General features: G+C 43.9%; 1 protein-coding gene across 1 annotated transcript; it reads right to left on the bottom strand.

Moving 5' to 3' along the window:
- Positions 1-1,309: 1,309 nt before the first annotated feature.
- On the bottom strand, positions 1,310-157,886 carry KIF5C (kinesin family member 5C). Its single transcript, XM_059166812.1, has 26 exons — positions 157,363-157,886; positions 104,917-105,007; positions 97,375-97,448; positions 90,617-90,721; positions 86,360-86,408; positions 86,051-86,106; positions 85,282-85,369; positions 78,930-79,054; positions 76,196-76,300; positions 75,687-75,835; positions 64,419-64,567; positions 53,905-54,080; positions 49,107-49,175; positions 46,394-46,600; positions 44,187-44,333; positions 37,978-38,166; positions 33,999-34,116; positions 31,597-31,673; positions 30,252-30,361; positions 27,875-27,976; positions 27,588-27,648; positions 23,370-23,441; positions 20,691-20,795; positions 18,545-18,761; positions 17,310-17,422; positions 1,310-5,321 (listed from the first exon to the last, which is right to left on the bottom strand). Exons 1-25 carry the CDS (start codon positions 157,486-157,488, stop codon positions 17,316-17,318), a joined length of 2,874 nt encoding a protein of 957 aa, XP_059022795.1. The 5' UTR covers positions 157,489-157,886; the 3' UTR covers positions 1,310-5,321; positions 17,310-17,315.
- Positions 157,887-214,191: the final 56,305 nt, after the last annotated feature.

Genomic DNA, 214,191 nt, shown 5'->3' with positions numbered 1-214,191 from the left:
ACATTTTCACTTGACCTGTCACCTGGAGATGCCTCCTACTTCAGAAGACAACTCATAAGTTGTAATCTGTCACAATGCCACAGTTAAACCCGCCAATTCACCCATCATCCATAATTACCTTTGCAGGCTATGGCTCCAGCTCCACATTCTTCCACAGATATTCGTGGGCTCTGTACTTCCCAGAGCTCCATGGAATGGGAAATGTTGAGAAAGACTTGCAGGAACAACAACAGTGTTGTTAACAGTGGGTGTCTGTGCAGTCCTCCTGTTTCACCAGAACCCCCGCTTTCTGGGACCTGTGGGGTCATTTCCCACTGATGCTGAAATTCGCTTTGTCATTGGGTTCCTTCAGAGGACTCCCTTCTCATCTTAAATACACAGCTTCAGCCTAAATATTACCTACATATAAAGTTTTACTACATAAGTCACCTTTAACAACTCTGATATCTGGAAAAAGGCCTCCTTTGAGTTCTTCGGAGAATCACAATTTCAAGCAAGATGGGTAAGACATCATAAAAGCACATCATTTGCCATGCCCTCAATTCCACTTACCAAACGTTTACCTGGCATCCATCCTTCCCGTTTTTAATTGATTAAAGCAGTTTACTGTCTGGCTCTAACTCAACATTAAGCAAACCACGAATGAGGGTATTTCTCATACGCAATGCCTGTGTGGCCACAGGGTTCCAGTGACCCGAGTTACAGAAGTCTCCTTGCTCAGAGCAGATCTAAAATCATCCTGCAGCCTGCCCTTCATTATTCTCCAAAGGCTTCACATTCCAACGTCCTCTCCTAAGATCTCAGACCTATACATTAATACTCCGGTAGGTTAAACAGGAACACAAACATGCCAACCCTTCTCCAAAGATGCCAATAACCTCCCAACATTCAACATGGACAGGGCTCCAACATAATAGCTGAAGAAAGTCACTATGCTAAAGTATTATTGGAATAAGTGCCTTACTCAGACAAGAAGAAATTCAGCTATTACCCCGGTCTGCTGACCTTCATCTCAACCTTACCTTAGAAAAAAAGTTTAAGACACTTATTTATATCAGTTGCTCTCATTTCATTGCTGAAGGAACAAATGTCAGGTTTTCTGGTTCCTCACTAAAAAATAAATAAAAACAGATATTCGAGCAAGGGGGAGGCAGGAAGGTCAAGGCTGACTTTACTCATGCTTTGAGGCTGAGTGGCTGTCTACTGAAATGAACTCTTCTTTTCAGGCCAGCAGTGGTTCTACCTGACACTGGCCTTGAGGCCTTCAATGAGAATGCCTTTAGGATGACTCAAGAAAAAACAGACCAGACAAAGTTTAACTCAGTTTTATTTTCCACTTTTAGTATTTTTCAAATTATACAACATGCAGTCTGCCAGAGTATCCATACATCTTCATTTTAGAACCTAGAGGATAACCAAAATTTTCCACGGGCCAGGGGAGGGTTACTTCCAGATCTTTTGTTACATGTACTATATATTACAGCATCATTACCTGGTATAAATGGCCATTTTCCCCCTCAAACCACCAAAACAAGTTTGTCCACAATTTTTTTTAATGAAAGCTACTGTACAGATACATAAAGCCCAGAGAACACACCTCTGCAGTACACGTTACATACTTTACAAACTAGACATGTATAATCCTACAGAATGCCCTATTCCCCTTATAGCTGCACACGATGAAAAAAGTCTTTAAAACTGGTACACGAGATGTAAATGTGTAAGCAGACTTCATGGAGCAAGGCTTCCTTTGGCAGTTACCTGGCTCTTGTTCAATACTTTAAGAAAGGCTAAATTGTTAGTGTTATATAAAACCATTCTAGACTATGATGGTTCCTTTAGCTCACGAAAGATATTAAGGGTGAGACAATGAAGTGAAATCCTCCCCCTGCCCCCTTCCAGTGAAAAACTTCCCCAATATGTCATGTAGCCAGACTCTAAATGTCTTCTGCCCTGCTAAAAAAACAAAAACAAAAACAAAAAAACCCATAAATACACTTCAAAGAGGGGACTGTTAGGACTTTTATTGGCTTTCAGTTATTCCTCTAGGAAAAGAGGACTGATAATTCCCCCATGAGTCTTGGTGATGGCTTGGTCTGGCCTTAGACAGAAATATCACTCCTTCATGTGAAGTTAGGGCATCAAAAGTCACTAGGTGCTACATTCTAGACAAAGATTTTTATTTCTTCGTTTATCCCAATATTTCTATAAATTCTAATTTTTGTAATCACATGATACTATTTCCTTTAAGTCTTACTCCACACTTATTCTCCCTACTACCTGCCAAACAAGCAAACTGTACAGCATTTGAAGAGATGAGGCATTTGTACAGAATTCTCTAGTAACTGACCAAAACACATTTGGCATTAATATATTTTAGTCTCCAAACATATATCTTTTTCTTAAGTTTTAAAATCACTCTATGAATTGATAGTACAGTCAATGAAGGAATATACTACGTTATAAAAATGCAATTGGTTAAGTTGAATCCAACCGTGAACGTTGATATTCCAAACAGCATTTCTCTAATTTAATAATCCACTATCCTGCAGGTAGAGATTATTTGTATAAATCATCTGGCTATTCCCTTATAGCATCAAAAAGTAAACTTTCAAGAAATAGCATGAGATACAAAATTATTCACAGAGGAGAAACACACATTCTCTCTCTCTCTCTCCCACAAAAAATAAGCATAAAACCAAAAATATAATCATAGGCTCAGCCACTCAGAAGTGTGGGTTTTATAGTTAGAGTACAAATGTAAAGGAGTAAGAATTTTTTTAAAATGAAAAAGTTGCATAAATGTGGCTTTTTTAAAAAGTGGCCTATAGAGGACATGGTCCTGGTCTTAGTTTATCATACAAAGTGATATTTAGGGATCCATTTGAATATGCTGTATAATCCATTCCAATCATCCGCCCACCTTTTAGTCAAGTGCAGGAAAGTTGGTTTTGAGGTCCTACAAAGATTGAAGCTAGGTGAACTGACTGGCTGATCAGCAAGTAGCAGAATTATCTTTTAGGGACATCAAAGCCAACTTTCTCTGTGAATAAAAGTCGTGTGAATTTTGTGAGTTCCTTGTGGAGATCAAGAAATATGGAAGGACAAGTGAGACGTGTGGCTCTTTTTGAAACATGAAAGGGCCAAGCAACTCTTTAGAAATAGAAAAGGGGTGCCCAGGAAAAAGTTACTTTGGGGAGGTTTTAAAACAATCTAATAACAAGAGAGCCCCCAAAAAGAATTCTAGCCCTTTGTTCAATTTCTGCACATAAACACAGTTGCATAATAGACAATAGCGGTGTGACAACTATTAACTGGCAATCCTCTCCAAGACCAATGTTTTAGCTTCTAAAATCAGAGCCAAACACATTCACAGCAAGATGATAATCTATGGCATACGTTATTACCTGATACAGTTGGCAAAACCCGCCCTACAAGGGCTCTTCTACCAGACGGCAAATCGCCATGGAGCTGTTGTATTGGGCAAGTACTGGGAATTTATGAAAATCAAAAGAATTTTTAAAGTGTAAATGAATGCAAAATCATCAACTTTGCGAAATAAATACTTCAGTAGAATTGATCTTCTTTCTCCTTACTCCCCTCCCCCGCAATACAAAACACATATAAACAAAGTGCAACGTTTAACAAATAAATTAAGTCAAAGCAGCTTTGCTGTGTCGGGTTAATTTTATACAAGAAAAGTGTGGAAATTGATTCAGAATCCTCAGTGCTTTACACACGCACACACGCGCGCGCACGCACACACACACACACACACACACTCTCTCTCTCTCTCTCTCTCTCTCTCACTACAGCTCACACAGTGAAGAGAAAGCTCGAGGTCTCCCCGGCGTACGCTTCATTCCAGTGGTGACAGCAGCAGGGACAGTGCCCGCCCCCTCAGCTTGGGCAGGCACGGAGATGGCATGGGTGCTTTCGCGGACATTGGTCTGGTTGTCACGGACTTAACCTCAAATTTGTCAAAACTAGTAGCAGCACACAAGACCAACTTAATTGAATCCTTGTCAGCTTCCCTGAAGACTTTCCTACTTGGAAATCAATCCTTTTAAAATCCTTAGCTGGGAGAAAGAGTTGATTCAGCTTTTAAATTTGTATTTTGAAAAAAAAAAAAAAAACAGTAGTTAAATGTTAAAAAAAACAAAAAAAAAATCCATCCATACTGATTTCTTCACATTCTTGCCAAGATGAAATCTATCTGATGCCAAAGAGAGAAGTCAAATAAACATTCAGCAATGAAGGGTTAAAATAACAACTTATTCATAGGCACAAAAAGTTGTCAGTCACTCCCCCGCCCCAAGGCTTCCTTTTCCAACCGCTGGAATTGATCCTGGATTTCACTGAGCGGTACCCCCTCGAGGCTTAAGATGGTTCCCTATGGTGAGAGGCAAGAGGCCATCCCCAGCGTGCCTGCTCCCGTAGGATCAGGGAGGAGGACCCCAGGAGGGGCGGGTCGCCCCAATTCCAATCATCCAACTTCGCAGCATTTTCAACACTTCTGAAGGAAGGCTGTTCAAACTGGGCTGGCTGAGACTAGTCGCTGCAGGTTTAGTAGCAAGCAGCTCTGGTGGATTTGATGACTTTTTGCATTTGCTTAGATGTGTTTGAGTGAACAAATTCTACATTGCTACTGTCAGATTGTTTTTCTGCCTCGGAGAAATTTGCTTTGCATTTTAACAGGTGCCCTACGTAAAGGTGTCTTTTACAGCTCCAAAGATGTGACGGGGGTATTCAAAATGCTTCTTTGGGGTAATTTGTTTCTGAAAAGTGTTCAGAATGAAAATTTTGAACCTTGTAGCAGCACTTTTTTTTGTTCCCTAAAAATATAGAGGAATGTGTTTTGCAAGAAACCAGACAGTTGCAATGGAGCATGACCCCCTGCCTCCATGGCACTTGGTTACTACTCCCACTCCCAACGTCCCCCCCCCCCAGCCCCCTCCAACGCCTCCCACCCGTCACAGGGAATGGCACGTTAGGGCATTTGCTGGGATGGCAGACTGCGGAGGAAGGAGGCTCCAGGATGGCCCAGAAACCACCCAACGGCCTAGGCCCTGGCACTCGTTCCCAGGATTGAGTGGATCTTCTGGAATTGGCCCCTTCAGGTTTCTCAGGAAGCGAGAAGTCCAAGCACACATCTGTACACACAGAGATTCTACACAGCTCAAATATCTGAAACCGGTTGTACTGCAGATGGCTGGGGTAAGCACGTATAAAAGAAAATGGAAACCATGTAGGAGGGGAAACAAAAAACAAAGGAATTGCTGATTAACGGAGTCCTGGACATGCTATGTGGGGAGCCGTATCTGTTGAGAGAGAACCAGAGAGAGAACATGGGAGTTAGAGGACATCGTGGAATTTCACTCCTCAGAAAAGTGTTTCGATATTTGGAGTATCTGCAGTGATCAGATATTTAGGGAAACGTTCTAGGTATTTAGACCGGAGCTGTCCAATAGAAAGACCCCCTGAGCCACATATTTAAATTTTCAAGTGGCCACATTAAAAGTAGAAAGAAATAAGTAAAATTAATTTCAGTAATATATTTTATTTAACACAAGAAATTCAAGATATCGTCCTTTCCACAGGGGATCAGTACAATGTGTTGAGAGATCTTACATTACTCTGCCACAGTGTTTGCAACGTGGTGTAGGTTTTATACTTTTGGCACATTTCTATGTGGACTTGGCCACATCTTGAGTGCTCAGTAGCCACACATGGCTGGCGGCTATCGTGGTGGACAGCACAGCCTCCTACTTACTGCTTCTGCCCTGACAACGCTCTCTTCCAAAAATCCGTATCTATCCACACTGGTTGTATTCAGAGAAAAACCACTCGCACTTGCCAGGGGTTTTGAGGGAGGTCCCACATGGCCCCTAACCCAGAAAAGAGGTTCCTAGTCCTGACTGAAAGGTAGGACTCCCCTTTCTGGGCTGATGAAGACACTCCGAGGGTATCCCCCTTGATTTCACCCCACTTCCCACCAGAGGTCTGTCCCATCATACTCAGGTCTGCAGGATAAAAGTCTGGGCTAGTCCTGACTTAGAGGCCAGCCCTCAGTGGTCTCTGTCACCTTCGGACCAACTCCAGGAAAACCCACTTTCAGGAAGGAACCAAGAGGTTCAGCTTCCCAACAGCTGGGAGCCCTGGGTCTGTCAGTGGTTTTCCTATACGTTTTGCGGTGGGGAGGGAGGGACAGCAGGGGTATGCTGAGCCTCATCCTCGAGAGACATAGGCAATGCCCTGCACAAAATATGACAGTAAGAAAAACCCATGTGCTCTTCTGATTTTAAAAGGAACTCCATAACCTGACACACTGCTTTCTGTTTTTGCCTCTAGAAGGCTTAGATTCCCATTCAGGGCTCAGCTGTGGGAAACACCCAGCTCAGATTCCTGCTACAATGCTCTCTCCCCTGCTAATGTGTTTTTCTTCACTCTCCCAACTTGTGTGTTATAATATTGTAAGCAACTCATGTTGTTTATATAAGTAAGCAGGATGTATATTATAAATAAATAGAAAAAATTCAGGGTGTGGAAAGAGGTTATAAAAGTAGATAAAGAGCAAAATCGGTTGGGGGGGAAAGAGGAGGAAAAAAAAATTCTTTATTACAATGCCCCCTCCTCCCAGACACAAAAATATAAAAACTCAAGAGAGCTCATTTGGTAAGTACTACCTCTTGCTCCGATGGTGTAACTACACAGAGGTATAAAGCTCTCAATCAAAAATGGCTTAAACAACCTTATGTGTTAATATTCATGTCATTTTTAGAGGTCACAGGGAGAGATTTGTCTATGGGAAGAGCATCTTTAATGTTTAGCCTCTTTGGTAAGATTTTGTACTTATTATTAGGACAAGAAATGAAAACTCCAAGAGCCTGGTCATAGTGGTCATCTAAATCATTTTGAGCTAAAAACCAAGCAGGATGCTTCCTGAATATCCCCATTCAAATTCCCATTTCGCTTTCCTTACAGGTTCAATTTCTCCAAGCACAGGATCTCATGATCACTTACGGGTCACACCCTGGTCCGAAGGGATGGTCTTCCTACGTGCCCGGGGGCAGGGAGGTACGAGCACAGGTCTTAAATTGCAGGGTTAGGGCTGACCGGGATGACGGCAGGCACCTCTTGCTGACAGAGCCTCGTGCTAGACACACACTCAATGGGTGGCCTCCGCAGTGCCCGCAGACCGTGAAGTCACGCGATTCCCTCCAGCTGGCCTTTCATTCAAATCCCCCACCCCTCCATGTGCAGGAGTCAGCGTGTCTGGCTAACAGTACGGAAGAAGCGAGGAGCCCCAGAGGATACCCAGCCTGCTTGGTTACCTCAAGGAGGGCGAGAGAAGACAGAGGACAGGCTGCCGAACGGAAAAACACAGGGAGTCCACCAATAAATCGTCCTTTAATCTCAAGAGCTTGTTCCTCCTCATCCTGAGTTACAGATCTTTCCAGCCCGTCTGCCGATGCCGTCTTCCCAGCCGGCCCAAGAAGAAAGGACTCGGCTGAGATACTCCCATCCATCCCCCAACTACCTGAATGTTCATCTCTTCTGATAAATTCGGGAGAGAAAATGGACAGAATGTATAAAGGTAAATGGCTTAGCTCCTGCAGAAACCACTTCTGACCGCTCTGATCGCCGAGAGCGGCCAACCCGGAGAGGCTGGCAAACCTCGAGAAGACTGACAACCCAGCTCTGTTGACCCTCTTGGATGGGTTGGAGCTGTTACCCTCCAGAAAGCACGGTACTGGCCCGAGTGACCCGCTAGGAGGCCGTCCCTGGGCCTCTGCCAAATTGGAGATGGTAATTCAGAGTGGCAACGTGTGACCAGGCTTAGAAGGAAAGAAAATCGCCTTTCTTTAGAAGGGGTGAGAAGGCGGAAGAAAGAAGCGAATTATACAAGGGTTTTGTTTTGCAAGAAGTATTCAGAGATTTCCCCCCAACTTCAGCCTCTGCAATTGCTCGCAAGCGGATTTATGCTTAATCCAAATAGTACATAGTTTTACCTTTTCTCTTGCATTTCTCTCATTCAGTGCCCACATTGTAAGAATGGCCAGTTGTACTCTCTGTACCTCTCACTGCTGGAGAGAAGTGGGCTTATCTCCCAGGGGCTTAGCGCAGTCTGCTGTGTGGGGGAGAATCGTTTTTCCTTCCAGGTCCTCACGATTGCTCCCTTTATGCACACAGTGCTGGTTTCCAAGTCCCATGCCACAGTGCCCGCGTGCACTTCCTTCTGCCCCCTCTCCCTGAGTCCTGCTCTCTCTGTGCTGCTTAGGTCTGCCCCTGTGACTACTGTAACACTGGCCGATACTTGAGTGGCCCTCATTTCTCCTAGAACTTTCCCCTCTACTTTCACATCTCTCATCCAATTCTTTGAAGAAGCTTGTGATGAAGGAGGTACTGTGGGGGTACCTGGGTGGCTCAGCTGGTTAAGCATCTGACTTCACGATCTCAGGCTCCCTGCTCAGCAGGGCGTCTGCTGCTCTCTCGCCCTCTGCCCCCACCCCCAACTTGTGCACCCTAGCACGTATGGGCTCTCAAAGAAATAAAATCTTTAAAAAAGAGAGAGAGAGAAAGAGAAGGTGCTATGATCATAACTTCTCCACACCTAAGACTTGTCTGGAGTGACAAGGCTGGGTTTTCTTCAACTAAAATAAGACACTGCAACCGAGAGAATGCAGAAGCAGATATGAGAATCCAGGGTCATCGTCCACTAAGCCAAATATTAAAGAGCTTTGCAAAACTGCAAAGCAATTGCCATTCTCTATTTTGTTTTGGAAAATAATTTTCATTAAAAGTGGCATTTGTGTTAACAGTAGTGACACTTAAATTTTTTTTGCTTCAATTTATATCAATAACATAAACCATATCAAGAGATACAGTCCAGGAATATAAAATCTCTTTGATGTCAGTACTTTTGTTTAAGACTACAAGGGGTCTTAAGGCCAGGAACCTTGGGAACTGCTGCACAGGGGATCAGAGTTCAGGGTCCACCACAGACAAGATGTGTGATCCTGACAGTGCACTTGGCCTCCTTGTAAAATGTAAGATGGCATAACGTCAACATGGGCCAACACCGGGTGCCTGCTCCTGCCAGGCACCTAAGCTCTCTGTGTATTAATGCATTGAATCCTCACAGCCACCCTGTAAGTAAGTACGGTCATTTGGCACATTTTACAGAGGACAGGGAGGCACAGAGAGATGAAGTAACTTACCTAGAACATGGCCAAGCTGGGATTCAACTCCAGGCAGCCCAGCTCCATATCCTGAACCCACAGTCCCTCAGTCCCTCAGCTATGTACCCTGCTTGTAACAGAACCCCCCTGCAGAGAGGGGACTCACATTCTTGTGACTCAATCATTTCATTGCTAGGATTTCCCAACAGCAGTAGCAAGTTGGAGGGCCCAGCGGCTTAGGTGTAGACGACCGGTGTGGCTTAAAGATCCCACGTGATCCCCTGTGAAGATGGCTTCCTGCCTTCACTACTTTGGAGGATTCAATCTGAAAGCAGCTTCATGCCCACCCTTCACGTAGGGAGTGAACCCATTTCTGCTGTGGGCACGAGGCAACTCGTACATTTTAGGTATATGTGATATTTTTAATTTGTGCTTAAGTGGGTTCGCCGAGAGAATGGTCAAGGTGAAGCCCAGCAATGATGTCAGACGGTTTGGATCCAGGTACTCAGGACAGAGAGCACAGCAACAAGAAGGAAAGACAGATTTAGAAAAGCAAATAGAGTATAAATGAGGAAGTGCCAGCCTGAACGTCAGGGTAAACTAAGGACTAAGGTAAGGGGCTGCCTTTTTGTTCTAGTAGTTTTAAAGCCTTCAAAAGAAAATTCTATTCTGCCTGAGGTAGAGGAAAACAATGAAGCGGGGGACGGGTGTGTGGGTATTGAGAGGTGAATTCCTAGTTCAAAGACAGAAGAGCTAGAGGCCTATGTGGACCTCAAGTATAGGGCTTCAGCTGAAGGTAGTAAATGTGGGGAAATGGCCAGGGACATTCAGTCAAATAAATCTGAGGTTTAAGTACTTGCCTAGAAAATACTGGACTTCCTGTCTCTAAGGTACACTTGGACTTTCCCCTTTTCGGTATAGCTTCCTTTGACAATACCTTTTTTTTTTTTTTTTTTTTTTTTTAAAGATTTTACTTATTTGACAGAGAGAGAGAAAACACAAGCAAGGGAAGCTGTAGGCAAAGGGAGAGGGAGAGAGCCTGGTGTAGGACCCCAGGATCATGACCTGAGCTGAAGGCAGACACTTAATCCACTGAGCCACCCAGGTGCCCCTGTGACAGACTTCAGAGTAGGAAACCATTTGTGCATTCCAAATGTCTGGGCCAAGCCTGAAGAGCCTGACTGAGACTGGCACACAGGCAACATGGGGTCCAGGATTTCAGGGCCTTAGTCACAGATGACCATTGTGGCAGCAAAAGGGAACAGTCGTGAAAGCCTGGAAATCTGTGTTCTGTGTCTACTTCCGCACACAACTTAAGAATGTAAAGACAGTACTTTTACCAACAACTAATGGATCTAATCACAATAAAGGCCTTAAAGTGTAAAACCTGAAGAAGACAGAGCCATCCTACAGTGACTGTCACACAAATCAGAGATACGGAGGTCATAACAGTACACCTGGTCTGCTTTGATGGCTCTTTGCGGCTGCACTCACCCCTGTGAACCTGCTGTAAATCGCAGACGTGCTTTCCCAGGGCTGCATGAAATCACAGTCTAAAAACATGGGCCTGCGTCTCCATCAGAGCCCTCATGACCCCCTGTTGGCTCTACCACTGTGATTTTACCCAATATTTTATCAAAGTTTACTGAAACTTTTTATTTTTAAAAGGCTTTATTTATTTACTTATTTGAGATGGCAGGGCGAGGGGGAGGGGAGCAGAGCAGAGGGAGAGGAACAAACAGGCTCCATGCTGAGCACAGAGCCTGACACAGGGCTCGACCCCATGACCCCAAGATCATAACCTGAGCCAAAACTGAGTCCGATGCTCAACAAACTGAGCCACCCAAGCACCCCAAAACTTCATAGGCTGTGATTTCTAGACTTAATATATGTGGTTTTTTAATAAAAGTACAGTCCTCAAAATAACAGAGTCTTTATCTACATCAACAAAGTGAGTGGCATTGTGGGCCTTTCGTTCATTTCACAGTATTTTCAATTTCATGTTTTTCTTTCCACAAAAATCTGAAGCATTAATCTATGCATATTCTCAGTTGGCAGCTCAGTTGGTTAAGTGGGTAAGCATTCGCCTCTAGATTTTAGTGGGTCATGACCTCAGGGTGGTGAGATCAAGCCCTGTGTCAGACTCCACGCTCAGCAGGGAGTCTGCTTCTCACTCGCTCCCTCTTACTCTCCTGCCCACACTTTCTCTCAAATAAATAAAATCTTTTTTAAAAATATGTGGGTATTCTAGATTATACCCAGAGAACCCGACAACCAAGCATTTCCACGCAACTTTAGCCCCACACATGCTGTATGCTACGACCAAGTGGACGCTACTGCTTACAACTTAAATATCCTCCAGCTAAAGCTGCAAGCAAGGGGACAATGATGTGTTCCAGCCATAAGACAGCAGCACGGCTTGCAGGTATGCAGCGATTCTGCAGTGTCTTCCTTCCTCCCTCCATCCCTTCTTTCCTTTGTCTTTTTTTCTCTCTCTCTCTCCTCCTCTCTTTTCCTTCCTTTCTTTCCTTCCCTTTTTTTTTCTTCAATATTTAATTTTTAAGTAATCTCCACACCCAACATGGGGCTTGAATTTATAACCCCAAGCTCAAGACTCCCATGTTCTACCCACGGAGCCAGCTAGGCGCCCCTCAGTGGTTATAACACAGAAAGGGAATGAAAGAAGCGAGCCCTGCCATGACACACAGAAGCCGCCTCGGCAAGCCAGACTCTACCAGGAGCAACGCATACCAGACTCACATTGCACCCAGCTCTATTCAGAGAAAAGCCATCTTTCATGAACTTCTGTTAAGGTTGGTAATTTCATTTTGGTTTATGGTTCATTTCAATCTAACTTCTAAATTTGTTTTGGACTTGGTAGTTGTTTAATATCTGTAAGTATATCCTATTGTGAATTTGCAAATACCTAATTATAATAATAAAAACCTCTGGGTAATATGAGAACTTTATCCCCTTAAAAGTACTCTACTTATATTCAAATCTGAGAAATAATGGTCTAAACATAGGAGAGTCAAAAGACCCCCCCCCCCCCAAAGCCTTTTGGCTAAGTTCCAGCAGTGCCCCACTAGCGACATCTGGTGGACACATTTGAACAAACACCCACTGGCTTGTCAAAGGACCGCCAGGAAAGATCTGACTCCAGGGCCTGCAGAATCAGGGAGCAGAAGGAGATATTTAAATGATGTCTGCATTAAATGTGGGGCCATGAATAAGCGCTCAGTCCTGCCTCAGAGGTCTATTTCACACCTTACCTCTTCTCCAGGCTGCAACCCCATCCACCACCTGCCAGCAGTGGTCCTTCCTTCTCTGCCTTCCCATCACCTCTGCAAATGTTCCAGATTGCAGCTTTCAGGCGGCCAGTACCCTCTACATGCAATTCTCCCATTTCCCACATTATCAATCTCCCCGCAAGATCCTCTAGGGGAGCCCCTTCTCTGGCTCTTATACACCCCACCCTTTCCATGGGGTCCAGCACAGGGTGGTCTTTCCCAGTCATGAACCAGGTCCCACCCCTCCCAGGGCCAGAACTCCCCACGGCCCCACACACTCAGATTGCATTCTATGCTGCTGGCCTGGCCTCAAAGGCCTCATCTATCTGGCTCCCCCCTTCCCTCCCCCGACAACCCCAATTATGTGGGGTTGTTCTCTGTGTTCTCTGGGCTCTGGCTCCATCAGCCTTCCTGATTCCTCAAACGTACCAGCCATCCCCACCTTCCAGCCAGTGTGCTACTCTTCCGTTACTGCGTGGCCAGTACTTGTCATCACTCAGTGCTCAGCTCAAATGCCACCCCCTCCAAATGTCATTCCCCGTCTCCATCGCATTAATAATCTGCTCTTATTTTCCTCAGAACCATACCACTATTTGAAGTTCCCTTGTTATTTGCTGTCTGTCTCCCTGCAAAAAGAGTATTACTGCACAAGAACAGAGCCTTTGTCTCATTCGTTGTTAAACCAAGGACAGAGCAGGCTCTCTGTACCTGACCCCATTTTGCAGATGACGAAACTGAGGCTGAAGAAATCCAGCCAACTTGCCCAACATACAAAGCAGTACAGCCAAGGCCAGGGCTGGAACCCACAGCCAGCCAATCTCCTATCCCATGTCCGCACTTTGCTGCATTGGACTGTTCCATGCCCAGCTCTGCATCTCGAAAAAGATTTCCCCTCCCTCTGGCAGCCCCCTGAATTTGAACTAGCTGAGATAGGCAGCAGTATCCTGAGTTCTGATTTCTCCATGTCGGCATTTTCAGTCACTCTGAAACTTTGAGCATAAACCAAAATACTCATTGTGACTATATTCCTTGAAACCTGAAATGAAGCAGAAAGAAGCCCCAGAGATATCCAGATGCTGCCCAAGTACATATATGCTGCTCTGGCTTCAATAAGACGGCTGGGAAGAGCTGACAGCTGAGATCATTTCTCCCTAGAACAGACACACTTCAGAGTGAGCATCCCAAAGACCAGGAAAGATCACCTCAAAGGGTTTTGATCCCAACTAAGCAATAAATCCCACATTTCCAGTTATTTATTTTTCTTTCTTTCTTTTTTTTTTTTTTTAAGATTTTATTTATAGGGGCACCTGGGTGGTTCAGTGGGTGAAAGCCTCTGCCTTCAGCTCAGGTCATGATCACAGAGTCCTGGGATCAAGCCTCGCATCAGGCTCTCTGCTCAGCAGGGAGCCTGCTTCCTCCTATCTCTCTCTGCCTGCCTCTCTGCCTACTTGTGATCTCTGTCTGTTGAATAAATAAATAAAATCTTTTTAAAAAAGATATATTATTTATTTATTTGAGAGAGACAGAGAGAGAGCACACATGCAAGTAAGCACAAACAGGAGAAGGAGCAGAGGAAGAGGGAGAAGCAAGCTCCTCACAGAGCAGGGAGCCCGATCTGGGGTTCGATCCCAGGACCCTGGGATCATGACCTGAGCTGAAGGCAGACGCTTAACTGACTGAGCCACCCAGATGCACCTCCAATTATTTTTTAAAAAATGATTTTGCATTTTCTCTCTTTCAATGATAATTTCCCAATTCATTGGCTATATCTTTTTTTTCCTTCCCAGTCTTTTTCGTAAAAGTAGTCAATGTTCTTTTTCATAATTTTTAGACAAATAAATGATAATATCTTTGAAACACCTTATATCTGATCTTAGCATCAAACAGGACACTCAGTCATGGGCCTTCCCCACTCAGTGGTGAGAATTTAGGGCGAGGAACTAAAAACTATGTTGCAACGACTATGTGAATTAAAGGAGACCATAAGCCAACATTCATCCACCACCTACTGCGGGCCACGCAGCACTCTGCTGCTCTCTACGGCAGCAACGGTTTTATGGTGCACCTGTTAGATACCAAGCAACTCAGAGGTATGACCTCGGTTAGTCCTCATCTCCAAACCAGCGATCCAGGGAAAGGATTCTCCCCATTTCACGGACGAAGAAGCAAATCTAAGGGTAGGTAGCTTCGGGAGAGCAGAAGACCTAGCTAACACCATGACCATCTCCCGTCTAAAGCCAGGTTCCTCGACCACACTGCCATCCTGATAACCAGAAAGGCACCTCTCTGTTTTGTGATGCGGAGAATGCACCAAGCTACAGGAGTTCTATGTATCGGGAGAGTGGCTCAAAGGGGCTCCAGCTGCAGAGAAAACAATCAAATTCCCTTACACCACCTCAAGTTAAAGAAAGCAATGCATCACCAGGATGGGTGAGGGTGGTTCTATTAGCCTTAAGGTCTAAGAAGTCTCACCAGACCTACTGCCTCTCCAGCTCAAGTGTGAGAAGGGAACATTTTGTTGTATGAAGCTTATGCGAAACGTGGGTCCAACAGACCCTTATGGAACTGCATGAGAGAAGTGGCTGTGCGCTGCACAGTCTCTGGACCCCAGAATCCCTGGGCCCGTGTACTTATGGAGAGCCTGCCAGGAGACCAGCACGGCCACCTCGCTGCACACTTACACCGAAGGAGGTTAGGTAGGTACTGCATGAGCGCGGCTCTGCTGTGTAGTAGGGGCTCTGTCAGCACAGGCTCTGGCTGCCCACCCAGCACGCATCGCCTTGTCCTCAGCTAAGGAACAGTAGCACTCTTGGTGGCTCAGACAGTGAAGCATCTGCCTTTGGCTCAGGTCATGATCCGAGGGTCCTGGGATTGACCCCCACATTAAGCTTCCTGCTCAGGAGGGACCCTGCCTCTCCTGCTCTCTCTGCCTCTGCCTCTTCTTGTTCTCTCAAATAAATAAAATCTTCTTTTAAAAAAATAAAGAAATAAAGAAAGAACACTATTCTTATGTGGTGATGTGCCTAGTTCAAAGTTGCTGCTTTCCAGACCCCCTCACAGCGGGGCCTGGCCACGTGCCTCAGATCTGGTCAGAGGGACGCAGGCATCTGCACTGCATGGACCTCAGGAAGGCCATGAAAGGAAGCAGATTCGGCTGAAAGGGGCTTTTGCCTCTTTCCGGCTTCCTCTCTACTTGTTAACAACGGTGTGTAGGCGTGAACTAGAATAGAAGCCACTGAGGATAGGACCTCGTGGCGCAACGGTAGCGCGTCTGACTCCAGAAGCCACTGAGGTGACCTTGAGGAAGGAAGGTACTTGCTGAGGACAGGACCACCCTGAGGTTTCCTTCACTTGACAGAGAAATTCACTTCCGCCCTAGAGACGCCACAGTTCCTTCAGGACAGGAGTCCTTGAACTTTGGTGGCTAACATCGCCTGTGGTGCTCAGTAAACACACAAAGGCTCAGGCCCGAAGCTACTTCACGAAGCCTAGGTCTTGGGTGCCAGGGAATACTGATGCTCACCCGAGTTCAAGAACCACCACTTTAAGTTTCTATCCTATGCTGCCTCAAAGGAGCGTACAGCTCCCTTCGAGGGCCAGCCCCAACACCAACAACATGCCGTCAAAAACAATTTTATAACATCCAAATTATTTTATCCGTAATGGAAAGTGATTGGATCTGAATGGGGTGGCCCGCTGCTGCGACAACTTCCCATCCACCCTTTTAGGATATGGCAGATGGTGGTGGACATGCCGTCCACCCCCAGGCTGCCCCGGCCTTCCCTCCTGTTCCCCGATCTGACCAGTGCCTGTCCTGCTCCTTGGCATGCTGCCTGGGGCAGCACTGGAGAGAGCTGTCTGGGGGCAGCCACCAAGCTTGCTCCTTGGCAGCTTTTGCGTGAGCCTTAGCAGTGTTGTCCTATCCCCCAAGAGAGGGCTCCAGACCCTCACCTACACATCGCTTACCTTGATCGGAAAGGACAGGAGAGGACTCAGTGCTCTGCGGAGTTGGCCATGACCACGGTGGCCTGACCATGCCAGTGTGCCTGTCTTGCAAGCTTGCCTCCTTAGTGAGGGCTCAGAGTCCAAGGACGACATTTGGAGCTACCCCCTCCCATCCACAGGTTACTGGTTATAAGTCCGAGTTTTCCTAGACAATTTTCTGGCCACCTAGTTGTTTGTCTGCCCCACCCAACCCTAGTAACCTCTTTTCTCCACCTCAAGTACAAAAGGACCGTTCATGCTCTCTCTTTCTCTTTTCTAAAGTGTATCACTTTTTGTGTTTGTTTGCTGGTAGAACAATCCCACGCATGTGGATTGCAGGAAGAAAATTTATAGACCATCATTTCAAATATAAAAAGATGGTCCTGACCTACCTAGATACAAATTAGCACCATTCTTGAATTGTTGAGTTCAGAGAGCAATTATAAAAACATGACTTTCTCTATCTGGCCCTTTCTTTATATCCAGTTCCTAAAACGTAAAGCAACCACCCACATCTGTCTGCTCTGGGCAAAAGCAGTTGACAAACAGGTAATGCCCTTCTGGATGCCAGCTGCACAGGGAAGTCCCACAGACAAAAGAGAGCTCCAGTGAGTCATCCGCCACACCCTCCTCCCTCCCCCCTGGGAGGGTCCCCAGCACCAGGTGGCCCTAGTGAGAAGACCTGGAGGCTCTTCGTGGAGTTGAGATAGGCAAGCTACCCCCCAGGCACCTGTTCCAGGAGAGCGAAACTGTTCACTCTCGCAGGGGCACATGCAGGGGCTGAGAACCAGGCAGGGGCAGGGACCCACTCGGGGCTGCCCAGACAGAAACCACCCGGACACCAGGGACTCACTCGTATTTATTTCTGGTAGTGAGCAGAGTTTGAAGAGCCACCTCCTCCCCCTCGGATGGCGTGGACGGCTGTTGGAGATGATGCCGGGTAGTGTCCAGGGCGGATGGGCTTGGCTGTAACGGACAGAAAGGACAGCACGTTCAGATGGGCGTAAATGGCCACACCCACAGGACCATGAGTCACGTGTGAAAACCAAGACACACGGTTTTTATCATTACAATCCTCATCAAGCACCAGACCTTTCTGAAAGCAGGATGCCTACTCTCCCGACAGAAGAGTTTGCTAAACCAGGGCACCCAATGGTTAGGGCACAGGAAGAACTTACATATCAATTACTTTAACTCTGGCTGAGGAAAATTAGAAGGACTTTCAGTTTTATCTAAGGCAGGTAACACTTGGGTTCCAAAGGCATCTGTGTAGCCCCTGAAACTGGGTGCAGATTTCTCGCTATGATGCACTTTCTGGGAAGAAGCTCCATAGTTTCTGGATTTACAAAGAGCACGAAATCCGAGAAATGCAATGAAACATTAATCTAAGGTATGATCTAAAAACCAGAAACACGAAGTTGTTGATTTACAAAACATCTGCATAGCATTATCTGATGGGAAATAATATCACGTTATTGGAAGCATTTCAGTTTAAAAAAAAAAAAGCTCTTTGGAGAACATTCCAAATCCCTTTGCCACCTGTGGCTCCACCCTGGGAACTAAGACTTAGCAGCTACACCCCCATTGTCAACAGAAGCACAACGCCCAAATCCAGGTTTGGCAGGGGTGGACGTCCAGGCCCCCTTCCCCGCTGGGAGCCACACCCTGCTCACGGAGGCCCGCCTGGCTCTTCCCAAGGTGCTTCCAAACGAGCCCTTGCAAGTGGCTCTCCCTGAGGCTTCTGGCTACACCCCCCGCCCCTTCCCATTCTGCCTGGTACAGAATAGAAGGGGCCTTTGGGCCTTGCTGAGAAGCAGCCAAATTCCTTCCGCCGGCAGCCTCAGCTGGCCACCTTCTCTGCTCAGCGCAGCAGCTCTGAGGACCACACTGTGCGCTGCAGCCTCTTGCGATAAGGGAGCAGGGGCCTGACACTGCCATTCTCCCAGGAGGAGTGCAGGGGCCTGGAGGCACCAGCCACCCCAGCTGCAGCAGGCCTGAGTACAGCCTGGCAGATGTTCCAGAACACCAGTGCTTCCGGCCAGCAGAACCCTGCCTTCCGCCAGGGCCGTAAGGCAGGGGCACACATACCAATCTGCGCCGAGTGGGCCCTCCTGGCCATGTTCTTGGCCCGCACCGCCTCCTTGATGCGATCCACCTCCTGCTGGTAGCGCTTGCGGTCCCGCATGGCGTTCTCCTTGGCCTCCTTCAGCGCGCTCTCCAGGGCCTTCACACGCTCCGCCGTGGCGCGCAGCCGCTTCTCCAGCTTGGGCAGCTCGCAGCGCAGGTCTGCGTTGTCCCGGACCAGCTGCGGGGAGAGCGGGCGGGGGCGACTTATGTGGGGGAGGGGCACGGGGGGCGGGCAGGAGGGGCAGACAGCCACAAGGGGACGGCCAGCCAAGCAGCTTCGCTAGGTCAGCTCCGGACGTCCACGTGCCCATTGGGTGATGCTAGGCAGGTTCAGAAGCCCTGGGTATAGGGCGGGCATGTTCTAGAGCTCTCTGCAGGCCTCCTCCCGTGCAGGACGCGCTATCTCCACCAGCATGTGGTTTGGACCCACTCTGCAACATATCCAGAGGCTCACAGGTGATTCTGGGACATTGCTCGTTCTCTTATTACTTAAGACCCTCTGTTAAGAAGCGACAGGTGAGACTGAGCACGTTCAGGGTGGTCTGGCTGCAGATTGGTGGTTGCCAGAGGAGGTGTGGGGGAGGATGGGTGAAAGAGGTGAAGGAGATTACGGGAACACTCATGGTAATGAGCACTAAGTAATGTACAGGATTGCTGAACTGATACATTGTACCTCCGAAAATAACACAGGGGGGCACCTGGGTGGCTCAGTGGGTTAAGGCCTCTGCCTTCGGCTCTGGTCGTGATCCCAGGGTCTTGGGATCGAGCCCCGCGTCGGGCTCTCTGCTTGGCAGGGAGCCTGCTTCCTTCTCTCTCTCTGCCTGCCTCTCTGCCTACTTGTGACCTCTCTCTCTGTGTGTCAAATAAATAAAAAATATCTTAAAAAAAAAACAAAACGAAAATAACAACAGCACTGTATGTTAATTATGGAATTAAAAATAAATACAAATTACAAAAATAAAAATAAAATGAAGGAAAATGTTTTTAAAAATTAAAAAAGAAAGAAAGAAAAAGAAGCAACAGGCTTGCGCTGGGTTAAAAAAGATTAAAAAAGGCTCAAGAGCTAGCTCTATTATTTCCTGACATCTGACTTGGTAAGTCATCTAACCCCTACACATCTCAGGTTTCTCACCTATAAAAAAGGAGAGTATATAAGAAGACCATTGTGCAAATCCCAGTGGATCCAGAAAAAGTTTTGAGAATCAGAAAGTGCCCTATGAACATTACCTATCCTGAGGCCACACCTGCTTTCTTTACCAGATCCAGCGCCTGGCAGAGAGCAGGTTTTTAATGGTTAATAAAACATTCACTGAATTCACAAATAAAATAATTAATGAATTTCAGGGCCCTATTTCACATTAGTGACTCAGACTACAGTTTCTGTTTCTGTATTTCTCATCAATAATTTGCTTGAATGACTTCAACCATATTGAATCTGTCATCCTACCTTTGGGGAAAAATACCATCCTAGGTAATGCTGAGGGACGTAGGCCCAAGAGAGATCATTCCCTTAGCCATGCAGTCCAACAAGTGGGACCATTTTTATCACATTCCAAATCTTTAGGATTTAGGGGAAACATGAGCATTCCAGTATTTATACAGAAAGGAGCCAAACAACTGCCTCGATCGCCAGTAGATTTGGCCATGCACTTTGCTGTCCCTCTCGATAAACTCCAGAGCCTCATAAGAACCAAAGAGGGTGCCCAGAAAATAGGGCAACAGAGCAGAGCGAAAATAAAGCAGATCACTTCCTCTCTCAGCCGGTTTCTTCAGCTGCAAAAATAAGGGACCTGAACCAGCTTGCTGGAATTCACTTTGCCTTCTGTGCCCTGTGGGTCCAGTGCTGGGACTGGAGGCACGATGATAAGGCAGGGTTCTGAACACCCCACTTCCCAAAACCTGGAGCTCAAACTCCATTACTTCCATCTGGCTTAGATAAAAGACTTTTATATGTAAGGGAAGTCACTCAAGACTAATTAAAGGGCTCCGAGGACCCGTCTGACTCCCCTGGTGATGCAGAGCCTTCTCCTGGAACTGTGGCTAGATATAGTGGGGTTTCTTCCCAACATAGTAAGGGAAACACAGGAAGCTGGCACAACTCTCCTACCTGTTTGTGAACCTTCGTGAGCTGCTCCAGGTTATTCTCCAGGAAGGAAATTTTTTGCTTCTGGGCAGCACTGCCCCCTCCGTCATCGCTGTCCAGCTCCACGCTCTGCAACACCACCAGGGGTCAGTGGGCCTGCAGGCTCCCTCCGGCCCCAGCCCCAGTATAAACTGGACCACATTCTAGTTCTTCTTTATAAAAAACCACTACCCCCAATCCCACCAATGGTTATTCTGGAAGTGGAAATAAAGAGAGGTTCTAAAAGTTGAGACTTAGTGACCTTGCCAGTGAATTCCTTTGGTTGATGTCAAGGGTTTTCTGAGCATTATAGAGAATTGAAAACAAAATAAAACTCTCCATCTTCCTTTGGAAGATACAGATTAGTTCTCTCTGTGAAATTCACCTCTCCCTTGCAGGTGGGTAAACAGACTTCCCTTTTCAAAAGGGACAATTCCAAAACTCAAGAAGAACCAGTGTGAAAACATAAACCCAAGATCTAAGCCTGATTTCAAACATCCCAACTAAGCTAAGTCACCAAGCTGTTGGGCAAGTGCCTATGGTCCTACTGGGACGTCTCAGTGGCCATTGCTTGTCCCTTCAGCTTCCAATCCCATGAAATTAGTTAATGAATCCATCTTGACTAGTCACAGCTTCTGAGCGCTGCTGGTAGATAAACTCTTGAAATTCATTAGATCTTGAGATGGACAAAACGTGCCCTTCTGGGCCAGGAGGTCAACTGAGAAAACACACATGCAAATATCCTAGAGCTCAGAATGTGCTGCATCTGATTATACAGAGAAGATCATCTTCCCTCCTTCTTCTGAGAGGAAACGGGTATGTGCAGATCTCAAACCCGTGTCTCTTCTGCCTACATCTGGGGTTCTCAAATTTGCCCAGAGGAGGGTTTGTTAAAACTCAGATTGCTGGGCCCCACCCCCAGTCTCTGCTTCAGTGGACCTGGGCGGGGCGGGGGGGCGTCTGAGAATGTGCATGTCTAGTGATGTCTAGTGAGCAGCCCAGTGATGCCAAAGCTGCAGGCCAGATAACCACATTCTGAAAGCCACTGGTCTACCAGTAGGTCCTTACCAGTAGGGCAAGAGTTTTATATCCTGAAATCAGGGAAGCCCAATCTTAGCTCCCTTGGACCCCCTCCTCCCTCTGACTGAGCATTTCCAGTTCTTGCCATTACCTCTGCAGTCTCCCTCTCCAACCCCTCTGCTCTTGCCTCTCCCTCTTACCTGGTCTAGGTCTGGTCGTCATTTCTATTTTGATGACTGCTCACGACCTGCCTGTCCCACTGCTGCCCTTCAGGCCTTAACCTCCCCTATCATTCTCCACCTTCCTTTATTTTCATTTCCAGGCCTGGAACCATTCTGTCAGGGGCCACGGCAAATCCAGGCTCTGACCTTCAGTTGGACACTCAGCATGCTTTCAGCACTGCTCAGCAATGCTTTCACTCATCCCTGACAAATGTCCCCCACCGCCCCCCCACCCCCACCCCACCCCTGGCTGCCTGAGCCTTCTCTAGGCTGTGGGGCCTCTCCATTGTCTTCCTGCCCTCTCCATCAAGGACAGAACCTCCACATTAACCGAGAAGATCAAAGTAGTCGGATGCACTTTTCCACAATTATGTACTGTCCTGTGAATGTCTCCACCCCCACTCTCCACTACTGCCCTTCGGGAAATTGTATCCCTTCCCCTTGCCAAGCCTGACACACCCAACCATGCTGTGACTTCTGTCCATGCAGGTCGGACCCCATCAGCCCCTCTTTTGTTATATACGTTTCACCCCTTTCCCTCAGCTCCTTCACACACAACGCGTGCACACACACGCGCGTGCACACACACGTGCACACTTTTAAATACACCTTCCTTCCATCCTACCACACCGCTGGCTACGGCGCATTGCCCCTCCTCTATCACACTTAAACATGTTGAAAAGAGCAGTCCCCTGCTGCTCCCACCTCTGCCTCCTTCCTGAAACTTCTGCACGCTGCTCTGGGATTCACCACACGGTGACTCCCCAAGATCCCTGTGGGAGGCACGAGGATCCCCGAAGCCCAGAGTCAGAAGTCACACGCCCTGGATTCCAGTCTATCTCCAGCTCTTCCAGCTGTTGACTTTGGGCAGGATACTTAACCTCTGAGCCTGTCTCCACTAAGATAGAACCGAACAGTAAGGACCATGTACACGGTTGCCAGGAAGAGCAAATGAGACACAGGTTTAAGCGCTTCATGCGCTCTGACCCAGCCCCTGACAGCCCCTCCTGGGCAAATGGGAGGCTCCTGCCTCTAACTTCTCCGGGTTTCTGGCATTGCTCACCAAGCTTCAGAGCAGCCCTGCCTGACGGGATCCCCTGGATTTTCAACACATCACACACGTCAGCTCTCACACTGCAGCTAGATAGGTGTGTGCGCCTTTGAAATGAAAGGCCAGGGAAAGGATTATAACTTCCTTTTACTAAGAAGAAAAAAATCAGATGGAAAAATATTCCCAAGTACCTTTTTTTTTTTTTTTTTTCCTTTTTTGCCTCCAGTACATTCTTTGAATGCATTTTCTGGCATGAAGTAATTAATTTTTAAGCAAAACCAGCCCCAATTTAAGAAAGTGATATTTCAATGGAAAATGATTCTTTCTGTCCATATTTTCTTCTCAGTCCTGGTCGCAGAAAATAGAACTCACCTTTTTAACCCGGGCAGTCAGATCCTGGACAAAGAGTTTCCGGAGGTTATGCAGAGTCTGCAGTTCCCGAGACTGGAAGGGAAGATAGTGAAAATGTCACTAAAGTGGTGGAGACACCTTGAATTCAGGACACAATGGCGCCAGACCGTCCGGTGGCCCCAACGACCCAGACGGATCCCACCTGCTCTGCGAGCCTGCCATCCAGGCCACAGGGCTCCCACACTTTCCCACAGCATATGTCCACCCCCTCCATCTGTCTCAAGACTACCCCCAGGGGCAGAGACTGGGAGCTCAAACCATGAACTAAAATGGAACAGAGCCTACTTGTTAGTGGTGTTCTAAATAGAACTTTTCCTCTCCCCTCAACTACAAAAGTTAACCCAAAAATTTCTCACAAAAAACTATAAAAGTTCTCACAAAAATTCCTAGTTGGCTGTGTTATATCAGGATGGATTCTTTTTTTCCCCTAATTTATCACGTACGCATTGCACAAAATGCCTGCAAGTCTAAATGGAAAGTTACCCACAATCTCTCCCATCATAGCAGACCAACATTTTTCATATCTCCACGCCCCGGTTCTGGCCCTGGGCCGTGTGCACTGGCTTGACGTCACTCCAGCTCATGGATGAGGTAGGTAGTGGGCCTTCTACCCATGTAACCCTGGGCAACCTACCTTGCCTTCCTGTGCCACAGCTCTCTTATTTGTAAGAGGAGAATAAATTTAGTAGTCGCCTCACAGTCGTCGAGATTAAATGTGTTAATTGTTATAAAACTCTTAAAATAGTTTCTGGCACATTGTAAGTGCTCAGTAAACATTAGCTAGTATTAACTTATTGATGCACCATATTTGACAGTCATTTCTTTGGTAGGTTTTGTTGTTTCCCTTTGTTGTCATAATACTGTTACACTGTAATCAACTTCTTAGGGGCATTTTTTTTCCCTTCATTTTGAGTTATTTTCTACAACAAAACCCTTAAGAATTAGACTGCAAAGACAAGGCAAACCTGGTGACCTTTGTTAACAAGATCAGAAAACCAAAATAGTTCCTCTCATTCAAGTCTCCATGTTCTTACTACTGGAGATGCAATTAGTTCCTTCCAAGATATTTCCCCATGAGGGAGAAGAGAGATAAACTTGCATCTGAACTTCCCAATTTGTCTTAGTTGACCTACTCTTAACACAAAATGTCAAGGGATGCAGTTCGCCCGTGCTCACAAGGAATTAAAACAGGCTATATAGCCATGGAAACACTAAGCTTCTATGTTAATTTAAGTCTTGTTACTGGGTCCAAGTCTGCAATTCTGTGTTGAAATAAGAAGCACCTAAAGTCAATTGCTTCCTCAGGTGAGGCAAATGAGTTGGTGCAGGAAGCCAAACAGGCCTATTACTATGAACACAGTGCACACCACACCTGTGCGAGGCCCAGTTGCCTTCCAGGGCAGGGGCAGGGGTGCGGCTCCATGCTCATGTTTACACAGACATGCTGTTCCAGCCCCTGCCCAAGGATCTCAGCGCTCCCCCACCCACCTCAAGCTGCTGCTCTGAATTCTCTCTCTCAGGGATTTTATTCAACTGTAACCATAGTAAACATTTTCCATAAAAAAGCCAACACACCAAAGGGAAATGAGAAGACAAGACACGGGTCCCTTGTCAAAGGGCCAGGCATCTCCTTGGGGCCTAAATACAAAATACTATGGAGTCCTGGGTTTGGCATCTTTACCTCATTTTTGTTTGTTCTTAAGTGAATTCAGCAGTACAGGAGGGGTGGTTAAAAACCTTTAAAACAATTTGCAAATTGCACATTTAAGCTTAGGTAGCTAGCATTTGGCTTCCCACAGCAATGAATTTTCCTCCACGATACCATCATTTCTTCACCGCATCTGACTCACTTCCCTGAAATGTTCCCTGTCACAGGCCACTGCCCTCTGTGTAAATGCTCCGGGCTCAGCTTCCTGTCAGAGGGGACAGCAAAGGCGAGCCCAGAGAGGTGAAAACACAAGGCCCATTAACACAGCAGGAGAGGTCCAGCCCTAGAGTCCCAAGTGTCCTGTTAAAGCAAGATGGCTGCCTTGGGCCCCAAGACACCCTCCACATCTTCCAACATCAACCCCTGCAGTGGGCTTCAGACTCCAACCCCTGCACGGCAGGTTCCACCCTCCCTCCCACCCAAATACTCAAGAAGCCAGAAGAGACCTTGAGCTATGGAGAGTTCAAATAAGGTCAGCCAAGGGCAGCGAGCCTGTTGCCGAAGAACATTTACAGCTTGGGGTGGATTCCAAAAGCAGGTTGAGTGAAAATATCCAAGTCTAAAATGACACCAGCTGTGGGGATCGGATTTGGGGTTTCAAATGTGGATGTGAGCGAGGTGTGCCAGTGGTGAGCTGAGAGCAAGAGAGGAAGGGAGCCAGCGTGTCAGTGGGTCTGTCCCCTATGGGTGAGTATGCACCAGGTGGGAAGGGTCAGGGATGTTGGGGGAGGGTAATTGGGTGGAAGGTACTGAAATGTCACTTATCTCTGGCTAGTGGGACACAGTAACATTTTAAATTTCAATATTTTTCTGAATTTTTAGAATCATCTGTAACTGTGGGTATTACTTCTCCGGTAAAACAGACATAGAAGAGGCAACGTTAGGGCCTCATCTGGTTTCCCCCTAGAGCCAGCCGGTCATCCACCAGCTTCTCTGCCATGTTGGAATGGCCCAAAACCCTCTGAGCCACAGTCCTCTTACTCCTGTTCTCAGCGGATGGTGCCCTGTCCCTTCACCTGGCTTTGAGGGACAACTAACAACAGCCCGGGAACAGAGTGCACAGTCAGGTCCAGCCCTGAGTAACAATTTTCCTACGGCCTGGAGTCACCAGGTTCTTGGGAGGCTGTCCCACATAAATTCACACGACACAAATGGAATCAAAATATATGACTGTATCAGGGCCGCCTAGGTGGCTCAGTCAGTTAAGCAGCTGGCTCTTGAATTTAGCTCAGGTCATGATCTCGGGACTCTGAAATTGAGCCCCATGTGGGGCTCCGCACTTGGCACAGAGTCTGCTCAAGGATTCTCTCTCCCTCTGCCCCTACCCCTACTTGTGTTTGCGTGCTCTCACTCTCTCTCAAATAAATAAATAAATCTTAAACAACAACAACAAAAAGTATGACTACATCCCAACAACAGTCTCTCTATTGTTTTATCATATGAAGTGACCTGACATGCTTTCATCAAATTATGAGGCTCTGTTGGGACAGTCTGTCTTCAAACACACGCTGTGTGGCACTTTGCAGAGCTCTCAAGAGTCCTCACCCTCAGAGCAGCTGAAATGGAAGTCAACCAGAGCAGATAAACCTCATGAATTCAGATGCAGGATGGAGAAAACCAAGCAGGATCTCAAATGATGAGACTTTCTGATCTGTCACTCTTGTGCCCCAAAACCTGCATGCCTCAAGGCCCTACCTGGCCTACAACTTCTCTTGCCTTGACCCTTCCGTGCCTACCTCTTGTCTCCTCACTGCATCATTGACTTTCCTGCTGTTCTCCAACATGCCAACTCCAGGCTCACCTCAGGGCCTTGGCATAGGCTATTGCCTCTGCTTGGAAGGCCCCTCCCCCGACATTCCCATGGCTTAGTCTTTCACCTGTTTCAAGTCCCTGCTCAAATGTCACCACCTTGTGGGACCTTTGCACTTTCTATAACCATGTAATGGAGGTCATGATTTCCTTCCTAATGTTCACGTCTGTCTCCCCACCCCCGCTGAAGGCATGCTTAAAAGGGCCAGGATCTTATCTTTGTGATTTACTGATACAACCTAAGCACCTAGAAGAACACCAGCCCTTAGTAGGTGCTCTTGCATGTTGAATGGAAATAAGTCACAATGTTCAAAGTCAGTAAAGATTCAGGCACGGATCTTCAGGTCAGTTTAATTCTCGCTCAGGGCCTCTAGTTACAGCACTAAGCATGGAGGCAAGGATGGATGGATGGATGGACAGACAATCATGGTATCAAGAGCTGGGGAATAAATTCTACAATCCTCACTTTTCCACAGGACATTTTATCTAAATGTCTGTATTTGTCTTAATGTCTAAATATACGGTATTTGCCTAAATATTTTGTATAAAATGGTATGTGAAAACGATGGGCACAGAACAAGTTTCAGAATACACAAATTCAACTCATCACAAATTAATTGGGTCTTTGGGACTGAAGCGAGTTGGGAAACATGCTGACGTACCACCGTCTCCTCCAGCCCTTTGAGGTCCTCTCTGGCTTGTTCCCGTTTATCATTGAGCAATCTAAAAAAACAAAAAGGAATCATGAACCCAAGGGGCATCAGAGAGTTCCAGATACCATCTGCACCTATGGATATGTCAACAGTACCAACCGTCTCACACGAGTGGGCACTCTTGTCACATAGGCCCGACCTACCCAGAATATTGAGGAATCGGAGTCAGGAGAGTAGACTTCCCTAAGACTCAGCGGGAGGAGAGAGAACAGAGGAAATATTTAACGTGCACTCACAAGAGCTTTTCCAGTTTCATTTCCCTTTCTTGGTCCTCCACTTTCAGCTTGTTATAATCAGAGCTGAGCTTCTCCTGTTCCAGTTGCAATTTCTGATTCAAACTGAAATGGAGGGGGAAAGCAATACATGGCACATGAATCTGAAATTCTGAGGCACCCAGCTAAAGATGTGGTTCTGTTCCAACCCCATTAGTTCTGTGCAATAAAGGCGGCAATTCTGGAGGATTTTGAGGGATCAGAGAACAACCTCACAGCTTCCTCCCTGCCCAAGTGAAAACTAATTTCTGGGAACATCTCAGAGGCATGAAACATAAGGCTTTGAGAATATATTTATAGTTGGCTTGTGCAAGAGCTTTGGGGGGAAAATAATGAGCTAGGAAAAGGGCTGATATTTTAAAACAGAGAAAGAGAGCACAGTGAGAAGAATTCTGCTTTGTCTGCCCTACAGATGGCATGTACGCACCCACTCAGGAAACCTTATCTGCCCATTGTACCCTTCCCTTCCTCTCCGGTCCAATCACCTGAAAACATCTCCTAAGTCCAAATTCCTGGCCGACACAGGGACAGTGCCGCTGTGTGGAGTCTGCAAGGAGTGGGTACAGAGAGAGGAAATACAAAGAAAGCCCAGGGTCTGCGGCAAAAAAAAGAAACTTGCCATCTGGTTGGGGGCACTTGGCCAACACTTGCATGCAGTATTTATAAAACCTTTTGTGTGGCCGTGCCTGTGCGTCCGTAAAGGAACAGATTCTACCCATCTGAAGGAGAACCCAGGGTCGTTTGAAAGGCGCAGGCCAAGGAAGCTTCTCGTCAACTCACTCATTCACCAGCCCGCCTTCCTCGTTCCTTCCCTCCCCCCGTTCCCCTCCGGCTGAACATGTCAAGGGTGATTAACCAGAATAAAGAACACAGGACACGCTTGAAGGGGAAAGAACAACATGAGTAGCAGCACGGGGGTGGTCCAGGAGGAGGAGGAAGGCAAAGACGATGCTAAGGACTTGCCTTGGGTAGACAGTGTGGACGGAGCCCAGATCACACCACTTACACTCTGCTTCATTACCATTCTCCTCTTTCAAAATGCAAATGCACTGTGGGAGCGGCTTGCACACAACGAAGAGAGATTCGGATCAGTAGCCTGGAGAATTAAACTCTAACTCCAGTTTGATTCCTACTTAGCAGCGCGACCCTAAGAAGCTCACGGAACCTGGCCTTGCTCCCCAGACAGAAATGCAGTTCTCCATCTTCAGAACGTGGGCATGGCAGGAGGCTTGGGTCTAGATCTTGGGAATGAGGGTGGGGGCGTCAGTGGATGGGACTATATTTCAACATAACTGGTTTTCTTAGTTTTCCCTCGTCTTTTATTTAGGGTCATTTAAAAACATTATTCTGGGGCGCCTGGGTGGCTCAGTGGGTTAAGCCGCTGCCTTCGGCTCAGGTCATGATCTCGGGGTCCCGGGATCGAGTCCCGCATCGGGCTCTCTGCTCAGCGGGGAGCCTGCTTCCTCCTCTCTCTCTGCCTGCCTCTCTGCCTACTTGTGATCTCTCTCTGTCAAATAAATAAATAAAATCTTTAAAAAAAAAAAAAAAAAAAAAAAAAAAAAAAAAAAAAAAAACATTATTCTGCAAACAGGTTCAAAAACTGCCAATGCTTTCACTGTGCAAAAACATAAGAACCCTCAAGGAGAGGATCCCAAAGGCACTCGCCGGCTTGCTACCTTGTTTTGACAGCGAGGCGGGAAGGTAAGAGAGGAGGAGGGGAAGGTCATTGCGGAGCAGGGGTTCTTGAGGTGCAGTGATGGGACGGGAATATGGCCCTGAGGGGGGATGACAGCAGAGATGAGCTGCAGTGACACCATCCTGGCAAAGCCACAGGTCCACGAGCACAGACGCGGTCCCTGAGAAGCGTGTGCATGTGCTCAGGCAGCTCAGGGCTGTGTGGCGAGCATTTCCATGATGGGTGAGGAGGCAGCAGGGGCTGACTATCTCCTTTGGAGTATGTTTCAGCCTATCGGAACCCCTGAGTCAGGACCAATGCAGGGGGGTTCGTTGTATATTTTCATATATAATTTCATACAAACAGTGTCGCCACCTATGAGGGCATGTGTCTGCCCAGCTGAGTCACCAACATGACCCCAACTCCCGGGGGACGAGGAAGGGTGGCTGCGCCCGCCTGCCACCTGCCCCACCAGAGCCCCCAGAGGCTCAGCTCCAGATGGGAGGACAGATGTCGGAAGCTGCGCATCCAGCCTACCGCGGCACAGAGCAGGACACAGAGCCCGCAGGCCAAGGAGGGCAGAACTGGGCTCAAAGCTGCGTCCTTCCAGGCTGGCCGGAGAGCCATGCCCACCCCCGCGTCCCGAGAGCTCCTGGGCCGACTCACTCCCGAATCTCATCGATGATTTTCTGCTTCTCCTCAATTTCATCCCGAAGTCTGGACAGCTGCTTCTGGTGAGCTTCCCGGTGGCTCTCCATCTGCTGCTCCAGCGCCTTCTGCAAGCCAGGCCAAGAGAAATGTGTCATCCACTCGTTGGCTCGCAGCCCACGCCATGACAAGCCCTAGATTGCTTCTGCCTCCTACTCTACGTCCCTCAGCTGTCAGGTCCCAAAACTGGGGCCCCCAGAACCTGCCTTGCTTTACTGGCACAACAAAACCCGAAGATCTATGATAAAACCCAGCAGGGGTTTTATCCTAGGAGCAAATCGGTCCATTAATTGAATAAAAATCTCTCCCGGGGCCCCCTACAGCTCACATGAGCCACATGGCTTCTCTCACCAGGTCAGCCAGAGGGCACAGACCTCTTACTAAATACACCCAGGTGACCGCAGACAAACCACCTAACCCACATGAGCCACACTTCCTCCCCTGTCAAATTCAGAGAATTGTCCCTGCCCTAAGCACTGCCCAGATTTATGGTGACGTTTATAGGAGACCTCTTCACCAAAGGGACGTGACACGCGGAGGAGGGCCCATCAGGGTGAGCCTGGAGAGGCTCATGCCGTGGGCACGGCTTTTTTTGTTTTTGTTTTTTAAATATTTTATTTATTTATTTGATAGAGACACAATGAAAGAGGGAACACAAGCAGCGGGAGTGGGAGGGAGTAGCAGGCTTCCCACCAAGCAGGGAACCCAGTGCGGGGCTCGATCCCAAGACTCTGGGGTCCTGACCTAAGCCAAAGGTCATGATGCTTAACGACTGAGCCATCCAGGCGCCCCCCATTTTACCTGTGGCCTTGCACCCAAAGGGACAAGCAGTTTGCCTAAAGGAATCAAAATCCTACATCCTCTCCTATCTCATTTTATTCACCCACAAAGCTTCTTTCCCAATTATTTTGCCTACATTTTCCTTCACCACTCTACATGTGGCCAAAAATAAACATCTCTATGGTACACGGCAATCCAAATCTGGAGTGCTTTAAAAAGGTCAAGGGAAGACATGTTCTGGCAGTTCAGCACAGCAGTGCGGCCCACACAGTGACCGGGGGGGCTGCTGCCTCCCCTTCCCCAGGAAGAGGGAATCAGCACAGACTAACGCAGCATGACTACCGGACTTCTGGACACCTCCACCTTCCTCTCGGTCCTGTGCCAGGCCGCAGTGTGCCACGGCCGGCACCAGTCCCTCCCTCCTACATGGCCACACAAGTCTCTGAAGGAGACAGATTTTCCTAGAGTAAGAAAACGCAGTCCAAATGCACGCTGGGCTCTGGGGCAGGGGCCGCGCACACACCTTCATCTCCTCTGCGTCCTGCAGCCGCGTCAGATGTTCCTTCTCCTTATCCTGGAAGCTGACTTCGTGCATTTTTTCTGTTTTGAATTTTAAATGATGATTGAAGATTTAACTGGCGGGACTCACATCCAAAAGTAAACATATTTTTAAAAAGACAAAAGACAAAAAAAAAAGGAAGAATGGCCATGGAGTGAAACAGAACTTATATGACCAATTACAACCACGCTATCCAAGATCAGGCTACCCAGGCGAGACTTCAGGCCGATGGAGGCTGCCCACTCCAGTGCGAGGGGCGGCGGTGGGGACCAGGGTGCTGACTTAGAAGTGGGCCACTCTAGGAGGGAACTGACCGGGCTGGGTCTGACCTCTCCCCTGGCCTTGGTGAGAACCCCCTGCAGCAGGGTACAACAACCTGCTCTGCACATTGGAAAGCATTCTGTGAAGTTGAGAGGCACTTGGATGCAATGCCACTATTAGAGTTCCAGAAAGAGCTAATTTACCTCCCATCAGGACGCTGTTTATTCTCTAAGAATCTAGAGCAGAAGAACAAAAAATCTAAGAACAAAGAAAACAAAAAATAACACACTCCAGATTAAAAAGGAAGGCCCCACATTTGGTGCATGGCACACCTCCAGGGGGAGTCTGTCCCAGCCTATTCTTGGTCAGGGGCACACACCCAGCACCCCCAGCAAGCAGCAGCCTGAGGGGTGGACGCGGGTAGCAAAATGGTTTAGAACAGAGTCATGCAAGTCATTACGCTTTCTATCTAGTCTGTTCCACTTTATTTTAGATCTTCTCACCTCTATTTTATTTCTACTTAGGGCACCGCTACAGAAGCCATTTACGAGAGAGAGAAAAGTTCTTTTTAATGCCAAGTATTACGGGGAGCATGCTGTCTCTGACATTCATCCATTATCACATAAAGAAACATGACAAGGTCATAGCAGGGCTGAGGGTGTTCTCAATCTTTCTAAATTTGCCTAGACATTTGGAACAAAATGTATTTACTGAGCAAGTAACTACATTAACAATAAAGGAAATAAAAAGAGGTGGCATCACCACCAATCCTACTACCCTATCAAAACAATTTTCACTTCAAATATTAATCTGCAGGCCTTGGAACACAAGTATCCATTGATTCCTGGATGTTATAACCCAGTAAAGCTAAGATTACATACTACAATCGTTAATCTAAGGATGCCTTGTAAGCAGGGCTGCACAGCCTGCACGTACTTCACCTCCAAAACAACACATGTTCTTTCAAACAACATCCCATAGCTGGCTTAACTGTTCGACATTTAGGTTGGCTGCCTTTTCTTCCTTCTGCTAATACAATGAATTCTACAACAAATATCTGAGATTTGAGGATCAAAAGGTATGGAATGTGTTATGATAATTGCTATTTATCCTCAAAAAGTTTTTTTTTAGAAAAGATTTTATTTATTTGACAGAGATCACAAGCAGGCAGAGAGGCAGGCAGAGAGAGGAAGGGAAGCAGGCTCCCTGCTGAGCAGAGAGCCCGATGTGGGGCTCGATCCCAGGACCCTAGGATGATGACCTGAGCCAAAGGTAGAGGCTTTAACCCACTGAGCCACCCAGGCGCCCCTATCCTCAAAATGCTTTCTAAAAGAACTCTAACAATTTTCACTGCAATTCATGGTATGTGTGTCCATTGCACGGCAATGCATGTGTTCTTAAAACCTATTCCAGTTTTTGCATTTCTAGTTACCTCTCTTGAATTTTTTCTATTTATTCTTATCTTTGGAGTGCTTCTTAGGGTCAGGCACTTCCCTAAGCAAAGGGCATCAGGAGGCTGTCTGGCAAAGGGAAGAGCTGGTTCCAAGGACGGAGGGTGCAGGCAGCCATTGGCAGAAATTCAGACTTTATATTAAGAGCAGGGGGACATCATGGAAGGGTCAGAGGCATGGGGCTGGGCACAAGATAGAAGGTGCTTTTAGAAGAGTTCCCTGAGAAGCAGCACAGTGGCTGGCCTGGAGCAGATGGGCTGAGAGCCTCCCTAGACGATGCAGTCACAACTCTTCATTAAGATTAAGGATAGTGAAAATAAAGGTGGAGATGAGCAGATGCAGACAAGCATCCAGCAGATCAAATGGACAGGTCATGGGAACAGACTGGAGGCCAGAGGGGGAGGAGAGAAGACTGACTCGGGCAGCGGCGTGGATGGAGGGAAATGGGAAGAGGAGCAGATACGGGCGGGGGCAATATTCTATCTAATTTTTTTTTTTTTTTTACTACACCCCCTTCCCTCACTTATTCCATTGTTTTTCAGGAGACCTGGAAAGGCTATAAATGAGCAAAACTAAATGTCGTGAGTTTGGCCAACTAGAGAGTACCTGATGTAGGCCAAGAGCTCAACACCTGCAAAGGAGTCAATTACTTACCTTGGGCTCGGAGCTTGGCCAGCTCCTCACTGAGCGAGTCCTGGGACTCCTCCAGCTGCCTCCTCTTCTGTTCCATGTTCTGCATGTAGTCTGTCAGGGATTTGATCTTGGCTTCATGCTTTAAATAAACAAAAAGATGGAAAGGAGGCATGAGGGACAAGCAACCCGGCCTGCCTGCAGTTGTCTGATGGGACTTCCTGGGTCCCTTTTTCGAGGACCAACTCCCAAACAAAGCATATTCTGCCCTCGGCTTGGGATCTGTGATCGCGGGCTAACATGGCCCTCTGTTTCCTCCCTGTGCTCCGCTGCTTCATTCCGCACTGACCCCTCTCATCACCACGGCCCTCCCCACCACCCGCCTAAGTGAGATGCCAAAGCCCAAGCTGGTTTTTCTCCTCATAGAAAACAGTGTCCTGGGCAGAGGCTTCGTTCTTGGAACTGGCACCTCTAGGTTCTGTCTTCAGAACTCAAATATGGTCTTTTCTTTTCCTCTCACACACACCAATTCCTGTGTCTGAGAGACCTTGCATTTTACATTTTCTCTTCCTAGGACGTGCTCCACCCTCCCCACCCAGAGCCCTTATCACTGGGGTCCCCACATTTTCTTACAGTACCCAACTTCGGCAAGATTTATCTATTTCTTTTTACTTGTCAGCTCTATGAAGGGTATGGAGCCGATGCTTAATAAATATTAGTGGAACCAGTGAATGAATGGAAGCTCATTGACTGAAGTAAAGACAGGGCGCCCTTCCAGCAGACGGAAATATGTAGGCACCTCCCCAACTCAAGATCTACAGCGTTCACATGAAAGCAGGAAAACCCTGGAGACTGAGCTCTCATCTAGTGAAACAACCTCTGGGAAATGGGACATAGAGCAGTCGGGTTATAAGCACAGCTTCCGATGAAAAGGATGAGTGTAAATGAAGAAAATAATTGCATTTTTGCTGGAAAGATGTTGTCAGATTCTTTAGATCATGTCAGAAAGTAAAGAGCCAAAGTTTCTCTGACTTTCGAATCCCCAGAAATAATGATTAAATATTTGTCTCTGTGTATATTCTAACGGTACAAAGTAGCACCCAACAGAAAGCTGTATTTGTTGCTAATGGAGAACGCACTAACACATTTATCCTTTAACATTCTAATATGCTGATATTCTTGACTCTGATCTCATATACCCAAAGTCAATGTCACTGTCAGACTTGGGCAACTAGAGCCTCGGTCCTGGGCCCCACACTGCAAACACTCCACTAGGGCTGTCTTCTGGCTGCACTCATTCCGCGGAGCAAAGAGCATGTAGGCCAAGGAGGCCTGCCCCATGGAACCCATGCCCCTTCCAGACCACACTCTGAGGACTAGAAACCCAGGAACTCCCTGCTCCAGTGGCCATAAAGGCCACTCCTAGGGCTGGCACCGCAGCTCCTGTCATCAGTTCACACAGATTAGAGTTGACAGTTACACAATGCTATCAGTTTCCACGAAGGGCAGAAGGGCTGGTGCACCCAGATGGAAAGAGAAGACAGTGGGCTGCAGACGCAGGGACTTCTGTTTCTACTCTTGCCTTAGTCTCCAAACGTTAGGCGCAGGACTATCCAATGCACATATTCTCAGTACAAGAGGTGACCTGGATATCAGACTTGGAAGTGTCGGTACTCTGCCCTAAGGTTTATCATTTTCTCCCTTTTTTTTTAATTATAAAAATGTCAAGTAGTAAAGCAAATCCAGAAAGAAGTGGCATAGATTTCACCCATGTAGCAGTTTTATTTTGTTTTGTTTTTTAAGATTTTGTTTGTTGGGGACGGGGGGGTGGCGGGAGCAGAGGGAGAGGGACAAGCAGACTCTGTGCAGAGCACAGAGCTGATGCGGGCCTCCATCCCACAACCCTGATATTGTGACCGGAGTCAAAATCAAGAGTCTGACACTCACCCGACAAACCACCCTGGTGCCCCGACCCATAAACCCTACTTATCAACTATTCTTGGTCTTAACTGTATGAATGCATACTGGATAGAGTTGCAAGGTCCAGCACACACATAATTGAGCATTTTCATTTTCACTTACGTTTATATAATCATTCTTTCCAAATGGCAATGTTTTATAAATTTTTTGTAAGAGCTGCATAGCAATCTTTCATGTAACTTAACGTCATTATCTTATCAACAGATGTTTGGGTATTTTATGTTTTTATAACGTAAGTAATATCGCACTCACCATCTTCCATATAGGCTTTGCACATTTTAATCAGGAAATAAACATATAAAATAAAATTTTTGCATTTTCATTACCAGTGAAAAATACCATAAATGAAATTACTGGACCAAAGTACTTAAATTTTTATGGCTTTTGATTCCCAAAGTGCTTTCCAAAGGACTGGCCGAATTATACTTTTCTCAGCAACGTATATAAATTTCACGATCACACACCAACACTGGATAATATTTACAGTACATTTTTGCTTAGTGCATTGGTTATAAAATGGAGACCTGATGTGCTCATTAGCATCTCTCAGGTTACTACAGCGGAAGGAGGGGAAGGCTGGAGCTGGCTCTGGGATGACATGTTACTGTTTATAAGCCTACCAGAAGGACGTATGCTTTTGTCAGTCTCACAGTATTATTTGACACACCACTCCGTGCTTGTATGAATTTCCTGCAAATGATTCCAGCTGTTTTAATGCCTGGTTTGAGGCAGTGAGCAGTCCTCACTGCGACACACCCAGAAGTCTCAAGCCCCAAACACCAAGCTCAGATATCAGTGGTGGACCAGAAACGAAGCTGCTGCTTTCTGAAACCACCTCACTAAAAAGAAAACGCCATTTCAGTGGGTAGAAGAGCAGCCTGACTCACTGAGCAGAGGAAATGTGCCCTGGGACTCAAAAATCCCTTCACAGCTTTGTGTGCACACATGCTTTGGTATGAGTCCCTGATCTGCCTTTTGCTGGCTGTGGGATTTTGAACTGTGTATTTAATCTTTCTGAATCTCTCCTTCGTCATCTGAAAAACAGGAATAATAATAAAACCTGTCTATCAGGACTTTTTTTTTTAAAGATCAAGTGAGGGGCACCTGGGTGGCTCAGTGGGTTAAAGCCTCTGCTTTCGGCTCAGGTCATGATCTCAGGATCCCAGGATCCTGGAATCGAGCCCCACATCGGGCTCTCTGCTCGGCAGGGAGCCTGCATCCTCCTCTCTCTCTGCCTGCCTCTCTGCCTACTTGTGATCTCTGTCAAATAAATAAATAAAATCTTTAAAAAAATAAAAACAAAAACAATAAAGATCAAGTGAGATGATGCATGTAAAGAGCTTAGTGCAGTGTGGGGAGCTTTGTAAACACTCACTAAAATGTTACGTGCTACTAGTGGGGCACCTGGATGGCTCAGTGGGTTAAGCATCTGCCTTTAGCTCAGGTCATGATCTTGGGGTCCTGGGATCAAGCCCCACATCGGGTTCCCTGCTCACTAGGGAGTCTGCTTGTCCCTCACCCGCTTCCCCTCCCCCACCAGTGTGGGCATGCACTTGTTCGCTCTTTCTCTCAAATAAATAAAATCTTTTTTAAAAATGTTACCTATTACTATTATTAATAATAGCAGTAGCAGCAATAGTTTGTTTTCACATATTAAGTTGGACCTGTGGTAGAGATTAAAAGATGAAGGAATGTTCCTTAGCTCATAGGAGTTTTAGCTTCCACCCAATCTCATCCATTCATTATAATCTCTACCTATCTACCTACATGTCTGTACACAGATAGAGAGATGTAGACACATCCTTTAAGAGGGACTGAAGGTAATTCATGTAATTCACACAACAAAGTCTAGCCTTAAGCAGAAGCTTGGGCTGTAATTGTTTGTGGAGGCCTTGGACAAGTCTTATATAAAGCAAAGTCCACCAACTATCCCTACCAAGCACCATCAGACCCAGTAAGAGCACCGGGCAAGCAGATTTCAAGAGGTTGAGGGAGTGAAATGAGGAGGAAAGGGGTGACCTACCTGGGAAATGAGCAGCTGGCAGGCAGCCAGCTCCCGCTCACTGGCATTCATCTTCCTGTTGGAGTCCATCTGGGCGTTCTCGAGCTGTTTGCTGCGGTTCACCAGGGATTTGACCTCTGACTTCATCTTGCTGATATACAGGCGGGCCATGGTGAACTCCTCCTCAATGACTCCATTCACGTCTGCCAACTGAGCACAGGAAGGCGCACACTCAACTATACTTACAAATGCCGGAGATTCATGGGGCCCCGAAAATCTGTCCATGGATCCGCAAAAGGTCTTTGGATTTCTGATGAGGAATCCTTAATTATAGGACCACAAGCAGAAAATGATAGCTGTATGTGACTATATATATTCACTACATAAATATATCCCAAGTTTTCTGAAACCTCAGGAAAACTGAATTAAAAACCTCTATTAAATCGTTCTCAATCAGCCAGGGTTTTCACTGCAATTAATTTTTAAGATGAAAGACGTGATATCAGAGGGAAAATACACTTCTTTTTAATCTTAAGAAGATTAAAAAAAGGATAACTCTGAAAGGGTATTCCATTTAATGTCCAGCACCTTACATTTCTAGAATTGCTGCAAGGCCTAGTGTTTTTAAAGGTGACTCTGAGTCCCTATAAGAATTCAAATCAAAGTTTCAATTCTGGGGTGCCTGGGTGGCTCAGTGGGTAAACCCGTCTGTCTTCGGCTCAGGTCATGATCCCAGAGTCCTGGGATCGAGCCCCACATTGGGCTCTCTGCTCAGCAGGGGGCCTGCTTCCTCCTCTCAGACCACTTGTGATCTCTGTCTGTCAAATAAATAAATAAAATCTTAACAAAAAAAAAATTTCAATTCTGTTCTCTATGGTCTCCTATTCAATGAGTCTTGAATAGAATTCAATGTCTTGAATATGCTTCTATAAGCAAAGGTTGAAATAAAAAGGGTTTTCTACATAGCCTTCAGTTAAACAACAACAACAAAATTGAATTAAGAATGTGCTGTTACCAAATGCCCTTTCAGATGAAGATTTTCCTATGACTTTTTGTTTACTATCAATCAATATTTCCCTGTCTCTGTGTGCCTGCCCCTTCCAAGGAGATAAGAATCAAGCTTATATTATTTAACATTATCTGAGTGGGGTGCCTGGGTGGCTCAGTCGGTTAAGCAGCTGACTCTTGGTTTCGGCTCAAGTCGTGATCTCAGGGTTGTGGGATGGAACCCCGGATCGGGCTCTGTGCTCGGTGCTGAATCTCCTGGAGACTCATTCTCTCTCTTGCTCTGCCCCAACCCCCAGCTCTCTCTCAAATAAATAAATAAAATTACCTGAGAGTTTAACAATCTAAATCCACCTTTAGAAAGAAAGATTCTGAAAGCCAGCATTTCTGCATGATCTCATATTTGGCATCTCAGTTTCAGAGCTCAACTGGAAACAAAACCCGAAGCAAGATACTTGGGATAGAAACCCGTTTGCTCTCAAGACACAAACATGCTCTGAAGGGCAATTAATCAGAGGAGCAAAATAACCGTGCACATATTTTCTTTAACCACCAGAGGGCATCCTAGCCCCTCAGGAGAACACAAGAGCGCTGTCCAGTACCCAGCCCACAAATAGAAGCTTCAATTGGTTCTAAGACAATGATTCCAAATATGGTTTTAATGTTCCACAGTACGTTATAACTGCCCACTTTTGTCATTATTGCTGTCATTAACTCATCATATGATGATTTTTTTTCTGTAAAAATTTAAGAGCTAGGAATATGGAATCGTATATCAACCCTGAAAATTGGTAGCAGATGGGAAGTATACCAGACTACATCGGTGCCTGTAACTTTGGGTCAGCCTTCCCCTAGGACTCCACAACAGGATTTGTGAAATGACACCGGTGTCAAATCAACACAAAGCAGAACCTATGTTAACAGCAAGAAAACCCACAGTCCTATTTTAATGAAGGTTCTTGCTGAGCCACTTCTAATTCTGACTGCCAGTAACGATTTGCCTACCAAGAGTTTCTCATTGCATTCCTGCTTACAACCCAATGGCATGAAGAGAAGGGGTGAGATACGCCCCCAACCTTTCAGTGCAGTTTTGTTCCTCTGCCTTTGTGATTGGCTCAACGTGGAACACACAGGAGAAGCTTGTTCTTTAGGCTCACCAGGTATGTCCTGTGTGTTTGTCCGGCCTCTGTGGAAAGGTAAGTTATTTCCATCTCTTTGATGTGGGGTTTACAACCTACACCAACTCCTGGGGAAAACACCACCAGACCAACAAGTAGGGCATTTGGGGAAGGGAACAAACACCTCCTCCCTTCCAGCTCTGTCTTTAGACAAGGACACTTTGTACTCCATGCCCAGATCCCATGTGCATTGGGGAAGAGTAAAATAGCACACATTTTGGTTTCCTCCAAAATGCAAGCTGGATGCTTTTCCCCCTTTCCAGAACCATAACTTCTGGAGCCTACCCTTGTCCTAGGAAGTCTAAGAGGAGATTTTGAATCTGATGAAACACCGCCCCCCTGCCCCACAAAATGGTACTCTGAACAAATGGTTTTACTTTAAAGTCGTGTTTTTGTTGATTTTGGTTTTGTTTTATCTTAACCACTTATGAGTTCATATATTCAGTCATTCAAAGTAAACTCAAAATTTTCAGTAATCCCAGTAAACTGTTATTTCAAGAGGGGAATCAAGTTTGTTGGTAAAATGTTATTTATAACTCTCCACTGGGTCTGACAATGACTCCAACAGCACACACTAAGCTGCGTGATCCAGGAGAGCTGACTAATCCAGGAGAAAAGGCTGCCTTTCTGTGGGAAGGCGATGCTGCCGGCCCCTCCCACCCTGTCTACATAGGAGTCACCCCCATACCCACCCACCCCAGGGCTCAGGAGCATGGAGTGATTGTGCAAGGTGCCATTTCTAGGCCAAGTAAAAGGTAAGTAAGGTGACTGTTGCCATTCCAAAACCTAAAAGTCAGAATGGGATGAGAAGTCCCTTTTTTTCTTTTTGTTCTCTCTTTTTTTAATGTTCAGAAATGTCCATTTTCTTTGTGCAGTACAGAGCTCAGGCATGATATGGTGGTTTCCAAGAGCTTGATAGGCAGGAGGGGATTGGAGAAGCAAGCCTTCTTGGCAGCAAGACCCCAGCCCCAACACAACCAAGACTGTATCGAAGAGGCTGATGGGATGTAGGCTGTTGGTGATGAGGGCTGATTTCAGGACCAGGAGCTGCAGAAATGTATCTGCCGCACTGGCCAAGCTATAGAAATGTCCCCAATGCTACTGGGGCCCAGGGCCCCTCAACTGCCCGAAATTCTTCACCTGTACTTCATCCAGACCCAAAGTCAAAAGAAAATCTGGCAACTAATCCAATCCATTTCATTTACTATACCTCAACTTTCTATCCTAGACTTCTGGAAACTTTTGTTTTAAAGAAAGCCAGGTGACATAGGAAAAAGATAAGAAGAGGAAGTTCACTAATAAACCCAGGGAAAGTCAACTCGAGGCTCATCTCATCATTGGGTGGCCGCATCTTGTTTTGTAGACTAAACAAAGTATTGCCTGGGCTCTGAAAATGTTTCAAGACATGATAGAACTGGAGAAATATGGGTTCTTCTGTTACCCTGCTGTCTGGGCCTGTTATATTCTGGAAAGAGGGCATCTTTTCCCCTCTTCCCAGGGTATGACCAGGAGTCACCATGTGGGAACTGAATAGGGTTTTAGGAAGAAAAACAAGGTCACTGACAAATGTCTCCCTGATCTGATCATTTTCTTAGATAAAAGAATTATGTCTATTGAGAGGTCATAACCAATTCTCTATGCCCACAATGTAGATCTAAGAAATATATGTATAACTCATGTAATTTCTGACGACCCGTAAGATAATGTGGGCTCATCTTGTCATTGCACAAATCAGGAAAATGAAGCCCGATAAGTATAGTGAATTGCCCAGTCACACAACTCCTACACATTAGCTCTCATTGCCCTGACGAATAAATCATAATTGTGGGGGAAAAAAAAAGACCTCATAATGATTAAGAATATGATGCTCTATGAGTGAGAATTGTCAATGAAAATAACCAGTTATCAATGAAATTAACTAAGGCATCCAATGTCTGGAATCCAAAAATATCTTGAAAACATCCAGCTAAGTATTTAAAAATAATTTCAATCATACTTCAGATTCCCAAAGGTAAAGACTCTTTTTTTAATGCCGAAGTACCCAGACACTCCTTGATTTCATTAGCATTTCTTATCAGCTCTATTTTAGAATGTAGCATAAAAATATCTTCCTTTATCGTTATCAGCAGCAGGCACCAACTTCTCATAAATCAAGTCCACCTTCATATTGCATGGGCCACTTAATCCCCCAAATCTCGGAAGCTCAGTACCAACGCATGCTTCTAAAAATTAAATCCCCAAACATAAAGCCACCCAACTGGGGCTGAATGGGTTAATCTTATAGTATCTGAGAATTCTGCACTAAAATTAGATTCATTCGCAAAGATTCATGAAATATTCAGTTACAATAGAGGTTCTATGAAAGAATGATTAGGCTTATAAGAGGTCGTATACTCTAAAACTAGATCTGTGATATTATCTAAGAAGGGATTTCTAGGCTTCCCAGAAATGTCTATAAACAGAAAGAATTGGGGGAGCCTTTTCTAGTACTTAACAATCCCAGCAAAATCTAAGTGTTCCCACAAAGCAGACAGATGTAAAACTCAGCCTTTGAAATGGCTGACCTCAAAGAATTTGATTTTAGGAGCTCAGGAAGTGGAAGTTGAGCGATATAATCCCATTCCGTGGCTTGCCACAATCTGCCACACGTACCGAAGGCTACTCTGTACAAGGGTGCTATGTTACGATTACAAAACTACAGGAATCAAAACAGTGTGGTTTTAGCATCACAATTAGATCAATAAAATAGACTAGAGACCAGAAACAGTCCCATATACTGTTGGGGCGATGGATCCGTTCATGATCTTACTGTGGTAATGGTTTAATGAGAGTATAATATGTCAAAACTTCTCAGACTATACTCTTACAAAGCTATTTTTAAAAATATCTCTAGCTTAGCTCTCTATGTCTCCCTACCGCAGGTAACTGATAATTGTTCTTGGCTGATAACTTTCTACGCACTCTCTTGTCCCTCGATTCCTAGCTCACAGACAATTTCATACCAAGCCCATTCTCCCCGCCTCCCTTACTTCCTTGCTACCAGTGGCACCAAGGTGCACAATTCTAGAGGATCCATCACGATTGGCTGAAGCCAGTGACAGCAATACTATTTCTCTTTGCTTTCCCAGTTTCTCTTGCAATTTGGGGTGACCATATGGCCCAATTCTGGCTAATAAGGTATAAGAGGACATCTACTAGGGACTTCTGGGATATAGTTTCCTCCTGATGAGAACTGGCTGCCTTTTCAGCCCATCCTGCCTTGCATGTGTTTGTGTGAAGATATGATGGTTGGTGTTACAGCAGCTATCTTGCTATCATGAGACAAAAGGCTACAGATGTGGAAAGGTAACAAGCTAATGAAAGCAGAAAGGAAATAAAGAAAAGGCCTGAATCCTTGACATCGTTGAGACACTGGATCAAAAGGTTAGACTAACCGGGGCCATCTTGTTAAAATGCAGATTCTAATTTCAGTAGGTCTGCAGTGGCCCTAGAGTCTATACTTCCAACAGACTCCCAGGTGATGCAGATCACAACCCGAATAGCAAATTCTACACAAAATTCTCATATTGTGAATAATTAAATGTGGATTTATTTTTAAGCCACTGTTAGAATCCTATTACTTTCAGCTGAAAGCTTTCCTAATTCATACTGATTGGCTGGGGAATTTTCATTCTGTTGGGTTCTCACAGAAAAAGAGAAACACAATTCTGAGACTAGAAGTATTGCTTAACCTATCCAATTCCAAACTCCCGTGACACTGGCATGTAAGTTAGAGAAATAACCCCATCTGCATAAGGCTCACCAAAATTTGAAGACGTTTCTTGTATGTGAAAGGTAATTTTTTCTCCTCTGCCGAATCTAGCCAATCATTCACTTAGTCATTCAATCAGCCCTTGGTTTGTTCATTCCAGTATTACCAAGCACGTGGCGGGTGCAAAGCACTACACTGAGTATTGGATACTTAGGAGAATAAAACACAGACCCTGCTTGCTTAGGACCCCACCATTATTGGAGCAGGTAGACAAGATAAAAGAGGGGCTGGCTTACCGTCTTCACATCATTGGTGCCGATAATTCCGCCTATCTCCCCCAGGTCCTTCAATAGCAAATTCAGGATCTCTGTAGCCCTCTTCTTCTGGTGGTTGCTAAGCTCTTGTAGCTGGCTCAGCTCCCTCTGTGTGGTTGTCAATGTCGTCTGAAAAACACATTTTAACAGCAAATTAAAAGAGCTGCCCACCAATTCATACCCGCTGCATTGCAAAGAATAACGACATGACACAGGATGGAGTTCTTTTATCATGTCATGCACTTTCAACAAAAGTCAAACTAGAGTATAGCACCGCCGTCTTTGATAAAAAGGAGACTTGGCCTTGGCCTGATAGGTTATGTCTACATATCCCATGACGATTTGCAGGGTGGTGAACTGTTTTTTAAAAACAGAGTCCAAAAGGAGCCCTCAGGTTAACAAGGCGTGAATGCATCTTCCTATCCTCGACATGTTCTGTTTCAGTCCCCCTGGTCCCAAGCATCCCCACCTGCATCTCCACTTCCACATCCAAGCGAACCTCCTCCCTGGACCATTTCCAAAATTTCCCACCTGACTTCATAATAATGGACAGGTCAGGAAGGCCCAGAGAGCCATTCATGTGTTTAGAAAACAACTTTTAAAAAGTCTTGGGATCTTCCTGGTGAAGCCGAATTGAATACACTTTATCTCTTCTCAAAACTGGCTGAGAGACTCCATCTTAACATAGAGCAGTAGCTCCGTTTTTATTGCCAAACATCAATACCCATCTCTTTTCCGTCTCTCACGTACGTTACCCAAAGGAAGAGATTTACAACTAACTTGATGAACTCTTCACATGAGAGGAATAGCCGTGCTTTGGTGTCTTGGTACTCACTCAGCCAACAAAGAAAATAATTTTGCTGCAGTACAGAGCTGTGGAGCTGCAGGCAAAGACACATAGGCAAGTCTGCCATCACGGCTATTATACTAGCACCCTTGCCCATGGTCTGGCTAGAAACAGTACTCTAAACCAGTCTAGTGATACTTGGGCTTGGCAGAAAATAAGAACTGTATTAGGGAAAATGTGTCACTGTTTTGAGATGCAAATGAAATGAAAGGCTCATTAAAGGATCCAGCAGAAAACAGTAAGCAGAGAAAGCCGAAGTCTCCTTTCCTAGGTGACTTCTGGTTTGTTTTTCTGCTTCTTTTTGGTTTTGTTTTGGCATTGCTATCACTTATTTTTCTCTGTTTTTAAAGCCTACGGAAGCAGGAGTTTCCATCTTGGGAAGCCCTTTAAAAAGCCTTCCTTCGTGCAGGTGAATACACAGAATTCGGAGCATTTTCCGTCGGCTCTACGGTCAGCAGATGAGCGCTCTCCAGCACCATCTGCTACACGCGGCCCGGGAGGACTGGATGTTTTCCACGAGGCAAGCTGGGCACAGTCCCATCATACCAGGCCATTGCGCCGAGGTGCCAAGGGCAGCCGGTTACAGCCATTCGGCTTCCTACCACCTATTTTCCAAGCAGAAAAGGACAAAATGGAAACATCGCACCACCAGCCACCTCACCAAATGCGCGCCCTGCGGGGCTGCTAGCTCACTGCACACAGCGGGCAGCGTCTTTGCCTGGGAGCACCAGCTCCCCACCAGGACCGTCAGTTCCTGGCTGCGGCCAGAAGTCGTGGGGAAGGAATGGGTTTATTCAGGAGACTGTAAACAAGAAGTGCCATCCAGACCTTCCATCGGTCACCCACGCTCATTTGTTACTATAATACCTGTGATGAATTTATTGGTACTGTAGCATAGGCACAGGCCTTCACTGAGTGCTTTATAGCAACGTTCTCTAATTCTCATGTATCGAAAGAGGCCTGTTATTAACGCCATATTGTACAGATACGGGAACGAATACTCACAAAGTTTAAACATCTCAATTAAGGTCTCATAGTTGTAAAGTCACAATGTTAGCTAGGATTTTTGTGGCTCCTAAGTTCTGCACTCTCTTGACTATTCACAAAGCATCCCTGCTAAAGTTATAAAACCCCTGGATAGAAAACAATCCCCAGTTCCAGAACGAGTGACAAAAGTCACCTACGTGAGGTATTTCAGTTACTGGAAGATTTCAGAGAATGCCTCTGACACTGAATAACCACCCTGCCAGCTGCCTTCCTATAGAGTGTCTGTCAACAGACGTCAACATCGAGTACAGGAGCAGCGGCCCAGAGTCCCACCCCCAGAGGCAGATGCCCCAACCGTTTTCTGAGCCAGCTCATCTGTCAGCTGCTCATTGGCCCTGGTCTTGTCCTCCACTTCCTGTGACTTCTGGTCGTAATTGACAGCCAGCTCTTCCAGAGCCTGGAGAACTTCCTTCACTTCATCTTTGGCTGCCTCATTCTCAATCTGGAGACGTGTCAGCTCTTCCTGGATCTTCTCGTAGTCTCTTCTTGTGGAAGCCAAAAGCTGGGAAAATGAGATGGCATGAAACTGGTGAACGTAATGTCCAAGCGTTTCTGTGCTGTGTTCTATCCCAAATAAAGTGATTTTAAAAACAGATATGGGTAGGGGTAGGGGGTGTGGGGGAGGGTCCTGGGTGGCTCATTGGTGAAACCTCAAGGCTGAGTCTGGGTCAGGTCATGATACTGAGCCCTGTGTTGGGCTCCACACTGAGCACAGAGCCTACTTAAGGTTCTCTTTCTCCCTTTGCCCCCTGCCCCCCCGCCGCTCACGCACTCTCCAAAAAAGCAGATATAGCATGCTCAGCATGATTAGAAATCCCACTGTATATCTAGATAATAATTTTTTTAAAATAGCATGAGGTTTCAAAAATCTTTTTCTTTGATTTATTTTTATTTATTTATTTATTTATTTATTTATTTATTTAGGTTTAAAGCTGCATAGGCTGAACTCAAAGACTTGATTACAAATCAAAAATTTCTGGGCGCCTGGGTGGCTCAGTGTGTTGGGCCGCTGCCTTCGGCTCAGGTCATGATCTCAGGGTCCTGGGATCGAGTCCCACATCGGGCTCTCTGCTCACTGGGGAGCCTGCTTCCCTTCCTCTTTCTCTGCCTGCCTCTCTGCCTACTTGTGATCTCTCGCTGTCAAATAAATAAATAAAATCTTAAAAAAAAAATTTTTCTACACTCTGTTGCTGCTGGCTCTTCCAAATGCTGAACAAAGAATGAACGGAGTCATCTCTGAGAACAATGGTAACTCTTCCATGGTTGTTAACATTATCATTATTCCACACTATAAACAGGTGGGTTTCAGAGTCAACCAAAACAGCATACAAGAACAACTGTCAACTTCTCTTTATATTCATCTTGAATGTATGGAAGGATATATCCCAAACATTAACATTAGTTAAAAGTGAATGACTAGGCTTGTGGACGTTTTCATGATCTTCCTGCCTATTGTATTTTTTGACATTCCTATGTAAAATTGGCAATATAGAAAAAAAATATTGAGTTTTAACTGTTACATAAAGTAAGTTTATCACAGGCAGTTGTACCAAGTTAGAGATGCAAAGGCATAGAATGGGAGGAAGAAGGCAGGAAACATTAAGCAGATGGAAGACCCAACCAAAGCTAAGAGAAAAATCAGTTTAAAATGACTGCTCTAGGGCGCCCAGGTGGTTCAGTGGCTTAAGCCTCTGCTTTCGGCTCAGGTCATGATTTCGAGGTCCTGGGATTTGGTCCCATATCGGTCTCCCTGCTCATCAGGGATTCTGCTTCCCCCTCTGCCTGCTGCTTTGCCTACTTGTGATCTCTTTCTCTCTGTGTCAAATAAAGTCAGTCTTGTATTTTTTTTTAAGATTTTATTTATTTATTTGAGAGAGAGAGCGCATGCGCACAAGCGGAGGGGAGAAACAGAGGGAGAGAGAGAAGCAGACTCCCCGCTGAGCAGGGAGCCCGATATGGGGCTCGATACCAGCACCTGGAGATCATGACCTGAACTGAAGGCAGATGCCCAACCATCTGAGCCACCCAGGTGCCCCCTAAATAAAGTCTTCTAAAAAAATAAAAATAAAAAAGTAAAATGATCTGATAGCAAAAGCATAGGTGATCTCCCTGCCAAGGGAAGTATTTGGACAAGGGCCACAATCATTGCCCTGGAGCAACAAAGGAAAACAAAGAGGAAAAAAACGTATGGCTATAGAGAGAATTTGCTCTGTGGGAAGGCTGGGACTGGGGACATGAACCCAAGCCACCTAGAATTATATGATGTGATCCAATCCATAGCAGATTAGCAACAAAGCAGAAAGTACTCTAAAGCATAAAAGAGAAAAAATACTTCGATGGTGCTCAGCAAGAGAACCGCTAATCATCTATGTTTGACAGATTGGCTATCTACCCTTTGCTTAGCTTCCTATTTGTGAAATACTTGGCAAAACACATCACAATAAAGACACTCACTACAGATATTAATGCCATCCAGGGAAAGACTGAAAACAATTTGGCTCCTTTTTACTGTACCAAACACATACTATGTAAGCACTTGGACCCCCTTCCTCTTTGTCTTCCTGTCCCCTCCAACTTTACTTTTTTTTTCCCCTTTGGTTATTTAATTCCTACAAGATAGTATGAGTACATAGTGTATATCAAAGACCCGAACCAGCTGGTTTTCAAAGCTGGGAAAAAACTAAACAGCAAGCAATAGGAGTGCTGGGCACTGGGTATGAGGAATTAGAATCACCTTTGCCCAACCACCAAACTCCTTTATCTCTGCTCTTCAAAGATTACGAGTAGCAACGAGCTACTCACTCTCAAAAACCTCAGAGCATTACAAAGTCAGATATTTATTTTTAAAAATCAGCTTTAAAGAGGCCCTGAAAGGAAATCTGCCAGGAAATGTCCACATGATTCAATGATTTTTGAAAAAATTCTTTGCAAATTAAATCTCTGGAACAAACATCAACAACAAAGAGTAATAAGAAAACTTCATAAAAAAAATTTATTGCATTCTTTACCTCGTCCTGATCCAACATCTGTTGCTTTAGCTTTTCAGCCAGCTGGCTCTGCTGGTTAATTTCATCATCCTGAAACGAAACATCATGTTTAATGTTTTTGGGTTACTTATGTCATTTTTGATATCCTGGTTTCCCGACAACAGTCGGATACCAGAGTGCCAGCTGTAAGCTTTACTGATAAGATGAAAGGAATAGTGTGGTGCTTCCTCATAGGTGAGAGACTGGCTCTGGGATCTTGATTTGGTTAAAGTTCCTCTGCGCCCACCTTTCTCAGCAGGTGAAACAACTGGGTATTCTGGGATATAAAATATCCTACATATTGAATGCAATTCCTCCTCATCCAGAAATCAAAGATCTAGGGTTTGGGAATCGGAAGGGACTTTGGAGCTAGCCCTCCCAATTCAAAGATGCTAACCAAAAATAAGGCAGTGAATTTCGAACCATCTGCACTGTAATATATTCATGTTCCAAATCTCATCAAACACATCAATGACCAGGAATGCTGCCCTGTGATCGGAAGAAGCGACCAGTATTTCCACTTCAAATCTCTTACTTAGAGAGACTGGAGAACATTCACTAGAGAATTAATCTTCGGCATGAGCAGATCTCCCGCTTGATTAGAAGTTAATTTTCTTGCCAGTCTAAAAAAGCAAAAAACGAAAAAAAAACTCAAGGAAGTGGGGGATGTAGAAACGATAATGCTTACTTTCTGGCCTATCTTTAAAGTGGGAAACGATCTCCCCAGAGGCCATTTGCTTCCGTCACTCTCATTTCCTGCCACTAGGTGTCGCTGCCACAAAAGCCAGAGCCGCCGGCCTCCTCCTGCCCGGTCCAAAGGGGTCTGCCTCTCCCCGGACTCTGCCCACCAGCTTGGGCAAAGCAGCAGACAGGACAGCGTTTCACCAGCGGGGCTCGGCCTTCACTACAAAGATTTTCATGAATTCAAATGCAAATGTGAAGCTTCGCCTGCGAAGAACAACTTGGCTTTACGGTCCCCCTCCCTTAAAAACAGGAGAAAAATCCTATTTGGTAACACTTCTAGGCTCCAAACCCCACGCAGAGTCAGATTCAGTATTTTAGGTCCTCCTGCATGCCTGGTGCCGCCCAGATGTTCTCCCAGCAGCCCAGAAAAATCCTGCACCGCACCTTCTGGCTTTTCCAGAGGTGAGGTTACAGGGGTGAACTCAAGGGTCTGGGTTGCAGAACCGTGGGCTATTCTCTAGCCTATTTGGTCCTGTGTATGCATACATTTAAATCGGACTGACTGACCCATGGAGCAAGAAAGTCCTAAAATCAGGATTATGGGATCTCTCCCTCATTTTCCTTTGTGTAGAACATCTTTTGGCCTTATTTCTTCTCTGTTCAGGGAACCCTGTTTCTACTGAACTTTTTACACCCATGTTTCTTTAATGGTTTGACAAAATGCTCATGACTTTCCTCCCCAAATCCGATTTCTGGCAGGAGAATTAGGGAAATTACACTGAGTGAAACTGCCAAAAAATGATACTTGCACAACGAGGAGACTATTCTGTAGGGCATATTTCCTCTTTTACTTTATAAACTTAGAATGTCAGTTACCAGGAACAATTTTGTGTTTATGTTCCTTGGCACATAAATATTAAACATCTTAACATAAAAGACTCAAGAGTTTAACATCAGGGAGCTGCCATCCCTTCCCCTGGGATACATAAGCAACAACTCCAAGTTGATACAAATCAGGAGAGAGGCAGAACGGTGAAGCCAGCCCTTTGTTCTTACACTGTGTTCGCTTCAAAGCCTGAAGGTACAGCTCCCTCCGTGACAGGTGAAAAGCCAGGTGCAATGATTTTTGAGGTACAGTAAGAAACCAAGGGCCACCAGCCCATCTGGGAAGGATATGAGGAACAAGGATTACATTGTAAGAACATGAATGACCTATACCAGAGATACCTCCAAGACTACACTTACCCTTTGTTAAGGCAACTTCTCCAAAGAATTAGCATAGTCTACCATAATCTTAAAATGCTTTCAAAACTTCCATAATAAAATGTGCTGTGCCGTCTATATCTACACATTCGAGTGCATTCCTTAGAACATGCTCCCTCTGATGCTGACTCTTAATCCATAGACAACCGATTTCAAAGCACTTGTCAGAAAATATTCTTGTTCTTAAATTTGCTTGCATGTGAAATGGTGAGCCATCCCTTGGTCACGTGCCACCCTTAATTATAAAAAATGTCCTCATTGCAATGGTAATTAGTGGAATAAGGTTCAACATATTTCTACTTGCACTTAATTCCTCTCACACATTTCCAATAAAACACTAGTATTAGAGGAAATGAGAAGTGAAAGAAACAGGGCCAACACCAACTTGCTCTTCTTATAACTCTGCTCGCAACCCACCTCTGCACCACCCCCCGATGCCACGTAGGATGGTGTTCTCCCTTAAGTAAACAGAACCCAGAAGAGAAAGAAACTACTATTTATTGAGCAATTGCTACACACTAGAACCTTTTAATCCCCACTGCAACTTTTGGAGGACGCAGATAGGAGCCCCAAGCTGCAAATGAGAAAAACATCTTCAGCAGGGGAGGCCATTCATCAGTCCAAGCCCCAGCATCATTAAGACACAGGTCTGACTCTAAAGTGTATGTTTTTCCATCGCACAGTATTGCCTTTGACGGTAACTATCCTGAGACCCTGGAGGGCCAGCACAGAGGGGCAGAAGGAACAGCTTGGGGGAGACTGTGCGGTCTTTCTCCCAAAACATTCTAATTAGATTCATTAGGGTTGACAAGTTCCTCATCTAAATTACTAAGACCAACACAGGATGTCCACAGCCCTGGGAACCAGAAGATACACAGCCTTGTTCCACTTCTGCCACCTACACGTGATATAAACTGGGCAAGTCACGTACTCCCCGGGCTAGCTTCTCATCGGGACCTAGATACTTTCAGCTCCACTACTCAATAATCTAAAGATACCCTGTCTCAACTTGTGTTTTCTCAAAGGTACCAAACTACCTATCTTGTCAGAAGCATGAAGTACCTTCTAGAACCTTTAAGCGGAAGACAAATAAGAATGACAGCTGATGAGACATAATCAGGCAGTCCATGGGTAGAGTCACTAGGGTCAGACTACCAGCTTTGGGGTCCCCCTGGCTGAGGCGTGTGGGCTAAGTACTCTCTCAGATCCCAGCAACCCCTGGGAGAGACCACAGATGCTAACCTCAAAATGTGTGCTTTAGAGGATCTTCAAAGCACATGCTATAGGAAAATGACATAACAGGAAGTGTCCGACACTTGTCATCAGGAGGCAGAGACGCTAGGGTCAGCTCTGCCAGCTACCACCTGAATATCTCCAAGGCCTGGCATTCTCCTCACTCATCACTCAGTCCTCCTCACTACATTTCAGAAGCGACACTGAAGACTCTACAGTCTCTGTTGGATCAATGAAAGCTCCTTATGCTACCAAAGGAAATGACCCCAATTCCAACCAGGGCAGGAGTCTATTTATAGAAAACAAAGTGTAGAATCAGGTTATCATCCCTTATCCAAAAATCTTTGAGGATTACTAACGTGAACTCATCATTTCTAAAGTGAAAAGGAAAACTGCAGTATGTTTAAACAATACCATTTCTTTAGAGAAATCAAGAAATTGCATATACTGTTAACTTACTATTGATCTCCTTTTTCTCTTACTTTGAGGTTTTGCATAATCATGTCTGGTTAGAAATGGAAGGATAACAGTATGTCAAGTGCCTGAGGGCAATTAACCCAGCTCTCAAAGGTGTGAATATCTCATCAAATAGGCTACCAAAAGGGTAGGAGTGTCTCCAGTTTAATGCTGTGGTTACAAGGCAAATTCCCAGAGTCCTAGATAAACAGAACTTGCTTCACATTTTGCTTGAAAAGGTGGTGCAGACTGAGCTTTACTCAGAATATACAGGCCTGTAAGATTAATGGCCATGTGCTCATAATAAAGCGGTTTCGGCTAAACCAGAAGTGTCCCCAAGCACTCTGAGCCAAACCACAGCAAAAAAGATTAAATCAGACTAAAAATATCAACAACCTTGATGAAATGAACTGAAAGGATTTAGAATATTCCAAGGGCAATATGCCGAGGTCACATGAGACATCAATTTAATTTCCTATGCCTCCAGGATTCCTAGCCCGACCTTAACTGGAGAGGAACAGTGTTCTCCAAGGTCTCTTTTCCTTTGGTCCAACTTGGGCAAATGCAATGTACATGACTATTTGAGCCCCAAAAGTCTGCCATAAAATTAGACAACCCTAAAAGCATGTTCAAACTATTTCATTCAAGAGTATGCCTCTGAAAACACATTTACCAATACTGGACAAGGGGCCCGACCCCACGCCACTACCATGGTTCCTCGTCCCAGGGCCCGAGAGCTACATGATTACAGAACACATTTAACTACACTTAAGGTTTTCAAGAGGTGAGGAACAGGCCCAGAGAAAAATAGAAGAGATAATTAAACAAAGATCATGCACACTCACGCCATCCCCACCCGCACGCAGTGATGAGCCCCAGTCCCACGTCTAGAAGTGAAGACTATCTCTCTATCTAGACCAACTCTCCAGTCTTCCAGTCAAACTTCCATGAAAGCTTCCATTCTGGAAGAATCAAGTTCCCCAATCAAGAGTTAGGGTAGATATTAAGAAGACAGACATAACGTCAGTCTGCACCCCCCTACATCAGCCCCGTGGGGCTTGAAGCTGCTTCTGGCCAATAGCTCCAGGACCTGCCACCTTTAGTCTCAGAGCCAGAGTGAGGACTATAATCTCAGGCTACAGACCTTATCATCCAGCTGTCTGTAGAGACTGGAGATCTCCTCATCGTACTTCTCCTTCTCCTCTGCAGAGATGCCAGCGACAACAGGAGCAATATTGTCTATGATGGGGGTGTTGTCACAGGGCTCCAGGGTCTTCTGGTCCTTAGCACTGATCTGTTCATCCTCGGGCACAGCTTCTCCTGCAAAGCACAAGAGGATTTGGAGATTGAAGAAATTCAGCAAGTAACTCTACAGGAAGAGTTCCAAAAATAGCCACTCCCATGCAAAGACACAGAAGACACAGTCAGAGCTGTTGTAGAGCGTTGGGGCTTGTGTTCTCTCTATTTGACAAGAAAGGTTGTGGTTAATTGACCAAAACTAGTCTAAGAAAGAAGAGGGCTATGTAATACTCCCTCTCTCATGATGCATCACTTAAGTACACGGCTTCCACCAACCACTCTTCCCTCCCAACCCCCCACCCCCAAAGAGAGAGAAAGAGGGAGAGAGAACATGGATAGAGAGGAGAGGGAGAAGCAGACTCCCTGGGAGGCCAATGCAGGGCTCGATCCCAGGACCCTGTGATCATGACCTGAGCTGAAGGCAGATGCTTAACAACTGAGCCACCCAGGAGCCCCTCCTCCAACCCCTCTTAACTAATAGAGCTTGCAGTGACATCCAGAATTTTTTGTGTACATTTTCCTTTTGTTGGGGAATATTCTTGGGTTTTACTATAATCATATTCTATCTAGCGGTTGACTCCCAGGGAAACAGACTTCTGAGGCATCCTAATTACCAATTAATTAGGTTACTGTTTCATTAGGAGAAACAGCCAAATCAAGGAAATTCACCACTACCAAAGAGAACACTGCAGGGCCCTAATCCTCTGAATCTGAGGGTCTCCAAATCTCAAGGAGAAAACCAGGATAGCCCTGGACCCAGAAGCTCTGACAGACATAGCACAAAAACACATTCTACTACCATCCTCTCCCCTAGGAGGGCAGAATTAATTGGCTCAACTAGAGAGTTCAAATAGAATAATTTCTTATGATGTCAAGTAGACCCAGGAAAGAAAAAGCAGCCAACCCAGAATACCGTGCAGAGACCCTGCATACCACCTCTCAGTTTGCAGACCAGCACGTACCACTTCTGGGTCTGCGGAGCGGTGCTTGTCAAGGCCCTTGAAGGCAGCATTACCAAACTTGACTGTTCAAACTGAGGGGCAAAAGCGAAGGTCTCAGGCTGGTCAGTGGCTTAGCCCCAGCAAGAAAATCACCTTGCGAAGACACTGCTTTAAAAGGAGTCTGTGAAAACCATGTGGCCCAACTGAGTCTCTCAAACATCATTTTGGAAAGCAAACCAAAACCAAATATGCTTTTCCATCACAATGTTTACCACCAACTTCCTACTCAGTTTGCTGCCGTCCGTGAACGTCTGCAACGTCCCAAGCCTCACCCAGTTCTCAGCCCATGAAACATGTTTTGTGGAAAGTCCCCAGGACAACTGCTCTAAGACAAAGGGAATTTCTGAAACAAACAAACAGAAACCTGAATCCCCTCATCTGTGGCTTCATTAACAGTATATATCATGCTTCAAGGAAGCCACCTGAAACTGTACACATTTGTCTCAATATAAACAAAACACTTTGTGACGGGTTAGCTTTGCTGCTCCAGATTTTGTGATCTCACCTGATAATTACAAAATGGCAGGAAGGCTTCCCTGTCAAATAAAATTAACATCCAGTGATTTCATTTTTGCATCACATTTCCATTTGAAGCAAAACCTGGAATAAAGTATTCCTTTGCTGAGTAGAAGGCTGAGCCAACCCTTTTTTCTTCTGAAGCTCAACTAGACTTTACTGTACCTACGCTTTTTCTAAAATTATTGACCTGAAACAAAACCAGAATATCAGAGTAGCCTTTGAACTGAACCTGAACCAAATCAATATTTCATTCAGTTCCAATTCCTGGTTTAAAACATCTGTCAGCGACCTTAGTGCGTAGACTGGATTTCTTCCAATTAAAGGATCTATACTCTCTACGGCCTGCTAAATCCACAGGCTATAAAAGCAGTACCATATTCTAGTTCCCAAGAATTTTTTTTTTTTTTTTTGCTTAAATATATATAGCTATCTTGTTCTAACCACAGATTACATACACAAAAACTGAAAGGCTCTGAACCTCTACCCCTCAATTCGGTTCCTTCTCCAGAGAAATCCTCCACGAACATTCTCGTGATCTTTCCCCTATTTGGGTTATGAGCATATTCTAATTTTTCAGCGCTACCTTCTGAACTTTGTGAACAGAGCAATGCAGTGCGGCACAAACTTAATCTTGCAGCTTAAGCATGATGAAGGTGAAATTCTTTATGGTACTAGACCAGAAACCAGGCAGAACATGGTCTTATTATCCTATACCAACTTGTCCCAAGTACAGAGGTGAGATACAGACACAGCTGGAAGAGACCTAGTCCCCGTGTTCCTTGGTTCCACATGGTTGAGAGCCAGGGCCACCATGAGGCTAGAGGGAGCTAAGGAGCCCAGGGACGGAACCCTATAACTGGCGGAAAGTGATCCTAAATCTGCCCTCTTGTCCTGCTGAGGAATCACAGAGTCACTGAGTACCACAGTTGCCCAAGGATAGCGCGGCTCATCAAGCCAGCCAACGCTGCTACAAGGTACCCTGAAAGTGATCAGCAGACTACAGTAACATCCCCAGGGCTATGACAGGACGCCAAGCCACACATTTTAGCTGATCTAATTAATCACAAGCCCATCTCCTGTTTCACTTCTTGGTTTGCTTTTTTGTAAAGGAAAAAACAATAATAATAATGCCTTTAACATGGCATTGTTTTAGAGATTTAATTACCATAGTATATGTAAAAAAACCACAAAAGGTATTATCGTTTAAGGTCCATCTCTTACCCTGCCCTCTCCCTAACAAATTGTCAACTCTTCAGGCTGTGCAGATATTTTTATTTATTCTGAGATTATTGTTCCTGAGGTCTTCATAATACCTTTGTGGTTGTACTCAGTTGAAAAATAAAACACAATGCAGCTACACAAGTCCCCTTCAGGTTTATTTATATTATTACTAAAACAATATTCAAAACCTATAGCAGACTTTCTGGTTTCTCTTAAGCAATTCTATGAATCAAAGCATCAACATGTCACCTACAAAGCAACATCTAAACAAGGAGCTCTTCCCAGTTTATATTCCAAAGGTCGGGCAGTCAGGATTATTTTTTACAACAGCCGTTCAGACCGAGAACAAAGCAGCAACAAGCAGGAACAAAAGCAGCAGGCATCTGTGGGAGAGCACAGCTCCTGCCCAGAGAGGAACCAAGAGCTGGTTTTCCCAAACACTGCTACCCTTCAAAGGACCGAGGAAATGACTTCCAGAAGCCTCCCTGCTAACTACACTGTCCAGCTCACAAACACGTCTGGGGATTGTAAATTCCCAACACTATGCGAGACCTGACACTAGGCAATCTGTCTCCATGGCAATCTCACCACGTTAATCGAGACTATTCCCTGCACTGCAGCGGACTGAGTCTCCAGAGAAGCCCCCATGAGGTGATTACGGAACAACTGATTGTAACAAGGCAGACAGCTGCAAACAAACACCGGAGGGAAAAAAATGTTGTAAAATCTGGTGTGGGTAGGGAAAGGGGGGAGGGGGAAGACCAGAAAAGGACCACCAAATGAAGAGGTGCATCTATTTTCATTTTTATTCCCCTTTTTGCATTAAAAGCAAATTTTTCTTGGTTCATGCCCTGAGGCTTTATACCTGCTGTCTATAGGGAAAGAGCTTATAATACTGTAAAGCATCTGATTTTCTACAATGAAAGCTCCCTCAACTCCCACTGGAAACCTTTCCCTTCTTTAAATAAGCATTCTGGCATTTCCTATTGTCAGATGTAATTACCTTTAAGGACTAAAAAGATTTGTGTGTACACAGGAGCATTCACTTGGAGCACACCTACAAGCTTTGCAGAGCATTTTAATTATAAAATGAAAACCTCCCGAGGGCATAAATAGTGTTTCTATAAAAAGTAAAAATCCATCAATTGCAATAAACAAGAATGACAGACTAATCAAAAATACTCGTTAGGGTTATTAGTTAAAAATTCTAAAAGAGGCTTTTTTGTTTTTTTTTGTTTTTTCAAAAATTAAGAAAGAAAGAAAACCATAAGACTGCCAGTAATTCATTAAAATTTCACACATGAAATAGCAACGAGCTAGTTATCCTTTTCATAAATTGAGCCCCTAAAGCCTCTGGAGAACACAGAAAGGTAATTGCATCCTCTCTGCTACTCCAGGGGCCGAGGTTTGCTGGTCACTCACGGCCTCCATCACAAACCACCGATCTGGCAATGGAGGGGCTTTCTTTTAAAACCAATTAAACAGGCCCAGTGGCAGACCTAAAGGTAAGGAATTTCTATATCAAAGAAACTAAAAAGAAATCTTTAAGTTGCCAGATGAGTAAAGGCAGCTGGCTACAAGACGTCATTATATAAACGGGAGGTTTTAAAGGAAAAAAAAGGTAATTCCTTTATGGGATTATTTTGCACACAAATAGCATCTTCTCACCCTAGTTCCTAAAAATATTGTAAGCAGCTTAAGACATTTTCTAATCCTTTCTAGAGTAATTTTCTAATAAACTGGTCACCCAGGACTCTGAAATCTCTTTACAGTCCCGACCTCTTTAATGGCCCCACCGTTCTCCCAGCGGTCAGTACTTTTATTAGTGTTTGGCTGTGCTCTCAAATGGAGAGAGCCTAGGGGCGCCTGGGTGGCTCAGTGGGTTAAAGCCTCTGCCTTCAGCTCGGTCATGTCTCAGGGTCTTGGGATCGAGCCCCGCATCGGGATCTCTGCTCGGCAGGGAGCCTGCTTCTTCCCTCTCTCTGCCTGCCTCTCTGACTACTTGTGATCTCTCTCTGTCAAATAAATAAATAAAATATTAAAAAAGAAGAAGAAGAGAGCCTAAAAGATGAGATGTCTCAAATGAAACACTAACTTCAGAGCTTCTACTGGAGTCATGAATCCGGGTGGGAGGGATGTCAGTGCGCGGACCAGCATCTTGGGGTATCTTTAATGCTAAAAGGGCAGATTGTGTGGGAGCTACAGAGGCCACACAGTCCCACAAAGCCTGGGATCAGACTCCAGGTTGCAAACTGAGCCAGCTGGGGAAACCAAGCCTGCTGGCCTGGCAGGTTTTAAATTGTGGAGAACGAATCTGTTGTAGAGATTGCCGATTTTTCCATGCCTTCCCAGCCTGTGATGAAATAATTTCTTTGCATGACTTCAGCAGATGGGGTAAATCTACATCCATTCTGTTATTTACTATTATATTTAATTATTCGAGAGACACTGCAGATGTGCCCTATTTTCGGGTCATTTCTCTGCACTTCTGACACCTGGATTTTTCAGGGCCTCCTTTTCTGACTTAAGCTCCTATAAAACAAGATTGCTTTTTAAAGGACAAAATTCAAAGAAGTATCAGAGAAGAGGGCATGTGTCAAGATTGATCTGGCAGCAATAGGAAACTGTGGGCCCATCCCCCTTCTGAGGGTCACAGGCCTGGGCCCTCAGCCCTCCCTCCCCAACTTGCCCATCAAGGGTCTTCTAGATAGATTCGGGGAAACCGGGCAGGGTGAACTGGGAGCCGTAATTTACTGAGTGCAACCATCTAAATCTATCCCCATTCACAGGACTGTTCAAGTCCTTTCCATGTACATGACAAACAAGGCACAGAGCTAGAGAGAAAAAACAACCCTGCTTCCGCCAACTGCCCACTCCCTCTATCTGTCCTTAAGCAAGCAGGCTGAGTAAAATCCCTGAGGCTGCAGTGGCCCACAGAGCTTCCAGAGTCCAGGAACTGTCAATCGATTTCAGCCCACAAGATGTCACTAGCAGACTGGACCGGACAGGTGTTTTCCAGCCACGCAACACCCATTCTCCGTTCAGCACCACAACTTCCTAGTGAGGAATGATCTCTCCCGGTGCGCGCAGGCTTGGTCAGAGGACACGGCAGAGGGCCCTGGGCTTCCTCAGCACACCACCACACGCTCGGTCTCTCCCCTCTCTCCGGAGCCTCTGTGTCCCAAACAGATAATGCGAGGAAGGGGGAGAGAACTCAAGAGGGCACTCACACCAGGTGCAGCCCCCAGGAGCCCAGGCTCTGGAGCAGCCCCAGCTTTGCCAGATGAAGCTGGCTGCTCGGCTGTTCTTCGGTTCTGCGAGTCATTCACAGACTTCTCGTGCTTTGCTGTTTTGTTTAAGCTAAGCAGGGTCAATTCCTGTCCTGTGCTACCCAAGGAGCCTGGCCCTATGAGGAATGGAGTGGCTCTCCTTATTCCTTCTTTATAAAAACAAGGCATGAGCCCCCCTTAAGCCAGCACGCACATGCCCTGAGCCTTGCCTTAATGCCAACGGCAGACGTGAATTACGGCTGGGTGTAATTATGTACATTACTAGTCACCGGCCGTATTCTGAGAATCAATGTTCTGCTATGCCCAGGGGAGGAAACTGCTGTGCTTGCATTTTGAAGTAGCCCATGAAGCTAAAAGGAGTTGAAAATTGGTAGCAGTGGGGAGGGGGAGGGGTCTGGGAGAGAACCAGCCTCTAGGCATGGAATAGGGTAGTATTTCATAACGTCTGAATGACTCTGGGCAGGGAGTGCCCTGTCCTGCCTCACAGTCCCATTGCCACCAACTATATCAACTTCTTCACTTTACATGACCTGCCTGGACCCAATCTGCCACTGCGACATCGTGTTCTTTTACATCGTGTTTCTGACTCCCTGGCTTTCCTGCCTCAGTCTACAGAACAGCAAAAATGGGAAAGCACAAGCATATGTACACACACACCCTGTTTCTCAGCTCCACTCCTCTCTTGCTCGCCCATGGCTGGAGAAGAGCAGTCAAACTTCTACAATTATAAAGACACCATACAAGGACAGACCCCTCTTCCCCAGCAGAGAATGCAGACAGTGGACGGTGCTGCCTTCAGTGGTTCAGCCTACAGGGTGGCAACGTCAATACCCAGGATTCGCTGAGGTGAACTCAGTGGCTGATTCCTACAGGTTTAGAGCCAATGTGTGTGTCAAATTTCAAAAGAAAGCTGGAAATATCCTGCCACTTGGGTTTTACTGGAGGGGACCTCTTCTTCTCGACTTTATCTCTCAAAGTCCCAGCTCTCCAGTTGAAAGAAACCACCCATGCTCTCATGATGACGAGGAATTGGGCCTGGTGCACGGGACACTGTTGAGGGGCTTCTGGTCCCTTCCTTCCTGGTATGGCATTTTTCACGCTCCTCTAACTGGCCTACACACAAACCACTCGGGCTGTGCGCATACTGCAAGATGATGGAGAGACAATGAATCTCACAGTCAGCTGCCCTACGGTCAGATCCCTGCTCTGTCACCGAGCCACTGTGGGCAAGACACTTAACCGCCTGAGTCATCCAGGTGTTCTCCAAAAAATTACCTTGAAACATAAATGTGGGGTGCCTGGGTGGCTCAGTCATTAGGCATCTGCCTTCAGCTCAGGTCATGGTCCCAGGGCTCTGGGATTGAGCCCCACCTGGGGCTCCCTGCTCAGCAGAAAGCCTGCTTCTCCCTCTCCTCTCCCTCTGCTTGTGTTCCCTCTCTCGCGGTGTCTGTCTATCAAATAAATAAATAAAATCTAAATAAATAAATTAAATGAATGAATGAATGAATGAATGTTAGCTTAGGAGGACACGAGAGCTCTGCAGATCCCCTTCTCTATGACAGCCACTCAGTGATTACATAGTCATGGTAGAGGCGGGTCTCAAGACTCTCTCCCTCTTCTCTTTCCTGCCCTCTCTCTAGAGGCCCTCACCCCTACCTATGCCTTCCTGTACTTCCTAAAGCTCTACTACCATTTCTTTCCCCAGCTCAACCTGGGCTCTCTGAGCTCTAGACCCTTGGACCTAACTGCTTATTTGACATTTTCAACTGGATGTTCCACCTTGAACTCCCCTCCTCATCTCCCTTGTCTCCAGTCTGGTTCTTCTCTGGTATTTCTTTTTTCAGTAAACTGTTCTACCCTCCATCCAACACAGCAGGCTGGAAAACTTGGCACTCTGTCTCTCTGCAGCCAGCTCCTCACCAAGCCCTGCTGGTTTTATCTCCTAAACACCTCTCTGGTCCATCGATGTCTCTCCCTTTCCCTTGCCCTCTCAATTCAAATACTGTCACCTCATCCCTGGAAGACCATCCTTGTTCCTGGCCGGCCATCTCCAACACAACCAATGGATCTTCAAAAATGCAAATCTTATCATATGATCTTCAGTTGAATATCCTTGAAGGTCTTCCCATTGCTAGATTCTCATTGCTAGATAAAACCAAAATCCTGAACAAAAACTGTTTAGGCCTGCCCATGACAGGTCTGCCTACCCGCTCTCCTCGTCTCAGGCCTTTACTGCCCCTCCCCAGCTCACCACACTGGCCTTCCTGCCGCTGCCCGAGGCCAAAGGTTGCCCCTCCAGGTTGTTGTAAGTGTGGCTCCCTCCACCCCACCCCCACTTCTTGCTGCTCCTAACTGCTCTCTTTCTCTCAGATCTTATTCCCTATGTTGCTTATCAGGGGAAACCTTCACTGACTTCTCAGTATAACTAAAAGTTATAATAATTTCAGTACCTTCTACTTTCCCTTTTTGGCATGCAGCACAGACACATTTGTTGACTGTGGAGTCTGTCTCCCTCACCGGACTATAAGCTCTGTAAGGGCAGAGACCATGATCGACGGCTCACCCCTTCCACTCCGGCAATGGGTTAAACATGTGTTTACGTAACATACATCTACCGAAGTCTATCGTGTGCCAGAAACCATACGTGAGTTTTCCCAAATTATGTACATAAGGGCTTATGTAGAATCTCACCCTGTGGGACATGGAAAACAGTGTATTTCTGAGTAGATTTGCACAGTGGACAAAGTGGGGCAAACAATTAAAATGATGCCAAGTTAAAAGTCCAAAAGTAAAAGGAGAGTGCCAGGCAGGAGGGTATTAGGCAAACTGGACAGCGGGCCGACCCTAGAGGACAAAGTTGGAAGAGGCACGGAGGATCGCAGGGGGAAAGCTTGGCAAGGGACAGGACCGAAGAGAAAACAGCAAGGCTGGTGGCCCACTGCGCAATGTTCTAAGGCCAGCCTCCCTCCCTGTACCAAAAGGCTTTACTGAATGTTCCAACTGCCCAGCAGAGAACTGACCCAAGAGGATCCCAGAAATAGAACAAAATTTCATACGGCCGCTCCCCGCCTTGCCAACCATCCCTCCCCATTCTCCTAACTCCTGCCAAATCGCAAGGAATCATCCGCCGGCCACAGGTGCTGAATTATTCAATTATTCTAGCAGCTTTCAAAACATGTGTGCGGCTAGAAAAATCTCCCAAAAAGAAAAGAATTGTGTTATTTAGGCTACTAGGTCACTTCTTGAACCTCTCTTGAATCCTGCTTTGCTTCGCAATTGTTTTTCCATTGAATAGTAGGTCACTGGCACCCCACCTTTCCTAGCAAAAAAACAGCGGCAAACACAGAATCACAAGACCATCCACCGCTAACTCTGTGGTTACACATAGGCGGGTTCTACCCCCCTCCTGCCTAGCAGCCCCCAGGCTTCTACGCTCACCCAAGAGACTGAGGTCTACGTCAGTGCCTGGAACTCGTAGTGGACAGTGGACACAGTGAAGAATATGGATCTCCAGCTATCCACTCTGCCCCTACACACACACACCAACCTGCCTATTTCAGTTAAAACAACAACAACAACAACAACAAACCAGAGAGATTTCTACCTTCTAATTCCATCACAATGCTAAAAGTCCCAAAATAATCTGTCTGCACTTGGATCTGGAAACCCCTCTTCAACGCCTCACCCACAACCCACCCACCCAGTGTGTGTCAGCTCTCTGAGATATTTTCTTTGAGTAGAACAAACCAAAGAGAATGTTTTTTGGGGAGGAAAAAAGAAAAAAACTAGTCACGAAATAAGCCGGTAAGACTCCATTTTAGCACAGAACTTCATCAGGAGCCTTCTATTTCTGGCTCTGAAGAAGCAGAGCACAGAGATCAACTGGCCCCCTGAAAATGCAAATATTTGCCAGAGGTGACTTCTAACCCCAAGTCAATTATAAAACTCACACAGGAGTGAATGGCATATTTTTCATTTAATCAAAAGTAGTCTGAGTCTCAAAGTCTCAGCTGCTGCACTCAAAACCTAAAACATGGCTACCAGAGAGGATTACACTAACATAGAGGAGCAGCTCACTGGAAATAGATTAAGGCAACCTTGCAAATAGCACTTGCCCACACTAAGCACGCCGGTCAGCCAAGTGACGGGGTCAGGTGGGCAGCTTCTCTACACAATGAGAAAACTTCACTCATTCACACAGATTGTTGCAAGGCAGAACCAAGCTCCGCCATCATCCGGTCCTTCCCAAAGTGTCCCAGGATACCAGCTGTCCCAGGAGAAGGAAACCACACGTTCATGCCTCGTTCTTCCTCTCCACTCTTCCTTACCGTTTCTCCATCTGTTCAGCTCCATCTCCAGATGCTGGATGACATTCTTCAGAGTCTTGTTTTTCTCCTTCTCCTTTTCATATTTCTTCTTCCACTCTTCTGCTGTCAGTTCCAGGTTCACAGAGACTGTATTCTTGATGGTCTTAGCCCTGGGGTCAAAGACAGAAGGGAAAGATTCTGAGAGTAGCTATTAGATTAGCTAAATCATGAATACAATTAAGCCTCAAATACTTCTGCATCCAAAGACTGGGGAGATCAGAGGGGACCCTGGGATCTACCGCCTCCTCACTCTGTTACTGGCACCACTGCCCCTGAAGACTCCGAGCTCATCATCCCCTTTTCCCATTTTCCTACCAGTCTAAATCCCAAGGCTTTTCCCTCGAATTGTCTCCCAGGGCCACCTCTTTCTTGGTTCACCCTGCCACCATCTTAGTCTATGTTCTCAGCCCTGACTTACAGTCAGTCTTTCTCAAGCATTCAGCAGCCTCCTCAAAGCATCCAGCATGGCCCTGCCAGGTTCATCTTCTTAAGTAAGTTTCCTTTCTATCTTAACTTTTATGAAACACTGGGGATATACCAAGTCAATTGAGACAAAGTCTACGGCCTTGCAGAGATTACAGGTTTTCATACCAATAAACCACAGGCTGAAGTAATGCAATCAGTTGTTTCTGTTCTCACATGTGGTACCTAGAATCATCCCCAATGCACTGAACCATGTCAACAGGGTGGGTCACTTAATGGCTTCAGGCCCAGCCAGGTGAAACCACGGCTCCCCTCTGAGCACATGACCCCCTCATCACAGGCCGCTGTCACCATGTAGGAGCAGAGGGCCCACTACTCTCAGTTCATCCCATGTTTCAAGGGAAGTCAGCACTTGAATGTTTTTATTTGTATCTCTCAATTTCAAACAATTTCCCCAAAATAACAGCTAGGGCAAACAAACATGTCTGAGGGCCACCATTTCATCATTTCCAGTATAAGAGATAGGAGTGACTTTCTAGGGCATATGGCTGGGGGAGGGGGATGAAGCCACAGTGGATGTCTGTGTGGATCCACAAGTTACTCAAGGGAGCAAGTGATGAGAGCGAAGGCAGTGGCAGCTTCTAGCTGACCTACACAAATGAACACACAAGCAGACTTTCGGATTATAAAGGAAACTGACCAAGACAGAATTCCATTTATTATTTACTTCTTAAGAAGGTGAAAACTTCATTTAAAAATGTGATATCCTGATTTATTTGCTCTTCCCTTTTCCATTTTAAACTCCCACAAGTTCTTGTACTGTCATATTTGCCAGCATTATCTGATGCGTGATTCAGGTTAATTACTGTTGTCATGAAACGACATTTTGGACATGATTTCTATTTCAGGGAGAGAAACTTCACCAGCCCCCACCAGGGCTACAGATGTCATTCCAAAAATTAATTCCTAAAGCAGACAACTAAATAACCCAACTGTCAAAAGAGGAGTGAAATGAAGTCAATGTGAGACTCCACTTAAGAATTAGTCAAATTCTCCATCGTTCACTGTAGCTTCAGGCTTCTATCCCCAGAAGGGCTCCAAGTCTAATTTTTCAAACAGCAGCAATTTTCTTCCTACTTGCAGTCCATGCCAGCTTGCCATTCTCACCTCGTCTTCTAACATCCATGGGCGGAGGCGTGTCTGCTCCGCAGAAGGAGCACAAACAGTTCAGCATCATCACCTGAGTGATTAAGGAAGTGACGACTCATGTATGGCTAAAATGCTTGTGGGCACTTAAAGGCTCCATGGGGAGGCTACTGGTCTTAGTTTTTACACCATAATGAGTCTCTTGATGACTTCCAAGGATACCACAAAGAGAAGGATAGAGCCCTCATGCTATATCCAGGCAGGGTGAGCCAGAAGGAGAGTGTTGGGAGAAGACGCAGCAAGGTTATCACTGGTATAACGGATCCTCGTTCTCAGAGTTCTTTTTTTTTTTTTTTTAAGATTTTATTTATCTACAGACAGAGATCACAAGTAGGCAGAAAGGGAGGCAGAGAGAGAGAAAGGGAAGCAGGTTCCCTGCTGAGCAGAGAGCCCGATGCAGGGCTCAATCCCAGGACCCTGAGATCATGACCTGAGCCGAAGGCAGAGGCTTTAACCCATTGAGCCACCCAGGTGCCCCTCAAAGTCCTTTTAAGCTGTTCAGAAAATTCTTCTTCTTCCACTTTCATAGTGATCAAGGTCCTGGCAGAAAATAGATGGCCCATTCAAACTGCATAATTTGGGAAGAGTTTACCAAAGATGGGATGGGTGTTGGGGGGCCATCACCATGTGTAGGCTGAAGGGTGCACAGAGACAGGGACCTATGAGAAGGTGGCTGCCCGGTGACATCTGTAACAGCTTTTAGTCTGGGGACACAGCCAACTCAAGTGTTCCTGCAAAGAAAGAGCCAAGAAACTATACCCTGACCTCACTTTCTTCTCTCCTGATCCCCTCCTCTGATCCATGTTCCTTTCCACTGGCAGAACCTAACTTGAAGCCAGAGACAAGAGAGCACTTTTCCAGAGAGGTCACTGTCCCAGGGCCCAAAGCAGTGCAAAAAATGATACAGAAATGACCCACAGAAGCATTTGGAAGATATAAAACCCAACTCTAATTTGGAACTCAGAACAATGGTGGGAAAGCCTACCTCATGCTACTGCCCTAGACTTCATTTTAGTTCCAAATGGGACAGAACATGCCTTTCCATCCACTGGAAGTAGAATATAAAGAAACCAGTCAACAGTGATTGGAAAAGATGCCAATCCTCCCCAGAACTGCTCTATAAATTTTAAATAATCTCAAATAAAATCGCAGGAGGCTTGGGGTGTGTGTTTAGAAATTGACAACCTAATTCTAAAATTTGTAAGAGAAAGGCAAAAAGGCCAAGAATAACTAAGACAACTCTGAAAAACAAAGAGGACAGAATATCAACACTTATTACACAGTCACAGTAATTAAAAGTGACTGAATAGTACAGAAACTTTAGAATAGAAACAGAATGGCGGCACCTGGGTGGTGCAGTTGGTTAAGTGTCCATCTCCTGATTTCGTCTCAGGTCCCAATCTCAGGGTTAGGAAATAGAGCCCATATGCGGCCCTGAGCTCTGTGCTCAGTCTGCTTGGATTCTCTTTCCCTTTCCCTCTGCCCCTCCCCCTGCCACAGCATGCCCTCACTTGCATGCACTCTCTTTCTAAAATAAATAAATAAATCTTAAAAAAAAAAAAAAAGAATAATAACAGAATGGATCATTCAGAAACAGACACTAGCCTACGACATCATCTGATTTAAACAAGGTGCCCACACAACACAGTGGGAAAGAATGGTCCTTTCAATATATGGTGATTGGGGGGGGAGGGGCAAGGGGGAAGGGTATGTGTGACCTTTATGTACTCCCCCAAACCATATAAAAATGGTTTTTGGTTATGTGGATTTTACACATAAATGTGAAAGGTAAAACAATGAAGGCTCTAGAACAAAACAGGAGAATATCTTTAAGACTTTGTGGTAGATAAAGATTTCTTAAATAGGACATAAAAGTAAAGATAAATTTGACTTCATCAAAATGAAAAAAAAAAAAACATTCTTCATTGAAAGTCACCACCAAAAACTTAAAACTTAAGCTACAAAGAGGAAGATGATATAAGCAATACATGTATCTGATAAAGGACTTGCCCAAAGTAACTCCTATAAATCAATAAGATAAAAGCAGACAACTAATATAAAAACTGGGCAACGATTGAATAGGCACCTACAATAGATGTGTCAATAAATACCCCCAAAATGTCACCTAACATCATCAGCCATCAAAGAAATGTAAAACAAAATAATAAGGATACCTTCACCCAATGGAATGGCTAGAAATTTTAAACTGATAATACCAAGTGTTGGTGAGAATGTGCAGAGACTATAACATTCAGGTGTTACTAACGGGAGTATAAATTTTTCCAGTCATTTGGGAAAACTCTGGTACTATCTGCTGAAGCTGAATATCTCATATCTATGAGCAATTCCACTCCCAGATACATAACCAACAGAAATGAGGTCAATATTCACCTAAAGCATGATAACCAATTTCATAATGACTTCATTTGTAACAGCCCCAAATGAAAACAATCTAAATATCCATCAACAGTAAAATAGATACCACATATACTATATTCATACAAAGAAATATAACCATGAAAAATGAAACTACTACTGCACTTCACAATGTAGTCGATTTTAAGGATACAATGTTGCATAAAAGAAGCCACACACAAAACTGTAGTGTATGTTATTATTTATATAAAGTTCAAAGACAGGCACTAGTAATCTATGTTGATGGAAGTCAGGATGACACTTACCCTTCAGAGGTGGGTATTGATGGGGAGGGTACAGTAGGGAGGCTTCTAGGATGCTGGGTGACAGTTCTATGTGTACATATATTTGTAAAAATTTATTGAGTTGCACACTTGAGCTTATGGATTTTATTATACATATGTTATAATAAACCAAAAAAGGGTAAGAAAAGAAAGTGATACTGAAAGGAATCAAGTCAGATACAAGAATTTCTAGATCATGGAATCAACTAGAGTGAGTCACTGAGAAAGATACTTGAATCTCTGTGCCTGGAGTTATTTCTTCTAAATAGAACAAACATTCCATCTAGGATGTTGAAACCAACCTTACAAGGTGGAATAAAGCGTATCTCAGTCTCTCATTTCCGTAAAAGACTTAGAGCAAAAAGATGTTGAACATCTACAATCTCTTTTGCTGTTTACCTTGAACTTCAGGGAAATTTACAGAATAGAGAAGCCTAATCATTAGGTCCTGTCTAATTTGGCTACTCATACCTAATTCCCTTTCCTCCTGTGCAAACATTCAGTTTGCTGCCATCAGGTGGGTGGGGTAGTGGTCTACACTGGCTTTTTTGCCTTGTCCACTGTAGAGCACATCCAAGTATCTTTTAACTTTCACATTCTTTCTCTTTCATTTTGGTTTTCCATATACTTGCTAGCTATAATCACACTAAACAGCATTACATCTGGACTCCATTCAAATACCATGAATCCACATGGATCATGAGCACTCAAGGATGTGTTCTAGACACAATTCAGGGATGTGTGAGCATACACACATGTGTTTACTCTTTAACCTGGTTGCCAAAGAATTTCGGGTACCTTACAAGGAAGCAAAATCAACGGGACCACAAATAGTGAGAAATGCTCCTAAGGCGGGCTTTCTGATTTTGCCTATGTGAAGCTAGAGAGCAACAAGCAATACCACCCAGCCCCTACAGTCCTGGGATATTATCTCCCTGATACAGGAAACAAACCAGTGATCTGCAGGAACCTTACTCTAGCCATAAATTTTCTGCTCACTCATCGTGTTTATACGTCTATCCCACTGTGACAACATGTGTTAATCTCAGTGTGACCGGATCACTCCCAAAGGAACAGAGGAGTGTCTTGAGTCTTCATTCTTAAACATCCTCAGGCTTTTCAGCCAGAGCCCCCAAGCTGTATATAGAAATAAATGCCCATTCCACGGTTATATCCATAGCAAATACTGAGCAAAATCCTAACCAAGGCTATTTAGGGGAAGACCTTAACTAACCTCAAGTATATACCCTACCAGCAAGACCTGCTCAGCACTAATAAGCCAAATCTTCAGGGTACAGTTATCAGGATTTCTGTTTTGCAGTTTTTCTTTGTTTCTGTCTGCTTCAGAGAGCCAAGCACAGCTTAAATAATATATGATCCAGACTTGCCCCAGATATAACATCCTCCTTTCCTCACAGGAAGGGAGCCAGGACCCAGTTTTTAAAAGACCTCAATGCTAATGAATGTTAACCACCTTTGAAAAAGAATGTTAACTGGGGTGACTGGCTGGCTCAGTTGGTTAAGCATCTGCCTTTAGCTCACAGCATGATCTCAGGGTCCTGGGATGGAGCCCCACCAGCCTCCCTGCTCAGCAGCGGGGAGGGGGGACCTGCTTCCCCCTTTCCATCTCCCCCTCCCCCCTCCTATTCTCTCTCTCGCTTTCAAATAAATAAATAAAATCTTTAAAAAAATAAAAGAAAGGAAGAAAATGTGAACCCTAGACCAAGCATAGTAAAGAGCGCAGGTCACAGTACCTTTTCCACAGAGTTTCCCCACAGGGAGACAGTCAGAAAAGGACTCTTAGACATATTTCATTGAGGAGTGGAAGGAAGACCCTGCCCCCTGGTCATTTCCTGCCCAGTACCTCTAGGTCTCTCTGTCCCTGATTTTGTAGTTTACATGTTCGGAAGCATAGGTCCAGGTATCTAGGACTGCCAACCACATCCATCTCTATCACTGAGGTTAAGGCCCCATGGGTGACAACTACAGGCATTCTCGTAATTTGGCACTTGAATCAAGCCCTTGTTGGAAGAGGGGACATCCTAGGGCCATTCAGTTCACATCACTCTGCATGATAAATCCCACCCCCACCCCACTCCTCAATAATTGCCTCTACTTGTACTTTCTGGGCGTAGTTCTAACCCTAACATGCTACATACATAGCATGTTAGGATTAGAACTACATACATAGTTCTAACATGCTACATATCACAGGAATTTCTTCTAATTACTCTGGCCTCCCTGAGAGAGCCAGAAAGATGTGTTTTCTTGGTATCTTCCTACCTCTTACTTTCAGCATTTTCCTTCCATTATACCTTACAACATGTATTTATCACATGATCATGGGGACTTGAGAGTCTAAAAGTCACAGGGCAGGCTAGGGGGCTGGAAACTCAGGCAGGGATAGATGCTGCAGTTTTGAGGCAGAATTTCTTCTTTTCTACGAAACCTCAGCTTTTGCTCTTAAGGCCTTCAACTGATTGTGTAAGGCCCACCAGGTTGTGGAGAGCAATGTGCTTCACCTAAAGTCAACTGACATAAATGTCAATCTCATCCACAAAGAGCTTTGTAGCAACACCTAGATTAATGTTTTTTTCAATAATTGAGTACTACAGCCCAGCCAAGCTGACACATAAAACCATGATAGCTTCTAATGTGTTCTGAGTCTTAGTCTCCACATAAAACACCTAACCTCCTTCTGGAAACATGACTCTTGCAGAGCATCTTCCCATTTCCTGGTGAGCCCATTTTCCTCACTTGCGAGCGGGGGGTTAAGGGAATGAAAAATTAAAAAGCTCTAAATTTTGTGTCTTCTGGACAGAGTCTTGGGAGACTCCAGTCTCCCAAGAAACAGTGAGAAATGACAGATTTGGATGAGGATGTGGCGCCTGGTTAAACCTCCGTCATAAACAGAATATCTCCCTCCGAGAGCACAAATTAACCTTAATGGTGTTTCAGTCACAGGCACTGCAACGAGGGGTGATCTGAGACTTTTTTCCATTCTATGTCAAAAGTATAGCTAAGGGTCTGCTCTGCCTTGGCCAAAGTGCTCACTCTTACCCTTGCATATAACTTGTTATCATGATCTGGTGAACTGAGTTTTGCATGCACTCCATTCAGGACTAACTGTTTCGGTGAAACTGGGCAAGAGGTGGCAGAATTTAAAAAGGGGGGGGGGTCATTTCAGAAAGAGAATAATATTACTTTCCCCAAATCACCAATTCTCCTTCTACATATAACATACAAATAAAGCCTTTGAATTATTCATGCTACATCAGTCAAAACTTAGTGTCAAAGATGTGCTGATTCAGGCCTACTCCAAACAGATCAGTCTGCCCCCAGGGGGGCCCCCTTTTCTTTCAGAATTACTCCTCCATCAAGGTACATTAAATAGGCTTCCAAGATAATTGGGTGATTTGAGTTCACACTTCTAAAAGTTACAAATATCCTTTTCAAATGTGCTATGAAAGTACCTTGGAAGAGTAATTAAAGACTTAAAAAAAAAATGCTGGAAGCCAAAAAAAAAAAAAAAATCAATGAAAGTGTTCTAATTTGAGTATCTGATTCCTTAAAAGCAAGAAGTGTTCTATTTTCCCACAGTTCAGCTTTTTGACTCTCGGCTGCCTAGAAATTCAAGTGTCCCCTCCTTAACTAGATTAAAAGCTCTTTGAGAACACAGAAAATGGCTTCTACTTCTTTAATAGTGCAATGCCGGGCACTCAGGGGACCAAAAGACACAAATCTGACTAAATAAAAGAGCCAGAATTCATCACTGAAACCAAGAAATAGACTGTGTGCATTTTTTCCTTTTAATTCCAGTACCTAATCTAGAATCCTAAAGACTGCTGACTTGGGAGGCTGCCCTCAGGCATCTGTAGACACTTATCATGTTTCTACTGCTTCAAAAAATATACTATTCTATTCAGGGTATCAATATAGTAAAATAGCCTAGCAAGAAACACAGACTTGCTTCATGTCCTTGAAAAACCACATAGGAATAATGAAGGAAACTCGTACAGCCCTAAGGTCTGGCCACCCTGCAACAAGAGCATAATGAACACTCGTTACACTGAATTTGAGATGTGCCCAGCAGTCTTTTTTGAGTTCAAAGTGCTTAATCTCATTAGCTATCAGATACCATGTCTAATCCGATGTTCAGACTCTTGTCTGCTGTGTAATTGGGTTCAATGCGTATATTTAACAATAAAGCAGGTATGGGCCCCATAGAGAAGTTAGATGTCCTTGAAGAATCCATTAACTAACTCAGGGATAGAGGGTGAGGAACCAAATTACAGGGTTGGAAAACATACCAGATCTAAACCTAACCAAACTTCTAGACATAATGGTGTCACAGCTCAACACCTGCCCTAATATTCTAAGGAATCCTACACAATAAGCATTTAATTCATCCATTCATTCACTGGATAAGCATTTATGGAATGACCATCTACTGTATACTAGTTGTGCTGGATGCTTGTTGGGATGACTGACACAGATGATAAAACTCAGTCCCTGCTCTCATGGAGCCTAGTATCCAGATGACTAATAAAAGATGTCAGACAGGGGCACCTGTGTGGCTCAGTCGGTTAAGTGTCTGCCTTCAGCTCTGGCCATGATCCCAAGGTCCTGGGATCAAGTTCCACATTGGGCTCCCTGCTCAGTGGGGAGCCGGCTTTTCTCTCTCCCTCTGCCCCTGCTTATACGCTGTCAAATAAATAAATAAAATCTTTTTTTAAAAATGGCAGACTAATCGATTTTAGTTGAAAAGAGAATTGACATTTTATTTTTATTTCCTGGAATCCCAAATTAGTATCACTATTTCTTTAGTCTTTCATTCCAGGAACTTATTTCTCGCTCTACCTCACTCAGTCCGGCCCCTTCTCCCCAGTCTGTCCCAGACATTCCATTCCACTCCGGGCACTCCCATTTGTTTTATGACCTTCCCAGACTGCGCACTGTTGAAAAGGGAGACCTGCAACCGCCGAACCCCTGTCACATGCCAGCCCACCCCTGCGCTATATCAAAACTGAAGCATCTCATTAATCCTCCCAATAATTCTCAGAGGTAGGCGTTCGAGTTTTCCCTATGGACGAGGACAGAGAGGCTTGGAGAGAAGTAAACAAGAGAGAGGAATTGATCAGTAACAGAAGTTGGCTTCCAAACTGGAATTACCGACCCAGAGGCCTGTGCTCATCAAGGATCCTGATCAAGGAACTTGCACAGAAGAGGCTGGGGGTCATATTCTACAATCCCCATTCTATGTCATCCTATACGTTTAATCATTTACTGGTATGTGCGGTCAGGTGCAGCACCTAATGGCTTAGAGTCTAAGTCTCCACGTCATCCTCTGTACATGGGGGAGATAGGAACCACTGCGGCTGGGCACTCGTGATCATGACGATGCTGACACTTGCCTCACTAAGGTCAGAAGAAAGAGGACGGTCGTGAGACTCTCCCTACAGACAGCTGCAAACGCCCACTCACAGCAGCACCTGGAGACAGACAGCCCATGCCCCAGGACAGCCCTCGCTTGCAACGATTCAGATTATTTTTACTTCGCAAGTCAGACATTTTTTTTAAAAGAGAAGTTTCCTCCGTAAATGCATTTGGTGCTAGTCTGCTCAAACATGTCTTCAGAGAAAATACGCTTAAGGTGAAGAAACCAGGAGAGACAGGACAGGCAAGATGATCACCACAGTATTCCGTGTTTCCCATAAGCAGGTGCTGGTTTATAGGTATCCCATGACCCTTCTAGGGCTATCCTCCTGCAATCTGTGCACCTAAGCATTTGACTACTCAAGGAAGTGATCTGAGAAGTAAAGGACCCAAACCCAGTTTAAAAGATATTAGTTCTACAACATTTCAATGTAATTATTATTTATTTAGACATCCCACAGGTGCCATGACTGCATAATTCTATGTTCTGCTGTGGGTTCAGGAAATGACTGGGGTTTAATGCAGTTTAAACAGGCCCTAACAATTCCCCATGCGGCATGCCCACCCTGATTCGTCCATTCTCTAGGCATCTTAAACTATTTCTCAGACATGACCACACAACACAGTCCCAGGGGAAGACAGGGGGAGTGCTGTGTGCATCCATTTACAAATAAGCCAGGTGAAGCCTGCAAGGAACTGGTGACTTGTCTGAAGACCACACAACTGTTCAGAACTGAAGGGCATGGCAGCACTGGAACCCACATGCTGAACTGGCACCAAGGGTCCATGGCTGAAGGAGACAGGCTCTGGGCAGCAGAGTGGGCTGGGCAAGAGAGGCAGGAAGGCCCACACTAACCCACACACATGAATGTTGTCTCAGGATTACCACACTGTCCTGCTGCCCACCTGTGAGTTCTCAGATATCTAGACATTTGTGAAGGTGGGAAGAGGGCTGCCACCATGCCGGGCCCTCTCCTCAGTATCCATGGTGTGCCTCCCACTCCCAAGTTTATATGAGGATTTCCCTCACCCCCTTTTATATTTATGCAATCACTCCATATTCATCCAAGTTTCTGGTTTTTCTATTAGCGACTCTGTAATGGATCCCAAATATTGGAATTAAAGGAAGCTATCAGTCTTGAGCTACACAAACTTGAAATCCTATGAACCCCAAAATAAGATTTAACTCCGTGAAGACCAAAAGCAACACTCCACTGAATTACCAGCAGTCACATCTATAATACATTCAAGCACTTCTTTAAAAATATCATACCCTTGACTGGCATATACCTGCAGATTCTTTTAAAACATAATTATTCTTTTGGTCTCAGTCAGCGATGCCTCAAGTTTACAGGCAACACCTGCTAGGTGCAATTTCCTAACGGACTGCTTGCTACTCCCTCCACTTCCTCACTGACGCTAACCCCTCACCACTCAGAGCACCGGAGTGAGAGACCACACCCACCTTTGCCCAAACATCAGTGTTGACTTGGTCTCAGCCTCATTGAAGACAGAGGGAGAACAGCAAATAACGATGGTGGTTCTACAGTTCCCACCCAGAGAGTCCTGAAGAATCCGAGTCATCTTGCTGTCCCGGTATGGCACATGTGTTTTCTATTTAGGAAAAAAAAGTATTGGCTATTATAGCCATTGTCCATTCACAGAGAAAACACAAGCAAGTTAGCAAAGGGGGCACTGGACTTAGAAACATGTGTAGAACAATTTGTTGCCCAGTCTTTGGATTTGGCCAAAGTTTAGAGTGCCCAGTCTGGGGCCTGGGGAAATTAGCATCACCATTCACACATTTTAATGGACTAGATCTCCCAGCAAGTAGGATGTCTACAGCCAGGATTCCCTCTGTTCCTTTCCAAAGAAAAACAAACTAATCTCTGGGATATGTGGCAAAGAGTGTACACAGACCCAAAAAGCGGCTTCTCATAATATCATTCAATAGATGGGGATAGGATCACTTACTGTCCCTTCTGCCAAGGCCGAGATCACGTTTCCAAGAGCAGACAAAGATTTATTGATATTTTTAGCTTCATCGAGAACAGCTCCCTCGGCACCAGTCTTGCTGACCTACCAGAGAGAAGAGAAAGCAGTGAGCTGCGCAGGGCAGCAAAAGCACAGAGCAGAAAATTCCAATTCACGGGAGGGCACAGGGCTGGGGATTGAGGGGGGCCGATGTGAATTCTCCTGGAACGCAAGACAAAATAAAAGTAAGTAAGAATCACGTTGATCAAACCATCCCTTGTGCCTGAGGCTGGGGATTTGTTCTGTCTTGTTGTCATTTTCCTCTCAATTAGGTTTTAGGGGAATGGCTGAAATGCCTCTAATGGTAGAGCTGCAGATGCTTCCCTGGGGGACATCCATCGAGGGAAACCAGGATCCAAGAGTGCTGTCACCACAGAAAGGCTGGGGTCCTGCACGCCTGAGCCACAGCCTCCTCACCGGAGGGAGCCCAGGGGAAAGGAAAGCATGACACGAAAACACCATCCTGGCCACAATGAATGGACATACTGGGCAAGTGTACATTATAAGCTCCAACTTCAGGCAAAGACAAGAGGTGGTAGGAAGTTGTCCCTGCCTGACTGACTCTGTTCCCTGACTTACTGACTCCAGTAGCAAGGAGAAGGGGAACCACCGTCCAAAAGGCAAGATACTCAGGGGCATCAAAGTCAAGAAAGTGTATGTTACGATGTTATGTGGTCAACTTGTCTTCTCTCCTCTGCAGCCAGAGGGACCACATACTGTCCCTCCTCTGCTGTGCTATTCCTGGCAATTTCCTACTGACAGCGTCGGCTCTAGGTAGAGAGCAGTTTACAGATCCTTGGGAGAGAGGCAAACACCCGTGCTCCCTGCCTCGGCTGGTCGGCCAAGTGAGGCAGGAGGAGCCGTTGCTCTCGGGAGAGAGGGAAGCAGGGAAGGGAACGCAAACTGTGCAAAGACCGCCAGCCACGAGGGATGGAAAGGAACACACATCCAGGGGGCAGTGTTTTCAAACACTGGAGATACTCCTTTCTCTGTGAACTGTGTGTGTGCGGACACCACTGCTGACAGAGAAATAATACTGCTGCTGGGTCCCCAGCGACAGCCTATTCACACAGCATGCTCTAAGGTGGTTTCACATCGGAGCACCTTAACGCCACGAAATATACGAGACAGGGACAACTGTCTTCCATTTACAGACATGGAAACCTTGAGCTCCAGAAAGGTCCACCGGCAGCCCAAGGCAAGAACACCATGTAGGGGAGCTGGGGATTAAAGCCCGGAGTTCATCCGAGTAGATCACATGTGGACACGTCTAGAGCAAAGGAGTATAGATGTGAGCAAAAGAAACAAGGTACAGGACCACAACTGTAAAGTGCCTATATCCTAAGCAATAACCACGACACTGTGCAGAGGACAGGCCTGCACACTCGACCGCCAGCACTAAGCTGTTTCCAGTGGCACGCAGGCCCAAGTGCTCCTCTCTGTGCTTGAAAGGGAAAGAGAGCAAACTCGGAAGCACAAAGGGGCCACTACGCTCTTTCCCCAGAGCCACAGTGCTGTTGTGGCAGCAAGGCGAGGCCTGGTTGCCAATGTCCAGGCGAGAACTGAAAGGTTCTGCTCTGTCTTCCCATTCTGGTGCATGTCTATTTAATTACAGTTATAAGCTTGCACCCATAAAATGTTAGATACCCAGCCAGATCATTTTCCAGGAACATCCTGGAACATGACTCTGCTCATGGCTTTACAGATGTGTACAGGAGAACATTTCAAGTAGCCATTACTTACGCAGATGTTAGTGGCCATAACTTGGCGTATCCCAACTAAGCGGCGGGGAACAATAAGTGGGGATCAATTACAGAGTCCTGGAGACTGGCCGAGCCTCAGGGCTGGCCTCTGGGGCCAGTCAGCACAGTGTCAGTGATGACAGAAGCCACATGGTATTGTGTACAGGAACTCGCTCTGTGAGGTCGCCGGAGGGGAGCAGTGCCCCCAAAAAGGGTGTGGCAGCAGGAAGCTCTGGCAGTGCTATGGAGGTGAGGCTGGGAGGGGGCAGCTAGGAGGTTCTTTGCTCTAGAGTATGGCCTCAGCCAGTGCCTAGGAAAGCATGGGACAGATGCCAAAAGAGAACCCCGACAAAACCAGAGAAGGGGCAGGGCTTTGACCAAACCTCTGCCTACTGGCCTCCTGGCCTGAAGGAAGTGAGTCTGCCCACAGGAAGCCCCGTCAGACCACACCCACCACAGACAGAAGCAGAGAACCCAGGAACAGCCCCAGGTTCCAGATCTTCTGTCAGCAAACAAATGTGTGGGGACAGGACAGTTACAGTCCAATGGCAAAGTATGTTTCTGGCCTATTTGAATCTGGTGCAACATGCGGATCTTCCCTTTCAGCAAACAGACACGTCCCTCCCCCATTTACACAACAGCCTCTACCAGGCTAAGCGCACACCACACTTGCCTAATGTCCTCATTGGGGCCTATTAAGCATAAATCCAAGTTGGCATTCAAAGCACCTCCTATGTCGTGAATAGGGGACTTCAGGACCAGAAAAGAGAGCAGAGAACTGAAGGTGAAATTTAATATTATCTTGGCACAATACCAGAAACTTTAAAAGCTCTTTAAAACCAGGGAATGGAAAGAGTATAAAAATTATACCATTGCACGCTGAAGCAAATAATAGGGAAAATTATAGATAATACAAATAAGGAACCAATTACCTTTTCGCTCCCAGCCAAATCAACTAAATAAAGCTTCCCACTGAGCTTCTTTTCCGTCTCTACATTCTCTTGTTTAATATTAATCAGGAAGATACTGTGACTTCTAGAGCTGTGCTCATTCATGTCTGAAAAGGAAAATAGTTTACTGTTCTGCAAAGAATAATAAGTTTAGGTAGCAAGCTTCTCATCTAAAAACCATAACAAATTATGCTCAATATAGCTCCACTTTTTAAAGTAAGTCCAGCCAATTTTAAAAAGTATCTGAGACCACGGTTTCTTTTAAAAAAGACAATAAGAGATTTAAAGTATCTTCACATGGCAAAGAAATTAAGAATCTTAGTGGATGGTTCAAGATAACAGATTCTCTAGCTTTGCCTGAAGCCCCCATGTTTTGGAACATCTCATTCCAGCCGGATACTTGGCCTCACAGAGCTCACACTTGGGGTGCCTGGGTGCCTCAGTCAGTAAAGAATCTGCCTTCAGGGACGCCTGGGTGGCTCAGTTGGTTGGACGACTGCCTTCGGCTCAGGTCATGATCCTGGAGTCCCGGGATCGAGTCCCGCATCGGACTCCCAGCTCCATGGGGAGTCTGCTTCTCTCTCTGACCTTCTCCTTGTTCATGCTCTCTCTCACTGTCTCTCTCTCAAGTAAATAAATAAAATCTTAAAAAAAAAAGAATCTGCCTTCAGCTCAGGTCATGATCTAAGGGTCCTAGGAATCTAGCCCTGTGTCAGGCTTCCTGCTCTGAGGGGAGTCTACTTCTCTTTCACCCTCTGTCAACCCCCTGCTTGTGCTCGCTCGCTCGTGCTCTCTCCCTCAAATAAATAAAATCTTAAAAAAAAAAAGAAAGAAAGAAAGAAAGAAAAGAAAAGAACAAAGAGCTCACAGCTTCCTTCCCCTTCACCTTCAGTCTCTCAGGCTTTGTCTTTATGGTTAGAACCCAGTGTATTCTGTCTTCATCATGTGTGCAAGTCTTGCCTTATCCATAATACCACAAGCTTTCTTAAGGAAGGATTATGACCTTAAGATTTAAAACTTTTTTTTTCCCCTTAAATACAGTTCTATAACCCATACTAGGCACATAAAAGATCTCAAAGATTAAATATGCTTCATCAGTACCAAGTACTAGAAATCTTTTTGGCCCCTGGTCTCTGTTAACTAGGCAGGGAGAGATCTCAGTGATGGTCTTCTTCAACCCCTACTAGCAATCATTTCTTAAAACCAACTTTCGAGGCACCCTTGTTCAAGATGGCTGAAGACTAATGCTAGACCTCCAGATCATGAGTTGGGGTGCAGGGCTGCAGGACTCAAAGAGGAATATCTTCAGACTTTATCTACATACTTATCCAGTATGTAGAAAACAACAAGAATGTAGACAAAGATTGATTCCAACTAGAGTCCAACAAGGAAGGGCCTCAGTGTTTTGGAAAATGCTGGTATATCCATGATCTCCTCAACTATGAGTCTGACATGAAGTTTTACATTCCTATCACATATCCCACTATTGCTCCAGAAATTATAGCCCCTGAACTCAATGGAAAAACAGCAAAGATATACATGGGGGGCAAAATGTGCCTGACCAATCACTTTAAGCCTTTCTGGGCCAGGAATGTGCCCAAGTTTGGACTAGCTCATCTCATGGCTCTGGGGCTGTGTCCATGACTGGTAGTGGAAATCCCCCCTCTAGTTCAGAAAGGTGTGATCTGGTGTGAAGAGAAATGCAACCAGCGAAGGATCAAGCCACTAAGGCGAGACAGAAGGCCTTTTGATAGACTATGTTCCTATTCTCTGTGCATCACTCTTACTCACCCAACTTCTTCCCCTCATACCCTTCACCCATAATTGCTATTAAGTAGCTGCATCAGGCATTTCCAAAAAAATTAAAAAAGAGTATTGCTACTGAATTTCTAAGACCACAGAGGGAGGGGAAAGACTGGGGCTCTGGAAAACCAAAAGGCAATTTACATCTCCTCGTTTCCCCCAGTTGGAGCAATGTGAGACCCAGGAAGGACAGGAGGTGCTGAAAGTCAGGAAGGACAGGAGGTGCTGAAAGTCAGGAAGGACAGGAGGTGCTGAAAGTCAGGAAGGACAGGAGGTGCTGAAAGTGGGCACATAGTCTTTTTGGTTTCTGGAGGTAACTTGTGAATAAAGCCTGCTTCCTCTGGTGGCCTGCCAAAAAATCTTTCCAGGATATATGGGGGGAAAAGTTAAAGATTACACAAAAATTATGTTGGAATTAATAAATGAATTTAGCAGAAGTTGCAGGATACAAAAGCAATACGTAAAAATCAGTTGCATTTCCATATACTAACAATATACAATCTGAAATGAAAATAATTCCATTTAAATTTTTGACAAAAAGAGGTACACCTGATTGGCTCAGTCTGTTAAACATTCGACCCTTGATTTTGGCTCAGGCAAAGATCTCAGGGTCATAAGACTGAGCCCGGTGTCAGGCTCTACCACTGCTTGGGATTCTCTCTCTGGCCCCACCCTACTAACACACTCTCTCTCTTTCTCTCTAAAATAAATAAATGAAATAAAATATCAACAAAAAGAATAAGAAAGATACTTGGGAACAGATTTAACCAAGGAAGTAAAAGAAATCTATGTTAAAAACTACAAAATGAGGGGTGCCTAGCTGGCTCAGTCAGTAGAATATGTGACTCTTGATCTCGGGGTTAAAAGTTCAAGCCCCAGGGCACTTGAGTGGCTCAGTGGGCTAAAGCCTCTGCCTTCAGCTCAGGTCATGATCCCAAGGTCCTGGGATCGAGCCCCGCATCGGGCTCTCTGCTCAGTGGGGAGCCTGCTTCCTCCTCTCTCTCTCTGCCTGTCTTTTTGCCTACTTGTGATCTGTCTGTCAAATAAATAAATAAAAATCTTAAAAAAAAAAGTTCAAGCCCCATGTTGGGTGTAGAGATTACTTAAAAACAAATAAAATCTTCTAAAATTTTTAAAAAGAATGAAAAATACAAAATTTAAGAAGACACCTCTATGTGGGAAGACATTCCTGTCTATAGATCAGAAGACTTCACATCGTGAAAATGTCAATACTACCAAAAGTGATCTAGAGATTTATTTATTTTTTTTAAAGATTTTACTTATTTATTTGACAGACATAGACCACAAGCAGACAGAGAAGCAGGCAGAGAGAGAGGAAGGGAAGCAGGCCCCCTGCTGAGCAGAGAGCCCGATGCAGAACTCGATCCCAGGACCCTGAGATCATGACCTGAGCCGAAGGCAGCGGCTTAACCCACTGAGCCACCCAGGCGCCCCGTGATCTAGAGATTTAATGCAATCTGTATCAAGATCCTCATTGTATTTTTTGCAGGAATAGGAAAGTCCATTTTGAATTCCTAAGGAATCTCAAGGAGCTCTGAACAGCCAAAACAATCTTGAAAAAGAACACTGGAGGTCTCACTCTTACTGATTTCAAAACTTATCATAAAGCCACAATAATCAGACAGTGTGGCATTGGCATAAAGGCAAACACAGAGATGGACCAATGAGAGCCCAGAAATAAACCCTCACATAAAAATGGTAAAATAATGTTCAACAAGAGTATCAAGACCATTTGATGGGGAAAAAACAGTCTCTTTACCAAGCTGAAAACTGTGTATCTACAAGCACAAAACATGAAGCTGGACTCTCACCTAGGCCATATACTAACTCAAAAACAATCAAAAACCTAAATGTAAAAGCTAAAACAATAAAACCTAGAAAAAAACATAAGGGACAACTTCACAACACTGGATTTGGCAATGATTTCTTAGAAATAATACCCAAACCACAGTGACAACAGTAAAAAACAGATATATTGGACTTGATCAAAATTTAAAACTTTTACGTATGAAAGGAAAGCACCAACAGAATGAAAAGGCAACCCACAAAATGAGAGAAAATAAATATTCACAAATTGTATATCTGATAAGGAACTGAGATCCAGAATACATGAAGAACTTCTATAAATCAACAAGAAAAAAAATAACCCAATTATAAAATGAGCAAAGGGCCTAAACAGACATTTCTTCAAAGACAATGTACAAATGGCCAATACGCACATGAAAAAAATGTCAGACATCACTGGTCATTAGTGAAATGCAAATTGAAACCACAGCGACATAACACTTCACACCCATTAGTATGGCTATTAAAACAAAAACAGAAACTAAGAAGCCTTGGCAAGCATGTAGAGAAATTGAAACTCACACACACTCTTGTTGACGAGAATGTTAAATGGTATGCAACTACAACGTTAAACTATGTTAAACAATGTGGTAGTTCCTGAAAAAATTAAAAGTAGGTTGACATATGATCCAGCAATTCTGCTTCTGTATATATACACAAAAGAACTGGAAATGGACATTTCAACAGATATTTATACATCCATGTTCACAGCAGCATTATTTGCAACAGCCAGAAGGTGGAAGCAACAGAAGTATCCACATGTCTATATGTGGGTGAATGAACAATGTAGCATATACCTACAATAGAATATTATTCAGTATTTTAAAAAGAAAGGAAATTCCGGCACATGCTACAACACGGATGAACCCTGAAGACATTATGCTACATGAAACAAGCCAGTCACAAGAGGGCTTCTATCATTCCACTTATATGAGGTACCTAGACTTACCCAGTTTATTGGGACACAAAGTGGTAAACCAGTTACCAGGGTTAGGAGGAGGAAGTATGGGGAGGTATTGTTCAATGGGCATGGGGTTTAGCTTTGGGATGATTAAATTCTGGAAACGGACAGTGATGATGGTTGCACAACGCTATGAATGGAATTAATGCCATTGGTTAAAATGGTAAGTTCTATGTTATGTGTAATTTTAAAACCACCTTACCACAATGATAAGAAAAATAATTAATGTCGAACATCTACAGTTCTGAACCAAGGGCCAAGATGGATTGTCAAGTATGCTATGAATAATTTACGACTAAAAATAGCTTAAGAAATCAAATAAATAACTTCTTTTTTTTGAGATTTTATTTATTTATTTGACAGAAAAAAGAGAGATCACAAGTAGGCAGAGCAGCAGGCGAGGGAGAGGGGGAAGCAGACTCCCTGCTGAGCAGGGAGCACAGTGCAGGGCTTGATCCCAGGACTCTGAGATCATGACCTGAGCCAAAGGCAGAGGCTTAACCCACTGAGCCACCCAGGCACTCCTCAAACAAATAACTTCTTTATAAACAAGACGCTATTACTATGAGAATATCAGCCTTATGTGGAGGCAGAAGAGAAAGACATGGAATTTAACCTATGCTGTATACATGTCTAGGCTCACCTATAAAATCTGCCACACATGTGAATATCATCTGATAGGATGTTGGGGTAGAGAAAAGGTAGAGAGTTACAGTATTGGATGACAGAATCACAGAGCCTTTGGTAGAAGAGACAGAGAGGCTATACCAGTCAACCAACCGATGCTTCCATCTCTTGTATGCCACACAGAGAACTTGGCCCCTCCAGGTAGCAGGCTTTCCTGGGGGCAGCTATCAGGAGCAGGGAGTTCTCATGGTCAGTCAAAACCTGCCTCTTGGTAACTTCAACAATCCTGGGTGGCCTACCTATGTGGTTCATACAAAGCAAAACCGACTTCATGCATATCAGCACCATGAACATGTTAAGAAATATATTACACCGTCCCTATGTTCTCCTCAGAGTTTTTCTTTCTTCCAAGCTAGAAATCCCGAGCTCTTCCTATGAACTCACTCTGACTTGTTCATATTCCTAAAAAGGAGACAGCCCAAAGACGGAGGGCCAGAGCTACTGCTGCTCTAACATCAGACCCGCTTCCTGGAGATGTGTGTGCACGCCAAGGAAGGAACTGCAAGGTCAACACGCTGGCCTGCATGTTGTTTGTTACTAACACAGCAAAGGAAGGTTTTCAATGAGGCTCTAAGCTCCACTTTCTGAGCTCCTTGCTTTTCTTTTCCTTTTTTACAGAGGGAAGAAATCTAAAGAGGTTTCCTTCCACAGTATGGCTAGCATATAAAATTTGTTGGCTTGCATTTTCTTTAACCTGAATAATAATGTGGTTAAAATACATTTAGAAGCTGGCTTTTAGTCCCCTTTCCTTGGCTGATTGATGGTTTCCCCCAGGGTCCAGAGGGAGGGGGCTACCAGGGCCCAGCGAGCCTCACCTAGCATTCCCAAGAGCTTCCTGCATGGCGGAAGGCATGCCTCCCTCAACCTGCTGAGACACTCTTGTGCTGCACACTCCCGTGTGCTTGCTTCCGGGCCACTGCTTTATAACACCTTCCCTGGCATTATTTCCTTGTTGTCCCAAGGAAATACACTTGTATCCCAAGTGACAGGCTTTGAGAAAACACCACCCACACTTACTTGTGACAGCCACATGTCGGTTTGCTTTGCCTTCATCTATCACATCCATGACCTCCTCAGGGCTTGACACAAACCGCTCGGTACACCCCTGGAAGATAGTCAGATCAGGTTCACCATTAGAAACTGGAAAGCAACTCTATTTGAAGACAGCTAAACATTCTCCCATTTTTCCTCAAGAGGTGCAGAATAAGAGAAAGGCTGCCATGTGGATCCAACAGCTCTTCCTCCTTGCTTATGGCTTGAGTTCTACATCAAAGAGGAGTCTGCTAAAACCCAAAGAAACCCAGAAGTAAACCAGAAAAGAAATGTCCCCTTTTTCCTAGATGTTTAAGGACCTGTACATACTCAACAGCAGTAGAAACAGAAAATAAAGAAAATCAGGGACAGAAAAAGAAATGGATGAGATTTTGCTTTGCTTTTCATGTGAGCCACCAACTTTAATTAGTCACTTTGAAGTTCTAGGCATAATGCTATGATAGGCTTCCTCTCCCTGCGAAGTATAGACAATTATCTCCACTATCAAAGCCTCTTGACATGTGAATAATAAATATCTGTTCACTTCACCACTTCTTACTCATGTGACTAGACCTCTGTGACACTTTCACACACAGATATGACTGAAGAAATTAAATGTCTATTTTTTATCCAGATGATATTAAATATAAAAAACATGATGAAACACCTACATACACTCTAAAACAATATTCTGGGCATATTTTGTAACAGTGCTGAGAGAGAAGTCAATGGCATCATCAAGTTTTCCTCATACCTTTACGTACGGGACTCTGTTTTTATCTTCATGAACAGCCAAGTTCGTCTTGGATACTGAAAATAAGGATGACAAAAGGCAGAGGAGAAAAGAAAAGTTAAAGATTCTGTATTGGAGGAAATTGTTACCAAAGATCTGCAAATCTAATAATCTCTTTAAGCCTTGGTTGAGAATAAGCAGATAGCATAAAGGTAATAAAACATCTCTATAAATTTTCATTAATTCCTTAAGCAGAAGAGTTATGAATCACTTCACCCTTCCTGGACCTTGTTAAAAAACAAATAGAGGACATATATTCAGGTTACTCACCATCAAGTAAGTCCCTGATTTTGTCCAAGTAGATCTCAAAATAGGAAACCTAGTTAAAAACAAATGGAGTTTGAAACAGGAATGCCATGCTGTATTTGAAGAATGTCATTATTAGAACTCATAAAAGCCTTTGTCATGCACAGCTAAGAAGAGCAGGAGCGGGGGGCAGAAAGCTAGATTCAGAAGCCTGCAGCAGAGCCCCATTCGACTCTGTGCTCTCCTGCTTCCTGCTAGGTCAGCCTGCTCTGAGGGCCCCTGCTCAGGGTGGACCCCTCCCTGCAGTACAGTGGGTCTTGTGGTCTGTGGTCTTGATTCAGGTGCTCCTTACACTGTGCGCTAGACAACCACTTACAGATGGACTCTACCCTTCACGCATGATGAGCACCAAGCAAACTTCTAGGTAGCACAAAGCCTGGAACAGAAAACGTTCTTGGCGGGTAGTTGTTGAAATCAGTTGGCATCTCCTCATGTGGGATGTTGACCCCCTTACCAGACCAGGTCCAAAACATTCACATGAAGGAAGTGGGGACGGGGATATGAGCAGTTTGCTTAGAGCTGCAAGAGCTCAGGGTAACGGGGAGACGGCTGCTGATGGTGGCCAGCTTTGGGGAGGCCAGGAGGGATTGGAACAAAATGGGATTTAATGAGAGAAAGACTCCACTGGGAGAGGGAAAGGAAGCCTTCTAATCGGGTATTCCCAGAGCCCAGTGCCAGTCCTGCCTGCGTCAACATCACCCACAGCCTTTGTTGAAACTGCAAAGGTGTGAGCCCAACTGCACAACTCCTAATCAGAATCTCCCAGAACTAAGGAATTTGGCTCCCAAATTCCCTAGGTGGTTCTTACACTACCTGACACCTGAGAACAACTTTAACTAGAGATGTGACCGTGGAGATTTAATTCACATATAACTAGGACTATAGGCCTCGGTTTTCCCATCTGTCAAATGAAGCCATTGGACTTAATGATGTCAAAAATTCTCTCTAGGATTCTGCACTCTGTCTACACTTGCCTTCCACCTCCCAGATCAACTTTCTTTCCCTCATGTTCATGGGGTTTTTTTGGAAACCTAAACAAAGGAATCGACAAACAAGCTGTTGAGAAAGAAAAGAAGTTGAAAAAAACAATTGTAAAGCTGGGGTGTAACTCAACAGGTGAAATTCACCCCTGCATCTCAGCTCTGAACCTCTGGTCAGGGGCAGCGAAGCCTCCCCAACCCAGCACTAGTCCTTACCCCTCAGTCCAGTTCCTTACTTAGTCTGTGTCCTGGAGCCTCCTGACTTCCCCGTTTCTCTGGGATCTGGGGTCTTGGCTTCGAACACTGGAATGTGTTGCTGGGCATCCTCTCCAAGTTGCCCGTCTGCCTAACAACCTGATCTTGCCAGATTATCTGTCAAACTCCCCAGTCACCAAGCGGTGTGCGTCATAGACAGACCTAGCTGACCTTGGAAAGACTCACTGCTCCTGAAAACTTCTCCCTGTGGCTGAAATCCTAGGGTCTGTTTGGCCTCTAATCTTACACATTTCTAATTCAGCCTCCCGGTAGCCAACTCAACCATGGTTCCAAATCATTCTGTGCATCTCAAAATTGTTTAGTTTTCATGAAGACTTCTGTTATCTTAGAGATGTACACATGTGTCCTTATTTCCATAGATTGCAGTCATAAATTACATATTAGCTAATATGGCAATTAAAATCCTAATCATATTTAATATGAGAAGAGAAAAACCCCTCTGATTTATTAATTTATTTTTACCACAGAAGATACTGGCTGCTTTTGGGGCACGGGGAGGGACGATTGTGGTTTTGTGCGTGCGTGTGTATGTGTGTGTGTGTGTGCGCGCGCCATTTCAAATACTTTGTGAGACCAGGTGGAAGAAAAATAAATATGTGTTGTTTTACATTAAGAAAATAACATGTTCGGAAATAACATTTAAAGCCTCTATGGGGCTCACTTTAAGGAACAGATTTTCAAAACTGCTTTAATCAAGCCTCTTTTTCTTGATTAAGCCCGTCACCACTCGGTTCAAAACACGGAACAGTCAAGAGCTAGTCTGCCCACTTGCAATTATGATCTATGAAGTAAGTGAGCATAACTACAAATGCAGAAGAGGAAGCCAGGGTGTAAAATTCAGCCCTGAAGACTTGGGGGCTCTTCCTTCTCCTCCCGACCCCCCCTTCTCCCCCACACCATGCTGGGGCAGTTTTTATCTTAATAAGATTCTAATACAAGACCCTATTTTGAGGGCAGTAATTGGTTTAACATCTTACTCCAGGATTATCCCATAAGAACCCTACAGGAGTTTAAGGTATTTAAATGCACACGGCCTTAAAGATGTACTAAGCTCCTAAATCTTGATCCCATCAAAGCCAGAGGCTTCTGTATCCTTAGATATAAAGAACCCTGGCAAGGAGGAGAAACCTGTGTTAACCAACAAACGGAAGGAAAAGATATGAGAAGTAAAAAGACTTCCTGGATCTAATTTATAAAAGGCAAACAGCTGTTGCCTTGTTTTCATATAATTTAGGAAAGGTACATAGCAGAAATAAGGGCGGAAGTTTAAGATAATGAAAGAGGTGCCGCACATAGGTTGGTCAGATCAAGAGTCTAATCTTAGCTCTGCCAATAACCTGATATGTGACTTTGATCATCCAGCACTAAGTCTTGAAACTTCAGTTTCTTCATCTCTAAAAGGATGGGCCTAGTGCACTAAGGTCCCAGCCTCAAAGGGGCTGGTCAGCCTCTTGGCTCATCTGCTCTGCTCCAAGTCTTCTTCTTGGAACTGACCCCATCTCTTCCGCACGCCCTGTCCACACTGTTCCCAGTTGCTGCGGTGAGGACCCAGCCAGCCATGTGCATCCTGCAAACAGCTTATCAGACTGGGGGCAACCCAACTGTACGCTAGGCCAATGAGCCCCTTCCCTGGGGAATTAGGAAATGGGAGTAGGGGATGTGGAATGGGAGCTGTCATGGTGGCTTTTCCCCCGACCCGCCTCCCCCCCAGAAAGATAAAGCAAGCAAACAGAAATGCAGGCACTGTAACAGGGATGGGGTTTCTTTCAGGGGTGATGAAAATGTTCTGGAATTAGATAGTGATAATGGTTGTACATTTTTGGAAATATACTAAAAACCAGACTGTACACTTTAAAAAATGAACTTTATGGTACATGAATTATATGAATTATATCTCAATTTTTTTAATTTAAAAATTTATATAAGGGGGGGGTCTGGAGTTCTTGCTTTTCTACAACCTCCGTGCCCCATGCTTACCAACAAATTTTGTATCTTGTAACAACTACCTCTTTTTGCTTAAACAAGTGACTTTCAGTCCGGTGAAAACAAATGAGTTCCAATGAATGTATCCCTAATATCCAATGTTATAAATTAACAGCTGTAATTAAGAGAAAAAATTTCTCTTTCAATTCAAATTTAAGTTGCAACGAGGTTCTGGTTTAAAAATTCAGGGACACTTGGGTGGCTCAGTGGGTTAAGCCTCTGCCTTCAGCTCAGGTCATGATCTCAGGGTCCTGGGATCAAGCCCTGCATCGGGCTCTCTGCTCAGCAGGGAGCCTGCTTCCCCATTTCTCTCTGCCTGCCTCTCTGCCTACTTGTGATCTCTCTGTCAAATAAATAAATAAAATCTTTTAAAAAATAAAATGAAATAAAAAAATAAAAACTAAAACAAAAACCAGGAAGGATAACACCCTTCACCAACACTTGTCAGAGCATACTCCTCAAAACACTAGTCCATCATACCTCAAGAGGGGAAAAATATGAACACAGTCAAAGAAGCTGGAAAACGTCATCTGCTACATGTCCTCTTTGTAGAACTGGATTACATAATAGCATATTTAACTTGTGATGAATTTAACATTGTTCAACAAAACATTCTCCCAGCTTATTTCGCCCCATTAGCCTTTTCCCTGATAGTCCACCTATTAATAATATGAGGGACATGGAACACACTTTGGGAAATGCTGTCCTAACCCAATCATGGACACATTCCAGTCATATCTATAGAGATCCACTGGGTAAAGGGTAGAATTCAGAGAACTATCAAGATGATTCTATCCTAAATAAGGCTTTTATTTTACTTTGATATTTCCTCAGTGTTCACCTGAGTCATTAAATAACTATGGCTTTGCTTACCATAGCATTTCATTTAAAATAGATAAAAAATCTTTTATGTATACATACAAAAAGGAAAATGAAAACGTGATTTGGGGCCCAGTTTTTCTCTTTAATCAACAGCACTTACCTTGATGTGAAACTCCAGGTTTTCATCCATGGAATAGATGTGGTCAAAGATGTCATGTGCAATCCTTGGGATGATCCCCATGAGTTGAGGGTCATGTAGCTTCCCCTAGTGAGGAAAAAAACAAGCACAGGCAGCTAGAGTGCCAGGAAACATGTGGAAGAGAGAAGGAACCAAGCTGGGTTTCATAACAGAACTCCATGGAAGAGGGAGCACACACACACACACACACACACACACACACACACACAGAGTCAGATCCTTGGAGGTCCCCCTGACGTGCCAACAGCCCAAAAGTTCATGAAAATAACTCACCGTGTTTTCACCCAGTAGAAGGGAGCTTGTTCTGTCAGGTTCTAGGTCTTGAAAATATTTTTTCCAGCTGCCACTCAGGGCAGCAAATCATTGTATGTAGTGAGAGTGTGGTAAGAAGGAGGGAAGGAAGACAGGAGGAGGTCTGGGATTATATGGGGACTATCACATATTAAATGTGGGTTTTGTTTTGAAATTTTTACAAACTGATCCAAATGTATAAGTCCAAATTAATTTGCCTTAATAAAGCCAACTTGAGAGCTGATAGACATTGATAGACTGATAGTCATCACTGCTCAAAAATTTAACAATAATTATTCTAGGAATACCTTCAGTATCACCTCACAAACCAATCAAGAAAAGCCATTTTATCAATTTCTTAAAAATCTGTAATTCCCAGCCCAAAATGTTACAAAAATTTTTTAGCTGGTTTCTTTTTAAATTTCTAATATTTAAATTCACTTGTAAGATGTTCTCTTATTCTTTTATCCCCCTTTTTTCTACCAAAGAGGCCCAGCCCTCCCTGCCCCATGCAGCCAGCAACCATCCTCCAACCCTAAGGGATTTGAGGGATATTTCATCTAAGGGATGAAGGGATAGATGAATTTTTCTGTGATTTGAGTTCTATCACTAAATCCATTTTTAAAGATCCAGATTTGCTGCTTCTGAAGATTTTCAAAAAAATATGCCATGATATCTGAAAGCAATTCCCAAACAAGAGCTCTAGAAGTATTTAAACAGCAGCCTCAGCAAGGACTTCCAGAGACCCTTCCTCACTCCCATGCTCCAAGTTCTGTCCTGTTCCCTGTTAAACTACACATCAATGCACAAACATGAAGTCTGCAGGCCTAAAGTAATCATTGGCAAGAAGAGTCTTCAGAAAGTTCTAAAACTCTAGGATCTTCAGAAAGTTCTAAACTCTAGGAAAAATGGAACTGAAAGAAAAGTACAAAACCCATTTACTCTTCTCTCAGCAAACTTTACCAACACTATGACTCACACCCTTGTTCTAAAATCTGCCCCACACCTGGAAGATCTGCTTTGTTTTCCTCAGTGAGATCTTCTGTGTCCTCTGGGGGTTCACCACATAGTGCCTCTCTGACAGGTTGACTCTGAAGCCAACAATCTGAATTACCAAAAGCAAGAAATCATGTGGACTTGGGTGCTAAGCACTTTCTGGTTCTGAATCCTCCTTTGCACACCTGATCCACCTTCCACTCTTTTGAAAGCAAGAGAAAAGCTGAATTTAGATATATCTGGGCCCTGGCAAAGCTCTTTCACCTGGGAATGCCCTCGCATGCTAAGGATCCTAAATCCTGTGATGTGTTTATATGGCTTTTTGATGGTACAGCCCCTGAAGGCAAGATGGCCAGTGCATATATATTTCTTCCCATTGCTTATGACGCTAAGTACGGTGTCTCCTGCATCGAATTATTGTAGAAGTTAAATTAAGCAGTATAAATAGAGGGTTAGAAATGATAAATATTAGCATTATATTATTCAGCTCAAATCAGGTTCTCATTAAGCAGTCGTCAAGGTTTGTTTGACCTGAAGAGTCTGAAAATACATTTCTATCCTAGGCCATGACTAGACATCTCAGGAAAACAGCCCTCAATGACTGAGACTCAGAGTCTCTCAAATGTTGGTAAGCTTACTTCTCATAGGCCATTGTAAACATAAAATATTGGGCCCCACAGGCTCAGGACTGTGTAAATTGCTGACAGAAATGACATGGACTGTGAAAACACAGATCTCTGTCTAGTCAAATGTTGCGATACCACTGGGCCAATCCAGCTTGGAGATCTGAGGAGTGGCCCGCATGTTCCCCACAGAACCCTTCAATAATCCATCATAATCCTTTAGCTTCTACTCAATGGTCCAGAGACAAAGAAAGATGAGAGATAACCCAAAAGTCATTTATAAATGACTCAAATCTGTTTCCCTAGATGCTTTCCCTTCCAAAAGATTTATCTTTCAATTGATTCCTAGCTTATACAAATACTGGCATCCCTTTGTTTGTTTTTGTCAGGGTAAGAACCAAGGCAGAACCAGGAATGAGTCTGGGACACGCCCTGTGTTGTTTCCCTGAAGCCCACACCCAAAAATCACATGAAAGGGCAGCACATGTGTATTTGGAGAAGGCATAAGGATACCTCCCATTCCCACAGAAGTACTACTAGAATCTAGTCATAGAAGTCATAGAAGTACTACTCAAATCTACCACAAGTTTCCAGGCTGGGATGCCTGATCTAGCTCATAAACCCAAGAGTGGTGACAACTGAGCCTTTATGTTCAGTAAACTGAGCCTGTCAAGACAGTGTGTGTGTGTGTGTGTGTGTGTGTGTGTGGTATACGTGGTGTACGGAGTGGATGTGTGTGATGTATGTAGTATGTGGGGGTGAGTGGTGTTGGGGGGAGTGTTGATGTGTGTGTTATGTATGTATGAGATAGTCAGGTGTTTCATAAAGGTCTTCGCTCCTTCTTGCAAATAAAATACGCATCTATACATACGCAGTCGTCACCTTAGGCAATGAAAGGTGGTAAAAAAGCAGAGAGCTGTGGAAATTCAGAGCACAGGAGAGTCCTTTCCAGGTGGGGTGGTATGGGATGGCTTTGTTGAGAGACGACAAATCTTGAGAGAAGAGGAAGATGAGGATGGGCAAAGGCAATGCAGCAGGGGTCCTGAGAGGACAGCAATGGCCCAGGAACTGAAGAATACTAACCAAGGCTCCCTTCCAGAGAGCCAGGGCAATTTCAGTTGGCTGAAGGATTGGGATGGATTTGGGTAGCAAAGGAACGTCCCACTTCATCATCCTCTTTTCTCTCAGAAAACAAAAAGAACATTTTTATACTTGTATCCTACATAATCCTCTTCAAAAACTTCTCCCACTTCTGAATGTGGTCTTCTCGGGGTATGTATGAAAGAAGAAACCAGATGCAGGCCATCAGCCTCAGAACAAGACTCCCTTTGTTCTAGCCCCAGGTGCCTCCTCAACCTCCCAAGCAGGACAGTTTCCTGAAACACTTAAGATGGGAAAGCAGGCAGCCTGTCAGCTCACACGAGCACCAATGCACTCGGACAGGCTCATTAAAAATCACTTGGCAGGCTCAGCTCAGCAGTGGGGGGGGTTGCACCATTCCATGGGCTCCAGGTGTCCCTTCGGGCAGAAGGAAAAACAGCGTGTCTCCATCCATCTAAATCTGTGCCAAAGAGGGCCACAAAGCAAAGCCCAAGGCCCACAGAAGCTCTTCCCAGCACCACAGGCCAAACAAAGGTCCAGCCCTCTCTTCTCCGTACAGTCGGCACCCGCAGCAGCCCTCCTCCCACCCAGCGCTGGAACACTGGCGGCACACGCCAGGGCCCAGCTCATGCCGGTGTCCTACCAAGCCTGGCATCAGTGTTTCCTATTTTTACTGAGAATCCACCTTAAATGCTGCATCTTCAGAAGCTCATCTTTCCAGTTTTACGTAGGCTTCTCTGTTTGTTCTACTCAATAGAAGGTAATGGAACCACCATTGGATGTCAGACCAAAAATGAGGGGATTAAAATGAAAAACAGCTTTAAAATGTGAGAGCTCTGTCCATTCAGGGAGTTGACATCCCCTTCCAAAAGCCTTTGAAAGATCACAATGTGTAATTCCAAATACATAAAATCCGTTCAGATGGTGCAAGCCCTGCAGGGTTTTGTTTTTTATGTTTTGTTTTGTTTTGATTTGTTTTTTTAATTTAATTGCATTCCGGGGTCCTGGATTTCTCGGTCTCCCACAGTCTCTACAACTTCAGCTCGGGGCTTCTCTTTTCCTCTAAAATCTCTTCAATCTATAATCACTGGATAGAAAGAACCAGACTAAGTGTGTGTGTTGGGAAGGGGGGCGGTCTAGGAAAGGGCTCCCAACCCATTCCTTCCTTCTAGGATCTTCAGAAATCATAGTAAAGAAAAGTGCCCCTTGCAATCAACCTTTTAAAACTGATGTGGATGAAAAAAACTACAAAATCTGAATAAATCTACTGTGAGAGTAACATGTACAGAAGCCAGTTCCCCTAAGGTCCCCAGCTGAGCATGCTGCAGGCCTCATAAGGCTCATGCTGTGTGAGACACCCAGGGCTCCCAGTGCCCTCATTTAACAAAACACCTCCTATTTCCATTTTAAAGAGCTGGCATTTGTCTTTGCCATCTCCTTACACCCACGGATTCACCCCTCCCCAACATACATACACACACACACACACACACACACACACACAACAAACTATGATTTTACTCTGGGGACAGGTCTCTCCTTTGATGGTTTACATTTTAAATTTCTGACATACAGCAAATAACTGTATTTTCCAAAGATGAATTAATCCCAAAGCTAAAAAGGGCACTCTTTTTTTTTTTTTTTTTTTTTTTTTTTTAAAGATTTTATTTGTTTATTTGACAGAGAGAAATCACAAGTAGATGGAGAGGCAGGCAGAGAGAGAGAGAGGAAAGCAGGCTCTCTGCTGAGCAGAGAGCCCGATGCGGGACTCGATCCCAGGACTCTGAGATCATGACCTGAGCCGAAGGCAGCGGCTTAACCCACTGAGCCACCCAGGCGCCCCAAAAGGGCACTCTTATAAACAGTCCCTATGATTTGGGGGATTGTAACTATCGCATTTTCTGTTGTTATTTTGTATATTGTTTGGTAATGTTTCAAAAACCTAGAGACTGACGGACATCGTCGTGAGATCGTCGTGAGATGCCCTGCACACACACCACCCCCCCATGCCTTATGGCCTACGAAGGAGCTTTTGTCACGGCTACTGGAGTTGCTGGTACTTGGGAAATACAGAACTGCAACTTTGCTAGTGCCTGGAAGGTTAAGTATTTGGGGCCCAGTAAGAGAGGCAGGCAAGAGGATGTGCCTGCATCTCCAAGGGGTATTGCATGAGAACATGAGATGCAGAGAAGAGCGTGACCAAGGCTCAGGTGTCAGGGAACGGTCCTGCTCCGCCCAGAAGCAGTGGTAAACAAATTTCATGCTTCCTTTAATCTGTGAGATCTCGGAGCCACTGTACCCCATTCCCCCCAACGAATGGTTGAAAGTGAGTCAACACAACAGAAATAAGATCCCCCAGAGTCACAGGCACACTTAGAATCAGTGTGAGCAGAACATCAGAGCCCCAAGGGTTTTAGCCTTGTGTCTTTGAAATCTCCTCTTCAATAGGAATGATTCATAAGCTAAACCGATTCTGCAGCAGACGTCTCTCAGTAACATTCCCAGGAGGGTACTGTCAATGAAAATCCTAAGCTTGAAGGATCAAGGATTCATCTTACCCTGCTGCTTGTAAGCTGAGTTCCCCAAACTTCCTCTGCACAGTGTCTTATAATAACCACTCTTCTACTTCTGCTCACCTGTCAGGTGGGCCCAGCCTAGAGAAGAGTATCCGGCCCTGAAGGGCTTACAGGAGGCCATGGCGAAAAGCAGGAAAAGAAGAGGTAAAGGGGCCAATTTTATCTGTAGCTGTGTCTTGTCTGGAAGACAGCCTGGAAGACAGCCGCAGGCTCCACAGCCAACACTCTGAGCTGGGCTCACACCTTCACACCCCCACAGAGGTCAGGTGTGCACGCTAATGACAGAGGAGGCTGCAAGCTAGTTCCTACTGTGCATGCAGGGGGCTGGGGTACACTGGATGGCCCAACCCACACACAGGGTTGGCCACGGTCACCTCGAGGCTATCAATTTAACAAGTGTTTTATCAAACCCCTCCTAGAGGAACAGCCACTGTTCCATGCACTAGAAACTTGAATAAACAGGTGAACAAGACAATGATGTCTGTGCTAGTGATGCCTACGCTTTATAGGATGCTGAAATTTTGCTTAGTTGTAGGATCTTTAGAATTTTCAGCCAAATTTGGAAGCTTAAAATTGTGTGAAATCATCCCATTTTAAGCACTGCCTGCAATTAAAAAATACATATAATAATAATAATTTTTTTAAAATATAAAAACACAAGGTGTGCAGGCAGAATAAAAATATGTCTCTGGGCTGAATTTGGTCCATAAGCCAACTTCTTTGCATCTCTGTCCTACGGTTTTTTATTTCCTCTGAGGAAATTCACTTCCCTAGAGTGGCCCTTCTTAGCATAAATGATTCTCACAGCAGACTTTCTCAGTGAGATTAGGGCTGCAGTCCATAAGGATACTCACACCACTGTTTAGCTTACTGATGACTATTTTAAAAGAATGTACTATTACCATTTTGAGAGCGCCACCAACAAAGGATTTTCTTTGAAATTCTGAACTCCTGGGATTTTATTATCATTATTTTGAAACTCCACAATGCCAAAATGAATTGGTCAGACATGACCGGTCCCTTTACCGTCTCTCGCTTCACAGTCAGGGGGCTGCAGGCACCCGACTGTGGTTGGCCGTACAGAGCTACTGAGCCACCCGCGAGGATGCTTCCCAGCAGGCTGCAATCGTACCTCCATGGTGTGCGTCTTTCCTGATGAGGTCTGTCCATAGGCAAAAATCGTCCCATTGTAACCTTCAAGGACATCTGCAGGCAAGAAAAAGAAATTAAAATTAACTCATTACTTTGATCGTATGCTTGTGTTGGTTCCATATTTTAAAATTACATATTCCAAATGGCCCATCTCATTTTTCACACAAATGATATATTTCAACTACATTTGCATTTTAAGTAGAATTGTGAGATAAAAGCAGAAATGAAGGCCTCCACTGTTCCCCAAATAAGAAATGTAGTCACATTCCTACAGAATATATTAATGAAGAGGCAAAAAAAAAAGAAAGACATAGACACTCTCTGCCAGTAACATCAATATTAAGACAGATATCGAACAGTAGTACACTTCCTTTTCAGCAGAAAGATACTCAAGTTTTCTTCTCTAAATTGATCTCCTGAGATCAGTTGGAGGAAGAAAAACATTATCAGTGTCCTGACTCTCTGGAGTGAGGTATAGAATAGAATTTCTTTCCCAAAGATCTGATTTGGGTCAGGTGAAATGCCGGCGCAGGCGAGCTCCTGGGGGAGGTTTTTCAGGAAGGCGGCCCGGAGCCCCTTGAGAACGGAGCTAGTCCAGAGCTGGGGAGAAGGACAGGGCCCCGCTCTGTAAACCCAGCCACACGGGGACAATCCGATCGGCCCGGAAACGCCGGGGCCCTCAAAGTTAAGGCCTCTGTTTTTTCAGTGATGGTGCTGGCAGGATGGCCGAGGCCCATCAGCATGGGGAATTTCTTTTAATTACACAATGAGCACACTGTGCAAAGCCCCCCACTCGGCAGGCCGGCTTCCATTTCACACAGGGACAAGGGGAAGCATGCGGACAGACGCTGCTCCGCACTGGAGCTTATCTGTGGGAATTCCTTCAAAGCAGCTGAGGTGATTAAAATATATTTAGCACTCGTTTCCCTCAGTCCTCCTTCATCTGCATCAAATCACCGAAAGGTAAATAGTACATGATTAATATCCCTGACCCAACAGCTGTACATAAGGGAACGAAATCTCATTCCTGAAAGGGCAGTGGGGGCGATAAGAAATGTACTCACATTCTTACAGAATATGTTAATGAAGAGGCAGAAAAAAAAGTGGCAATTCCCTTCACCACCTCTCTGAGGAACCCCCTACTGAGGTGTTCTCTTCAGGGCCCCTGGCTCCTTCCCTCATCAGGCCAGGCCACCAGCTCCAGCTAGTTCAGGTCCTGATTAGGCTGGTTGGTTGGTGGTTTTGATCTCTCCAAATTTCATAATGCCAGCTAATTTGTGTTGTTTTGTTAGCTTTTCTAAAAATTTTTTCAATTTACATGTTATTGATCTGAGGTTACTGGAGTGTGCACTGGGGTCAGAAAAGAAAGTGGGATTTTCCTTAAGGAAGCTAAAAAAGAGAGAGAGAGAGAGAGAGAGAGAGAGAGAAATTCAGCAGCAGAATTTTTTTTTTTTTTTTAAATCTTAGCAGCCCTCCAGAGTTTGTGTCAAGCTATATTGAGAGAGAGGAGGGAGAGAGAGAATGTTCACACATATCAAACTTCTGGTAATGGTTTCCTTGGGAACAGAAGCAAAAACTTGAAGACCACAATGTAAGGGTTGGGGGTTCAAGCTTCAGTTTTCACAGAAATGCCAACTTGCTCAGAGAACAGATTCAGAGTGGAGAGCCTCTAAATAGCCATGAATGCAACATGCTTTGAGGGACACAAAGAAAGAGGCTCCCATCCTGCGGGTGTACCTTTAAAATTCTATATTCGTGATATAAACAGCTCTGGGCAGTTGGAATGCTAGCCACAATCACAGCACTAAAGCTTCTGTTTATCAGAAATCAAACATCTCCCCCTAAACACCTACACCTCCCGGTGTAGGAGGCACTCTGGGACATACCAGCCCAGGCATTATTAGATCAGGGGTAAGGAGGCCACGGCCAAGGGTCCAGCTCCCTCTGCTCCCCCTCAGAGGCCGCCGGCGACCCTGCAAGTGCACATGCACACAGAAGGGGGCGCTGAGCAACGTGCCACGCCCTAAAGAAAAGCCAGCTCAGAGTCAGAGCCCCACGGACAAGAGAAAACCTGGCACGTTTCCTCTAATGCCACCAAGCAGTGTGGCCGGTGCACCTAAATTAGGCACCCCTGGACGGGGTCCACACCTCTAAACCCAACTTCCCTGGGCAGAATGCACAATCCTACTAACTCCTAGTTAGCTGCTGCTCCCAGGACTCCTGCAGGGTGAGGCCTGGGACACACACGGGAAAACAAGAGCTCAGGGAGAGCACTACTTGTCTTAGGGCAGGGAGCCAAGGAACACAGGAGGCGCTACTTGGAGAATCCTTGACTGTTTGTTGCTGCTATTTCAACACGGAGTGCAACTATTATTATTTTTTTTTAAAGGAAAAGAGAGTACATAAAACTCCATCAGAACAAATGCTGCTTAGTCTTTAAAGTACTATTTACAGTCATGTTGCAATTAATTCATTGTTGCAGAACCTATCTCTAGTGCTCAAGGTTGAACAGAGCCGATGCCTTCTTTCAACTCAACTGTGACTTAAATGGTTATTTTAAAAAAAAGATAGAAAAAGCTCTTTGAATCCAATGTTCTCAATTTTCTTCCAAACTCCAGGCTGTAGGGCCAGTGTGTTTACCCGGTCTATGTCTGATTATCAGGGGAGAGGAGAGGCAGGAGGGAAAGTGAGAGCACACTGTGCATTTGGGTTGGACCGCTGAGGTGGAGGAGGCCGGAGCACACGCCCAGGAAGGCAGGATGGAAGAGCGGCACGATGAGCCGATGAGCCACCCAGCACCCCCACCCAACCCTGATGGAAACAGCCCACAAAAAGGCACTTTCATCACACTGAATGACAGTTCCTGGGCCCAAGGAAAGCATTTGTTTCAGAGCCTCTCCCGTAGCAGAATGACGGTTTCTGAGCACCAGCCGCAGAGCCAGGAACCAGCCAGACAGAACCTTGCTTTGTGATGGGCTCTGGCGTGATATGACCTCAGCTCACACCACAAAGCTAGTGGCACCCACAAACACAGCACACATCTATCCGGCAGCCAAGCAAACCCAAAGAGAGGTTCTGCAGCAGGTGGGAAGAGCCTTCTCACCTCCAGAGAGGGGGGCGAAACTTGAAAATACTTCTCGCCTCTTGCTATAGACTTCAGAAGCCAGTTTTCCACCCTAGATTTTGCTAGTTCTGAGTCCAGATCTTCCTAGAGCAGAAGAGTTACTTGTACTCTTGGGTAAGAATTTGAGGATGTAATCATACAAGTTCCTGAGAAGGCATGGCCTCATACCAACTCCCCAAATGAAACGGTGGCCTGTCAGTGGCAATAGTGACAGACAAGTCATCCCTGCCTTGGAGCCCTAAGTCTCTGGCTGTCCAACAAAGGCAGCCCTGCTGAACACTAGTGGCAAACCAGAATGGTGGGCCAGCCAGTCTGAAGGGAAGGGCATCTTCAGAATGGACATGCATCTCACTGTTGGGAGACAGGCAGGGCCCCCCGAAGGCCACCTGCCACAATCTCTCCCTCTCTCTCCTCTCCCCTTTTCCCGTGGCCATTCCTATCCCTGTCCTTTTGCAATGCTTGGTTAATAGTCCATGTGGCCTGATAGAAAAGTAACAACTCATAAATTGTTACTAAATGCTCATTATGAGCTCTCCAGAAAAGTGGGAGAAGAAGAGTGTAGAAAAATTCAAGGAAGACCGGCAAAACTCAGGCTCAAATTCCAGCCTCACCAACCCCTAACTGACCTGGGCAAGTCATCTAAGTTCAAATGCCTCTTTAGTACAATGGAACCAATAATGCCCATACCTCATAAAATTGTTGAGACTTAAAATATGATAACATACGTAAAGTACATAGATGGTGCCTGACAGATAATGCTACCCAAATAGATATACTTCTTCTTAAGAGTCACATATAATATAATAAAACATATTTATAGTATCCTGAGCCTGAAACTTGTCAGTGAATCCACATTGCCTGGAGGATAAAACCCATCCATCTCCACCAAACTCTGATCTAGCCTATCTTTTTAAGTTCTGGCCCCCCAGTACCTTGTAACACTCTAAGTTGCCCAAACAAGCCATATAATCTGTGTCTTATGATTTTGCTGTTCCTTGTGCTTATACAGAATGTAGACATATTCTAGAGTCTACAGGACCCAACCCTTCCAAGAAGCCTTCCTTAATTCTCTAAACCTCATCCCCATTCACCAAAATCAGTCCCCCATGACTTCCTTCTGTGGTTCCACAGCATTCTGCACACAGCCAGTTTAAAGCATGTATTCCCCACAGGTACAAGAACTATGGGTGCCTCCGTCTCTTTCCCTATTCATGATGCTTTCTGCAGACAGTCTTTTTTTTTTTTTTTTTTTTTAGATTTTATTTATTTATTTGACAGACAGAGATCACAAGCAGGCAATAAGGCAGGCAGAGAGATAGAGGAAGGGAAGCAGGCTCCCTGCTGAGCAGAGAACCTGATTCAGTGCTCCCTCCCAGGACCCTGGGATCATGACCTGAGCCTAAGACAGAGGCTTTAACCCACTGAGCCACCCAGGCACCCCTGCAGACAGTCTTATATACCTTTGTAACTCTAATCCCTAGCAGTGCTTACTCTACATGGTAAATACTATCTCTGCAAAAAGGAATGGGTAAAAGAAACAATCAAACAAACGAAGCCTAAAGAAATCAGATCTAGAAAACAAGGAACCACCTTCTCTAGCCCTGTACAGTCCACATCAAGTTAATTTGAAAGGCAAATGCCCAGAGTGACTTCTGTAGAGTGGGAAATAGTTCCTCGTACTTCAACAATAGCAAGCAGTAACCATGGTTTTTAATTCCTAGCGCGTCCACAGAAACCTTCCTATTTACCATGCTGAGAGTCACAAATCCTATAAGCTTTTCTGGAAGAAATGAAGAATTCTACATACTCTTTCAGACAACATTTTAGAAAAACACACACCAGACAAAGATGGGAATGTGGGAGGTACCAGAATTCTACAATCAAATGTTTGAAATATGTTTTGAAAAACCCAGTGAAGTTGAAGGGAATGAAAAAGCCAAGAGAGAAAAAAGCTATCCAGTTAAAAGGAGTCTTCCTGATCTCAAAAACGTTAAGGGTTCAGAGAGCCTTGAAAGAAACGCTCGCCAGTCCACTACATTACCATGAATCGTGGGGGCTGCGGTAGCCTTCAGATGTTATCTGATTGAATTTCTGGCCTCTAGAAAAAGAGACCCCTACAGTGCCACCTTCCTTTCCTGATTTAAATAGGGCTTGTCATGGCAAAAGAAACCTCAGTTGTGGGCTGCCTGGATGGCTCAGTGGGTTAAGTGTCTGCCTTTGGCTCAGGTCTCGGTCCCGGGGTCCTGGGATCAAGCCCCTGCGTCGGGCTCCCTGCTCAGCAGGAAGCCTGCTTCTCCCTCTCCTGCTCTTCCTGCTTGTGTTCCCTCTCTCACTGTGTCTCTCTATCTCTGTCAAATAAACAAATAAATAAAATCTTAAAAAAAAGAAAGAAAGAAAGAAAGAAACCTCAGCTGTACCTATTAACTATTCTAAGGAGTTTTTTCTTATACTTATGTGTTTTACCTTGCTGATGCATACATAACATGGCCACTTCCCCTCATGCTAGCCTCAGTGGATATTAAAAAAAGTTAAATTAGGCCTTCATCACCCCCCATTAGTTTCCTTTCAAGGAAGAAGAAAGAACTCTTTATTGTTACAAAATGAGTATGCTCACATTACATTTATAGCGTCTGAAAACTATCTGTTTATCATATCATGTCAGAGCCTAATGTTACCCTAAGTGGTTTTCTTTGTGGCTCACCATATATTGGGCCTCAAGTGACCCAGTTAGGTCACATCTTCACAAGAACTTTCCAAGGATTGCCTATTTCTGACATTTCATACTACAGAAAAACCCAAATACTGAAAGAGACCCAACTTCTCTAATAATGAAGACTGAAAGGTTATGATTGTTTGTTCATCATGGGATTTTTGAAAAAGGGAGTGCATCCATCTCTAATTACAACATCAACTTAGAGATGTGTTGAAATGGACCTCATGCTTGGCACAGCACGTGGTAAATACTATTTGGTTCTGATAATGGAAGGGGAGAGAAAAAGAAGGAAATTATGGCTCACATGTGATTAATCTTACTTTAATAAAAATAAGGAAGAGTCTGCTAATGGAGAGGAAGGAGGGTTGACTAGCAGCAAACTAGAACAACGCACTCCAAAGAGAGAGAAAACATTTTTAGACAGGAAGAGATCCAAGAGAAGAGAAGTAGAGAGAAGACAAATATTACCACCAAATATAGGCCCACAGTATTAATTCAAGAAGAGCCCAAATTCGGGCATGTTTTTCTCTTCTGTTTTCTGTATCATCTTCCTGTGAAGACCTTCAAAATCAATTGATGTCTGCAACAGGAACATGAATAACCGTACACCTCAGTGAGGAACATTACGTGCTGTCTCCCATGCAGGTGCCCAGGGTCAGAACTAATCGAACAGATGCACCCAGGGTTGGCTTTCAGGGATTTCAAATACTTAGGTTAGGCAGCTTCCAAAAACAAGCACGTCTTGCATGACAAGGTGCTTTTTGAATTCTGTTTTTGCTTTTTTGCTCTTTAAATCTACAGCTACCTACAAAGGTGGAAACATCAGGACATTTGAAAGCACAGGGGCCGTAGCATTCAGAGTTGAAGGTTAAGATATGAAGATGAAAAACAATGAAGCAAGCGATGCCCCTCAGCTCTGTCCAGATGGCGAGCTCCCCCAAGGCAAGCTCCAGCCTGCCCCTGATTTGAAAGGGCAAGGTAGAGCAATGTGTAAATTGCTTCATCTTCCTGCTGTTATTTTGACGCAGAACCTTCAGGGCCAAGGCCAGTCCCAGAGAAAAGGGCTGATCTCTGAGATGATTTTAGGCTTCAGGCTATCTATCTGGAGGAACAAATGTTGGTATCTGGGTGGAAAGGTGGAAAGTGGGTTAGACAGAAGTATGTTTAAGAAATTGCTGAGTAGCAAGAAGAGCTCGATAACCAACAAAGTAAGGTGATTTTATGATGCTGTAGAAAATTCCTTGATGCCCGAGAATTTTCCACGTGTAAGGCTTCTCCCTGAAGAGACAGATGCCCAAAATGAATCAGCCAAAAACAGACAACTGGAATACATATATTTTTGTCTCCTTCAAAGTAAAAAGGAGGTCTTATACCTACGGCAGTATTTTAAAACCATTACAGAAATAGTGTGACCATAGCTTTTAAGCTTCTAGGTGGCAGAATAACTCTGCCAAAAAGGTGACAAAAGAAATAAAGAAATTTCCTTGGCAAGGAAGTATAGAGAGGTGCGAGAATTTGCTTGACATCCTAGCAAATCAGAGTCAGAGCTCGGGCTACAATTCAGTGGTTCCAATTAGCAGGCCTCTGCTTATAGTCAAGGGACTTTGAGTCGTAGGCTGCAAATATCACTTAATGTTTTCAATTATTCTGAAAGGCTGGGGAGGAAATAAAGAAATAGCACTTACCTTTGACAATTTGCTTTGCACACGCATTGTAAACCTGCTCTTGGGTCGTGCTGGGAGGTAGCACTCTATCGAAGACATATGGCTTCCCTTGCTAAAAAAGACGAAAGGAAAGGGCAGAGAAAACACATTAGAAGATAAGGAATAAAAAGCACTAATAGTAATTAGACCACAGGCACTAAATCACAAACCCTTTCCGTACTAAGGCTAGGGAATTATTACATTGCAAATCCACACGGACAATGGGCATATGTGTTTTGCATATTGAGAATCTGAGAAAGAAAAAAAAGGTTTGTTTTGTTCTTTTTTTTACTTAAAACACATTCTGATGAAAAGTGGGCTGAGGCTTCATTCATTCATTCATTTTGTGAGAGCTTCTTCTGAACCAGGGACTAGACTAGAGGCTAACCCAATCAGAAAACAGCGCAGCCTATAAAGCCTTCAATCAAGTGTGGCAGAAAGCTAATAAACAAGAAGGCAAACACCCGGGGAAATACAAAATGCCTAGGTACAAAATAATGGGACAGAGGGGATGACAGAGAGAGCAAAGCAGGCCTCTTTGAGGGAATGCCAATTCGGTGGATCTTTAAAGGATCGCAGAAAGACAGAGGCAAGTGAAGAGCCATGGGAGAACAGAGCAGACCGAGCAGAGGTCTGAGCAGGTAGGAAGGGGTCTGGAGTGCTCAAGGAACCAGAGGGTGGCACAAAAAGAGGTGAGAAAGGAAATCAGGAGCCACTTAATATAGGGCACGGTTAGCCAAGAGAATGTGCTTGGATTTTATTCAATGGGAAGACAACATGATCAAATTTAAGAAGCTGCTCTTAATAGGAAGATATTGCTTTGTATCCCAAAGAATTCCAGTGTTTGCTTGATATGTATAAGTGATGCCTTAACTCAGTGGAGGCCTCCAAGTCACAGAGGGCCCTTCTGCACAATAAATCAAGTGACTTCCCCAGGTGTAAGATCTTGGGGTTTGGTCTGATACTGGGCTATGTGCCGTTCAAGGCAGTAATGGTCAGAAGGGAACGGAAGCAGCTCTGTCCTGGTCTATGTGAGCCCTCACCCCCAACCACTCAACCTTCACCAAGGAATTATTGGGTGTTTATATGCCAGGTACAGTTCTGAGGACCATGGAAAGTGGTAGCTGAGACAGACACAGCCGCTTCCCAGGGAGAGCCACCCTTCTCAGCAGTGCCTTCTTCCCACCACCACCACCACCACCCCCTCCCACAGCCTGATCCACCCACGCAGCCCTTTATCTTCATTTCTCCCATTTCTCCCAAGTGGTTAGAGGGGCTGGCAGGAGAAGGGCAGGAAAGAGGAGAGCCCAGAGTCTCCTTCACCCTGACTGACCCTGTACATCCTACATGTGGCTTGGACACCAGGAAACTCTACCTTAGGACAGTCCTGCCAATGCCTCAAACCCAAAGACAAGGCTTGTTACATCCTATAATCTTCATACAGAGGTATGCAGCGATCAGACTGGCTTGGCGTTTTCCTCATTCATGACCATGGTGCTGCACATAGGGAAGGTCCTATGCTTCAGGCGTTGTTTGAGCTTTTAGTCTTTGAAAATGGGATTGGGCCAGCCAGATAAATGAGCTACTTCCAGTTTGGTCTTAGAAGAAATGGAGAATTTTGAGGTACCATAAAAAAACTTCTTCAAGTAGCCTCCATGCCCAACATGGGGCTTGAACTCACAACCCCAAGATCAAGATCTGAGCCAGAATCAAGAGTTGGGTACTTAATTGATTGAGCCACCCAGGTGCCCCAAGATTTTATTTCTATAAAAAGCAGCAGAATCAGACATCTTGTTAAAATTATGGAAAGGGATGGGGCGTCTGGATGGCTCAGTGGGTTAAGCCGCTGCCTTCGGCTCGGGTCATGATCTTGGGGTCCTGGGATCGAGTCCTGCATCGGGCTCTTTGCTCAGCAGGGAGCCTGCTTCCCTCTCTCTCTCTCTTCCTGCCTCTCTGTCTACTTGTGATCTCTCTCTGTCAAATAAATAAATAAAATCTTTAAAAAAAAATTTTTTTTAATTAAAAAAATAAAAAATAAATTATGGAAAGGGGTTATTTTCCAAAATTTTGTTCCCAGCAAGTCTCATTCCATTCGTGAACCAAGTATTTGATTGAATAACCAAGAGAATGTTTCTTACCCCTATCCATTGCCAACTATCAGCCCACTACATTCCTATTAGCCTTATCTATTCATAAAATTAACTAAATGTCAGTAAACGGTCAGAATAAACATGTACAGAGTTTGTGTAAGTATTTGTCATCCATTGAAACTTCTTGAAAGAAAATGTAGCTTTGCTTAATTTCAAACAAACCCATTATTTCTCCAAACTTGATAAGAATCACCAAAATAAACCATTTTGTTTCCAGAACAATCATGATTTGGGTTTTGGAGAACATGCACTTACTACAGCAGAAAAATGGCCTATTATTTGTAGCAAATTGTACAAAAAACAGAAGACCCCCCCCCAACTTTGCCCTTCTATCTAAATTGTTAGATGGAGTACATTATATATTCACTTGAAGAGAGACCGAAAGCAAGAAATCTCCATTACTCATTTAAATAATATCATTTATCAAGTGACAACCACACTACAACAATTTTCCATAAACTGAAGTTAACTCCCAAACAGAAACTGCCTTCGAGAAAAGAGAAAATTTAGAAAATGATTTGTTTTGAGGCTTTTCTCATCAGGACTGGAATATAAAGAAGTTAAAAACGTAAGTATTTTTGTCTTTTCATACACTGAGTTGGCTATATAGGCTTTTAAGTGAACCTTAGACTCCTGAAATTAAAATTGAGAATTAAAATTTAGTTACAGATTTTTTAAGAACTGATTTGTAGTCTAGTCATTCAAGCTATATATAAAACGGCCATTTAACAAAGCAAGAACAACAAATGACTCTTTGCTGCTTTGGTAATGGTACGAAAATCTCACAAACCCTAAAAAAGACTTCAGGAAACCCCCTCTCTCCTGGCCCCCAGGAGAAGAGAGTCTCCCTGTATCTGACCCCACTGTGGCTGACGGTTTCTGTGGACAAGCCTTGGGTGCTGCTCAGGCTGTCACTGAAAGTGCAGCTACGGAATACATCTTTCAATTAACGTTTTAATACGGGTGCTAAGTGCTAACAGTCGGAACTTAATGGTGAGGGCTCCGATTACTCCTGGAGACACTTTCCTTTCCAGGCACCTCGTCAGCACGTGGTTCTGCCATCTCTCTGGCTACTCTCTGCCAGAGTCCTTTGCTGGTGTCTCTTTCTGACTTCTAAACGACAACGTGTCCCAGACTCAGACACCTCAGCCTCCTCTCTGTCTACATTCTTGACCTTCATATAATTTAAATGAACATTTCAGGCTTCAAATCTCATCCATGCTCCAGATTCACATATTCAATCAGCCCCTGGAAATTTCCACCTAGATTCCATTAGCCATCGAAAGCTTAACTGACAAAAAATGAATCATGTCTGAGTAAGAGACCAAAATCATCAAGTGTGTCCCATAGATTCCATATCCCAAATATATCCCAAATGGATCACAACCTCAGCCCATGCCGCCATGGTTTCTCATCTGGACAGCAGTGATAGTCCCCTCACTGGTCTCCTTGACACCATTCTAGCTTCTAACAATCCAACTTCCACCTAGCAGCCAGAGTGAGCTTTCCAGAGCTATAAATCCGATGGTGTCAAATCCTCCCTTAAAAGCCTCCAATGGCTTCTGTTACACGAGACCCTCTTCACCCGCACCTCCTGCATTCTCTGCCACCTACTACAGTGTAGCCCACTGGACTTCTTTATCCCTTGGCTCATTCGTCAGTGGATCCCCCGGCTCAGGGCCTTTGCTCTTCATTTCCTTCCCTTTCAAACTCTCTCACCGAGGGTTTTCACTGGCTCACCCGAAATCTTCGTTTGGTTGTCTCTTGATCACCCTGTAGATGTCCACTCCACTTCCTCCTCCTTTGAGGACTTCCGAGCTCCTCACATAAAGCAGCCCCACCCCCTGGCATCACTCTCTATCACATTAGCCTATTCAGTTTGCTTCATAGCAATTAGTGTGTGACCTATTCTCAACCAGTCAAATGAGCTACTACAATGAAAGCATTTAAGTAGCTACCACGGAAGCCATATACATCCCAAGAGCTCACTGCATATAAGCAAACCTGCCGCAATTTATGAAAGGAATCTGAATGGAACACACACCCTGCATGTACATTACAACTAGAAATGAAATAATCTAGCTTTGCCACAAAAGCCTCCACAGACAGCAGCTAATTGCAAAGGAGCAGTCTAACTAAATAACTTTAACCGGGATCACGGGCAAAAAATAACAGCAGATGGTTCTTACATTTTTATAGTTAAAATTAAAAAAAAAAAATCAAACCACTTCTTATCAAGTTGTTGAGAGCAAAGTATCCATGAACCAAATGGCCTGCCTCTTAATTCACTTGACCCCTTACCCAACAACCGTTCTCCAGCCTGGAAGGAATATTACTCTGGGAGAGGGAGGAAAGCAAAAGACCCACTTCAGCCTTTAGAAGATGAGCACCAGGAGGGATGTTAAGAAAACTGAAATTAATTACCCAAGAAGAGGTCATGAAGAAGTAATCTAATAATCATCTCTAAGACCAACCAAGGGTTGGGACCAAAGATTCCCAATGATTTGAATGATTTTTCTATTGTTACTAAGAAAGAAAAGAAAAGAAGGAAGGAAGGAAGGAAGGAAGGAAGGAAGGTTGAGGGAAGAAGGAAAAGAAAGGGGGGGAACCCTTAAATTTCCAGAGCAAGATTTAAACTCACTCTGTGGAATTATCTTTAGACACTGAGGGGTATTGTGAAGAGGAATAGATTCCTGAGAGCAATCATTAAGTCTCTGTGCCAGGGGACTGGCTTCATGCGACTTCCTTTCTGAAAATACAAGAGAAGACAAATTCTTTCAGCCTCTCCTGGCCACCTTCTCAGTGCTGTGTACCTGCACCGGCCACTATCTGCACCATCACCAAACATGACGACCCAAACCCTTATCTGTTCTGTCTTGTTTTGTTTTTAAAGATTTTATTTATTTATTTAACAGTCAGAGATCACAAGTAGGCAGAGAGGCAGGCAGAGACGGGGGGGGGGGGGGGGGGGGTGCGCAGGAAGCAGGCTCCCTGCCTGGCAGAGAGCCCTATGTGGAGCTCGATCCCAGGACCCTGAGATCATGACCTGAGCCGAAGGCAGAGGCTTAACCCACTGAGCCACCCAGGCGCCCCTATCTGTTCTGTTTTATCTCACTTCATTTTCACAGTACCTCCATGAGGTAGATGTTACTATTCCCATGCCACAAACCAGAAAACTGAGGCCCTTGGGGGAAATAATTTTAAGTCTCTGATTTCAAGTGTTCTTCCTTCAAGGAAAGGGCAAGACTGGCAAGAAACATGGTGGGGATGCACCTGGCCAAGCATTCCTAGGAACAAAAGAAATTAAAAAACAGGCAAGAGCCTTCCGCCACAGGAGCCAGTAAGGAGCGGCAGCCGTGGCTCTGTGCTACCCTGTGGCTGTGGGTCTCAACAAGGCCACAGAGTGACCAAGAATGTGAAAAGTCAAGGCCAGCCACGGGCGCCTCACCAAGCACACAAAATTCATGCGATTCGAGAGGTGTGCGGCTTCATCCAATAGGAAAGGAGTGCCATGCGGCTGCTCAAGGTCTCTGAGGACAAGCGCACCCTCAAGTATGTCAAGAAAAGGCACACAATTGTGCCAAGAGGGAGAGAGAAGAGCTGGGCAACGTCCTGCAGCCATGAGGAAAGCAGCGGCTAAGAAGGACTGAACCCCTCTCCTCTCTATCTAATAAGCCTTCTGTGGAATTTGGGGCTTTTGTGCTGCTCTTGGAAAGGAGGCGAGACCCCTTCCACCAACATCCTTCCTGGGGCACAGTGGTGAGGGGCGTGGTGATGCCCACAGAGATGCAAGCCACCAAGCAGCACTGGATATGGTTTTCAGTCATAATTAAATGGATCATACGTTCCAGGAAACGACAACGACAAAACAGGAAAAGGACAAGCAAAGCCTAGGAAAAGGTAGGTGTGAGATTGCTATGAAAAGTTGTAAGTTGGGGCACCTGGGTGGCTTAGTGGGTTAAAGGCTCTGTCTTCAGCTCAGGTCATGATTCCAGGGTTCTGGGATCGAGCCCCACCTCGGGCTCTCTGCTCAGCAGGGAGCCTGCTTCCTCCTCTCTCTGTGCCTGCTTCTTTGCCTACTTGTGATCTCTGTCTGTCAAATAAATAAATAAAATTTTAAAAATTTAAAAAAGAAAAGTTGTAAGTTATGGAGAAAAAAATCCAGAATTTTTCGGGCCTTCAAGGTCAGCCCAACCCAACATGGTGTTTTACAAATAAAAGAACTTGACATCAGGAGAGGTAGATGGCTTGCAGAAAGCCGCCCAGCCTGTTAGGTAGGTAGCAGGTCTGTGCCCCAAATCCAGACCTCCAGACTCCCTATCTAGTGTTCTAAAAGTTCTGGGTTTAGCATCAAGTTGCTCTCTCTGAACATCCAGGAAACAACAAGCACGAGCCCCTGGAGCTTTGTTTTTCCTGCTTTCCTCCCAATCAGTTCTAAATTATTTCCAAATACACAGTTGATTAGGTCACTGAACAAAGTGTCATTGCTATGACTACCGGAGCAGCACAGCAGGGGAACGAGCATTATGGCCTCTCAGAGTTAATATGGACCCTACAGTCAGCCCCTCCAGCCTCCTCTCAACGCGCGACTCCCGCCTCCACGAGCTCTCACTGGCGACGATGAACGGCTCAACCCCAACTGGCTCCATGTGCTGGTACTTTGTGTCCTTATACGGATTTAAATCTGCCTCCCTGAAGCATTAGGCCTGGCACCATCCTCCAGGACAAGACAAACCGAGGCCCGAGACCTGCCTACAACAACATTACAGCTTGGTTTCATTTTGGGAGCTGTGTTCATTGTCTAAATCCCTTTTCTCTTATCTCAGAGAGAAAAGAGAAAGACAGGTGTGCTTCCATCCTAAAAGTTGAGTGGATTTGTCCTAACTTGAAGGAACCAAAGGTGTCCAAGGTTTAGACATCACTAAAACGTTGTATTAGTTTGCACAAGAAGAAATTAAATAAACTCACAGACTCTGAAGGGCTTTGGTAACAACAGGAAAGAATGTTTCCAAAACATTAATTAAAAAGCAGGAAGTCCTCAGGTTAATGTTGATACTCATTTTTTTATCAACACAAATATTGTGCCAAAACAAGTTTTGTTTTGTGTTATTTATTGAAATATAATTCACATACCATAAAATTCACCCCTTTAATAAAAGGGTACATTCTGTTGTTGCTGAAATCTTTACAAGATTGGAGAACCATTACCGCTATCTAATTTCAAAAACATATTCATCACCCCAAAAGAAACTCTGTACTTCTTAGCAGTCAATCCCCAACCTCCCAAGAGGGAGGTCTGTAAGAGACATTTCTTATAAGTAGAAGCATATAACATGTAGCTTTTTTATATATGCTACATATATATGTATATATATATAAATACATATAAATATGTACATATAAATATGCCTATTTTAGACATTTCATATAAATAGAAGCATATAATATGTAGCTCTTGTGACTAACATTTTCTTTCACTTAGTATGTTTCTAAGGTTCATCCATATTGTAGATTTCACTTTCACGACTGAATAATCCTCCACTGCAGAGATTAACCACATTTTATGTATCAGGATGAACATTTGGGTTATTTCCACTTTTTGGCAATTATGAATGCTGCTATGAACATTCATCTACAAGTTTTCATGTGGACATATGTCTTCATTTCTCCTTTCATTTCATATACCCAGGAGTGGAATTTCTGGGTCACATAGTAACTCTATAGAAGTTAACTTTTTTAAGAACTTACAAACTGTTTTCCAAAGCAGCTGCACCACCTTGCATTCCCACCAGCAGTGTATGAGGTTTTCTCCACATCCTTGTTGTCTGTCCTCTTTATTATAACCATCCTAGCACATAGGACATGGCATTTTTTTTTTAAGATTTTATTTACTTATTTATTTGATAGAGATCACAAGTAGGCAGACAGGAAAGCACAGAGGGAAGCAGAGAGAGAGGAGGAAGCAAGCTCCCTGCTGAGCAGAGAGCTGAAGTGAGGCTAAGGCAGAGGCTTTAACCCACTGAGCCACCCAGGTGCCCCAGGACAAGGCATTTCTTTGTGATGTTGATTTAAGGAGAGGTTTGGCTTTGTTTGTTTGTTTTGAGAAAGAGAGAATGGGAGGGAAGGAAGGAAGAGGGAGAATTTTAAGCAAGCTCCCTGTCCAGTGCAAAACCTAAAGCGGGTATGGATCTTACAAGCCTGTGATTCTGTGATCATGACCTGAGCTGAAATAAAGAATTGAGCACTTAACCGACTGAGCCACCCAGGCGCCCCTCAGGAGCTTTTAAAATTGACACTTAACACCATAAAATTTATTTCAACTTTTATTATGGGCACAGAGTTGTTTCTAGGCATTATAAGACACTGTTGTACTGTTGTCTTAACATTTACAAAGTGGTCCAGAATGAGAGAATCCTCTCACAGAAACTATAAATCATACAGACTCATGTGCTTTAAGAAAGAGAAGAGTGCACTAGAAGGAAAAGGGATTTATGATAGGGTCTCTGTGCTCCTCACTTCAGTAGCTAATACTGAGCATAGTCCAGGAAGACAGCATACCAATATATGGTGTAAATGAATTCACATAAACATGGGTATAACTCCCATTTCTCTGAGGCTCAGTTTCCTCATCTGGAAAACAGAGCTAATAGGGTCCACAATTCAGGATTGTGAAAACTAAGTATATTCAGGCTAAAAAGTGGATCCATGATAGTGTCTGATATTCTAGAAGATGCTTAAGTCATGGTCAGTGTTATTCTGTAATAAAAAGTTTAGACCAATTCATACCAGGCACTTACATTGCACCAAACTCAAGAGAGCAGTGACCCCTTAAAGGAAAGGATACTAATAAGTGACAATCACTCACAATGTACCAGCTCAGAGACCTGGCATCCTGATGCCCCTACCACATACTTCAGGCATCTTCAGGTCCTAGGTCTGCAACTCATAAGCTCAGCTCCATGAGGCCTTTATATTCTGAGGGTCCTGGCAAAATTCACTGTTCTAAGATTACCCTCTGTACTCTAAAAATATATAAAATTGTAATGTGCAGCCATGAATCCCATTTAGGAAAGGTGAGGAGCTATGCCTTGTGCAGGTACTCCTTGACTCACTAGCTCTGCTATTACAGCTTTGGAGCCTTCCAGAACCTTTGTGATAACACCAACTATAAAGATGAAGCAGATTCCTTCTTAATCTTCACCATTTCCACGCAGCTGGTCTGACCTCCAGCACCTGCATGCGTCTTTTTGCCCGAGGGCTTCTCTAGCTGGAGAGCTCTCTCTGTCACTTGATGCAGGCCAGAAGGACAGACATCCCAGGACCAACCCAGGACCAACCCAGCAGCCTCACCCAATGACTGATCAGAGTGGGGATTAAATACTCAAGCTCTCTTGCCCAGAGGTGGAAGTGGAGGGGACTCTTTGAGGCATGCATTCCAAACTGGTTCCTTCCCGTTGGGCTGGACCCCTGCTGCCCACAGTGGTAACCTGCATGAGGACACAAGCTAGGTTGGTTTCCTGTCCTTCCTGCCTCGTTCCTCCACTCTCCTCCAGTGTTTCTTGGATTCACCTCCCTTGCATTTGAATCCTTGTTTCGGGGCCTGCTTCTGGGAAGACCAAAAGAAGACAAAACCCTAGACATTTTCCTCTTTCATTCAGTAGTCCCTAAGAGATTCTGGATTTGTCGAGTCACTGTCAAATATGGAGCCACTGCATTTGGTTGATATCCAGACAAGGGGGTGAATGGAAATTGAAATCCTCGTTAAAAATTCACAACTGATATAGGAAAAAAGAGTGCCTTTTTCTCTATAAAAGGGTGCTGGTCACTTGCCAAGTCCTGGGCCCATGGGGCCACATCTGCCCAGAGGCTTACCAGGTTTTGATTCACACAAAGGAGCACTGCAAGTTCATGAAGTCCTGGCCTAGCAGAGCCTTGTACATAACGGTACCAGGTAGGTGCTCAGTAAAAGTCTGCTGCTGCTGAAAGCCCGCCAGAGGAACACCAAGGAGGGGAGGGTGCCAAGACACCATGAAACCATGCAGGAGCATGGGAGGGGCAGGGAACAGAACTCGCTGTATTTCTCCAGTGTGTCCGAACTTTACTTGCTGCTGACCAATCTCATCTCCCACCTGCAAGATCTGAGCCATCGTGGAGGCACACGGTCTGTCTCTTTCTGTATCCCTTTACTCCTCTTTACCCCACCACCTACCCCCATTTTTCTGAGGGTGGGCTGCAAATTCCCAGAGCAGAAAAAAACTCCACTGGCAATGACCCATACCTGGCAGTGACCATCCGTTTTTTTCCCAACACTGTTACATCTTGTCCCATGTTCTTGGATCTGCCAGCGTTTGGAGGTAGCTTCATAATGAAGACCTCCACGTTCTCCTCCCTGCCCTGCTGCATGCCCCATCTCTGCTGGGATGACTCTTACTGGGGATAGAAGCACTAAGCCAGCACCAGCCCCAGACACTTCCCTCCCCCTCCCCACACTGGCTCTGTGCCCCAAGGAAGGCAGCTGGTGCCAGTTCCGGCCAAAGCCAAGGCTGCTCCCAGGAGAGGCTGTAACGAACCCGACGGAGCAATGACCGGCTTCTACTGAGTTGCCAAGGTGATGCCAACCACGCCTCAAGAATGAACAAAGGCAACACATGAGAATGAATCTTGTAAACCTTCTTCCTGCAGGAAACCAGGCTAAAATTCTTTCTTTTCTGCCAAAAGTCCTGCTGCGTGGACACACAAGCACTGTCAGGACTGCAGACAGCCATGAAAAAAAACACTCTGGGAAAGCGAACTGCCCAAGTGATAATGAAGAAATTCAGAATTATTGCTGGCTAGCAGGCAAAATGAAGACAGAGGTGTTACCTCTGTTCAAGAAATTAACGGAATCTGCGTTGCAAAAATAATTATTTATATGTGATTTGCATCTCGTGTTAAAATAAAATGACCTCTCCCCGCCCCCCGGCCCAGTCTTCTGCATTTAACTGCTCTACATCCTAGTTTGCCACGATACAGGGATTAGTAGATTGAGTCAGGGGAACTTGTTCTAGTCTGGCACCTCGCCCCTCGCATACTTCATGACCTTAAACAATTTGCCTATTTTTCTGGGCCTCCTTCTCTCTGTAAAGTGAAGTACCGGATCTTTCCGGCTCTAACGTGCTATGATAATGTTCTCAGATTTTCTCCTAAGAACAGCTCCAGTCTTGACCACATACAGCACAAGAGAAGGTAAACTTTAAACTGGCATGAGCCCAATGTTTTATATACTTAGGAGAAATGAGTAAAAATTGCTGCTATAGTTTTTTTCAGCAGCTCTGGTTTTCTGCCAAGTCAAGTCTGAAAAAAAAAAAATCAAACTTTCCTCACTAGAAAGAGGGTGTTAAGCCATTCCACGGAAGGTAGAATGTAGGACTCATTTTGCCAGGTGGAAGAGCACTCAGAAAACTCTGAGCCCTCTTTCTGGGGCGCATGGTCCCGGGGGCAGCTCCCCAGCACAGCCCTGTGCGGTCCAGTCAAACTGCCGTGCTGCCAACCTCTGTCACTTAGGCTGAGACTCACAGTGGCGTCTCCGGCATGGAAGGCACACAGTGGATCAGGCAAGGTGTCTTCCCTTTAGTTCAAACATGAAATAGAAAACCTCCACCCAGACTTTCACTTGGCTAGGTATGGTGCATTACAGAGACTTCTGAGAAATGGGCACTGCACGTGTTTACTACAAATACAACTAATATTCTATTAATTTTTTTCACTCTTCAGAAAAAGTTTATAGAATTCTAATTTCCCCATCTATCGGACTGCAGTTTTGCTCTGGTGGTCTGGACCCTATTTGTACCTCATGATTTAACAGGCTGGGTGGAAACGTAGCTTCCCTTCCTGGGAATGGAGAATCACTTCTCATGAGCATGTAGAAGGCAACAATTTGAGCTGAGAGTAGGATCCACAATTTCTGGTTCCCAGCCAAGCCTTCTACCCATAACACCATATTGCATCTTGTCATTGATCCTCCAAGAACATATTTTAGCTCTCAAACATAGATTTTCTAAGAATCCCGTGCATTTGGGTTTAAAACATGATGCAGTAGAAGCCAGAATGCAATGGTGTGCTTTTACATATTACAAAATATCTCTCATAAAACATAGGACAAAAAATGTTCCACAGAGTAGAATAATTACGTGAGTGCAAACCAGCAAGGGTCATCAAGTTCAGCATAGCAATGTCACCATCAGTCTCCAAAGTGCCACCCCCATTGGATGAGAGTGCACCAGCACCATGAAAATTAGCTGTTCTTTCATGGCCTTCACCAGCCAGTTAAATCTAGGACAGATGAGCTGGAACTGAAGACACACGGGCTCATGCATCCCAGTCCAGTGAGCCTCTGTCCTTATCCAGGAGAACCACATTTTGGTGCAGAGAGGCAGACACAGATCACCCGACTGACAAATGAAGTACTTGGGCCACCAAGAAAACAAAAACAAATGTTTTTAAGATTTTTGCTGAATTCAACCATAATTGTGTAATGAGAAAATCTTACAAGAAGCTTTTTTAAGTGCAGCTGACATAGAAGCTTTATATCTTTTAAAAGATTTTATATTTTACTTGAAGGACTGGGCACCATATTTTTCAGTGCTTAAAGTACTCGAAGGGCTTGGAGGCCACAGACAAGGTTAAGAGTTGAAGAGCAAAATCCCCCAACACTTCTGCCTGTCCTGCCCCTCCTTCCCGAATTGAAGTTCCACCCTGTGAACCTTTAATGGCTGAGACAACGAAAGAAACTCTGGCTCCAGACGGCTAACAGTCATCAGAAAGAACTCTCCTCTATTGCCAGGAGCAGCACTCTGCTTATCAGGTTCATTAGTTAATAGAACCCAGATAAACCAATTGTTCATTTCTGAGTAGACGGTGAAGTGTGTGTGTGCTGGGGAGAGGGAGAGGCGTTTCCCCAGCCAAGCAGGGAAAATCAGGGTGGCAGGGAGACAGCAGCAAAGCCAAATGTCACCTCTCCTTTACAGCTAGCCTAGGATGGACCAGGAAAAAAGTTGTTTAAACCGATTACTCCAAACAGCTATTGCTCAACTATCCAGGGTAGTAACTGTTTAATGGGCACCCATACACGGTTAGCTGAAGGGCTGCTTACTGGTACCTTCTCCCTTGAGAAGGGAACCCTGTGTTCATCAGTTCTCACCCTGTTTCCTTTCAATAGCTCCCTCTTCATAAACGTGTTTTAGGAAAAGGAAGGAGCCTGTGTTTTCTTCTCCTGTGACTTGTTTTCCTGTGCCCCTCCTTCAGACTATTGCCTCTCTCTGGACCTAACCGGAAGTCGGTCTTGTCCCTACCTCCTCACTTCCTCACTCCTCTGCCTCACATTCTGCCATCCAATTTTCCCCTCACTCAGCTGCTTTCTTAAAGGGCTCCGCAGCCTCTTGATCATCAAATCTAAGACCTCTGACAGCCCGTGATATCCTTAAAACAGAACCACACCAGTCCCACCTGCTGAAACTCTGACTGACTACTGTCTCCCCATGAGGCACACTCCGCTCAGCCTCTTCCCTCTTGACTCCTCCTCCTCCTGTCCTCCTGACCCTGGTTCTCCTTGCAGCCAACTCCAAATAAAGGACAGACCTCCTCTCTTCTTAAGCCTCTTTTCTCCTTTGCAGCCTCCTCTTCTGTGCTCACCCCCACGGGAGAGCTCAAACACTCCTGTGGTTTCAGCCATAAGCTGTGTGCAAAAGAGGCAAAATCCATCTCTAACCCTGAGCCCCAAAACTGTTTCCATGTCTGATTAAAACCTCCCACTGGAGGTCCCACATACCCTAAACAACATATGCTGAAGAGGGAGCTCTCTGCCTTCTTCCTCCTCTTCCTCCTCTTCCTCTCCCAACCCACCCACCTCTGTCTACCACTGTCCCCACTCATCTAGGCTGAAAGGCTCAAGCTACATTGCCCACAGCTCTTCCTGACCATCGTCACCCAGTTGCTGCCAGAGTCGCGGTCCATTTGTTTGGTCTCTCTCTTGGCTGGCATCTCAACTACCCTGATTACTTTTTACCTAGACTTCCGCAAGAGCCTTGTAGGGGTCTGCTTATCCCTCCTACCTCTATTCTACATCCTCTGCCAAATCCATCTGCTTTGACCCTAAAGATGGTTCTCAACCAGTTCCTAAAGATGGCACTCAACCATTTGCTAATGCGCCCTACTATACATACACCCTCTAAGCAGTGCCTTCCACAGTGTGGGACCTAACAACCTGCCTCCTTCCCTACCCAACACTCCAGCAATGTGCTTGCAGTGACCTGCCTGCAGCCACCTCGCTGCTCTAACTGTTCCCTCAAGGGAATGGCATACTGATACCTTCGCCTGGTTATCTGTCGAAACACTACCTGCTCTTTAAGACTGGTGCCAAATGTTATCTCTCCCAAGATAAAGGCTTTTCTTGAGCCTCTCAAATAGATGTCATTTCTCTCTCTTTCTCTCCCTCTCGGAACTTCTGCAGCACTTTGATACTCTTCCAGGAAGACTCTGACACCAACTACTCTGTATTACAGTCATCTGGAAGCAGCATGTTATGGAAAGAAAGTAGGATCCAGGGTCAGAGATTGGGGCACGAGAGGTATAATCTACTCTATAACTCTCCAGCCAGACCCTATGCTTTTCCTCGGTCATCACATATATCTCTCACAACTCCTCTCTAATGTACTACCACTCTTTGCATCTTACAAGTGACAAGGTCGGGTTAAGGAGGTCCCTGATGTGCAAAGGGTCATGAAGCCCTTATTACATTTGCTTCATGTGGGAAAAGTGAGAACCAACTGATAAAAGGCATATAAGGAGTGCATGTCTGGCTCAGCTGGTAGAGCATGCCACTCTTGATCTCAGGGTTATGAGTTTGAGCCCCTGCTGGGCAGAGTATACTTTAAAAAATAAAATAAAGTCTATAAAATGCTATTCTTTTAAAAGGCATACAAAAATCACTTTACAAATTACAACGTACGGTACGTGAGTTTGTTATTAATATTATAAATTATCTTACCCTTTTAGTTCTTTAGTTTTTAGTTAGTTTTGTTTTTTTTTTTTTAGTTATTCCATTATTTATTTATTTAGGACATGTTTTCTATCTTACCCATATGTGGATTCCCCACAGCATTTATGACAATTATTAAAGGTGCTTAAAAAAATAAAAGTGCTGAAACAGTTGTTTAATTAAACTGGATTCCTGGGGTTGCCTGGGTGGCTCAGTCAGTTAAGTCTCTGCCTTCAGCTCAGGTCATGATCCCAGAGTCCTGGGATCAAGCCCTACATCCGGCTCCCTGCTCAGTGGGGATCCTGCTACTCCCTCTCCCTCTGCCTGCCATGCTCCCTGCTTCTGCCTGTGCTCTCTATAAAATAAATAAATAAAATCTTTGAAAAACAAACAAACAGGGGTGCATGGGTGGCTCAGTGGGGTAAGCCTCTGCCTTCGGCTCAGGTCATGTTCTCAGCATCCTAGGATTGAGCCCTGCATCATTGGGCTCTCTGCTCAGCAGGGAACCTGCTTCCTCCTCTCTCTCTGCCTGCCTCTCTGCCTAACTTGTGATCTCTGTCTGACAAATAAGTAAACAAAATAAGTAAACAAAAAACTGCTTTAAAAATTTTTAAAAAAATAAAAAAACAAACACATAAATTGGATTCCTGATGCCATGACTTGAATTACGAGTATTTTGAAAACTTCTACTGCAAAACTAAAGTTCCCATTTATTGAAGAGGTAGATGCCTATGCCAGGCATAGACCACTTCTAATCCCCACAGCAGAGCAGGAAGGCTGCCATTGTCTCTGGTTCATAGATGAGCAAGTCAGAGCACAGGATAGCAAGTAACAGCCATGCAGCTAACAAGCAGCGAGGCAGGAGGGTCTGATCTCAAAGCTCACGACTTTCTGCCATCCCACCCTCCTGGCCACAGAGGTCCCACTTGCCCAAATGCCGTCGCAATCTAGCACAGTGTCTTCATCAGAGGTGATTCCTGTCCCTTTCGAGCACAGAAACATCACTTTCTTTCTACACACGTGAGCACCTCGAGCTCCCTCTCGGATTCCATTCAATCTCACCACAGCCTCTAGAACGTGGATATCATCAGCACTCTCCCCCACACAGCTGGACACATTTCATAGAGCCTCAAGATTTTTGTTTTGTTAGTGAACACACAGGGGTACATTAGTTTTAGGTGTGCAATGTAGCGATTCAACAATTCTGTGCGGTACTCAGAGCTCATCGTGATGCCTGCACTCTTTGTATCCGCACAGATTTAGAGCTTCCCTTCTCACGGCCTTACTCCGTGAATATGGATGGAACCCTTCATAGGCCAGGCCTTGCTGCATTGCCGGGAACGCGGCAATGACGAGACACGGGTGCCTGTGTCTGTGGAGCTTTCGTTCTAACGGAGTGGGAGGAGACAGGCAGAAAGCAACTGAATCCTGACAAGGGGAATTTCTGCTAGTGTTGTGATGTGATGGAAACGAAGAGGGTCGGGAAAGAGGGTTCTGAACCTATAACATCGGAGTGCAGGCTTGGAGTTCCACCAGCCACAGGAAGCGCGAGGGGCAGACTGTTCCAGGAGAGGTGACCTAAAAAGGGCCGCCTTGAGCTAGGAAGCACGCAGTGTGTGGGCAAGTGGGCTGGTGAATGAGAGACAGCAGGAGCAAGGCATATGAGGTGATGGAGGAAGAGCCAGGTGGACGGTCTCGTGCTAGGAAGCCCTGTGGTACATGCTGTAATACACTTCTAAGCAAAGGAATGGCCCAATCTGGCTTCTGTTTCTAAAGTATTACCCTAGCTGCTCTGTGAGGACTAGGTATTTGGAGACGAAATGGGAAGACAAACAGGGAGGCCACTTAGGAGGTCATTTAGAAGTCCGTAAAGGCAAGGGGCAGCCTGGACTAAGGAATGGGCAATGCAGACGGCAAGAGGAGGATGGATCTGAGGTAGAGGTGGGAGGTGGGCCCAAGCCACAGGTAGAGATGACAAAGAAGCACACAGTGAAACCTCGCCAACGTCCGTGAGTCTGATATGCTGATCTCCATGCCAGAGTCACATGCCACATATTGCTTACAGACGTCAGCCCAACAAGGCTGACCAAGCCAGCAAGACCTATTTATTTTTATTCTCAGAACACTCTTCAGAGATTGCCTCTCCTGCTCTGACCTCCAAGGTAAGGTCTGCCAACTGTGGAGTCATCTGAGTAGCCCAGAAATCAAGGCAAAGAGAGAGCCGAAGCTATCAAGTAGCTCATGCTTTCTTTCATCCCCACAACTATCCTGTGGAAATGGTGCCAAAACCCACAGATGACAGGGACAGCAGACTCTCCAGCATCACTCATTTGGTGGGTGACAGATACACAACAAAACCCAGATCTGTCTGACCTCGATGTCCATGCTCCTTCAACCACACCACATATGAAGTCAAAAGAGACAGACTTGACTGCACAGATCAAGAACTTCACGGTGGCTGGAGTGACCAGGAGTTGGTAACACCCACTCCTGAAACTACTCAGGGTTCTGCTCCATAACTACAGTTTCTCCCACTTTTTTCAAAATTTTCCAGGCAAAAATACTTTCATTTCTTTACCATATAATTGTTGGTGGTCCCTTGTGTCAGGCAACCTGCTAGATCCCAGAAAGCCAGCAACGAGAAGGACACATTCCCTAAGCACTGAGAGTCCAGAGTCTGATAGTGGAGGTCACGAAGCATCAAGGAAAGGTGGCTTTTCACTCCTGGGTCCTTTAAAGCTCTATAAAGGCTAGGGTTAAACGGACACCAGAAAGTTGGCTAATATTTTCAGGGACTTTACTGTTTTTATGCCACACTGGCCTCATTATGTAGATAAGTTCATAGATTCATTCCATTTTATTATTCTGTAAGAGTACTAATAAAAAATGTGTCAACCTAACAAAATGCAAAGTCTCAGGCAAAGCAGCCTTCAGAATGTTAACAGTGCTAATCACTAGATAGTTATGACCAATTTTCAGTGTAATGTGGGGAATGCTAGCAAAAGAGAACATTATTGGCTACTGGAACCAGGTAGAGTGGGAAGTGCACTGCAAAAATTACCTCACAGAATCTTCAGACAACCCCACGGAGTAGACAATATTAGGGGTTAAATAACTTGCAAAAGGTTACCTGATGAATAAGTGCGGAAGAAAACAAGGGCCCAAATTCATTCATTCTTTCTTTCTTTCTTTCTTTCTTTTTTTTTTTTTTTTAAGATTTACTTATTTATTTGAGAAAAAGAGAGCCAGGGGAGAAGCAGAGGGAGAAGGAGAGAAAGAATCCCAAGGAGACTCCCCACTGAGTGCAAAGCTATAAGCGGAACTCGATTCCACAACCCAGAAATTCCAACCTAAGCCAAAATCAAGTCAGATGCTCAACCAACTAAGCCACCCAGGCACCCCAACAAGGACCCAAGTTCTTCTTTTTTTTTTTTTTTTTTTTAAGATTTTATTTATTTATTTGACAGAGATCACAAGTAGGCAAAGAGGCAGGCAGAGAGAGAGGGGGAAGCAGGCTCCCTGCTGAGCAGAGAGCCCGATGCGGGGCTCGATCCCAGGACCCTGGAATCATGACCTGAGCTGAAGACAGAGGCTTTAACCCACTGAACCACCCAGGCGCCCCAAGGACCCAAATTCTTAATGCCTGTTCTGTTCTGTTAAGGCCAGTTTGGTTCTTTGAGATGACTGAGAGGTTAGAAATAAGAAACTGGTTTGATAGACCTAGCTTTGTTTTGTCTGGAGGAAAAGAATCTTGGAGGGTGATTAATTAAAGCATATTCACAATATTTTTAAAATAAATTGAGACAGCTGCTCTCCATCTCCCCTGAGGAAAGAAGAAAAGGCTTCCTCCCTCAGCCTGGCAGATGAAGATAAAAAATGAAATAAGGACTGTCCAGACAGGGGGAATCTTGCTGGACCCTGGGGAATTCTGGTGTCTTCTACAATTGTTTACCAAACCCCATGTGCCTCTTCTTAACCCTACTCTTTCTTCAAGGTCCATTTCAAGTCCCACCCACAGTCCCACAAAATGAGACTGAGACAAAGTAAAAGTTATTTAAAGCTTTATTTTATACCAAGTATTAGAAGTCAGACTGATTAGCCAGGGGAATGAGACTGAAACAAATTTAAAGTTATTCAAAGCTCTATTCTATGCTAAGCATTAGAAGTCAGACTGACTGGCCAGGGCTGTATCCAGAGAGCGACCACCCCCAGCTTACAGGCTCAAGAATGGACAGACTGACTGGTCAGTGCCATCTCCGAAGAGAGAAGTCCCTGGTTGTTTTCTGTCTTTGAGTATATATGTCTTTTCTCCAGTTGAGTGGCAACTCTCTGGAAGGAAGGTGCCAGGACTTACTACCCCCCCTGTCTCCAAAGCATTTCTTTGAAAAATGAATATGCATAGTGATTCCATAAGTAATCATCTGAGCTGCTTTGAAAAGTCTAATGTTCAGCCTGGTAAACACTAGAATGCTTTTCCAGATCAATTCTGTGTCTATGACTGTGGACAATGCTGAAATAAAAGAAAAGCCAGGCTAGCCAAAAGTTTTTAATGTAAATACTAACAACAGTAACTAAGTAGGTTGGAAAGATTTGAGACAGAGACAAGCCAAAGACTTCTGTGGAAACACCATGATGTTGATGTGCAGATGAACCTAATGACAGGAAATTACCTTTACCTTAAGAGACACTGCTGAGTGGCTCCAGACACATACACAGCCCACGTCTCTAACCATCCAACCACCTTAGAACCACACAGAAGGATGTGAGGGATAGTGCTCTCTATACCTGCCTCTTTTCGGGCCAGCTGAGCCACAGATGCCAGCTCCACATCGGTCAACTCCTGACCTTCCTCTCCCCGACCTTCCACTGGTGCCCAAAGGTCAGGAGATGAGGTCAGGAAGCTCTGGACTAAGGCCACACACACACACAGGTACACTTTTCTCCCTAGATTAGATGTGTTCCAAAGGACTTATGATCCCACTGGTCTCTGTGTTCCAACAGACTCCATGATGTGACTTAGCCAGGGACACAAACACATGGGCACAGTGATCAGACAGGAAGACATCTCAGCTCCCTAGGTTAATGGGCAAAATCTGGGGTCCAGTTGTCATATAGTGAGCTGGGCCCTTACCATGTCCACAGTTCCACACAGGGGCACGTGAGTACCTCCTGTGTCTGAAGCCCAAGACCTTCACAACAGACAGCAAGCGACTCTAGGGAAGCAGCAGCAGGCTGTCCCTCACAGGCCATGGATTTGAGAAGGTAGCCTCCACCAGTGGAGGAGACATCCCCCTTCCCCTGAACGCTGAGAAGCCCCTCTTCAGGGAACAACTTTCCCTACTGTGCTTCCTTAATTAAAGGAGCCTTACTAGACCGCTCCTGAGGGCCTCAAACAGGTGGCTCTCCTCTAATTCCCATTCCATGGGTCTGAAAGCTGCTGCCACTTCATTGTCCTTCTCTGCTTCCGGCAGTATCACACCGAGCCACCCCTCCCTGTGGGAAGGCAGGTCGGTGAGGAGCACCCCTCCCCGGGATTTCCAGAAGATCAATGAGTCAGTGTTTCCTTTGATCCCCTTGGTCTCCGCCTTCACAGCCATTTGCTTCCCTCTAGGCACTAGGACTTGCTTTCCTCCCTCCTCTTCTGCTGAATTATTTAAACCTCAAGAACTAGATAAAACTGACTTGCAGACTCGACTGGAGGGAGAAGAGGTGACATCCTGCTGTCTCCTCTGTCCTTGGTCCTTCCTCTTTGTTCTCGCGCTCCTCCGTCCGAGGACAGCCCTGACCTTGGCTCCATCTATCCCCTCTCACACATGCCGTTGCCAATTCCTCCTCCATCAGCTAAAAACATGTACATTTTTACTATTCCAAAAAACCAAAAACCTCCATCCCCGCTGTTTCTACTTCAGCCATGCACCAGGCTTCTTGCTTCTTTCCTCTAACTCATTCCCTCTGCTGAACTGGTGGCAGCACAGACCCTCCTCCCTCCTCACCATCCCCCCCACCAAGTTCCATCAGCAATGCCAACAGTCTCCCCCCTCCCCCGCCACCCTGTCACTATTATACTGTCCCTTCTCCCCCCTTTCCCCCTTCTGTGAGGCTCTGTCCTGCCACTCTGCCTTCTCCTGGCTCCTTCTGAGGTCTCTCATTCTCTTAGTTCTGCACCCTGGCCTTCCCTAGGGAGAAGCTTTTGTTCTCCTCCCTCTCTCAACCACTGTGTCCCAACTCCGATTTCTGCACCACCAACACAATTTTTGCCATGGCCCTGGACCATCCACAAACTCTTGCTTTAGCATTTTTCTTTAAGTCAATGCATTTTTCCTTAGATATATTTTCAATGAAAATTATTTATTACTATGATCAGTGAAAAGTTAGCATCACATGCTCTAAGAGAAGGCACTAAAAATAAATACAAAAAAACAAAGCAATATGAATGAATTCTAGCTAGATACTATTGCCTGCCAAGGGTTCCAAACCTAAGAACCATTCCTTCCTTTTGTTAAAAGGGAAATTCCAAAGTATTAGAGATTAAAGACTAGCACCAAATGGACATTTCTTCAGAAGGACTGAAAAGGGACTATGTAATTCAACCTTACCTAAAGCCATGTTTGTGTGTCTCCTAAAATTATCAACAACCAACAGAATTTTCCAACTAAATACTAGGATTAGCTCTTACTCCTCCCTGGTTCTATGCAGGTGACTCATATTCTTCAATGGTTGGCCGTGTTTCTTAGCTTCATTCTAACCTGTCCGTAGGAAATGAGATCACAGACATTAAACTGAAACCAGGTAAACAGCAACAACAAAACAAAAACAAAACACCTGAGGTGTCAGAATTAGTATAGAACAGCAGCAGTTCACATCAGCTGGAGCCCAGGTCCACCCTGGATAGGGCCGCCCATCGGAGCACGAGCCTGGAATGTGTCCAGAGACTGCCCATCATTGACATCTAATCAATCAGTGATAGACAATATGACAACCAACGTCTGAAAAGTTTACATGCCAAATGCCACACTAGACACCTCCAATAGATGCCGTATGATCTTCACAACACCCTCAGAAGGTTGAGGCCATTATGATTTCCAACGTGAGGAAACCAATGTTTAGAGACATAAAGGAACAGGCCAATGATTTCCAGTAGGTAGCAGATCCAGAGCCTGTGTATGAGTCCAGAGCCTGTGCTCTTAACTCTCCTGTGCCCCCAGGGCTGAGAACAAAAAGCAATTTTAAGCCTCACAGACCTCAAAATAATAGCCTGCTGCTCTTAAGCACAATTAAGACAATGGGTTGACACAACAGGAAAACTGTTCAATATGTAATTAAACATAATTACTAGTGTCCTCTAATTGTTTGGGAAAATAAGTTTCTCCCCCTTGACAAGCTATAATTTTGGGGTGTGCTGAGAGAATGTTCAAGTCTTTGCTTCAATTGGTGTATCTCTGGCACATGCATAGATTATTGGTCAGATTTCATGGTGGGTACTAGAGTTGTTTAAGGATATCTTCAATATGTAACTTAGAGTCAAATTAAGTCAAATAAGTTTACCAATCCTGCCTAATCCTTCATTTGGAGAAATGGGGGCCCCAAAAATGAAATTCCCAACAACATGCAAGTTTCTGCCTTTTACTCAAGGACTCAGTGAACCTCACTAATTAGACAGGTTAAAGTCAGACTGCCAGAAGCTAAAAACCTGGCTTCAGGGGTGCCTGGGTGGCTCAGTGGTTTAAAGCCTCTGCCTCCTCAAGTCATGATCCCGGGGTCCTGGGATCGAGCCCCGCCATCAGGCTCTCTGCTCAGCGGGGAGTCTGCCTTCTCCCTTCTCTCTGCCTACTTGTGATCTCCGTCTGTCAAATAAATAAATAAAATCTTAAAAACAAAAACTTGGCTGCACCACTTAGCAGCTGAGTGACCTTGGGAAAAATACTAAACTCTCTGATTTTGAGCCATGAAGATTATAATAGTAACCACTGCATTGTTTGTGAGAATTAAATGAGCTAATATATGTAAACAGTTGGAACACTACCTGGATACATGGCATCTGATCAATATTTAATCATTAAAACTACTGCTTTAAACAGCAAGCCACCTTAGTATGACAAGCCTTGGAAATGGTCCAATGTACTCATCAAGGCTGCCTAAGAGCAATAATAAAGATGGGTTCTCATCTGCTGAGGAGCCATCAGTGGAGAGCTCCAATGACGACTGCACAGAGCTCAAACTATAAAGCAAAGAAGGTTAACCAAGGTTTTGTTTTTTTTTTTAAGATTTTATTTATTTATTTGACAGAGAGAGAGATCACAATTAGGCAGAGGCAGGCAGAGGGGAGGGGAAGCAGGCTCCCTGTTGAGCAGAGAGCCTGATGTGGATGTGGGGCTCGATCCCAGGACCCTGAGATCATGACCCAAGCCGAAGGCAGAGGCTTAAACCACTGAGCCACCCAGGCGCCCCCCCCCACAAGGTTCTTTTACGGATGAAGAGAGCACAGAAATTAAACCTTAGTGCACTGTATTGTGCTATATAAACTCTGCAAAAATGGAGCACTTGGGTGGCTCAGTTAGCTAAGCATCTGACTCTTGATTTCAGCTCAGGTCATAATCTCAGGGTCGTGAGATCCAGCCCCATGTCGGGCTCTGCGCTGGTCATGGAGCCTGCTTAAGATTCTCTTTCTCCCTCTGCCCCTCTTCCCAGCACTCTCTTGCTCTCTCTCAAATAATAACTAAATAAATAAGCTCTGCAAAAAATGAGCTGCAGTGCCAGTAGCCATGCTCTTGTGGGCAGACTTGTTTATTTGAATAATCACGTTTCCAGAAGAGCACACTAAATAATAATAATAATAATAATAATAATAATAACAATAAAGAAAAAGACAACATGAGCAAATATTTATTGAGTATATACTCAGTTAAAAAGCACTAGGCACTGTATGAGATACAACGAAATTGAGCGTGGGGTTATCGAAGGCAAGTTTGGCACATCTCTAGAATGATGCCCCACTTCTTTCTCACACCCCATGGCAGATATCACTAATGGATCACAGCATACTTGCCCACACAGCCCAAGGACAGCTCGAAAACATAGCCTTAAAAGTCTCAACACGGTGCTCCAAGAAGCCACTTCCAGTCTGTACATTTCAGGGGATAACAGTATAAGCAGGCAACCCAAGAGGAAGGCATGGGATTAAAACTCTGCAGGGGCCAAGAATTATTTTTACTTAGGTCCTTTTGACAAGACATTTGCATTTAAACAGCTAAGAATATAATACAAAATACATCTTGTGTGTGTTGTGGGGGGGAGATTCAAAGCATGCAAGCGACAATACACATAAGTAATGTTGAGATGCTCCTTTTGTAAGGGCTCTTTGCCAGAATACACACGCACTCCCAAGCCATTTTCATTCTCCCCAAACTCCCAGAAAAAAAATTGAGTAGCATAGTCACTTGAAAGGTAAGAAATGTAAAGGGAAAAGTAAGAAAATGTGAAGAAACAGAAACTGCAAGGTACTAATTAAAGATGTCCTGCCACTAGCAGCCATCTCAGCCTTTCAGAGGAGAATCCGGCACTCAGAGAAATGAAAAAACCTGAGGAGGAAGAGGAATCCAAGAGGAGCCGACCAACCACAAAAGACATTGCTCAGTCTCTGAATATAAAAAGGAAGCTCTGAAATGAGGGGAAGAAGGGTCAGGATTTGTGTCATGAACAATCTTGACTTTTAGAAAGACTTGGTGAGTTCAGGGAAGAGGTTGACTCCATGCATAGCCCACCCCAGAGAGAGGCAAGAAGTAACAGACCTATTGAATTCAAGTCAGAAGTCTTGTTTACAAAGTATCCCTTGCTTACGTTTGTTTCAAGTATTCTAGTCTCTAGAGAGGATGCTGACCCTTTAAAAGCTATAACTGAGGCCATGTCTCATATAGGCCATTATCCAGATGGCAAATGATGCTTCCTCTGAAGTACCAAAGAGACTGATGGGGAGAATTTCCAGAAGCATGGACGTGGCAGGCTGGGAGGGGAGAGCCATGCTGGCTGACAGGAGTCTGCTATGAGTGTGCCCGGCACGGGGGTGGCACATCTGTCCTGGCTAGCTGCCACAGCAGAGCTGAATGGGGGTTGCCTGGGTGGCACCTGGGTGATAGGGGCACCTGGGTGGCTCAGTTAGTTAGTCCTAAGATTTCCACTTAGGTCATACTCTCAGGGTCCTGGGATGAGCCCCCTATTGGCTGGCTCCGTGCTGAGTGTGGGGCCTCCTTAAGATTCGCTCTTCCTGGGGCGCCTGGCTGGCTCAGCGGGTTAAAGCCTCTGCCTTCGGCTCAGGTCGTGATCCCAGAGTTCTGGGATCGAGCCCCGCATCGGGCTCTCTGCTCAGCGGGGAGCCTGCTTCCTGCTCGCTCTCTCTCTCTCTCTCTCTCTCTGCCTGCCTCTCCGCCTACTTGTGATTTCTGTCAAATAAATAAATAAAATCTTAAAAAAAAAAAAAAAAAAAAGATTCGCTCTTCCTGGGGCACCTGGGTGGCTCAGTGGGTTAAGACTCTGCTTTCCGCTCAGGTCATGATCCCAGAGTCCTGGGATAGAGCCCCGCATTGGGCTCTCTGCTCAGTAGGGAGCCTGCTTCCCCCTCACTCTCTCTGCTTGCCTCTCGCCTACTTGTGAGCCCTCTGTCAAATAAATAAATAAAATCTTTAAAAAAAATAAAAGATTCTCTCTTCCTCTCTCTCTGCCCCTCCCCCACCCCCACTTGCTCACTCGTGCTCCTTCTCAAAACAAACAAACAAAAAAACCTGATAAATAATCTGCTATAAAGAATAATGGAATTGTGTATGTCATAGCTTAAAACCACCTTAGAGCTATTTCAAAGTTTTCCTCTTTTATTTAAGTTTTTGAATAAGAAATACATTTGCCTGATTCAAACACCAAAAAGGATAAGAGTATACAGTGGGAATTTCCTCCCTGCTCTCCGTTCCATTCTTCCCCAACTCGCAGGCCGACCACTGCTAATGGGTTCCTCACCTGTCTTTCCAGAGTTCTCTATACAGACAGAAGCAGAGAGATTCTTAGCTTTCTCCCTTTCTGCCACAAAAGGTGACATGATATATACCTCTCTTCTACCTTGCTTTTTTCACATAATGTATCTTGAAGATCTTTCTATAAATTAGTACAAGAGAGCTTTCTCAATAAATCTTACTTTTAACTTGCATATGATAAATGCAATCTGAAGTATTCTTCTAGATGATTTTGACAATCGCGTACCCTCATGTAACAGTCCCCTAAAACAAGACAGGGGACATTTGCACTTTGTCTCTTTCCAGTCAACCCCACCTCAGCAACCATCACTTTGGGTTTCCGCCACAACAATGCAATGTTTTTTTATATGTGCTATGATAATATAAAGACATCCTGTTCTGTTAGAGACTGGTAATGAATTTCATGGGGTATTTCAACCCTCTGGGAAGCTTCTTCCTCCAACACAGCTGCCCACCCCATCGGCTCCATGCTGGGCCAGGTGTCCTCCCTGTGCACCCACCCCTATACCTGCTCTCCCATAATGCACCATAATAGCCTCTGAAGTGTTCTCTTTCTTCCTCTACACCCTAAGCCTGGGCTCCACTCTGGGTCACCAATGTACCCTAGTATCTACAAAGCACCAACTAAACAGTTGTTACACCCTTTCTTAAAGGCAGCTTGTAATTAAAAAGTAAAAAAGTCATAGAAGTGGTTAGACATAAACTTCATTTCATAATTTAACTGTCAGAAAGGAGCTAGGAACCTTGCAAAGCAACCGAGGTGGGCCAGCCCTGTGATGGGGAAGAGCCACTCTCGGGATTGTCCTGGCAGACAAGGAAGCGTCTTTGTATCAGTTTCTGCCTTTGGTGATGGAAGAAAAGGATGAGAGATGTATTAAGTTTTTATTTCCAAGGTTCTTAAAACAGATCAGAGGGCTTTCTTGAGCTTAGCAGGACACATTCACAGATAAGGCTCTGCCCATGTCCCCAGGGCACTGGACTTCAACCTTTAAATATAAAATGGCAAGACTGAGCTGGTTATTGGACAAAGGGTGTCAACAACAATGTGAGTTTAAGACTGAGGAGACATAAATTATCAGGAAAACCATCTCCTTTGCAGTCTGCAAAGTACAAGGTATTGTCAAAATAAAAAGACATTCTTGGGGAATACTGAAAATTGAACTGCCGAGAAAGCAAATGGGAAAAATCACAAAATCAGCAGAGTAGCTTTCCAAGAAACACTCAAACGAGGGACCCAAAGAGTAGGAAATGGCTCAATAAAGCTGACTGAGCAGCCAGACTCTGGGGCAGCTACCAACCTTCATTGTTTCTGTATTGGTTTGAGCCAAGCTTGAAGTAGGATAGGAGGAAGCCCTCCCTTGTGCTCCCTCCCACTTGTTTTCCACAGGATCTGCAATCATTCCTGCCTCAATGCCCCAGGATCATCCCACACTCAGCCATGAAAGCAGGGCCCATGTACAGGGTATAAGGATGAAGGGGAGACCCAATTCATGGAATCAGGAGGAAGAAATTCCTACTACTTGGAGGAAGAAATTCATTGAACTCATTTTTAAGGAGCCTATAGGTAAGTGAGGGGTATTAATTATCCATTCTTTTTATGCAAAATGCAAACATGTCTAAGATGTTCTCATTCAAGAGAATAAAACAATCCCTTTAATTTACTTTACTTCCTCTGGTCTCCATTTTTGATTATCCAAAAGCTGAAGCTTTTCTAACAAAAGCAGCAACCAGTCTTGAAACATGAATAAAAGGAAACAGTGGGATATAACTGTATGGGCTTTGCCACTAAATCTTTATTTTAAAGGATTAAAAAGCCTTTTCTGCCTAAAGAATTATACAGGTCAACAATTCTGAATTCTGAAAAAAATACTATTTAATTAATAGTCTACAAAGCAAGCACCTAATTCTTTTATTTTAAAAGGAAGGACTATATACATAATGTCTCCATTTCACATAAAGTTTTCATTTGAATTTTGGATATTTGGTTGTTAATGTGAAAATCGACCCTTCAAACATTACTGTTCTGCTCATCTTATATTCATTTCCAGCATATACATTTGTTTTTCCTTTGTAAAACATTAAATAATCTCTGGATACTTGCAGTCATGTTCTATGTTGGGCATTCTGCTGCAAAACCATAAAAACAAGACACAGGAAAAAAATTAAATAATAGCAGGATGATGTATTAACTTCCTATTGCTGCTATAACAAATTATAATAAATTTAATGGCTTAAAACACCACAACGTTATTATCTTACAGCTCTGTGGGTCAGAAGTCTACAGTGGATCTCACTGGGCTAACGTCAAGGTGTTAGCAGCACTGTATTTCTTTCCTGGAGTCTCGGTGGGGGAATCCACTTCCTTGCCTTTGCCAGCTTTTAGAGGCCAGGTTCCCGGGTTCAAGCCCTCCTTCCACCCTCAAAGGAGCAGCGGCCGATACATGTCTGGTTGAGTCTTTCTCAGGTCTGGTTCTGACTCTTCTGCTACCTTCGTCCCCATTTAAGAACCTCATGATTGCCCTAGACCCAGGGGATAATCCCGAATAATCTCCTTATTTTAAGGTCAACTAACAACCTTAATTCCCTCTTGTCATATAACATATTCAGGTTCCGAGGACTAGGAAGCAGACATCTTTCTGCTTACCACAGATGGGATGGGAACTGTCCCATGAGATATGCATTTAAGGGTCCTATGACTTTGTATATCTAATGAACGACTTAATGGTGAGGTTAACACTCACTGAAGTCACTCACCCCAAGGTGAGTCTGCTTATTTGACTGCAGGGGAATTTGCAAATTTGGCTTTTTCCAACTCTAAAGAACTGTTCAGTCTAGGACTTTCCACCTCCTAGATGTCTGAAGTTCTCCATTTCTACATGGACTGAACAGAAGAGAGATCTAGGAGAGAGGAGGGACTTCATACAGCGGTCTACACGCAGAAGGTGCTGGGGGAAGGGTACAGGAGTGCAGACTGCCTTCACAGATAGGACCTCATTTCTTCTTCACTCCCTCCCATCAGCCAGTTTAGCATCTCCATTTCATTGCAGACATGTTAAATTGGTTGACTTGCCTGAGATCATGCCCTCAGAGAGAGGTAAAAGGAGGGCCCGAGTCATCTCGACCAACCCAAACCACAGGCTCTCCCCACTAGTCCATGCCTCTCCTGGAGCACACAGGATAGAGAGCCCAGAACTGGGACTTCAGAGACACCAAAGTTATACACTCACATCATTGGAGTTGGTTGGAAGAGAGGAAGCAGAGCGCCAAATAGACTCTTTGGACTAAGTAAGGGTAAGGTTAAAAATACCAGTTGTAAATTGTGTTTATATACACACACACACACACACATACACACATACATACATATACGTATACACATATATATACACACATGCACCCAGAGATTTTAATCATTTATTTATTTATTTGAGAGAGAGAGCGAGAGAGAGCACGAATGTGGTTGCGGAGAGAAGAGGCAGAGGCAGAGGCGGAGGGAGAAGGAGAAGCAGACTCCCCACTGAGCAGGGAGCCTCATATGGGGCTCAATCCCAGGACCCCAAGATCTGACCTGAGCCAAAGGCAGATGCTTAACCAACTGAGCCATCCAGGCGCCCCATGTTCTGCATACTTTAAACATACATGCCACCAGTCTAGAAAATTTATTCACTAGTGCCTCTCACAGTATCTGGCCTAGAGCTGGGGCTCAAAAATATCTGTTGCACAAATAAACACCACATACTCTTATAGTATCTTTCAGGGGGAGTTTAGAGATGATCAGAACATAAGAATGGTAAGAGTGAGATTTTGATGTCCTCCAGCTCTCCCTGAATTCATCACAGGGAATTTGTTTTGTTTTGTTTTGTTTAAAGATTTTTATTTATTTATTGAACAGAGAGATCACAAGTAGGCAGAGAGGCAGGCAGAGAGAGAGGAGGAAGCAGGCTCCCCGCTGAGCAGAGAGCCCGATGCAGGGCTCTATCCCAGCACCCTGGGATCATGACCTGAGCTGAAGGCAGAGGCTTAACCCACTGAGCCACCCAGGCGCCCCGGGAATTTGTTTTTTGAATAAACTGCTCCTCCCTCAGAAACCCTACTAGAGAAACACTAGTCTACTATGTGCTGGTTCTCAAATTACATTCATGAGATTATAATAAGCATTAAAAAAAATAAAATGTGATTGAGTAGAATTGAAAACATCAGAGTGTGGGGCGCCTGAATGGCTCAGTCATTTAAGTGTCCAACTCTTGATCTCAGCTCAGGTCTTGATCTCAGGGTCATGAGTTCAAGCCCCACGTTGGGCTCCATGCTGGGTGTAGAGCCTACTTAATAAAAAAAATTAAAAATAATTTTAAAAAAGTAAAACATCAGAGCATCAAATCACACATATTGATCACACATCAAATCACACATATTAAACATATTGCTTCATAAATCTATTATTTCAGAGTTATGATGTCAAGGGTATATCTTGGATTTCTTTGTAAAATGCATAATGGTGTCATATTAAAAAAAAAAATTAAAAACTGCTGCTATAATAAAACATTCCCATCACAGAACTCTGGAGTAGGCTAGCTTTCCATAGGGTGACAATTATCAATAATTCAGTCCCAAATGGTTGTTAATTTTTAGCATCTTAAGTTCCTGCTGTCTTTTCTCATGGCTATGTACAAGCACCAGGAGTCCCCGACAGTTCCGACAGGACAAGATGACAATGATGGATGCTAAGAGAATCACCTCCCTGTTCTTTCTTTGAGGGCACTCTCAACCCCTTACCAAAGCATTTGTAAATGGAATTTTCTTTCCTCTTTGAATAAAACAGGAGAGATGTCAGCACTGTGATGTTCCTAAAGGGAGGATGTCTATTAAAAAATGATCTGACTGCTGTAGATTTCTTTCATGCGGCCACCTACCCTATTGTGATGGCAACAGTTGGCTTTCAGGGAAGCCACTAATACTCAGGATTTAAAGTCCAGGAGGGCCACCCACAACCACCAACACAGGGGAAAGCTGACATGCCTCTCTCTAGGCCCCTCTACTCCCTGGTTTGAAAGCTCAGCTCTGCATGCTTACAAAGTTACTCTCTGGGAGGACTCCCCAAAAGCTCTCTTCTGGGGAATCTTAGTCTTATCAGGAAAAAGCCAGTAAACTCACAGAGGGTGTAATCTCCACAGGAAAGGTTTGAGTTTTGTCATCTCTGAACTCCCTGCCCTGTATAGTAGGACCTCAGTACAAACTACCTGTTACAGACTTAAATCACATCCCCCCAAAAATTCCTATGTTGAAGCCCTAACCTCCAATGACTGACTGTATTTGGACATAGGACCTTTAAAGAGGTAAACAGTCAAGTGAAGTCATGAGGATGGGGCCCAAATCCAGTGGGATTGGTGTCTTTCCTTATAAGAAGAGGAGAGACATCACAGGTTTTTCTAGATTTGAACAGGCTATTATTTTCTAACTTCAGAACTCGTAGCCATTTTAAATAGCTATTTTGAAACATAAATGTTAAGAGAAAAGATCAGGTCCCAGGAAAATATACACAATATTTTTATAAATACTAATATTTGTAATTATTCTAATACATATAATTAAATATAAATATTTCACTGATTCAATACCAAGCAAAATTAAGCAAACCAAAAAAATGTCTGCAGTAAAATCATTAAGAATATTAGCTGGATGACAAAAGCAAAATTTAAGAGGATGGTTTTTTCTGGAATGAGGGGACAGCAGCTGTGACCAATGGAATTTTACACATTGGTAAAGTGCCATTAGGGGGATGGTGACCTCATGGGTGTTCATTTTATTAGCATGACTCATCACCTATTTTTGTTACATGCATTATTTTATATGTATTAAATACCTAACAATTAAATTTATAAAGATGTTAGAATAATATAGCATTCACCAGTTGACAGTAGTTATTCTAGAAAGAGGGACTATGAGACATTTCTACTTTCAAATTTTTACTTCCTTATATCTTTTTAACTGTCTAAAAGTGCTTATATAATATTTATATTTCAAATAAAAATTCAAGAAAACTAAAGCAAGTAAAAAGAAGCTATTGGACACGTGTGATTACTCTCTTTTTTGTTTCATTTTCTTTCAAGATTTTATTTAAATTCTAGTTAGTTACCATATACTGTAGTATTAGTTTCAAGGGTAGAATTGGTGATTCATCACTTGCATATAACAACCAGTGCTCATCACAAGTGTCCTCCTTCACCCATTTATCTCATTCCCCCCATCCAACTCCTCTCCAGCAACCCTCAGTTTCTTCTCCATTGTTAAGAGTCTCTTATGGTTTACCTCCCTGTTTTTATCTTATTTTTCCTTCCTTTCCCCTATGTTCATCTCTTTTGTTCCTAAATTCCACATATGAGGGGTGCCTGAGTGGCTCAGTTGGGGCAACTGCCTTCAGTTCAGGCCATGATCCTCAATCCTGGGATTGAGTCCCATATTGGGCTCCCCCTGCTCTGCAGGGAGCCTGCTTCTCACTCTCCCTCTGCCTGCCACTCTCCCTGCTTGTGCTCTATCTATCAAATAAAAAAATACTTACAAAAAAAAATCCATATACGAGTAAAATCATTTGCTATTTGTCTTGCTCTGACTGACTTACTTCACTTAGCATAATACACTCTAGTTCCATCCATGTTGTTGCAAATGGCAAGATTTCATTATTTTTGATGGGTGAGTAATATTCCTTTGTACATATATGCCACATCTTCTTTATCCATTCATTAATTGAAACACATTTAGGGGGTGCCTGGGTGGCTCAGTGGGTTAAACCTCTGCCTTTGGCTCAGGTCATGATCCCAGGGTCCTGGGATCGAGCCCCACATCAGGCTCTCTGCTCCGCAGGGAGCCTGCTTCCTCCTCTCTCTCTGCCTGCCTCTCCTACCTATTAGTGATCTCTGTCCGTCAAAAAATAAATAAATAAAATCTTCTTAAAAAAAAACAAAAAACACATTTAGGCTCTTTCCATAATTTGGCTATTGTTGACAGTATTGTTATAAACATTGGGGCACATGTGGCCCTTCAAAACACTATTTCCATATCCTTTGGATAAATACCTTGTAGTACTCTTGCTGGGTGCAGCATAGTTTTATTTTTAATTTTTTGAGGAACTTCCATACTGTTTTCCAGAGTGGCTGTGGCAGTTTGCATTCCGACCAACAGTGTAAAAGGGTTCCCCTTTCTCCGTATCCTTGCCAACATCTGTTGTTTCCAGGTTGTGATTATTTTCATAGTTTCTTTTATCTTCCCTCCCCCTTCTATTTTCCTGAGTAATAAGCTAGGATGAACAACTGACCATATTTAAGAAAAACAGGTCTAAAATAATTTTGATCCTCAGACTCTATGGATCAGTATTGATTGATCACATATATTATACAAAAACTCATTTGAAATATGAGCATCGGCTGGAATTAACCCACACACTTGAAATGAAAATAGTAGCTACGGGGTTATAATAACAATTCAATCACTCTATAGCCAAGTTATTAGGAAAATGCCAGACATCCAAAAAAGAAAGTCTCTTATTTCTTTTCCTTTCAAGACAATTTAGGTAAATTACAGACGTTTCCCTTTCAGAGCTAAGGACCATCAATGAATTTTAAGTGTGATTCATTTATTTTAATGTCTTCAATTTAGGATGTCTTGGACCTTCTTTCATTATGATGCTAGATTTCAGTTCAAATTAAAATGATTTTCTAACTCTAGTAAGTTGCAAATCAAGAGAAGACTGTTTTGTGTATGGCTTCTATGTTTTAGTAGAAGAGGAAATCATTTGAAATCAATCATTTCTGTACTTAATGAACTTCTAATTTCTTTCCTTTTTTGGCTCTGCCAACTGAAGAGCTGAATAGAACGAAACAGAGTTTGGATATTCAACAAACAATTTTGCAAAATCTGCCTCAACCCTAAAGGTGTTTATTGCTCAACAAACCTTGCGTCCTGGTCAATCACTTATCAGTTGTATTGTTATTGTGTGTGTGTATGTGTGCACATGCATGTGTCTCTCTTATTAGACAGAGAGTTGGTTGAGGGTGGAATAATAGGTTGTTCTCCCTGAGGAGTGCCTGTATATAGTTTGGTCCAGTTATGGTGAATTTCTCAAAAGAAACATATGAGCAGCTACTTTCATGGTCAGGAAGGATGTATAGGGACAGGGAAAGAGAGACAATTGGACCAAATATAACCAGAAAAATGAGACAGTAAGTACCAGAAGAAATACTCCCTCAGTTAGTCATTTGTTCATTCACTCATTATTTTAGATTATCCTGGATGTCCTATCTGATGCAGCGAAACAAGAAAAAAGGAGTAAAAAGTATATGTTGTGGAAAAAGGAAACAAAACTGTCATTCCTTGAAGATGAGAAAAGTTCTCTTCATGATGCACCTTTTAGAAGACCCATTAAGACTCACATGCTGAGAATACAAAAATAAATCAAACCATGTTGTTCAATTATACCTTAATAAAGCTATCTTTTTTTAAAAAAATAAAAAAATAAATTCAACAAACCCCAGTACTGTGAGTTGGGGAATTCCAAGAAGGGACGGACTAAAGAAACAAGGAAATGAATCCAGTGAGCTTGTGGGGTAGGAAAGAATTTCAAGAGGCACAGATAGAAGGGAACATCATGGACAAAGGCACCAAAGAGTGAAAGTGCAGACTGAGATGGGGCTATCGTGCATGGTTAGGTTTGAGAAAGGCAGAGTTCTGGAATGGAGTGAAGTGATCAGTGCAAAAGGCTGACGGAAACACATTGTGGAGGGTTTGGTGAACCGCAGGATAAAAGGTAAAGCGTTCACATGTATTTTAGTAAGCAAAGGAGAGTCTTAAATATTTCTGAGCAGAGAATTGACAAATTCTGAGCAGTGCTTCAGAAAGAAGATTTTAGCTACAGTGTTCAAGAGACTAGAGGGGTGGAGAGCAAGGGATGGTTTCCAAGACTATTACATGGTTTCCAAGACTATTACATGGTTTCCAAGACTATTACAATCCAGACAAAAAGCAATCAAGGTCTTTAAGACCAATTCATAATTATTCCCACAATAAATAAATATATTTCTGTTAAATTACTAAAAATAAAGTTGTTCACGTGTTATGAGCAAAAATAAATAAATAAGACCTATTTTTGACTAAAAACAACACAAAACAAACTAGGGATAGCTGGTACTCCCTTACCTTCACAATGGACATCTACTAAAAATCTACAGCAAACATTTCTTTACAATCAAGAATATCATCAACGATATGATCAAGGATTCCTGCTATCATTGTTTTCATTTTAGATCATCCCAGAGGTCCTATCCAATGCAGTGAAACAAGAAAAAAGGAGTAAAAAGTATATGTTGTGTTAGGAAGGAAACAGAATTGTAATTCCTTGAAAATGAGAAAAGCTACCTTCATGATGCACCTTTTTTTTTTTTAAGATTTTATTTATTTATTTATTTATTTAACAGAGAGAGAGAGAGAGAGAAATCACAAGTAGGCAAAGAGGCAGGCAGAGAAGCAGGCGGAGAGGGGGAAGTAGGCTCTCCACTGAGCAGCGAGCCCGATGTGGCACTCGATCTCAGGACCCTGAGATCATGACCTGAGCCGAAGGCAGAAGCTTAACCCACTGAGCCACCCAGGTGCCCCATGATGCACCTTTTAAAATCTACTCACAATTCTTTAGAAGAGAGCTTTCTAATATGGCTGAATGTACCATATTATGACACCATGAATATGGATTTAGAAATCCAAGAAGCAGACATAAATTCACTTTTAATGCACAGAAGAGCATGGTGAACACGCATTTTTATTTAAAAAAAAAAAAAAAGGGCATCTTAATGTTTTTCTCCATGAACAGAGCCATGTAGATTAAGAGTGCACTGAAACATTCCAAAGTCAATATCTACAATATCTTCTAGCAAATGCACCACACTCTGAGAACACTGGCACTGTGTTCTAGGGAGCACCCTACAGTCTCTCTCAGATGGACATTACAGTAATAGTGAGCTGATTCTGACCTTCATATAAAATCTGTTATCAATGCAAGGCCAAGCAACAGAGAGGAAAAAAGCAAAAACCCTCCACTTTCAAGTACAGCCCAGGTTATAGCTACCTTCTACAAAAATTCCCCAAATTAGGCCTCAACCTAGTGGGCTGCTAATGGTAAACACCAAGTAAACAAAACTAAGAGTGCTTATTTACTGCAGGATTGTTGATGGGAAAGCTGGGATTGTCTCCAAGAGGCAGAGAATGTGAGCAACACTTCCTACATGTAATCGATAACAAACCCCGGTACCAGGGAATAACTCAAAGGACCTGTGCCCCAGAGCAACACTAACGTAGAAAATTCTGTGACCCAGACATTGTCAACTCCTGTTATGAACCAAAATGTAGATGCAACATAGCAAATGGCTAGAAGCAAGGACTCTACAGCCACACTGCCTTAGTCTGAAGCCTAGGTCCACAACTTATTTATACTTGTGTGACCTTGAGCAAGCGACTTAACCTCTCTGTGCTCTAGATTCCTCATCTGTGGAATGCAGAGAGGGTATGATGATAGTAGTTACCTCTTAGGTTGGCACTGAGGATTAAAGTAAACGGATGAACATATGGTAGAGCATTTACTAAGTGTGTGTTAAGTAAAACAGATTTTGCTATATGCTGTCACTATTCTGTTAGAATTACAATCATTAGCAAGCAATTGGGGAAGAGTATAACTTCATTGGTCTAAGAAGAAAATTACTCTTCATCAAATAGATGTGTAAAGGTCTATGAGAAGAGCAGTAATACATACGTTGTCTATAGTTCTGTTCATCAAGATACTATAATACCTGATATTTATACTCAACCCATTGTTGCCTAGGGTTGTGTTTGGGATAGGGTGGGGTGGGGACAATAGAAGATAAAAAAGAGGCTATGCTTAACTTTAAAAACCTTGAGGAATTTTTTCTAAATACATTCCTAAATATCCAAGTTGAAAAGCCCATTCTCTCCAACATCCCATACTCACTTTCCAAATAAATTATATTTTCTGGAAGGAAATTTAGTGTTGAAGAAATTCTGCCAGAATTAAGCCATTTCAGAGGGTTGTTTTCCATCATCTCTTCCCTCAAAATAGGCAAGACCAACAGACACGAGACTACTGTCGTACACTGAGGAGCCTCTGACACGTGCAATATCCCAAATTAAAGAGTCCTCACCTAGAATGCCCAAGTCTTCCCCGCAACTCCCATACCATCAGAAACACATTATGTTAAATATAGCTTCAGTTATGTACACTTTCTGTCAAAAATGAATTCACTGCCACATAGGACACTCATATCCCCAGAGGCTATAAGAATGCTCCCTGCAGAAAGTAGTGGGTAATGCTCAGTAAGATAGTGATGTGTTCATAGCACTGGGTAAACCCACTTCTGGAGAACACATCCTCTAGAAACAACTCAACAGAAGACAACAGCTCTGTGCACAGGAATGATCACTAAACCAGCCCTCAGAGTAAGGCAAAGCGGGGATCTAAATGCCAGCAACACCGGAGGGGTTAGCCAACTGTGATCCATCGCCCAATGGGCACTTAAATCTGCACTTAAAATTACAACCATGAAGATATTACACAAGGTGGGAAATCATTTATGGAGTAAACTTAGGGGAAAGAAGGGGAGGGGCAGAACTGTATCTCCAGGGTTGGAAATACATGTTTTGGAATGTTAAGGGTCAATGAGGAGAGGGAGGGAGGGGGAGGATATAGAAAGTAAACTGGATCATGCAGGGCGGTAAAATTGTGGCTGGTTTTGTGTTATTGTGCTTCATGTAATCATCGTGGCGTTTTGGCCATTTAGAAAGGAGAAGTCAATTCTGTGCCAACCCAGACAAAAAGGGTCATGACGGGGATGGGGGGGGGGGTGCCGCGGGAAAGAGAGATTCCCGCCCCCCCCTCCCCAGAACCAACTCTCTGTCCAAAGAACCGTGTGGTCTTCACCTGCAGGGCGACCTCTCCCGCACAGAAGCCAGAACAAAGAGGCACCTGCGAGCGACCAGGCTGGTGTTTCTAGGTTCTTCTAGGATCTCCCACCGCGCCGTCGCCTCCTCCCATCAGCCGGCCTCCTAATGTGGGCTTTTGTTCCGCAGGGTGGAGGGACCCCATTAGGAGGCGCCAATGCTAAAGAGAAATGCATTCCCAGGCCCTGAGGTTTTGTCATTCCTAGCATTAGCAACAGAATGCCTGCAGGAGGTAAGTGGCAGATTTGCGGTGAAACTAGAAAAACCCATCCGTCTAGGAGGCGGACCCCAAGGGCGTGGTCCCCAGGATGGCAGCGGTGGGAGTTGTGCAGCCCGGAGGGTCCGGGACATTCTTCAAAGACAACAGGCCGTGTCACCTCGTAGGTGTTCCCAATGTCACCCCCTGCAAGCTCATCAGAGCCGCTGTTGTTAACGGCCAGTACTTCATTATAGGACACGGGTGGGCAGCTCCTCCCGAAGCTCCTCGGGCAGCGCTCTATGTCACAATATTTATCGGGGAGCGGGGAGTGACAGCAGAGAGACGGACCGGGCTACACCACGCATGACTTCTCAGATTTTCTCCCAACACTTCGAAACGGAACTGTCTGAAGCAGCTATGTAGAACTGCAACCTAACTTAGGAGCAAATTTTATACGTGCACAAATAGAGCCTGCCCCAGTCTCAAGGTAATGATCCTTCTGCAGAGGTTTCCCTGAACACAACTCCATATGCTTGCTTTCTTTTTAACTCCAGCAAGGCTTTGTTTCCTCTTTTCTCTGGACAGTCCCAGCTCGGCATGCTAATCATTTCTTTCTCTCTTTTTTTTTTCACTAGCCTTCTCTTGGATTATAGATACGGTTATGGATGGCAGAGATCTTGACTTATTTAGCTTAGCACGCAATATGCCCTCAAAACACCAAAGTGGAACTAAAATTAATAAATGCAGAACAGTGTCGGCATCAAAAGATTAGTGCAACGCTGTTCAAAAGAAATGCAATTCCAACAAAGAACGCAAGCCACATGCATAACTTTAAATTTCCCACTAGTCACATGTTAAATTATTTATTTAAAAATAAAAAGGGGAAAATCATTTTACTAATGTTATTGAGCCTAATATATCCAAAACACTATCATTTCAAAATGTAATGAATACACAAAAATGGGATACTTTATATTCCTCTTTTCTGTACTAAGTCTTTAAAAGCCAGTGTAAGTGTTACCACTACTGCACACCCCAAGCTGAGCCAGCTACCTTCCAAAGAGATCACTAGCTGCAGGTCAGTGGCTTCCGTACTGGACAGCACAGTATTACCGCGAAGTCCGAAAACTTTACTTTTATTCTTCAGAAAAGGAAACATTTTTCATAGTAATAAAGTTAATTTCAAGTTTTCCATGAATGTCTATATTACCTCTTATACTTGTTTTTTAATAGAACGAAAGAACTATCAAATAGGTATGTATTTTCCCCTATATAGTCTCTTGGTTAAATGTCTAGACCAGAAAATACAGTTTAAAACAGATCTTCAAGCCCATCTTTATAAGAGCCATATTTATTAAGAAACATTTAACAAACGAACAAGCAAGTGTTGTTATACTAGGATATAGTACTGTGGGTGTTTTTTTCCCACTTGTTTGAACGCATAATTAGTAGGTTTTGTTGTCTAGTAATTATTATCAAAGAGCTAAACACTTCCTTTCTAAAGTCTACTTTCCACAAATATTATATAAATAAATCATTAGTTGGGAGGGTTTTTTCTTTTTAAGATTTTATTTATTTATTTGACAGAGAGCGAGAGATCACAAGTAGGCAGAGAGGCAGGCAGAGAGGACTGGGGGGAAGCAGGCTCCCTGCTGAGCAGACAGCCTGATGCAGGGCTAGATCCCAGGACCCTGAGGTCATGACCTGAGCCGAAGGCAGAGGCCTAACCTACTGAGCCACCCAGGCGCCCCTAGTTAGGAGGTTTTGATGCTATAGCATGACATCGGTACAAAGGACCCAAAAAGCCAGAAGCCTCCCCTAACCATCAGCCCCTCCTACCTGCATGGTGGGAGTTTGCTGAAGTTTCCAGGTCCACTTGGGTAGGGCACCAGTCCTATCACCCCAATACCAAACCTGGCCAAGTGAGTAGGGTTATGTGGTCTTTCTACTTTCCTTAACTCATCATCCCTCCATCCAGCAACCCATCTTTTTCCAGACCTTGAGATCAGCCTTGGCCTGAATCTGTGGACACAACCTAACTTACCCACTCAGCAGCATGCACAGAGGAGACAGAAGAATAACTCCTAGAAGCCAGCCCAGGAAGCCAGACCCCACAGAGGTCAACTCACCACAAAGGCTAGATACTGGAAGGAACTAACCACTTCTCATGGAATCCTGCTTACCAGTGACCAGGACCAAGACTGGTCTGGACACTCACCAGTCGGGATGGAATGTGTGCCCCTCTATGAGATAGGAGACAGCTATGACAGAGAAGCAGAAATCCCTTCCCCCAAGACTATCCAAAGTTTCTGATGTCACATGGGGTTATTATTTAGCCAGATTCCCAGAAGAAAATCAATAATCTCTGAGGAGTGAGGTACCAGACAGTTGTTCAGAAAAAAAGCTATGAAATAACCTCCTCAATGAATTAAAGCAGACTGCTTTTCGTTTCTTCATGAGGCAAAACAAAACCTAAAAATGGGAGAGACTGCTCTATGAGAGGGCCCGAGAAAGTAAGAGTCCCCGAGACGTGTCAGTCCAGAATTGTGTTGCTGAGATCTTTAAACAAATGGCTTCTAAAACACTATTGTTGATCGGCAGCTCTTACAACCATACACTGCAGTCTAAGAAGCTAAAGCATAAATTACCAGGATTTTTTTTTTAATTTGTAGTTTTTCTCCAACTCCATCTCCCTTCAAAGCTTTTTTTTTTTTTTTTTTTTAATTTGACAGAGAGAGAGCACAAGCCATGGGGGGTGGGGGGTGGGGGGGGGTGACAGGCAGAGGGAGAGGGAGAAGCAGGCTCCCCACCGAGCAGGGAGGCTGATCCAGGACTCCAGGATCATGATCTGAGCAGAAGGCAGATGCTGAACTGACTGAGCCACCCAGATGCCCACAAAGTTTTTTTTTTTTTTTTTAAGTGAGAAAAGGAATACAAAAGACAAAAGACAACTACAAACCTTTTTCCTTAAAGTATGTTGCAGTGGATTCTGTTCTCACACATACATTTTTTTCCCTTCAGCTCTGTTGGATTTATTTTCCAATATTCAGTTCACATCAAGGATGGGTATTCATGGACTGAAAATGTAATAAATATTGATACACCTAGAAACACCTAAAAGAATTGCTGTAAATGTAGTTGGTACCGATCTGATAAGGGTGGTACTAAGCTCAGAAGACAACTGAGTGAATCTCAATCTGCTGCTTTCCTAATGTTTATACAACCAACTAAAGCCGGGCGAAAGCACGGGGGAGAAGCTATAACGCACAAAGCTCTTTAAATAGCTTTTCTGGGTGACACTGAACTGTTGGCACTGGTTCATTAGAAAGAATAAGTGGGATGTGACTATTGTTAAGGGAGATGGGCCGGAAATCCTGATTAGCCTGATTGCCCTGTGTGTGGTTCTACTGTCTCACATGACTCCATAGCAAAAGCCTCCTTTTCTTGCTTCAAGGTCGCTTATGTAAGAGCATTTTCTCACTTAAAATCAATAGCACCTAATATTCTGATTTGAGCAAACCAGTTGCAGAAGAAATTTATGAAGTTAAAGGGGGAAATCGGAGTACTTGACATTAAAAAATTGCTCATATTTTAGTTGTGATAATATTATTGAGGTTCTAAAAGAGAACTGATCATATATATATATATGGGAGATATATATATATATATATATATCATACACACACATGTGTGTGTGTGTTTGTGTGTGTGTGATAGGTTAGGGATAAAATAATGTGAGATTTCACTTTAAAACAATCAGGTAATTTAGAGAGGAAAGTTTAGTAGAAGAAGATACAAAAAATAAAATTGGTCATTTGTTAATACTTAAACTGGTTGATAGGTTCGTGAGGTACATTTTGTTATTATTTCTACTTGGTGCATGTTTGGAATTTTATACAATAAGTTTCTTAAAAGAGTACCTAATAATCAGAGGCACTGGGAGGGGCACTCTTTCTAGGGCTTTTTTGTGAGGGTTATTTGATGCCTTTTCAACTTACCACTCACTGCCCAGAAGATATCACAGGCCATTCAAGATTAGCACCAAGAAGAAAGAGTGCACCCACCCTATTTTTCTTTGACTACAATCTTGGCCTCTATCTTTTTCTGCCTCGAGAGACAGAGTTAGCTTTTGATCACTTCCAGGAAACAACATCCTTTGGGATATTGAAACTGACAAGAGACAGCCTACAAAATCGTATGGTTTCCATTAGAAGTCTAAAGGCATTGCCGTGTTCTGGCTTTACGGGTTAACAGTGCATGACAGAGCACATACTCTTGGTAAGAATCTAATTTAGTTCAGGTATGAAGGGATGCCTTATGAGAAAAACTGGCAGCAATTCCAGCTGGTAGGCAAAGAAGTGAGAGTATAAAACAGGACAATTTACCATCTCTGAACTGCTCTCTCTCAAAAAGCTATGGCTGCCTTAAAATCTTCTATATCCTATTACCCAGCAATCCCAATTCTGGAGAATGTATTCTAAAACAACAATCAATCAAGTGCACAAAAAGATGTGTGCACCAATGTTTATCACACTCTGTTTATAAAGAAAGAAAAACAAGCAGAAACATCTAAATGTCTAACATTAGGAAATGGTTAAAGTATTGATTAGATATATAATAGAATTATATGCAGCCTCTAAAAATGCTGATATCCCAAGTATACCATTAAGCAAAACAGTGGGTTTCAAAACAGATTTTTACAAAATCCTATCTTTGGTTTTTTTTTTTTTTTTTTTTAAATTTTATTTGTTTATTTGACAGACAGAGATCACAAGTAGACAGAGAGGCAGGCAGAGAGAGAGAGGGAAGCAGGCTCCCTGCTGAGCAGAGAGCCCAATACGGGACTCGATCCCAGGACCCTGGGACCATGACCTGAGCCTAAGGCAGCAGCTTAACCCACTGAGCCACCCAGGCGCCCCCCTATCTTTGGTTTAAAACAAAGTATGGCATTTTACAAAATGGAAAGGTTCTGAGATACACAATGAACGTTAACGATAGTATTTCCTGGTTCATAAAATTAAAAGTGTTTTTTACACCTTCTTCTTGCTTTTCTGCATGATCTGAGTATTTTTGCAATGAACATGAAATATGTCAGAATGCTGAAAAAGCTATTTCATTTGAGACAGTAACAATAAAACCACAAAGATGTCCAAGGTAAGAAAAACAAATTACCAGGGCTGGCGAGGGGTCAAGGTAAAAACCCAAGCAAATAACTCCAGACTGTAGCATCTAACAGCCTAGGATGATCATTCTTCTATTTCTTTCCAAAGACATCTGGTCCTGAACATCTCTGTTTCAGGCACTGTTCCAGTCCTTGGAGATGTTTAAAAATGGCACACATTTCCTTCCTTCAAAGGATTTTCAGTTTTCTTGAAAGAAAGGACCTATATACCCAAATAAATGAAACACAGTGCTGGGGGAGGTCAGTCAGGAGCTATCCATGGATAAGGGGAGCACAGGAGGAAGTGTCTAATTCTGGCCAGGGCTGAGGGGCAAAAGGGCTGGTCAGAAAAATTCTCAGGGGAGGCACTAATGGGATGAGACCCTGAAAGCGAATGGATGCTTGCCATTTAGCTACACTTTGAGGACAGCTGTTCCAGGCATGTGGGGTGTAAGCAGCTGGGGTAGGGTGGGGACACTTAGCAGCCTAATCATTTGGGGAACAGAAGCATAGTTGGAACATGGGGTGACGGGGTGAGGTCAGGAAGTCAGGCAGGCCCCAAATATAGAAGGTCTTGAATGCCCCCACCGAATCATCTGGGTTTCAGCTGACAAAGGCTCTCTCCTTGACCAAACTTTAGTCAGGCTCCTCTGAGCCCTCTTCTCAACTGGGCCTTGACCTTAAACTTCCGTGTCTGTCCCTGCAGAGTCCAGTGTTAGCAAGAAACCTGCTAGGGCAGTTTAGAGAAAGATTCCCCCCACCCTCAATATCTCAGCACCCTTGATTACCTTGGTACTTAGATCTGGACACCTGGATATCTGGCCTGCCTTCAGCAAGAATCTTGTTAGGTCAGTTTAGCAAGAACTCCCCTCCCCCTGATGCCTCCTTTAAGAGCTGTCCATTCATCTACCTCCCCACCCCCACAACCTAGCTCCCCTGGTATCTTGAGTTGAGCCTCACTTGTCTCCCCAATTCTGATAGCATTGACACCTATCACAATAATCTTCCTTCCTATTTTTCCAAGTGTCAGAATAATTTTTCCCCCCCACAACCTGAGGGTACCAGGAGAGCTGAGAGGGATCTGGGCTTTCCCAAGATTAGTCACTCTGACAAGAGCCCAGAGAAGTAACCACTGGTGGGTCTTATAAAGCGGACAGTTTCTGAATGCCCGCTCTATACTAGGCACTGTGCACAGCACTCTGTATGCATTCACTCTTCTGACCATCACAATAACCCTACAAGATGGACAATGGTATTAGCCCTATTGCACAGACCAGGAGGCTGAAACTTTAACAGTCTGTCCAAGTCCACGCAACTAAAAGGTACAGAGCAGGGAGATGGTCCTGGGCTGTCTAACTTATGCCAACCACTGTGAAGAATCTGAAACTCCATGTTCTCCCACACTTTCTGCGTGATCTCCCACACTTTCTGCGCTACCACACATGCAACAAGTCAGTCCCTTGCTGAAAGGAACTTGGTTGGTGTGCAGCAAATGGGTTAAAGGAGGAGCTTTCTCAGCCACAAAAAGAGGACCTTGTAAATAACCCAAGAGAAATAAGGTGAAATTGGATCTGTCAATGGGACTAGTTTTTCTTAACTCAAGAAAAATCATTAGGGAGCAGGTAATTCTGTTTTTGCTTGTTTAATAAGTAGACACAGGTGAGAAATCTGAGGCAGGGACCAAAGGGAACCCAGAGGTGGGGGAGGTTTCCTATTTTAAATGGGGAATAAAAGCCAAGAATGGAAAACATTGTCATTAAATAAGGGAGTTGGGCCAGACTAGCACAGGTGGAGGCAGAGGGAAATCCCCAGTGATAACCCAAGTTATTTAAGGTAATGCAGAAATTGGTGTTTATGGAGACCTGATTCCACACACCAAACAAGAGAAGAAGGAAGCCGCAATCAAGGTACATTGACTAAGCAACGAAACAACTACAGGGAAGGAGGCAGAGACCCATAAAACACACACACACACACACACACACACACACACACACACACAAACACACACACACTCTTTCTTATAAATGATCACTGCAAATAAAAGGATCATCTTATATAGTCTGTAAATAGACAGTGAGCTCTACCTTCATGGGTGGATAGGAATTTCACAAATGAGATGAAAAAAGAGGCTCCTCCAAGCAGGAGAAGAGAGTGAACAAAAGCCTAAGAAACGGGAGTACAAATGGTTTCCAGGGGCTAGAGTTAAGGGCAATAATTTTGGGGGGCAAAGCTGTTCCTGAAAAGTGAGAAAATTACAAGGCTGATAGGAAACATGGGCGGTAATTAGCATTTACTGAGCATTTTCTCTGTGCTAGATAGATACTCTTTCGACCACTTCCTTTCATTTCATTCTAATGGCTCTGTAAGATAAGTAATTATATCTCCATTTTAAATATGATCAAACTGAGGCCAAGAAAAGCTTAACAACTTGAAAAACAGCCCCACAGCTAGCTAGTGAAACTGCATTCAGTTCTGTCCGACTCTCCCTGCCGCCTCTACCAACCCCAATCATTTAGGATCGACTGTGTGCTCACCTTGAACATAGAGTGGCCTCAGGGGCCCATATAGCGACTCTCTTGTGTTCACTCATCCCAGGGATTCAGAGTGTATGTTTACTGGAAACCACTAGTTCATTTTCAAGTGGTATAAACATCTCTGAACTTAGGGCACAGAAGTATGAAGGACTGATCTATCTCAACTACTGAACACTACTATTAGTATTCACTTAGACACAGTGACTGAATAAACTCTTTAAAATCCTGCTTGGGGTCCCTCTGTGGCTCAGTTGGTTAAGCATCTGCTTTTAGCTCAGGTCATGATCCCAGAGTCCTGGGATCAAGCCCTGTGTCCGGCTCCCTCCTCAGTGGGGAGTCTGCTTCTTTCTCTGCCCCTGCCCTGCTCTCCCTGCTCTGTCCCTGCTCTCTCCCTGCTCTCATGCTCTCTCTCTCAAATAAATAAATAAATAAACCTTTTAAATAAATAAAATCCTGGCTTAAAATATTACTTTTAGGAAGGAATACAAAATGGTACGACCACTCTGAAAAATCATTGGGCAGTTTCTTAGAGTTAATCATATAGTTAAATATGATTGATATAATCTTAGGTATTTACCCAAGAGAAATCAAAATTTACCCTCACACAAAAACCTAAATGCGGGGCATTTGGGTGCCTCAGTTGTTAAGCATCTGCCTTTGGCTCAGGTCATGATCCTAGGGTCCTGGGACAGAGCCCTGCTCAGCAGGGAGCATGCTTCTCCTCTTCCATTTCTCCTGCTTGTGTTCCCTCTCTTGCCCTGTCTCTCTGTCAAATAATATCTTTTAAAAAATATCTTTAAAAAAAACAAATCTTAAATTCAAAGACCTACGGCAGTTTTATTCAGCATCAATCCAAGCTGGAAACAACCCAAAAGCCCTTCACTGGGAGAATGGATAAACAAACTGTGTTATATCCATGTAACAGAGTACCACTAAGCAATAAAAAGAAATACACCATTGAAACATGAAACAACAACACAACTCTCTAAGAGTTCTTAAGTAGAAGAACCCAGACTCAAAAAGATCTTTAATATGTGTTTCCATTTTCATGACAGTCTAGAAAAAGATTATAGAGAGGAAGAGGAAGTAGATGTCAGGGGTTAAGAGACAGGAGAAAGTTTGACTACAGAAGGGTAGCATGAGGGCTTTGGTGGGAACATAAACAAAACTTTAATATCTTGAGTATGCTGGTGTGTGGTAGGCAGAATAATGGGCTCAAAAGATGTTCATACTCTAATTGCTCGAATCTGTGAATAGGCGAATGTTACAGGGTAAAAGGGACTTTGCAGATGTAATTAAGGTTGCTAATCAGATGACCTTAAAATGCAGAGATGTTCGAAGATTATCTGGGTGGGCTCATAGTAATCAGATAGGCCCTTAAAAGAGGAAGGGGGAGGCAGGAAAGTCAGGAAGACAGACATGCCATGGAAGTTGCAGGGGAGATGTGAACCATGAGAGGGACCAACCTATTGCTGGTTTTTAAGATGACAAGGGGGCCACGTGACTAGGACCTCGCAGTGGACTCTAGAATCTGAGAACAGCCAGGCCTGACAGCCAGCAAGGAAACAGGACCTCACTCCTACAACCATAAGGATTCTGCCACCAACCTGAATGAGCAAAGAAGTGGATTTGCCCCTAGAACAGAACATGGCCCTGCCATGTAGCTTGGCCTTGACCTTAGAGACTCTAAACAGAGAAACTAGCAGCTCTGATGGATTCTGATCTACAGAAACTGTGTGATAATTAACTTGTATAGTTTTAAGCCTTTAATCTGTAATTATGTTACAACAGCAAAAGGAAACTAACAGAGCATAGCAACACGACTCTGTACTTCTCAAAGCCCCAAGGATAGAACTATATCCTCAAAAAAGTGATTTTATTCCATATAAATTTAAAATGAAAACTGCTTAATATTCTTGGTTTTAGAGACCATTACTATGGACAAAAGGAAAAAAATTAGCCATATTTCTTCACTTCTTTAGTCTTTAACTCCACAGTAACTCTAACTTGGAATGAGGTTTTGGTCCTGGTTCTTTCTTGCCCATTCACTGCCCACAACTAATCTAAGTTCCTGCAGAATGAGGCCACCTTCTATGCCACTGACTAGCTCGGAGCTCATGGCTGATGTCAAATAGGTCAGAACTTACTGCTTCCCTAGGACTCTGAAGAAGAGGAAAGCCCCAAATGAGGAAACGTGAGTATCAAGGTCTATTTCAAAGAACCTTACTGGGAACTCTCCAAGACAGAGTTTATATCAATACAGATAGATCAAAACCAATAGTCAGAGCCTTAAGTAATGGCTGACTCACCAGGACTTTAAGCAGCCAACGGGGGAAGGGGGGTTGGCGGGTGAGAGGGTGTACTTCGAGATATGCTATAAATCCAATATTATTCCTCTGAAGAATTCATTTATGTGGAGTCCCTTTCTAATCACTAGATCATCCCCACCCTCCACTTCTAGCTCACCACCACTGTCGATAGCTTTTTAAATTTTTAACAAAGCTGAAGGTAGTGCTTTCCCAATTTTCTTATGATATTCTGCTGTCTTACCAGGGCTGCTCAAAGGAATAGCACTTCTCTTTAAAACTGGTTTTTTACCTATTCCCTGAAGCCTAGAGCCAATTAACAGCCCACAAAATAAGTTAAATATACCAAAGTGAAGATTTCTAGATTCAACAAAGAGATCAATAAATACTTATTAAGTGCTTTCTGTGGGCAAGGCCCTGGGAAGTACAAAGAAGCAAAATACAGATGGTCAGTATCTCTATACATGGCTTACAATGTCATTAGACATATGATAAAACTAATAACAATCTAAGACAACAAAGTTACAAGATCATATACAAAATATTGCCATAGGAGTTCAGTGGGAAGAGACTGTGGCTGGGGTGCTCAGAGAAAGGAAGCTTTGTATAGGAGCTGGGGGGGGGGGGGAAGGGGGGGATGCAAGAGTGGTAGAGGTGATTCCTGCAAGACAGGACATTTTCTTAAACAGACAAATCTAGAAACTCCACCTGCATAATCTCTCTTAACATACATCTCCATAAAAATTGAACAGAACTTTAAAGAAAAAAAAAAATGACTGTGGTTTAAAAAAAGAGAGAGAGAGAATTTTGGGATTCTGAATGTAGACTAACAGCTACTCCCCAGAAATTCATTTTTTACATGTATCTGTTAGGAGTGAAGATGACTGACATTTCTGGATGGTTCTGGCCTTCTTTGGTCATCCCCACAATCTGCACTTCTACAAGCAAGGAAAGAAATGCTCACCTAAGGCAGTCTCCACCTGCAACTGAACCAGCCATGTGGGCTAATTGCAACTGAACCGACGTGGGAACCATTCCACTCAGTGTACAAAACATGATAAGAGCTGCTAGAATGGTCCTTTCCTTTGGTTACACTTTATTATTTTGGAAAAGAATGGTCCTAGCACAATCCCAATATCTTCAGCATCTGACAGTCTTCTGTTCTGTGTGTACTCTCACCAAAAAATGTATAAAACAATGTTCACAGCAGCTTTGTCTATATTAACCCCGAACTGGAAACTAACTAAAGGTCTACCAACAGTTGATGGACGAACAAACTGTGGTACGTTCATACAATGGGGTACTACAGAACAAAGAGGATAACAAACTTGCTACACACCACAGCATGGATGAATTTGACAAGCATGATGCTGACTGCAAGAAGCCACACACAAAAGCAAACATACTATAGGGTTTTATGTATATCAGGTTTATTTAAAAAAAAAAAAAAAAAAAAAAAAAAGCTAATTTATAGCATCAGAAGTTAAAAGAGTGGTTACCCTAAAGGAGAGGCAGCTAGTGACTGGGAGGGATCCTAATGGGACTTCTGGGGTCCCCAAAATGTCTGTTTTAGTCTGACCAGTGGTTACAAGGCAGTGGTTACTTATAAGAGCTTTATAAGCTGTACCCTATGAAAACACTTTTCTATATGAATGCTTTATTTCAATAAATAAACTTCTTAAAGAAAATTCAAAACTGTTGTATTAAAGGATTATAGTGAGATAATCAAAATTTTCACTTTATGGTTGAAGAGTTACATGCATATTCACATCCACAATTTTTTGTTGAAATTACTTATAGTCACTTATAGTGACTTTGTTATAATGTACTTAGTCAGTATCATATGTATTCTTAGATGGGAAATAGGTATAGTTCTTAGGATCTCTGCCTTGCGCACAGATCAAAGAGGATTATTCTATTTCATTAGTCTTGGTGTATCCCTCTTAGAAGACTGAGAAAGAATAGGAAGAGGAGGAAGAGAAAAGGGGGGGAGGAGGAGGAAGAAGAAGAGGAAGATGAAAAGGAGCAAGAAGAAGGAGAAGAGAAGGAAGAGAGAAAAGAGGAGGAGGAGAAGTGGAAGGAGAAGAAACAACAACTCCAGTCTTTTCTTTAAAACCTCTAGCGCTGCATAATTATTTGTTTAAAAAATTGTTACAAGGTAAGGGGCAGGGACTAGATGTCCCCAGTAACTCCCACTCTATCTAAACCACAGCTCAGGAAACAGCAAATCAGACTGTAGGCTGATCCCAGCTGAGAGGTGTAACCCAAACAAGCTTCTATCTGCCCCATGTGCTGGCTGCAGATCCCATATCTGCCATTAAGTATAGAATTCTCCTCCTCATCAATAACTGTGCATCCACCTTCTCTTCAAATTAACACTAAGCGGAGAGAAAAGCCCTCTGTCCTACCCTCATAGGTCAGCTCTTGGAATAAATACCAATCCACATAGCATTTGGAGGTCAGGGTTTCCAGATGACTGTGAAAATGGGAAGGGGGAAAGAGGTGGTCATGGGGAGCTCCCTCTCTAAGGGAGGTATGAGATGAAGCTCCTGAGCAAAGGCCAGGGCCTCGCCTCCATTACCCTTTCCCTTTCGCCTGAGAACGACCGCCTACCGATTCTGCTAGCACCTGCTAGTCCCCCGGGGCCCTTCGCAGGGACTGCAGCACAACCTTGGTGAAGGAGATACTGGGGCTGCTTGGGCCGGTAAACGTCAGCCTCTGGTGCTCAAGAAAGGCTTGGCAGACGCCGGCAGAGACCCTGGATCAACTGTCACCTGTCAATCACTTGACCTAAATACACCAGCCACTGGGGGAATCGGAGGGAGGGGGTTAGCCGGAGCATGCTCAGTAATCGGGATGACATCACTTAATCAATGCCAGGGACGGGAAGGCTGCATCAGCAGCCTCGAGCGGGCTGCCAGGAATATGTCAGCGGGGATCGGGAGGCTCCCATTAAGTCGGTCCCTCCCCACGCGGCTCGCATACAAAGAGGGCACCGTCAGCTACACACGCTGGGGACAACGGAGGGTGAAAGGGCGGGGGGCGGGGGGTGGGAAAGGCTGGTTTATTTCATTTGACATATTGCTTTAAGAACTAAAACCCAATGGTATTCCCTGCCCCCACCGGCAGCCCGGGCTGCAGAAAGGGAGCCAAGTGGGAGGAGGGGAAGAGGGGACGGAAGGAAAGGTTGGGGGGGTGGGGGGTGGGGGGTGGGGGAAGGGGTTGACCCAACCACACAAAGTAACTTCTACTCCTGGCAGAGAGGGGCTATTTGGCTGCGCTCAGGGCCCCCTAGCCCCACAGATGTGGGCACACAGCCTACTCTCCATCCAGGGCGAGGAACATCCGAGGGGCTGTGGACACCAGGTCGCCGCACTGGGGAGGGGTCAGACCTGGAGACCACGTCCAGGGCAGTCTGGATTGAGAGGAAGCAGGAGACATACCAGGCCTTCCCGGGGACACCAAGGCCATCAGTTCTCTACATTCCCCCCCGCCTTCTGCACGCAGGGCAAGGTGAAACGCCGCGGGGAGCCGCGTCTACACGGCGTGGGAGCTCCCAGCCGAGGCTAGGATTTTTCCAGTACCTTTTTTTCTTTTCCTTTTGCAAAGGTCGTGAGAAGAACAGGTAAAGTGTTCGATAAATCGAACTGATGCCTGCAACCATTTGTGGGGTGCAGAGATCCTACTTTAAGGGGAACCTGAGAACCCCGCTTGAGGGTAACGGGAGCACTCAACCCACGCGGCGTGGCCAAGCCGGGAACAATAGGCCCACGAGGGCCCCCACCCCGAGAACAATGGCGGCGCCGAACCCTTCCTCGCCCCCCACCTCTACTCTCGCCACCTGGGCCCGCCCTGCCGCCCCCAGTCGCCCCTCCACCGCCCGGGAGCGAACTACAGGGCGTGGGGGAGGGGGTTTCTCTTCAAGTCTATGGGAGAGGGCAACCCTGTGGGGGATGTCCGAAGGGGTGGCGAACACCTCTGCTGTCTGGGGCGTTCGGGAGCCCGGCTGCGGCGCGAAGCAGCAGAGAAGCCACACATCCCGGACACTTACCCCAATCACCACGGTCTCATCGCCTTTAAATTTGGGGATGAATTTGTCCCCTCGGAGAATCTCTGCTTCGTTGAGGGGCCGGAACCGACACATCACTTTGATGCTGCATTCGGCTGGATCCGCCATCTCGGCCGGCGGCAGGGAGGGGGAGCGGGGAAGGGTGGGGGGTCGGGGCTCAGCAGGACGAGGGAGGAGGCCACGAACCGCACCGCCTGCAGCCTCCAACGAAGCTTCTCAGCAGGTCATCGCGAACTCGGCGGGCTGGGCAGCTCGGGCCGCTCCCAGACCGGGCAGGTTTCTATAAGCCTCCGGCCCCTCGGGTCCTGCAGACTTGCCTTCCCTGGCCTGGCCCCGGCCGGGCGCGGCGCTCCGGGCCCACCTGCCCGCGACCACGCGGCCGGCGGACTAGGCGATGCGCAGGGAGCGAGCCTCGCCCGGCTCAGACCTCCCGGGCTCCTGCGCGCTCAGCCATCCTGCATCAGCACCAGCGCGCTCCGCCACCTCCCCGGCCCGCCCCTTCGCCCCGCCCACCTCCGTCTCGCCCCGGGATGGTGACGTCACTGCAGAGATCCGCCCCGCCCTCGCCCCGGCTCCAAGTGTGGAAGAATCCTGGGACTTGTAGTCTCTCCACTTGCTGGTGGAAGGACAAGGATGCTACTTACATTGGCTTTTGGGTACAACGGTAGTACCCCAGATGCCACCTCCGAAAGCCTATAGTTCTGGTCTGGCTGCCCAAGCCAAGAACAGGGTGGAGGTCATCTCCAGCATTCCCAGTTAAAATCTCTATATAAACCAGGTCTATATCCCCTGTTTACATGTTTTCATGATCTCCAAGGAAAAGCCTTAAATCAATGGCCAGCAGAAACGTTATAAAGTATTTTTTCTTTGCTGAACTGTTTTGTAAGAGTTGTGATGAAATTAAGGGAAAAAAGGTTTGCATGAATATTTGAAGCCATCATTCCCTAAAATGCCTGCACATACCAGTTCACAACATATGTTAGATCAGGGACTGCTTTAATATCTGATGAAAGTTGAGGACATTTTCCATAACAAGAACCAAAAACAAATTCATACACACCCACAGATTTTTCATGCTATTTCATTGGATTTGGGGACAACAAAAGCCTGCCTGTGATTTTCAGGTTAAGAACCTCTTAATTACTATTCATAATAGTGAGGTTTACAGAACTTCTGTCTAATGCCAAATTAGAACCTGTAGAATAAGCAGAATATATACAGGATCAAGTTCTAAAGTCCTTTGCATAGTATAGAACCCATGATCAGATTTTTGTCTATTGCTGGTCTCATCTCCTACACTTCTTGTCGTAATGTTTACACATTGACAAACTACTTGTGTCTTCCACCATTCACTGATTTCTGTGCTTGTTCTGATACTTTGTGTAGCCATTTGCTCTCTAGGAGTCATCCATTCATGCCTATTACTAAGTAAACATATTAAATAGGGTTCGTAGAGTAAAAACTAATAGAAACACAACTGGGGCTACCATGGAAAAAGGAGAATTTATCAGAAGAATCCAGATTATCTTGCTTATTCAAAAAATGATTAAACAATGGAGCCAGGGAACAGGCAGGCTACCAACACACACACTCTCTCTATCTCTTGTCCCTGTTTCCTCTTTGTATTGGCCTCATTCTCTCTCACTCCAGATCCCTCCAAATGTCAGGAAACCCACCTGCCAAAAGTCCCTGGGATTCATTCTTCAATATCTACCACTAGATAAGGATAGATGTCTGCTTGGTTTGGGTTTGGAGGAAAAAAAAAAAAAAACTAGGGAAAGCCTATGATTGGCATGGGCTTAGGTGTCTAGCCCTAGATGACTCAATCAGAGTGAAGAACTTTGCAAGATCTTTGAGGAATACGATGGTGGGAAGGTCCCAAAAGAAGAGGGAAGTCATTCCCAGAAAAAGAACATGGTGCTGGGCTGGCTAAACCATTAGATGTCCACTCTCCCTTTCCAGTGCTACCTTTTCCTCTTTGATTCAGCTCAACCCTCCTTCCTTAGGAAGGCTTCTCTGACTTACTAAATGCCCACAAAGGGTAGGTGTCCTCCTTCTTCTACTCCTAATCTCCTATGCACATCTCTATCTCTACATTCTCATGGGCAATGATATCTGCCTCATCTTTATGTCTCTAGCATCTAGTGCATAGTAGTGCGTGTTGTATAAGTAATCCAACCTAGAAGGAAGTGCTACCTGAGTAAGTAAACAGCCCGGCCACTTACTAGATGTGAGACCCAAGGAAAGGTATTTAAATCCCTTAAGACTCCATTTTATCTCTGTAATTGGAATAATAATCATCTCATAGAGGTTTTGAGGGAATTAAAAGAAATAATACTTTTGAAGCATGTAGCATGGTGCCTGACGTGCACATAGGACAAACCCTTGAATGTTAGTGGTGGTGGTGGTGGTTATTGCTGTTGTGTGTTGAACAAATGGTGGTAAAACAAAAGCGTTACTTAGTTAATTTAAGGAATACATCTGTTGATTTAATGCAAGTACACCTGGGAATACAGTTTTTCTGCCTAGCTGCGAAGACAGACCTACTAAAACAAACTTTCATAAGCCATTATGAGCAGCACCAATTTGATTTCCTGTCCTCAGATGCAGGGAAAGTAGCTTTAAAAAAGGCCCAAGCACCAAATTCTCATCATTTTAGTAGTTCTCAGGCTCTGACTCAGACATCTACTATCTTTATCAGTCACCTTCATGATATACTGGAGAGGTCAGCCCAATCCCCAGTTTCCCCAAACCCACAGAGGATTACCAGACCCTTATGCACATGGATAACCTGGATGGAAAGACATGTGTGCCTCTGGATTCATTATTCATTTATTCATTCATCTATCTATTCATCAACTATTAACTTAGCAAATGACATTTGCTACCACAAAATATATAAAGTTAGGTTTATTAAATGAACTCTTCACCAGAGGGTTAATAAAGGGGGTACCTGATGGCTCAGTTGGTTGAACATACAGTTCTTGGTTTCAGTACAGGTCATGACCTCAAGGTTGTGAGATAGAGCCCGACATCAGGCTCCACACTCAGCAGGGAGCTTGTTTGAGATTTTCTCTCTCCCTCTGCTCCTTCTACTACTCATTCTCTTTTTCTCAAAGTAAATTAATTAATTTTAAAAGAAGGTTTGATAAAGACTTCTCCCATCCCCTCCTGCCCACGTGCAACTTGAGCGGAAGTTACAAAATAAATCATTACCCTCAAGAAGCATAGAAACAAGTTAGATATCCTGGTTAGACAGCTCAGTGGTGGCTAAAAAGGAATAATCAAAGGGATGGAGGTTAAAAAAAAAAAAAAGGAGGTGGACTAGGCACAATTGAAAAATCCTAGGGAAAGTCTATGATTGGCCCGCACTTAAAAATACCCAAACACAGGGGTGCCTGGGTGGCTCAGTGGGTTAAAGCCTGGGATCAAGCCCCGAGTTGGGCTCTCTGCTCAGCAGGGAGCCTGCTTTCTCCTCTCTCTGCCTGTCTCTCTGCCTACTTGTGATCTCTGTCTGTCAAATAAATAAATAAAATCTTTAAAAAAAAAATACCCAAACACAGAAAACAAAAGAGAAAATAGATAAACTGAACAACATCAAAATGATACACTTTTATATATCAAAGGATACTATTAACAGAGTGAAAAGGCAACTCACAAAATGGAAGAAGAGATATTTATAAATCATATACTGATTAAGGGATATCCAGAATATATAAAGAACTACCACAAATCAACCATAAAAGAAAATCTAACTTTAAAGTGGGCAAAGGACTTTAATAGGTATTTCTCCAAAGAAAATATACAAATGGCCAATAAGCACAGAAAAAGATGTTCAATGTCACTAATCTTAGAGAAAGGCAAATCAAAACCACAATGAGATATCACATCACATCCATTAGAAAGGCTATTATAGACCACTACCAACAAACACAGAAAATAAGTGTTGAAGAAGATGTGGAGAAATCAAAACTGTTGTGCACTGTTGGTGGGAACATAAAATGGTGCAGACACTATGGAACTCCTCAAAAAATTAAAAATAGATTAACAGATGATCCTAATTCTACTTCTGCATATATATTCCAAAGAATTGAAATCAAGGACTCCGATATTTGTACACCCATGTTCATAGCAACATTATTCTCATTAACTAAAATGTGGAAGCAAGCCAAGTATACATCTATGGATGAATGAATAAATACAATGTGGTATATACATACAATATAATGTTTTTCAGACTTAAAAATAAATTCTGACATATGCTACAATATGTATGAGCCTTGAGGAAATTGTGTTAAGGGAAATAAGAAAGTCACAAGAAGATAAATATCTATTATCTATCATGCCACTTAGAGGATTCAAATTTATAGAGAGAAAGTAGAATGGTAGTTGCCAGGGGCATGAGAGGAGGGGGAATGGGGAGTTATTATTTAACAAGTATGGAGTTTTAGATTGGGAAAAAAAATGTTCTGGAGATTGATAGCAGTAATGATTGCATAACAATGTGAAGGTACCTAATACCACTGAACTGTACACTTAATAATAGTTAAAATGGCAAATTTAATGCTATAAAATATGTATTTTTTTATTGTGGTATATTTTACCATAGGTTTTTTTTTTAATTTTTTAAAGATTTTTTTTTTTTTAATTTATTTGACGGAGAGAGAGAGGGATGACAAGTAGGCAGAGAGGCAGGCAGAGAGACAGAGGGGAAAGCAGGCTCCCTGCTTCCGAGCAGAGAGCCTGATGCGGGACTTGATCCCAGGACCCTGAGATCATGACCTGATCTGAAGGCAGAGGCTTAACCCACTGAGCCACTCAGGCGTCCTTATTTTACCACAGTTTTAAAAAGATAGAAACCCTTATGTAGGGTTGGTAGGAAAGTAAATTGGTGCAACCATTATGGAAAACAGGATGGAGGTTCTTCAAAAAAATTTTTTTAATGGAGCAACCATATCATCCAGCAATCCCCCTTCTGGGTATTTATCCAAAGGAAATGAAATCACTGTCTCAAAGAGATGTGTGCACTCCTATGCTCATTGCAGCATTATTTATAATAGCCAGGATAGGGAAATAACTCAAGTGGCCATCAAGAAATGAATGGCTAGGGGGCACCTGGGTGGCTCAGGGGTTAAGTCTCTGCCTTTGGCTCATGTCATGATCTCAGGGTCCCGGGATCGAGCCCTGCATCGGGATCCCTGCTTCCCCTTCTCTCTCTCTGCCTGCCTCTCTGTCTGCCTCTCTGCATACTTGTGATCTCTGTCTGTCAAATAAATAAATAAAATCTTAAAAAAAAAAAAGAAATGAATGGATAAAGAACCCACATACACACACACGTGAGTGAATATTAACACACGTGAGTGAATATTATTCAGCCATAAAAATATACTGCCATTCGCAACAACATGAATGGACCTTGATGGCATTATGCCAAGTAAAATAAGTCAGGCAGAGAAAGATGGCTACTATATGATCTCACTTATATGTAGAAACTAAACAAACAAACAGGGCGCCGCCTGGGTGGCTCAGTGGGTTAAGCCCTGCCTTCGGCTCAGGTCATGATCTCAGGGTCCTGGGATCGAGTCCCGCATCGGGCTCTCTGCTCAGCAGGGAGCCTGCTTCCCTCTCTCTCTCTCTGCCTGCTTCTCTGCCTACTTGTGATTTCTGTCTGTCAAATAAATAAATAAAATCTTTAAAAATAAATAAATAAATAAACAAACAAACAAAAACGAACTCACAGACATAGTGAACAAGTTGGTGGCTGCCAGGGGCATGGGGTAGGAGTGGGGGAATTGGAAGATGGGAGCCAAAAGTACAAACTTCCAGTCATAAGATAAGTAAGTCCTAGGGATGTTATGTACAGCATGGTAATGATAGTTAACAATACTGTGTTGCATATTTGAAAGTTGCCAAGAGAATAGAGCTCGCCTCACAAGAAAAAAATTTGTCATTATGTATGGGAACATAGGTTAACTAAACTCATTGTGGGGATCACTCCACAATATATACATATATCAAGTCATTAAGCTGTGCATCTGAAATTAATACAACATGTCAATTGTATCTCAATTTTTTTTTAAGATTTTATTTATTTATTTGTCATAGAGAGAGAAGTGAGAGCAAGCACAGGCAGACAGAGTGGCAGGCAGAGGCAGAGGGAGAAGCAGGCTCCCTGCCAAGCAAGGAGCCCGATGTGGGACTCGATCCCAGGACGCTGGGATCATGACCTGAGCCGAAGGCAGCCACTTAACCAACTGAGCCACCCAGGCGTCCCTGTATCTCAATTTTTAAAAACCTATAACATCAAAAGAACAAGAAATTGACCTTTGAAAACCTTCCTGAATATCTCTGCTTTGGCACCTAAGCACTTGCTGCCTTGCAATGATGTTCCTGTTATTGTCTGGTACCATTCTCCAGTGCTTTCCATTTCACAGCTCTTTCTGTTAAATGTCTTGAGTGTGTCTTGCACCTGTATCTATGTAATGGGGACCATGCATTACTTACATGCTTGATAGACCATTTCTGAATGATCAATTCATGTCCATCATGATCATGATAATGGCAAGGACTAATGAATTGAATATATGAACCTGAAAATAAGTTGCCTTGTAGATGGAGCCTTGGGCTCAGGACCTACATTTTTCATTCCTGTTCTGCTGCTAATGAGTTCTATAACTTTGGAAAATGAATTCAGCTTCTCTGAATGAATTTTTTTTTATTCCATCTGTTGAAATGGCGCTAAAAATATTATCTATTCTGGATAAGTGAGAATTAAAAGAGAGATCTGTGAGAAAATGGTTTGGAATTGAAGTCTGGGAGAGATTGTGAAGAGATTGGAGGAATCACCCCTCCCAAGAAAACATGAGAAAAAGGGGGAAAAATGTATCGATTAATATAAAGTTAATCATTCCAAGGCTTGGCATGATGCCAGGCACAAAGTAGCAACTCAATAAATGTTTTTCATGCAGTCATACATTATTCATTCATCATTCATAAATAGGAATTTCCAGGGCAACTGGGTGGCTCAATCATTAACCAGCTGCCTTCAGCTCAGGCCATGATCCCAGGGTGCAGGGATCAAGCCCCTCATCTTGCTCCCTGCCCAGCAAGAAACCTGTTCTCCCTCTCCCTCTCCCACTCCCCCTGCTTGTGTTCCCTCTCTCGCTGTCTCTCTCTCTCTCTGTCAAATAAATAAATAAGATCTTTTTAATGAATGATCAAAAATATGAATTTCCCATTATAGAAATGAATCCACTAAGGACCCTAGTGAATGAGTCATTTCTGCAAGGGAATGATTAAGTCTGGCTGCCCTGATGTTGGCTCCTGCTTCAATTAACAGGTGTGGAATGCTTGTCCAGAACAGTACCCACCCCACACCTCTCTCTCCTGCCCCGGCAAGGTCTTCCCCAAGCAGAGATTTATGGGTCCTTGGAAGGCAGTTAGCCAACTCACTGGGTAGCACAGGGTAAGGGCTTCAAACAGATTGGAAGTTCCCTAACCACATTTTCATCCAGTGCCTCCACCAGCAACACTTGCATGGCCTTCAAACATCACTGCTGAGATAAAACAGAGAGTGGGTCATTCAGGCAATGATGAACAGTCTTGCTTTGACTTGCCGAAGCCTGTAGAAATCAAGGCCGGAAGCACTGAATTCTCCCCGACACTCCCATTGTCTCCTGAGTTATCAGGATCTTTTTGTGAGAACGCTGCTTCTCTCTACTCAGCTCACTCCTAGAGAGCAGTTTCCATCAGTCTCTACTGCCAGTAAGAAGTGTAAATTGAAGTAATTATCTGGATTGTTCAAGGAAAAAAAAAGCTTCAGAAATGCTTCTGCCTGAGTGATCTAGGTAATTGCTTCAATTTTCACATCAGCTCCCGTCTTCGGCAGTCACTAGGGTAGCCATTTAACTCAAACCCTGGGGTCTGCTGGTCCCCGTGTGGGTTTAATCATTTCTGATTGCCCAGGCCCTGCTTCATTCCTATAAGTACAAAAAATACCCGGCCACAGTGAAGATTAAAAACCAAATGAACAGATGAAAATATTTTTAAAGATGTTGAAAAAAATCCCTTGAAAACCTGTGAAACTCTTCTATCGGCATAGAATAGAATATCTGGATGTCTTTTAAGATACAACACCTCAGTTCAAGATGTCCAGGTAACCCGGCTCAGTGGGGAAGAAGCAAAGGCTGTCACCTCCCTTTAACACGGCATTAGCTGATCTGAGGGAGGAAGCCCTGTCTAGTGGACGCATCAACTGAGATTTATTGTACTAGATTCTACTTTTAGTATTAATTCTTACAGAAAAAAATTCAGGGCTTTGGACGAATAAAATGCAAAACCACTTATTCTAAGGAGGGAGAGGAGATGAGAAAGAAAAGCTAAACTCTGTGTCTTGGGGGTGGGAGTGGGAGCACCACAGCTGGGCACTGGCAATCCCAGAGCAGAATGCAGGCTCCAGGCACCAGGCCCTGATTAGGAGCCGAGCCTCAGGAGGTGAGGGACATGGACACCCTGCCTTTTTGAGAGCTACCTCAGCACAATCCCAGAGTGGCCTGTGGGTTGGCAACGTCCTATTCTTCCAGCAATTGTGCCGAAGTACATTCTCGCCCCATCTGGAGACAGAATTCCACACTTCCTCTCGCACATCTACTCCCAGGAAAGCATGAAGAAGTATTGTAAACTTTGCTCAAAATGTCGGAGGACTCACAGATGAGGATTTCTATTACATACCCCATGGGGACCTACTTAAAAATCAACAGAGACTTCATATCTTCAAAATACCATGTCCACTGTGCACCACAGAGGGTCCCTTTCCTTCCTGACACCCATGTGATTCTTCGCTCCTGGCCCTGACTTCTCACACCCAGCTCATATCCAGTGACAGAGCCAATCCATGGTGTTCCAGCTCTGTCCCAGGTTTGTAATCCCAAACTCATCGCAATGCTCAGCAAAGCACAGGGGACTCCTCTAGTCAGCAGCTGATCCTCCTCAGACACTGTGGGAAAGAGGAATAAATATAAACATGTTCTGTAACCCACAGTGAAGAAATACAGCAGCACCCTCTGTAAGCAGTGTCTTGGAAACATGTTAAAGACACCTGAGATTTCCAAGGTTGATGTGGTTCCCTATAGAGGTCCTCCTTTACTTTTTGAGGTAGTAAATGAGATGGGGGGGGGGTCCATAAAAATCAAAGAAATAGTATCCAAAGAGAAGAAGTCTTTTTTTCCCCCAGCAATTGTGTTTGTTATCACTGTGTAACAAATCACCTCCAAACCTAAAAGCTTAAAACATTTGTTATTTCACAGTGAGTCAGGCATCTTGGGCATCACTTAGCCGAGCACTGTGGCCCAGGTTTTTTCTCTAATACAGCCAGGGTTATAACCATCTCAAGGCTCAACTAGGAAAGGATCCACTTCCAAGCTTGCTCTTATGGTTTTTGGTAGAATTCCACTCCTCACTGACCGTTGGCTACCCTTAGCTCCTTGTCATGTAAACCTCCCAAGAGCAAAAGGCATCAACAGAACAAGCAAGAGAGAACAAAACAATAGGGCTCTCAGTTTTGTTCTGTTTTGTTTTAAAGCTTTACTTATGTATTTTGAAGAGGGAGAGTGTGCACAGGCTCCTGAGCAGGGGGAGGGACAGAGGGAGAGGGGAGGTAGCCTCCCTACTAAATGCAGAACCCTATTCAGGGCTGGATTCCACCACCTAGAGATCATGACCTAAGCTCCTGAGCTCCTGAGCTCAACCAATTACACGACCAGGTGCCCCCAATATCACAGTTTTTTATAGCTTAATCTTATCCATTCCTTTTGTCATGCTTCATTGATTAGAAGCAAACCACTGGTCCAGCACACTTTCAAAAGGAAGGTATTCCACATAGGTGTGACTATCAGGAGGCATAGATCAATGGGGCCATTTTAGAAGGTTTAACAACCAATAAATAAATTAACTGTCACTTACTAATCACTTATACTGAAACCGGGCAGAGAGTAGAATCAAGCAATACAACTTTGGAAACAGACCTTTCTCTCAAAAAGAGTTTCATTCTAGGTGGGAGATAAGATATACAGTGATTAAAAGAAAAATAACAACCATTCTAAGGCAAGAAAAAAAACCACAAAAAGCAAAAACAAACAAAAAAAACCCCTTAGATAGCTATCATCAAAGGAAAAAAGCAATACATTAAATTTCACAAAAATACAAAATCGTAGGGGCACCTGGGTGGCTCAGTCAGTTAAGCGTCTGCCTTCAGCTTAGGTCATGATCCCAGGGTCCTGGGATCAAGCCCTGCATCGGGCTGCCTGCTCAGGGGGAACCTGCTTCGCTCTCTCCCTCTGCTGCTCCTCCTGCTTGTGCTCACTCTCTCACACACTCTCTCTGTCTCTCTCTGTCAGATAAACAAATGAAATCCTTTAAAAAAATATAAGATCCTATACCTCAAACATCATATACAATAATAAAATAAAACAATCCACTAAGGAAGCGTTTTGCAACATATAAGACAAAGAGTCAGTATCGTTAATAAAGAATTCTTATAAATCAATGGGACAGTGGTAGTGCACAATAGAAAACCTAGCCCAGAACATAAAAACTCAATATACAAAAGAATTACAAATTATCTGTAAATGCATGAAAAATTGTTCCACCTCATTAGTAACCAAAATAATGTCTATTACACTAACAAAGTTACAAAGAGTAATAGCCTGCAATATTGTAATATATACAGAGAAGGTAACCTTCTCTTACCCTCCTGGTACAAAGGTAGATGTGTTTAATTTTTCTGGGAGGCTAACATGAAACAAACCCTGAAAAAATGGACAGGTACAGACTTCCCACTAAAGTAACAGTGTTAGCAGACATGAAAGCACTTGTACCTTTAGGGAACAGGAAGTGCGAAATGGGATGGAGATATCTGGGGACTAAAACTGGAAGGTGAGTTTGTGCCAAATCATTGAGAGCTTGGACAACAGATCATGGTGTCTGAGTGGTGTTCAACCGGTAGTGGGAAGTCACTGGAAGTTTTTAAGTGGGAGAGTCATGTGATATAAGAAGAGTTCTAAGCCCAGTTGGAGACATCAACGAGACAGGAATCTAGAGATAAAATCGGACAGACTCATCTCTCTCTCTACAGGATCTCTGCTCCTCCCCCTCTGGCTTCACTGTCCAGTAGATCCAAATAGACACCTTTCTTACTGAATGGAAACTTGGGTGACTAGCTCTAGCCTTTTAGACTCTTTTGATCTCAGACATCTGAAGCCTATCAGCATGAGCCAGAGGGAGAGAGATATCGCCTCCCATCAGGCATGGAACCAGACACACACCACAAAGGGCAGCAATGGAAGTACATAATCGAGGGTGTGTCACTGAGGATTTCTAAGGTTGCAAGCGGCAGAAGTTTGCTTGAGTTAGCTCAAGCAAAAGTAGAAAAGGAATTAATTGTAATTCTTGACGAAGTAAGGCTGGACTGCAACTGGGCTCAGAAATAAACTAGAATCAAGGACTTGAATATTGTAAAGTTTTCTGTCTCGTCTTTGCTTCTTTCTGGGCACATGCTTTCTTCCTTTTCTCTTTGCCTACTGGGTTCTTTGGCTTCTCTAGGCTATATCACAGAATAGTCAGCTTGGCTAGCTCGAATGCTTATATATAAAACAAGCTGGAGAATTACAAAAGCTCGGTCTCTCTCAGCCCCAATATCAGTGTCTGGGGAAGGACTCTGATGGGTTCCGCTCAGGTAAGCTCCTCTGTTGGACAAATCAACTCAGCCGAAGGGCGACATCACGTTCAACAATCATGACTGTCAGAAGTAATCCCTTAACCAAGTGGACTGGGGTGGGGGTGGCTGAATGGGCAGGTCCCAGGAAGGGGGAAGCACTGGAAAAACACCATGGTGTTGGTTTCAACGGAACTTGGAGAGTAACAGAGGCCATGAGAGAGACATCATTTTGCCCCTACAGAATTGTTGCTGATACAGCAGTATTCAATACTGTACGCCCTCCATAATATCCTTCATTTCAGATTCAATTCTACCAGTCAAACGTCCCCACTTTCTGTTCCTCTCTGACCACTTCTCTCTCCCCCTCTCTCTCTCTCTCTCTCACACACACACACTCACACACTCTCAGAGACAGAAGAGAGACTACCTAATGACCGACAGTAAAATCCAGAGCTAACAGAGTCCTGAGATGGCCACCAGTAAACCTGCCACCATCAGTCTCTGCTTTGGGATGCCAGCTGACTCACTTGGTCCAGCAGCCCTGTAGATAGCTTATAGGTGGCTCTATTTTGTCCTTAAATGACCCATTTCCTTTTGAGAGAAGATGAACTGAACTAAAAAGAATTAACTGGATAAGATGCTTTAAACTGACCCAGAAAAGATATGAGCTTGACAGAGTACTTAAAAAAACCAACCCTGAAAACACTTAGTGAAGCTTCCAGGCTCTGCCAGTATAAACACAGAGTTGTGAGCAGGATGACAGCTTGAACCCATTTGGCAAATGATTCCCCAGCCGCATTTGAAGGACTTTTACTCCTACAATACACATGTTGGCAATTCAGCTTTTGAATCCGGATTAATGAAAATGAATTGAGTTTATGTTGCTTCTTTGTCCACTTTTACAGGCATTCATCTGTCCACCTCAGCAAAATACTAGCATTCAAAATGTGAACTCTAGGGCCCATTTTATTTTATTTAATCCATACTACAAGCACTCAGTTATATGTGCGTATATTTATATTAATACATGTACGTATTACATATATGTGATGGAGATCTTTGTTACAGTGTTTTGAAAAAATTATTCATTGACTCCTTTATTCCATAGCTATCCACAGACATTCATTCACTCCACAAGTATTTATACAGATACTGTTCTGGGTGCTGGGGATGCAACAGGATAGACAGAATCCAAGCCCTCATCATCCTACATCCTACTGGAAGAGGCAGACAAACAAATAATAAGTATGTGCCATGATACATCACACAGTAATAAAAGCACTGAAGAAAAGTAAAGAAGGGTAAAATGCTAATGAGGAATGGTGGTTTCTATTCCAGTTCAGGCAATAAGAAGTCACAAGAAATTTGGAGAGATGTTTCAATCCTTAAACTCTTTTTTTTTTTTTTTAAGATTTTATTTATTTATTTGACAGAGAGAGAGTTCATAAGTAGGCAGAGAGGCAGGCAGAGAGAGAAGAGGAAGCAGGCTCCCCGCTGAGCAGAGAGCCCGATGCAGGGCTCCATCCCAGGACCCTGACTGAGATCATGACCTGAGCCGAAGGCAGAGGCTTTAACTCAATGAGCCACCCAAGCACCCCCAATCCTTAAACTCTTAACACAAGAAGAAACATAAGGGAAGACACACAAACAAATACACACACACACACACACACACACACACAACGAAAGAATGTAGGGAAGAATTTAGAAACAGAGGGATGACACTAGTTAGCTACTGCTGAGTCACAAACCATTCCAAAAGGCAGTGGCCTAGAGCAAGAACCATTTCTTATTTCTCAGCAGACTTGGGGGCCCTGGGCAGTTCTGCTAAGCTAGGCTAGGCCCTGCTGATGTCGGCTGGGCTCCCTCACATTTCAGGTGATCATCTGGTTGTCAGTTGGTTCTAAGATGCTCTTGGCTCTTCTCCAAATATCTCTCACATCCCTCACGGTGGAAGCCAGGCATGATGTCAGGGCAAGAGAGAGGTGTGAGAGTGAGCAAGCCCAACCGTGTATGGGGTTAGTGCGATTGTGCGTGTACTTTTCAAGCCTCTGCTTGCCTCGCATTTGCTAACATCAGTCACATCAAACCACATGGCTGAGACAAGAGACACAGTGAGAGGTGACCACAAAGTTCTAGGGCCAAGGGTGTAAATAAGGACTGAACTCTGTCCCACTCCAATCCATATGTTGGAGTCCTGACCTCCAATAGGACTGTATCTAGAGATAAAGGATCTTTAGGAAGGTAATTAAGTTAAACAAGGTCATAAGAGTGGGGTTCTAACCTGATAGGGTTATCATCTGACAGGACTGTGGCCTTCTAAGAAGAGGAAGCAAGAAATCCCTTTCTCCCTCTCTACCACGGGAGCACTCAGTGAGAAGATGGCCGTCGGAAGCCAGGAAGAAGCCTCTCACCAGAACCTGACCCTGCCAGCACCTTGACCTTAGACTTCTCAGCCTCCAGAGCTGTGAGAAAATTGGTTTCTGTTGTTTAGCCCCCCAGGCTCTGGTATTTTGTTATGGCTGCCTGAGCTCACTAGGACAGGTGTGGACACATAAAGGCCATTTACCACCACAAGAAGGGAAAAGGGAAGAAGATAGGCAGGGAGAAAGAGAAGTTTGCCTCTTTTAAAATGCGTGTAGTTGAAAAGAGGAACACATTTCCCTCTCCTTCAAAAGTGGGTCGTGGGCTCTGTGACCATCTGCAACCCCCATCTGCAAGCAGAAGGCAGTGAGGAGGTGAAGAGGATTGGGACCAGGCAGAAAGGGACCAGGATTGCCTCAGTTCATTCCAAAAACACTTAGAAATGGTTTGGGGATTTTCCATGCTTGGAACAAAACAAAGTGCTGTGTGGAAGGTTTTCATTCCTCCTGGACAGCTCTCATCACAGCCTATTCTCTTCCTATCTTCAGAATGTCAGGTAAGCCTTAGGAATACATTTAAAAATCAAAAGATGTCCTTCTACTTAATAGACTTTGAGGACAACTATAGGCATCCCTACTTTAAGATATAAATATGAGACACCTGGGTGGCTCTGTCAGTTAAGCTTAATAGTTGGTTTCAGCTCAGGTCATGATCTCGAGGTCATGAGATCAAGCCCCGTGCTGGGTTCCACACTAAGCTGGGAGTCTGTTGGAGAGTCTCTCCCTTTCCCTTTGCTCCTCCTGCTTATGGTCTCTCAGTCTCTGTCTAAAATAAATAAATAAATCTTTAAAAACATCTATATAAATATAACATTGGTTTTAACTAACAAGCCCACCTTAATATACCTTGGGTTGAGTTACTGCAAAAATCCTAATCAAAAGAGTTTATTCATTCATTTGATGGCACTGATCACAAGACTCTGTCCTAGGAGCTCTAAGGCCTCCTCTAACTCAAAAATGAAATGTATCTTCTTGCTAGCCCAGGAGCTACTAAGAGAAGCATGATAAGTAAGACGTGGTTCCTGTGTTTCCAGTGGAGGAAGACAGACATGGAAAATAATCAACAGTGTGAATGTTGGGCTTGCTTTGGTACATTTGGAAGAGTGGACCTGTGGCATTTACAGACCAAAGCCATGTTCTTGTGGGAGATATGTAGGGTCTCCCCCAGGAGTTGGAGTGGACAGTCAAGCCACTTTCACTACCCTGGAAGAGGGAGCCAAGTCTCAGGTAGGTAGGAGACTATGGCTCAGGTTCTCAAGAGCCCTCCCTGTTTGGAAGCTTGGACAACAGGTGGTCCAGGGGTGGTGGGACCTCAGAGTGTAGGGCCGCATCACTGCAAATTCCTGTATATAACCCAAAGATGCCTTTCTCTGTTTTCAGGCATTAGGAGTGGGAGAAGGAAGTTGAAAGAGTGAGTATTGCTTCTCTTCCACCAGGAGGGCCAGCTCACCATGGAATGAAGGCACATGCCTCAGTGATTCAGGGAAGGTCCTTTCCTGGCTTCCTCATCTCTGGACATTGGCAGAGTGGCTTCCATAAATACTGACTCTGTGGAGATCCCAGCATACCTGCCAGCCTGCTGGGACTCCCTGGCTCCAGAGGAAGATTGCTTCTGGTGGAAAATCTCTGTAGAGCAAAGAGAGATGTGTAAGGTGGAGAAGGCAGCTGGGTCTTGGGTTGAGTGCCCTAGAGGCAGAGCTTGAGATGGGCATCCACGTGGAAGTGGGTTCTTGGAGTGAGGGAAGCAGGGAGTGAGGCATAAGACAGGCTGGTTCCACCACAAAACTCGGGCATACAAATTGTCCCACCTGGAGGCAAGGGGGTAGTGTTGTCTACTCTTGTGTCAGTCACCAGCTGTGTGCTGTACCCTCCAGGCAGGGAACTGTTTACAGCTAACACTCCCGGAGACTGGGGAGGGGAGCACAGCTGGTGAAAGGGTCTGGATGGGGCACAGTGGTGTCTACAATGTGGGGACATACTCAGCAGAGAGAAGGACCCATGTGTAAAGAGCATGTTGTGTTTGGAGATCAATTTTGCTTTTGTGTAAATCATGACAGTATAAGTCAATACTCCATCAAGTCATGCAGATGAAAGGACAGGCCTCCTGTAAGGTGCCAGTGAAATATCCCATAGCCATTGTTCTCACAGGCTTGATGTGAAGGCCATGTGAGGCCCAACAGACAAAATGTTACTCCAGAAACTCTAAAAGCTCTATGCATGTGTCAATAATTTAAGATACACTTAACAAGTATTAGGATTGTGTCCTTTATGCCAGGCACTGCTAGACAGTAGGGATACAGCAGGGATACAGAATTTGTGATTTAGTGCAGGAAGCAGACATCACAGACCTACAAACACCTACTGAATTGCAACAGTGGCAGATACTTTGGAAAGGAAAGTGCAGGATGCATGGTGGTATGGGTTGGAGGACTGAGGTGATTAGGGGAGGGTTCACTGAGCAAATGCCATTTAAACTAAGATGGTGGGAGAATAAGGAATAAAATGTGCGAAAAATGTGAGGGTGAGGATACTGGTGGTTTTCAGGGGAAAAAAAGAAACTTGTGTGTCTGGAGCAGAAAGACAAACAATGGGCCAGATAGTTCAAGGATCAGAGGTTGAACCATGGAGATTTGATTTTCAGAATTAGATCAATAGGCAGGTCTACCCATAGATGGGTAGATCCATAGATGTGTAGAGAGAGGATGGATAGATATAGAATAGACTCTGTCATCTATCTACCTGCTAATGCTGTCATACACAGAGATTCGTGATTCATTTCCTTCCACTTACCCTCTTCTATTTATTTTTTAAAAATAGGCTCCATGCTGGCTATGGAGCCCAGTGAGGGGCTTCAACTCATGACCCTGAGAACAAGACCTGAGCTGAGATCAAGAGTTGGATGCTTAACCGGCTGAGCCACATAGGCACCCTCTCCTGACTCCTTTTAGATGTTTTCAGACACGTGTTTTCAATAGATACTAACATCTGTTACAAATTGTCACTGTCAGAGCACTTGATTTCAGGTAAGATATATTTATTTACCACTTACCCACATCATAATATCCACTAAATTCTTTACCTAAAATGTCTTTCCTATATATCCCTTCCTTTTAACAATCATCCCAGACTAAGCCATTACGACATCACACCAAAATTACTGCAGTAGCTTCTTCACTGATCATTCTGGCCCTATACACACTGCTCGCACACTTTTTCTTCCAAAAACCACTCTAAAACGTAATTCCACTTTTATTAGTCCATAAACTATAGCCAATGTGGTAAAGCAACAAACAGAAATGAGAGGCACAGGTGTAGAAAAATTGGAGGTAAAATTATACGTAATTGGAGGAAAGATAATTATTCACCCCTCCCCCTTATGTATTTTACTACATAATTGCAGGAAAGATGACTATTTAGTTATAAGAGTTAGCTAAAAAGCTAATAGACCTACTATAAGAGTTCAATAAAGTGGCCAGATGAAAAATAAATATATGAAATCACCCTTTTCCTATTCATCAGAAATATTCAGCTTCATAAGGGAGACGAAATGCCGGTTGATGAGAACTCAGCGTTTCCTGTAGAGGTGGAGAGAAACGGACACTTTCCTCTAGCAGACAGTAAGGGGAGTAAGACCCAGGCTCTGGAACTGCATGGCATGGATTTCTATCTTAACTCCAATTCGTCCTAGCTGAGTGACTTTGGGCTACCTAATCTCTCTGTGCCTCAGTTTCCTCATCTGTAAAATGGGGATGATACTCGTGTTACTTCAAAGGTTATTATGTAGATTAATGATATAATGAGATATCTATTATGAAGATAATGAAATAATGATATATTACTATTTTTTAATTATTAACTCTCAGCCACACTTTATCACCTGTCCTGAAATTTTGCATTAAGCCCCAAGTCCAACAAATTCTTCCACGAAAACAATTCTAATATCTCTTAACCTCTATCCCTTTGATTAATATAGATGTTCAACACAAGTCCAAGACTCAGGCACTGTTCTAGTTCTCCATCATTATTACTGTTCCCTCCTTAGTTAAGGGAATTCTGTCCAAAAGCAAGGAAAGCACGTATGGATATGACTCCGTATCCGGCAAGGACAAAATTTTATTATCTTAAATTCTAAGGTGGGGCACCTTTATGGCTCAGTCAGTTAAGCATCTGCCTTTGGCTCAGGTTATGATCCTGGGGTCCTGGGATCAAGTCCTGTGTTGGGCTCCCTGCTCAGCAGGGAGTTGGCTTCTCCCTCTCTCTGCTGCTTGCCCTGTTTGTGCTCTCGCTCTCTCTCACTCACTCTTCCTCTCAAATAAATTTTAAAAATCTTTTAAAAAATTCTGAGAAAGTTTAGCTCTTTGGAACTAATCTCAAACACTTTCAATTAGAAGAGGATACTTACATTACCAAAATTTCCACTTGAATGTAATTCTAGGTCCAAAAGAATTACCTCTGTAAGTAAATGACTCATTTTAATGACAGAAGTTGTTTGGTTTTTATCCTCTTAATTATCAAGCTTTCAAAAAATGTTAAAGTCCAGGTCTCAGCTTGGACGTGCCAGATACAGATGTGCACTACCTTCATATGCCAAAGGCTTTAAAATAATGTAATGGCTGCATCTGGAGAGTTTTATCTTTGGAATCTAAAGACGACAAGGCATCGAAGTGATCTCTATTTGGAGGCAACAAAACATACAATAGGGACCTCAAGCTAAAGATGAATAAAACAGATTACCTAAAGTTATTTTACTGTTTTTTCTTTATTTCCCCTTTGTTACCCTGGGCTCTCAATAATCTTTAAAGAAATCTCCTAGCCTATTCTCAGCTGCACAAAATGGATTTAAGGAAAAGCTGTATGTTCCGTGTCCTCATACTTGGGCTGAACCCTAAAAATGAAAGCAGAAACCCCTGAGACCAGCCTATAGGTGGTAGGAGCGATTAGTGAGCGAGTCCCTGGAGAGAAGTGAATCTCGGAGCAGGAATGAGAGCTTTGAGGTCCAGCCAGCACTCCTCTCTTGGTGATTCCTCCCCCACAGTCAGCCTTGAAGAAGAATCTGGGCTAGATTTTATTAGGCTAGCCATCTGGCTTCTTTCAGCATAAACCTAAATAATGTTATTACAAGGGGGGATGTTATATCATGTATCAGTAACCACCGGGAGTTAGAGGTAAGTGTTATGAGAATTCAAAAAAAGAGAGAAACCATTTTTAGCTGTCAAGAAGTCAGACAAGACTTCAGAGGAAGTGACACTTGACCAAAATAGTGGCTTAAACACACAAGATTTATATTCTTCATAAGAAGGCAATCCAGGATGGATTTGGCAGCTCCAGGATATGACAAAGAACTCTGTCATCAAAGCAAAAATTTTTCTATGCTTCTACTATGCCATCCTCACCATCTAACTTCCACACACAAGACTGCCTCATAGACCAAGATGACTCCTAGTGCACCAGCCATCAACACCATGTTCTAGTCAACAAGAAAAGGCAAAGGGTCACAATCGTGAATGAACTACTCTCTTACAGCAGTTTTCCTCAGACAGAAGCAACATTTCTACTTACACCTCATTGACCAGAACTCATTCACATGACCACACCTAGTTGCTATAATCTTTTAGCTGGGTGCATTGCTGCACCAAATAATGCCGGATTCTGTGCCTAACAAGCAAGAGTGAAGTGATTATTAAATCACAACTAGCCCTGGCACTAGTTGTGAAATTTTGACAATTTCTAATCAAAGTAATGATATCAATCAAAACACCCCAAAGAGAATCACTTCATCAGCAGTGTATAAAATGGATTGGGTGGGAATCTCACACCCAGGTCAGTATCCATGAGGAGCTGGGTGGACCCATTCCCCAGCAAAAAAACACAAAGCTCTTAGAAACTGTTTTTTATTTATTTAAGACTTTTTAATTCATTTTGACAGAGAGAGAGAGAGAGAGCACAAATAGGCAGAGTAGCAGGCAGAAGGAGAAGCAGACGTCCACTGAGCAGGGAGCCCAATGTGGGGCCCAATCCCAGGACCCTGGGATCATGACCTGAGCTGAAGGCAGATGCTTAACGACTGAGCCACCCAGGCGCCCCTGGAAACTATTATTTTAAAATAGCCATTTGAAGCCCATGGAAATTGTCCTATGGGTATACAATACATAAAGAAACATTTATTCAAGGAAATCTATTAAACTTCATAAGAGCAGGGAGTGTGTGTGGCATTTGAGTCACAACTCCCTACCTCTCACTCTCTACCCTATCTCAGCTTAATGGAGGCCCCAGTCCAAGGAGGTATGGTCAATGAGACAGGGCTCCCTTTCCCTTCACCTCTCAGTCAGTGGTTACCATATCTCACTAGGAGAGGTATGCCATCAGCATTTCTCATCCCCTCCAACTTCAAGTTAAAAAGGCTCTTTAACTCCCCTTTCTTCTTTCATCCATAGAATGGAGTTTTTCTAAAAATGCATAACAAACCAAGAACACTGGGGTCTCAATCATCCCCACATGAGCTTGCTCACTTCAGGGTGGAGGCTAAGCCAAGAAGATCAGAGGCCACCACACCAGCCAGTGCTCAGAGTAATGGCTCAGAGAATCTGTCCAAGGGGAGAGGCAGTCCATTAGAAAAGAGAGGTCAAGCAGCGCCTGGGTGGCTCAGTTGGTTAAGGATCTGCTTGGGCTCAGGTAATGATCACAGCATCCTAGGATTAAGCCCACATCCTGCTCCCCACTTAGGACCCCACTTGTCCCTTTGCCCCTCCCCCCACTCATGCTCTCTCTCAAATAAATAGTCTTTTAGAAAAAAAGGAACTGATTATTTTAAACAGTGTGTGCAGTAGTTCAAGCTTAAGGGTGCTCTAGAAAACAACAGCTCTTTTTAATTAAGAGCAATAAACCTAAACCGTAGGCTAGCTAGTTCACCAGAGAGAATTAGGAAAAGAGACTGCTAAAACAGCCCACCTGGGGTCAGAACCAACCTCAATGACTGGCCTAAAAAACTAGCCTTGGGGGGCGCCTGGGTGGCTCAGTGGGTTATGCCGCTGCCTTCGGCTCAGGTCATGACCCCGGGATCGAGTCCCACATCAGGCTCTCTGCTGGGCAGGGAGCCTGCTTCTTCCTCTCTCTCTTTCAGCCTGCCTCTCCATCTACTTGTGATTTCTCTCTGTCAAATAAATAAATAAAATCTTTAAAAAAAAAACTAGCCTTGGGAGGATTCCGAGGAGAGGATAGAGAAGGAAGTATCGGAACTCTTTCTCCCCACCTAGACAACAACTGCAGGAGCGGAAACAGCCTAGTGTAACTACTTTGGAATTGCAGTAATTTCAGTCAATTTCAATGCTTAGCACAATAGCAGTTACCCCATCCCCCACCCCCAGCTCCATGGTGGCAGCTATGCACATGTTCCTGGAGCAGTTTACATACTGCTTGCAAAAACCAGGGCTGGCAAAATGGACACTGCCCTCCAAATATCAGAGATCTGTTCTCTGGTCACTGATTACTGCCTCTGATCACAGATGTACAGACAAAGAGTGGGGGGTCATTGTTGTCATAATTCCCTACATTGTTGTAAGCCCCTCCCTCTCTGGCTGAAGTGACTGCTAGGTGATTTAAAGGGCCAGTGATTTTTCTTCTTTTCATTTTTCAGTTTTTCTCATTTACATTCAAAAGCAAACTCATATATAGGGGAAATTAGAAAGGCACTGTGCATGGCCAGGGAAAAACATAGCCTCAGAAAAGACCTGAGAAGAACTGAAGCTCACACCTCAGCCTGATCTTCAGCACAGAGACAGCTGACAAAGGCTAAAAAACAAAACAAAAATAAAACCCAGCAAACCCTGGGAAGGGAAAAGAATCTGAGTTCCAGACTTACTACATTATTATTATTATTATTTTTTAAAAAAATATTCTTTATACCCAGCATGGGGCTTGACCTTACAACCTGAGATCTAGAGTCACGTGCTCTTCCAACTGAGCCAGTCAGACACCCAGACTTACTATATTATTAAATTTAAATGTCCAGTTTTCAGCAAGAACAACAACAACAAATCACAGTGCATACAAAAATAAGAAAGGATGGGGGCGCCTGGGTGGCTCAGTGGGTTGAAGTCTCTGACTGGCTGGGGTCATGGTCTCAGAGTCCTGGATGGAGCCCCGCATCAGGCTCTCTGCACGGCAGGGAGCCTGCTTCCTCCTCTCTCTCTCTCTCTCTCTCTCTTTCTACCTGCTTCTCTGCCTACTTTTGATTTCTGTCTGTCAAGCAAATAAGTGGAATCTTAATAAATAAATAAATAAGAAAGTATGGTCCATTCAAAGGGAAAATATAAACCAACCGAAATTGCTCCTAAAAAGGCATATCTATTAGAAAAAGACTTTAAAATAACTGTCCTAAAGATGCTCAAAAAACTAAAAGAAGTTGTAGAGAAGGTCAAGAAAAACAATGTATGAACAAAATGGAAAACCTAAGAAGACACCAAAAAGAAATTCTGGAGCTGAAAAATCACAATAAATAACATGAAAACTTCATTAAGGGGATTCAAAGATAGATTTGAACAGGCCAAAGGAAAAATCAGCAAGTGCAAAGATAGGAAAATGGAAATTATTGAGTTTGAGATATAGAAAGAAAAAAGGGTTAAAATAAACAAACACTGAACAGTTTCTAAGGGAACCTAAGAACCAATATATACATTGTGGCAGTCTCAGATGGAGAAGATAAAGGGTAGAAAGAATTATTGGAGAAATAATTGCTGAAAATTTCCCAAATTTGATGAAATACATGAATATAAACATCCAAGAAGTTCACCAAGATACATTAAATCAAACTGCCAAATGACAAAGATAAAGAGAGAGCACCAAAAAGGAAGTGACCTGTCACATGCAAAGGATCCATGATAAGACCATAAACAGATTTCTCACTAGAAGCTTTGGAGGCCAGCAGGCAGTAGGCTGTTAGATATAAAGTGTACAAGAAAAAAACCTATCAACCAAGAATCCTATATACAGCAAAACTGTCCTTCAAAAGTGAGGGAGAACTTAAGTTACCCCCAGATGAACAAAAGCTGAGGGAGTCTGTTGCCAACAGGTCTGCCCTGAAAGTAGTCCTCTAGACTGAAACGAACGGATACTAAACAGTACCATGAAGCCATATGGAGAAATAAGGGTCTTAGTAAAGGTAAATACATGAGCAGTTACAAAAGCTACATTTATTGTTACAATGGTCACTCTACTTTTTGGTTTCCTACACAATTTAAGAGACTAATACATTAAAAAATATTATTAGTTTATATATTTGGACATACAGTGTATAAAGATGTAATTTTGTAACATCAAAAACTGAAAAAGGTAAGGGCTGAGCTGTTAAAGGAGGAGAGTTATTATTTTTTTTATTAGTTTCAGAGGTAGAATTCAGTGATTCATCAGTTACATATAACACCCAATACTCATTATATCAAGTGCTCTCCTAATGCCCATCATCCTATTACTCCTTCTCCCAACCTTCCCTCCAGCAACCCTGTTTCCTACAGTTTAGCATCTCTTATGGTTTGCCTCCCTCTCAATTTTCATCTTATTTTATTTTTCCTTCTCTACCCCTATGTTCATCCATTTTGTTTCTTAAATTCTACATATGAGTGAAATCATATGGTATTTGTCTTTCTCTGACTGACTTATTTCACTTTGCATAATACCCTCTAGTTCTAGTCATGTTGTTGCAATTTGCAACAACCATTCTTTTTAATGGCGGAGTAATATTCCATTATACATACACCCCATCTTTGTTATTTATTCATCTGTCAATAGATATCTGGGCTTTTTCCATATTTTGGCTATTGTGGACATTGCAGCCATAAACATTGGGATGCAGCTGCCCCTTTGAATCACTATGTTTGTATTCTTTGGATAAATACCTAGTAGTGTAATTTCTGGGTTGTAGGTAGTTCTGTTGTTAACTTTTTGAGGAATCAAGGCACATAGTTTTTGTACGTTATTGAAATCCAGCTGATATAAATTCAAATTAAAGTGCCATCCCTTTAGAATGTCAATGCTATCACTATAGTAATCACAAAGAAAATAGCTAAAGAGTATACACAAAAGGAAATGAGAAAGGAACTTAAATGTTTCACTATGAAAAATAAATACCAAAGATGACAGTAATGCAGGATTTGAAGAATTAAAAGTTATGACATAATAAATAAATAAGTTATAAGACCTAAAGAAAAAATAGCAAAATGACAGAAGTTAACTCCCTCTTTATCAATAATTCGTTTAGATGTAGATAGATTTAATTCTCCGATCAAAAGGCAGAGACTGGCGAATAGGTTTCTATTTTTACTATTTATTTATTTATTTATTTTAAAGTTTTATTTATTTCAGTGATCTCCACAACCAACATGGGGCTCAGATTCACAACCCCAAGATTAAGAGTCACATGTTATTCTGACTCAGCCAGCCGGGTGTTCCAACAGAATGTGTTTTTATTTTTTTTATTTTTATTTTTATTTTTTTATATTTTATTTTAAGATTTTTTATTTATTTATTTGACAGAGGGAGAGAGAGATCATGAGTAGGCAGAGAAGCAGGCAGAGAGAGAGGGAGAAGCAGGCTCCCTGACGAGTAGAGCGCCCAATGCGGGGCTCGATCCCATGACCCTAGATCATGACCTGAGCCAAAGGCAGAGGCTTAACCCACTGAGCCACCCAGGCACCCCCAGAATGTGTTTTTAAAAAACGATCTAGCTATGTACTATCTGTAAGAGAGTCATTTTAGATCCAAAGACACAAATAGACTGAAAGTGAAATGATGGAAATGGGAATTCCATGGAAATACTGACCAAAAGATAGCAGGGGCGGTTATATTAATATCAAACAAAATAAACACTAAATCAGAAGAAGTTAGAAGGGACAAAGAAGGACATTATATATAATAAAAGGTTCCATACAGCATGAAGATATGAAAATTATAAACATATATGTACTTATAAAGAGACCAGCAAAATATATGAGGCAGAAGTTAACAGAAAGTCAGGGAGAATTAGACAGCTCTGTAATAACAGCTGGAGACTTCACTACCCTATTCTCCACAATGCACCAAATAACCAGCCAGAAGATGAGTGTGGAAATAGATGTAAACCACATAACACACCAACTGGAGCTAAGGGGCACCTATAAAACTCTCGACCCAACAAAAGCAGACTACATTCTTCTCAAGTGCACATGACACATTTTTCAGGACAGACCACATGTTAGTTCACAAAGTCTCAATAGATTTTAAAAGATAGATAACATATAAAGTATCTTCTCTGATTAGGAAGGGATAAATTTAGAAATCAGGAACAGAAGGAAAACTGGAAAAGTCACAAATCTATGAAAATGAACAGTACACTCTTCAACAGCCAATGACAAGGAAAATTAGAAAATACTTCAACTGAATGAAATTGAAGCTATAGCATTCCAGACTTACTGGATGCAGCTAACACAGTGGTTAGAGGGAAATTTATACCCACAAATACTTATACCAAGAAAGAGTAAAGATCTTCAGTCAATATCCCAACATTCCACCTTAAGACACTGGAAAAAAAGAACAATTAAAGATAGCAGAAGGAAGGAAATAATAAAGATTAGAGCAGAGATCAACAAAATAGAGAACAGAAGATAAGAGAGAGAATCAATCAAAAAATAAGAGGAGAATCAATCAAACCAATAGCTGGTTCTTCAAAAAGATCAACCAAAATGACAAAACTTTACCTGGATGGATCAAGAAAACCAAAGAGAAGACTCAAAAATACTAAAATCAGAAGTGAAAGAAGAGCTTTTGCTACAGATCTTAAAGAAGCAAAAAGAATATAAAGGAATACCAAGAATCTCATGTTAACAAATTAGATAACTTAGATGAAAGGGATACACTTCGATAAAAACGCAAACTACCTAATCTGACCCAAAAAGGAATTTTATTTTTAAATATTTATTTAAGTCATCTCTACACCCAAGAGGGGGCTTGAACATCAAGAGTCGCCTGCTCCTGCAACTGTGCCAGCCAGGAGCCCCAAGAAGAAATTTTTAAAAATACCTTGCACATCCACACAATGGAAAATTGTTCAGCAACTAAAAGAAATCAAGTATTTACCACCTGAGGCTGTGTTGGCTGAGCATCTGCCATGATCCACGCTCCGAGAAATCATGGTGCTTAGGGAGGTTGCCCTCACGAACTGCCAGTCTTGGAGGGGAGGAGACAGCACTTCACACACAAACCCGTGATCCACAGCAGGGGACGGTGATGAAAACTCCCATGAAATAAAGCCCATGAAGAAAATAAGTCCGAGTCGTGGCGTAAAGGCAGTGGACTGCCCTGACTTCAAGGGGTGCTTGAAGAGCCGAGACTCCCATGCTGCTCAGGTCTGAGCCGGGTGACTACCCTGAGAGTTGGAGCTGCAAAGCCAGGGTGGCTGGGGTGCAGGAAGCTGGGGCAGACAGCAGGGGAGACAGAGTGAAGGGGTCAGCAGGCCCGGGTCCCACCTCAAGGCTTTAGGCCATGGGAAAAAGGATTCGGTAACAGTGTTGAGTTTATTTTCAATAGAATGGGAAGCCATGGGAAGATTTGAAACAAGAAAGTGACATGATCTGATTTTTAGTACAGAAAGATGTGTGGAAAATGAAGGGGTGTCAAGTAAATGTGGAAGCAGAATGTTATGGGGTGAATTGTTGAATTTGCCGCCTCCCCCCAAAGATAGGTAGAAGTCCCAGCCTGCAGAACTCATGTCTGAGTTTATTTGGAAATAGGGTCATTGCAGATACAATGAAGTAAGATGAAGTCATGAGGGTGGGCCTTGATCCAGTGTGACTCATGTCCTTGCAAAAAGAGGGAAATTTGTTCACAGACAGACGCACAAGGAAGATGCCAAGGGAAGACATCGGTGTGAAGACGCAAGCAGAGAATGGAGTCATGCTGCCCGATCCACGAGCCTCAGTCCACATGCGGGGCTACCAGGAGCTGGACTTGACAAGGAAGGAACCTCCCCCAGACCTTTTAGAAGGAGCAGGGCTGATACCTAAGTTTTAGACTTCTAGCCCCCAGGCCTGTGAGAGAAGACATGACTGTTGTTGAAGCTTCTCAGTTTAGAACCTAAAGCACAGGTAAACCAGTCAGGCAGTGAGTGCAGATGTCCAAAGCAGAGAAGTAGGTCCTCAGACAGGGAGGGGTGGGAAAGGGACTGCCTCCTGATTTATTTTGAAAGCAGAGCTGACAGAAATTTGCTGATACGTTGTGTTTTGCAGACAGATGCAATATGAAGAATTAGTTGGCCGGGAACACATTTGAAGAGTACTTTGCAAGGAACTCCAAGACCAATACATTTTTAAATTCTGGATCTCAAAGGGAAGAGATCAATCAATATGGAATCCCTTGACAGTTATGGGGACCGGGGAGTACACCCAAGAATAAACAAGTTAGGGGTCCCCGAGGTCACAAATGCTTTGCCTGTTTCTGTGAGGCAGCATTAAGAAGTGGGTCAGGGTAGCTAGAGAGTATTTCGGCCAAAGTGACATGTGAGCCTCAGATGCATCCCTGCGGGAGGTGTAGCTGCCAGTCTTGAAGACATTCGGGAGTTCTATGTCGTGACACGTGAGCTAGTATATGTCATCACAGGATTGTGGGTAGGAGAGATTGGGGCAAGAATTGGGGCCCCAACAGGGAGGGGTAACCTACCCCTTGCAAGGGGGGTGACATGGCCCCATTGCTTTTTTTAAAGATTTATTTATTTATTTGACAGAGAGAGATCACAAGTAGGCAGAGAGGCAGGCAGAGAGAGAGAGGGAGGCAGGCTCCCTACCAAGCAGAGAGCCCAATGCGGGGCTCAATCCCAGGATCCTGAGATCATGACCTGAGGCAAAGGCGGAGGCTTTAACCCACTGAGCCACCCAGGCGCCCCGGCATTGCCCCATTTTAAAGATGAGGCCGACATAGTTAAGAAACCTATCCAAGACTGCATAGGAGCAGCCCTGCACCTTGAACTCGGGGCCACTTGACAGAGGCCTTGGATCTTCCCATTACATCCTGCAATGTGGTCTTTCTTTTTTGCGACTCAAATTGCAGCCCATGGACCCGCAGCCTCAGCATTACCCGGGAACATGTGGAAAACGCAGGCTCACAGGCCCCCCACCTGGACCCACTGAACCAGACTCTGCGTGTTAACAAGATCCACTGGTGAGAGTGTGAGAAGCACAGCTCCACCTACTCTTTAAAGGGCTTTGTTGAGGGATGCCTGGCGGGCTCAGTCGGGGGAGCATTGAGATGCTTGATCTTCCAGTTGTGAGTTGGAGGCCCTCCTTAGGTATAGAGATAACTTAAAAAAAAAAGGCCCCTCCAAATCCAACTGCCTCACTTTACAGATAAGGAAACAGGGCCAGAGAGGACGAGCAAGTGCCCAGTGTTCTGATGATGTCACTTAAGAGAGTGGGTAGGGGGACGCCTGGGTGGCTCAGTTGGTTAAGCGGCTGCCTTCGGCTCAGGTCATGATCCCAGCGTCCTGGGATCGAGTCCCACATCGGGCTCCTTGCTCCGCAGGGAGCCTGCTTCTCCCTCTGACTCTTCCTTCCACTCTGTCTGCCTGTGCTCGCTCTCTCTCACTCTCTCTCTGACAAATAAATAAATATAATCTTTAAAAAAAAAAAGAGAGAGAGAGTGGGTAGGGAAGACTTGCACAAGGAATGAGACCCCAAAAAGAAGGGGCAAACTAGGACAAAGCCTGCGCACTTGCCTGGGCAGCCCCACCAGTCCTTACTCCCTATTCACCTTCTTCTAATATTTATCACTAAGTATAAAGCTGCTTCAGCAACTCTGAGGCTTTTCCTGTTCTTTAACGGGAGGGCCAGGAAGGGGGCCAGCACTTTACTTCTTGCTTCGACCCCATTTCCTTCTCAATACCATTACCGCTGCTGAAACTGCCAAGGCACTTGGGCTCTGAGCTCTAATGGACATGGGCCACCGAGTCCTAGAGGATCAGCAAAAACTCTGCACAGCGGGGGACAAGCGCCCAGCCCTGGCCAGCCCCTGGCCACCCCCCACCCCCATCCCCATGGCTCTGCCTCACCTGCTGCTCACACTTCCCAGCTGCCTCTGACAACAGTGTGACCAGCGGACAGTGAGCCCTCTGGAGGAGCTTCTCCACTGAGGGGTGTGTGAGGAATGATGAAGAAGCCAGAGAGATCCAAAAGGCCTGCAGAGCCTCAGGCCCAGCCCACTGCCCCTCCGCTTGAGTCCAGAATGTCCCCAGGGCCCCTTGCCCTCAAGCTGCAGGCACCCGCTTCTGTGCCCCTGCAGGGGAGGAACGTGGTGAAGCGGCCCTGTTCCTGGGCCTGGGCCACCAGCCACCTTCTCTACCGGCTGGTTGTGGCTTTGCTTCTAGGCCTTCTGGATTCTGAATGCAGCTGCCAGCTGCTCCCTGTGGCCCATTTCTGTCGCCTCCTTCCTGAGCTCAGAATCTGGACTCAGCTACGTGGACTCACTGAGATTCTAGGTCATTCTCGAAGTTTCTGGGTTTTCCTTGTCTCAGGCTCTGTGTTCCAGGGGTCCAACCTCAGACAAAAATACCTTTCTCCATGGACATTGGGGAGGGTATGTGCTCTGGTGAGTGCTGTGAAGTGTGTAAACCTGGCAATTCACAGAGCTGTACCCCTGGGGATCAAAATACATTATATGTTTATAAAAAAATTAAAAAATACCTTCCTCATGAGGTTGTAAAGACAAAAAGAGATAATCTACGTAAAGCTCTGGGAAAAGAAACAAAGCCCCCCAAGTGACAGAGAAAGGCAGCCCTGACCCCTGGGCTCTAGTCGGCCCCTCAGGGCAGGCCTCTGTGTTGTTAGCAGATCCCAGCTGGCTACGTTCTCCTCTCAGGACAGCAACCGTCTCCGAGAGCACTGCCAGACACTGGCGTTTGGATACTGTGATAAAGTGAGACAAAAACACGGCCCTTCTGCCATGCACAAAATACCAACACCCGCCCCTTCCCCTCCACCCTCGCTTTCTTTCTCTCTCTCTCTCTCCCTCTCGATCTCATTTCTCTCTCTTTTAAATTGATTGACTCCTGCTTCGTTACCAGTTACCACTTTAGCCTCACTCTAGCCTGCCTTCCCTGTAGATAAAGTGTATTAAGATGATCCCTGATCATAGAATCATTCCACTTCCACAGCATCCAACCCAGGGCAAAGCCCCCATTCTTGACCCTCCCAGGAATGAGCCAATGGAAGCCTGCACCCTATCCTGGGTCTTTCTCACCCTCTTCCTGAGACATCCCTGCCAACAGAGATGTGCCTGACAGCACAGGGAGGAGAGGCCAGGAGGAGATGAGGCCAGGACACAGGTCTTCCCTGGTCCCAGACGCCTAGTTCAGCACCGGCTCAGTTATCAGCACGTATGCATTGGCACCCCCCACCCACACTTACGGAGGACAGAGCAGTGGAAGGTGCGTGCGGAATGCAAACAAATCAATCTGAAAACCCTGTCCCCACACTGGAGGATTTTGTGACATAATCGGGAGTAGAGAACATACACTTGTGAGCAGGCAGCTTGGGTCAGTCTGGGTAGTTTAAGGGGCACAGTTCCCCACTCGCCCCCCAATCAGCCCCTTGCTGTTGCTCTTTTTCTATGTTTGGCGGAGCCACAAAGCCCTTCTGACCACATCATACTTCATGGAATATTTGTTATTTAGTTTCTCGTTTAAGAAAAAGACCCTATATGCTGCCAAGAAACATGTTTAAGACACAGAAACAGACACATAGGTCAATGGAACAGAATAGACAACCCAGAAGAGGATCCATAACTATACGGTCAGTTCATCTCCAACAAAGCAGGAAAGAACGTCCAATGGAAATGTCTCTGACAAATGGTGTCGGGAAAATTGGACAGCCACATGCAGAAGAATGAAACCGGGCCACTTTCTTACACCACACACAGAAAGTAAACTCAAAGTGGATAGAAGACCGAAATGTGAGACAGGAAACGATCAAAATCCTAGAGGAGAACACAGGCAGCAACTTCTTTGACCTCAGCCACAACAACTTCTGGCTAGACACGTTGCAGGAGGCAAGGGAAACAAAAGCGAGCATGAACTGTGGGGATTTCGTCAAGATAAAAAGGTTTTGCATGGCAAAGGAAATACTCAACAAAACTAAAAGGCAATCTATGGAATGGGAGAAGATATTTGCACTTGATCCTAGCCAAGAGGCCGAGAAGCGATGGGAGAAGATATTTGCAAATGACATATCTGCTAAAGGTTTAGTATACAAAATCTATAAAGAACTTACCAAATTCAACACCCAAAAAACAAAAATCCAGATAGGAAGATAAGAAATGGGCAGCAGACATGAATAGATATTTTCCCAAAGAACACATCCAGAGGGCTAATAGGCACATGAAAAGATGCTTGACATTGAGCTGAGTCAGTTAAGCTCAGGTGGCTTAGTCGGTTAAGCATCTGCCTTTGACTCAGGTTGTGCAGTGCTGGGAATGCAAACTGGTACAGCCATTTTCCACCTTTTTTTCCCTTATGTTTTATTTGTTGTAAAAAAGAAAAAAAAGATATTTTGTCCTGTGGTTTCCTGAGACTGAATTTTACTGACTGGATCCCATGGGTGCTTTTAACAAACTCCTCTGTTCTCTGTATTGGGAGTTAGATCTATAGGCTGATGGGATTCAGGATGGATATGTTTGGTGAGAACACTTGCTGGTTGGTGGTGTGTGGTTCCACCAGGAGGTACATCCTGTCTGGTTGTCTTTCTTTCCACGATGTTAAGAGCTAACCATGCCCCTACATCCAAAATTATGATATTCAATATCTACTCTTCTTTCTTCATTTATTAGCTGGGATACTTCTGTAAAAGTCAACGTCTCTTTGTGTCCTAATGCTTTACCGGGTGGTACCATTAGGAAAGAGAAGGCAAGCTCCATGCTTACTTCTTTCCTTTTACTTACAGCTTTCAGAATAATGGCTCAGTTCCCAGGTTCTTCCAATGGTGACCAATTAGATTTACTTTTTTTTTTTTTTTTATCATTGCTGGCTTAATATCATTACACACTCATGCATTTGTGCGTTTGTTGTACTTCCATTCTCTGCAATCATCGTCCTCAGCGATGCTCATACTGTCCCTTCTTCAGCCGTTTGGAACTTCTTCAGGTCTGCTCCTGAGCAGGGTCTGGGCTAAGACATCACACCCCAACATCCCATTTGGCAGGTTAGTCTCTGGTAAAATATACAAGTTGAAAACCCACTTGGAATGGCTTTCCCCATCACAAGATTTTATGTGTACAAATCTTGGAGAATGGGAGCTTCTTAACCTGGCAAGAGACCCACACGAATCGAGAGAAGGTGATACCCTTCTGCAGAGGGCACACATCTTTGATGAATAATCCATGGAAATCTGCGTTCACCTCCTGTTAGGCACTGACACTTCCTCCGATTCAGGCAAAAACAGCTGGTGGTGAACTTGGTGGCCACACAGAGGCATCCTCCAGGAGCCGTTCTTTCAGCCACCACTTAGAATCTCTGCTGTGAGATTTTAGTATCTATCTTCCCCAAGCCCTTCCTTACAGAGTTCATCCAATTACAATAAAATGCAAGGTTTATTTTAATTTATTTTATTTTTTAGTTTTTAATTTGACAGACAGAGATGACAAGCAGGTTCCCCGCTGAGCAGAGAGCCCAATGCGGGGCTCGATCCCAGGACCCTGGGATCATGACCTGAGCAGAAGGCAGAGGCTTAATCCACTGAGCCACCCAGGCGCCCCTATTTTATTTTTTAAAAAAGATTTTATTTATTTATTTGACAGAGCACAAGCCCAAGTAAGGGCAGCAGCAGGTGGAAGGAGAGGGAGTAGCGGGCTCCCGGCCGGAGCTGGCAGCCTGATCCCAGGACTGGGACCAGGACCCGAGCCAAAGGCAGATGTTTAACAGACTGTGCCACTCAGGTGCCCCAAAATGCACAGGTTTAATTGGGAGGTGAGGTTTTGACAAATGCACACACTGTATCTATCGCCTCTAACAAGGAATGGAGTATTTCTATTTCCAAGAAAGTTTTCAGGCCTCTTTTGAGTCAATCCTGTCCACCGTTCGTTTTCTGTCACCATAGATTAGATTTGTTTTGGACGTCACTTGAACGTAATCACACAGTTACACTCTTCAGTGTCTGTCTTCTTTCTCACTTTGTAATGTTTTTGAGGTTTATCTCGACTGTTGTATTAGCAGTTCATTCATTTCTAATGCTGAGTAACACACTCCAATTTGTCGATCTTTTCACCAGTGGATGGGCATTTGGGTCCTTTCCAATATTTGCCTGTAAATGAAGCAACTGTAAACATTCATGTACAAGCCTTTTGTGGACATGTGTTCGTTTCTTCTAGGCTGGGATTGTATTGTATTGTATTGTAAATAGATGTTTAATTTTATGAGAAACTACCGAACAGATTTGCAAAAGAATCATACATTTTATGTTCCTACCCACAATGTAGGAGTCTTCCAACTGACCCACATCCTCACCAACATTTGGTATTACCAAATTTTTGAATTCCAGCCATCTCAACGGATGTGAAGTGATCTCTTGTGGTGATTTTAATCAGCATTTCCCTAATGACTAATGTCATTGAACATATTTTTATGCATTTATTGGCTAATCATTTATCTTCTTTTGTGAGGTGTCTGTTGAAGTCTTTTGCTCTTTTATTATTGTGTTCTTCATATTTTTAATCACAGATTTGTAGGGATCTTTCTATATTCTGGGTGTGAATCCCTCATCATTTCTTTGTGTATTGTGAATATTTTCTCCTAGCCATTTCATTTCCTTAGATTTTCCTTTTAATTTTATTTCTCACTTCATTTCTACATTTCAGGATCTTCCCTCAGTTGCCAACCCAAGCTCAAAATAGAATATACCATTATTAAGGACTTACGATAGACCCTCCATGCACACTGGCCTCCCCCCCTACTCACCACAATCTGGGAAGTCACTAAGTCCCCCCTCCAACCCCCCACTGAGTCAGCAGGGAACCCAACGTTGAGCAGCGTCCCAATATCACCCAGCCGGTAAGTGGCAGGCAGGCTTTTAAGGCAGTGGCATCAGCGCTGGGCTGGCTGTGCACTGAATTACCCGAGTGGAGGAGGGGTAAATGACTCTTGCCTTGGCCCCACCCTCCAGGATCCTGATTTCATTGGTCTGGGGAGGAGCTCGGGCATGGGTACCTTTTAAAAGCTCCCCAAGTACCTCTAATGTTCAAAGATTCTGATTCCAAATGTGCTCTGTGTTCCCTACTGTCTCTCAGAGCTTGGCTCCTGAAGATTGGCCTGCCCACCGGTGCAAAAAGAGTTAAGTGACAGGGCTTCCCGGTGGGGGGGGGAGGCAATCTCTCCGCATCATTTATGGGCTGTGCAAAGAGAGAGCACGCCTGGCTGAGGCAGTTCTCCCTGTGCAGACTGGAGAGGATTTGGGTTTTAATTTAAGGAGCTCTTTAAAATCTGTTTTCTCCTCCACCCCCTCCTCCCCAGGAGGCAGCATATCCAGACATCAGCTCACAAAAACAGGTCCAATTTTGGAGGCTGCAGCCATCTGGGGAATCTTCCAAGGTGTCCTCATAGACAGGCAGTCATAAGTCGGAAATGACGACTGCCTAGGGGTTTCAGTGTTGCATGCAAATCGCCTCTCTCTGACAGTTTTCAACTTGCTGTCATTTAATGAGGCTTCCCACTCTCCAGGGAAAGCTGATACCAAGTGGGGGAAGATACAGTTTTTCTTTTCAGCATCCTACTTATGCTGCTATGGCTTTAGGAAGCTGAGCTGGGGTTCCTGAAAAGCCAACATCTTCGTTAAGTGGGAAGGAGAGCGAGCCAGGAAGAGATAGGCTTCTCTAAAATAAGATCCATCTTGATTTTTTTTCCCTGTGAGGTTTACAGCTCATAGCAAGAAACCCAGAAAAATCCTGATTTGTTCTGGAATCAGAACCTCAGTTTCACTCAGCTGAGGGTAAGTAAAGAGGAAAAATGTAATGGAATACTTCTGTGGAGTTTTGAAAACTACCGTTGTCACTTGGGTGTGAAAAATGCACAGTGTGCAACACAATATTGGCTATTTTTCCCTGGCCCACAAGCTTCCACAAAAAGAATATCTAAGACTTTCTGAAGAGAAACAAAATGATCCACCTCAGGAGGGAATGTCTCCCCAGAAAGCTCAGGTGCCATGTTCTGCAAAACAGGGTCCCAAGTTTCAGGATTGGAGCCTAGGGTCACCGCTTGAGGTGGTGGCTGATGCTTAAACCACGGCATGGAGAGCAGTGGTTTTCAAAGTTTGGTCCCAGGGACAACAGCATCGACATCTCCTGGGAACAACATGGTAGACATGGAAATTCCTAGGTCCCCAACCAGACCTACTGCGCCAGAAACTCTGGGGCTAGAGCCTGATGATGTGCATTTTACTGAGCCCTCCAGTGATTCTGATGTTCCTCAGTTTCAGAACAAGTGATCTAGCCTAGAGTCTCAGAAATCATTCCTGGAAACTTGAGTCCCACTGAATTATAGGCAGGACACAGGTGAGACAGGGCCTACTTCAAGCCCTTGTCAGCATTTCCTCCCTGGTGTCCATGGGAGGCATGTGGGGTGAGTGAAGGTGAGAACTCCATCCAGAAGCAGAGCAGAGTCACTGAGAAGTGTCTTTTCTGCCTTCATGCTGCTGCTCCAGACAGCTCGGGCCACCTTCCTGTGGATTTTCCTTGTGGCCGGAGGATACATTCCAGAGCAAGAACAAAGCAACTCCACGAGCAGGATCCTACCTTCTGTTTCAGGGGCACAAGGTTTGCAAACGTACCTGGGAGGGCTCCGGGAAAGGTTGGAGTTAGGCAGGTGGGATGGTGGGTAGGAGGCAGAGTTTTGCCAGCCCGTAGATAAAGGGGCTTCCTGAAGCCAACCCAGTGCTGGCTGGATATCAGCCCTAACTGGGTGCTGTATACAACCTGCCCAACTATACATGATGGGCCTGCTCAGAAAATAGGAGCTTTACCAAGCAGGCCCTCATTCACAGGACAAAGAAAGATTAAGAGGCAGGGGCCAGGGCTGGGGAGGAGGTGGTTGAAAGAGAAGATGAGCCCAGGGGGAGGGTGGTTTAAGGGTACCGGAGATTTGTTTAAAACGGTAGGGTAAGGGGCGCCTGGGTGGCTCAGGGGGTTAAGCTTCTGCCTTCAGCTCAGGTCATGTTCCCATCAGGGGCTCTGCTCAGCAGGGAACCTGCTTCCTCCTCTCTCTCTCTGCCTCTCTGCCTCCTTGTGATCTCTGCTTGTCAAATAAATAAATAAAATCTTAAAAACAACAACAACAACAACAACAAAAAAAAAAAACACGGTAGGGTAAGACATGCTGATGCGTTAATGTGGTCAAGAAGGAAGAAGCTTATTGTACTCATGGTTTGTTAGAAACGGGAGGCATGCCGGGCCGCGCAGGGGGTCGCAGCCGGAGGCACTGGAGTTGGTCAGGAGGCCGAGGGAAGAGCAAACACGAACAGGAGGAGGCTTTATTGCGGTTTCCACAAGAAGGAACAGGAGAGGCCGGGAGAGCAGGCTTAGAATTATCTAGTTAGAGTCGTTTTATTAGGTCCTGAGGCCCAGGGCTGTCCGCAGTCGTCCCGGAAGGGGCAGGTGATTCTGGCAGATGGGTAGTGCCGCGGGGTATGGGAGCCCCCGCTCCCAGGCGCTTGGGTGTGGCTTCGGGATTCACTGCACTGTGAACCGCACACTTTCAGTGAGTTAGTTGTTTGTTATCTCTGGGACTTGGGAGGGACAGTCGCTCCAGGGTCAAAGCATAAGTCTACAGACAATAAAACACAGGGACGCTAAGGTAAGCTAGTGCGCCTACTGAAGTGAGCTGCCGCTCCCTTCCGGATTGTCCAGGCCTGTGCCGTCCCACATAGCAGCCCCCAACGACACGTGGCCATCGCGCACTTAAAGTGGGACCAATGCAACGTAAGAACTGCATTTTACATTAATTAATGTAAATACATTTTAATTAATGTAAATATTAAAACCTGGAGCTATGTAAGATACTCTCCCATTAAACTTAGAGTGTAAAATAGCTCAATTATGTTTATATTAATTTCATATTAGGCCATAATATTTTGGATATATTGGGTTAAATAAAATATACTATTAAAATTCATGCCACCTGTGTCTTTGTGCATTTTTAAACGTGGGTACTAGGTGATTTAAAATTGCAGATGTGGTTTGCATTGCATTTCTTAACAGTGCTGAACTGTATACTTAACAGTGACTGGAAGTAAAGTCCTAAGTAGCAGTAAAAGACTGGGCTGCCCTGAAAGGCGGGTGCTAAGAAGGTGTCCATAGAGCATGCCTTCCTCTTGCTGGAGGGTGCCACTCTTCTTACTGGGGACTGGCATAGCCTCATCAGGATCTAGGAGAAAGTGGTGGGGTAGCTAAAGATGTTGACATGGCTGAAAAAAATTCATGCTCAAGCAATTTCTTAAGAGAGAGTAAATGACCTTAATGCCTGCAGCCCAACAACAGCCATAAGGCCCAGAAGCAAATCGCCATGTTTCCCGGCTGCCGCAGTCCACGAAGGCTGCCAAAATCCTCCCAGATTCCCAGTTCCTCGTTCTTGCTTTGGACTGACCACTCCCTGGACAGCCTGGTCTGGTGGAGACAAGGAGAAGCAAAGAAGTACAAGTGGAGGGATCAGATGAAGGATTCCAAATGGCCTAGTGCCCACTGTGCTGACTGCTCCCAAGCAGCCCTCTACCCTGGGTGTTCATGGGTGGCTGCCAACCCTGGGAGGTGTGCATGACTCACAGACATCCTCAAGGTTAGACTTTTTGGGCATTGTGGTTACAAATTAGTACAAGAGGTTTCCTGGCACTGGATGGATCCAGGAGCCCCGGCCTCGTGTCAGCCGCAGGAAAGCTTTTCAGCTATTGGGGGTGGGGGAAGGTGTTGGTTGGATGGTGGGAGTATAAGGGCCAAGGCTCCCTGGGTCAAGGACAGAGGCAAAGCTGCCACTAGGCCCACTAATGGGAACCCAGTCAGTCTGGGCAGCAGGGGTGGGGCCATGTTTAAAAGAGTAAACTGGCACAGCCCCAGAGGGTGAGGAACCACAGCTGGTAGCCTTCTGCACCCACACACTTCTGTCAAGGGGAGAGGAGCACTAATTTCTATGCAGATGTCATCCGAAGTCCTGGGTCACATCCTCTAGTGAGCTAAGGGTTGGATCCTTTAGAGGAGGGCTCTTTTAAGATGCGAACACTCTACATGGTCCAGAAGGAGTGTTTTGAAAAAGGGAACAAACTTCTCTTCCCACTGATAGAAGCAATCCAACTCATTCAGTCCAACAAGTTATACTTTTGTGCCTATTATATGCCAGGCACTGCTGTACAAGGCACTTGAGGTCCCTCCCTGCCCTCAAGTTGCTTAGAAGCAGATGAGGTTACTGATTAAAGTGCAAGTGTTGTGGGACACCAGCTGGCTCAGTCATTGGGGCATGTGACTCTTGATCTCAGGGTCATGGGCTCAAGCCGCATGTCGGGCATAGAGCTTACTTAAAAAAAAATAGGGGTGCTTCATTGACTCAGGAAGAACACACAACTCTTGATCTCAGGGTTGGGAGTTTGAGCCTCACATTAGCTATAGAGATTACTAAAAAAATAAAATAAACTTTAAAAAGGAAGGAAGGAAGGGTAGAAGAAAGGAAGGAAGGGGCTTGTCAGAGAAGGCCTCCTTGAGGGGTACAATATTAGCAACCCAAGGAGGGGCTAAGGGCAGTGGATTGTTTTTCTACCTGAGAAATTCGCACACACAAAGGCCTAGAGGCAAGACAGAGCCTGGTCTGACATGGATTCAACACATTCAGCTCTAATGTATAGGTTTATTAGTCACACTAGTGCCAAATATGTTTTGGGCATAATTGTACGATCTTGACCTGCCCCAAAGGTTATGAAGATATTAACATGCAATAGTTGTCATTCCTTTGGTCTCATAGCATTCATGGGGCATCTGCAGTCTATCAGGCATAGGATCTCATTGTTAGAAGGCAGCAAACAGCCAGAGAACACAAGGGATGTTGGGGGTCAATGCAGAACAGGGCGGAGTTGGAGAGCCGTGGGAAGGACAGGGAATTAAGGAGACAGTGTTCACTTCTAAAGTGAGTTTTTGGCCTTCCTACCTTGAGAGCATAAAGTGGAAAGCAAAAGGCCTCTGTCACACAACCCCAAGAGCCCGAAGGAGGAGGAAAATCGTAGTCCCTCTCCCTTTCTTTCTTCCTGCATTTCACAATTTGTCATGGTCTGGAAGTTCTCCTTCAACTTCTTTCATGTCTTGACCCCATCTCCACTGCCAGCTTAGGGTCCCATTAATACCTGCCTAGACCAAAACCACAGCCTAAAACAGGGGTACTTATTAAAACACAAGGATCAGAAGAGACTGAAAAGTATAACCTTGGCACTGAAAACAGATTGGTTAGTGTGATTACTGGCCAGCACTGACAGGGTGAATGCTCAGTGTGATGAGACAAATGGTGTCTGTGGGATTTGGTTCCTTCAGCTACACTGAAGGAACAGGGTATATGTAGCCACTTGGAGGTAAGTGCACAGAGGAGCAAAGAGAGCAAGCGAAGGTCAGGGTACCTGTTGATGTTATAGAAAAAAGAAGCAATAGAGTAATGGAGAAATCATGGTTTTCTAAGTAATTTACGGTAGCAACAAAAACCATACCTGGTGGTAAGAGTAGCAACAAATATGCAAAGACATTTGTGGGTAAATTCCACCCAGTTTATCCAAGATTCAATATAATTCCAAGCAATTCGCCTACAGAGTTTTTCTTAAAACCTTAGAAACTGATTCTAAAATTCATGTGGAAAGAAAAGTTGCAAGAATAACCAAGGTTACTTAGAAAATGTTATCTTTAATTTACTAAATACTAAGAAGTATTAAAAACTATAACAATTAAAACAAAGGTGGGGATAAGGGTTAATATTATGTGTTCCAACAATATTTAAATGATGAAACTAGCAAAAATGGGAGTTAAAGTGGGAAGTAAAATAAACATAGTGACAGTCTCATCTGAAATAGCTGGGAACAAAGGACATCATTTATAGTAATGTAAGCTTAAGTATTTTCAGTACAAAAAGGTAAAAAGAAAGAAATGTATTACTGATTAAATTGGGTGTTGGAGAAGAGAGGGCCAGCAGGGCAAGGAAGACACAAGCTAATTAAATTGTTATTTTAAAAAAATTGTTATTCATAATAGGGAACCAAAAAGAAGGAGATAAGAGTATTACATAAAGATATGCATGCAAAGGGAACCACCAAAACAAGATATGGAAGCCTTCCTAAACACAAAGAGAACCACAACAACAACAAAAATGAACAAAGAAAGTAGGCTGAGAAATGAAGTGAACTTATACACAAATATGCATACACACACACAAACATTCATACAAACATTACACATAAAGTAATATAAAATAATGGAGATAAAACAGATCTCTCATATCAAAATATGGAAATGTGCTCAAATGACTATTCAAAGCAACACACAACTCCATGCTGTGGCAAAAACTGTACCCACAGCAATGTGAATGATGAAGATTCTATATAAAGAGGTGGGCAAGAGTGTAGCTGCCGCATGTCAGTGGAAATTGCGGAGTAGGCAGCTCCAAGGACCCACTTCTCCACGGAAACCTCAGAAAACTAAGCAAAACATTTAAGAATCAACTTTGTTGGGGCGCCTGGGTGGCTCAGTGGGTTAAAGCCTCTGCCTTCGGCTCAGGTCATGATCCCAGGGTCCTGGGATTCAGTCCGGAATTGGGCTCTCTGCTCAGCATGGAGCCTGCTTCCTGCTCTCTCTCTGCCTGCCTCTTTGCCTACTTGTGATCTGTCTCTCTGTCAAATAAATAAATAAAATCTTAAAAAAGAAAAAGAAAAAGAATCAACTTGTTAACTCTGGAAAGCTAAGATTTATAGTATCCAGGCAAACCTTATCTCAAGAAAAAGAGAACCAAAATCGGTGGAAAAGATTTGTGATGTTTTCATCTGCCCTTGTCTCACCTATTCCTGTGGTATATCTGTGGACTTGAAGATGGTATGTCATGTTCCCAGGGCAGGACTCTAGTGCCTGATTCCAGAAGGAGCAAAACAAACCTTACTTGCAATGAATTGTGTTTTGTTTAGTCTAATCTGTCTGAAGGATTGACAAAGGTGCTTTGTTTTTATTTTGTTGAACTTGTAACTTGCTCAGGGTGACAAAGTTGTGGACATTTCTTGAAAATATCATCAGACAAATTAATAACCTGCATCGAGGTTGGGCCAATGACAATGATTGAAATATATGATACAAGGCCAAAATCCGAGGTGGAAAACCTGGGGAGAGAGTTTCTTTGGGAAATTAAGGGCATTCAAAAGGACCCTTGCATACTGGGAATTTAGAAACTCATGTACATGCCCAGGGCAGAAGATATGCCAGAAAAGACATGAGAAACCTTTAAGCTTTTGTCTCTGGTTGATCTCTTGCTTAACACAAAGAAGAAGTGAAGACTTAAAGCAGAGTTGTAAATGGTCTGCCTAAACCTTTAGGAAATGTTCCAACACAGAGCATGTTGCAAAAACGGGGAGATATTTGAGTTTTTTCTTTTATTTGTTCTTTCTCTCCTTTTTCTGCTTTGTTTTTCCCTGGGGGTGAGGGTAGGGCTTCTGGCATTCAAGGAAATCTCTGTTAAAACACTAACTGAACACAAGATAAAGAAACAGACTTCAGAGGTCATTCATGACTAAGAATACAGACTTTACAAAATAATTTAGGAAAGTTACCAAACAGCTACAAAAAATAATGTAGGAAAGTTACCAAAAGGCAAGCAAGAAATACATGCTCTGAGGAGAGCAAAAAAAATTTTCTAATTTCCAGAGTTACCACATTATAAAATTGAAAGTGTAGCTTTCAACAAAAAATGATGAAGCATGTAAAAGAACAAGAAAATATATCCCACTCATTGAATTAACAGAAGCTATTCCCAAGGAGGTAAAGACATTGCAATTACCAGACAATGACTTAAATTTAATGTCTTCTTTTTTTTCAATTGTCTTAAATATAATCAAATTGCTAAAGGAAATCACAGACAAAGAGCTAAAGGAAGCCAGAACAACAACATATGAACAAATAGAGAATATCAATAAAGACACAGAAATTATAAAAAGGAGCCAAAGAGAATTTCTGGAGCTAATAGTGCAGTAAGTAAAGTGAAGAACTTGCTAGAAGGCTTTAGTCTCTGATTTGAGCAGGCAGAAGAAAGAATCAACAAACTTTAAGATAAGCCATTTGCAGCTATTCAGCCTGAAAGGCAGAAAGAAAAAAGAATAAAAATAAATAAATAGAGCCTAAGAGATGTGGGGTACTGTAAAGTATGCCAATATGCACTTAATTGGAATCACAGGAGAAGAGAGAGAGAAAAGGGCAGAAAGAATATTTGGAGAAATAATGGCTGAAAACCTACCAAATTTGATCAAAGATACAGATCTACACTCTACAGAAGCTCCATGAGCTACATGAAGGATACATGCAAAAAGATCCATTACAAGAAACATCATAGTCAAATTGTCAAAAGACAAACAAGAGGGAAACTTGAGAATGGCAAGAGAAAAGTGACTTGTCACATACTGAATACTCAGTAAGTCAATAGCAGACATATCATCAGAAATTGTGGAGGCCAGAAGAAAGTGCTGAAAGAAAAAGAATGTCAACCAAGACTTCCATATTTGACAAAATTATCCTTCAAAGATAGAGAAATTAAGACTTTCCTAGATAAACAAAAGCTATGGCAATTTGTTGCTAGCAGACCCGCCCTACAAGAAATGCTCCCTTCTGGGCTGATATGAAAAGAAGCTAGATAGTAACTCAAAGCCATACAAAGAAATAAAAAACTTCAGGTACCCACATGGGAAAATATAAAAGCTAGTCCTCTGTGTTGTATTTTTCTTTGTAGTCTCTTTTTTTGTTTCCAACATAATTTAAAGGACACATGTATAAAACAATAATTACGAATCCATCTTAATGGGCATACCAGGTATAAAGATCTCATTTATGACAACAACAGAAGAGGAGAGGTTGGAGCTCATAGGAACAGAGTGTTTATATGCTGTTGGACCTAAGTTGGTAACAATTCAAACTAGCTTGTTATAAATTTAGGATGTTCCTTGTAGCCCCCGTGGTAAACACTAAAACAATATTCAAAAATACATACATAAAAATAAATGAAAAGGGAATCAAAATGATATGCTACAAAAAAATCAGTTATACACATAAGAAGTCAGTAATGAAAAAAATGGAAGAGAAAAAAGGTATAAGACCTACAGAAAACGAACGGCAAAACTGGTGTAGGTTAGGCCTTCCTTATCAGTAACTACTTTAAATGTAAGGAGACTAAGCTCTTCAATTGTTAGAAGGCAATGTAGGCAATGTAGCCTGCAGACGGAGAAAACACTTTTACACTGAAAATTGAAGGAAGCCCCTCCATACCACTTACACGGATTTGTTCAGGATAACTCCCTCCCAGGGTGGTCTGGAGGGCAGGCGCTCTGGGCAGGACCCAGTAATCCCCTGCCCATTTCCTGCAGCTGTTCTCCCCTACACTCCTCCTCCTTCTCTGGATATTAATCCACCGCTTTCATGGAGCAAGGGGCATGGCAGTGGGGTCGTGGGTAGTTACCCAAAGGGGCACCATCTGTGCACCAGCAGGAAGAACAAGATGGAGGGCCAGAGATGAAGTCAGTTTGGCAGCAATCCTATATCAATCAAAAGACATAGATTGGCAGAATGCTTAAAAAAACTAATAATCCACTCTCTGCTATTCACAAAAGGCTCATTTTAGATCCAACAACACAAAGTGGTTGAAAGTGAAAGGAAAAAAATATATTTTAGCAAATGGTAACAAAAAGAGAGCTGGTGGGCTATATCAGAAATACCTGAAAAATATCAGATACTATCAGGGAAAAAAGGACCTTAAGTCCAACACTACTACAAGAAATAAAGATGAGTATTACATATGGGTAAGCGGATCAATTCATTAAGAAATAGCACATTACAAACATAAACCAAACAAGAGCACCCAAAAATGTATGAAACAAACATTGATAGAATTTATGGGAGAAATAGTCAGCTTTACACTAATAGTTGGAGACTTAGACATCCACTTTCAATAACAGAACATCTAGAAAGAGTAAAGCAATAAAGGATTGTAACAGTCTACACCAACTAGACTTAACAGACACCTGTACAACACTCCACCCAGCAATAGCAGAATACACGTTTTTTTCAAGTGCACAGGGAACATTCACCATAAGAGACCATATGTTAAGTCCCAAAACACATTTTAATAAATTAAAAAGAGTGAAATTATGTCTTCTTTCTAAGTGTCTTCTCTAACCACAACTGAGTGAAAGTAAAAAATAACAGAAAGGAAAGTGAAAAATTAACAAATACTTGGAAATTGAACAATATAATTTTGAACAATCAATGGGTCAAAAAAGCAATCACCTGGGAGTTTAGAAAATACTTGTGATTAGTGAAAATGAGACTACAACATGCCAAAACTTACGGGTATAATGAAAGCAGTTCTCAGAGGGAAATTTATATCAGTAAATGTCTATATTAAAAGAGAATAAACATCTCAAATCAGTAGCCTAACTTGGCACCTTAAGAAACTAGGAAAAGAAGACCCACCTAGTGGTTCCTGGGTGGCTCAGTAGATTAAGTGGCTGACTTCAGCCGGGTCATGATCTCATGGGTCCAGGAATTGAGCCCCACATCTAACTCCCTGCTCGACGGGCAACTTGCTTGTGCTCTCTTATGCATGCTCTCTCTCTCACACACATAAATAAACTATTTTAAAAAGGAAAATCAATCAACATAATAAACATTACTAGAATTACAGAAAAAAACCCCAACATATGATCATCTCAATTGACATAGTAAAGACATTTGACAAAAGCCAACACATTTTCACGATAGAAACACTTGGAAAACTAGGAGTAAGAGGGAACTTCATCAATATCATAAAGGGCATTTATGAAACACCTACAGCTAACACCACACTCAGTGCTGAAAGTCTGAAAGCTTTCCCTTTAAGATCAGGAACAAGACAAGGATGCCCACTTTCACCACTGTTATTCAGCATTGCACTGAAGATTCCAGCCAGAGTAATTAGGTAAGGAGAAGGAATACAAGGCATCTTAATTGGAGAGAAAGGTAAAATTCTCTCTGTTCACTGAAGACATGATCCTAAATGTAGAAAATCTGAAAGAATCTACAAAAATGATTACTAGAGCTAATAAATATATTGAGCAAAGTTGCGGGATCCAAAATCAACATGCAAAATCAGCTGTAGTTCTATTTACCAGCAATGAACAACGCATAAAGTAAATTAAGAGAATTCCTCTTTTCACAACATCCTAAAGAATAACATACCTAGGAATAAATTTAACCAAGAAAGTGAAAGACTTGAATACTGAAAACTGTAAAACAGTGTGAAAGAAATTAGACACCTAAATAAATGGAAAGACAATCCATATTCCTGGACTGGAAAACTAAATGTTATTAAGGTTGTAATGCTACCCACAACGATCTCCAGGTTCAGTGTAGGTCTTGTAGAAATTCCACCGGTGTTTTTCCAGATTTGGAAACACCAGTTCTCAAATTCATATGGAATTATAAGGACCCTAGATAGAGAAAGCAGTCTTGAAAAAGAAATTTGGAAAACTTGTTTCCTAATTTTAAAACATATTGCAAAGCAATGGTAATGACATGCTGGTAGTCCTGTAAGGACATATCTATATACAGATAGGCAGATCAGTGGAATAGAATTGAGAACGCAGGGTTGCCTGGGTGGCTCAGTTGTTAAACGTCGGCCTTTGGCTCAGGTCATGATCCCAGGGTCCTGAGATGGAGCCCCACCAGGAATCCTGCTTCTCCCTCTCCCTCTGCTGCTCCCTTGCTTGTGTTCCCTCTTCCACTGTGTCTCTCTCTGTCAAATAAATAAATAAAATCTTAAAAAAAAAAAAAGAATTAAGAATGCAGAGATTATCCCACACGTCTATTGCCAGTTAATTTCTACAAGAATGCCAAGACCACTCAACAGGGAAATAATAAGAGTCTTTTCAGATGATGGGGCAGGGACAAGTGGATATCACATACAAAAGAGTAAAGACTGGCCCTGAACTCACAGCTTGTATAAAAATCAACTCAAAATGGGTCAATGATCTAAGTGTAAGAGCTTAAAACCAAAAAATCTTATAAAAATGCATAGGAGTAAGTCTTCACGATCTTGTATCTGGCAGTGAATTTTTAGATAATACTAAAAGCACAGGTAACAAAAGAAAAAATAGGAATAGGAAAATCATAGAGACAGAAAACAGACTGATGGTTGCCAGGGGCCGGAGAGAGAAGGAAATGGATGAGTAAATGCTTAATAGCTCAGGGGTTTCTTTTAGGGGTGTTGAAATGGATCTCCTGGGATTATTGTCAGTTTGTTTTTTTTTTTTTCCAATGGAAAAACTGGTGAAGGGACAGGGTCCTAGTTTGAAAGATATATCTGATTTAAATACATGCAAATAATTATCTTTAATCCAATAAAATTAGGCCAAATTAGTGACTATATGCAAAACTTCTGAAAAGTTGGCTTGCAATTTTAAAAAAGTTGTGTAATTTATTTTATCATTTGAAATATTTATTTATTTGAGAGAGCTTGAGAGTTGGGGGGAGGGGCAGAGGGAGAGGGAGAAGCAGACTCACACTGAGCAAGGAGCTCCATTCAAAGACCCCTATATTATGACCTGAGCTGAAGGCAGATGCTTAATAGCTTGAGCCATCCAAGCAGCCCAAAAGTTGTATAATTTAATGAATGTCTACTTAAGTGCAATACTCTTAAGTATTGCCTTAAAGGCAAAGGGACATTTTATTTTATTTTATTTTTATTTATTTATTTTTAAAATATTTTATGTATTTATTTATTTGACAGACAGAGATCACAAGTAGGCAGAGAGGCAGGCAGAGAGAGAGGGGGAAGCAGGCTCTTTGCTGAGCAGAGAGTCCGATGTGGGGCTCGATCCCAGGACCCTGGGATCATGACCTGAGCCAAAGGCAGAGACTTTAACCCACTGAGCCACCCAGGCACCCCGCAAAGGGACATTTTAAATACTAACTCCAAAGCATGCCATTTTAAGGGTCCCTAACTTATATAATGTATATGACAAACCACTTAAATGTTCATTAGTAACATAGCCATCTAACACTTACAAACTTAGAACTAAGAGCTGAAAACCACTGAAACAAGCATTTATTGGTCATGAATGTTCAAAAGTACACTAGGAATTCCCAAAACTTGTCAGGTCAGTTCCAGATTGGGCACCACCTAGCTGTGGGCAGGCTTCTTCACCTGTCTGGGTCCCAGTTTCTTTGTCAGTAAAATAAGAGAGTTGGACAAGATCATCAGTAGGGCTTTTTAGGGATAAAAAAAATCTATTGCAGTATATTCCCTAAGACAAAATGGAAAAAGGTAAAGCCCTTGAAACAAGGGTTGTTCATCATTGATGAACACAGAAACAAATTTCACCTGTGGTATTGGAAGTTGGGAAGAACAGCACTTTCTAGAGCAGCCAGACAGAATGGTTTACAGGTGAAAAATTAAGCCCAAGGTGAGCCACCTCTGGAGGAGAATGGGGGTCAAAGATCAACAGTTGGGTTCAAGTGTTATTTGCATTTTGGGGCGAACATCTGGTGTGGCTTTGGTGTGAGCAAGCATCCTCCCTCCAAAATAGCTTAAGTGGAAAGCTTTAATAATTCATTACATTCCTGGTAAGCATGTTGAAATCTGATTTTTTGATAAAAATATACCCAGAAAGCATAATGCATAAGGAAACATTGATTAGTCACAAAACCAGATATGAGTCTTACAGTAATCATTGATGAAGAAATATTTCTAGCTCACAAATACAATGACGAAACCAGCAGCTATCCCGTCTGCTCCCAGATTTTCTTATACTTGAGCATAACTGCTAATTCTGTATAAATACAAGTAGAAAAATAGCTTTTGGGAATCTTAAATCAAAGCCTATTTTCTGCCACTACCCACCTACAACCATCTGCTAGACTACAGATTAAAAAAGATGACAGCAACCCTCTAAGGATGCTTCGAAAAGTAAACCAGTTTCAGAAACCATAGGTCAAGCATTTCAAGCATAATTAGATTATTTTAGACTTCAAGTCTGTTTGGCTAATAAGTCCAAGATAAATGAAACTATATTTAGTGATCACCGTGTTTCAGTTTAAAATAGCCATAAAAAGAACAAAAAAATAAGAAGGAAATCTCTCGATTCTGTTTGATGGCACTAATTGTTATTCATTCACTTATTTGTTCAACAAATATTTCAGCAACTACCACGTACCAGGCTCTGTGCCAAGCACAGGAGATTGAACAGAGAGCAAGTCCCTGTCATCATGAGGCTCATGAGGCAGCGAAGGGACTAGTAAGCAGACAAATAATACAATTAAAAATATTTCCTTTGTATCATTCATAGATAAGGAACTGCGACAGAGAACACCAGAGGATGGCCAGAGGGCATCTCTCTGAGGGGGGGGACCCTCTAAGCCTAAAAGATAAGAAGAAGCTAATAGGCAGAAAGGAGTATTCTAGACAATTGTGTCCTCACTACAAAGGCACTGAGGCAGGAAATCATTTGTTAAAGTCAGGATTGGATCTACCAGTGGCGGCTGGAGTGTGGTAATATGAGATGAGTTAGGAGAAGAAGGCAGAACAAGATCTTAGAATCTTGGTAGTTATGGTAGTTAAAATAATTGGGTTTTAATTGTGTAGAGAGCAAAATGGAGTCTCTCCTATCAAGCAGGGGCCTGTGTCAAGTAATGACCTAAGCAGTTAAGGTACTGCAGCTAGGAGATCTCACTGGGACCAATGCTCACACCCCAGAACTGATAATAAGCAGACCCAGAGGAGGTCTGCACAGACCCAAAACTGATTAAATCCCTTTGAAATGGGAAGGGAAGGATTTGGGCAGCATACCGCCAGACTCCTTGGACATGACCCCTCTATGTCTGACTTATAAAAGGCAGCCGCTGAAAGCTCTGCCCGATGGATCTCTGAACAGAATGGAGATCCTTCTTGCTTGAACGTCAGCAGCAGTGAGTACAGAGAGCTGACCTGGGGCCAGGCTGAAACCTTCCCTCAACTGCACACCCCCAGACTGACTTTACGTTTGGTTCATTCACTTTCTGCGCCCTTCTGTTATGTTGTTTGTTGTGCGGCTTGTCTTCTGTCCTGCTCCATGGGCTGTGGAAGAAGCCAAGTTTAATCCCATGGTGAATTGTCACTGAGTGGGGAATCCTGAACTGCGTTGTCATTGTGATTTCACTTTGCTTTATGATTGAATAAAGCTGATCTTGTGGAAAGACACAACTCCTGTGTGTGCCTTTGTGATGTGCTCATGATAAACCGTAATGGGAAACAATGGGAAGCTTTAGAAGACAACTGAGATCATCTGATTTTTAAAGGATCTTCCTTGTCGAGTTCCGATCTCAAAGGGAAGGCTGTCAGCTTTTCTCCATTGAGGATGATATTCACTGTGGGTTTTGCATAGATAGATTTTATGACGTTGAGGAATGCTCCCTCTATCCCTATACTTTGAAGGGTTTTAATCAGGAAGGGATGCTGTTTCTTGCCACATGCTTTTTCTGCATCAATTGAGAGGACCATGTGGTTCTTCTCTCTTCTTTTAGTGATTTTGTTCTATTACACTGATTGGTTTGCAAATGTTGAACCACCCCTGCAACCCAGGGATAAATCCCACCTGGTCATGGTGGATAATCTTTTAAATGTACTGTTGGATGCCCACTCTCACCACTCTTGTTCAACATAGTGTTAGAAGTCCTAGCAACAGCAATCAGACAACAAAGAGAAATAAAAGGTATTCAAATTGGCAATGAAGAAGTCAGACTCTCTCTTCGCAGATGATAGGATACTTTATATGGAAAACCCAAAAGACTCTACCCCAAACTACTAGAACTCATACAGCAATTCAGTAATGTGGCAAGATACAAAATCAATGTACAAAAATCAGTTGCTTTCTTATACACTAACAATCAAAATACAGAAAGGGAAATTAGAGAATCAATAGCACCAAGAACCATAAGATACCTGGGAATAAACCTAACCAAAGAGGTAAAGGATCTGTACTTGAGGAACTACAGAACACTCATGAAAGAAACTGAAGAAGACACAAAAAGATGGAAGACTATTCCATGCTCATGGATTGGAAGAATAAACATTGTTAAAATGTCTATACTGCCTAGAGCAATCTATACTTTCAATGCCATTCCAATCAAAATTCCACTGGCATTTTTCAAAGAGCTGGTTGGAGCAAACAATCCTAAAATTTGTATGGAATCAGAAGAGACCCCAAATTGCTAGGAAATGTTGAAAAAGAAAAACAAACAAAACTGGGGGCATCACATTGCCTGATTTCAAACTTTAGTACAAAGCTGTGATCACCAAGACAGCATGGTACTGGCACAACAACAGTCACATAGACCGGTGGAACAGAGTAGAGAGCCCAGATATGGACCCTCAACTCTATGGTCAATTAATCTTCGACAAAGCAGGAAAAAATATACAGAGGAGGAAAAAGATAGTCTCCTCAATAAATGGTGTTGGGAAAACTGGACAGCTACGTGTAGAAGAATGAAACTTGACCATTCTCTTATACCATACACAAAGATAAACTCGAAATGGATAAAAGACCTCAACATGAGCCAGGAATCTATCAAAATCCTAGAGGAGAACATAGGCAGTAACCTCTTCGACATCGGCCATAGCAACTTCTTTCAAGATATGTCTCTAAAGGCAAAGGAAACAAAAGCGAAAATGAACTTCTGGGACTTCATCAGATCAAAAGCTTCTGCATAGCAAAGGAAATAGTCAACAAAACAAAGAGGAAGCCACGGAATGAGAGAAGATATTTGCAAATGACAGTACAGACAAAGGGCTGATTTTTAAAGGATCACATTTGCTGTGAGTGAACTGATTGGAAATGAGCAAGAATGGAAGTGGGGAGAAGGGTCATGAGACTGCCACCCTGCAGGAGACGGCAGTGCTCTGGACAAGAGAGCGGCGATCTGAACAAAGAGAAAAATGGATGGAAACCATGCACATTGTGGAGCTCATGTCAGAAGACTTGTGGATGGATTGGAACAGGGCTGGGATGAGGAAAGGGAGGAATCAAAATGGTTAGGTGCCTGGCGGTGCCATAGCTGAGAGGGTAGAGCCTGGGCTGTGTGGACATGGCCTGAGGAGGTGGTGGAGGCTGATGTGGAAGTATGCAGGCAAGACATGTTTTGGCAGGTCTGTAAGATTCGGAAGTGCTGCTGTCAACAGAGCCTTGGATGTGAAAGAGTGGAAGTTAGAGCAGAGTTCTGTGATAAAGATTAAAATTTTAAAGTCTCTGGGATAAAAATAGTATTCAAATCCATGGCAGAAAGTAGTACATAGAAGCAAAGAGGTCCTGGGAAAGAGAAGCTCCAGTGCTGTGTAATGTTACGCAAGCAAAATTCTCCTCAACGGCTTCCTGAAGACAGTAACTTTGTTCTTGTAGTCAAATACCAGAGTAGTAGTATACAGTCGGAAAGTGGTTGCTGACAGCCGAGGTCTCGAGGGCCTGAAGACCTGTTAACACTGGAGTGAACAGAGTGTTTAAAAAGAGATTGTTAGATCATTACGGGGAGTAATTTTCTCTGAGCACGATAATGTTCTGGAGGTGGTTAGATTAGAATTTAGATTTCTTGAAATGGGGAAGTATGAGGTATATTTACCAATTGCTGTAGAGAATTTACATAACCACCATGTTAATTTGAGAACTCTAAGACAGAATTATTTTTTTAAGGCATACAATCTGAAACCATTAAAAGAGAGGGGAACAACAGTATTTGTTATAAGGAATGCTTCATATTGAGCAGTGGCTGAATATGGAGTTTGCTCAGTGAGAGGCATTCTTTGTATTTCTTTGGAACTAATAGGAGTAGGGAAATTATTTAACCCTCCTTATTTGATAACTAAGAAAATCCCTTCTGAGCTTTTTAGTAAAGTTACTTGTTTATGATTATAACTAGTAAACAGAAAGATCAGACTGGTCATTCCTAATGTTACCTCCAACCAACAAACACCATCTATTGAACTTACAAACAAAAAAACCCCAATCAACGAACTGATCACATGAACAGACAAAAGAACTAAAACAAAAAATACTGGTATCCTAACCCACTTTTGGAAATCTTGATTCAAGCAGCCTGGGATGAGACCCCCACACATCTGTACTTTTCAAAGCTCTCTGAAGTGCTTGTGATAGCTAGAAGTGCTGGAAAGGACTTGAAGTCAGGCTCTCTCATCGTGTCATTACTTTTCATCCCCCTGCTGAACTCTCACCACCTCTTATTTCTTTACCAATCACAACACTCACATCTACCCATTTGCACTCTATCTCTGCATGGTTCTTCCGAAGGCAGTTAAAAGCCCTTGGGTCACAGCTCCTCTTCCCTGATTGCTACCTGTCTCTTCTGTCCCTTCCCACTCCTCTGGCCACATGGATCCAGGCTGAGGTTTGACTGTTCACTCTTCTGCTATTCCTCCTCTTTTTCTTTTCTTTTCTTTTTTTTTTTTTAAGATTTTATTTATTTTGACAGACAGAAATCACAGGGAGGCAGAGAGGCAGAGAGAGAGGAAAGGAAGCAGGCTCCCTGCTGAGCAGAGAGCCTGATGCGGGGCTCGATCCGGACCCCGGGATCATGACCTGAGCCGAAGGCAGAGGCTTTAACCCACTGAGCCACCCAGGTGCCCCTCCTCCTCTTTTTCTACCTGATCTCATCCACTCCAGTTTCCACAAAGCTTTCACGCTGATGATGGCCAACCTTATGGCCAGACTGGACCTGCCCTCCTAACACCCAGAACTGTACAATTTATGATTTATAAAATGGAAAAATGTTTGCACTACAGTGTACCTTAAATGTTGATTAAAAATATGTTGTTCTTTTGAAGTTAATCCAAGATACTGAGATGGGGGAAGGCAGGGAGAGAGCAATTAGTGGGCCAGGGCTAATCCAATTACACCAGTGGGACGGGTATGCCTGGGGGTGGCCCTGTAATTCCCCTCTCCTAGTATCTCTGTGTAATTCCCTCCTCTTGAGTGTGAGCAAAGCCTGTGACTTGCTTCTAACTGAGCAGAGTAAGTGAAAGAATTATACAAATGTGATTAATGCATGAGCCTGAGCTAATCAGATGGGCCTGTCAAGAAGGTCTAGTCTTCTCTGAAGCAGGGACTTCACATAGCAGACACTCTTCCATTGCTACCTTCGAAGAAGCAAATCACTATGAGTTCTATAGCCACAAGAAGGTGAATTCTGTGTACAACCTGAAGGAGCTTAGAAGTGGATTCTTCCCTACTTGAGCTTCCTGATGTGAACAAAGAGCAGCTCCACCTTCATTTTCGTTTGCTCCTAACTCACATATAATATATGGTTTGTTTGTAGTAGTTTATTCCTCAGCAGATCGCATAGATGCCATGTTGAAAGCTGAGATCCTGCATCTTGGTTACCCCTACTCTGGGCTCATGTGGCCCCTGGCCAAAAGCTACTTATGGCAGTGAGAACAGCACATGAGACAGGCATCAGTAAGACAGAAACTGTGTGTGCATGCCATGACCTCCAGTGTCTCTGGCACTGAACAGAGGAAGAACACATTGTTCATTTATGCACCAATGGTTAAAGGTTTTCAACATGAGCAAAAAGAAAATGTGATTGTTGTAGAATATGCTGTTGACTAAATCAAGAGTTTGTATACTGAAGGTGGTATAATTTTCTTTTTGTGATTGGAGTCAATCTCTTTTGTTCTAGCAATAAAGGTAATTGCAGAATTGTAGGTTTTCCTGAGGATGATGTTCACTCTGAGGAAGGGTCAATGTTCAGAGATATTTTGTCACCTTGACTTGCAATAGTATTCTAATCAGTTAGCCAGTCCAGTAGGGGTTTTGTTCAAATACACAATGATATTACAAGGGGGAGTTCATGAACATAACATCTGAAGTACGCAAATACTTAAGTACATGTAGAACTCTTAATCCTAGTATGACACAGAAGACCTCACTTAGAAAAAGTCCAAGCCTAAAATTTGGTACCAAGTAAGTAATTGCTGGAGAAATATGTGGCTTAGTGTTAACCTCCTTCTTCTCTGTTTAAATTTTAAGCTTTGTAGTAAGCCACAGCTAAAAAGTTCAAAGCCCGTTTGAAATTAAACAGTTCCCCTTCAGATAATGGGAATGGAAAAGGCATAGTAGGAAGGTATATGAGGTCTGATTTGTTACTGATTCTTTTGAATACTGCTGCTAAATTAATTGATAGTGAAAGTAACAGGGACAGTGATTTTTCTGGGAAGTAAGGGAACAACCTGGGGAAGTGGGAGATTTGATCCCTGTAGTATCAAAGGTGGTGGAGATGTTACGGATTACCTAATTCTACCCATTCATCTTCTGATCCAAGTTCAGAGATATGAAGATATTAAAATCACCTGCCAATTAAATGGTAGAGAAAGGGTTAAAACCACACTCACTAAATTCTGTTCTGATAAATTCCGATATTCTACTGTACTATGGTCTGTCTTGTTTTCTTCACTGAAAACTTGTTTTCTTCACTGACACCTCTGAAAAATAATAGATTCCTTGTGACTTTTGGAGACCCATAGTCACTGAAGCTAGCTAGAATTATTGGTTCCACACAAACTCGGCTACTTTACCTTTTGGAATACAATTGTCCATATGCTAGTCTGCCTTGATGACATTAATGACTTAAAAAAAGCAGCTCTGGAGTAACTGTATGCTCAGCCTTAACTCCCACATCATTTAGCTTCTTGGGGAGAAAACAATGGGACATGGGCCATACTTAATCCCTCACCAATTCGTTAGTGGCCTCCTTTCTGGAATTTTGGGAACTTGCTTGTCTTAAAGATTTTTATTTGACAGAGAGAGCGACCACAAGTAGGCAGAAAGGCAGGCAGAGAGGGGGAAGCAGGCTCCCTGTTGAGCAGTTAGCCCAATTCGGGGCTCGATCCCAGGACCCTGAGATCATGACCTGAGCCGAAGGCAGAGGCTTAACCCACTGAGTCACCCAGGTGTCCCAGGAACTTGCTCATCTTTCAGATGGGGAAACCAAGGTCCAGAAGAGGCTAAAATTCAGTCAAGTCCTTGCCCAGATGTAGCTCCCAAGGCCCCATGCTGATTGAGAGCTGTAAGCACTTACTGGCTAAGTCTGGCTGACTGAGGATAAACGGATTTGGGGTTGCTTGGTGGATGGCTAGAAGCCAAAGTTGGATCTAATGCACTCAGTCTTGGAAACACAAAACAAAACATTGATTGCCTGGTGGTGTACGATTGAGGGAGGCTGTTTTCTAAATAAGGTTGAGGCTCTGCTTGCTACAGATGCTGTCAAGTGGACTGAGAAGTACAGTAAGTACTTCCTTGAAGAGAACTTCCACTTTAAAGATGGGAAGCAGTGGTTGGAAGTGTGGTGACTACCTAAATTTAATTCCTGGCTCAGTGACTTATCAGTTATGTGACATAGGGCAAGTTGTTTGATTTCTCCAAGCTTCACTTTCCTGATTTGTAAAATGGGGATATTACTGGAACTTATATAATTGTTAGAACAAAATGAAAAAAAAAAAAAATCACTAAGAGAAAACTACATGCTCCATGATGTTAGACATGAGTATATTCCAATTACTAATGAAAAAAGCCTCGTCTTACATAATAGTAAATTTCTTGAAATACACTTAACTTTTTGAAATTTAATAGTTTGCCAAGTTAGTAAAGGAATGAGACATTTCTGTCAGAAGTATATTATTGATCAAAAAAATCTGTTCAAAATATAACATTACATTCAAATATAGTAGTATATACTAGGGGTAAGTCTCTAAAATGTTAGTCTTCCTTACTGTTCTTCTTCCCACAGAAAAAGCAACCTTGGTAATAAACACTAAACACTAAGTGAAGGTGGAAATACTGTACCTCCCTATTTTTAAAAAAGAATGTGTGTGTGTGACATAAGTAATTTTGTAAATGTCCTCCAGATTTTATTTTTCCTTTGGTCTTTTGCCAAAAAAAAAAAAAAAAAAAAAAAAAAAAAAAAGGTATGTAAAACATCCTCAAATATACTTACAGCCACATCAAAATAACTGGTCATAATGATTATCTTGTAAGTTTATATAAATATTTCTATCTATATCAAATTATAAGATACCCCAGGACATGAGAGTTATCCTTTTGTTTAAAAACAAAAAGCCCAAAAAACCCAATCAACCAACCTACTGATCCCAACAAAAACAAAAAACCCACTCTCCAAGGTTTCTAGAAGGCTACTGAACTACAAGTACCAATACTAGTTTCCTCAGAAACCAAGGTATGGTGGTATTGCCCAGTGGAGGGCCAGTGCAAAGACAAACAATTTTTTAATAAGGTGAAACTAAGTATTTTGTCACTTAAAAGTTTTTGAAAAGAACTGGAAAAATGTGTGTGCAAGTAACTGAAATGCCATCTGTGAAACAGTTACAACCACCAAAATAAGGAAGGCTTA

Source organism: Mustela lutreola, chromosome 3 (genome assembly GCF_030435805.1).
Source record: "Mustela lutreola isolate mMusLut2 chromosome 3, mMusLut2.pri, whole genome shotgun sequence".
NCBI lineage: Eukaryota > Metazoa > Chordata > Mammalia > Carnivora > Mustelidae > Mustela > Mustela lutreola.
Note: the sequence above shows the minus strand (reverse complement) of the source record. Positions and strands in the feature narration are given on the sequence as shown.

Coding starts and splice junctions, on each gene's coding strand:
- KIF5C (XM_059166812.1), bottom strand. CDS start 157,488: ATGGCGGATCCAGCCGAATGCAGCATCAAAGTGATGTGTCGGTTCCGG. Junction 75,836..76,195: donor CGGCCTTGGCAGAAGGGACA/GTAAGTGATCCT, acceptor TTTCCTAAATAG/AAAACACATGTGCCATACCG. Junction 54,081..64,418: donor GCTGAACAGATGGAGAAACG/GTAAGGAAGAGT, acceptor TGTGCTTTGCAG/GAGAAGCTGTGCCCGAGGAT.